Source organism: Diuraphis noxia, unplaced genomic scaffold (genome assembly GCF_037042655.1).
Source record: "Diuraphis noxia isolate RWA-SAM2 unplaced genomic scaffold, SU_Dnox_SAM2 contig0004, whole genome shotgun sequence".
Classification (NCBI taxonomy): domain Eukaryota; kingdom Metazoa; phylum Arthropoda; class Insecta; order Hemiptera; family Aphididae; genus Diuraphis; species Diuraphis noxia.
Window position 1 is genome coordinate 65482201 of NW_028301714.1, and position 248704 is coordinate 65730904.

At 28.4% G+C, this 248704-nt stretch overlaps 19 protein-coding genes and 2 pseudogenes across 37 annotated transcripts; 7 read left to right on the plus strand and 14 right to left on the minus strand.

Moving 5' to 3' along the window:
* Nucleotides 1-18421: 18421 nt before the first annotated feature.
* LOC107172962 (zinc transporter ZIP1-like) lies at nt 18422-37657 on the minus strand. The gene is made up of 2 exons (XM_089225940.1): nt 35955-37657; nt 18422-19158 (listed from the first exon to the last, which is right to left on the minus strand). Exons 1-2 carry the CDS (start codon nt 37210-37212, stop codon nt 19043-19045), a joined length of 1374 nt encoding a protein of 457 aa, XP_089082066.1. The 5' UTR covers nt 37213-37657; the 3' UTR covers nt 18422-19042.
* A 21230-nt stretch (nt 37658-58887) lies between these two features.
* On the plus strand, nt 58888-71555 carry LOC107172983 (zinc transporter ZIP3-like). 2 transcript variants are annotated; one of them, XM_015523318.2, is made up of 3 exons: nt 58888-59242; nt 60158-61414; nt 69832-71555. In XM_015523318.2, the coding sequence occupies exons 2-3, from the start codon at nt 60611-60613 to the stop codon at nt 70204-70206; spliced, it is 1179 nt and encodes a 392-aa protein (XP_015378804.1). In that variant the 5' UTR covers nt 58888-59242; nt 60158-60610; the 3' UTR covers nt 70207-71555. The 2 variants fall into 2 exon arrangements, with proteins under 2 accessions (XP_015378804.1, XP_089082067.1); XM_089225941.1 differs by having other exon boundaries at nt 58902-59242; nt 60143-61414.
* A 4197-nt stretch (nt 71556-75752) lies between these two features.
* On the plus strand, nt 75753-88983 carry Mnn1 (menin 1). Of its 6 annotated transcripts, none has more exons than XR_016191434.1 (8): nt 75753-76807; nt 76895-77047; nt 77509-77754; nt 77828-78035; nt 78107-78392; nt 78530-79040; nt 79120-79183; nt 79692-84896. XR_016191434.1 is itself a non-coding variant. In XM_089225943.1 (7 exons), exons 1-6 carry the CDS (start codon nt 76363-76365, stop codon nt 79010-79012), a joined length of 1821 nt encoding a protein of 606 aa, XP_089082069.1. In that variant the 5' UTR covers nt 75753-76362; the 3' UTR covers nt 79013-79040; nt 88556-88983. The 6 variants fall into 6 exon arrangements, 2 of the variants coding, with proteins under 2 accessions (XP_089082069.1, XP_089082068.1); XR_016191435.1 differs by lacking the exon at nt 79120-79183 and having other exon boundaries at nt 79692-79740; nt 79970-84896; XR_016191433.1 differs by having other exon boundaries at nt 75755-76807; nt 78530-79183; nt 79692-79740; nt 79970-84896.
* On the minus strand, nt 85104-87954 carry LOC107172977 (metaxin-2). Of its 3 annotated transcripts, none has more exons than XM_089225945.1 (6): nt 87642-87954; nt 86251-86323; nt 85948-86195; nt 85794-85886; nt 85498-85739; nt 85104-85438 (listed from the first exon to the last, which is right to left on the minus strand). In XM_089225945.1, the coding sequence occupies exons 2-6, from the start codon at nt 86312-86314 to the stop codon at nt 85279-85281; spliced, it is 807 nt and encodes a 268-aa protein (XP_089082071.1). In that variant the 5' UTR covers nt 86315-86323; nt 87642-87954; the 3' UTR covers nt 85104-85278. The 3 variants fall into 3 exon arrangements, with proteins under 3 accessions (XP_089082071.1, XP_015378797.1, XP_015378798.1); XM_015523311.2 differs by lacking the exon at nt 87642-87954 and adding an exon at nt 87391-87549; XM_015523312.2 differs by lacking the exon at nt 87642-87954 and adding an exon at nt 87391-87547 and having other exon boundaries at nt 86251-86320.
* eIF3k (eukaryotic translation initiation factor 3 subunit k) lies at nt 88787-90591 on the plus strand. The gene is made up of 4 exons (XM_015523313.2): nt 88787-88983; nt 89074-89290; nt 90020-90239; nt 90311-90591. The coding sequence occupies exons 1-4, from the start codon at nt 88931-88933 to the stop codon at nt 90466-90468; spliced, it is 648 nt and encodes a 215-aa protein (XP_015378799.2). The 5' UTR covers nt 88787-88930; the 3' UTR covers nt 90469-90591.
* A 35-nt stretch (nt 90592-90626) lies between these two features.
* Nucleotides 90627-93906, minus strand: Pgm2a (phosphoglucomutase 2). The gene is made up of 10 exons (XM_015523314.2): nt 93584-93906; nt 93249-93508; nt 92988-93180; nt 92341-92607; nt 92043-92224; nt 91793-91976; nt 91449-91672; nt 91281-91386; nt 90989-91218; nt 90627-90915 (listed from the first exon to the last, which is right to left on the minus strand). The coding sequence occupies exons 1-10, from the start codon at nt 93647-93649 to the stop codon at nt 90813-90815; spliced, it is 1815 nt and encodes a 604-aa protein (XP_015378800.1). The 5' UTR covers nt 93650-93906; the 3' UTR covers nt 90627-90812.
* A 2596-nt stretch (nt 93907-96502) lies between these two features.
* Nucleotides 96503-100115, minus strand: LOC107172984 (nucleosome assembly protein 1-like 1). 3 transcript variants are annotated; one of them, XM_089225944.1, is made up of 9 exons: nt 99182-99203; nt 98987-99101; nt 98411-98554; nt 98201-98331; nt 97947-98115; nt 97747-97884; nt 97537-97684; nt 97026-97145; nt 96503-96987 (listed from the first exon to the last, which is right to left on the minus strand). In XM_089225944.1, exons 2-9 carry the CDS (start codon nt 99098-99100, stop codon nt 96779-96781), a joined length of 1173 nt encoding a protein of 390 aa, XP_089082070.1. In that variant the 5' UTR covers nt 99101; nt 99182-99203; the 3' UTR covers nt 96503-96778. The 3 variants fall into 3 exon arrangements, with proteins under 3 accessions (XP_089082070.1, XP_015378807.1, XP_015378806.1); XM_015523321.2 differs by lacking the exon at nt 99182-99203 and adding an exon at nt 99897-100115 and having other exon boundaries at nt 96566-96960; XM_015523320.2 differs by lacking the exon at nt 99182-99203 and adding an exon at nt 99897-100115 and having other exon boundaries at nt 96566-96987.
* A 3353-nt stretch (nt 100116-103468) lies between these two features.
* LOC149056368 (uncharacterized) lies at nt 103469-104327 on the minus strand. Its single transcript, XM_089227246.1, has one exon. The coding sequence runs from the start codon at nt 104076-104078 to the stop codon at nt 103491-103493; it is 588 nt and encodes a 195-aa protein (XP_089083372.1). The 5' UTR covers nt 104079-104327; the 3' UTR covers nt 103469-103490.
* Nucleotides 104328-108711: 4384 nt separating this feature from the next.
* Nucleotides 108712-127512, minus strand: Stim (stromal interaction molecule). 2 transcript variants are annotated; one of them, XM_015523328.2, is made up of 13 exons: nt 127024-127512; nt 125267-125412; nt 117181-117300; nt 116940-117052; nt 113560-113675; nt 113309-113478; nt 113076-113237; nt 112831-112998; nt 112658-112758; nt 112493-112590; nt 112298-112363; nt 110425-110678; nt 108712-109626 (listed from the first exon to the last, which is right to left on the minus strand). In XM_015523328.2, the coding sequence occupies exons 1-13, from the start codon at nt 127151-127153 to the stop codon at nt 109366-109368; spliced, it is 1905 nt and encodes a 634-aa protein (XP_015378814.2). In that variant the 5' UTR covers nt 127154-127512; the 3' UTR covers nt 108712-109365. The 2 variants fall into 2 exon arrangements, with proteins under 2 accessions (XP_015378814.2, XP_015378813.2); XM_015523327.2 differs by having other exon boundaries at nt 112427-112590.
* Nucleotides 127513-133963: 6451 nt separating this feature from the next.
* LOC149056369 (uncharacterized) lies at nt 133964-138460 on the minus strand (annotated as a pseudogene).
* A 3109-nt stretch (nt 138461-141569) lies between these two features.
* Nucleotides 141570-142535, plus strand: CRIF (growth arrest and DNA damage-inducible proteins-interacting protein CRIF). Its single transcript, XM_015523298.2, has one exon. It carries the CDS (start codon nt 141717-141719, stop codon nt 142455-142457), a length of 741 nt encoding a protein of 246 aa, XP_015378784.1. The 5' UTR covers nt 141570-141716; the 3' UTR covers nt 142458-142535.
* Nucleotides 142536-144625: 2090 nt separating this feature from the next.
* Nucleotides 144626-146047, minus strand: LOC107172968 (NHP2-like protein 1). Of its 4 annotated transcripts, XM_089225938.1 has the most exons (5): nt 145564-145863; nt 145358-145485; nt 145119-145255; nt 144918-145055; nt 144626-144857 (listed from the first exon to the last, which is right to left on the minus strand). In XM_089225938.1, exons 3-5 carry the CDS (start codon nt 145252-145254, stop codon nt 144733-144735), a joined length of 399 nt encoding a protein of 132 aa, XP_089082064.1. In that variant the 5' UTR covers nt 145255; nt 145358-145485; nt 145564-145863; the 3' UTR covers nt 144626-144732. The 4 variants fall into 4 exon arrangements, with proteins under 4 accessions (XP_089082064.1, XP_015378783.1, XP_015378782.1 ...); XM_015523297.2 differs by lacking the exons at nt 145358-145485; nt 145564-145863 and adding an exon at nt 145887-146047; XM_015523296.2 differs by lacking the exon at nt 145358-145485.
* Nucleotides 146048-149198: 3151 nt separating this feature from the next.
* On the minus strand, nt 149199-152844 carry LOC107172963 (E3 SUMO-protein ligase ZBED1-like; annotated as a pseudogene).
* Nucleotides 152845-168311: 15467 nt separating this feature from the next.
* On the minus strand, nt 168312-169677 carry LOC107172967 (NHP2-like protein 1). Of its 2 annotated transcripts, none has more exons than XM_015523295.2 (4): nt 169518-169677; nt 168763-168899; nt 168562-168699; nt 168312-168501 (listed from the first exon to the last, which is right to left on the minus strand). In XM_015523295.2, the coding sequence occupies exons 2-4, from the start codon at nt 168896-168898 to the stop codon at nt 168377-168379; spliced, it is 399 nt and encodes a 132-aa protein (XP_015378781.1). In that variant the 5' UTR covers nt 168899; nt 169518-169677; the 3' UTR covers nt 168312-168376. The 2 variants fall into 2 exon arrangements, with proteins under 2 accessions (XP_015378781.1, XP_015378780.1); XM_015523294.2 differs by lacking the exon at nt 169518-169677 and adding an exon at nt 169208-169400.
* A 3084-nt stretch (nt 169678-172761) lies between these two features.
* Nucleotides 172762-189792, minus strand: LOC107172982 (uncharacterized). Of its 2 annotated transcripts, none has more exons than XM_015523316.2 (37): nt 189309-189792; nt 189026-189218; nt 188804-188963; nt 188452-188626; nt 188171-188395; nt 187285-187430; nt 186542-186754; nt 186394-186474; nt 186198-186332; nt 185990-186052; nt 185774-185863; nt 185411-185695; nt 185078-185350; nt 184821-185004; nt 183978-184143; nt 182332-182602; nt 181992-182237; nt 181765-181931; nt 181563-181689; nt 181248-181424; nt 180602-180775; nt 180357-180524; nt 180073-180285; nt 178682-178880; nt 178416-178585; nt 178173-178271; nt 177952-178091; nt 176090-176255; nt 175758-176005; nt 175482-175683; nt 174889-175029; nt 174457-174601; nt 173971-174095; nt 173799-173892; nt 173584-173661; nt 173324-173392; nt 172762-173258 (listed from the first exon to the last, which is right to left on the minus strand). In XM_015523316.2, the coding sequence occupies exons 1-37, from the start codon at nt 189451-189453 to the stop codon at nt 173068-173070; spliced, it is 6144 nt and encodes a 2047-aa protein (XP_015378802.2). In that variant the 5' UTR covers nt 189454-189792; the 3' UTR covers nt 172762-173067. The 2 variants fall into 2 exon arrangements, with proteins under 2 accessions (XP_015378802.2, XP_015378801.2); XM_015523315.2 differs by having other exon boundaries at nt 175482-175689.
* Nucleotides 189793-190094: 302 nt separating this feature from the next.
* On the minus strand, nt 190095-193717 carry mtm (phosphatidylinositol-3-phosphate phosphatase). The gene is made up of 11 exons (XM_015523293.2): nt 193501-193717; nt 193200-193289; nt 192922-193125; nt 192561-192821; nt 192164-192480; nt 191963-192093; nt 191722-191897; nt 191510-191617; nt 191004-191188; nt 190519-190714; nt 190095-190457 (listed from the first exon to the last, which is right to left on the minus strand). The coding sequence occupies exons 1-11, from the start codon at nt 193588-193590 to the stop codon at nt 190314-190316; spliced, it is 1902 nt and encodes a 633-aa protein (XP_015378779.1). The 5' UTR covers nt 193591-193717; the 3' UTR covers nt 190095-190313.
* Nucleotides 193718-201777: 8060 nt separating this feature from the next.
* Nucleotides 201778-202101, minus strand: LOC149056370 (uncharacterized). Its single transcript, XM_089227068.1, has one exon. The coding sequence runs from the start codon at nt 202099-202101 to the stop codon at nt 201778-201780; it is 324 nt and encodes a 107-aa protein (XP_089083194.1).
* Nucleotides 202102-203959: 1858 nt separating this feature from the next.
* LOC107172974 (uncharacterized) lies at nt 203960-206274 on the plus strand. Its single transcript, XM_015523305.2, has 2 exons — nt 203960-204741; nt 205970-206274. Exons 1-2 carry the CDS (start codon nt 204169-204171, stop codon nt 206015-206017), a joined length of 621 nt encoding a protein of 206 aa, XP_015378791.1. The 5' UTR covers nt 203960-204168; the 3' UTR covers nt 206018-206274.
* A 4710-nt stretch (nt 206275-210984) lies between these two features.
* On the plus strand, nt 210985-218506 carry LOC107172990 (BRCA1-associated protein). The gene is made up of 10 exons (XM_015523331.2): nt 210985-211456; nt 211894-212194; nt 213146-213338; nt 213402-213670; nt 213738-213881; nt 213940-214087; nt 214159-214284; nt 215627-215803; nt 217931-218086; nt 218227-218506. The coding sequence occupies exons 1-10, from the start codon at nt 211366-211368 to the stop codon at nt 218392-218394; spliced, it is 1773 nt and encodes a 590-aa protein (XP_015378817.1). The 5' UTR covers nt 210985-211365; the 3' UTR covers nt 218395-218506.
* A 5896-nt stretch (nt 218507-224402) lies between these two features.
* On the plus strand, nt 224403-232129 carry LOC149056371 (uncharacterized). Its single transcript, XM_089226555.1, has 6 exons — nt 224403-225300; nt 226602-226692; nt 228182-228281; nt 230204-230329; nt 231312-231470; nt 231991-232129. The coding sequence occupies exons 1-6, from the start codon at nt 224562-224564 to the stop codon at nt 232054-232056; spliced, it is 1281 nt and encodes a 426-aa protein (XP_089082681.1). The 5' UTR covers nt 224403-224561; the 3' UTR covers nt 232057-232129.
* A 2713-nt stretch (nt 232130-234842) lies between these two features.
* On the minus strand, nt 234843-246630 carry LOC107172970 (acetylcholine receptor subunit alpha-like 1). 3 transcript variants are annotated; one of them, XM_089227247.1, is made up of 9 exons: nt 246441-246629; nt 244898-245046; nt 244772-244816; nt 244003-244112; nt 243701-243914; nt 241571-241742; nt 239184-239339; nt 235238-235392; nt 234843-235086 (listed from the first exon to the last, which is right to left on the minus strand). In XM_089227247.1, the coding sequence occupies exons 1-9, from the start codon at nt 246520-246522 to the stop codon at nt 234925-234927; spliced, it is 1245 nt and encodes a 414-aa protein (XP_089083373.1). In that variant the 5' UTR covers nt 246523-246629; the 3' UTR covers nt 234843-234924. The 3 variants fall into 3 exon arrangements, with proteins under 3 accessions (XP_089083373.1, XP_089083375.1, XP_089083374.1); XM_089227249.1 differs by having other exon boundaries at nt 244898-245041; nt 246441-246590; XM_089227248.1 differs by lacking the exon at nt 239184-239339 and having other exon boundaries at nt 246441-246630.
* Nucleotides 246631-248704: the final 2074 nt, after the last annotated feature.

Genomic DNA, 248704 nt, shown 5'->3' on the forward strand with positions numbered 1-248704 from the left:
TGTAATGTATCAAATGATTAAAGTGAGCGTCAAGGGACAGCCACTGTCAGGGTTGGACTGGACCACTGCTACTATTCTACAGTCTAATGGTCCGCGGGCTATGGTTATTAAAAAAAAAAAATAAAATTATAAATCGCAGAGGTAAGTTATTACAATTATTATTTTTTTTAATGTTTTGATAAAAAAGTTTAAAAATATATTTTATTATTTAACGATTTCCAAAAAAAAGCGGGTAATTGGATGTCGCTCTGATAACCGTAGGTTACAAGTGGGTTACTGTAATGATATAATATCATTGTATAAGAAATACGATTCTGAGTGGAGATGGTTTGTCAGTCTAGATCTAGAAGATATGCTATACTATATTATTTATATTGCTATTATTTCAAAAAAAAAATGTAGGTAACAATAAAATAAATTCCAAATTAATCAAATCAGATTCATTATGTACATGATTCACTCAATCATTCATAGAGGCCAGAATTTCATCCAAATTTGAACTTAAGAAAGGTGTGTTTGTATAATTTTTTATTTTTTTTGTCATAGAATTAACTACTTACGTGGAATCTTGTTTTAAAATTCCAATCCTTAGCTATAAAAGTTAAATGTTTTATAAATTATTAATAACTAAATATTTGTAAATTATTAATTAAATATATTTTGTCTAAATTTGAACTTAAAACGGTTATAAAAAAAAATCTTGCCGATATACTTTTGAAATTTTCCAACTGCTATTATATATAAACTTATGGGGAACCTTGTATTAAATTTTGAAGCTTTTTTCATTTTTGCCCAACAAATAAAATTGTATTGTTATTTATAAAAAACATAAGTTCTTGAATATTTTTGATACACTATACCATTGATTTTATATATTATAAATTACTATACTAACATTTTCCTTCCCATTTTAACAACCTTAGGACTGTCTATAATCTATTTAGACCACAGATATGGTTAAAAACGTTTTTTTACAGTTTTTTGTTTTGTTTCTTTTCCATTAAAATAAAAGTTATTAGAATTTTATAAAAAATAAATCACTTTTGTACTGGTAAAAATATTAAAAATGTTAAAAACCAAGTATAAAAATACATACCTATTTTTAATATAAATATTATAGCCATATTATAGGTGTAAGTAAAAAAATATTAAAAATGTTAAAATATTTATAAATATAAATACAAATAAAATAATGTTTTTTGAAAAATCGCATGTGTTGGTAAAAATGTATACGACATTAATTTTACAAAATCAAATCGATTGATTATTCCTGCAATTTTTTTATTATATATTTTAATATTTAAAAAAAAAAAATGTAAAAAACATTTTTAACCATACCTGTGGTCTAAATAGATCATAGACAGCTAGTCTGTTAAAATGTGAATGAAATTGTTAGTATAGGTAGTGTAGTACTTACCAAAAAATATTCAGGAACTAGTGGAATACCTAAAATAATTCTGGACCCAACTAGTATAGTACCTGCGATTAGCCCCTAGTATTCAGGACCCAACTCGGATGCGCCGACTCATACGGCTGGCGAACGCTTTCAGTGTACCTTCCTAGCAATAATCATATTTAAATCGTATTTTTTTTGGAAACTAGAAAAAAATATTAAAAATCTGGAAATTAATGAAACCTTTTTTTTTTTTGGCTTTTAGTATCAACTATTACTGCTCGACAAAAACAAAAATGTTAAAACGTCAATATTTTGAGAAAAATAAACCACGATATCTTCAATTTTTTCGGAAATAGCTACCTAAGTAAAAAAATATATTTTTTAATTTTTTTACCAAAACATTACAATAAATTAAATTCTGAAATAATTATAGTCCTTATCCCTGCGAGTCTTATTACAAAATCAGAATTTTGATATCTCCATTATTTTGGGAGATATCGTAATGGCCAATGGGTTAATCCTCGCGGGACAACCTGTATAGTGTATATAATTATAAATTATAACTTATGAGATTTAATTTGTCATACTGCTACTTAGTGTTATTAGTTACACCTACCTATTATGTACTGATATACCTATTTTACATTTTCTTTGTAGTCAACATTGAAAAATAGTTCCTAAATCCTATCCTTAGAAAATTTGAGTGAAACATAAAAAATCCTATTGAACCAAATGCAATATTTTGTTAGCTTAAATTGGACCGTTAAATTTAGGAAAGTAGTCCGGTTGCTTACAAAAAATGGTGGGCCGAAACCTTTCCAGTCCGGCCCTGGCCACTGTTTGGGTTTTTTTTTATGCAGTTTTATAATCCAAAATAGGTATACATCAGAACGTAAATTGGGAACCATGGACTGGGTAACGATTGACGAATAAATCAAGTTGATCTAATTTTCTAAGGCCTATTAGGCCTAATCCCGTGTTATGTCATATATATATAGCCTGTGATCTGTTCCAAGGATGGTAACTGACGATTGTGTAAATCGTGTAGGTCAATGGTCTCACTCAAACAGTCGAACCTAAATTACCAGCGGCCATATTATGTTATTATTTATACATCTAACTTATACAAGTTTGAAATTTATGTCCGCCCAAAATATTTGCCTATTACACAATATTATTTTAGTTAACGGCAAAAACTTGTTTTGCACTCTGTAAAAATGCGTTCCGGAAACTTGAGTCCGCACACAACGCGGACAACGTCGTAGGTATCTAGCACCTAGGTTTATAGGACGGAAGTCGGACACGATATTATATAATCTACAGAGTCAGTAAAAGTTTAACGAGATTCACACGTTTTTTTTTATGCCAACGAATAATTCCGTTACGATCGGAATCGTGAGTCATCGTCATTAACATTATGTATTGGTACTAACGACAAACACGAAAAAACTCCCAGAATGTTAACCAACTCTTATTAATAAGTAACAAATTATTGTTGTACACAGTGTTACAGTTTCCGGGTAAATAATAAAATAAAATTGTATTGTGACTTACTTTTGATAAAGTAAAGTAGTGTTTACTTAATCAATGGTTTTACTTTTGTAAATACCATATTAACCTAGTTTGAAATATAAAATAAGTAGGTACCTATTGATAATATTATATATTTATATTACCTATTATTACCTTTATATTACAATTTCCAATCCCTGAAAACAATTTCACAATTAGCACTATAAGGTTAGGCTATACAGTAGCTATTATATACATATTATGTATTTAATATTTACGAAGGTACATAGTAGGTACATTCAATTACATGGATGTAGGTAATGTATAAAATGCTACCCACTGGTTAGGAATTATAAGGAAATATGATACTGTTAATAAAAATTGCATAATACATTTAACAATAGCAAAAATGTTCAATAGAAAATTAATGCTACTTTTAAATGGAATTGACACATTTTAATTTTTTAAATCTGATTGTTCAGACGTATATATATAGCTAAATAATAAATTCACAAATTTAAGTTGTGCCTTAATATGAAAAAATCGTTTACGATGCCTTGAAATTTCATCAAAAATTTAAAAAAAAAAAAAATATTTAACATAATCCATATAAAAATTGAGGTTACACCAGCTTATAGTCACATTTATTTATTATGGGCGTTTAAAATTTAATTTTTACAATATTGGATATTCAAACGTACCTATATTACAACCTAACGAATCATTCAGGTTAGGCGTTTTCTTTGTTATTGTTTAAAAAATAAAGTTTATCTACAAACTTGAAAAATTTCAATATATTTCATTTAGTTTATCTTTCGTTATATTAGGTATAAACAATATTTTCAAAATATTTGATATTTAGACACATTTTAAGCCATTTGTTGGCATTTTAAGTTTTTATTTTTTTTTACATTCATAAACATATAATTTTCATATTTCCTTATTCCATCCAATACCTACTAAATTGCAAATCTCAATAGAATAACAGTTAATAGTATCTATCATAGCTGGTATAATACTTGCAAGTGCTAAGATTACAAGGAAAATAAATTTGACAAAATTTTCATATTTCACATAAAAATATATGATTGTGTTATATTAAAAAAAATTGTTTGACATCCCCTCTCTCAAAGTTTGTTTTCAGTTATGATCAGTTATGTATCTATAATCCCAGTTCGTTAACTCTTCAAATAACCTTCATATCCGTCACTGTTCAAACACTTATAAACACCTTACACCTACTTATTCCTTATTAATTATTATACTTAATTTATAAGTGAATAATAATGAATTATATCCAATTTGAATTTCATTTGAAAAAATTAATTTAATTTGAAACTCGTATATAGTTTGCTACACAGATATAACGAATAATGTTACATACATCATATCATATACATGGTAAAAAAATCAAAGCTATTGTGTGAGTTTATACTATGTAACATTCTCTTATAGGAGAACGTAACATTTTAATTTGTTCGCCGTCTATCTCACGCGTAACATAATATAATAATAATATGGCAAATTGGTTTTCGTGCAACAAAATTGGCAAGTCACAGAAATACGGTAATCTCAGACTAAACCACTACTCATTTGAGAATAAAGATTATGTACAGGATATAAATAAAAACCATATCTAAACGTAGCATTAGGTACATAGTTACGTAATAAATACATGATATTATATTTTAAAAATATATAATATTTATTACGAGTAATACAATTATTATTATATTAGTATGTGTCTTAAATCATTACTAGTAAGTTTGTTTAAAGATAATTACATTTTGCTTTCGGTATTCGGTTGTTCAAAAATAACCTTAATATTCTGAAATGGAAAAATTCATATATATTTTTTGATTTTGTTTAGAGGATGTCAGCGGCCAGCGCACTATATTATTTGTATTTTCTCTTTATAGGTAGGTACTCGCGTAACGTGGACAAAATTCATTCACTCGAATTCATTTTTTTTTCATGTTTTTGAGCCATCTTAGAGTAAAATCGCCCATTTTAACAATAATTATAGAGAATAATATTTTTTATAGCAGGTCTACGTGTCGATTTGTCTAAATATTCTTTTAGAACGATTTATTACGTATCCATTCAAATTTACAACAAAAAAAATTATGTTAAATCCTAAAGAATTATTCAATTATGGTAAAAAAAACCATTTTATGCGAATTAATTTTATCTATGTTTCATATAATGGATCCGAGAAGAAAAACAAAATATATTGCATTGATATTCTCTAAAATACTCCAAATATTCTAATGTTTTAATGTTTTAAAATATTTTTATTTGAACTGGATTGAATTATCAATTAATAATGATAATAAAGTCTTATGTTTACATGCAATCAACTTATGGAATTAACTAATTGGCAATTGAAATAACTAAACTTAGCTTTAAGTCGTTAAGTTAAACGTTTTTTAAAGATTTTTGTTTTTATGGTTTTATGTGTAAATATTAATTTAATAATCAAAATAATTCAATATTATAATCTTTGTGACTTGGTGTAAGAAGGGTCAATCGCTAATGTCATTATTGTTATTAATAATTGAAACATTTCCGTTATTTTTCTTGATAAAATAATTTTGAATATACATTTACTGTAGTAAATTAGGCATAAATGCATAATATTACCATTTGAAATAAAAAAAAATGAATATTTGTTAACAGGACGCCACGTCTGCATGTATTGTTTCTATCTTACAAACGTACAACACGACCAATTTAACGTTTACAAATTCACAATAATAAATTTCCTCAGCAATTTCTAAAATTAGAGTGAATTGTCCTATTATACAATTTAAAGGTAAGATTATTATCTAAAGCATCTCAGAAGCTTTTAAGTTTTATTGATATTTTTATTATACAGCAAGTTATGACCATTTTAAAACTGTATATTTTCGTACATTTTAAAATGATCATAATACTATCATAACAAATAATAGTATCAATAAAATCCTTAGAGATGCTCTAGAATCTAGATAATAATTTTGCCTTTACATTTTATCATGGATTAATTCATCCCAACTTAAAAGTAATAGAACAAAATGTATTATTGTTAACTTACAATTATTACTATGTTGTACGTTTATAAGACGTTGGAAACACTCACGCGGGTGTGGGCGTTTGGTATGCTCTTAAGTTATTATTTGAGATGTGTATTTAGCTTAAATATTTAATCATCATATAAAGTAAAATAGGTACATACATACATCGCATACGTCTGAACTTTATGATAAGTTCAATTATATTGTTCATTGTAATTTACTAATTTAAGAAATACGATACTAATTTAAAATAGTAGATAAACTTTTTTAAGCTCAAAGTTATATATATATATATATATATTTCATATTAACATCATGTATGATTTATTTACCTACTGATAACTTCTAAATTACCTCGTGTTCTCTTAAATAAATTTAAGTTAATTATTTTTATTAACATGCTCACCATATAAATAGGATTAAATGATGCCCAACTTTGAATTTGCTGTTAAGATGATTAACTTTTGTTTGTATCTGTATATATTGATTATTGATTAGGTATTTATGTATTTTGTTGATTATGTCGATGGTTAATACTGCAGCAGTAATTATTGAACAATGTATACATTGTAAATTTACCATATGCCTCCATATATTGGTCCTGTCACTCATCAGATTGACAGAATTGTGTTATAGACCGAAGTCATTACGTCTACTTATTATAAAAGCCAACATTTTATAATGTGACTAATAAATAATGCATATCAGTAGTTACTTACTGGCAACGCGTGAATGTGTAATGTGTATATTTTTTTAAATTAATACATTTTTTTTTATATAGAATAAGTTCTAACGCGGCGTCAAAGACCACTGGACGCAAAATAGTTAGTTAAAATAAGATATAATTAATAAAAGGATTGAAAAAACCATCCTAAGTATAATATAATAAATTAATATTTGAATTTTATGGTATGTTCATTTCTCACTCGAGCCTTTGAGAGTTAGCCTTTTACTTTAGAGCTTATATGAAAGGTGGTTATAAATCACCCATCAGCGCCTTTCCTTCTTGTGCGTTTTGCATTCAGGGCCCTGGACCCCCCCCCCCCCCCCAGTTACGGCCTTGTTGACAAGTAATATGTATACAATATATATATATATATATATATATATGTTATAATATATAATATAGGTATATTATAACAAAGTATAACCTATTAAAAGCAACTTATTATATTTACAACTCATATTATTATTGTCTATTGACAGTTTTTACTATTGTTTCTATTAAAATGTCTTCATGGCATGCTCACATTTTTGACTTCACTATCGCCATCCGGCAGGTGTTACGTACTATCGTAGTATTACTTTCTCTCCCTCTCTCTCTCCCCTTCTCCCTTTTTCAGAACACTGGTTAGTTAACAATGGTCGACAACAATGTTACATGCCTACGCCAGTTCAAGGTAGGAATACGTAGGTATACTTAGTTTTTATTCGTATCAATCGTATCGATTTACTTACCTATGTAGTAATGTCTATATAACCTCAGGGCTTGAGTGGCTATCACTTTAGATTAATCCTTATCCGGATGTATATTATTGTCATTTGTCATATTATTATGGGCAGTATGTATTTTAGTAGGTACCCTTGACTCGTATACTAAACTCCATGGTATAATATTGAAGTCTAGACAATGTGTGTCGTCGTTTCACTACAGGGTTGGTCGGTCACCTTCATCAGTTATCTCGTAATATTTAACATGCACACAAACGCATAGGTACCAATAATTAATAAAGACTTATTAAAATAAATTTAATGCATCTTCTCGCTTAAATGGGCTATTAAATAGTTATATAATTATAATTATAACAAGTCGATTCGTTCGAGTTCAGGTCCGGTAGAATAGGATGAGATTCCGAGAAAACAACGCTTAAGCGTATAAAGCGACGAATAATATCAATGATAATAACATATTATGAGACACCAAAAATCTTATTCAGCAACAACATCTACGGCTATCGAATTTAATATTGAAAATATAAATTATAGATATTGACACGTTAACGTTGTGCTCGAGACATTGTATTCGTATCGAACTCACGAGAAAACCTTTTATGGATTTATAATGACTAATAGGTAGGTACCAATTCATAGTATAAGGACAAGTGCAATCTCGTATTTACGTAGGTACAACAGGTATGGCTAAAATATACTCTGGTATGATATCATCTGACTCAACTTGGTTCTGCGCATTTGCAGTGCTTCGTCACGCTGTCAGCTTGTTAATGTTGTCCACCGCAAAACGCAAAACTGAAGACACGTCATAATTAAACATAGTACCTAGCTAAGTAATAATAAAAAACGTGCCTGCGTCGTATCTTCTATATTTCAACCTCCAAGCTGAGATTATACCATTAAATACATATTTACCCATGGATGTAATGTAGGAACCAATCGTATTTTTATGATCACCCAGCAGTCGGTAATATTTACTATAATATATACTTGTAGACCAGATATTTACTGATTCGAGGACAACAATTAAATTTTCTGGGTTAGAACACCGAGTTATGATTTTTGAGTTGAGTATAGGTACTTATAAAGTAATAAAGTTAATATAAACTCTATAAATAAATTGATAATTATTAATAATAATATTATTTTTATAACTATTTATTAGCTTTTTTCGAAAACACTGGTTTGTGACTCAATAGTTTTAAAAAAGATGGATTATTCCTAATTCACATAGTTAACACTGACTCACGCTCAATTATTAACCATTAGATTGTGATCGTGGTATCCGTTTCTTATGGAAATTTAACTACAGAAAAATTATAAAAAAATAAATAAATAAATAATACACAATTTACACATTAAAAATGAAATTAACTCCACAACGCTTATTTGATTATTAAATTTACCTTACCATTAAAATAGAAGTAGTTGCCTAGTTGTTAAATGTCAAAATAAAAATAGCTCTTTGTTGCTGTTTTAAATTTATCTGTTTAATTATAAATACATACCTACGTACAGTACCTAGGTCACAGTGATTGTCTTTTAAAATTTATTGTCACAATTAACGGTTAAAAAGTTAAATACCTAACTTATATATTTCACATTTTGAAACTTCACGTTCCTTTTTTAATGAGACATTTTAATTAGTCAACCAACTTTCTACCTCCTTTAGTTTAAGAGAAAAGTTATAAAAAAATAGAGTTTTTAAGACTGAGCACGCTGAAATTTTTCTCGTATCAAATTATTATACCGTTCGAGCTTGATTGATAAATCCCTTAATATTTTAGACTAAAGCTAACTTAATCAGCCACATATTTATTATTACTTAGTTACATTTTGATTATTTTCCTATTAATCAAAAACATTTGTAGTTTTAAAAATTAGATTTTTTTCATTTCAATAAGGTACCATACTTACTTGATTAAAAATCAAAAAATTAAGAATAATCATAAATTAAATTAATAATGAAAAAGATGATTTTCTTTTATAGCTAGTTTCATAACTTTTTTGTCATTTAGCACAAGAAACCATTTTAATGATTATTTATTAAAAATTGAAAATGTAAAACAATGTGAGATACTAGAGATTATTAAGTATCGACCGCACTTATCACTGGACATTGTACCTAATGATGCGAATATACATTACATACCTAGTGAACCAACCGAAACCTCTCGATTTATTATAAATTATTAATGGATTCTACAAAACAGTTTTAACCGATGGATCCAAATTGTACGATAAAAAAATAAACATAAATTGAAATATCCAAATTGCATGCCATCTCTTAGAGGGGTCTGTCCAAATTGCACACTACGTCTTAAGAGGAGTAGGGGTCGTATATCCGCAGGTTTATTTATTATGCACTTATGTACCAGTGGCGGATTTGATTCGTCTTCTAGGGGGGGGGGGGGCAATATCCATTGGGTCCAAAAATGATACTACTTTTTAACCTACAGAGGAAAAAACATGTAATAGGTAGGTATGAAGGTAAAAATATAAAATAAATATTTATATTAAAAAATTTTAACGGTTAATTAACATATACAAATTTATACGTATTCGTCGTCTACAATACAAAACCTAAATTTCTTTTCTTCATCAATGCAAATCGACTACACCCTACAGAGGCCGTGATTATAATTCTTAGAACTTCTATACAGATTTCTGAAAAAAATTATTATTTATACGTAGTTTGATGTCTAGGAAGGGGCCATGGCCCCTATGCCCCCCTCCCTAAACGCCACGCCTGTTATGTACACAACTTAAACTTACTTTAACTTTCTCCAATTTTTTTTTTTTTTGACATTATACAATAATAAAAAGTATAGATATGATAGTTCAATAGTTTATAATAATAGAATAATATGGAAAATATAGAAAATATATAATAATATAAGGTTACAATCTTTCAATACCATTGCACAATAATTTTTTGAAAATAAAATTCGAAATCATCAGCTACAAAAAGGGTATTGTTTTTTCTTTCACTAAGCATATTTTGAACTTGCAGTGGTTCCATCATTGTACTAAAGTTACTTTGGACAAGACACAAGTTATCGTCAACGTTCCAAAACGTATACTAATATTATTAGACACAGAAAAACACACATGTGATATCATAATTTTGATCTAAATTATATCATTATTATTACTATTATTTCTGGTCGTATCGACGTAGACCATGTTTACGTAGAAATACATTTTCTTATGTTAATATTATTTCAGATTAAAATAATAATGCTTATAAAATTTAGCTGCAATCATTCAAGTGACCGGTACCGATACGTATGCCTATGAAACAGACCACAATACACACAACAAATAGGTACAGTTTGGTAAAATGTTTACTTGGATATAAAAATATTTCAATCTGGAAACCAATCAGTTGTAACAGCCATATCATAAAGAGTTTCTATTTATGCATTTTTATAAAAAAAAATTAGAAAATTTAAAAGTTAAGTTTAAGTTTTGCACACAAGTGCGTGATAAATAAACTAGTGGATACACGGTATACCCGGATAGTATCCGGGGGATACCCTCTGAGACGTGACATGCGACTTGGATAGGCATCCCTCTAAGACGTGGCATGAAATTAGGATTTTTTTGGGGGGCATGCAATTCGAATGCAGCTGTTTCAACGACAATAGACAATATTATCTTGATCCTTGGATAAGGCATTATTAATTATTGATTACCCATTCTATGTTATAATATTTTAATTTCAATGGTTCCTATATAACTAATATTAAACTATTATCCATTAGCATAAATTTACTAATGACTAATAAGTTGTGAATACTTATACTTTAATATTATATAACATATCTAATGTATAATAGTTTGCATTTTGAATTAGTCAAACATTTTAATTTCGTACTATCCGTAGAGAGATCGTAACAATACATTCGTGTCTATCATTTCCATTGTTTTTTTTTCATAATAAAGGTACTCCGTACTCATGAATCTGCACGATAATCACAATCGTCAATTATAAATTAAAATTGTATCGTAACTTTGGTTACGAGTTACGACATTAAGCGTGAAGAAGTTGTCGATTGTTGAATTACTATCATAGTAAGTTATTCACGTATTGAAATATTATAAAACAATATATTATAGACGTTAAACACTTGTATCAGTGATATATTGGTATACTGCAGAGTGCATATACTACATAGATAGAAAGTAGAAACTACGTGGTGAAAATAAGTCTGAGATATTTGGAAAACATCCTTCATACATTTCCTTCCAAAAAATAATACGAATAATCAAATCGATTAAAATGCTCCATTGATACCTTCAATAAAAAACACACAAATATACCATTGTTACCACTCACTTGCAGTGCTATACAAAAAAAAAATCCCCATTAAAATTAATATTTAAAAAAATTTACTCTATTACTTATATCAGTTATATCCGCAGTCTATATTCAGTGTATTAGATACAAAATTACATTGAAATTGTCATACTACTCATACTAATATACATTATTGGGTAATGCCGAATGCACTGCAATTAATTATTTTAGTTGAATTGCAATTAATTTAAGAAAAAAAAGCTAACAGTCGCTCTTGGATAAAAAAAAACCCCCATGCCTTTCTACGTCGCCGAAATCCAATTTGCCGTTTCTCAATTCGTTAATATATCATACAAAAAAAAATACATACTAAAATAATAGTAAATATATATTTTTTAATATTTTTTGCTTACTTTCAATTTACTTTGAAAACCACAATTATCTAACTCAACTACATGTGTTGGATGAATGCGGTTCTTTGACAATACTTATATTAGTATAGTTTTTCAAAAAAGCACGACCGCCGCAATTTTGGATGCATTTATGATATTCAGTTTTATCCCAGTTTCTGTTCACACGGTGAATAAAGTTATTTACTACTAATAAGTCGTGATATTTTTCATATTTTATTTTGAACTATTCCATTTTTATTTTTTTATTTTTAACAAGCATTTTTCAATGGTATATCAAATTTCAAATCCCTCAGTAAAATCGGATGGAATGAACTGAATTCACTAAACTTAAACATTATTTATCGACAACATACTTAATATTATCGCTGTCATAATATCCGTTTTCGATAAAATTATTGTCACCTATCGGCGAATCGGGGAAATTGAAACTATAATTAACAAAACCGGTGTTTTTTGTCGGCGAAGCGAGACGTCGGCAAAATAGGAATGTTTTTAAAATATTTTAAACTGGTATATTTTTCGGCGAATTGGAATTCGGCAAAGTGAGTATGAACTAAAAAACCATTACCTTTTTTAACCTATTCCTGCAATTCAATCATTTAATTTAGGCAAGAGTTAAAGTGCCATTCGATTATCTCGTAACTATTAACGTTTTATCATGCAATAATTATTAAACATATTATATAATCAGCATTATAATTAAGTTAGTAGGGAGGTACATTTATCGGATTTTACAAAATCAGACACAGAAAATAATACAAAATGTGTTATTTAAAACTACCAAGGAAAAACCACCTACCTTATTATTTGTTATTCAAGGACTTTATCGTTTCGTTAATCAGCTTCATGTACTGTGGTTTGATCAGTCGCCAAAAACTAATAGCAATACGTACCAGTTTTTTGGATTTTTATACAGGAGCTGGCCAAGACATAAAGATAACTATTTTTACTTTCATTAATTAAATTGCGAATATTCATACCAGCCTATATGACTTTTGAATTCAAATGCCCGAAATTGATATAGTGTAAAAAAAATCATTTTTAACAGTACCTAAACGATTATTGAATAATTATAAATTTTCATGTCAACAACGTTAATAATAATAAAAGTAGAAGTAATTTTTGAATAAATTATTAGATAGGTACTATATCATATAAAGTATAGGTGTATATAATGCTGGTTGTATGTAACTATTAAGTGTTTAAGCGTTCACTGTTTAATGTATACGAAGTTTGAAATATTTCACCATGTCGTGAAAAACAAACGTACCTATATATTAAATGTTTATGAGATATTAAAATCATTTAATCATATATATTATAATCATTACTTACCGAACTAAGTGATTATAATTTAAGTCTGCACATTAAAATATATAGTAAAAACGAAAGAAAATTACAATAAAATTCTTTCTCGTTTGTGAATAAATTAGAATCTTATTTATTTTGCATTACATTATTACACCTATTGGATATTACGTATCGTTTGCCCACTATCTAGAAGTCTAGAACCAACATATCATATCATATTCTCGACATAATAATATAATAGTTTATAATATTTATCCAGTTAATTTGATTTATAAGTATAATGCATAATACATAACATGTGTGTTTGTAAATAATAATTTTTTTTCCTTCTTTATCTTTCCGTATTACTAACTTACTTACAAATTACCCAGTTTTAGTATCTATTAGCCTCTTATTGCCATTATATTATTGTATAACATTATTTTAATGCATCATAATCTAAACTGTATTGTATAACAACTTTTCATTGTAATGAATGTATATCAACTGTTTCAAACAACGCCTGTTGTTAAATTGGAAAAAATAAAAAAACACCGATTTTAATATTTTACGCATTGCGTAGGAAATCCTATGATAAATAATTATGCTAGCGTGATAATAATAGTTCTTACTTTTTGTCGTACTTATAAATATGTTCTATAGAAAACTAATTGGTAAAATATAAGCACACTTCATAATAGGTACACGTATACATATAACCACTAGGAAACAAAAATGATGAAGTCCTATCAATGAATGGCCACTTTACACAAGCCCCGTGTCTCAAATATTGGAATGTAAATTTAATTTAAATAATTCTATTTCGTTGTATTTTTTTCAAAATATATATATCTTATAAATCCACAACATCACTTATGCTTATTTATTGTAAAAAAATGATACTTAACAGTTTGTTCAAATACTAGATTAAGATCTTGGAGTGTCTGCAATTTTTTATTTGTCAATTTTGTATGGGTAGGACAGGTAAGTACATTGAAATGTAACGAATACACAATCCTGGACGGTGGGCTGGACACGAACTAACCAGTGAATATATATATATATATATATAGGTACTAATATACCTGTGTGATAGAATTTTATTGTTTTATTAATATTGAGCTGTCATCAATTCACAATCTGTTTAAAAATAATGACAATTTTACTAAATTTTATAAAAATAAAAACTCCCCTCAGAATATTTGAGTAATTATTGTTACTTATTTATTAAATATATGTTTTACTTTTTTTTTGGCCTTACTGTTACTATTATAGCGATATTTACGCGAAAACAGCATAATATTTTACGAATTTCCGGCGGAATTAATTAAAACGGCTTTTTTTAAGGGACACAAGTAATATACATCGAAACGTTGGGCCCTGCTCAGTGCTTATGTAAATTTACCTTAATATAGCATATCGTGAATTGTGGTTTTATAATTCACGCTTTAACTTGGGAGCATCGATTTATCAGCCTTCAAAAAACTAATTATTAAATCTAATAGCATTTAGGTCCGCCAGTTAATAGCACCTTCTGATATCCCTCGTTTATATAAATACTTAGTTAAACCTTAGTTTGTCCTCAACTACCGATTTTAATGTGAATTGCAATTTCTAAAATAACAACCTACCGAGTCCCAAGTACCATCGTGTCTCTATATAGATATTATAACCTAACATAAGTAATACACGAATTTTGAATTATTGATTTTATTCTTAACAATACCATGGACGATGATGATGATGTCATGATGATGATATTTTTAATATGATGATAAAAACTTTATTCATGTCAATTTGACGTTAATATATCATCTTTTATATTTTTATCATTAAAATGAATTTTTAATACTTATTCGTTATAATAATGGCCGCATTTGTTTACCGTAAAGGATTTTTTTTTAGTACTCACGTTTATCTAATATTTTGTCCAAATTTAATTGAATGTAAATAATTTCTGGAAAAATAATTTTACAAAAAAACATTATTATATTTATTGTAATTTATAAAATTGAATTGCGTTATTTCTGAAACTAACCTGTGTATGCTGCGTTTAATGTACACAGTGAAATGGTAATAAATAGATACAATACCTAATAACTTATTTCACGTAATGTTTTATCCAACAGCTTTATTCCCCACAAAATACAACTTTTAATACATATAATATTAATGTATAGTATATACATTATACACCTACATGTAGATAATCGTCAAATTTCAATGATGTAATCTGAGTGATACCGGAAATGCCTGGCCAATATTATTGACGCAATTATGCCAAATAATAGTAGATGACATCGACGATGCTTATTATATAGACAATAGACATTAACAAACAATATTATATAGGCTATGCGTTATTGTAAAAATCAAATAAGGTTTTAATACAGATTTTACAATTATGACTAAAAAATCATTACCTCGGTAATTATTACCCCCACTGATGATTTGTTTTAACGAAATATTTAAATTGGTTAGACGTTTAAACCGACGCTGCACAGTGCACAGAAAAATCGTTTGACCATAATATAAGTAGTCGGGTAAGTACTATTATATTACATATTTCAAATGTGGATGTAATGCAATGTACTCATAGAGTTGCAAATATTTTAACAAATAAGTTGTCCACTATCGTGATTTATATTGTATACCTACTTTGTAGATGTCTCCAATAAATGATTATCTTTTACTTAATACTGTTTTAGTGTGGTACAATCGTTGGCTTATTATATAGAGCAGGAAAATAGCCACAGGTATATGATTATTGAAAATAAATATATTTTTAAAACGCAACCCATTTCTAATTCAATAAGCAAATTCATTGAACATTTACGCTTTTATCAATTATGGTTGAAAAAAGCTAAATTTAATATGCCATTGCAGGCTTGCAGCCTAGGAAATATTATTAAAATATACATGCAAATAATAGACATAAAATGTCCTAGTCAATATAGCTGTACTTAGGTACAATCTAATTTGATCGGAAATATCATTTATGACGACTATTATTATACCTAGTCATATTAACGTTAAATTCGTATTTTTTTATCGTCTTAGGTGGTAACACACATTTTATGTATTATATGTTTGACTATATCATATATATTATTATTAAATTACGTTATTTCCTTTGTTATTTCTATCTAATATAAACGCGTAGTGAAAGTATATATATTATAATATAATAATTTAATGTGAAAAATCTACGTTAATAAGAATAAAGCAAACAATACGTAAATTTATTGAATAAAAGAGAGAGATCAAAAATCATAACACTGTAACAAAAAACATTTTCATGGAAATGTAATTTATAGTAAGCTGAAAACATTATTATTATGCCTCTCTTCCTTGGTACTTATTAACTTATTATATAATAGATAAAAATATAAAGGAGCTAAGATTCCTATAAAAAAATTAAGGATTTTATAAATATCTTTGTGATTTTATGACTTGACTCTTGTAACTCCACATTGAGACGATTAAATTCACTTTTTAGTTTTTAGAGATCATAATGTTTATATTAGTGCATTTATAGATTACTATAACATTTATTTATTTTTTAAATCAGAAAAGTCACTCACCTGGTGTATAATAGTAGATAGGGGCGTTGAGTATGGAGCATGTTTTTACTTTGTCATCGAGAAGGTCTCAGTAATGGATGTGTTAAATTTGAAATCAACGATAAACTCAATATTATTTAGGGCGCTCCCGAATTGCCTCCCATCTGACTCTCGAATTGCCTCCAGTGAATTTTTTTTTTTAAAAGGTTACCCGAATTGCCTCCCGATTTCTAAAATATTATTCACTCGAATTGCCTCCCAAGAGAGTCACTACCTACTCTTGTACTCGAATCGCCTGCGATAACTATAATAAATCGATTTATAAAAAATATATCAAACATAATTTAGATGAAATATAATTTTGCTATCTAGTCAAAAACTATAAGTTTGTATAAAATAAATGTTTTAATAAATAGACTGACACAGCAGTAATAATTAATAATAATAATGTAATTCTGTTTTACAGTCAAAAATTTAAGTTTGTATAAAATAGTTTATAACATTAAAAAACATAAAATTAAAAAATAATGTAAGTTTATGTCCGCGGTTTAAATTTATTTGCCAATACTTTTAAATATTGTAATTTCGAAACTACCTTTTTGTTAAATTTATCATTTAAGTCGTTAATAAAATACATTTTCACATTCATTTTTATAAAAATATATTTACTTAGGTACATATGTGTACTATATAATATAACGTGTTATTTATCGTGGTTGCGCAAACGAACTGACTGTGTTGAACTGGCTGGATGATAGACTAATCATTAACTGATAATCGCAGATAAGATTATTGTATTCGAAAAATTAATCGGTCTGGAAAATACTGTATGTCTTAAACATTTTATTTTTGAACATTACGGAATAATGTAATAATCGATAGTACACGTACAACTATCGATATAATTAATAATCCAGGTATATTATGGGAGGCAATTCGAGTAGACCGTTTGGGTATAGGTACTCGAATTGCCTCCGAAAACACCCGGAGGCAATTCGAGTAAAAAAAGGTCACCCGCCTATATTTGGGAGGCAATTCGAGTGTCACCATTATTTACAAATACGAAATATGAAAAGAAAATTCTAATATTAATATTTTGAGACAATTGTATGTCTTTACATATAGATGTAAGTTTTTGAAATAGAAAAAAAAATCAATTTTGTCCACAATTGGTTTGGCTTAAAAATTCTTGTTTTTCCCTAAAGGTAGAAGACGTCAGACATCTGTAGATACATAAATATCACGTTATTCTAAAACCAATATACTTCTTACACATTTATCTCTCCGCTCATCAGAATCTGACATAATAATAATACTGCACATTTTATCAACTATTCCAAATGCATTTTAGAACAGAGGATCGATTAAATAACTAGGTACTTACTTTTTTTTAGATGAGTGAATAGGATACTAGGATGTAATTATGGTAAAGTCACTTTATGAAAAAATAATTTTTTATTTTCTCTTATATAATAATATATACAATATATCACGCACATATTATACATAATATATATATACAAAATAATAATGTTTAAAAACTCATACTTTCAGTCATTTATACTGATTTCGGATAAAAATTTTCGTAAAATGTACATAAGTTATTTAATTTTAATTACATATAAAAAAAAAAATATTTATAAAAAAATAATAATTTAAGATAGTTAAAGCATTGTTTCATAAAAAGGTATTATCCAAATTATGATGGATATGATTAATAGAAAAAATTCGTTAATATGTAATCAATAGAAAATACATTTTTAGCAAAAAAGTGTTATTAATATAGCTAATACAACTTAAGTCGGATGTCCTTTAAAACGTATAATAAACAAGTTTAAGACTCGGAAGCTTACATAAAATTAGTGTTTTGCATTCATAAAATCAGCCTATATACAAGTATATTCTATAAATATATATATGGTATATGTGTTGTTTAAATATAAATAAACATTACAAAATAGTTGATAACTTAACTCAATAACGAAATACAATCTATATCAAACTTAGATCACGATGGGCTTAATAAAATACTTGGTAACTCAAAGAATTGGGAAATTCTAATGATCGTGTATGTGTTCGTGTTCGTGTTCGTGTTCGTGTTCGTGTTCGTGTGATGAGTGATCGTGATTCGAATGTTGATGGTTGTCAACTGGGGCGTGACTGTGTTGATGAGCTGAAAAATATTGAAATATATATTATTTATCAAATAAACTATAGACTTATGTAAAACATTAATATTGAAGAGTTAAGCAATAGGTAGTTATATTATTATATACAATAATATTATCGTCATATTTTGGTTACAGTTCTAAATTTTTAAAACTTGTAAGTGGTGTAGGTACGATGATTGATTTTCAATCAAGTATAAATATTAAAACTATATCATAATTTAATGCACTAATAAAGTACCTAATGCGATATTTTATATCTGATATAATAATTTTTAAAGGTTATTTATAAATAAAATTAATAATACTTGTTGAATATTAATTTTTTTATATATATATTATGATTAAAATAATATTTATTTATACTTTATACAAATCAACTATCGAGTAATATTATAGAAATAAATAACGAAGTATTTTGAAAAACGTTCGAAATTACATTATGTAAACTGTTATTCCTTGGAATGTAATGTATATATTTAAAAAAAAAATAAAGTTTGGTTCTTAGTTTTTAATTATACTTAAATAGTTATAGGTAGTTATAACATATTATTATAACATATAACATTATACCTAATAATACTAGATAATTGCAATGCACTAGTCACAGTAATAGGTACTCAATAGTCATTCCAGAATTCTTTATTTAAGTATCAGATTTTAATGTTGTATTGAACAAATTATCAATTATTAAAAATATTTAGAGTAAAAATAATATAAAATAATAAATAAAAATATTATTATTTCAACATAAGTACCTATTTATAATGTTATTTTTTATCATTTGTATTTAGGTAGTTCATCAATCGTGCTAAAATTGAACAAAGAATAAACTATGAATTTTTAAAAACTATTGTTTACTTGTTTAATCGATTACTAAAACCTAATGCCTAAACTATGACACACCAACACCATACATGATTTCTAGTTAAAATATATGTGTAAGACATTTTAAACTAGAAACAATACCATTCAATGTTAATAAATAAGTCACGCATATCAGGTACCTGATTAACTACACGTTTTTTTGTTTTTATTATTGAAAACATAAAAATTAATTAATCACTGTTTAACCTAATTGTTTTATACAGATAATTATTGGAAAATAATTCATTACCATGCCTATCTATCATATACCATATAATTATAATAAAGGTAGGCACGTGAACTTATTTCATATATTAAAATGCTATTTTAATAGTAATAGACAATAATTTATAATTGTTGATGTATTTTTATTGCGTCGTTTACTTATTAATTATAATAATTTTATCAAGAGGACGTTATCCCCACATGTGTTGTCTTTTTCTTACAAGTGCGTAATATAGCACATTTTACGCTTAGCAGATCACGTTTAGCTCGGTTAATTAAAAAAACTAGAGTGAATTGACGTCTTATAAAATGTAAAGGTAAGATTATTATTTAGACATCTTCGTGGACTTTTTGTTATAACTTTTTTTGATTTAACTTTTTGGTTACATATCATCAGTGTTGAATCCAAACAATTTTTCTGGGGGGGGGGCTCACATTTTTTTTCATTGGTGAATGGTGGTACGTCATTTTAGTATTATGAATTATATATTTATATCTATTAATAGGTAGTTATTCTTATTACAATTTATAATTTAGACATTTCAAATTTATATAAAACTACATAACAAATTATTTTTTTTAAATTTTTAAATCAATCTAAGGTTGTCAAACATTATAAATCATATTACCTATTATTATTATTTATTGCAATTCAGAAATTATAAATATTTAAAAAGTTATAAAACAAATTATTAATTTTTAAATTTTTAAATCAATCTAAGGTTAATCTAATGTCGTCACATATTATAAATTGTTAAATTGTATTATTTTTTTTTTTTTTTTTTTTTTTTTTTTTTATTAAGAATAAGCCCTCGGCGACATCGGCCATTGGGAACAATGAAATTACATTATTTACATCTATAATTTACAGTTTTTAAATTTGAATAAGTGTACATTTTTTTTTTTTTTTTTTTTAAATTTTTTTTTGAAGTTCTGCCAATGAAATAAAGTTGAAGGTGACTGCGAGTGAAGAGTTGTTGTGGCCAAGTGATTCTGCCAGGTGTTCAGGAAGATTTGATTCCAATCTTGAATCGGTATATGATAGACATTCAGTCATAATGTGTTTGACTGATAGGTACTAAGGTACGTGCCGCAAGTTGTGCATATCGGGGGATCGTTTTTACTCATTAAATTACTGTGAGTGATCTTGGTTTGGCTGATCCGTAGTCTTGTTAGTATAACTTCGAATTTTCTAGGAAGATGTGTGGGATGAGGCCATGAGAAAACATCTTGTTTAATTTCGGGGAGTTTAGTGCGCGCGGAATTCCAGTTTGCGTGCCATAACTTGGTACAATGCTGGACAATTAAGGGTGATAAATCTTGTTTGGTAACGAGCTGAACTGCTGATGCTATGGGGTTAGTAATTGTGTCTTTTGCTGCCTTATCGGCCATCTCAAATTGTATTATTATAATTTATTACAATTCAGAAATTATAAATATTGAAAAAATTACAAACTAAATTATAAACCTATTAATTATTTATATTTAAATTAGTATTGTGCATTTAATAAATACATAAGTACATTTTGTTGAAAGTCAGAAAGTTGTATTTGTCAGGAGGGACGAACACCCCCCCCCCCCCCTGAAGTATGCCTGGATTCAACACTGCATATTACTAACGATAAGTCGTCGTAATTTGAGTAGGTATACATTATAACATTTATATCTACTAATATTATTAATATGTATTTTTTTTATCTGATTTCATTATATTCTTAAAAAAGGTATTTACTTAATTTCGAAAAATTGTAGGAATTTTGTGAAAATCATTCAACTTGCATAAAGTATTTTCATATTTGATTATTGTACCTATATTCTGATAATTTTTTTGTTTTGTTTTATTGTAAGTAGCCTTAAGGGATTATACCAATTTCAATAAATTCCTCCAGAATAATTTATTTTTAAATTTAAATTCAAAGTATAAATTAACTAATTCTTTTGAACGGCAGCAGTGTTTCTAAGCAAACTATATGTCTATTAGTTTCATATACTACGTTTATTTTGTATACATTTGTCTTTCTTTCCGAATTTCATATTTTCATATGAATATATTGTAATGTAAAATATGTAAAACTGCAATGTAATATGTAAAACGTCGTTAAACATCACAAGTGTACATCAAACAAGTTACAGTGCTTTTAATACCCAAATTTAACTATAATTTAAAATTGTTAACAATTTTGTCATTTTTACTGCAAGGTTATTCCAAGTTAAACACAAAACAATACTAACAATTAAACAACGTTCACATGTTTAATATGTAACCACCTTTTAAGCAACACATACAGCCTGCAGGTTTAGATATTGTCTAACTAATCGACTTAGTCAAAACCATTTAACTATAATCATTATATTACATATATTATAACATCATGTACATTATAAGTTATAACTAATAACTCTTAGTTTACTTTATGTCGTTGAATTTGCATGTGCGATTTTATTTTCTAATTAAGTAACAATATAACGTACTTTAGGTGCATAATTAAAAAAAAAATTAAATACAGCGTACCGTGGTAAATGATAATAATGCGATTTAAATGTATCAATACCGGATGACATTAAATATTTCAATAATTATTAATAATTTTTTCATAATAGTATATAACACACTAACACGTATGCATTTCAATTGTGAATCATATTTTAGAACAAATAAATGATCAATGAACCTATAATGTTATTAACTTCACTTCAAAGATTCTGCAGTGATACTGGCATACTGATAACTGGTGAGAATATTTTTTATTTACTATTTTATAACACATTTGAGTATAATTTTAAAATTAAAGGACTCTACCTAAGTATTTTTAATGCTGATTACTAGTTTTAATAACTTTTGTTTTAAATTCAACATTTTTCAAATTATTTAGAACAGAAAAGCTCGTAAATCTCAAAACAAAAAAAAAACACGAGGTTAGTAAAGTTGCTTGTTTCCTTATTTTTACATTTAAAAAGAAAGATTTTAATTTGAAAAAGATCTCTCTTAAAAATTGTATATGTTAAAATTAATTTAATGTTTATCAAAGTTTAAATTTATAATATTTTATTTATTATACAAATGTTATATAATCTAAATGTAAGTCAGCAGCCAAATACATACTGTAGGTAATACAACATATTTTACTATTTTTTATAACGTAGCTAATTCTTTATTACATAATTAGTACATCATATTATGAAACTAATAACAGTAATAACTAATAACCATCAATAGCTGTAGGTTATCAATGAACATTGTACAATATTAAATTATAAATTTTTAGTAGAAACAAAGCAGTGATTTAAGATAACAACTCTCTTACAACGTTTTCAATTTATGCGATTATGCATGTAAATGTGTACTAATTATGACTTCAGAGTAGATTTTGCTTATAATAATATAGGTTCTTAATATTAACAATTTCAAATAGGTAGTAAACATCTATTTTCTCATCAACCTCCGCCATTAACGCATCTTGCGATTAAATTAAACTAAAATTGTTAAAGTGACTTTATATGTGAGATAATTAGGTAGGTAGGTACTTATCTACTTTGTCAAATGACCTTTTTGTGTCCAATAACGAGCTACGAGGAAGTAAAAAATGAAAATATTTTAACAACAATCAAAATTAATTGTTTTCTTTGCATAATACAAAATTTATTCCGGTTATGTAACACATTGGTACCTACGTTTAAAATATAATTTAGTTTTTATAGTAACTACAATGGTACGTTACGTATGTATTAAACTGCACGAGCTATTGCGACACAATTGGGTTCTTCTTTTTTCTCCTATTCACAGCCCTCTTGAAATATATAAGTTTGAATCATGAAATTAATTAAAGAACATATATTGTGCAGCCATCTAACTTGACTATAGGTTCGTTATTGTTAGATATAATTTGATGTCGTATAAACTCGTGCGCTTGCAGCTTGCTGGCCGTTTTAACTGTTCAAAAGTGATTTATAGCTGCAGCACAACGCAACACAATAATTATATTTGTTACTTTTAAAATCAAATAACCCCATAATATAGAAAGTCTTCATCGCCCCATTTACTTTGGCTAGGGTCGATTACTAAGCTATATAGGTACGTTAATAGCTATTATAATGGCCAGTGAACAAGAAGTACAAAGGTAGGTATATCAAACACCTGAACGATCGATGTTTAAATCGAATTTATGTGTTAAATGAATTTCGTTCTGCAATTATTGTAGGTGACCGGAATATACACTGCACAGTGGTAAAGACCTAACCTTATACACCTTATATATACCAAGCACCTAGTATTACATATTATATTATATGAATGAATGTTTAGTAAAATAATACGAACAGATAACACTGGATCACAATATGTAAACTAGACAGAACACACGTATTTAATCTGTACGAAAATTTATTGACACACAAATTAATGCGAATAAATTTAAATTTCATGTTTTGATATATTCCTATTTTTCAATTATTAAAAAAAAAATCAGACAAAAAGTAATATTTTTAAAATGTATAATACAATGTTGTGCTTGATTTTATACCATTTTGAATATTATCTAGTGTAATGTAAGATATTTTAATTTTTGGTCAAAAAGTAATATGAATTAGGTCAAATCGTCAATTAATATAATATTGTATGTCTATATAATAAAATAATATAATATATATATCCTTATGATTATATAGAACTATAAACTATTTACCTACTACTATTAATGGTAGATTATGTATAACCAGTTGGTAGTCATGTTAACTTGATTAGAATTTACGTTGAACTAGAAAATAGTTTCATCTTTGAAAAATGTGAGAAATTATTTTATTCTTAAAAATAACAAAAAAAACTTTTAAAAATACTTGTACGAGTGTATGCACCAAACAATCCAAATAATATAGTATTATAGAGACTACCGTAAAAAAAGACCGTAAATCGGTAGAAATTACAATCGACCCCAAATATGAATAAAATAATAACAGATAATTAGATAAGTCTAGTATTATATTATAAATTTGGTATTTTAGTACTATTCACTATAACTGATGAATAAATATGAGATAACCATTATGGTTCAACTAAATAATAGTCAACTTTAGGGTACATTGCAAGTATTGTTGTGTTTGTCCCAAAGATCATAATTCATATATAACTAAAGAAAATGTAATGATTAGCTCCATCATTATTTATAAATTTTATTTTTTCAGAACAAATCAATTAGAGTGCGATAGGTATATTGCCATAAAACTTGCTGGCTTAAAACAAACTAGCAGTTTTAATTTTGTTTGTTCATTGAAAAACAGGTGTTGAACATCACAAACTATACAATATAGAATTAATATAATGCACAACATATTGTACGAGTTTGAGTCACACACAATGTGCTTGTGGGATTGTCTTCAAAATGAAATAGTTTTCAATTTTCACTTTCAATATAGTATTCACTGACTCACTATAGTCACTCCATCCTTAAAAACTGCAATCTATTATTGTTAAACTTTCTAAATCCACTAAATATATGTTTATAAAATGGATACGTTATACGCTTGTACCAAAGTATATTACTACATTATAGTTGCATATGTTATGGTGACTGGTGAGGGTCTTTCAGCTAATTTATTCAGCATCTATTCAATATGCATATCACATATTATAATAACATGCACTTTTTAATAGCAGGTTTTGCAGTCGATGAAAGACCAGGAAGATTTTAGATTACGAGTATATTCCTAAGAGGTACACATTTTATAAACTATAGACCGCGCAGAAAATATTAAAAACTTGATTCACATAATATAATAATAATTAAGTAGGTATTATAGGAAAAAAGTAACATTTTTAACATAAATGTCATGAAATAAATAAAACTTTATTAAACCTACTTTTAAATCATACACAGGAAATTTATACGATAGACAGCAATAAGTTTTATATTTTAAAACATATATATTTTTTTTAAAACCGAGGAAGTAGCTTTAATTTGTATTTTACTAGTACTCATTTGATTATTCGTTTCAATATAAAATGGATAACTATTATATATTATATAACTGATATATTAAGGTTATGTAGGACTGTTGTAGATTATCATTAAATATATTTTTATTTTTTTTTCATCATATATTTATTTTTATTACCATATATTTTTATGGTTAGTGCGTACAAATCGATTACCTAAAAACCGAAAATATTCATAGATTCCCTTAATATATAATATTATTGACTATAACTGAAGTGTGGTAACTGATTATAATATGCATAACACATGATATTTACTCAATTACTAAGTTGCTAATACACGAAAATACTAAAATTTCAAACTTTGATCGTTGGCAAGTAAATATGGCTCATAATTGTTTGTTTTAACTCTTAACAGTTAGTTTTTAAAATATTGTAAATGTGATTAAAGTCTTCAGGTCATTTTTATAGTAAAGAACATGGTTAATATTTCTTATTATTCGATTTAAATCTATCCAGCTGTGTAACTTTCTATTTGCTATGATACCAAAATCCCGTAATCCCAAAAGTAACTACCCGACCGTAGTCGACTACCGACTTACTTGGGCTCACCATATTAAAACAAAAAGACAACAACTAAACTTCTTACTATGTATGCTTAAAATATTACTCGTGTTAATAATAAACAAACTAATTTAAACATTGAACTACTCATAAATATACAAATCCTTTCTAAAATTAATAAATTATGTAAATCCATGGTCTCCAATTATGGGACAATGTTTTGAAAAAAATATCTACAGTAATTTCAAAATATTTCCCTGTTAAAAATTAAGAATTCCCCTTCATCATGTAGGCATGTAATGGTATAATCACACCTCTAACCCACCCATGAACACCGATTTGCATTTAAAAATTGATAAGAAAAAATAAAAAGTCTTGTATAATAAGAGGCTCTATACTCACCTATTGGCATTCACAGTAACGCCATCTTAAAATCAATGACTTATTAATCAACGTAATCTTTCAAGATGCCCGAAGCGAAAATGGTGAAGGGACTTATAATAGTTGAACTATAACAAGTAGGTAATAATTATAATACCTAATAAAAACAAATAAGAAGTGTCACCACTCGGTTATTCTTCCATCAAGCAGCAGTTCATAAAATAGGTATATATAATTTATTCATAATATTCACTTGTCTATCAGATATTCACATTGTGCCTAACTAGGTAGATGAAACAAAAAAGTTACAAATGATTTTAAAATTTACAATGACAGTAATTGAAACTGATGAGTGATGATATACCAATAATATAAAACTGTTACATTAATAGCAATTGTTTGAAAACAATCAACCGAAATGCCAAGGCCACTGCCCACTTGTATAGTTAGTATACGTAGATAATGTTAGATGGATAGGTTTATGTACGTAATTTATTAAAATATATCTTTAGCTGTTGATTATTAAAAGATGCAGATAGTAGGTATGTAATTTATATTTAATTTACTCACAATAATTGATTATTATTAAAATACGTTGATTTAGACTACAGGTGTGTAGGTATACATTTAATGTAGTTTATATACAAATTAATAAGAAATTAGTGATAAATATCCAAAAAAAAAAAAAATCAATTTATAAATTACTTCATAAATACAAACAATATAAAACTTAAATCGAATGGTCTATGATTGGAGTCTGATAGTCAGAGATGGATGAATTTAAATTTGAAAAAATATGAATTATTACATTCAAAAAAGTATTTTGATTAGGAATCGATAAATTAATAAAAGCCTTGATTTGATTAAATAATGGTGTCTATACCTAACCTTAACCATACATTTGAATTTCATTTTCACGAAAACTCAAAGAATGCCGAAAATTACTTATATTAATACAATTTGAATACCTATACCTATGTACTATGTAAAATTTCGATCTACATTTACTTAAGGTTACTTCATCGCTAAATTTCCTATTTCTATTCCGAAGCCAAAAATTGTTTTCCAGAAAAATATAACTAAAGCTAAAACTTAATAATTATTATCTAGAATCTTATAACAGGTAAAATACTTGTATTATGAAATTAAATTTTGGATAAACCCAAATTATTTAATATTCATGTTGAATAACTCTAGATTCTACAGTGAGTAATATGATATTAATATTTTTTTTTAAGGTAAAGTTCTACCATACGCCAACATTGGCAACATTTATAAATATGTTAATAGATTTTATTAGTTTAATCTTCATCCAGTAGTTATTTCCATTTCCGTATGTTGGTGTTTAAATTACATTGTTTTTTTTTACACCTACTTAAATAACACGCTGTGTTTAATTAACAAGAACTTAAGGTATACTTAATTACAGGAAGTATACACTCGTGTTTTGTTAAAATTATTTTGAATTTATAAATTCTTCACGGGAATAGAACAAATATATTACATATATTTTATTAATATAATGTTGAGTATAATACGTAATATGTATACTATATCACCGCTCATCAATTTACGTGAGAGGAATTTTTAAATGGGTATAAAATGGTCAATAACCTTAATTTCCTTATAGGTTTAAATACGATTGCTTACAAAATATATAAATTACCTAGTTAAAAAATTATCGTTTCATGTTTATGTGATTTAAAATAATTTTTTTACGAATTCCGTGTTAAGTTCAGTATAAATATTTTGTGTAAACTCATTTTTTTTAAGATTATCTTAACTAATTATGTATTTACATTTTTTTAATTATAATATTTTTACATAAAATAAATAACTATTAGTTTTTCACATGAAAATAACTGTTTTTATGACATATAATTTTGTCTGAAATTCTCTTTAATTTTTTTAATTCAAAATTATTATACTACACAAAACTATACAGCCGCAAAATAACTTTTAAAATTTTAAAGTTAAAGGTATTTTCTAAAACAACATTACAACAAATAAATGGTATTTAAAAGTAATGAATTGTCATTACAATAAATTATAACTACCTAGTGTATATTTAACAATAATGAGTTAATATTTTTAATTACTTATTTTTATAATTTATGGCTAATCATTGCTCTGGTAAATGGATCCGGTAAGTTATTAGGTGCGTTCTTTGTGAAAGTACCTACCTAATTCTGCTAAGATTTACAAAATTAGCATTATTTTTTAGTCGAATTTTTAGTCTGTAAAATGTTTAACTGTAATATTAACAAAAGCAAATTATTATTGAAATAATTCTTAAACATTCGAAAAAGTTATAGGAAATAGCCGACAGATGTAATAAATAATAAACGATGAAATAAAGCATGACAATAATATACGTGCCATGATGCGCGACGTTTGGTCATGTGCAGATAACAGGGAAGAGAAAAAAACAATAACACTAATTTTTTCGAAACAACATATTTATTATGCCATACAAAGTACTCATCTATAGAATAATTATAAGTGGGTTGACGTAAATACTTAATACATATTCATTATAATTAGAATTTTTAAATAAAAAATATCAATACCTCATATTTTAACGAACAGTCCAGGAATAATTTAATATTTTTTTTTTCATAAAATATGAACCTGTACTAACAAATATATTGTTTAAAATATAATAATTATATTATAATTGACTACAAAGGTATATTTCCTCTGTTCTCTTGCTGTTTAAGTGTTTAACCACCCATCAGAAAATGCAGACCCCTTTCCATTGTTTGAATATTAAAATTAAAAATATACGTATTAATTCTCAAAGCTTTGAATTTGTACAACACTCAATATTTGCAGGCTCAGTATTTTGTGTGTTGGCTACTTGGCTATAATTGTTAATAATACCTATGTGAAATTAGTAAGTATGTAATATAAAAGATGTTTTAACATACATGTAACATGTTTTTGGGTCGGTGTAAGATTTTAGATACAAGTTTCTGACAGATTCTTCGTAATGTTAAATTTGTCATAAATAACAAAAACATATTTATGATTCATAGATTTTCCTTGTAGAGGAAAAATATCGAGTAGCTTGCTATGGTTTTTTAATTTTTTTTATATATATACAGTAAGAAACTATAATAGGTATAAGAGATTATTTGAAATAGTTTATTTCGTTATAACATATAAAATATTTAGTTAAATGTATAGTTATCGATATTTTCTATACTATCGAAATGAGAAGGTTAAGCCTATATGTAAATTGTAAAGCACATAGGTGTTGTATGCAAAACAAACTACGTTATGAAATTGAAAATGTCTAACAGAATACAATTTTTAATGGTTTTCACGGAACACTGACTATCGCATATTGTCTTTGTCTTTCGCATAGTTCCTGCGTATCCGTCGCGAATCGTTGTCAATACCCCAATATATCCTTAACCTCAATGGTTGATGTTGTGGAGTCTATGTTGCGTATTAAAATTAGTTCGCTTCATATAATATTATAATAATAATATGTACAATACACGCAATACACGCGTGCGACAATAAACCGCATGTGTTCACAAAAGAAACACGCGAGAATAATTTCAGTAGGTATTGTTGTTCTAACCGATTAAAAATCACACCGGTCATTTTTACACGAATCTCGGATTCTGTGTGTCGCATAGGTAATTGATATATTTTGTAACATTTTAAGTTGAATGGGTTTTCGAGTAGGCACTATTCGGTAATTGCGAAAAATGCGTAGAAAGTCGATGAGAATATTCAGAGGAAACGTTCAAAAATATATCCGTCTGCACAATAATAACGTCTACACACTTCCTCCTTATTATATTGTATTATTATAGTGATCAATAACACGAGAAGCGCAACATGTGTTCAAAGAAACGAATATTCATGCATTATTATTATTTTGATGGACTGTAAATTCACCATTATGTCATAGTTCTTTGTCCACCCGCCACTGCATAAGTATGCGAGCAAAATGTGACTGCCGTGACCGTGACTCTTAACGTATTATGGACGTGATGAGTGATAATAATAATATTATTATATTATATTCAATATAAATGGATTTACCACCTATTTACGATTTTTGACAGTATCAATGTATCATCTATATTCTTCCAATGCTTTTTAAGACACAAATAATGACAATATTATATTATTATACATTCAATTTTCGGTCATAAATAACTATATATTATCTATATTTGTTTCTAATGCAATAAGATAGGTATATGGTTTTTTTTATACCTATTTTATGCTATCAAAATTTAAAATCATCTATGCAAAACAAGGATTTCTTTTAGCCTTCATCATTATTTCATAAGGTTTTCTATTTATTCGAATCCAAGCTGATGAAAACTGGTGGATAAGTAGCTCATTAGATGATAATATACATTACCACCACCATATAGTACATTTATGTTAACATTAAAATTTTATTAATTTTGTACATTGAACTAATTTTTGCGAAAAATATAATATTAAATAATACCAACGAACTAAATGGTTCAGTTAAAAAAAAAAAAACACTATAACATGCAAATAAGAATAAAATATATTTTAACCAATTAAAAATAAACAGATTAAAGTTGGAATTCTTCGTTGTTAACTTTAAAGATGTTTATACTTAAAAAATGAGAAATTATATTTTGATAACTTAAAACTTGTATAATAACAAACTGTGGAATATTAAAAACTTATCCTATTATTTAATTTTTTGGTAACCCTTTACCGAGAAACAACAATTTTATCTACATAAATCGAAAATAGAAAAAAATCCAATATTTCAAATGCCATTAATATTTAATAATATATGGAAAATACTAAATTAAATATTGGTGAAAATGTTGAGTCTCTAGTAATCCTTTCCAAATTAAAACAGAAGAACAAAATCGATTTTGTCAAAAACTGGTGTTGTGTAATAAATTACTCCAGTATTTCCAATGTTTTTATTTAGTTTTCTCGATTATTAAAAAATTTAATACTGGGGTTTTCTATAAATGATCTCTAATGTAGATCGAATTCTAATGATTGAAATTAGATAATAAAAATAAATCTTTTGCTGATAAAAAAAAATCAATAATAAAACATATTATATTAATGTAAAACCAATACATTCTTAGCTCCACCCATAAATCAAAATCTAAAATAATGAAACACATTTATTTGTTAACTATTAAGTATTTGATCGTTGTTCATAGAAATAGACATTCTTCAATTGTACTTCTATACTTGTCTTTATAAGACAGTAAAATACACATTTAGTTGGTACCTAGATACTTAGATAAGACAAAACTTATATTATGTCAATACATATTTAAATTTGTGCAGGAATATAATTAAAACATTCTACTAAACAATTTAACATATTATGATGCAGTAGGTATAGTTTTTTAATTAGAAGTACACAATACATACATGATATATAATTTTTTGTATATATTATTATATATATTTTATGACTAGGTGGAACTATAGGGAGGTTATTGTATACTAAGGCCATGATTAGTGGATTTATGTAATTTTAGAACCGATTTCTAAATTATTATAATCCTTATTGCAACTTAACCCTATAAATTACAATGCATAGTGTTGCTTGTGAGCAAAAATGTTTAGAAATGTATAATAGAATCTTATATCTGAAATACCAACTTAATTTATAGTGTGTGAGAAAGTATCCATATGGAGAGTTTCGTTCCAACGATTTCAAAGGTTTTGTTTTTACGTAAAAATTAATATCTACTGACATTATTATTAAAATTAGTAATAGGCACTTTTTAGTATTTATGTTATTCATTATTATACTTTAATTAATAATTATAGATTACTATAATCTTTCATTTGTTCTTAATCTCTATTTAAAAATATAAAAATGTCTGTCATCAGTCAACATTGACTTTTATTCATCAAAAGTAATTCTTTATTAATGTCACTAAAATTATATTATAACTATATAGATTATAGATACTTAAGAGACAATTGATTGACACATTTCTCCCACATTGTTAATAATATTATACATTTTTATACAATAATTAAATTTACTTTAAAATAATATGGTTTTTGTATTTTAAATTAAATATATGTAGAGTGATATAGTATAAATAAGATGAAAAAATAATGGCTTTAAGTCATAGTAACAGTTTACGTTTAAAATTATTTTGAAACTTATTGAAATAATTTTCTGTGGAAGTGACCAGACTAGTGACCCGAATTATACTATACGGCAATATATAAATATTTTACGAATATAAATGTTAATTGAATAAAAAACTACTTAAGTTTATTTTGGATATTCGATGTCTCATACATATTAGCTAAATAAATATTCTAAGATTTCTTTTGGCGTAATCAGGTTCCTACCAAGTATACGTAGTGAAATTATTATTATTTTCCGATTATACTTATAAAGCGAGGCCTATACGTCGTTTTGAATAATGTGTTGTTTTTGAAGTGAACCGGTTTGTTTTTAATAAATAAAATTAATAAAAAACAAGACGTGAAAGTCTTAAAATTCTAATGTTATTATACTATGTTTAAATTTTAAGTTCAAACCATCAAAGGGTCACCAATTTCTAACTTTATTACTGTAGAATTAATAATAGTAAGTAACTATGCAAGGTCCTTATAATCTCTGTGCAATACACTTCCTATTTTTTTAAATTATAAATGGTTTATTTTATATAACTGCCAACAGTAGTACTGTATATAATGATATCATTCCTGATCAATTTCATTGCAACTAATAACATTTAGATCCGTAGTTTGATACGATTATGTATGTATAGACTATATAATATCATACATGTATTTATTTTATTTTGGTTAGATTCGTTTAAATTTTTCAACAAAAAATAATTAGTTTGTACTTTAGAACTCGAGTCCAATTAGAATGATATTAATATATTGATAGAAGTGTAAATAACTTACATCCTGCAGATCATGCTTCACGGAGCCAATTATGTAGAGGCTCCGCAAATAAATATCCACATTAAATCATGATTTATCATTTTATCCGTTTAAAATTTACATTTATAGTTTTTGGGGCTTTTAGCTATTTAAAGGTTCTACAAAAGTACAAACAAATACATTTTGGTTACCGCTAGCATATACCTACCGTTAATTAGTATACTATATTGTAGTATAACCATTAATTACTTTCTAGTTCCATGTTGATACAGTAAACACTATGTATATCTGTACTTACTTGTGGGTTGGTCGTGAATAGGTATAGGCTAGTTGGAGGATGCGGGTGCTTTGCTTTAATAATAATAACTATGCCATAGGTAGGCCGGTAGGCGTTTCAAAAGACACCGGCGCCTCCGGGTATCAGAATATTATGTAAACACGTGCTAGTGTGCTGTAGGTGATGGAATATACATGTGATGCGTATTAATTCGGTTAGAACGACACCCTAAACTCTCACTAAAAGGGTTTCGAAATATGGTAAACGTACCTATACATATTTTTAAAGTGTATTTATATAGTTGTCGAAGTGATGGCTACAAGTTTTATGATACACTCAAGACATATTATGTATACAACGTATATTATGTACAACACACCGACTACCCCGTCGTCACCACCCAATAAGGGATTAGAAAAACGTGAACAACACTATACAATGAGCGTCACGACGGTTGTTGGTGCTAATAAATTGTTGGTAACCGTTATATTATTATAATGTGGTTCGCATAAATACGTGTAAGAGAGAAATAGAAAAGAATGTGGCTATACCATAATATTTATAACAGTAGGTATCTACATAGTATATTAAGTATGAGCTAAGATTTATTTATTATGCAATATAAAATAGTAAGATATGTTAAAAATTTTGTTAAAGTATATGCTAAGATATACGATGAAAATAAACGACGAGCTTATACCACTACATATTTCAAACTATCATCATGCGAATAATTTTAAAATAGATCAAATAAAGTTACATTTTATGTATACAAGCTAAATCTGTCTTATTGGTTGCCCTTTTTGTTAATAAATCCACATACCATTTAAAATTTTTTTTGCCGATGCCACGAATAGAAAAGATTTTATAAAATCAACATTTACAGCGTAATATATATATGCACAATATGACGCAACGATGCGCAGTGTCATCTACCTTTTTTCACTACTTTCGTTTAAATATATACCATAAACACGTGCATTTTCCAACTACATATAATAAGTGTAGTAAAAATACGTAAAATAAAAATAAAAATAATTTACATCCACATTTTATCATGAGGCAATTTAAGGACATCATAAATGATCAGCACATTTCAGCAAATCTTTATTCCTATATAGTTCCTTGGTTAATCATTATTTTTAAGGCTATGGATTTGAAGAAAAATTCAATATTTTTAACATATAGTTACTATAATACATACGCTACGTTGACAAAAAGCTTGATAATTGGGCGTTAATGAATTCAAATTTTGATTTATTGTGTCTTTTTAAATAATTTTTCCAATTTTAATACTTTTTCGATATTTTTAATAATTTAAGTTAATTATAACTTTTTACGTATTTCCAATATTACTAAAAATATTATTATTTTAATTTTCATGTTATAAATATTTTACACGATCTGAACGCACATTGAACTCGATTAATATTTATTTTTAAATATTTTACATTTTTTAAATTATGAATCTCGCGTAACTTATTTACTGGCTACTGTAGTACATTATTATATAATATATTGAATTTTTGAGATTTTAGTATATTTATCAGGGTTTTTAATGCAATAAATTGCACACAGCCCTAAAGTTTTTATTTGAGTACCTACAGTATTTGCTACAAGAATATCGTTAATGTAAGGCCGTTAAGTGCTGTACTCACTCATCATTTGCATTACGAGCAGAATACTGAATCCGAACATTATGGACAACAGGTGCAAGAATCCTGACTGTTTGTGCCTGGCGAGCACTTCGAAGAATACGACGTACAGCAGCGTGCCGGCGGCTAGTCCCTGCAGGATGACGGCCACGCGTCCCGGAGAACCGTCCACGGCACCGCCAGTGCCACACTGTACCAGTACCATGCCGATCACAATGCCCACGGGCGTGACGACGGCGAACGTGGCCACGTACATGACGAGCACGGGCCGCCGGGTCTTGGACCAGGCCAGTTCCAGGCCTATGCAGAAGGCGATGACCAGCTTGTGCGTGGCCACGGCGATAAACAGGTACCACATGTTGTCGACGCGCTCCTCCAGCCCTATGGCCAAGCCTTCGAACACCTCGTGAAACGAAAGCGCCAGCACAGCGAACAGTCCGCGGAACGAATGGTCACCATCGACGCCCCCGGGCCCGCCGCCGCTTTGCAGCTTCATTTGTTTTTCGGTGTCATCGTCGTCGACTCGTTGCTGGTGATGCGTGAACCGAATGGACGACGGTGCCGTGCCACCGGACTCCCAGGCCGCCGGTCGATACCGCTTGTCGTGTGGCTTACAAGACAACTCGTTTTGCAGCAACTCCTTGTTGCTGGTCACCGACATGCCACCCGTCACCGACGGAACGGAGCTGGGCGAGCCACCACTGCCGGCCAGTGAGGCTCTCGGTATGGACATGGTCCGCCGCCTCAAACTCATCGACCGGTGCAGCACCTCCTCGGCGGAGCTGCGGTCCACGTGGCTGGCCGCGCATCGGTCCAGCACCGAGTGCACGATTTCGTCCACGATGAACACCATGAAAAATCCGGCGCAGAATATCAGGTCTCCCAGGTGCTCGGTGCCCTGTCCGTTGGGCAGCTGTCCGGACTTTTGTAACCGGCCGACGCCCTCCCGGACTTCAGGCTGCAGGTGCAGCAGCGTGGTGAACAACAGCACGCCGCCACCGAAGCACAGCAGCAGCGACACGGCCGGCGAGCCCGTGGCCGAGTCACCTCCGTGCGAGTGACCGCCGGTTTGGTGTGACGGCGCGGCGGCCGCGGGATCCATCCGCCACCACTTGGTCAGCTTCAGGGGCACAACGCCCAGCACGAACGAGCCCAGGCCCAGGACGAGCATGGCGAACGTCTTGGCCACAATTATCTGGTCGACGAGCGCCGATGTACTGGTCGCCGTCGCGTCGTCCGACACTATTACCGTCTCAGCCATGATGTCGCCCGCGCTATTTATTATACTATTGTCAAAAGCACTATAGGTATTATAATATTTTAAAATTGATATTACCGCCGCGCTATTATATAAAATAATATGTCGCCGTTGTTTTTGTTATTAGCTCGTTAAGCGTATTATATTATGTTTGCTATTATAATACGTGCCGGCGAACTACTCAAAAATACGAAATATAATAATAGTCGTAACGTGCATCTGCGCGGGCGCGCGCGCCTACTACTCCGCGCAGTGAAACACTTAGCACTTAGCAGCGGTCAAACGCAGTGACGACTGCAGCACCGATGACGATCCCGTGCACCACCCGAAACGATGACCGTCGGCGAACGCATAGCACGGCACCAGTCACAGCACTGAGCGGACACCTCAAAACGCGGACGCCGTTTACTGCGTGTGTGCGGTGTGCGACTACGACCTACGTCCGAAACTCCGAACGCCGAGAATCGCGTCGTGGTGGCGTCTACGACGACGGCGGCGAGCGACCACCCCACCACCACAACCACGTCATTAGTCACTACCGCCGCCGACGCTACACATCGCGGTGTACCACTTCCACTCTTACAACAACAACAATAACAACAACAACACACACACGATGATCATACCTATATTATTATTATTATTATTTTCATGTTATACCACACCATACGAAAAGGAAGTTTCCGCGTCTTTCTCTCGCCGTCGCTCACGTGCACATATTATAATTAATAACTACAAACAAGCTTAAAACTACTGTTGTTGCGTTGTTGTTGTTGTTGATGTCGATCATGAGAGAGCCGACTCGTATGGACCGAGTAAAACGTTTGAGCGCGTGTCGAAGATGACGCACGATCCGGCGGATAAAATAATATAACATAATTATAGGTAATATTGCTGCAATATTGTTTACCATCGTTCGTACGTAGGTAGGGAGTAAACAATAATATATTATGACACGTGCCATAAAAATACAAGCCCGGATTATAAGACACGTCTAGGCCCTATAGGAACCGAATTTAAAATAAACGACGACAAAAAGAATTAAATTTTAAATTTTATTTTAACTATGTACAAGTATGGTTTTATCAATATAAGTAGATATAATTACTTTTTTAAAAAACCTCCTTATATTAAAAATATTTTCTCGGTTTTAATTTTCCAAATTCAGTCATAATTTGATCACAATATATTGTATATATTATCTGTAAATTATAATACATAACCTTTAGATGAGAATGATAACGCATTTTCAGGATTGACACTGCTTCCTACTTCCAGTTCCAACGAATCTTATAATTTGTATCTTTCACTAAAAACTTTCTATTACAATAATATATAAATATTATTAGATACTACGACTAGGACCAATATTTTTTTAACACAAAAAAAATGTCATGCCTTTGTTTTCGTATAAAAAAAAGTGGATGTCGCTCTGCTGTACAGTTGGTTACAAGTGGGTTACTGTAATGGATGGAATTAAATTTGAATCCAATGATATATTATATCATTGTGTACGAAAAACGATTCTGAGCGGAAACGGTTTATCTGTCTAGGATATATTATAGATTATTAAAAATTTTGTTGTCAAAATTCAAACTTTGAATGCTAAAAAATTGTGACTATATATTTCTTTTATTTTTCAACTGCTATTGTAAAAATATGTTAGGAGCCTTGTATTTAAATTTCAAATCTAAGATTTAAAAAGAAAAACTTTTATGAATTTCTAGCATAAAATAATTTGCGAATTTTCGTGATTTTTACGTATGTTGTCAAAATTTGAACTTTAAATGCTAATAAAAAAAATCATGTCTATGTATTTTTAATATTTATCAACTGCTATTGTTGCAATGTGTTCGAAACCCTGTATTAAATGTTCAAGCTTTTTTACCCAACAAATAAATTTTTATCGATATTTATAGAAAAAAACAAAAAAAAACAAAAAAAAACAAAAAAAAAAAGTTTAAAAATTAAAATATCAGTAAACAGCTTAACACAAATGTAAATATTTTGAAAATTATATAAAAAATAAAAAATGCCTATATAAACATTCATTAAAAATTTAAAGTATCTGCGGTCATTTGTTTTAGAGTTACACCAAAATAAGAAAATCGCTAAATGTGAAATCCAGTGAAAATCAAATTTTGTAAAATTTCTGTAATTTCTGTAAATTTTGTAAGTTTCCCGTTTTTCCCTTAATTTTTAATTTGTTTATCCCGATTATTTAGAAATATATTAAGAATTTTGTACTGTTAACCACCCAAAGTACCAACTATATTCACTTTCTGATCGAACGAGATACTGAAGTCAAAAATCGAAGCACTTTTACTGCCCCGAAACGTGATGACGGACAAAAAAAAAACACATCATGGTAAAATCAATACATTCATCGCTCCGCTTAGAATCTAAAAAGATAAAATAAAGTAATATATAGTAACTCTCTTTTTTCACCTTTCGAAGTATCAATTTCCACTCCACCCCTCCCCACTCCCCACTGCTACCACTGCAGAGTCTATTCCTACGCTCTTTTAAATGACTATAATAATATTTGACCGTTTCTGTTGAACAAAGCGAGAAGGTTTTAGGTGTATAATAGAATAATAAATATTATATAATGGAAATTCTTAGCGGAATTCAAGACTCTAGGGTCAATATCCCAGGTATCTGTCAATATTGATATCGTCTCGATGTCTAGACTAACATTCTAAATTCTAATCTCACAAATCGATATACTCGATTTCACAATTCGGGTGTTCAGAGCATATTATTATAAATTATTATATATTAGTTTATTACATATTTATACTTCGTTCCACAAGAGAACAGGACCGTTTCCCGCATATCGTGGGGCCGTCAAATCCCTTCCATAAAATTACCAGTATATGTTACACTTGTGTGGGACAGCAGAAGACTAGTTTTGGTCGTGAGACAGGGGCTCCAGTCATCTATCTTTGAATTGATTCACAATTCTTTGTTGTTTTTACTTCCACTGAAATTTTACCATATCGTTGAGGGAAACATACTACTTTCTGAGATATAATTGTCAACCAAATAATATTGGCATATTTACAATATGCAAACCCTCCTGTAATTGTAGACATAAAAATCTTCGATAAATAATTCTGAAACTACTTGAGAATCTAAAAATGTTAAGCCACATGTAGTCCTTATAATCTTCCGTTTTCTTTATGTTCTGTTTTATGCCTCAGTTCTTGAATTTTATGATACCATGTTTGAGTTAAATGGAAACGTCAGCCAATATGGTTAGTTGAAGGCCAAATAGATAATATATAGCTTTGTGAATATTAATTTCGAAATCGACTGTTACATATTTTTTTTTCATTTTGGCTGAAACGCCCGAGGTACCTTTCTTTCGTGGAATATAAATAGAGTACAGTGACGAAGAAAGTAATATACGTACACTCAAGTATGTTCAGTAGATGCGAATGCAATTTAGACGCCAGACTCAAGTTTTAAGGTACTTAATTTGAAAGTGTAATTTACCGAATGTTGATTGTTACGTCATATTCGACGTCAATATAATTTTACATTATGACATTAAGTATGTATTAAGATTAATAGGTATATAAGTATATACAACAAATTCAAAACTATAGTTTTGTTTACATCTATATTGAGGCTACTGTAATTTATCTCAGTTTTTTTTTGTATAATTTATAATATACGAAAAAGTGACTTTCAAATTCAATACCTTGAAATAGTTGTAGCACATATTTTGAAGAAAAAAATTGATAAATGGACATAATATTATAATTAAATTTATACCAAAAATATTAAACTAAATATTCAGAAATAATTACCTGAAAGTTACTTTTGACAGTCAAAAAATCGAGAAAAAAGTAGGGAAAATGTTTTACTACTATATAAGTATATTGGTATTTAAAATGTTAAATATTATTGTAATTAAAGGCACAATAATATAATTACTTTTTTTTGAAACTCAATGAGCATATCCAGCTTTAAAATTCACTCAGTTTGATAATTCGTGTACGACACTTGCCATAATATGCTACTCGCCTGCATTATAGATATAGGTACCTATTGATTATTAATTTATTATATATACGATATACTCATACGAGTAGGGTATACATATATATATATATATCGTATAGGGCATAAGTATTCTTATACATTATAATGAATACTAATTACTATGACGATTTATTGATAACGGATAAACCTGCTCACCGCCAACAGGTCATTTCTCATCGGTTATAGACAACACAAGTGTGTCTGTATATAACCTATGTAACCTAACCAGTTAACCGGTCCTTTCGTGTTCCAATTCCGATTAATAAAAAAAAAAAAAAAATTCAATTTAAAATACAAAAATACTTCACTAGATATTGAGCGATAGTAATATTGTAATATATTTGTGTAGATATGTCTGTCCCAAGCCTCAACACACAAAAGTCATAACTATAATTAGATGACGTCTAAGAGTTATCTCGAAATCGTAAACGATTAAAAAATGGTGGTAAAGCCACTTATATTTAGTAATTATATATCATATATATTATATACTATATAATACTTTATATTATATATTAGAATAAAAAATTCTACATATCATCGTCCGAAGGTAAAATAAACAACCAATCACGGGCAAAGCCGTGACGGGTCGGCTAGTATAATGCTAAATAAGAAACATAATATGAACTGTACAAAAAAATGATAGAAAGTTGATTTCGAAAAAATTTATAAAATTTTTATAAATAAAAAATCAATAACTTACACCATGCCTAAAGTTAATATTAATTTTTTAATTATATAAAATAAATACTATACAACCATATATTATAAATTATAATTATAATTTATAATTATGGCGCGTTAAATATAAAAATTGTATTTTTACATTTATAAAAGTATAATTTAAATTTATTACTTATGCATACATAAACATAATATATATAAATAAATGATATAAAAAAGTAGGTCAGCATTTCGGTGGTGGATGTTTGTCCATCGTCCTTTCGGTCCTCGGACAGGATAGTTGTAATTTTACTGTACTCGATTTGAATTCAATGATTGCATTCGATAAAAAACGATTGTGAGCAGACGAGGGAATCTTTTTTATTTAATTGTATTCTTTTCTATGATGATATACAAAGCGTTATAACAACAGATTAAGAACGATTTATATAAATAGGTAATTTATATAATTATAATTATAATTTATAATTAGGATATATCATAAAAATGAAAAAAAAAATATAAAAGATAAAGCTCAAAAGTCGCTTAAAAGTTTTGAAAAAAAATTTACCATGTCTAGGTAAAGGTATAATATAAGTAAACAATCCAAATTTCAAGGGGTAAAACACGATTGCGTACGTTCGTTATGGAAGTTTCTTTTTTAAGCTACACGATTCCATATGATTTTACCTGATTTTTAACTACACGAATGCATACGAAGTTTTAGACGATGTTGCCAATTTTCATACCGGTATATATATACCATATATGACCAGGGTTGAGATTTTATAGCATTTACATATTTCTTTTGAGATGCTTAAAAATAGCAGAAAAATGTTTTTCATGATACAGAGAATTCAAATTAAAAATTTTATTTTACTTTTTTTGGATTTTTTGGATTTTTACCTGTTTTAGAATCAAAATCGGTCTTATTTTATGGAATTATATTTTTTTTGTCAATCGAATTATCAAGTATTTTTAGTACCACAAGTGGACCTGAAAGATTTCATAGGATTTTTTTAATGGACAATTTCACAGTGCTCATCCTCCACATGTTGTTATTCAAATATTGAAAGACCAGATCAATTATACGATACAATCGGTTTTTAATAGGAGAGTAAAGAAAATGACAAAAAAGACTTAAACAGAATTCAAAATACAATAATGGATTATGATGAGCATAAAATCCATAAAAACGTAACTCAATATTTAAAATTAGTAGGCTATATTAGATATCAAGAAATTTAAATTCAATCATTTAAAAAAAATATAGTTACGATAATTTTATTAAAATAATAATTGACGATTTTATTTATTTACAAATTACTTTTTTATTATTTAGTTCTCCTCATTTTATTTATTATTTATTATTATTATATTATTATTTAATTTACCTATATACGATGAAATTAGTAAATTTGACAACGTTGCAAATAATTTCATACGCAATCGTATTTATTTACTTTTTCTCAAAGGTACTTTTAATCCATCTACAAACATACGCAATCGTGTTCTACCCATTTCAAGTTTTTACGAATGTTTGTAACCGAATTGCAATAAAAAAAACTCCCAAAATTAAAATATCTATAAATAGCTAAAAAAAATGGCTAAATTCTGAACTTCAAACTGTAATGAACATAATTCAAAAAACAACAAGAAAGATCTCTTGTAATTTTTCATTTGAAGCAATATTTCTGCTAGAAAACGTCGTTCGTAATTATTTAATATTATAAAATCTTGTAATCGTACGTTTTTTCTTTTAACTGCTTTTATTTCGAGTACCGTTTCATATATCGAAAAATTACCTTTCTAAAGTACCAGCTCAAGAACATTACCTTTCATAAAGGATGCTACATTTGATACTTTTGAGCAAGTTTATATGGTGAAATAGTGTTTACAGAATAAAAAAGAAAAAGAAATAAACATAGTTGTAAAACCAATACATTCCTTGCTCCGCTCAGAATCTAATACTCAGACATAATATTCTGAAATCTGACCAAACCAAAATGTTTAATATGCATATATTTTAATATCGTATAATTTATTCATATAATGATATTTTATACAAATATGAACATTAATCTATAGTCTTAATACCTTTATAAATAAATACTCGATGTAAACAATAATCCTTGTATCCCATGCCCTATATCGCCGACGGTAAATTTTGTTAATAATAAAAAAAAAAAAAATAATAATAATATTTTATGTAAATACATATGTATTAAAATAGTAATAAATTATTTTTAAATTCCGAGTGGAACAATGAATGTATTTTATAGTTAAAAATAGCAATTTTTAAGGCTATTGAGAGCTGATTGTTTTTTCAATAAGTGGAAAAAAAACATAAGTACATCCAGTATCCAGAATTAAATTTTAATTTGAAAAAAAACATTTTTATGCCTCGAGGTAAAAAAGAACTTTTCGGTTTAATTTACAAAAGAGTAAAATTAATGTAGTAGAGAGTAGTACTTAAATTGGTACCTACTAAAATACTAAAACTAAATACAAAATACAAAACAATAAAATATTAATTTACTTCGAAACCTAGGAAAGAGGATACAAGGAATTTAAATATGTTTTAAAAATTATAGAAATAGAAATATATTTATATATATATATATAGTGAAACATACAGAGCTTATTGGATGATAGCTCGGATCGTTATCATCAGAAAAAAATGGCTGCGTAACGGGATATCACAATTCACAGATATGAATTTAGAGTACCGTATTACAATATATTATATACTTAAATATTATATTTACTGACTCTCTTTACGCTGATATTTTTGTTTTATTATAAAATATTTGATGGAGAAAGGTCATATATTGAATAACCTAGTTTATATCAACCATATGGCATTATGGCCATTCTCGTTTTGCCTATAGTAGACAATCACAGACCAAGAAATAATGAACTGGAAATAACATAGTCGGCGGGGGTCAGGGGATGGCCACTAAAAAGTTTCGAGCACTGAGCAACGAATGTTTTCAGCGCTACCGGTGGTTTTATTTGGATTCAAATTTTGTATCATAATCCATGTTCTATACAGATGGCATTATAAGCTCTCAGTGCCCATCGTAAACCCCCACACTTGCCTCTTGTATATACATTAGTGGCCACTGCTGCTGCCTGCTCGTCTCCAGTCCATTATAAATTATAATATCTTATGTAGAAAGTGTATAGATAATATAACAGAATAATAAAAATGACAAAAGTGTTGATATAATAAATATCTGTAAACATCGAGTGATACCTTTGTTGAGTACAAATTTTAAATCGTATAAATCAAAGTAATTTATTGCAAAAAGGAACAATTTTATCAATTTTTACTAACTGTATAAGACGACACAACAACTAGGAGTAACTAATTTAAGTTATATTCAAAACAATACTGTAAAACACGAATTGTTTAAATCTTTTCAGCAATTATTATTTTAATGACGTCCATGACCACAATAACTTTCTTACGTTCACAGATTAAACCGTCACACGTTGACCACAATGCTTTTTCTCGATATAGCTATTATTTGAAAGTTGTAACTCGTGTTATTTGTGGCAGATACCGTACCTATATACTACATATATGTTTATATATTATATTGTGATGTCTATAGACCAGTCAACATAAGTAATAGTTATTCTATTTCTGTAATGAGTGTTCACCCCCACTGAGCTTTCATTGGACTTTAAAGAATTCACATAAAAGATATTAATATTTTAAAATGATACGTAAATAAATGTTATACATTATACCATATATTACTTATAGGCTTAATGTATATATAAATATATACACCAGAGCGACAGGCGTGGAATGAATGCGAATAAATGATTTTTCAGGAATTGAAATTCGCATAATATATGACAAACTGAAATATAGTGTGTTCAACTCGTAATTCCATATCCCTTTCCTAGTAATTATCAACATTTTCCAAGTTTTTTTCCAATATTTTACTTAATTTGACAGTAAAATTCCAAGCCTAGTTTTGAAATTCATCCAACTCGACGCTTCTACCTCCCAAAATCAAAAACCAAAAAAGTCTATAGGCAAAAAAATACACTCACGTGATAAAATCAATATACTCGTATTCATTGTTATGTTAAGAATATAAAATAAGATCCAAAATATTTTATAACAAAAAATATGGTTGGAATTATAAAATTATGTTCATAACATTTTTGTTTTGTTTGCAGGACTATTAATTCACTAGTTTAGTTTATACCTTCGCATTTGTAACTAAAGTTTGGCGTATAAATCGTAAAATAAAATAATGTAATTTATAAAATTTCTAGAAAATGATAAAAATGGAAATAAAAATCAAATCTCTACGGTTATTTATTTTTAAGTTTTTACTATAACTATAAAAAAACAAAACAAAATAAGTTTAGAATAATACCAACTAGGGCTGATTAATTAATAGAAATCACTCTATAAGATTGAATATTTACGTATTTTTACGTACCCAAAGTTGATGTTATAAAAAAAAAGATGTGATTGTAAAACCAATTTAGTATAATCGTTCCATTCGGTAATAAAAAGAACTTTGTATAAAAAAAAATTAATATTTTTTAGCTTGTCTATGCTGTTTATCTGATTTATTTTTAGCTTGATATTTTCTACAAATTATCTAGAACATAATATTATTTTTATTCATTATTTATACGATGTAATAAAAGCTAATAAATAGTAATACCTACTTAATACTGCTCAATATTTTTTTTCCCCAAAGGACTAGTCCCGTAAACATAAATAAATAAATAAATATGTATGATTTAATCAATAATAATGTATGTATATACTATATATTGTATTTTTTTTTTAGTATACATTAATGTTGACGTTTTTGGTATACTATATATTACGTTTATATGATTTATAAATAATATTTTGTTGTTTACATCAAAATCATTCAAGATATTATGTATCATTAAATGCATAAATTATTCAAACATATGAATAGTTTTTTTTTTCTGACTGATTTTTCTTGAATATATCTTACACCCGCATAACTATTGGCTTTTAAATAACAATAAAAAGCAAGGTTTATTTTACTAAAAACGGATAAGCTATAAGCTATTAATTATAACATAAATCTATAAACCTTAATTATTTTAGATTCTTAGCAATTAGCATATATAGTGGAGGATATAATTTATGGTTTTTTTTATTCAACTTAACGGCTAGTGCCTAATAACATTTGATTAAGTTGTTAAAACAATTTAAAATTATAAAAATACATAAGTACAATTTTTAAGATTAAAATGTTGATAAAATTGTAATATGCAAAATTTGTTTTTAGTTAAAAATTCAAAAAAAAAGAACTATTCCTTATAAGCTTGAAAATTTAATTTAAAGATTCCTCGTATATTGATTTGTTTCCTATTGTTTCCTACTAAAATCAAAATGTATAAAAATGTATGGTTTTCATTATTTTTATTTGAACTTTGAATGTCAACAATATTGAATATTTCAACGAAAAATAATGATTTTTCTATCAAAGCCCTAATTCAATTGACAAAAATACAGCTGCAGTTCCCAATGATGAATTCTCATTTCAGAAAACGTCTCAAACCTAATGATGTCATAATTTTCCATGTGCATGACACTAATTGCAAACCGAAAAATTAGAATAAAAACAAGAAAACGTTTGTGTTGTTATATATTTATAGGCTTATAGGTATTGATTGTGTCTCGTCATTGATTATATCAACGTGATTAAGTGTTCAATTTGAATTAGTTGTAAATAAAAAAAGTTTCGAGCGAAGGAGAAGTATAGATTTCTCTAAATTGGTTTATATTATATTATACTTGTGTTATTAAAAATATTTCAAATCAATTGATGAAAATGTATTCTTTAAAAAAAAAAAATGGATTCAGAATAATTAAAAGATCGAGAATCATTTTTTTAAAGTTCTGCCTTGTTATCTAAACAAAGAAAATATTGCATTGCAGAGGCTCAAAACTTAGTACCACGGTCATTTGACTAGGGAGATAAAAACTAAAATAAAGACCCCGCAGAGTTCATATCCGGTAGGCATTATATCATCTCACGCGATTCGTATTGTTTGTTCTTCACCTTGCCGTTATCCTCACACTATATCAGTCATTGGTAGTATTAAAAAAAGGTTGAATAAAAATTGTAAATACCTGTAGTATGTAAACGGGTGCTAAATGATTTTAATTAATTAAAAGTATTAATAATATTTTATCTCTATATCCTTAGTTAAAATTGTAATTTCTAAAAAATGCAATTTCCTGTTATTAATTATATTTATTATTTTTCCACTATCAATAACTGTATTAGCTGAAATCATTCGTTGATTGCTTATATATTGATATAAAAACATTTTAGATTTGAGTTATTTAAACTTGAAAATCACAATTTGTGTGTGTTTATATTAGAGGTCGATAAAATAAAACAAGTTTATTCAACAATTTTAGATAACTCAAAACATTATTAATTATTATTATTATTATTCTTCACTAAAAAATGAACCAGACATATACAAATTATAAACGATAATGTATAGAATATTTTACTATATTATGAATACAATATATTATTAAAATGACACATAATATATGTCAGCGGTTCCCAACCCATGGGCCGCGAGCCATAGGTATAATATTAAACATTATATATATATATATATATATATGTATATTATATAATTAAATTTTTTTGTAATGAAAATGTTTTTTTTTAATCTTTTATTCCTAATAACTGTATATGCATGTACCTATATATGTATATAATATATATTATAATTTTATAAAAACGTATATAGGTATGCTATGGGTGGGCCTCAAAAAATTTTTTACAAAATTAGTGGTCCGCGAAACTAAAAAGGTTGGGAACCGCTGATATATGTCACTTACGATATACCAACACGACGGTGGCAATTTTTTAATTTAGCCACCGCCCACCTGTGGCCCACAAGATTAAATAATATAATATTGTAACTCATATAAAAAAATAACAATATTATTAATACAATTTAATATATATATAACGCAATAATGTGATATTATGTGCTCCGTGCTCGTCGGACGTTTGAACGGCGTGGTGACGCTGTCGTTGAATACATAATATTATTATTATGTTCCTGGCAAAATCTCAACGTGATATTATTTACGTTGAATAATACTCATCCGGCGACCAGCAACGAGCGCCAACTCGCTTTTAAAGATATTTCAATACAGCATCCTAGTACGATTCACTAAATTTAATTATTAGTTATCACAAACTCGATCTCACTATTTTATATTTTTATCTCATTTCCTTATGAGCCATGTTTATTGGTTTTTAATATTACCTTTAAATATAGTTGGTTTTTTTTATTGTAATACTTTTTAAGTAGTTACAAAATTACGTATAATGTTATACACAGGAATTCACTTAATATATAGATTTTACCGTTTCTGCAAACGTTTCGAATACGACTAAAATAGTGACTAAAAAAAAAATTTCCTCCTCAGCGGGGTTTATCCAATATATATAAGAGTGTATAATGCGATTTTTATGTCAACACGTCGTCAATACCTATAATAACAATTGTAATAAAATATCGTTTACGACACCCATATATAACGATTGACTGTGATTTCGAAAAATGGTTTTCCACTCATAACATTCTTTTACGAGCCTAATTCAATTTTAATAATAGCACGTACAACTCAAGACCCAACTATTGATTTACAGTATAGTTTCAAAACAAAACAAAAAATCGTTAATTTTTCACTGAAGAAATATATTTTATAAATCATACATGGTTCAACGAAATAATATCTAACATGAACCTTTTTGTTAATTATTCTATTTCAGATAAATAAATGTCAATTTTAAATGTAAGGATTTAAAATAGAAGGGTGTTTAGTGAACTTCACGATAATCACAATTGTTTTTAGATGTTTATATAACATATATTATGAATAGGCTATTATAATTTACATCTATAAATTAAAAGTTTTATAAACAAAAATCCCAGTTAGATCAGAATTATTCAATTTCTCGTGAAACGATTTTCTAATTTATGTTATAATGAAAAAACAAATAACTGAAGATACTTGCAATTATCACAAAATGTATGTTTTATCATTTATTATACTTGATAAAATTTTCAAAATATTTTGACTCATTTTGAACAGTGTACCGACATTTTCAATATTTTTAGATTCTGAACGAAGTGATGAATGTATTGATTTTACAATGATGTGTGTTTTTTTTTTTTTGTTGTTGAAAAATTAAGTTGAAAAATATCAAAAATGCATTAAAACGATTTTAGATTCTGAACGGAGTGATAAATGTATTGATTTTACAATGATGTGTGTTTTTTTTTTGATTGTCCGTGTATACAGCATAACTAGTCAAAATAATGCTTCACTTTCAAACTTTGGGGGTGGTTTCCGATGTAAAATTGAAGATCCTTGGTGCATTATAGAGGTCAAAAGTAAACATTTTCCAACAGTTTTCAAAAAAATCGAGAAAAACAAAAAAAAAAATGACAGAAAAACGGGAAGCAAAATCAGTTTTCGACCAAATCGATTTTTTTATATGGTTGTAATTCAAAAAATAATCACTTGAAATACTTGAAATTTTCACCAAATGTTTATGTTAGTGTTCTCTATATACAGTTTAATTTTCAAAAATTTTTGACTTTTTTTGAGTTATTTATAGACCACTGAAATTTACACTTTTTTTGAGAATTTTTTTTCGAAATGTCGGTAAAAAAATGTTGGACGACCAAAAAAACTTGAAAATTTAATACAAGGTTCCTTATGAGTTTTTCTTATTGTAGCTAAAAAAAAATTAAAAATCGTAAGTCACAATTTTTTTTAATAAGCTTTTATAGTTCAAAATTTTACGAAATCTGTCGAAAACGCGAAAATTTGCAAGTAATTTTGAAGTTGAAAAATCATAAAATTTTTTGCGTTTATAACTAAGGATTAAAAATACAACACTAAGTTCTCCATAAGTTTTCCTTCAAGTAGCTATAGAGAAAACTCGAAGTATCATTATAGAAAAAATTTTAAGTGCGTTTGAATTTTAAATTTTTACGAAATATCGTAACGATAACGATTTATCCTGAAACGATTTTAAATATTTGTTATTATTCAAAAAGTATAAGTCCTAGATACTTGAAAATTTTACCAGTTATTAGGATTGGTATTTTCTTTACATGATTAAATTTTCAAAATATTTTGACTTTTTTTGAGATATTTATAGACGACTGAAATTTTCAATTTGTCTGAAAATTTTTTTTTGAAGTGTCGATAAAATTTTTTTGGCCCTATCAAAATACTTGAAAATTTAATACAAAGTTCCTCATAAGTTATTCTTAAAGTGATTAAAAAATTATAAGAATACATAGGCACAATTTTTTTTATAAGCGTTTATAGTTCAAATTTTTACGAAATCTGTCGAAAATGTGAAAATTTGCAAGTAATTTTGAAGCTGAAAAATCATAAAATTTTTTGTGTTTATAACTAAAGATTAAGAATACATCACTAAGTTTTCCATAAGTTTTACTTCAAGTAGCTATAGAGAAAACTCGAAGCGTCATTATAGGAAAAATTTTAATTGCGTTTGAATTTTAAATTTTTACGAAATCAGGTGGGTATATGTATAATGTATATGTATATCTATGATAATATAAGGTATTATGAATTATGATAACTACATGCAATGTTTTTGGAAAAATTGATTAACCATGCCTTATTCAAAATGTTTCTTAATTGAAAAATAATATATTTGTTTCAAAATAGAATATATGACAATATTTAAATATAATTTATTCTAGACTGACAAATCATCTCCATTCAGAATCGTTTTTCGTATACAATGATACCTATCATTGCATTCAAATCTAACCTACCTTAGTCAGAGGTCCACCCCACCACCTAATGTACAGCAGAGCGACATCCAATTACCCGCTTTTTATTTTTTTATTTTTTTTTCCATAAAATATTGGTCGTTGGATTAAAATACTTGAAAAATGAATAAAAGGCCCCTGATACGCGGGTAAGTCGTAGATGTCGCTCTGCTGTACAGAAGGTTTAACTGTAATGGATGGAATTAAATTTGAATTCAATGATATTATATCATTGTATACGAAAAACGATTCTGAGCGGAAACGGGTTATCTGTCTAGTATATATTATAAATTATTAAAAAATTTCAAATCTTAGATTTAAAAAGAACATTTTTTATGAATTTCTAGCATAGAATAATTTGCGAATTTTCGTGATTTTTATGTATGTTATCAAAATTAAAATTTGAATGCTTGTAAAAAAAAATTGTGACTATGTATTTCTTTTATTTTTCAACTGCTATTGTAAAAATATTTTAGGAGCCTTGTGTAAAATTTTCAAATCTTAGAATTAAAAACAAAACTTTAATGAATTTCTATCTAAGATAATTTGAACATTGCCGTAATTTTTACGTATTTAGTCAAAATTTGAACTTTAAATGCTTATAAAAAAAAATCGTGCCTATGTATTTTTAATATTTTTTAACTGCTATTGTTACAATGTGTTAGAAGCCTTATATTAAATTTTCAAGCTTTTCTACCCAACAAATAAATTTTTATCGATATTTATAGAAAAAATTCCAAAAAGTTGAAAAATTAAAATGTCAGTAAACAGCTCAAAACAAATTTAAATATTTTGAAAATTTTATCAAATATAGAAAATGCCTATATAAACATTCATTCAAAATTTCAAGTATCTGTGGTTATTTTTTTTAGAGTTCAACCAAAATAAGGAAATTGCTAAAAGTGAAAATCCAGTGAAAATCCAATGTTGTAAAAATTTAAATTTCAAATGCTCATAAAAATTTAATTTGAAATTCCGGTGAACTTTTTATTTGTAATAAAGATTGAAAAACTTTTAAGGAATCTTGTATTAATCTTTCAAATCTTAGATTTAAAAAGAACATTTTTTATGAATTTCTAGCTTAAAATAATTTGTGAATTTTTGTGATTTTTACGTATTTTGTCAAAATTCCATCTTTGAATGCTTATAAAAAAAATTGTGACTATGAATTTATTTTATTTTTTAACTACTATTGTAACAATATGGTAGGAACCGTTTATTAAATTTTCAAGCTTTTCTACCCAACAAATAAATTTATATTGATATTAACTTTAAAAAAACTAATAATGATTGAAAATTGCATATTCCTATATGAATAGTTCAACTTAAGTCGAACATTTTTAAAAGTTCACGGTGGATAGAATATACTTATATAAACATTTGATGAAAATTTCATTTATCTATGGTTATTTGTTTTAAAGTTACATAAAAAACCAAAATCGATTTTGTCGAAAACTGATTGTACCTACGTAAAATTTCCTGTTTTTCCCTTAATTAAAAGTACCAACTAAATTTACTTTTTGATCGAACGATGTACTGAAGTCAAAAATCGAAGCACTTTTACTGCCCCGAAACGTGATGACGGAAACAAAAAAAAAACACATCATGGTAAAATCAATACATTCATCGCTCCGCTCAGAATCTAAAATATTAAAAATAAATATATAGGTACAATTTATTTTTATGAGCATTTAAAGTTCAAATTTTGAAAAGTTTATAAAATTCAAAATTAACAAATTATTTTGTAGTAGAAAATCTATATAATGTTCAACTAATATATAGCTAAAGATTAAAAATTTAAATCATAGTTGAATGTAAATAATTATTTCTGTAACTAAAAAATACAAAAACACAGTTTTTTTAAATTTATTTTTAATTCAAATTTGTACAAGATTATAAATTTAAGCCATGAATAAAGATTTTAGTTGAACTCTAATATAACACATCCGTTACGGTAACCCTCTATAGACACCTAATATACAGTTGAGCGTTACCCACTTATATTAGCTTTCTTATTTTATTGGAAAATGATTATTTAGAATGTAAGAATTTCAATAGTATTTTTTTTTTTTTTTAATTGAACTTATCTGCAACTGTATTATTCATTAAGAAACAATAATTGTTCGGAAAAGCATCTTCTTGGCAACGAAGATATTTCGTTTGAAAAGTATTTACTCGAAAATATATGCATTTTGGAATTAAACCATTGGGAAATATTATTTATACAGAATCGTTTTTATTTGGAAACGTATTTTATTGGATTAAGTATTAAATTGAAAACATGTTTTGAGGAAACGCACAGCCAATGTATTACCAATGTAATATGTATTATAGCCGACCGGGTAATCCAATTATATTGTACATATCCAATTAAATATTTTTTCAAGAAAATAAGTTTCTGAGCATATAATATGTGATTAAAATAATATAGTAAATTCAGTTGCAACGGAATATTTTACCACAAAAACACGGTTCCGAACGAATCATTTTTCAATATTTAATGCACGCCCGAATGATGACGGATAATCTATAATGTAGTCATGATCAATGTTGTTTTTAGTATAAAACAGGCATATGTTTGATATTTAAATATTGCATTGATTAAATATAAATCTTTAAGAGAATATTCGAAAACGACCTGATTATAGACCTGACACAGAATTAATTTAAAGTAAATTTATCCCGTAGAATTACAGTCTACAGATATAAACGTTAAACGTCGCCAAATTCGGGAAGTAGGTACGCTTTTAATACATACTGCAGTATAGTAACATTATTATAGGTACATAAAAAAAGTTTTTTGAGGTATGTATAAAAACAGTATATAGAACTATATGTTTTTACATAATAATTCAATAATATATATAGTACCAGTGCAGCAACCGCGGTTATGTTATTTTGGTCTTAATATAAGCGACAATTATTCGCCCTCTAGCACGACGTAAAATCTTTGTTTTGCCGCTTTTGTCTTTAGCATTTTACATCAACTTAGGTTAGGTAACATTCACCTTCTACAAATTACGATATATAATAACCACATCAGAAAATAGAATGTATCCATATATATATAATACAAAACGACGACAGTAAATGATAATATTATACATCATATTATCCAAATATATATAATACGAGTAATACGACTGCATTGATTCATTGATAAATGGTAATATACTTATTAAAGCAATACTCAGATTAGTGTTTCAACACAGGGTATTTTGGATTTTACAAACCTATAGATAACACAAATACTGCACATTAAGTGCTGAATGGTAGTGAGGAAGGCCAACCATAGCATAATTTTTTTAGTGTAATTAACTACCAGAAATTACTTCCGAAGATGAAAATCTATTTAACCATTGTTACTATTCCAACAGGTGCAGATGACAGGCAGAAAATAAAAATAAAACCTTCATAGTAAAACATTAATACATTCATTCCTCCACTCAGAATCTAAAATGTTGACATCACGAAAATTTACTAAATTATAATACATTCATAATTGATAATATTATTATAACAATGTACAAATGTTTGCAAATTAGTAAAAAAAATAATGTTTATAACCAATAATATTTATTTATTTTTTAGAATCATTTTGTTCGATTTATTTTATGCAATAAAGTCTAATATTTATTTTTAATATTAAATTATTAAATATATTATGTATATTTTTTATTTTTTATAGGAATGCCTAGTTAATTGTTTATTTGTAACGTTTACGCCAAGAGTTCGGGCTCCGGAACTAAAGGTGTCACACTGTAACACATTTCCATTCCTTGTAGATGCCCTGCAAACTTATCTCTAATTATGAATTTATATAATTCACAAACAACTGAGGATAACCAAGATATTTACTGTTGGATGATCAAGGAAAATAGTTACTACCAAAGTACCAACTACCAAGTACCAATCATAATTACCTTTCAATTTTTGATAGACAATGGTTTCGGATTATTTTATTAATTTCGCGACGCCGTTAGTGGATGCTTAAAATGATCGTAGTTTGCGAGTATTGTAACGAAATTATTAAATTCCTCATGTATTTGTGAGACTTGTAATTTTTAAGTCCCACGAAATGTGTTGAATGCTTACCGGATTTATGAGCCAAGGGCAAGGGCGTTTATAAATTTAGAAAATGTAAAGAAAAATGGAGAAATTAAAAAATTTCTCCACAAATCCTAACATTATTGCCACTAGAAACATTTCTTCAGGCACCTATACACATGTTCGTATTACAATTCAACGACTGTCGTTCAGAATTTATTGTCATTATGTAGATAATGTATTATAATAATAATATACTATAAGTATATTATATTATATTAAGTATATAACGAGTTTTTCTGCGAGGCCCAGTAATCTTTTGATATTAATTTAAATAAAAATAAAAATGAATCTAAAAATATTTGTAAAATCCAAATAACATTTTTATAAGATAGTCAAGTAATGGCTAAGCGTTAGATCTTCTTTTGCCGAGAGAAATTAATAAATATAGTGAAAATAATTTATTTACAATTCGAGCCATCATAGTCGATGACTGAAGGCTAATAAAAAAAAATTTATTTACAATGTTTTGAACCTCATATAATTTACTAATTAATAATATGTATTAAATTAAAACAATAAACTTTAGATTACTGTTTGCTCTAATGATTTATGTATAAAATAACATCAGAAATGATTCGAAAAAAATAATTGAATTAGGTAGTTGTATTATAATTATGCATGATTTAAGAAATACAAATAAAAACTGATAATTTTATATTTTCTGTTATACAATTATTATTATAATCTATACGATATCTTCTTTTTATTTCTTCTGTGTTGATTTAATGAGTACTACAGTCAACAAGCTATAGCCATTATAGCAATATAATATTATCATACTATCATTAGTATTTTATATTTTGACTCAGAATAATAATTGGTTAATATTATTTAGTACCTATCTATATTTATTACTAGAGTTCACGTGTTTAGCCATCACTGGTCACATAGTGACCTACCTACAATTTTCAGTGAGATATATATTGTATGACCAGTTACACAGATAAAACTGTATTGATCAACATTAGGAAAGAAATTATTTTTTTTTTTTTAAGAGCAGCATTTATGTTTTGAAATAGGCCATTATTACAGCAAAAGATGATCTCACATAAACAAATGGATAGTACCTACCTACCTAATAATTTGATTGTCATTTTACGTTTGTTGAAAGGTAGATTGGTAATAAATTATATTATAATTATCTAAAATAGTATAATGTGTTTTTTATGTTCATAATTACTAGAATATTTGGTAGGTAAGTATAGGTATGTTTACCTCGCTATTATATGGTAAAAATTGTCTAAATCAAAATGAAATTACCATAAAAGTGTCCGTTACTTAGATTGTTCGTTATTAAGAGGTTTTTCTGTATAAAAGTATTGAATTTGTTCCAGTTCTGGAAAAAGTGGAGATGTCCGTTATATAGAGGTGTCCGTTTTCACTGTATTTTTATAATTATTAGTTAGGTCAGCTATAAATAATATAACATATACCCAGTTTTAAAATTTGAAAATATACAAATTTGGTCTTATAATAGGTTACGTATCGCATGTTTTATTTATAAGAGCCGATAAGCATAAATCTAATAGTTTAGTATTATTAAAATAATATAAAATATTATCTTTTCATATAATATAAATTATAATTAATATATCTAATGATAAATTATATTATATTAATTCCCCTATTCTTCATATTATAATATTACTAATATTGAATGACTTTTGATTATATTGGCTAGTAAATTAAAAACTTGTGCATTCATTGTGTGATGATTATGATGAAAAAAAAACATTCAGAAATTGATAATTTTTTAATTAATAGGTACTCAGTTACCTGCATATAAAACACTCCTGTTTTTTAAATAAACATTAAATTTATACATTTTTATTTTTATCACGGTGGATACAAACATAGTTTAAAATGTCTTATAAATTATACTTTAGTAAATTTTAATACATTAATTACACTTAATTTAATTTAATCGAAATTGGTTTTTATACAAATAACGAATATCAATTTTATTGACTGAGTTCATATATTTCATTGATTCTACACACGCACTTTTCCACTCCTTAAGTAGGCATACTTGAGCTAGATTTAAAATAAAAAGCTAAAAAAAAAAGTAGGTATACTTGAACGAACTTCAAACACTAATATTTATCAAAATATTTCATCATTGACTCTTATTGAGCAAATTTTTTCAAATTATTAATTAATGTGTGAAAATATTACAATAATAATATAAATAGATACAAAAGATGATATTTTATCAAAATTAAATATGACCTAGGTAGCTAATTAAAAATTGTATAATTTATCTTTATGTGATCAAGTAAATAACATATCATTGCAGTTAGGACCATGTATTTATGTACGTATAAAGTTATGTTTTACGATATTAATGTAATGTAATATTAATGAGTTTTTTTTAATCATTATCTATTTATCAAACTCGTCAAAAAAAGTGTTATGTAAGCCTACGTATAGTCTATAATAGAGCGTATAATATAGACACACTTGATTAACCTACTCGATAACGTAATGACGTGATATCAATTGTTTTACATACCTACCTACCTACTTGTAGATTAGTTAAAAACGAAATCTTAAATTTATGTTTTAGTACTTAGCAGACAATTAATTGACGTTAAAGGGTTCGCTTTGTTGACAGAATGCGTAGTGTTGTATTACATAAAAAAACCGAACTATTCAAAACGCTGTCGTTAACAGAATTAAACACGCGCTATAAATAATATTATAATCGTTTAAAAAAAAAAACTCGCACGCCTGGATAGATTACACAGATATTTTCTTTGAAGACATGCACAGGTCGTGCATAATAGATGGGTACGTCGTATAATGCGAACACTGTGAAAAAATAATATAATATAATATATTAATATATCAGTAGGTAAACAATCAAAGTCGACAATTTTATTGTTAATAATCCAGGTACGCGTATTATATATTGTATTATTACCTACTATAATATTAATATCTATAGTATTATATATAGATAGGAATCGATCAGTTTTTTCGAGTCACTCGTAATCAATTGCAACGCGCAAAAGAGCGGATAAATTGCTGAACAATATTGTTGAATAATATATAAAATGATTGTAATAATAATTTGTTATTGAACCACCAAAACGCAATAAACACAGTGTCATAACTTTTAATAATATTAAAATTTATATTTTATAATATCGTCAATAAGTTCGTGGCTTGCCTATTTCTTATATTTAGGTATTGGATTATCGCCTAGTTGACGTCGTTGACGAGTACTTAAACGTCTTATACGAAAACGGCGTATTAACCGGTGCGCACAATGCCAGAGCAGGACACAGTGCATCCCGCGAGGATTTATTTGTCCATATCGAGAATAGTAAGTTGACAAGTTGTACTTTTGGGTTGTAATAAAATAATATATTATTAAAATCCAGTTCGTGCTCAGTCGTATTTACATATATGTATACATAAATATATTAGATCATTAGAAAAATAAAATAATAATAATATGTTTGCGAATCGCGGGACACCCTTTGCTTACGACGAATTTTGTTCGGTACGACGTGTACCTATATATTTATATGAGCCAATCAATAATAATAAAAACTTATTTAGAAAAAACAAAATAATATACATAATACAAATAGTAGTAAATACGAATAGCCATTTTTTGCTACTCCCTACTAATGTTATTTGTGGTGGGTGTACCTGTTAACTCATAAGTTTGAGCTGATTCCTCATTATTAATTGGTAAAGTATGCGACACTTTTATACTTGAAACAAAAACACACTATCGAAACTACCTAGTGAACGAAAATTGTCCATGTCGTTTGTTAAAGAGAGAAACAACAAATTCATAGGTACCCACTAAAAACCAAAAATATATTTCACACTTATATGTTCGATATGTGTTACTTATGTCGATGGTTACTGCAGCATGTTTGACGCAAAAGACGGTGAATAATTTCATGTGCTAGGTTGAATACTTAAATGTTGTACCGGAATGACAAAAAAAGCGGGCCCAATTTATGTTTGAAAAATCTCTGAACCGAACGTGTCGGAACGCATTTAGATTCAATGTCACGTGCATGTCTGTAATACAATGTAATGAGAAAGGGAAATATTAATAATAACAATAATAAAAACAATAACAACAACAATAACAACAACAACAGGAGACAATAATAAACACGATGCGCGCAGTAGCATTACAATATTTTTAATGCTTGTTAATAATATTCGACAGTAAAGAACACTAAATAGGTATTAATTATAGGCGTGTTGGTTGCAGTGATGGTCGTATATGAGCTGTGAGAACGCCGTCACCGGTACAGCAGTTGTATATCGGACTGAATGCCGATAATAATAATATAATATAATATCGTCGAGTGCGACAACGTGCCGGTACGCGGACGCGATTAGATCTGTCGAGCGCGCGCGGTCGCCTTATCTCGCGGCCACTATAGTGTCTGTGAGTGTGCGTGTGTGCGCGGTGCGATATACCCACACTCGCGCAAATAAACCCACACACGCGCAGGCAGTGTCTGTTCGGCGGCGCGCGTTCAACGTCTGCGTCGTGTGGTTGCACAGCAGGTTATAGCTGTAGCGAACGGGTCGTGGTCGCGGTGGTGCCGGACCGTATCCGAGGAATACAAGACAACAACGACGACGAAGACAAGTGACAACTATACGATACAATACAGATAATATACAATATTTACATATAGACGGGTGTAGTGTCGTGATGGTGCTCTCGATGGCGGCGGAGACGGAGAGGCCGGCGGACGAAAACACTTCGTCCGCGGTGCTGGCGAAAATATTGGCCATGACGTTCCTGGGCGTGTCGTCGTTCGTGGCCGGCAGTACACCCGTATGCGTGTTCGAGCGGATGGGCATCCGGCGGCGATCCCGGGGCGCAGCGAACACCGCGCTCAGGCTGATACTCAACTTTGGCGGCGGCGTGCTGCTGTGCACCACGTTCTTGCACCTGTTGCCCGAGGTCCGGGAGGGCGTCGAGCGGCTGACCGATGACGGGACGCTCGACTCGAAATCGCCAGTGGCCGGCCTGCTCGCCGAGCTCGTCATGTGCGCGGGCTTCTTCTTCATGTACTCGATCGAAGAACTGGTTCACGGGTTCGCGGGCAACGACTGTCACGCGCACCACAGCCACGGCCACAGCGGTCACAGCCACAGCGGCCACAGCCACAGTCACAGCCACAGCGGCCACAGCACCACGAACCGCGGTGGCGGTGGCAGCGTCGACGGTGTCGTGTCGCAACAGCGTCGTTCCGACGCTGTGGTCGCGGCCGAATACGACAAGGTGGACGCGGCGGGGCGGGTGGCCAACTACAACTCGTGCATGTCCACGGTCGAGCTGGCGGCAGCCACCAAGAAACCTGTTCCGGCCGTCAAGAAATCGGTGCCGGTCGATGCGTCGTCGTCAACGTCGCCCGAGTCGGTCCTCCGCGGATTCTTAGTCGTCGGAGCGCTCAGCATACACGAACTGTTCGAGGGCCTAGCCGTCGGTCTGGAGAAAAATCCAACGCAGGTAATTCACTGCATTTTATAAGATCTTACAATTTTAAGTACAATATATTATAATACTTTAAGTATATCCGACGACTCTGCCAGCTGCAGTCTTGTACGTAAGAAATTTGTTAGCATTTTGTAAATAGGAAGGTACTTGAGAGACATTTTTTGTATTCGTTATTTTTTTACGTTTGAATCTATTTAAGTTTTTATTGCATTTAATTTGTCAACAATTTTACCACGCATCATGGTTTGGTTCAACTATACATTTCCCATATGGCATATTGAATGAATATTCTGTTGATTGTTTTCCTAGTTCGAAAGTTCGATGGAGCATAATAACAGTATAAGCCACTGTCGCACACGCTCCTCACCGACAAAAAATGTTTCAATCATCATGTGAATGTGTATATATTAGATATTATGACAATCTTTATAATATTGGTATAATTCCCATTTTATTATAAAATCGATGGACTATAATAGTAACTACTAACTAATACCTGTTACATCTACCTATGGTTGAAGTATACTACCTACTATATACTGATGACTGAAATTAATGAACGACTTATTGCCCTTGAAGATAATAATTTTGTGAATTTAATACTATATATATCATGTATGGAATACATGAAAATAAAACTTAATATCCAAATATTGTATTTTTTTATATGGATTATATTTTACGACTACATTATGCATATGTCCATTCATCGTTTTTTCTGAAGTGATAATGTATGTGAATGTGATCATTCATTTTACTGATTAATTAGGTACTTTAAAAAGTATTTAGAATACTATCTAATTAAAGAGCACTTTTTTCAAAAGTATTTTAAATTTGTATTTAGATACTTATTTCAAAAGTATTTGAAAACCATTGGTCGAGTACTTTACAAGCCTGTAGGTAATAATATGTGTGTTGAACACGTTCAGTGAGCGGCGACCCATTATCAATATATAAAATTGTACATTATATTATTTTATTTTATCGGTCATAGTAAAATCGACCTCACTGTTTTTCTTACATTATTGTATTATTTGCATTTATTTATGTACGTACAAGTGTACAGCTGTACAATAGTATATTGATAGTTTTCGGTTTGTCAGTTTTCACGTCAATACGAATTGGTGCTCAATACGATAGGACGTAAATATTAACAAAATTATTAAAATATTATTCTAAGAGCAAAAGATTTATCCAATTTTAATTTGGTTGGGTATATTGGTATTTTTAATAAAGATTAATTTTTTTTTTTAAATGTATGGTTTTAAAAATAAAACTGATTCAATACTTCTTTGAATATATAATTCTATGTACCTAACGATTGTCTATAAAATATATAAGTATATACCATACTAAATGCACTTTATCTACACAAACATTAATCTACAATTGATTAGAAAACAACAGTACGTTGTACGGAATAAACATAATTATCAGAATAAAAAAAATTAAAAAAATTAAAAAAATATCGTAACAATCTAAATATATTTTTCTTACGTATCTCGTAGCACTTACAAAATGTATATTAGATATTCAAAATGTAATCAAGTTTTGGATGAAATATGTAGATTGTGTTGTCCAGCTGTATAGTAATATAAAACAAACAATAATTATTTGATCACCTTACCTAAACCGTAAATACATTTACAGTACTTATCTAAATTAAAAAACTGTTAAAAAATTAAGGTTAAAGTTTATTTTACACGGTTTATAATACTTGTATTATAATCGATACATTTGTTTTGAAGAAATGAATAAGGTCAAATTAAGAAATTATAATAATAAAACAGTTTCTAAGAACAGCTGTCAGCTGGTTTATTAAAAAATGGTAAAGTTTGTCTAAAAACAAGTGTAACGCTATTACAGTATTGCATGTACTGATGTACCTAATATTTTCAACGATACTCATGGTTCAATGCTTTAATCAATGTTAAATCTATATAGATAAATAAAACATTCAAGAATTAAACTTTTGACTTTTTCTACTTCCTAAAAATGTTTTAGAAAATAAAAACATGATCGGGGGGTGGAGTGGCCGAGCGGACTAAGGCGTCTGTTGCCATGCACGCAGTTGCCGGTTCGAACCTCGGTCACGGGCGGCATCGCTCTTTGGGCATTTCGCGGTGTCTGGAGAGAGAGGCCGCCGCCCCCCAACCGGGCATGGCAGAAACCTACGGGTGCCCATTCAAAATTCTGCCAAAATACCCACGAGTTTAAAACCTACAGTACCTTCCCCTACAGTTCCCCCAGGCTAATGACCTCAGTTGTCGAAGCCTTAACCCTAAAAAAAAAAACGTGATCCTATATCAATTATTCTTGATTCTCATTTTTCATTACTCATCGATACCCTAACCCAACCTACCTATTATAAATTAAATATTAAAACCTCCGACCTCAAACCTCAAACCGTACAAACGCCTCCACAGTATTTACTTAAAATATTTAAAAAATATACAGAAGTAATTGCCAAAGTACTCCATGATGTTAGGTGTGGTTGTGCACAAACCAAATTGCATCGTACCCCATCGACGAAAGAAGTAACCACATTTTCTCGGCGATTAGAGTATGATGTAAAGGTTGCAATAATATAACAAGTTGAGTTAAATTTTTAGACTTATAAGTTTTCCAAAACTCCTAACTAGTAATATCTTTAAGCTTATGAGTTATGACTATCGTTTATTAAGACCTGTTTTTCACAATCCTTTTAAAGCTAAATTAGGTGTATAATATTATAATGTATAGTTATTGTAATAGATTATTTGTATAAATATAATTACAGAAAATATCTATTTTATTTACCCTATTTTTTTTTTTTTTTTTAATTACAACAAAAAATATTACATTCATTTTAGTAAGATGAACTACGGAACTTTAAAGAATTTAAAAATGCATACCTAATTAATCAATTTTCCAAGTATATTTATAACAGTATTAATTTTTTAATAAAAATAAAAGCTTAATTATTTTATGAATATTCTTAGTTTTAACTACAATATATTATATTATAATATTTGACAACCATTTTTTCTATAAATGTATATATAAGAGCCAAATTTAAGCATATATCACTTGAGCATATGAAAAATTAATAATATGCCATACACGCAGTATGTACCTATTGAAACATTATTTATTATAATTGGTTTTAAGCATTTTATAATTATATTGTTATATCTTTATACCAATCCAGTTCATAGGTACTCAACAATATAACAATTCTAGTGCATTCATTTTAATTAGTTTATTGCGGGTATTTAAACTTAAAAGTGTTCGATTATAATATTTAAGACATGTTACAACTTGAATAAAAAGAAATAAATGTGTATTAAACCCCTCTTGTAAAATGTTATTGTTTCTAGATAAAAAAGAAAAAATGCTTAACTTACATATTTATCTTTAAGAGTATTTTATTGTGAAACAATGCTTTTATAATGGAATTATATTTATAAATATTATAAAATCTTATAAGATATTAAATACTATACTTCAAGCATGCTCTTATTTTGTATTACGTATAGTGACGTCCCGACCTGCTCGATATTTCAAGAGACCTCTTAGGTCTTAGATATACGCCCATGAAATAAGCTCTACGATGTTAATGGATTTATTCCTAATCAACTACTATTCTTGGTATTACCATCGAAGTACCTACACTGAAAATTGTTTTTGTAATTTCAAACCACGCTTTATTTTCAAAACACAAAATTTAGGATTTAGGGTAGAATTGACGGAAACTCATTCTCAATGGCAGATATAACTTCTAATAGTTATATAGGTAATAAATAATAATGTTCGTTGTATAATGATTGTTTGATACAAATTGACTTTTTTATTTTATAGATTTTTAATATTAATATAAAGGTTTTATATGTATAATATTAGCTGGACGCCTGGATCCCATATGCACTACATACGTTGCCCGTTAAACATGAATTTTGTAATTTTATTTTAATATACATAAACCAGTTTATTCCTATTTTATCTCTCAATATTTCATTGTCACAAATTGATTCTATAGAATTATGCTCCACGATATATCATATTCTATCATTTACAAAAAAACCACGTGACTTTCGGATGAGTTGTTACAAAAGCAACGCGTGACAAAATTTTCATTTTCACATTTATATAAATAGAAAATATATATATTATTTAAATAGGTTATATATAGGTAATTATAATAGTAATGCATCAAATAGACAAATGAGTAATAGCACAAGCAATTTTATAATATTGATATCAGCTAATGTAATATTATATCAATATAACAATAAATCTTTAAGATGTACCTAAGTTTTTTTGTCTTTTAAGTGGTAACCATTAACTCCTCACATCATCGCTTATTATTATATAGCCAATTTTTATGCTTAATTTTCGACTGAAGTATAATTTATTATCGATTGGCTATTCCATTTAAAATTTACCCAACAATTCACATTCTATTCAATAATTCTAGTAATAAATACCTACGTATTGTAATTTATATTTTATATATTCCTATATTTATTATTGGTTGTCTCTTGTTAGGAGATAACACTTAAATAAGATCGTTATATAAAATATAGTTACTTATATAAAATTGTTAAAGGTAAAGTAGTTGACAATTTGAATAAGTAGTTTGAGCTATGCATTTTTAGTAAATACACAAAAATATGATAACGAGTAAATACTCAAAAGCGCAACCTCGACGTGAGGTAAAAAATAATAATTATTGCATATAATTTATCACACTAGAAAAAATGAACAGTTTAAAGTGATAAGTGATTGTTCATAAATAATTATTTAAAGTATCTATACGCATGTGAACAACAGTTCAGAATACTACTCACTTTCTTATTATTGAAGGTTAGTTATACACATGCAATTATTATTTTTGTGTAGACTTTAATCTCATATTTGTATCAAAACTACTATTTAGTCGACAAATATTAGATATTATCAAATTCTTTCATTTATTTTTGTGAAAATTAAATATTTTATTTTGTGTTATTTTATAACAGTACTTACCGGATCCTAGTGAATGAATATGTAATACACACAAAATGAACAATATAATTTAATAAAGCTAATAATTTAAAATTTAAAAACTTAAATAGAAAACGGGTGAGTCCTCATTTGTAAATCGTATAAGACATGCAGTCTTAGACAGGAATTTAATATCGTGGGGAGGGGGATTTATCATAATAATGACATATTTTATGATAAATATTATATACTTTCCATGTTGTAAGGGGAGCTATAACCCCCCTCGTCTCCCTCAACCCCCGTATCAACGGCCGAAGACAGGAAAATTAGTTCTCGTTTGACGATGGCGACTCTAAATTGATATAGGAAAGCAATGTAGAAGAATCAACAACATCTGCCAGAAGTTTCGTGAAACAATTAAATTAGCAGCTTTTGATTTATGATCATAAAATATAAACAATATAAATTTTTTTGAAAATTTGAGTTCACGTTGGTATTCTTCATTATTGTCTTGAATCTGAAATAGAAGATTGACTTTAAGCTTTTTGGATGAGAGATTTAGTAGTCCAGAAGAGGCCAGTCAATTTTGAGGATATAATTAAGAATTTTCGTTGAACTCTTTCTAAAATTTGAGTGTCACCAGCGGTAGATGGATTTTAAACGATAGAACCAAATTCATTTATACAGTACGAACTAATGAACAAAAGAAGAGTATTTAAGGAAAAACCAAGTTTATATTCGGAGCACTTTCATTGGATAAAATCAAAACTTTAAGAGCTTCATAGCATGTTTTCTCAGCGTATTGAAGTCTTGGACATAAACAAAGTACCTATAAAACAATGACCCTTAATTTTCTCAATAACTCGGGTTCTGACGATCCCCTCGATGATTTGGGCTTCTTTTTCACGCCTTGTCATGACGTCATATATTTGTTATTATCAAATTGATTTACTGTATATATGTATACTTAGGTATAATAGTATAAACCAGGGGTGGCCAACTTGTGGCCCGCATCATAGTCCTATGCGGCTCACGTCTTATCGAAAAAAAATCAATATTTACTTATTAACGACAAAATACGATAAATTATAAAAATTATAAAATATTTTTATAAACATTTTGACTCTTGATATTATTGTATTTATCCATGTGACTCGTAAACGTATTCATGTTTCTCACTTCTGGTATAGAATAATATTGACTTAAGTACAATTATTGTAGAAACAATTTAAAAAAAAATAATATTCAATTTTTTGATTATCATGATTAGTGCTACAATAATAATGTATGGTAAAACAAAAAATCTTACCATAAGAAAGCATTATATGAAATTTATAACAAAATAAATATATGAATAAAAATATTTTCCAAGTAGGTACCGAACACTGAATAATCAAGCAAACGTTTCAAATAATTTCATGAACCAATTTTAAAATTAATACTAACTAGGGTTAGGATATTTATGACTTTTGCATAATTTTCTTTTAGTCGTGCACATTGCAGACTAAGTTATAAATACGTTTTGTGCGACATAGAATCAAATACATTCAATTTTATTTTGCATATTTTTGGATTATTTAAGTTTTGGATGATTATGAATAAATGCATATTTCGCCAAAAAATAACTTAAATACAATATAAACCTCAATAAAAACCCATAGGTAGACACAGTCGGCTTCACATTTAACGAAAATGAGGAAATATGAAACCCGTTGTTTATAATTAACTTATCCATATTACTTACTTATCTTAACTTTAACTCTACGTTTATTAATCATGTTTACGACCGATGATTGCGATAGTGTATAGATAGGACAAAATAACTTATATTATAAAATCATTATAGAATTGCATCAAAAGAAACACAAAAGAAAGCAGTGACAATAAATCTACGCATTTGTATGTATACCTATTTGTGTCTATTGAGTAAAAACAAAATTAAATATTAATTTACTGTAAGTAGGTACCTATGTTTTTAATTTCAAAATATCATATTTTTATATACTTGTATTTAAGTTTAAAGTTATAAGAAAAGTTGTAAATTATTAAATTAATTTAAAATACATTTTGGATTAGAAATAAAATGTTATAATGACATGTTTAATTTTTTATAAGAGCATATTTTGATATTTTTTGTGCATATTTGCATGCATTTTTTAGTGTTTTTAAGATCATAAACATTCTAACCCTAATACTAATAACACAATGATCGACTTACGACTACAATATATATATAGTAAAGATTTATTGAAAGAATTAATTAAAAGTATTTACTTATAATAGACATAATATACTTTCATCATAACATATTTGGAATACAACCCAAAACATTTAGTTTCAAATAAGATATCCTACTCAAATATATCGTGTCCACCAAAAACCTTAATATCTTTTAAAATTGTGGACTTTGATTTTATTCATAATTTTAATTGTAGGTACTGTTGTCTGAAAATGTCTTACTATATATTTATGTCTTATATAAACGAATTATTGAATTTAAATGTATTTAATAAGCATAACTATTATCGTGCACAAAATATTAAAAAAATGTTTCGTTGCACTTATTGTATGTAATAAATTTTATCTCATATTGCCTATAGATTTTTAAATAATGTATAAACAATCTTTTAAATTCCAAATGGCATATTATGGCGCCACGCAAGTCGCAATAAAAAAAAATTAAACAAATAAATAATGTACATAAAATGGATCCTGCGCGGCTGGATCTTTGTCTGTACTATCACTGTAAATATATTTGACTAATTACTTTCTTTTCAACATTTGTTTTAATTGTTCAATATAGAACTCGTTCTATATTGTTCTACTTTTTTCAAAAACTAGTTTTAATAATTGAATAGAAATCTTATATCTTAGATTCTGAGCAAACAATGAATGTATTGATTTGCAATGATATGTGTTTTATTTTATCATTATTTTTATTTGTGTCTACCCGATATCTATAGTCGAGTTAAAGTTTCGGTTTTTAAATTCGGTACCTTGGGAAAATGACTTAAGTTGATGCTTTCGGGAATAAAATAATATTTCCAGTAGTTTTCAAATGCATCGAAAAAACAAAATTAAAGAAAAACGGGAAAATTATGCAAATCCGGTTTTCGACAAAATTGATTTTGATTATTGGTGTAATTCTAAAAGAATTTATCGTGGATACATGCAATTTTTACTGAATTTTATATTAGTATTTTCTATAAACCACACAATTTTCGATTATTATTAGTTGTTTCATAATTAATATCATTTGTAAAATTCTAATTAAGAAACAACGTTTTTATCCTTCTAAAATATTTCATAGATATTAAAGGAAAAGGTTTTGTATGGTATATAATATAATATTAAGCAATGAATAATCTATTATTTAATAATCCATTTACTATTCTTATCCAAATATTTATTTTTATATATATACGGAAATTAATAACTATATTGTTTTAATTTTTGTTTTACAGGTTTGGTCACTTGCTGTGGCCGTTGCATGCCATAAGCTGGTCATCGCATTTTACGTCGGATTACAGATGCTTTCGGACAGGACGAAGCCATTGCTAGCGCACTGTTCAATATTGCTTTTTGCTGTCACGTCTCCGATAGGCATTGGCGTAGGCACTCTGGTCAGCAGTCTTGAAGAAACAAACACTGTGGTCCTGTTATCAGTCATACTACAAGGATTAGCTACCGGCACGTTGATGTATGTGGTATTCTTTGAAGTTCTCAAACCGTCTGTTGGAAGTCTACAAATTAAGCAAAGAATATTACGACTAATATTTATTGCTATTGGTTTTGTATCGATGCTTTCCATTCAATTACTCATATCAGAATCAGAATAATATTTTTTCAACTAATTTATTATTTCTGGACGAATGTATCTATTTGTGATATAGTTATATATTATGTCCATTTGCCTACCTACTTATACTATGATTACCAATTGGACGTATTATACATTATGAAGAATAGTAAAATGAAGTTTGAAGTTTGAATAGTTAAGTGAATACACTTAACTCAGCTAAAAAAGATGTGGTCGTGATGAAATGATGTCTAATATTATTACATCTTACAAAATAAAAATATTCTTATCAAACGTAATCAATTAACCTTTTTTTAAAAGATTACTTTACTACAGAAAGGTTGAAACTAGAAAAAAAATATTGATTAATAAAATTGTCTAGATTAAAAAATTGTGTATTTGTATTTTATAGATATTTAAATAATATTGATGATAGAATAAAAAGTATATCTTATCATTTGCTATTGTGACGTATATAATTACGAATTCCGATAAAACAGTAAATATTTATTGATTCCACTTCATCACATTGGTTTAAGATAATATTCCATACGAGTTTTCTTAGTGGGGCTCAATTTTCATTGCGTATAAAATTCAAATAAAATATCAAAAATACGTTATTTCGTTGTTAACTATTTAATTTGTACGAGATTTTTTAATTGTATTATAATATTTATTGGTTTATTTACATCGGTCAGTGTACCTAAGTAATAGTTGGTCATAAGCCCTCTTCATGGGGAAGTTTGTTTTTTCTCTAATAATAACTAAGAAGGTAGTGGTGGATTGCAAAAGTAATTCAATAAATAAAAAAAATATCAAAGTTAAAAGTTATTAAAATTAAAGGAACGAACAAATAGAGAGTAACGAAATATATTATCGAAAATATATATAATATGACTTGTGACGTATTATTAATAATAAATAAATTTATTTTATTTTGTTTATTCGTAATCAATATTCAATAAGAAGTAGTTATACAGTCTATACGCTATATTGTTATACATAAGATATAATCTATATACATGTATAAGTGAATATGTTTATAAATTAAATAGTATAGAAAATTAAGTTTTTACTAAATTATTCAATTATATTTGTATTAACTACCTAATGACTAATGTATATTTTATATTTTGATTTAGATTATATTCACATATTTTTCTATTTTTTCCAAATGACCAATTCGAAATCTTTAAAAATTTACAATTAACAATTTTAATCACAAAACTTTCTGTAACGTGGGTTTTTTTATAAACACGATATCAAGCAAATCTATGGATACGAGAATCTATATAAAATATAAGTGTATTGTTTTATTGTATTACCTTTATCAGTTGTTATTTTATACTTTTCTGTATTGTTTCACTACAAATCCATTAAATAAATACCTAAATAGTAATTATATTGGCTTATATTATTATTTCTAAGACCATTTATTATTTAATAACAATAATTGTAATATACTATGACAGGAGTATTTTGTTTATAATATGTATTAATGTATTATGTACTGTATACTTGGTATAATATTTAAACTAATAAAGTAAAAACACTAAAAACTATACAATACTAAATTAAACAGTAGGTAGTTAATAGTAAATTGTGAAAAATGTAAGCTAGATTGATTATGCTGCTCAAAAATATGGCTGATGGGGTCCAAATGAGTGTCCAAGTTATCTGAAAAACGTTTGTGTGAATTTGAGGGGGAACGATTTTCTGGCTTCAAGAATCTTGATTGATTGGAATGTTTTCAGAAACTGTGATTTTTTCTGTCGTTTTAATTTTGTTTTTTTTTGTCTTTAAGGAGGGGTGGTTTTTGAGTAGTTGTGTATAGTGGGCTAGTGGAGGCTGAGCAGATTGTTGTTGGTGGTGCCTGTCGTTTCTGAGCTGAGGATTCAGTGGTGACGTTCCAGTTTGAGGGAGTTTCGTCTAAGGTAATGAGCATTGGGTAATTGTTAGGAGGTTGGGAGTTTTCGATTTGATCGATTTTGTGGCTAGATATCTGACGTAGAATTTATCTCGGTTACATTGTGTGAGGTGTGGTAGAGATTTTCATGTTGTTTACCATCGCTTTTTTGCAAATCAAGTGGTGTGTCTCGTAGATTTGCAGATGAAGCATGTTATTTTATCGTCCGTGAAAAATATACGAAATTGTGAGTCGTTTATATTGATTAATAGTGAACTTGGTATTTTTGGAATATCGACAATGTCGTCGTATTTTATGTACATTTATCGGTGAAAACTGAGAATGTGATCATATTCTTCTGCAAAAAAATTCCAGCTTTGAGGTGGCTTATTTGAGAGACAGGGATAATGTTAAGCATTTTTAATTGATCAAGGATGCTTTGGTTGTTGATAGAAGGGCAGACGTTGGATATTACTATCCTTTTAGCTGGGTTGTTAAGTCTCCGAATTTTTAGACCCTGGTTGTTTATTGTTATGGTTGGGTGTGTGTCTATTAGGCTCTCTAAGTTTTTTTTTGCTAGATAGGAATATGCAGAACCGGTTGTTAAAAATTCTAGATACGAAAGTGATATTTTTGGGAGAGGCTATTTTCCCAACTGCTATAACATATTCTTTTTGTGGGATGCCGTCTATAGAGTTGAAGACTAGCTATTGCCTGGTCTCTCGACGGTGTTTTATCGTTTGCGGTGTTTGTTGCAAATCACTTTTGTTGTATTGTGGTATATTCATGTTGTATATATTATTTGAAGACGTTGGAGCCGTTGGATAATTGAATACGGTGTGGTTGTTATCAATATTGCTAATGGGTATTCATTAGCGATAGAGGAATTATTGTGCGATGTTGATAGTAGGGCGAGATAGGGCTACTTGTCCCGAAATTTCATGAGCGGAGGTACTGAGATTAGCGACCGCATTATCTCTCGCTAATGATGTACCCAGACTGGATTGTGGTTTTGTGGTTTTCTTATTGAGTATTAATATTGGCGATGTGATATTTTTGGTAGGCTTATATGTAAATTTGTTTGTTCAGTTTGTTGTAATTTTTTGAGATTTTTGAGCTGTTACACCTATGTTTGAAGGTTTTATCCTGGGCGAGTGCCCTTTTGGGGGTTTTACAGTAAATTAATAAGCATATTACTTGAAGAATGGAGAAGATTTGGATATGCTTTCGGAAGCTTAATAAAGGTGCACTTGCGATACATACGTGTTAAACGTTCGAAGGTTGAACACGTACTGTATTTATTTTAAAAATACACATAAATTTGTATTTATGTATTTATGTATTTATGTTTGGGAGTTCAAAAAACCATTAAAAAGAAGACAATAAGATATATAATAAGATCTCTCTATTCACATAAATACATCACTGCTGAATGTATAGTGTATTAGTGTAGGTACATTAATAACTAGTAGGTAGGTTAATATCATAAAAACTAATGAAAAATAACTACATAAAAAAAAAAAAATAAAACAATAACAATATTGAACATAGGTATCTACTATTATATATTTATAACCACCTTTAGGTATAAGTACGTATGTACCTCTTTAGGTTTATCGTATATTTACCTACTTACCGCCTATACCTACATGAGCGTATAACTACACATCATAATATATATAATTGATATCCAATATCCATACAATAAAAACAATCAACAAATTTAGTGTAGTTGTAAAAATTAATATTATATTTTAAGGAACCATAATAAAATGATTAACACACTATTAAAAGGGATTATTAATTGAATCCATACACTAATATGAATGGATTTATTGTTTTATTCATCACTAATTTATAACTCTGAACATCAGACGCTCATATAAAAGCTTGAGGAATTCAATTCAACTTTTTTAATGTTCTTGTAAAAACGTTTATGGAACCTTATCAACAAGTTATCACCCTTAAAAAGTGGAAAATCTAGGTACTTTTTCTACTTCAAAGGCGATATCAGATAAAAATTAAACACTAAAATATTAGGTACAAATCATGTTTTTAACATTAACTCTTTAAAATAATTTAATATTTATAACTTAATTATTTAAACTCGTTAGTTTGCTCATAATATGGCGATAGACATTAATCAATATTGTACGCTGATAATATACACAATACGCACTAAAACCAGAATTCTAGTTTTACAACACAATATTTTTATAGTTTTATATTGAAACAAAAGTTATAAACAACAGTTTTCGTGGAATATCAGGCATCAACGACAAACAATGATAATACAAAATAAAAATAAATTATTAAGAACCCATAAGTAATATATTAAAAAATTATATAAAAATTACTAACATAGTTACTAAATAACTATTCTTTTTAAAAACATTTTGAACCAGTTTTGAATAATACAGTGATACACGTACCTACACCGTGGTGACGGTCGACAACTGTGATGACATACGTTTGACATGCGATGAGCCGATGACATACGTTTGACATGCGATGAACCGATGACATACATTTGACATGCGATGAGCCGATGACATACGCAATACGCTGATACCTTTATTTTTTGTATAGTTAATAATAAATCGTACCTATATTTGTAGTTTAAACATATTATTCATTTGATGGTAAATTAGTGGGTACATTAAAATTCGGATTGAGTTACGATTAACTTTTTTCAAAAAGGTTTACGGTAATTGTGCCAATATTAAATTAATATTATGCCATTATATTACAAATAACAATAAAAGCAAGAAAACGAACTTTATTCGAACAAATTATATTTTTGATGAAATAAAAAATTTCCTATGAAGAAAGTAAAAAGAATAGATTAGAATTTGTAAGATTTGTATTACCTATATTGTTTTTTAAAAATAAAAATATAAATAAAAATAAATAAATTGTTTGAGGTATAAAAAAAAATTCTATAGATCGTATTTATTAATTTATTAGAAAAAAAATATTTATAGTAATTATTATTTGACTAATTTTATTAACCTCATATATTATATTAAATTTGTGAAATCTACGTAAAATGTAAACAAAATTATACACGAAGCGGGTAGATAATATTATGTGGCCCAATTACCGATCGCCCTATAATATTCAATAAACGACCGTCAGAAATATTATCGCGAGTATTTTCGGTACATTGGTAGGTATAGATATTATGAACAGAAAATAAGTATAAATTTAAATTAAGAGTTATTATCATAAATATAATACCATGATCATTAATAATGAAGTTTATTTTCTGCATTAAACTCAAATTGATTTTATGTTTTTGGCTTTAAATAATGTAGGTATAGCAAGTAACAAACACGCAGAAAATGTATTTAAGATTACACAACTAACATAAAAAGAATAGGTATAGAATTCTGGTAAATTAAAATTTGAATATTTAAAACGCTTTTTTAATCATGTATTTTGTGTTGCTTATTTTATATTTTTTTTTCCTTCAGTTTTGTGTTCCCCCCATTCACCCTACGCAACAAACTATAATCAGTATAGTATGCCAAAGCAGCGTGTGTAAACACCTACCACGAATCGCGTTTGTTTGGGGCCGCTTTATGAATTGTTAACAAACGACTATAATACCCTACTATTTATGTTGTTACTATTATTATCGCCGTCCTAACACGTCACGTAGCCAAACTGTCAGATGGTCTTCGGGACTTGTGTGTACATGGCATTTTCTCATCACACTGCGAGTCTGCGAAATAACACGGCTACGAAATAATTGCAATATTTTAATACGTCATCGCGTACGTCACGAGTACTATCATCATCGACTGACACTACCCTACAGCAGCAGCTGTTCACTACGACAATATTTTCATAGTAATAACTATAAAAACAAAATAGTACTATCGTAGTCAACGGACTACAGTTACTCTTACTACTAAGTACTAACTACACGACGACCTGTGCGCACCGGCGGCGATGATGACAGGGCAACCGATTCGCAACGCCGCACCGCCCGAAAACGTTGGTCCGTCGGCGGCACCGTAGATTCGCACGATCCGGAATCCGTGATTAAAACGCGGTAAAGTAAACAAACAAAAACAAAACAATAAACGACGCGACACGACCGTCCGTAACAATAATAGGAAACGCCGTAATTCTTTTTAACGGTCATACTGGCGACGCGCTGCAGTCGACCTCGGGTGAATGTTTTTCGTATTCACGAGGTCGCCGGAATACAAAAAAAAAAAAACAGTGGTAGTTGCAAGTGCTGCGCGGGTGCACCTTTTGGGATAGGTACAGGCGGTTATTATGTCCCTTAAAGTATTCAAGCAGCACGCCGAGTTGTTTCCGATCCGCGACATACCTGCTGTGGTGGACGTGTTCCGCAAGGAGCTGGAAAAAAAAGAACCAGACCTGTTGCTGCTGTCACTGGTGGCTGGCGCCATCGAGAACACGATGACTTGCGTCCGACCGACCACCGAAGCGCCAGTCGTCGTGACCTCCGAAACAAACTTTGACTTTGATCAGGTACCACTAAGGCTGCCCGACGTCGAGCTGCACATAGTGGAAGCTCTATACACGAAATTCTACTCACTAATAAAGAGCAGTGTTGACCCGCTGCATTTTGATGACCGAGACGGACACGCTAGCCGAGAACTTGTGAAAAAGGTGTCCGACGTTATATGGAACACGCTTACTAGAAGTTACTACAAGGACAGAGCGCACTTACAAAGCATGTATAGCTATTTAACAGGTGAGTGAAAATATTTTAAAACATTGGCCATAGGACATAGGCACTATCCCCAATAAACATGTTATCATATAAAATATTTTCTTTTAGGTTCAAAATTGGACTGTTTTGGTGTTGCGTTTGCTGTAGTAGCTGCTTGTCAAATTCTCGGTTACAATGATGTTCATTTGGCTTTGTCAGAAGACCACGCATGGGTTGTATTTGGTCCAGATGGTAGTGAAAATGCAGAAGTTACGTGGCATGGTAATTTTTTATACTATTTATTTTAATTTTTTATTCAACTTCAGTATTTTAAGAAATATTATTCCTTTATACTATGATGGTTTAGTGTGAACATTATTGGTTTAAATAGTTTTTATTAGTAAAAAATAATTACAAAAAAACTGTATGGGTAAAATTTTAAACTCAAAATTAAGCTTTGTAATGCTTTTTTATTATCATATTGGTATGAACTTTTGTATGTTATTAAAAAGTTAGTCATTATTTTTATGTTTCACATGAATACACGATAACTCCATGTATTGAGCTGTATGGAGTATAAGTAGTAGTGTGTATTTATATACTATGTAGATGACTTTCATTATTGAGCAAGATACGTTGGTAGCTGTTATATGTTAATTTATATGTCAGAAGTACCTCAAGTACTTATATTTTGAATTTTTTAATACATAGAATAATTGATTTGACTGATTGTTTCATTTTAGGAAAGGGAAATGAAGATAAACGTGGACAAAAAATCAAAGATTCAGGATCTGGTCATAGGTCGTGGCTATATGTTAATGGCCACCCCGTAGTTTGTAATAGGCATATGGAAGTATCAGCATTAGTTAGTTCTATTAACCCAAGTATTAATCAATCTAATGATGCTTTAGAAGTTGCCACTCTTCAAAAGACTCTTTTGTGGCTTCTTTATGATAAAGGACATCTAGAAAAATTTCCCCTTGCTTTAGGTAATTTCCGGAGTAATTTCAAACTTTTTAATTCATTAATACTGGATTTAACATATAAATGACTGTTTTTCAGGTAACTTAGGTGATTTGGAGGAGTTAAATGCAACACCTGGAAGACCTCCTTGTACAGCTTTATTTGAAAAGGCTATTTCAGCTGCTCGAATATACTATAATGATATGTTTGTCTATCCATATACTTACCAAGGTGGATATTTCTACAGACATAATATGATTAAAGACGCTTTTGCAAGTTGGGCTAATGCTAGTCAAGTTATAAGCAAGTAAGATAAATTATAGATATACTATTACATAGGACTTCCTTAATAGTTGATTTTTTATGATTACATTATAGGTATAGTTTTAGTAAAGATGATGAAGAATTATATAAAGAAATGATGGATATTGCTTATGAGTTAATACCATACTCATTGAAAGAAATGACATGTGGCAAAAGTCGGTCAATATTGAATAACCCACAATGTTATGCATATGTGTTATTAATTTATGATGGTCTTTGTCTTTGGGAAGAAGATGGAACAACCCCAGTATTACACATTAAATGGGCAAAACATTTTATTAATTCCATATCTAAGTTTGATGATAGTGTGAGAACAAGACTTATCATATTAGAACCAAAAGTATGGCATATTGTTTCTAAATTATCTAAATTATAATTATTTTCTAACAGAATTACACAAAAGTATTACATTAAAGTTTTTCTGTACTTAAGTAGGAATTTTTGTATTTATGTTTAATTTTACTTTAATGTTTTTAGGATTCTGAAAATGATAGTGGTCTAATTCTAGATTATCATGATAATAACATAAATAATAATAATCGTCTAGTGCCTAAAGATATTTTAAGTACTATACCTGGCACAGACGAAGAAACTAAATCAGAACTTCATCCTGGCATTGAAGCACTAACTGCAGCTTGTAGTGAGCGAATATTGAATCGAGAGTTCTTATTACAAGGTGGAGGAGAACCTTTTGTGGGTAGTTCTGTTGTATTACCTACTCCTACTACTGCACCTCAAACACCTATTTTAGAAACAACATTAAAGGATGATGAACCTGAAACTAAAATTGTGTTGAAGAGTAAGAAGATGAGAAGCATGAAAGATTTACTTATTGCAAAGAAATTGAATACACAAGCAATTAGTTTACAAATGAGTGCTCAGTCTCAAGGTGGAAAACGTCATGCACCTAGAGATACTGCAGAACCACTATCAAGGCGGAGTAGAAGAAATAACAACTAATTAAATGTATACTAAAAATGCATTAAACGTAAGTGCAATTTTTTCTTTCTAAAATAATTTATTTTATTTTATACTGAAAGACTATTATTATGTTACTTATATTTTAGAAGTTTAAATTCATTACTATGACATAGTTGATACCAGTATTTTATTTAGAATCTCTTACTTAAGGTAATTAATCTATTTATTTATATTTAAAAAAAACTTAGGTATTAATAATATTAAAAATTATTGTTATAAATAATAATAATATTCATAATTTAACAGAAAAATTAGTTGATAATGATAAAATGTTGAATTTTACAAGTGATTAATTAGTGTTACCATAAAAATATATATACATATAAGAATATTAAGCTTAAAATTATTAAAATCCTAAAATTTTGTGATTTAAAATTTTATTTTGCACGACAAAATTATAAGTTGGTATAGGCTAAACAATGCTGTAATTTTGTCTATTGAATAACATTTTAATAGTAGCGCATCTAGCGAAAAGGGTATTATATTGCAATAATTTAGTTAGAAGAATGTAGGAAATCTCCAAATTATTTTGTTTTAAAAATTCTAATTCTATAATTTTCAATGTTTTTTTATACAAACACAATTATCTTTGTTTTATAATTACATAAAAAGTTAAAATAATAATTAGAAACTAATTTTAGTGATAAAATTCTTTTAGGTACTTTCTGTTGCGCAATCAATGGTATCTTTAATATAGAAAAAAAAATGTATGTATTTATCATAATATTAAGTAAATTATAGACTTGAAATTATTGTATCCATTAAATATAGACTATCGACTTATAAATTGTATTACATTCAAAAATAGCATTAATCATGTTTACAAACCATAAATCCCCACTTACTATACAACTACTCATCAATTTAATTTTAAATCCAGTATTCATTTAGCTAAATTTTAGATTATAAATTTAAACAACTGTATTTTGTTTTCAGTGATCCCAATACTTGCATATTTCACGTAATTTATATCATTTACATTCATTACAACATTTATTATTATTTATTCAATGATAATAATAATACAACAATGTTTTAATATCAAAGTTAAGAAACAATTGTTTTGGTGTTTAATGGGTTTTAATGACGCTGAAAAATGCAGCTGATTTAAACTCCATAGTGATTAAAACGCAAATCAACTATTTTAAATTGGATATAAATTTAAAAAAAAAAAAACAGACATCCTTTGTTTAATATATAAAAACAAAACAAATTACACACATTATATATATATATATATATATATATATATATATATATATATATATATTGTTGTCGTCATGCAAAAACTGACTATATGCATAAAGTGACCAAAAGAAATAACATTATAAAAATTTGTATAACTTAATAATATTTGTTTTTTTCACTTGGTCAATTTTTGCATGTTAACAACCATGCCTGATGTAACCATGCAAAAAGTGACCCCAAGTAACAAAAAAATATAAAGTTATACAAATTTAAAATTTAAAAATGAAATTATTATAATTTTCACTTGGTCAATTTTAGCATGACTGGCAATATTTTGTTTGAATCAATAGTACTTGATTTTATCAGACATCCTCCTTAGAAATTTCTGATTGTGCTACTTATACACTTGTACAACTACTAATTTTTCACATTGTATACCATTGTTTACTTTTAGGTATTTAGGCACTTCTATTTAAATATCTTATGACTCTAAGTTCCCATTGTTAAATTATAATTACATCTGTAATATTAAACTATATTATAGTAAGTACCTTGAAATTTTGTTTGATTTACAATTACAGCAATGGGTATAAAGTGTAATAATATTTAATACTTTATAAAAATTAATAAATAATCTATTTAGATTAAATATATAAGATAAATAAAATATTATTGCAATATTTATCCAACAATTTAATATAATAAAAAACACAAGTTGAATAAAAATTATTTTTTTTTATAATTATTATTTAATAGATTATATATATATTATATATAAATATATTATATATATTTAATAGACTCTAATTATCATTCATTTTTTAATGCATAAATTATTCATTATTATTTTATCATTATTTAGCTGAAAACAGAAAATTTTAAAAAGTTTATATAGTACTGAACTATATTATTATAATAATTTTATGAAATTATTTTGTTTATGTTTACTTGCCAATAAGTTCCGATTTCTATTTAATAGCTAGTATAGAAGATAGTTATTTATAAAAAAAATAGTCATAGGCATAACTAAGAATCTGCTTTGACTGCTCTAAATCTTACTTAAGCCCTCACAAAATGATTCATATTTTAAACTTTAAAAACGATGAAATTGTAAATTTATAGCATCTACCTTTAATAATTACATAGTTATTCCTATATATATAAGTAATGCGTATATTTACAAAAAGTCATTTTAATCATTCCAACTCCCAAATTAGTATTAATATTACAGGGTTCGAATTATACGTTTTGAATTTACTATACTGAAAATGTGACATAACTGTTATAGTTATGCTTATGACTTATGAGCAATCTTAAAATGTGATCTTTAATTAATGAGATCACTATGTTTTTAAGGGTTTAGTAACCTGTGATAATGAAATAACCATTTTTTAATTTATATTTATAAATATTTTTACATTATTCTTCATGTTATTCTTTGTCCAGATATAATTGTTTACAATATTTTTTCTCAATTTACCATTTTTTTTTTTAAAACTTTTGTTGAATAATTCTTATCTTTCTGTTTATTGTTTATCACTTATTTCTTACTGTTATATTTATATTCAAAAATAGTGTTTAATGTTTATCATAATTAATTATGTTTCCATTTTCTTTTGGTTTTTGAAAATAATTCATAGTTTATTAAAAGTATCTTAAGTTAATAAGAACTAGTCAAACTAAACATTACAGTGTAATAATAAACCTGTAATATTTTAAATCCTAATATAACAATGATGGGTGTGTGTGGGGGGGGGGGGGGGTCTATTGAGATTAAATAATTTGGCTGGTTAGGTTAGGTTGAATTATATACTGATCCCCATATTTTTATTCAATAGTACAATCAATCAAATTATGAATTTTAGAATTTTTAAGTATACTCCAGCTTAGATTTTTATACCATTTAACGAGTGTCATTCATGTGGCAGTGCAAACTTCTTTTTTTCCAAATAATTTTCCAAAAATGTATAATGTATGTGAAATTCAATCAATTTTTAAATCTTCCTAGCCATTGGCCATTATCCTTCACACAAAAAGTTAAATCCTTCAAAAAATATTAACTAAAATTGTTGATTTAAACCAATAAAAATAACATCTACATAACAATTTACAGAAAAAAAAAATTCTGATTTTTATTTGGAAAGAAGTTGTTAAAACCACATGGCATTCTTTAAAAGGTGCACAGAGCTCTTGTATTTGAATATACTAAAAATGTCAAATCATCAGAATTCAAATTAATTAATTATTATAAGGGAAAAGGGGTGAGCCCTGAGTGTGGTTGTAAACCTCGCTACATCAGGGGTTAGCCGGTGATAAAAAAGTTTCAAACTGCTCTAATATTATTAGTAAAAATTGTTTGTGTCTTATGATAAGACAAGATTCACAGATTGGCCACCCCTGTTATATAATTAAGCAATATGTAATTATTAATCACTTTTATTCACGACTATACAAAAGAGCGATTCAATATGATAGCTCTAAGCCTGGCAGCAAATACATTTTAATTTAATTCTTTGTTCTGTTATCAGTATTTTCCATATATTTTATAAAAATGTTGGATAAAGTTAATTGATATATTAATAAAAAAGGAATAACTCAGGCCCTGGGGAAAAGGCACACTTCTCTTAAACCAGCCCTTGCAATCTAGACATTCAAAATTTTAAGTTTTTATTTTACCATCCTAACAATTCCAACAATTTTCTTATTGATGTGTTACCCTTGAAGATTATTGAAATTTTGAATTCTTCAATTACAATGTTATACCAATAATTTGTTTATTGCCTTTTGTTTAGCGTATCATTGTTATGTTTTAACTTGTTTTTTTTTTACCGGTAATACTTAATTTTAAATACATTTGATATAATATTATATATATATTTTTGTAAAATGAAACTTTGAGCCTAGTCCTTACAATTATTATTATTTAATTTAACGTCTTACATTTTTTGTTTACCAAAATTTGTGAAAAACGTATCATAATATTATCCAAAAAATTGTTGAATATTTTTAAATATTTTATTTCATGACAATAGCTGTAGGTTATTAAAAACTCTAGTTATTTTCTATATCCTATGTAATTCAAATACAATTTTTACCATTAAAATAATAATTTAATAAATTGTAATCATTGAGCTGTACTGTTATATAAATATATTCATATTAACTATTAAGAACAGATTCAAAAGTAAATAATATTTGAACTAAGCTTCAATGTTGATGATTTTATATAGGTAAATAGGAAGTCATATCCTTAATATTTATGTTTTTTTGGCAGTAATTAGATTTCATAATTTAATGTTAAAAGTTGTCTTTAATAATTTATTTTAAGTATTATCTTAAATGGTTTGTTAACTTTAATGTTGGTTTTCGGGATTTTTAACAAATTTGATACTAACTTATGAATGGTAATAACTAATAAACTATTTGAAAATATGTTTTTTTTTAATTTTCACCCTTAAATAAATTTTTATGATTTCACAATAACAGATACAGACACAGGAACTCTTAAAAATAGTATTAACCAACATTTTAATTTTTAATTTATTCTAAAATGTTTGAAATTGGCTTTATCAAACCTTTAAAATACTTACTCTGACATACTCCTAAAAATTAAACTATATCTTATCTCATATTATCTTTGTCATTATTTATATTCATTGAAATTCGCATACAAACTTACTGCTTTTAAATTTTAAATTAAAAGATAGTTATTATTATAATTTATATTTTATATATATTATTATATTGTTGTTTAACAAAAAGTAATATTAAATATAAAAATAATCATTGATTACAAAATATGTACCACCTAATTTTCTTTTTGTCATGAAGTGAATTAAAAAAAAAAAACTAAATTTCTTGAAAATATTATATTTTTAACATGCATAACATATTATTTCATTTCCCAACATTCCTATTTTAGAGGATTGATGGCCAATAAATATTTCTTTACACATGAATCACATATTTTTTTTTATTCTTGTTTAACTACTGTCTGTTATTTAAATATGTTCAGCATAATATATTTTACGATATTTTTTTAATAACATATTAAATAGTTAAGGTAAAAATATTTTGTTGCAATTGTTAACAGCATCCAATTTTTAATTGTCTTCCGTGTATAATTTGTATGTTTTAAATTGATAACAAATTGTCTATCATATATTTTTATTTCTATTAAATCAAGATTTAGGTAGCATTATGAAATGTTATATAAAAATATAACAGTACAGGTAAAGAAACAGCTAATGTTTTATAATATATTATATATACATATATGGAAAAATATATGTAACTTGTTTATGTTTAATTATACACATCACAATGTTAAATGCTCTAGTATTATTTATAAGAACTATATTAAATTTAAGTTCAGTTTATTTTACAATTTTTAATTTTCTAAAGTTATGGTGATTATGTTGCTTTTGAAAATAATATATTTTTCATAAATAACTTTATTTCAGTATTTGGTTAAGTTTCAGTATTATATGAAAATGTTAAGTTATTATGAATATTTGTTATGAAAAGTCTCTTCTATGTTTATTTTGGATTGTGTATATTTACTTCAATTTATTGTACCCTTTAGTTTTTTTTTTCTTTACTGTTTATTGTATTATTACTGTTAATAATATTAATTATACCAATTCTTGAAAAAATAAAATTTATTACATTGTGCTTTGAAGTTGAACATATTTTTTAATTTTAAATGGTATATAATTCCATCTTACGTGCTTATAAACCAACAATGAGATTATCAGTTTTAAAGAGTATTAAAACAAAATAAGCTTAGAACTAATTAGTAGAATTAATGCACATTAGATTATTATAAGATAAGAATAAAAAAGTTATTTTTATTTACAAAATTATAACAACAAACAAAATATATATTTTCATTAATTTTATTACACTTCTTTACATAATTAGATCACATAATATATTTCTATCTAACAGATTAGTTAGTATTTTATTTCATTTTGCCCATTTCGGTATAGTTAAATAATACATAATAGTAAATACTAACTAGAATCCATCAAAATCAAATGAACAATTATTTTATATCATAGAATTCTAGACTGATAAAATTCTGTTTCAATGCGTACACATAATTGAACTAGATTGTCATAAGCTCTGACAGTAGCAGCAAATCGATTATTTAGTAGTGGTGTTGTTATGATGGAAAACAAATGACCAAAAACTAAAGCATCTAACTCAGTTGGCCTGAAAAAATATTTCATTAATCAAATAAATATTTCATACACTTATGATTAATAATATACTTTTCATTAAAAAAATATTTCTTGTCTCCTAAAAAATTTGATAATGACTCGCAGATTTTTTCCACCTCTTTAAATACTTCGTCCAAAGATTTTTTTTTCCAACCTAACACATCTAAATGTGCTAACATTTCACGGCGCTTAGTATATGTAGCCCAGTGGTTCAATGGGAAAGGATAAACGGAACTGTATCTTGGTTTGGTGAGTTCTTTATAAGTAAGCTCATGGTTCCATGTAACATAAATCTAAATACAATTAAAATTATTTAATTGTTTCCAAAAAATATGCTGTAAACTAACCTCAGCATTTAAAAGAACATTATTCACTAGTGCCATGTATACTCTAAGATCCCACTTTTGAGCTTCATCTAAACTTGCCGATAGCGAATAACCCTGAAAATAAATGTATTAACGTTTAATTAAATTGAATACTTAAAATAATGTTTAATCTCACTTTAGATTGAGCAAAACTGACAATTGGTTCAAAGTCAGCAACTAAAAACTGGCCTGCTTTAATGAAAGGCACTTTACCTCGATGTGGTGACATAAATTCAGCATTTTCTCTAGCTTCTACAATGAATTCTAAACCAGCCATTTTTAAAAATGTTTTAACCGATAAACATTTTGAATTGTCAGGTAAAAGAATTTGTTCTGTTTCATAAGGCTGGTATATTACTGTGTTTTTTGGCCACTCACCTTCACCTGTAAAATTTTGAGGTAAATACAGAATAAAAGGATCTCATAAAATTATTTTTACCACAAATTTGTGTTCTTATACATTCTTTTGTCAATATATTTGATGATGTTTTGAAAACTGCCATTGTCAACTACTAATAAACATAAATTAATAAAGTAAGGTATAAGTAATAAATACTGAACATTTTACATAATTCAATAGTATTGTATTAAATGGTTATACAATTTTTTTTATTCAGTCTTAAATTCATTGGCTAATATAAACAAAATACTTAGGTAATATAAAATAAACATTCAAAATATAAGTTCATAGTTTCATACATGACTACAATAAATTTGGTTTTATTTTATTTTAATGAGATACAGGCTTAAGTCCAAAACAAATGAGATACACTAAAATAGGTATTGACACTGTTAACAATTAATCAAATGTGAAAAAGTAACAAACATTATAAAATTAACAATCTGATAATTATTGACAATGGGTCAGTATACAGATTTCATCTGTTTTATCATAATTTAATGACTGACAATATTAGTAAATTAGTAAATAATGGTATAATATTTGGTATTCTACTTTCTCAAGATGGTAGTGGAAGAGGTAGAGCAATCTTAGCTTCAGTTGTTTGTGTTGTTTGTCCAGAAGAATAAATCTGTTAATTACTTTTTTTATTATAGATAAATTATATTTTTTATACAAATAAAATTAAAGTAATATAGCTTATTTTGTATTTGATAGTCCATTTAGTATTAGAGAATGGATTAAAATATAAGAGGGCTAAATACAAACCAAGGTCTTATACTTCTGAAAGTTAATCTAAATGTCTCTAAATAAAAAAATCATAAATCCTAGTGTTCAAACAAAACAGCCATGCATATACAAACATACTTAAATTAATAGAAATTAAAAATAATAAAATAATTAGCAATATTAATTAACTAATAAACTAGATAGGTCCTAATATTCTAACTTTATACTTTTATTACAACATCATAAAATGTTAAATATATACAAAACTAATATGCTAATTTTATTTTCATTACGTTGATTTTTGAAATTTTGTAGTTATTTAAACATACAATATTTAAGAACCAAGCCAACAAGGCCAAAGTTTACTAACGAAATTAAACATAAGGAATTTCGAAGACTATATTATTACCTATGGTACCTTTTTTTATAATTATTAACACTAATACTTACCACATTCAAGAATAAAATTAACCAAAATTGAAATGAAAAACGTAAAGAAAAGATTACTAAAGTTTTTATTCAGAAAATTTTCATATTTTCATTTTGTGACTTCAAGTTGTTGATGTTTTTAGGTTTAAGATAGTACTATCTATTTAATAGTTTGATACTACCACAGAACAATATAGAAGCGACACTCTGCAATCCCCACCTGCTTGGTGGTCGATCTCTGGTGGTTTAGTGTTGAAGTTGTAAATGATTACCTGGTGGTTTAGAAGTGTTGTTACGAACGATTTTTTTTTTGAGATAAACGGTTTGTTGTTTGTTTACGTTTTTGACTAAACGGCTTACGGGCTATGGCTTTACTACAACATTTAACTTATAATTTTTCGCTAAACACGTTCAGTAATTTTTTTTGTTTTAATTATTGTTAGTAATTATAATTATAAATAATAATTAAAACAATCATGGTTATGACGTGTGCTGCATCGTTTTGTTCCATTACTATAATATTATATTATTATAAAACATTGCACACAGGCACAAAAATGAAAAAAAACATGTTTGACGATATAATATAATTTATTAAAGCATAATAATAAATAATAAATTATGGAATTAATAAAATTTCTGTGTTATCATAATGGTATCAAGTATCAACTATCAATTATTGAAATATCTGATATGAGCCGTCAGCTGATTCTCATAACTAACAAAATGGCAGTACCCATGAGCTCAAGGCCATGTCCCCACTTTTTTCAATTAACATTGGGATTTGGGAGAGTGTCGTAGGCCTGATACTACCTTTGATACTATTATCACACAAAAATTCAGAATATATTGGGGTACTAATTCATACTTTCACTATGACAGTCATGATTCATGACTAAATCACAAAATAGATTAATTTCGTCATGTATTCACTAATTCACTAGTTTTTAATAAAAAATTTAACCTATTATGTGCAGCTGTAATATTGTATAATACGCAATTTTACACTCGATGCGTTCACAAACTTTACTGATTAGTGATTACTGAATATATCATTGCGAAACACAAACTTCTATATAGGTAATATTATATAGAAGTCTGTGTTGCGAAAATAATTAGGGGAGACTAGGGAGAGCACAGATATTTATATATTTCTAATATTATTTTATTTTTATTTTTATAATAGATAATGATTTAGATAATTATGTGGAGAGAGAAAAAAAAATTCATCAGTGCTGCAGCACGTCGGCACAAGAATTCGTGCAGTACCATATTTTAACACAAGTGTTGTCCACACTGATTCACGGTTGCGGCATATTTTGCACTTTTGTTTATTGGGCATTCGAGCTGCTAAATCGATCCGAAATTATAATCACACGATAAAAAAAAGTCATACGATCGCAATTCGCAAGTGATACACGCCGCGACTCCTTGCGGTTCTTCCATATCCATTCCGTGTTTGTGTGAAGTCTAACTGTGTGAGAATAGCATTTTTTTCAAGATATAGGATTTTAATTACATTTTGACATTAATTCGTTTCTCATACTCTATTGAACCAACAATGGCCGAAGCAATGAGACAAACGGTTGCGTCGCTTTTGCAGGGCATCGAAAGGTATGTTAACTCACTTGAGCACATTGTTGGATCCTCGTATCTCCAAATTGCTCTTCAGTAAATTGCACGAGTATATTTAATTGTTCGCAGATACAATCCCCAACATTTGTCTACTCTTGAACACTACGTGGAAGTACAGTCCCAAGAGAACACGTACGATTTAGAAGCGAACCTTGCAGTTCTCAAAATATATCAATTTCATCACGATTATAATTTGGATATCACCGTACAAATCATGTTGAAAGCGATCACCAACTTTCCTCATTCAGATTTCGTGCTGTGCAAATGTCTATTGAATGAAAAATTGGTAAGTAATACTTCAGTTATGTTCATCTCTAATTTTATTTTACCAAATTGAATATTGATTGTGCATAGGAAGTAAGATGCTTTTAAATTTTAAAGTCAAACAATTCAATAAAAATAAATACATTTTTAAATGTTAATGTAAATTCACTAAGTAGTATATACCATAGTCTATTCAGTTTAAGAAAGCCCCGGATGGTGGTCAAAAACCATTCTTATCAATGCGCACTACACCACCAACCCTTGTGGCATGGGTAATTGTGCCCATTAACAATATGATGAAATAAATATACTGATTCAACTAAGAAACTTTTTTGGCTATCACTCAGAATATTCTTATATTACATGGAGTCTAATAAGATATAATGTGTTATTAATATTGATCCAAATTTCCAAGTCACAACTTAGTTACCTAACATAAAAAAAAAAAAAAACTATTAATCACTGCTTTATTAAAAATTTATAACAAATATTGTTTTATATAATTTATAAAACGCGTTAAATATATTTTATTTTTATGTTCTAACTGTATTTAAGCTAAAGAAAGCGTGATCACTGCATAGTTTCTTACCTTACCCTATTCATGTTTTATTAAATGTTATAGCATATATTCTTATTATGCCACTGTGTATAGATTGTATATTCTCTAATAACAATTTAAAAAAAATGTTCTAACTATTGGCTATTCATTTTTTTGAAAAGATTTATTTATCGAGTTTCTATAATAATTTAGTGTCAGGAAGCTCCATTAAGTCAAGTATTATTCTTGGCTGATCTATTGGAAAACTGCAACTTCAAAGAATTTTGGTATAATGTGCATTCCACTCCTGAACTGTATGCTAAAGTCAATGGATTTTTAGATTCTGTTCGAAAGTTTGTGTGTCATGTGATTGGTATTACATTTCAGTCTATTGAAAAACATCATCTTATGGAGTTATTGGGAGGTATTGATGGTAAGTAATAATGGATTGTATTCATATTAAATTCAGTATTGGTAGTAATTAATAATTATGCTTTTTGACAGATGCTGCTTTAAAACACTGGATATTAAAATACAATTGGAAAGAATTGGATAACAAATACATTTTTGTAGCAAATCAAGACGAAAATATCAAAACAAAAAATATTACTGAGAAAATTGATTATGAAAATATTTTGGGTGTCATGGCAAGTTGTCGTTAATTTCTAAAAGTTGTAAAGTCGAAATACATTTTTATACCAATACTTAAAAAATATGTTTATTAACAAAAATAATTGAAAGAATTGGTTTATATTGGATTATATTATTTTTATTGGAATAATTAAGTATGCCTACTCTTCATATCTATTCCATTACTAAGTACTAATTATTAATCAATTTAATTTAATTTTAAAATCAAGTTTACAATAATCTTAAATCTATTAAACTTTAAAATTAAGTTTATAACAACCTTGAATCTATTTTAAATTTTAAAACCGTGAAAATTATATAATAGGAATGTAATATGTATAATATGTAAAAAATTATCTGAGCAATGTCTGTTTAACTAGTTGCTGCGAAAAATTAGAGCATTTTCATGTGGTTTTAGAAATTCTTCAATTATTGCTTCAACCATTTCATTCAAAACACTTTTCAATCTACTGACATCACTAACAAAAATAAATTAACCATAATTAGTTTAATTATACAATAATTAATTAATTTAAATTAAATTTGACTAACGAAGAATTTTTAGGATCACTGCATAATTCAGCATAATATTTTATTTTGGGTTCTGTTCCACTTGTTCGTAATGTAGCAATTAAACCATTATCAAAGTAAAATGTTATCATTTGAGATGATTTTGAAACGGACAATACTGGTTTATAATCTATTGTACTGGAATCATATCCAGTTGTCATGTCTCGAACTGATTTGATCAAATATCTGCCTCCAAGAATGGATTTTGGATACTGTAAAAATAAAATAATTAATTCTGACCTTGGCCGTATTATTATCAGTGATGTGTCATTACATTATTTGGCTGGTTATTATTTTGCCTTATCGATTCAAATATTTTCTTTATTGTAAGACTATCGTTGCAAATAAAGTATGAGTTTACAGATAAATGCCAACCATATCTAAAACAAAATAAAAATGGTTTTATTTATATTGCAAAGATTTAATATCAGATAAAACTTACTGTTTGTATATAAGTTCTAAAGCTGAAGATAATGTACTATTTTCTTTTTCTAAATATATTGCTAACTCTGCTATTTTAACAGCAGCCGATATTCCATCTTTATCTAAGACCTCACTGCCGCACATGTAACCAATAGACTCTTCAAAGGCATAAATTACGTCATATCCTTCAGCAGAAAGTTGATCAGCTCTATTGCCCATCCATTTAAATCCAGTGAGTGTTTCCTAGGAGTTACAATGAATTATAATTTGTTTATTTAGTATATAAACCAAGATAATTATACTGAATATATTAATCTTGGTTTATGAATTTGTGATAAAAAGTAAGTAATGTTAGTGATTTACTTCAAATCTGATTCCTTCAATTTTAGCCATAGATTTAAGTATAGCAGATGATACTGTGCTTGATAGAACAACTAATTTAGGATGTGTTTTACCATGTATTTTTTTATAGGAATGTATCACCCACCATCCTAACAATGCACCAACTTCATTTCCAGTAAATATTTTCCAGCCCTCGCTGCCTATCCTAAAATTAAAATCTGCCTTTAATTAAGAATATATTTTTATGATAATATGAGAATAATTGTGTTACGGATGTTCTGCCACAGCCAATCTATCGGCATCAGGATCGTTAGCAAGTATAATGCGACTACAGTTGTTTTCAGCTGTTTCAATCGCCAATTTTAATGCACTTTTGCCTTCCTCTGGGTTTGGAAATGGAACAGTTGGGAATTCTGGGTTTGGATCCTTTTGTTGTTCAACAACTATCACTGGCTAAATAGTGTAATTCATAAATTATAATAGCTACTGCACAAAATAATTTATAAACATTTAATATTTATAATATAAATGGATTGAATACAATTTTGTTCAATTTCATAGATACTCACATTGAATTTGGCATTTTCAAATACATTTTTTATGTAAGGATAGCCTACACCATGCATAGGTGTATATGTAAAAATTATATTTGTATTCTTTTTATCCAAATTAGGAAACAGCATTTTATCAACAAAACAGTTGTAATGTTTCTGCAGGTCGATTAATGGATTAACTAACAAACTATTATTATAAATGTCTTCAGTATTCCAAACACCTTCAGGCTCTAAATGTTCAGTAATACTGTTTTGAATGTTTTTATCAACTGGAGATATAATCTGGAAATATATTTGAAAATGTATTCAAGTTATAAGGTGACGGTAGCAGGGGCGTCATTTCAGGTTTTTTTTTTAGTGTGCGAAGTTTCAAGCAGGCCATTTTGAAATTTCACCAGAACATATAAAAATAGATATACATACATATATGTATATCATCCTGCATTCAATTATTTCCATACATTATAGACCGGTTATTACAATTTGATTTTAATCATATAAATAATTGTGCATTCGTGGCTCGTGCATTATTTCAGGCTTCAGCAATGCGCAGGCCAATTGTAACATTCTAAAAGTAAGGGGTGCAACCGCACACCCTGCCACCCCCTAAATGACGCCCCTGGTGACAAGTGGAAAACTTATGTTCCTTAAAACTTACTAACTTGAGCACCATTTTTCCAGAATACTTTATAACCATTATCTTCTTTTGGGTTATGTGAAGCAGTAACCATAACCCCACCACAACATTTGTATATCTTAATACCAAAAGCTATAAATGGAGTTGGACAAACCTCATTCATGAGATATACTTTGATGGAATGTCTTAAAAAAACTTGTGATGTCAGTTCGGCAAATCTATATTGATTTGAAACGATTGATTAATAAATTTCATACAATGCAAATATACACTTTTTCTCTACAACCTTTTACTATTATATCTTCCATCGTATCCGATAATAATTCCAGATGTTTTTAACGTATCCCCAAAGACGCTCAACATGTAATACAAAAGCCCCTGAGCAGATTGTACGACCACCAGATCGTTCATACGTTTGAAACCAGGACCCATCGCTGCTCTTAGGCCCGCAGTTCCAAATGAAAGGCGACCATCAAACATGTTTTTTATTTTGTCCACATTTTTTTGCGCCAATATGTCTGCTAGTTCAACAGAGTACTGTTGTGACTGAAAATTACAGCTATATAAGTACACAATGCAATTTGTTCTACATAGAAACCGTTCAAACTATTGAGCTCATACTTGATTCCACGAAAACCAATTTTTCACCAGTAATTCTAAATATTCTGGCAGGAATGTTGTATCCATTTTGTTAACTACAAATGTGTTTACAAGAAGTTATTTTTGGCCAATGACTAAGATTCAACTTTCCACTGTTAAGAGTTTGTAAAATACAGAAGTCAGTATTTTAGAATTGTATAAGCCATACCTAGATAAAGAAAATTGTTGTTTGTGATAAATATTATTTTTTTTTGCTATACGCGATTATAATGAAAGTACTTTATAACAATTATAACCGTGTTAAACTCAAAATCGATTGCATAATGTAAATTTAATCAATGATAATATATTTGCAGTATAATCACAGAAGAGATTTCAATTTTCAAATACGCAACTATATTATCATTTAGCAAAAACTCAAAAAACATTGGCAACGTTGATAACGGAGACAAATAACAATATTTTTTTCAATCATTTCAACCATGAAAAGTTTAAATATTTGCTTGGTTTTGATTGACGGGTTTCGTAAAAATGTAAATATTCAGCTCTTTACAAAAATCCATCGAAATTCAGCTATATAATATCTTTCGAAGACGCTACACAATCGTTTATTGTCTCCGTCTTTCAAGTGCATAACATCATAAATTTACCCTCAGCAGATCACGTTTAGCTCCATTAGCTTCAAAATTAGAGTGAATCGACCTATTATGAAATTTGTTGTCGAGAACATTTTCTGTGTTTGTTGAGGGCCATTTTTATGACAGTTCAATTTTGAAGCAAGTTATGCGTATATAAAAAGTGTAAATTAAAGATATCCTTAACATCAAGTTTCATAATAAGTCAATTTACCCTAATTTTTAAACTAACTGAGCTAAACGTGATCTTCTAAGCGTAAATTTGCCATTTTACGCACTTGTAAGACGGAGACAACAAACATATCTGTCGCGTTCTCTTCTGTGTTTTCATAACTTCCAAACTTGATTATTTTGAGTAATACATGGAACATTTTTCGCAGAAATCACCTTTAAAAATGAATGAAGCATTTTTACTCCTCAAAAAACTCGCGAGGCACATGAATTGGTGTTGATAAATTAATAGAAATAGGTTACACCAGGCTGGACAACCCCTTATTAGTTACTTCTCCTAGTTCCACTGGGTTTAATGAATCTCAACATATTGTCTTTCAATCAATACTTATTTACGATATTACTAGTGTTAGATATTGTTTACTCGTTTGCCAAGGCACAGAGCAATATTTGGATTTGGAGCCACACCAAATGTTTACGTACGTACGTAATAACGTGATAGTATAGGCACTAGGCTGCAGCTAGACATCATTTTGTACTTCGTCATACAATTACATCCCACTATTTTAACATGAATAAACTCGCCCCACCGCTCAGATTCTAAAGGCATATTATTTTTAAGAAGTTAATTTTACACCCAATTATTTACAATTCAATCAACGATACACGAAGAAGCATTAATTTGTACAGATTATGAATTACATTGAAACCACAAAATAGCCAGTTCTAAAATCATTCAATAGTCAATATATAAAAGTATATATTGCCAGACAGCTGATTACAATTATGAACTTAATTATAAAAAAAATTACAACATTTAATTTGCAAGATTTTAAATTAATATAATTATAGTGAAACTGTGATTTATTTTCAGTACTTTTTACATCTCGGTACATAACCATATACAATAGTATATAACTTATAAAGATTTTGTTTCTTAGAAATTGAAAAACCACAGTTTAAGATATCTTAAACCGTGCAAACAACAAATCTCTACATTATTATATATAAGTATATAACATAATCACATAAATTTCATTGTCAATCACGGCAATAGACATTAGAAACCATGTAGAATCTATAGGCTATAGCTATTATCACAATACAGAAAGCACATTTAACATCCACCTGCTGTACTATGATTATATTTGTATTTAGTTACAAGACTTTCAAATAAAATAGTAATAGTAATAATAAATCGTTTACAGTAAATAGTAGAGTAGTTAATAATTTATTAATATCTCATAGTTACATGTAAACAAACAAGACAGTTTTATAAAGTTTTTCATACCATTTTATTTAACCGGTAAATTTCGTATAAATCGGATGCCAGCAATTTATATTGCAAGAAATAGCTTATTACATTCAATTTTTTAACAGTATTTAAAATATGGTAAAAACCTATTTTTTAAGATAAGTACCCACTTTAAATTACATCTACCTACAATATAACAACAAGTCAACAAACTTACACGATAAAAATACAATTCAAAATATTTACCATTTTGTCCCATAACAGGTTACAATATCATACTAGACTAACCTACAAAAAATATATGATATAGAAATACTGATCATGAATATCAACCATTTTTTTTTAGATTTTAACTGCCAACTGTAAGTCACCTATGTAATTAAATTTTTTTATTGAAGTTTATGTTTTTTTGGTTGTCCAAGGGATGCAAATTCCTAAATTGTAATAGTTTGTTGTACTTTAGATTATCCCAGGAAAAACACTTATCAAAAAAAATCCAACAGACACCAAAACACATTATTTCCTTTAAGAATTTTTTTCAGGGATAATGCCTAAATTTCAGTGCAACTCATTAATACAATAAATATGTAAAAAAAATAATAACTGAGCATTTACATTGTTGAACTAAGTTAATGAGCAACAATATTATAATTTATGTAACTGTATCTAAAGAATTAAAATATTTGAGGTTATTGAATATCTGAAAATGTTTCAAAATTGATTTAGTTAACCAAAATAACTTTTTTGTTGATATACCACGTATACCTTTTTAATTTCTTAAATCTTGAAAAATATAATAAAATTAATCCGGAAGTAGCATAGCCCTGTCATTGACCAACTCTAATAACTAGGCTGTAATATAAAAAAAAAATGCCAAAATAACTGAATACTCATAATCTGTATTCTACTTGTACAAACCTTTAGTAAAAAAATATATGTATATGATAATATAAAAATAATTTTATTAGTGTATAAAGTTAAAGCAATGTATAAAATACACTTAATATTCCATATTTAACTGATCACATAACAATGAATGAAGGCTTAATCTTAAAAATGTGTAGACTTACTTATTATGAGTGAAGTATTTATTTAATTTTTATTTATTTGTAAAACGAGTAGTGAGTACACATGAGGTTTTAATGCTATTACAATTTACTGCTGTTTACATTCAGCTGGGTTGACCTGTTTATTCAACAGTTTATCCTGACGTGGATTGTATTCAGGATCGTTAACAGTTCCTTCATCTTCATCATCATCATCGTCGTCGTCGTCATTTTCAGACTCTTCTTCTTCATCATCTTCATCATAATCATTTTCTTCCAATAATGCTTCGCCTATCATACAATTAAAAAAAAAGAAATCTAAATTAACCTAAGACAAAAATGTAATCGAATCATACCTGTGTAGTACAGAACAGCTCTAGGAATTATTCTTTCACGGATATAATGACCTATTTCAAAGTCTGTTGTCAACAAATTATCAATTTCTTCATCAACTTCAGTCTCTGGATCATCTGGTACTGAAATCCAACAATAATGCAATTAAGAAATAAAAAACTGTATACTGAATTACAATAATGTATTGGTTAGGTTAAATGACATTTAGTTAAATATATCAATTTTTTTATATAACTAACAAGAGTAAACATTTTCATCAAAATTAAATTAGGTGCCTATTATTTTAGAATTTATCTTTTTTTGTATAGGCTCAATTAAAGCCACTTAAACACAATTTGCCAAGGTGGTAGTTGTTGAAGCCAGTTATTATCAGCATTATGGAAGGACAAATCACTTATTTTAAATAATCTATCATAAACAACCTTAAATGCTTTTTGTAAAGAAAAATATTGATTAATAAAATCTAATTTAAATATGTAATGTACACATTTATTTTTAAGATTATTAACTCACCAGTAGGAGGACTGAAGAAGTGGAAAAATGATACATTTTGTACAGTCTTGTTAACAAACCGAACGGCACCCTTAACTTTATGCTTTTGTTTCTTTTTAACTACTTTCACTGTCACATTCTTTCCTTTATTCCATTGAATAGTGCAGCCCTACATTTGTATTTTTATTATTATCAAAGTTATTTCTAATATTTAAAAAAATATACACATACTTTACACTTGAAAATTTCAGGACCCTCAAAACTTAATGGATTGCTTTTATCAGGTACACATTTCATTTCATACTCCTTGGTTAGAACAGTATTAGTAAACCATTCATTAGGAGAAAAATGGAATTCCAAAGCAAAACCCTGTAATAATAAATACATAAATAAATCTAATATTATAATGATTAGTGACTACAATAAAATACCATGGGTTCTTCTAACAGATAAACTTTGATATCTGTCAAATGACTAAGTATAGGTTCATCATGGGGTTGAATCATGTCACTGATGAGACTTGTGTTCTTTAAAATAGTTAGCCAAAAGTCTGGAATGCCTTTTATCTTGTCGTTAGTACTGTCTACTACAGCTTCATTACTGTATGCAATATTATTTAATATTATTCATAAAAATGTGAAAGAAAGGATAATTATTAAAATATTAATATAAATAATAAACTTACGCTTTAGACTCCTCAAGTTTGATTTTTCCTTCCATATCTGTAGAGAGATCCTTGACATCATCTTCTTCATCTGATGGAAAATCACATTCTTCTTCAGTAGGCTCATAGTTTCCTTGAACTATATCACTTCGCTAAAATTTATAACATATAAATATATTAACTATTATAAATTTATTAACTATAATTTAAATAATTTATTATGTATTCTACCTTATTATAATATGGCAAATACTCTTTGTGGTATTTACATTCAAGAATATGAAGCTCAGTGTAGAATTTTGTATCAACATCAGTTTGTGATACCAGTAACTTTTTCAAAGCTTTAACACGTTTTTTGACTATTGGTGGAAGAATCTAAACAAATATAATTGTTAAAAATAACATAAAATCTTAAATAAAGCATTTAATTTAAAAAATCAGTATTCATTGTCAACTTTAATATAATAAAATAATTTCAAAGAGGAACCACTACTTATACAAATATAAGGATAGTTGATCATGTTATATTAAGTAAAAAATTAACCTATAATAATATTATTCTGATTGTTTTGGAGGGAAAATGAATTAGTATAAGTTAGTAGTGATTTTTTTTAAAATTTAATTATTTATCACAATTTTATATAAACCATGTATTTAAAAAAAAAATCAACGAGAAAATTGAAATTCTGGACTAATTGATATATATATAATAGAAATCAAGGATTACAATTATCACAAAACACAAATAGATTATGTTGATGACTTGACGTACTTTACATAGAAAAAAAAAACATTGGTATATCTTACCGGCATTATATCATCACCTTCTCCTTTAAAACCAGATTTATGTTTATGTGGAGTGTCCTGTTCCATTTCAGAACCAGAGGATGAAGAATCTGCATTGTCATTTTCTGCTGACATTCTGTTAAGAATAATGTTTAATTTAAAATATAAGTCGACTAAATGTAGTATACTAATAATAAATTTAAAACAAGGTCATACACAATATAATGATGGGTCAAATGACATGAATCATAACTCAAAGTCTACTCCGCACAGTACATTTGAATGTACAAAGAAAATGGATAGACAACCTACCTACAATACGAATTATTAAACTCCGAAAAATATAAATTAACATAATTCAACGTCGCTCGATTGTCGACTTCAACAGTTTTCATGCAATCAAGGAGTTTGCGTATAGTGTTTGACGAGAAAACAATTAAAATAATAATATTACAAGACGTAATAAACAACGACGGCGGCTGACGGTTGAAATGAATAGGAGGCATCAACGTCATGTCATATCCATAACCTCAATATATAGTATCGTTTTAGCGGAAAATTTAGAATCACACGAGGGGCTTTCGTGATTCCGTGCGGAAAACGAAAGTTTCCTCAATGAAGCACTTTGGTAACATCGTTTGACCACGGGCCGGCGGGTGAAAAGCCGCCCTAGTTCCTAACCTATCGTCACCTTATCACTGCGTCACGCCGACTCGATACTGAGAACAGTAATCTTAAAATAACTTCAATAATTCTCGATAGTAGTTGTATTAAAACGAGAGAAAAACGAAAGCAGCGGCGGCAGCATTACATAATTCGGCGTATTACAAAACGAGAATCGTTGGAAGCACATGGTCGTCGGCGTGTGGAGCGCGCAAGATAGTAATAAATAATAGTAATAGGCGGACAAAGTGTGTAAGGTTTTTCTTACCTGACGGCTGTCGAAAACAAAGTAGTTACGAGTAGTGAATCGCCGCGGGTAAACGCTAGTAAATTGGTTCACCGTCACGAATGTCGTATAGACCACAAGTACGCGACTTAGAGAAAACGAAAATTCCGAATGGCGCGTAGTACTAGAGACGAGGGATTGAATTGAAGTGAGCGAGTTTGAGCGACTAGAGCGACAGAAACGTAACCTTAACGACTGTTTGCCCGTTTCCCACGGTATTCATCGATAACAATGGATGCGTATTGGCCAATGGCGTGCCGACTGCCGCTCCACCGCCAAAGACGTTGTGCACCACGTGCCACGTTTGCAACGTCCGATCCAACCGAAAGATTTGGTCGCGCGGTTTTTATTTTTAAAAAGAAATAGGTACCTTCAATGGTATATCTTATGTTTCCATGAGGTAATTACTCAAACACAATTTTATATTAATTTAAATAAATATGATATCAAAGTCGTTCACAAAGTTTGAAAATTTCAGAAAAAAAAATTATTAGAATTTTTATATTTCTGTATTTAATATTATAAAGCTGATGATTTAAAAAAATTTGAACGCGCTTTAGGCGTCTCAGAAACTACGGGTTTGAATTTAAAAACTATTTTTTAGTTGAATAGTCCTTTTATCGGAGAAAGCTATAGGTTATAAACATTTTTAGTGAGTCCTCGAGTTAAGCCGGGATTCAAGAATTTATAAAAGATTTATGAATTTACTATTTAAAAAGCCGTAAAATTATTGCCACGTATCGAAAATTTAAAGTATAAGCCTGCATTCTAGCTGTCTGCAATTATTATATATCATGCAAAAACCAACATTCCTTGCTATAATTGAATTCTAAAGGATATTTTTGTGATACGTATTTGAACAAATACCGTAGAGTTGATATTCAGAAATATTCAAATGAATGGTCGTAATATATAGCTAGGTAGATATTACAGTCGATTGCGCTTTATTGGGACACATCGGTTGCATGTTATTTTGTCCCAATAATCCAAAATGAAAAAAAAAACATACAAATTTATTGAAAAACTGATTTTTTATGTTTTTATTATTACAAAATACATATTAGTTATTAGTTATTACAGTAATGGCTTTAATTTAATTTTGTTTAGAATTTCTAATTTTTGCGCAAGTGATAAATCTTTTGATACCGTATACATACGAGACATCGTTACTGCACGCGACAAATGCCTTGTTTACACGTGACGAGTACTCGGCCGTGTCACTCGTTATGTTGCTCGGTCTTGGTAGTGGGGGTAGTCACTCGGCCCAGCGAATAGAAACTGTTTCTATTCACTCGCCTGCTTATTCTCGGCCGAGTACTCGTCATGTGTGAACAAGGCAAAACACGACTAATTCACTAAATAACATTTAACACACGTCAAATTTGAACATACGATAAGATAAAATGTATAAAATGTATATAGTTTAACCTAATAATCGATTACGCAGTCAGTCGCGATTTTCGGATTATTGATCTATTAATATTTAATATTATACTCGATAAAAATGTCCCAACTATCCAGATTCACGGCCTAGATAAGCAGCGTACTTTTATATTACAAGTATACATTTGTTTTCTTAATTGTAAAATTGTCCCGATTAAGCGGTTGTCCTCTTGTCCTTATTAACCGGTGTCTCCATTAAACGGAATCGACTGTATATATTAAATATGTTAATAATAGATTTTAATGATTTTATACTTATAATTCTAGGATAATTTATCATTGCAATCATTGCATTGTGTAGAATCTATGGTCTATGGTCCATAACCGTGAGGTTAAAATATAATAATTGGTACCATTAAGGCATTAATAAGCCATTAACATAATATACGTGTACAGTATGTTGAGTAATATTATAAGTATAGGTACCTAGCAGAGTTATGGAGTGTCTTGTTTTTGTGAGGACACACACACACACACACACACACACACACACACACACACACACACACACACACACACACACATCCGTATACTGCGTTATTACATGATTTATTTTGCAGTTTTCTTCGCGTCTAGTGTTTGATGATTTAAATACTTCCTTGAATACGATATAATAATCTGATAATCGTGAATCGACTGAACGTCGACGAATTTATATACTCTCAACTCTGTATAAATAACAAACAAGGTTTTTGTTGAAAATATACCTTTTAATGATTTTTTAGTCATTAACATTTGATTAACACACTTAACAATACGAAAAAAGAAGAAACTAAAATTGCTTGTGTATACAAAAATTATCTTTTATTAATTTAACAAATTTATAATCAATTACAAAATTCAAATATTATAACAATTGAACGAACAGTTACAAATGTATAAATTTACATAGGTACATGTTTCAAATAAAAAAAATGAACAAACAGTTTTGAAAAAATATTTTATAACTGGCAAAAAATAGAGCAAAGTTGCTATTATCATAGGGAAAACATTTTTGAAGGTATTATAATATGTATAATTTTTTATGAATTAGCACAAAATGGCTATATTATTACATTTTTACAAGTAAAAGGTTTTCAAAGTCGAAAAAATAGCCGATTGGTGGGGGGGGGGGGAGATAAACAACAATTTATACACAAAAAAAGCTATAAAATTAAATAAAAAAAAAAATACGTCAGTCAGGAGACACAGAAACAAGGAGGGGAGGATACGAGATGGCGATTGGGTGCGGATTTGTAACAGTTTTGGCCACTGGTCACCTCCACAACGTTCCACGACCGGTCCCACGGGTAGACACGAGTGTCACGGGCGAGTTTGCTCGGACGCGTGACGACCTTGCCCAGCTGGCGAGGTCAGACCGAGACGACCGCAGGAGCGATGGTCGACGGTGACAAGCAACGGCGGCTAGTGCGCGATGTTAGCGCTTTGATGGTTGACGGCGAGACGACTCTAGCGACAGACTTGCAGCGGATACCGTTGGACTCGAAGCGAGAGAATCGAGATTTAGCGCATGCGGAATGGATGGTGATCGCTATACGGACAAGCGACCCGGCCGATGTGGGTTTACCGCGGGACGAAAAGGCGAGAGCTATCGGACCGCTGCGATCCTTGACAATCGGTAATTTTCGTCCTGGCGTCGTCCCTTCAGCCGCGTCTTTGTCCTGCAATGACCGTCGCCACGAAGTCGCACGCCACCGGGCCCTGAAACGTTCATAGTTTCCTCGGGCCCGGAGCCGCTGACGTCCGTGTTCCTAGCGCATAAATCTCTATACTACTTACCCCGTGCCAAAGTGTCCGCCACTGCCATCGTAACGAGTCGCCATCGCCGTCGTCATCATCGTCGGTACGGTCGGGGCGGAATCGTTGCCCTCGCCGTTACCTCAACTAACCTCCGTGCCGTCGACATCGTTCCACGCGACCGTAACTGCCGGGCGCTCGCCGAGCCGCCAGAGGGTCTCGCGCGTCAACGACGACCGAGCGCGCTACGCTCGTGAACCCGTCGCTACGTGGGTGGTCGGGAAACGCGTTCGGGTGACTAACCGCCGTGCACCTTCCGGGCTCTTTCCCGTATCCTCCCCTCCTATTCGTCGCCGTCTTCCTGACAACATCATCGGCCCTTAGGGGACCGCCAGACTAACGTGGGTCGCGGACGGTTTCTCTTCGCCAGCAACACAGACGTCGGAAAATCCGCCTGACGCCTTTCCAGCACGAGGTCTTGTACCTTCGTGGCTGGTCGGATTTTCCGGTTGTTGCTGGCGGGTCCAGCCTACCTACGACCTCACCGCTGTCTGGCTCTTCAATGCCCTGAGCCGGCTCAATTCCGTTTTCAGCTTCACACGTCTTCTCTGCATCGTCGAGTGGGCCGTCATTGGGAATCGGAGTGGTTTCGACGGGCCCCGACTCGAAGAACGGCGCGTCGCCACTCGACCATGCACTACTGCCTACTGAAATTGACAGCTGGTCATCGGTTTCTTTTGCATCTTCTGTGTCGAACGTTGTGTCTTCGGAGACCTCGTCCACATCCATGGGTTCCGATTCTGGAGACAGCTCGACAGTTCTTGACATGGTATCTTGAGCGATAGCAAGCAGAAGAGCTATGATCCAGTTGTGCATGTCGTCGTTTTTGTCATAATAACCATCCGTGATACCCGCAACTATTTCATGCAAGATCAGGAGTAATTGGACTTGAACTTCTTGTATTTTGCGATGGTAAGCAGCCATTTTTTAAATGTGCGTATGTGTATACGAGTGTATGTAGTCGCTGGTCGAATTGAGAATTGCAAATGAACTAAAAACGTCTCTTTCAACACAGAGACTTTTAAAAATTTAAAAATCTCCTAGACGAAAACGTTTGTTACTAGCCAGCGAGTATACGATAGGTAATCGTTCTTATCGGCCAGCAACATTAGAATTCCGAACGCGTTTATTTTCCTAAAGTTTCTGCAATATTAGCGATTTAAATACCTTAAAGGTAACTTATGTCTTATACTATTATATAGGCTTAGCTATGAAAAGCAAAATACAGAAAAAAATTTATAATGTTTATGAAAAGAATAAATAAATGTATATACTATACTATACTATTATAATAATATGTGATGTAAAGACATTTTTCTCAACTAAATCTTTAAAGAGATATGATGGATAAAAAATTAAACCTTCTGGTACATAAATGTTATAAGACATATGCATATAACTATATTATATTAAATATATATTTTAAGAAAGACAACTTTGAAATCCCCGATTTATTACAATGATATAGAGAGTTATGTACACAAAAGAAATTATGCATTTTGAATAACTGTGACTTTAAATTTGAGCGTACCTATACAGTATAGTCAGTATACCTGTATACATAATATTGTATTATAGTATATAAAATATATGTACACAATATTTATTTTTATATAAAAGAGTCTATAGAATACTTATTTACTTAAAAACTATGTTTTTATATATGTCATATATATTATCACAATTTTGAAGTTCTAATAATATTAATTCAGTACGCGTGAAAACTACGTATACCGACATTTCTGATACTCAAAAAAGTATGCCGACTACATTTAACAGACGCGTACAGTTTCATCAGTTATTTGGGCAGAATCATCATGTTCATTATTACAAACTACCAATGCTTATGAGCCATTCCATTCATATTTTAAAGTAACTTATAGAGAAAAACCAAACACTTTTACGAGGCCAATATTGAAGCAAATTCAAACTGATATTTATTGTAAAATAAGAAGTATCCATACTCCAAAAAAATCGAAAGATTATACAGAGCAAACAAAACGTCGTGGAGCAATCGACAATGCTATTATTAGATTGCAAAACAGAGACATTTCTTAGGTATACAATTACAAAAAGTAAAATAATTATTCATATTATGTCTAATTTTGCTTTTCTTTTAACATGTATTGATTTGTTAATAAAATGTCTTATATAATTAAAAAAAAAAAATATTATAATCAATTTTTTTTCTATGTAGGTATACATTATTACATTCTAAATTATTCTAAATATTTCATTATTTTATTTGTAATGTACCTATAATACCTGACAGTTTTTTTTCGGTATGCTTAAATTATTATTTATACTACCTATTTTATTATTTATTGTAGGAAAATGGAAAATGTTCGTAATATTATTATTATTTCCATTTTAATATACGTACTATGTCGTATTTATTATAATATAATTTGATATTATAATTTATAACATATTATATTCCATCACTTATCCACTGGCTCGTGCGCATTATTATACTAAGTGTAGCACGTGAGCACACTGCAGACGACGTGTGTGCATAGTAGGTATATATATAAGACGTACCAAGTATAGTAGTGACTATACCCACTGGTTATCCAGGATAGGTACCTAAGCCTACTAAACTACTAACCTACATGGTTACATAGTAGCATAGGCGCAACTAGGGGGGTGCTTGGGGATGCTTCAGCACCCCCAGCCTTTAATTTAGCACCCCCAGATCAAAAACACCAAAAATGGAAAAATCATATGAAAAATTTTTTTTTGTTTTACGTAAGGTTGTTTAAATATTGAATGCCTGTTTCATCTACATAATTTTAGCACCCCCAGTGTTTGGCCTCTAGTTGCGCCTATGCATAGTAGCTTAATAATATTATAATTCATAACACTATTACACAGGATATATAATAGATAAAAGGTACTAATTACACTCAAAAAGTTATTTATTACTAATAATTTATTAATATTAAGATATAGGCACATAAAGCTGCACAATATTAAATTACAGAAAATCAAGTAGGTACTTATGTATTAAGTACGTGAATTTACATTTATTATAATAATAATATATAAACGATAGGTACTTGAAAGTTGACATTATGAGTCAATTAATTGTGCACAAGATTAAAATAATATTATTAATGATATTATAATTTCTTAGGAAGTTAGATAGCTGTTGATCACCAAATATTGCTATGATAGTATTTTTATTATGTGATTCTTATTTTTAAATGTGATTTATAATTCAATTAATCAGTAGCGCCGATCACCCAATTTATAAATGACATATTAGGTATGTCATAGTAGATTATTCAGATGGGGGGCCCACCATGAGATACTACGTGTACTGAATACAGATTATACGTTTAAACATAAAAATATACGGTCAAACGTTACATTACTAATTATTTGTACTATGTGTAGACGATTTGATTTACATCTGATGGTTAAATTATGAAAATAGGGGGGGGGGGGTGATGGAGGCCCTTTGATTTACGAAGTCGTACAGACCGTATAGTAGGTATATATTTTAAACACTTCGGCGCCACTGCAATGAATCATATAAAAGTCTAAGTCTAAGTCTGAAACCCAAGTATTGAAGTGCACGTAGGCAACGTAACCGTGGTGACATGGTGTGTGTAATGTAAATATCACATGATATTTTCTTACTAAGTAATATTTATTTATCATAAAACGCTTGAATATTATTATTATTATGTAGGTACATCTTATAAATTACAATACTTGTTATTTTCTTCACCCATAGTCAACCTACATTTTATTAACAAGGCGCCAAAAGTCGTCGGACTAATGTTAAGAGTGTTAAGACATCAACATTCGACATTGAGCGTCAAATTCAAAACCTGGCTCACACCCGTTTTTTAAATTATAATTGTTAACAAAACGTTCTAAAAAAAATTTGTAATTACTCGTATAAAATTTATTTTTAGTTCAGTTACTCAATAAAATCTTTAAATATTCAAAATCGCTAAATTTGGTGAAATGTACAAGAAAAATTTGTATTTGAATTGCATACCTACATAACAAGTTTCTATCGAATGTTAGTTAAATCTTGCATTTTAAGGCGCAGCGCCCACCAAAGTAACATGACGCGTGATGTGACAAGTGATTTTATAGTAACATGTTACTCCCAAAATTTGTTATTGAAGCATAGGAAAAATCACGCACGCATGTCCGTACACCGATCAAACATGAGTCAGTTTTGAATCATGGCTGGATTTTTGTCAGTGACAAAAGTGGTGTTTGCACTACTTTTGTCATTCATTATTTACTAGTCAGTCATTACACACTGCATATAATACATATTTAATTTCAAAAAGATATATTTTGATTAATACAAGGTACCTATATAGGCTCTGCGCAACACCTGTATTTGTTGTCTGTCTAAAAACTCGTAACACAGCAAATGTATGCTCAGCAGTTAACGTTTTACTCCGTTAGCTTAAAAAATTAGAGCGAATAGACCTATTAAGAAACTTGATAGTAAGAAAATTATCTGTGATTTGTTGGAAGTATTTTTACGAGAATTCAGTTTTTAAGTGAGCTATGTACATATAATAAATTGGAAACTAAAAATTCTCACAAGTAATAACTCACTTAAAAATTGAATTATCGTAAAAATACTTCCAATAAAACACAGATAATGTTCTTCATTCATATCAGAGCTCCAATAAATAATAATTCTAGATAGTTTTCTATGTAAAATGATACTATAAGCTATTGATTTAAATAGAATACAGTCTAATAAATATGTATTTATAATTTAATTTAATTGATTTCCGAAAAATCTATTTATTTATATTTAAAGTTTCAAACATTTTTATCCATAATTAATTTTTTTGTAAATATAGAAATATTTTAATCAATAAAAAATAAGTGTTATTTAAAAAAAATTATAGTCATAGTTGTAAAAATATATGTTTAAATAAAACTTCTAACCATTAAATAACTACCACTTTAGTAATGTGCTATAAAAATTTTTATTTCTATCTTATGACAATTTATTAGGAAATACAGAAAAAAAAAAATTACAAACTAAGTATTTTTATAAAGATTTTGAAATAAAACAATTTAAATTGAATTTTTTTTATGATCTTTAAAAACATATTTATTTTTATTTATTAAGAAAGTGATGACTTTAGAGTAAATTATACAAATTGTATATGATATATTGTAGTTCTTTACACTAACATAACTATTATGAAAATATTTATAACAAATAAATTATTGAAATATTCCTAAATTATCATAGATAAATTTATAAAATATAAAGTAGTAGTAAAATTTAAAATTTATAGTTTATAATGTAATAAATAATAATAATAACTTGGATGGTGTATTTTTTTAAAATATTTTAGAACTAAGAAGTTGATAATTAAATAGCTATTAAGGTTACAATAAGTTAATTATCTTCTATCAAGTAGTTTACTTACATTTGCTTTCACTGATTGTTAGTATTTAAAGATATTAAAAACAAAATCTTTTATAAAAAATATTCCTATAGTTATTAATTGTTGTAAAGACCCTTTCATAAATACAATTTAAAAAATAGTACAAGATCTAAATTATACATATATTATAATCTCAAATGAAAACAAAAATTACTAATTATATATTTTGGTATACATTTTAACAATCAACAAAGTATAATTCTAAACAATTATTAATGGAAATAAATATGAACTTAAGATTAGTAACTTAATAGTAAAAACAATGTCTTTAAATAATTTGAGTTTACTTAAAAATGAAATAACTTAAGAAAAATAATATTATTACATTTATTATTGCAGTTAATTGTCTAATATAGTTTTTACATTGTTCAGTCCTATAAATTATGTTCTTGATTTCAAAAATCACATCGAGAGGGTGAATAAAAAATTATATTTAACAAATATATTTCCTTGTCTTTATAATTAAGTACCATTTAACAGCTCTAAGTACTTTTAAGGCACCTTCTATAAAAGTAATAATTAAAATAAACAATAGTTTACATACATCATGTAATATTAATTAATTTTATTATCATAACAATATTAAAACAACTGGAATTTCTTGTTTTTTATATAATTCAATCTAAACCTAGATACATAAATACATTTAATATATTATAATTACAAATTACAAATAATAAATCACTTATTTTTCAACATTCTTAAATCATGTTTATCACAATCATTATTATATACAATCAACAAATAAAGAGGAATGAGCAGAATCATGATTTTTGTTTAGATGACTTAATAGTCTTATCATTATTTACATTAGTGTTTTCTGAGTTTTGATAGGATTTAGCTGCTTTACTTTTCGCAGATAAAAATATTGGAAATAATTTGTGTCGCTTAATGCGTTTTACAGACACTTCACTAGGTGTTGGAGATACTAAAATATCTGAACGGCTAGATGCTTTTGAAATTTTTCGATATTTTGGATCCAAACTTGAATCTGAATTTGAATGGCGGAACATATCAGGAACGACCTATAACATAAATATTTTGAATTGTAATAAATAATAAACTATATGATTTTTCAAATAAATTTAATATTTAAAATTGAATATACAAAGTTGATTAATATGTAAGGTACATAACCTTTTTAAGAAATTATATTTTTTAGATTCTAAACATTAAATGGAACAAGGGATTTTCATTGACTCCACCATTGATTATAATATAGTATGTTAGTATTTACAATCAATGATTTAAATATGGAATACTTATTAGATCACAAAGTTGGAAAATTGAATACAATTTTCACTAGAGATGAAATTTCGAAATTTTCAGAAAATTCCGAACGAATAGCTTTAGAAAGACAAATAATTAAAATATACTAAAAATTTTTTAGTATAATAATACTATTTTAAATATAAAATTATTATTATTTTAATTTATAACACCTAGGTTGTAAGACGTAAGTATTATTTGATTTTTAAATAAAGAATTTTTATATTATTAATTTCAAATAGAAGCTTGCATTAGAATAAAGAATTACGCATTTTTGAATCAATATTTTTTTTATCTTTTATCAAATCGCAAAGTAAAAATAGTTTGAGTAAATATAATCTTAGGTGTTACCAATGGGTGACTTCCTTAAAAGTTGTTGTTTTTTTTTTTAAATAAACTATGTATATATTCTATATCAAAATAACTAAATGTACTTGTTGTACAGATTGTTTTTGAATAAAAAAAAAAAATAAAAATAAAAAAAAAAAAAAAAAAATATAATCTTAAATTATTCACGAATATATGTAGGAAATATGATAAAATAATAGTCTTACAACTGGCTCAGATGTGAATTGGTTGTTGTCAATATTGTGTGATTTCAGCATTGAGTCTGATGGTTGAACAGATTGCTGAGGTTGTTTTAGATCACATATGTCTTCGCCGAGTATGAAACAAGGTTTTGTATCCAAAGAACGGGTTTGTTGTTCTTCGTCCACGCATTCTAATTGATCGCTCCCTGAAGAATCCTGGCCGTTGTCCCGCCATTGTCCGGAATTTTCACAAGCACCAAGGTCTTGAGACGACGTCCCTGGAAATATATGGATAAAATTTAAAAAAAAATAAATATGTATGCAATAAGTTTACTGAAACACACAAGCAGATGAAAGTATTAATATTATATAATATTATACATGTACATAAATATAATATATGTGTATAATAAATTATATAAATAAAATAAAACTACATTTTTCATATAAATTTGAATTAAGTCACATGTATTTATGAGCATTAGTAAGATACAATAAAATTTTAATTTTAATTATGTTTAAATTATTATTAATTCATAATTATTACGAATATTAAAAATATCAATTATCTTCTTATTATTTATTTTTAGAAAAGATAACATTAATATATATTTTTCTTTTTAAATTTTACAATGGCTTATGCTAAATAATATATCTAGATTGCGTTGTTTTACAAATTTATATCCGCTAAATAATATCATAGGTCGATCCTCTAACAAAAAAATTATAATTTATAACCAAGCTAAGTACAACCTCTTATGAAAATATCTTTTAATAAATAAACGAGTCCTTTGAATACAAGAAATATTTAATTTAATTTAAAAATAATATTGTGTGTATAGTGTATACATATAATGATAAAGATAAATGTTATTGCCAATTAGACTAGAATTTTACTTTTTATTGTCTAACACCGTTAGTTTTGTTTTGAAATAATATTATTGATATATTTTCTTACCACAAAAACTCATCTTCATGCAGCAGTAAAAGTAAAAAATTAATTAAATTATTAAAATGCACCAAGTAATAATATCTAAACATATTAATGTATAGGCCAAATAATAACTAATGCTTCAAAATTAAAACAGCTAATAACTTGTAAAACTAAAAATACGAAAAAAAAAATTAAAATCTAAAAAACAAACATAAATAAGACGAGGTAAGCAAATAATATGTGGTATTATAAATACAAATTATACAAGCAATTTTGAACATAAAATATTAAATAATATACAAGCTCTCTCAATTGTTACAGATAAAAAATCCAAAAATATTCCAACAAAACAAATTAAGAAAAATACTAATTTACAATATTTTTAGTTTTGATAAATTAATATTTTCAATATTTTAATGATAAAAATGAATATAACATTTTTCAATTTCATTAGTATAATAATAAAGTTATTACAAAAATAATTGATTTAAATTAAGTTAAAATATAATTAATAATAATTAAAACGACTTGTTCATCTTGCTGTTAAATAAACTGGAGAACTTAATGTTTATAATAATAATTTAAATAATTTAAATAAAGCTCAATAGCTATATAATTAAAGTAATTATGGATTACAATAAAATACTTTCATTTTTAATAGTATGTGGTATAAAAATAATTTATCTATTATAAACATGATAAAATAATAATTCATCGATAAATAGTTATAATTATAGACATCAGTAGTAGGTATTTCGGTTAAAATCCATTGTATTAAATCGATTAAATGTAAAAGAATGGAAATATCTAGTAAATAACAAGTACAAATGTGTATTTTTATTTCAAATTAATTGAACAATAATTAAATATTATTGCAAGCAATAGGAAACACTCGAAGAAACAGTTTAAGACAAAAAAGCAGTGGTAAATTTCAACCAATAGATTCATCGTCCCTTCCCTTACCTGGACCCACGCAAACTGAATACTGGCTAGAATCATCTTCAAGGTCATCTTGGCTACTCATGCGCCCTACAATCAAAAAACCAAAAATGTTATTACCTATTAATACAATTATCTTGAAATTGCGCTAACCTCGCAGTGAGAAGTTTCGCCCATTCACTAAATTTCTATATAACATGTTCTCTAAATGTGACAGACCATTATTATTGATGATATTGAACCCGCATAATGTTTCAATTTGCTTCCATCGATGCACCCTCTCTGCAAGTTCTTGAGTAACTTCATTTAATGATGTTCTAAAATATCAAATAGCATAAATTAATATTATTTAAATAATATATGAAAATGTGCTTTAAATATTACCTTGCTTCAACAATACTACGGTCAACATCATCAATTGATTTTCCATGAGTGGACACAAATGCACCCACTAAACTGGATCTTTTTTTACGTAACTTTTCACACTGTAAGGAAAATGTTATTAATTAAATATATTCATAATTGTTATTTAAGCTCAATATTAAATATAATATTACCGCTTCTCTTGCTTGCTGTAATTGTTTCTCAGCGCTTAATTTCTTTTTAATATAGGATTTATTTTCAATTTCATGTGTTAGTTGTAACCATTGCTGTAATCCATGTGGAGGGGTCCAACAACGGTCATCTAATTCACCTTCTGCTCTTGCCAACTCTCCTCTTAATGACTAAACACGTAAATTATTATTTGTAATCAGATACATTACATATATATTTACATATTTCAAATAATTATTTAGAATACTTCAATTTCAGTTTTGAGCTGAGAAATTTCCAAATTGGAATAAGAAGATTTCAGTACTGATGAATTTTCATCTTTAATTTGTTGTTCTTGTAATTGTTTTTCTAAATTTGCTTTTTCAGTAATAACAAACTCTTGTACTTGTTTTGCTTTTTCTAGTTCTTTCTAAAGTTAATGACAAGTAGAAAATAAAATAATATTAATTTTACACGAGACACAATGTAAAAAATGTATACCTGTAAATCTTCATAAGCTGTTTCAGCTTTTTGCAAACCTTCCATGTCTCTCATCATACGTTTTAAATGTAGAGTTGAACTTTTATTTTGGTTGTAAACATACCAAAACCCAATCAATGCTCCCAACAATAATGTTATTAAAACTAAATCTTTCAAATGTGTAACTGAATCTATTAATAAAACCAAAATATTTAAATTAAGGAGTTAATTATGAGATTAATTTTCTCATTTTTTAAAAATAAGTTGCTGACCTTTAGGGGGTCCAAATAGAACTACATCCATAGCTTTCAATGCAATTTTTTGCTTATGAATTGGATCCTTGATTCCGAGTACATTTGTCAAAAGTTGCATATTAGCAACAGCTAGTCTGAAATTATAATCATTATAAAGTAATTAAGATTATTATTAGTTCATAACTAATGAGTATGATTAACAAGATAGCAGGCTGTCAAAAATAAAATTTTAAAATAATACACTCAAGACATTAAAGATTATTCATTAAAATAAACTTGTCATAAACATACAAAAATTAGTAAAATGATATTCAAAATTCAAAGTTAGTAATCGGAACAAAAATGTGATATTGTTTCGATAACAGAAGCTTATGAATTTAATAATACGATTAAGTCCCTATTTTATATTTTAATTTTTATGTAAATTATGAGCGTGTAAATCACGACAAGTTAAAAAAGATTATAAATTACATACAAAATAAATTATTGTAAAAAAGCCAACTTAGTGATCAGGTAAGATCAGGTATTAATTTAAGAGGATGTCAGCGCACTATTTGTTTTCTCTCTCTGACCCACGCGTAACATAGACAAAACGCATTTACGAAGAATCATTTTTTCTAAGTAATTTTAGAGTAAAACCTTCCATTACAAAAAAGATAAAGAATTATATTTTTGAGGGAATGACATATTGATTTTATATTTTATTGATATTTGACTTTGTATTCGACTTTCAAAATAAACAAAAAAATACTGTACATTTAAATAATGTTTAAATTATTTAGAGACAATATTTAAACAAATCGATATGTTATTCCCTCAAAAATATTATTTTCTATCTTTTTTGTAATGGGAGGTTTTACTCTAAAATTACTTCAAGATATAGAAAAAATGATTCTGCGTATATGCGTTTTGTCTATGTTACGACGTTACGAGTGAGCCAGACAGAGAAAACAAATGGTGCACTGATATCTTCTTAAGGCAATTTTATGGGGTTGAATGTAGGCAATATTCTATATCTATCGGGAGTGCAGTTATGTAGCTGTGTGTAATAACAGATAATTAAGTGTGAGCGTGTTCCCCGAATGTTTTACGTCATTAAAGATAAACTATGGCCAAGATTCTTGGAAATCCTTAACGTAAATACGCGCAAACACGCATCACTATCCTTTGCAATCAAAACAATTTTAACTGCTGTGGCTTTTAAGTTCCAAACAGCAAAAGAAAAATTTACTCGATAATTTAGCCAGATTTTGAAAACATATTTGAATTCCAGAATCTCTTTACAAGGTTTAATAGGAAATGGATTTTCGATTCGTTGTATTATTTAATTAGAACCCACTTAATTTCCTACACAATACAGACAAGAAGAAAACAAATCAGAATTTTCTTAAAAATGGACTTCTAAAACTATATTTTTTTCACTAATTTGTCAAAATGTACGAAATACAACCCACTTTCTACAGCCTTTAAGTTTTAGAATAGGTTAATTTACTGTAATATTAAAAGTAACCACACAAGACACAGGAATGATTCAACTAAACGTGAATTTGAAATATTCCACGCGAGTCAGAGAGAGAGAGAGAGCTAAAACAGATGGGTCACTAATATTAAACTGACAGTCTCTGATTTCTTAAGGTGTACTTAGTTATGCATACAATTGCATATCATATATGATTATATGAATATTTAATGACGATTATTATAAAATATATAATATTATTGCTGACTTGATATTATCACAGATTTTATAATCTGTGATATTATGATGTCGTTATTAGTGTCACCTCTACATGCTACTATATACTAGTCATAATTCTTAACACTGTGGTTTCCAATATTTTATTATATCCCCCTTCTAGGATGGTATTTAGGAATTCGTCTCCCGGAGCAAAAAAAAAAAAAAAACACCTTATTATACCGAATAAAAATTTAATACAATTTAAAAACTTGAAATTTGCCGGTTTACCGCCTCCTCATAATCAGCCGCTTGAAACAAAAATACCACGTCACGCCCCTAGTACATTTTCAAAATTCATATGCCCCCCCTTAAAATTAGAGTTTAGAAACCTTTTTTTTCACTTGTGAAGAGGTCAATCATTTTAAAATACTCGTATAATTGTTATCGACGGGCGAAATTGATTTATTATTTTAAATTTTACTCACTGTAAAATGATATATTATGTTGACAGCAAAATTCTAGTTAGGTCATCATCATTCATCACTATATCCTACCAGTGCAGTTCTAAATTCCCCACCGTTGGGAAACACTCGACTATTTAGATCACAAAGAAAATGTCAAGATAGAGTACCAACTTTGAATGGAATTTATTCTTATATTGTATACATAGATCACAATTTTAATTAGAAAAACAAATTTTTATAACTTTTTACAGTAAATGTTTATATTTCATGTGATCCTACATTCCTATATCTATATAATACAGCTACCTATAGTAATTTTTTGATTATGTGTTTATCATTAGTTCCAAAAGGGGAATGAAAACTACTGAAAAATTGTTTGATTTACTGTCGATAAAATGTATCTAAACATTCTAAACGTTAAACGTTTGAAATCTATGTCAGCTACTTGATTGCAATTCAAAAATTATAAGTCAGTTTGATCCAGTCTAATCCTAGATTAAGACTAGCCTAAAAACTTCGATGAAAAATTATAGGCGTCTTCTGTCTCCATATTTTTATTATAATAATTTTTTTTTTTTTTGTAAGGAGAACCCGCGGAAACATAGGCCATTGGGTGTGGGGTGGTATAGTAGGGGTTAATTTTGTATATTTGTTTGTAGGTTTTTAAGTGGGTAGGGTTGTAACACGTGTTTGTGTATGTGTGGCAAGGATATGTTTCTAAAAATTCCGGGTGGTCACCCATCCGGGAGCTAGCAACTGCGGCCGGTACCTACGCTCAGTGTGTTTCCGCAGATTGAGCGTATGACCGCGCCTCACCAAGCCACATAATTATTAATTATTCATCTAACAACCGTAAAAATATTCATACATTATACAGGTTTTCCGGTATTGCGTTGTTCATACTCCATAGTTAACTAAATTTAATAATAATTGTAACAAAAGATAAAATATTAGTATAGATTTTACATTTTTACCTACTGCAGTTCTATCATGGCACTATAAACAAACGCGTAAACTACGGAATAATTAATTTTCAATAACAACGTATCAACGTAACTAGATATATTACAGATATACGCTTTTCCGAATCATCTACGATTTAAAATACGGACTTGTGATTTTAATTTTCAAATTATCTTTATTAATTTAGTCTCCACAAAATAAGCTGTTTAGTCACATGCCCAAAAGCTCGTATAGTATATTTAACATATAAATAGTATAGAGTATAGCATAGTTATTATGCAGTTTTTACTAACCTAGGGAGATGTGCTCCGGTCACTCTATGTTGTATAAAATTAGGAACATATTGGGGTAGTTCCACTGATGTAGAAAGCCAATCACAAGTTTGCTCGACGGTCCAATTGTGTACCTACACGCATAATATAAAAAATCAACTGTATTTATAAATTCTAATATTATTTTAAATACAGGTACCTATATATAGATATTTAAAATTATGTTTTATATTATTGCGCATATATATTAAATTGTACTTACTTCAGACTTTACCCAAGCATCCCACAAGTCTTTAACAGATATATACATATCATCATTTTGATGAAATGCCTTTTGACGTTTTTCCGCGCCTTTTTCGTATTTTAATTCTTCACGAAGAAACTGTAGAAAACAAAACACAAGAAGCCAATCAAATTACATAATTCGTAAGACTTCAAAATGTTGACATAATTTTGGAATTCTAGGCAGTTTAGTTCAAGGTATTATTCACATTAATCAAGTTTAATTAATGTAAATAATTAAAATATTTTTTATTACATACAACATGTGTGAATAATGAACATTAAATCATTTTCTAAGAAGGATCATAAAAAATGAAAATGTGTAAATTGAAATAATTAGTTTTATTTCTTTGATAGTTTAGTTTCTCGTTGAATCAATAAATTGTTTGTAATAGTAATAATTTTCAATAGCCTTATGGTTTAGATTAACCTAGTAAAACCTAACGTATTGCATATAGAGGACTGTATATTGATCAACTATTATTAAATAACTCAAGTGTCAACCTTGGCCGACCATGACAAGTATAATGTAGATACAATAGGATCTTCATCTTAATGTGTCATTCAATTTATTGCAATGCACCAAAATCCAAAAGTAACAAAGGTCATAATTAAAATAAAATGTTGATTTAGCTTTAATCATTAAAAATGTCTAATAAATATGTATAGCGTTTTATCAGAGAAACATGATTCGAAATCAAAAGTTCATCATTCTCGTTATGATATTTTTTCAAAATAGATACTAGATAGGTAAGTTTACAGAGTATATTATACTATTAGTACTACAAACAGATAGAAACTTTTGGGTGTTGATTGTCGCTTCCTTCACAACGTACAGCGTAATAATTTTATAAAAAAAAAGCCAAAACAATAGGCTATACATTATTAATACAACAAAATTTAAAAAACAACTAACAATATTAATAAATAATAACGCAACAAGACTTTCCAGTTTTTCTAGACTTCGCTGAATTAAAACTTTTTAAATCAAAAGATTGGTTAGGTTTTATATTATTATTATTTTAAATCATGACCTTAAAATATGTCCTACCAACATTTTAAAATTAACATATGTTTCTATTGTAAATGTTTTTTTTACGAAAATATCCCATTGATGCAAGGGCAAAAACACTTTTAAGTTTAAATACCTAACTATAACGAATCATTGTATAAGGAAAATAATTTTGATTGAAGCTGAGTTTATTGCACAAAAATGGTCAAGATATTTTTTTATATTAATAGTTGTATACAAATATATATATATATATTATATATACATTTTCCGGATTTTGAATGTACCTAAGTAGTAAATCACAGTTTTAAATTTTAAAATATACCTGAATATTAGATATAATTTAAGTATATTTATTATATTTGGACAATTTTAAGAATTACAGATGTTGAAAAATGTGTAAACATTTTCTAAAATTTTGTAACCATCGTCGTTTCCATATCTTCCTTATCATTTATCATTGACTTTTTATGTTTAATACACGAAGTTATAAATAACTAAAAAACCACTAGTTTTAATTTGATATTGAATCGCCCACATTTTCAGAAAAAATATCCTCTTAATAATTTACAGCAGAAAAGGGTGGTTGTCATTTAAAAACAGAAGTTGGTATCTCCACAGGACATTTTTAAAGTAGTAAAAAAATTTCAAGAATTTGAAATTATGGTCTTTAAGTAAATTTCAAAATTTCAAAAACCAAATTTAGCAAATTTACACCGTTGAAGAAAAAACGGAGTGAGCATGCTTGGTTAATCACTAAATATATTGAGCATATCTGCATCAAATCAATTATATATTACCAACCTAAGGAAAGCATAAATATTTGAACGTCTGGCATGAATCCTCTTAAAATACAGGAATCATTATTAAGGCACTTTATTTTTGACTGTATTACCTACACGATATTCAATTTGATTAGATATTGCTAATTAATGTAATAGTAATACTTAACAGATGGGTGATGAAATAAAGTGATTAAGATTAATACTGATCATTATTACCAATATTTAAAAAAAATATTGGCTTTCCACCCTTAATATTTTATTTAAGACTACCATTTAATAATGTTTTATATAGATTACTTAAACGGATGAAAATCATAGTAATAGATTCATTAATACTGATTTATGACTTCAAATGAGACGTAAATTTAAATCTCATTTTTTAAATGCTTCTTACAGACGCACTCAATCGTATTTTTTTTATGTATTTATGTAGGAATGTTTTAAGTGCCAAATTCGTTCAACACACTATTTATAAGAAATACGAAAAATGTTTCACCTATAATATTCCTATAGGAGCAAACTGCCAAAATCTGGGTTGCCTGGGAGTATAATTTTAATTTGAAGCGGAAATATTCAGTACATTTTTTCGCACTACCATATGTATAAATAAACTACTAACAATATTGTGAGGGGGAATATAAATTAATTTGTGACTTATTTTCATTGATCCTATTAATATTGACTCAATTGGGAAAAATCATACATATAGAAACGTTACTAAAACCCCCGAATGTATTTACGTTTAATAATAAAATGATTATATCTACTAAAGTCATCATCCAATCTTTACAACAAATATAAACTTTTTTAAGCGAGGCAAATGTCGTCAAAGCAAATATGAATAAACAGAACGGTTGAATTCTAATAAGATTTTAAAATTCCAGTGATTAAAAATTTAGTTTTAGTTCTAATTTTTATATCGGTGAAAAATTATTATACATTAAGAAGATATTATAGATAAATTGTATTTCATATTATGGCGGTTAAAAATACATGACTTATTAGTTAGAGCAAATTAATAAAAATAGTTCAAATTACGCATTACGCATTAGTTAATGAATTAGATTTGTTTTAAGCGGGACACTAACAGCAGCAATAAATACAAAAGCTAAAGACTAATACTTAAAAACAATCTCATTAACATAGCTTAAAAAATAATTATTATTATTCATATTATGTGTATAGGTTTTTAGGCTACTGTAGTTTTGGAGAATATATTTTGAATGATCATTACAGACGTAGGTATACATATTTAAATTACGGATAGCATACCCATATGCAGAAATTTTTTTTTTAATAAATTTCAATATATTTTTTACATTTATATCAAAATAAATTGCATTAGTTTTAGGTGTTATAGTAATTAGGTAGGTACCTAATACCTATAAAGTTTTAAAACTATCTAAGTTATGGGTATATATTCAGATTATCCAATATTGCTGTTCAATTACCTATTTTAATATTTTAATAAATTTAATTTTTACTAATTTTTTGAAATATATCTTATTTACGATGCATTTAGACTACTTGTATTGTCTTGCGCTAGCCGCTAAGTCGCATCAAAAAACCAAATCCGAATAATATGAATAATTCAGAAAATTCATATTTATATATCAGATTGGAAATTTTCGAATTTTTGAATTTTATGCCATCATTATCTATGTCCGTCCAAGATGTGATTACAGATATTATAATTACGATTTATAAGTATGGTGGTGCTAAAAATGTCACATTTTTTAATACTATAAGATTATAGTCAGCCTGTCACACGATAATTTATTGAGCCGAAATTTTTAGCCACTCCGGCGCTGGTAGAAAGCATTATTATTTAATTACAAATTTATACTTGCGGATGAATATTTCGATATTTATTTAAATAATATAAATTATTTAGTTTTTAGTGTTTGGAAAATTAAATAAAATTAGAAGTATACAGAATTTGTGTTTTAACACTAATACTAAACTTAATATTATACCGAGGTAGTAATATTGTATAATATAACGAGTAGATGTGTGTACACTGTCTCTGTGCAATATTTAAGCATATAAATGAGTAAAAATAATATGTATTATGAATATACATATCGAGTACATAGTACATTACTCATCTACTTGTATGAAAAATATAAAGCTACAAAATATTTAAGTACTATCTTTAAAATAATCGTATGAAAAAAAAAATGGTAGGAAATGATAAAAACAAAATTAAATATTATTTTTATAATGTATATAATTGGAATATAATGTATTTATTTGGGGTCGTTGACATATCATATCCAATATCCACGAGAGACGATACAACGATCAATTCAATTAATAACCACAAATTGTTTAGTCAATAAAACAATTCAGTTCATATCCAGTACTAAAATAATAAAATATAAATAATGTCACTTTTGTTTAAGGACAATAACTAAATAAGCCAGGGTTGTTAAGAGGACAACAGACCCACATAAATGTTGTCTCCGCCTGGCAATACGATACACCAAATTTTAAGTTCAAAATAATCCATTTTACGCTCTTATTTTTAAAATTACAGTAAATTGACCTATTAAACAATTTAAAGGTAAAATTTTTACTTACAGCGTCCAAAGGGCAAGGGGGTTTATAATTCATATTTTAATCACAAAACATGTCATGAGAATTTTTAAACAACATTATACAGTTTATCCCACGCCTGGGGGGGGGGGGGGGGGGGCAAAAAAAAAGTTATTTAATTAATCATTTCTTTCGTAAAAATAAAACTACAATCAATAATTCGACAAAACATTAATTCTAATATGGTCTACTGAATGGTAACTATGAATCCGATTTTTTTTAAGCACAGATCAAGTGTTCATTTTAAGACAATTTTAACCCATGGTCTATAAAAAATGAACTACTATTTTAAAATATTAACAAATTTATTCATGCAAAATCTCTATAAATTGTTATTTTTTAATAAAATAAGTAAAACACATGTTTTTTATAAGAAGTAAGTAGATTTAAAATCGTTTATTTGATCTTATTCAAATAACATTCTTTAGAATTTAGATAAAACCGTATGTTGTATATAATATAAAAATTAAAAAGTATTAAAATAATACATGTCAATTTTTTTTTATAAAATAACTTTATAATATACAAGGCTTAAATTAAACACCATGAAATTATTGTAGGTTGAAAAAATGTCTAATTTAATAAATATTCAAAAGTAATGGCATTCGTATAATAATCAAATAATTTTGAGGTTTTGAGACATCAAATTAGTTTTGAACAATGAATGAATGATATATATTTACTCACACATTAAAATAGGAATTAAATTCTTTTAAAATAAAATAAGAATTAATTGTTACAAAAAATAAAAATATAATTTTCTAAATAATTAAATATTTAAAAATATTATTTAACTTTTCTTTAAGTGAAATGAGTCAACAGACTGTCATAGTTTTGTTTTGTCCATGAAAGTGAAGGCCATATTAAACTTGTATACAATTAATTATTTTTTAAATAGTAACTATTACTATCATATACATAAGAACATCAAAATAATTGAATAAATAATTGAATAAATTAAATAATTAATAAAATAGTATTTTTTTTATTTATCAATATATTTATAGTTCATAATTTGTGAAAAACTCTGTTATGATAAGAATATAATAATTTATATTTTATATATGTTCAAATAGTTTGAAAATCTACTTTTACAACACTTGTATTCAATTTATACCTATGTATTGAATACATTTTGAAATAACTAAAATAATGTTTATAATTAAAAATTATTTTATACTAAATATGAATAATATAATATACTGTATTGCTACCAAATTTAAAATTCACAAAATACTGCCTATGCTGAAGTATATGGCCAGGCAGAGACATATCTAGAGGGGGTTAAAATAAAACTATCTCCTCAAAAAAAAAAAAAAAAAATTGTTAAACAAGAACAAAATTTTCATTAATAAATTATTTTCAGATAATAATTGCTAAACATATTTTCAACCTAACCTCCTCCCCCCCCCCCCAAAAAAAAAAAATGTTGGATATGCTACAGTGACCAGTAAAAAGGGAGGATATAATGTCTCACTTTTTATTTTAAAATGTATGATCTATTATTTTTATTTATAAATTTATACCATAGAGGAATATGGACAATGATCATCTCGACAATCATTAATCAATAATCAATTCTATTTTAAAATAGCTTATAATTACTTAACAACTTCTACATAAATATGATATAAACATTAGTATTCAAATTTAATATTACTATTAAACATTAATATAATAGGTATATAAGTAAAACTAATTAACAAAGTTATTAAGTAGTATGCATTTAGTTATTTCATATTATCAGTAATTCTTCAAATTTTTTAGAAAATGTACCCCTATATTGGTCAAGAAAATTATGGTCACACTACCTAAGCATACCCAGTGGCGTACACAAGGGGGGACGTGAAGGTCAGATCCTCTCCTGTTGGTTTTTTTTTGTTTCTGCTTACATTAAGTTGAATACACTATAATGTAATAATTTGTCATATATTATGATCTATCGAGTTATCAAATGTTGACAATTTTGTTGATACTAAATACCATTATAATTTTCATTTATTTGTAGTAAAGTAATGTTTATTTGGTTGAAAAGGTTGATGACAACTATGATCATACTTTATTATAGCTTATCTTATTATTTATAGAGACAATACTATATAATATAAGTATGTAGGCTTGTCTAAATGGGCAATGCTTCCACTGTATGTCTGGCTTTAAAATGTTATTGGATATTATCATTGTTACTGTTCATTAAGTTATGTGAATATGAGAATACTATTGCTATGGGTTTAGTTCAATGTTTTGACTTATGGAGTAATTTAGTGGATAATCTTCCAAATTTCATTTGATGACAGGGTTTTTTTTATCTTTATACATGAAACTATCAAGGATGGTAGCCAGGAACATGTGTAATCTAATGGTGCAAGTTTAAAAACGATCGCACAATATTGTTACATTTTAAATCAATTTCTAAGCAAAAAATTTCCAATAAATGCAGAGTGATTCTTTGTACTTAATCAAACTCTAGCCGCCTTCTATTGTACTACGGGCTTCTCAAGTGTTAAACATAAAACTGTCAGATAACTGTGCTGATAACTGACAACATTCCAAATCAAAGTGCTAAGGAATCAAGTAGATAGCATTGTTCTACGATTTTAAATAAATTTATAAAAGTGAAATTTGCATAATTGCCGAGTGATTCTACATGATTTGTGAAACTCCAGCCGTTCACTTAGTGACTACAACGTCTTTGATCTTTATAATGAAACTACCATACCTTATAACTATAATAGATCACAATATTTTCAATCAACTGTAAAAATGTCAAGCCAATGTATGATTTTATATATATATATTTTATATATTAACATTTGCAATACCTAGGTAAGGTACACACCATAGGCTGAGTCTTCATATTTAATAATTAAGAAATAGGCGAACATATTTACATCTTACTAAATGATCTTATGGGTGGGGAATGTTCCAATTTTTTTCTCCTATTTAGATATGTGATTTTTTTATTTTGATCCCCTTTCCATTTCAGAAATTATGTCTACGGCACTGAGTATATCTAATAGTAGATATACAAATACAATCCAAATTAATAATTATATAGATATATAATTCAATTTTTTTTTAATATTCTTGAAACATACAAATATATTATTCAGATATACTATATCATGATTTTAAAATCTCCCACTGTTTTTATTTATATATTATATTATCTTGAAAGTGGTACCTACAAAAAATTTTCATTTTTCACATTTTGAAAAGGTGTTTGGATATCATAACTTATTTATTATTATAGTAAATAATAATCAGCATACTCAAGAAAATTGACTGTTGTAAACATTATTATTAAAAATATACACAAAAATGCAGGGCTCTGCTCCAATAAGAGGTATATATAATATGTTTAGATATCAACTGCGTCTTTAAAAAATCAATTATTACTAAAAGCTCACTAATGTGACATCTGTTACACCTATCTGGCGATTTGCCCACTGTCTTTAATTTCATACAATATGACAGCGTACTAGGGTATAGTCATCACCTTAATTTCAATTAGAAACAATTCAACTTAAAATTACGCATATAAGTAAAGTGACTCAATATTTGAAATCATAGTTTAATGTTTATGTAATTGTTACTAATGACAATTTATACCTAAATATTTTATTTGTAAAGTATTACTGAAAGTAATTTTTTATTTTAAATAAACTTACATCATCAGATTCTGAAAGATCAATAGCACCATCTGCGTCATCATCTAGTTGTCGATGTAAAGATCGAATTGCATCTAAACCCAACCTGTCTTGAGTAGCCATTGTCAAACAAGCAATATCATCATTACATGAATCATTAACACCGCCTTAAAATACAAATTTATAATAAATAAAAATGTATACCATAATATGTAGGTAGTAGGTATCAAGAAACAAAATTGAATGTAAAATTCATTGAAATTAAGAAATATACAAGTAAACACATTAAATTACACTCATTACTAATCTTAAATAACTACTTACTTAGCAATCCTAAATAAACATTATTCTTGAATTAAACCTTAATAGTAAAGAGTAAATATCATAAATGAAAAAAAAAAAAAAAAAATATCATAATTCATAATAAATAGTTAACTATCCAAACACAGGAATATTTTGCACTTTTTACATTAGGTATGATAAAAAGTATAATTTTTCAAGAATAAGTTAGGTAATGTAAGTACTTAAATAATTGTTTCAAAAAAAATGTAAGGTAAGTATCTAATTTTAAAAGCTATAAAGTCTAAACAATCCTAAAAGTTTATATTAATAGAAAATAATTATCTAATGATAAATTACAAGATACAATGACATATTTATGTCATTATATTTTATATTGTTGGAAACAAATACAAGCGTAAGTAGAGAGTAGAGCCAACATCAATATTGACATTTTTAGATACTTAAACTTAATTTCCAGTCAAAATAATTCATATACTTCGATAATAAGTACTATTTAACTTATAGTTAGGAATATTTTTCAATTAAAAAATATGTGTTTGGAACATTGTACATACATATCATTATATATCTCATGTATATAATAAAATAGGAACAGGTTATAGATACATGAGACTATTTTTTTAATTTTAATAATTCCTATTTCTAGTTACAAAACTTAAATACCAATTAATTATTTCAATAATAATTTTAAAAATGGATACTTTTTTTTATTAATTTTATATAGGTAACTTAAAAGTAAATTAGGTAGATAGGTATGCACTCATTATTATACAAAGTAAATATCTTGGTAAATACAAACTATCTATGAATCTCAATATTTCAATTACCTTATTGGGTATTTGGATATTATATATATTATAATTCTACATCAGTTAATATATATTAAAATTAAGCACCTATGCGTCTAAATAAAATCAATGAAGATTAGGCTTATTTAATATTATTACTTATCAATAAATTCAAAAGAAACATATACCTTATATAATAGAAGTATTATAATTTTAAACAATATTCAGATTACTTATCTAGGTAATTAAATATTTAATATAAGTATATTAATTTGTAATTATCACATTAACAAAATAGAGAGCATAAAATTAATATTCCAGATTAAAGTAAAATAAAAAATAAAAATGTATTTAGTATATATCTTTAATAGGTAACTAGGTATCTATTTTAGTTTAGGGAAATTTGGAAGAAAAAAAATGTAAGTAGGTATCTACCTTTACAGTTTTACACTTTGGTAATTACTAATTTTACAATATTTTTCAACGATTGACTACTAGGTATATATTCTGTAGGCATTACTCTTCATAAATATGCACCTATTTATACAATGAAGAAGTGTTTTCATAACGATACAGTTGTAGAGGTAGGGACCTTCATTGGATAACAAAAATAATAGACAACAGATGTGCACAATTCATAATAATAGACTGTTTTGTTGATTGTGTAATATCGAACGATTTACTTACCAGAGTCTGTAGGTTCCGTGACCCGAACTTTGGTCGGAGTATTAAAACTAGATTCACAGAATGCAGGAAGCACCAAAGTTAACATTGCGCTACTCCATAGTAATAGCAGTAGCGACGATTTTGAGCACATGATTGGAAAACGGGCAATGTTAGATGATTATTATTTTATTTTTAATAAAATTTCAGCAGCGTTTATGTAATGTGAACTGTGAATATCGTTCGATTGCTGTCGCGATTACATTACGGCACCGCGAATTCCGTCGGCCCAACTTACGGAGAAGCGCCCGCGAATCGTGATTTTCATTAAAGTCGGAGACCCGGCGTGCGATTTACAGAAATATAATAGAATCGTAACAAAACACGATGAATGAGAAAATACAATCACAAATCCGATCGGCGGACGAAAAAAAAATATTACGTTTATGACGAATATGGAAAATCTCGACGGAACGAAATCACAAATATGAAAGCGGAATGGACACTGTCACACTGATAAGAATTCACGGCTCTCGCGCACAGCCGAATAGTAAGTAGGGTTCCGGTCGTCCTTGCAATCATTTTGATTGGTTCGATTCGCAGCAGCTGATGACTGATATCAACACATAGCTGCAACGCTGTTCCTCAACAATAATTATTATAGTTTGAAACCAACATAAATAAATAATTGTTTTGCCTATACTTTATTTTATTCTGTATTCACTATTGACGATTAAGTATTAGTTATTTAGTTAATTAACTATGAACTAACACCGACATTTTTATTTTCTCAATTTTCATCTGAGTAAAACCCTCAATAATAGATACACTAGAAAAATGTTTGATTATTTTAAAATTGTCAATGCAATAATAAACATACCTATTAATTTTTAATTTGGTTTATATAGTCATCATAGAAGATGGACATTCCAATTTTTTAGGTACAAAATTCTAAAGACTGAGCTCCTGATGTGTGAACTTGACCTCAGGTCTTAGGACTGATCCCATTAATCCATACATAAAGATAAAGCCTTTGCAGGCCTAAAGGCCGGGACTATACACAACGTTTTCCGATTGGGTATATTATATTAATATATTATTATACAAGACGTATCCGCCGAGGGTATTCCGCCAAATCCCAATAATTATATAAAAACAATATATATATTAATAATATATTATATATTCTGTGATATTACATCCGTCGTGTACAGCTACTTCAGTATAAAACAATGAGTTTTGAATTAGACAAGTAGACAAGTCGAAAACGCCATCATGTATAGCCCCGGCCTAACTAATAGATTTTATTTTGGTTGGTAACTAGGGTTGCCACCTTTGAAAGAAAGCAGCCCGGACCCATAAGCAAAAAAAAAGGTCATCAGCTACAGTTAGACGCTAGTATACACCGTCCAGTATGTAGTTTAATCTATAATCTATAGCTTAGTTGTGAATATAAAATATGAGACTATAAATCGTATGTTATCTTATCTTTATCTCCGACCCGGAGAATAATTCACTCCCGGAACCCGTAGATTTATACGTAATATAGATAAGTAATAATACCAGTGGCGCCGAAGAGTATAAAATATACTGACATCGTACACCGAGGGGCTTCCATCATCCCCCCTATTTTAATAATTTGACCATCGGATGCAAATCAAAGCATCTACAAATAAGTAATGTTCCGTTTAATCTAATATTTTTAAGTTTAAACGTATATTCTGGATGCTGTACACGACAGTATCTTATGGTGAGCCCCCCTCACCATCTAAAAAATCTAATCTACTACGAGTTATGACAATATGACATATTATGTTATAATATATATAAATGAGTGATCGGCATTACTGGGTAATACTACTAATACTGTAACAGGTATATCTACCTACAATCTACATATTAAGGATTCAACACTACTGTATCACTGTATAAGCCTCGTGATGGTTCGTACAATATTTTTAAATAACAAAAAAACCAACTAAATAAAAATAAACATAAAGTCGTTATTCTCCGTTTAAATATCACTTTTTGTCCAAATTTTAATTTAAAATTTAATTTATAAAACAACTGTTTGTAACAAATTTAAATCTGATTGCTACAGTACGAAATACTATTATTAAAAGCCTTATAAATATAATATCATATAAAAAAATATTTTATGAATTTTGAACTACAAAATAATTTGCAAATATTCATGGTTTTGACGAATTTTTAACTTCAAATGCTAATAAAAAAAAATTGTGCCTATGTATTCTTATATTTTTTTAATCACTTTAAGAATAACTTATGAGGAACTTTGTATTAAATTTTCAAGTATTTTGATTGGGCCAAAAAAATTGTATCGACACTTAAAAAAAAAGTCAAAATATTTTGAAAATTAAATCATGTAAAGAAACTGCCAATCCTAATAACTGGTAAAATTTTCAAGTATCTAGGACTTATACTTTTTGAATAATAACAAATATTTAAAATCGTTTAAGGATAAATCGTTATCGTTACGCTATTTCGTAAAAAATTAAAATTCAAACGCACTTAAAATTTTTCCTATAATGATGCTTCGAGTTTTAACTAGAGGAAAACTTATGGAAAACATAGTGTTGTATTTTTAATCCTTAATTATAAGCACAAACAATTTTATGATTTTTCAACTTCAAAATTACTTGCAAATTTTCGCGTTTTCGACAGATTTCGTAAAATTTTGAACTGTAAACGCTTATAAAAAAAAAATCGTGACTAACAATTTTAAATTTTTTTTAGCTACAATAAGAACAGCTCACAATAAGGAACCTTGTATTAAATTTTCAAGTTTTTTGGTCATCCAAACATTTTAACAAACACTTCAAAAAAAAATTCTCATAAAAATCGAAAATTTCAGTGGTCTATAAATAACTCAAAAAAAGTCAACATTTTTTGAAAATTAAACTGTATATAGATAACACTAACATAAACATTTGGTGAAAATTTCATGTATTTACAGTGATTAGTTTATGAATTACAACTATATAAAAAAATCGATTTGGTCGAAAACTGGTTTTGCGTAAAATTTCCCGTTTTTCTGTCACTTTTTTGTTGTTATTCTCGATTTATTTGAAAACTGTTGGAAAATGTTTATTTTTGACCTCTATAGTGCACCAAGGATATTTACTTTTCCATCGGAAACCACCCCCAATGTTTGAAATTGAAGCATTATTTTGACTAGTTATGCTGTATACACGGACAAACAAAAAAAAAACACACATCATTATAAAATCAATACATTTATCACTCCGTTCAGAATCTAAAATCGTTCTAATGCATTTTTGATATTTTTCAACTTCTATTGTAACAATGTGTTAGGTGTCTTGAATTAAATTTTTAAACTTTTCTTCCCAACTTATAAATTTTTATCGATATTTATAGAAAAAAAAAAACTAAAAAAGTTGAAAAATTTAAATGTCAGTAAACAGTTCAATACAAATCTAAATATTTTGAAATATGTATCATTGGTTATAAATACTATAATATTATATATATAATCAATGATTGTATATCAAATATAAAAAATGCCTATATAAACATTCATTAAAAGTTTAAAGTATCTGCGGTCATTTGTTTTAGAGTTACACCAAAATAAGATATCCAGTGGAAATCCAATATTGTAAAAGTTTAAATTTCAAATGCTCATAAAAATGTAATTTGAATTTCCGATGGACATTTTTTTTGTGATAAATATTGAAAAACTTGTAAGGAATCTTGTATTGGATTTTCAAATCTTAGATTTAAAAAGAAATTTTTTTATGAATTTCTAGCTTAAAATAATTTGCGAATTTTTGTGATTTTTATGTATTTTGTCAAAATTCAAACTTTGAATTTATTTTATTTTTCAACTGCTATTGTAACAATATGTTAAGAGCCTTGTATTAAATTTTCAAGCTTTTCTACCCAACAAATAAATTTTTATCGATATTAATTTAAAAAAAAACTATTTATAATGATCGAAAATTGAAAATACCTATGAATAGTTCAACTTAAGTCGAACATTTTGGAAAATTGCATGGTGGATAGAATATACTTACATAAACATTCGGTGAAAATTTCATGTATCTATATGGTCATTTGTTTTAAAGTTACATCACAAACCAAAATCGATTTTGTCGAAAACTAATTGTGTATAAAATGTCCCGTTTCTCCTTTAATTTTTAATTTGTTTATTCCGATTATTTAGAAAAATATTAAGAATTTTTTACTTTTGACCCCCCAAAGTACCAACTAAATTCACTTCTGATCAAACGAGGTACTGAAGTCGAAAATCGAAGCACTTTTACTGCCCCAAAACGTGATGACAGACACAAAAAAAAAATAAAAACACATCATGATAAAGTCAATACATTCATCGCTCCGCTCTGCAGAATCTAAAATACATCTATTGTTTTTCAATGCTACTCTACTCATAATTAAGAAAATAATATGTAAATTTTTAACCCTTGAAGTTGTAATGAACTTAATTAAATTAATAATTAAAATATAAAAATGTTAATGCATATTTAGTTATATAAACTGCACTCATTTTTTTAGTACATAAACATTATACATTCCAACCCTACTGTCCCTACTTATAAGTAATAATATTGTACAATGTACCATGAGTTTCAAGTCTCAACTCTCTTATATGAACAAGCTGAAAAAGTTGGTTTTATTTTAGCTTATAGGCACAATTCATTATATTGCAGAATGGTATGACATTAATTTTTTTATACAAGCAGCTTAAAAGTATTTTTAGCTTTTCTTATTATTATACTAAACAAAACATTTTAAAATTATATTAACCTAATTTTTTTCAGACTTGGCTTCACACAATTTTTATTAAACTTAATAATATCGTTGTACCATGTATAATATATAATTATGTAACTATATATATATATAACACATACGTATATTGTATATAATAGACTATGTTGCATTATATTATATAGTCTTGTCTCTTGTTTATTCATAAAAAACTACCTACCCCAGGGTCTATATAGCATAATATGATATCTATTACCACTGAAAACTGATAAATGTTTATTTCTGTTTCATATACCATATACATTTTTTTATTATATCATCATAGTGTAGGTAGTATGTATTGTATACTATGTATAAACTAAGCCATTTAGGTACTTGTAATGTACAATGTATTATGTATACCTATTACCTATACGCGTTTACAGATAAGCTATTATAAGTTGTGAGGTACTGAGGTACATATATTTACGTAACAGTATTAAAATATAACTACAACCGTAATCAGTATCAAATTCTTTTTCAATATTTTTATCATCGATGAAATATATTAACTATAATAATAAAATTATTTACCTGTATATAAGTATATAAGCTCATAAAAATTGGTCAATTGGATTTTTCATAAAATTAAAATAATTATTCTCATCTAAGATAACGAATATAATTAATATTATGTACCTATCATTTAAGAACCTAATATAAACTCATAAGTGCTATAATGGGATAGCGGGGGTTAGCAATATTGATACCTTACCATTTTTATTGGACTACCTAACCAATACAATGAAGTACGAGAAATTATAATACTTTTTTGGAAGTTTGCATAATTGCCGTATAACGTCCAACGATATGTTATGTATTATATATGCACTATATACAGTGTATATTATACACGACATATACTGTACTCATAGGCGCAACTAGAGGCCAAACACTGGGGGTGCTAAAATTATGTAGATGCAACAGACCCGTGGGGGCTATGCTCCCACACCCCAAGTACCTACTTCAATTTTATAATTATTATCACCAATCTTAAATGCATTATAAAAACATAAGCACGCTAATATTTACCTCATAAATACATTAAGTATATTACCTATATTATTATTTAAGTGATTCAAATAATGACCTAGTATAAACAGATAAATAATATTATTTTTTTTAATAACTGATGTCAAAATAATTATACAATTTACATTTTTAGCAGTCAATTACATGAGGCACAATCATCTCAAAAGTTAGGTAATAATACTATGTTTACATAATATATAATATACTATTTTACACTAATACTATTTTTCTTTTATTAGTGGAATATTGGAATATATATATATTATATATATTATATATATATATATATTTCCATTATTTCTGAAAAAGTAATTTTATTAACAACATCTCTTTCATTATTTAAACAACCTTACGTAAAACAAAAAGAACTTTTTCATATAATTTTTCCATTTTTGGTGTTTTTAATCTGGGGGTGCTGAAGCACCCCCAAGCGGCAAGCACCCCCCTAGTTGCGCCTATGACTGTACTGTTCCTAAACATTAAGTTAGGTTAACGTAGGTATTTCATTTGTGCGAATTTAAAAATAATTTATACCGTGAACCGTAGAGTGAATTTCGGTAAATAATTTGGGTGAAAAAAACATGTGAGAACGAATGTTTTTTATTTTTTTGTTTATTCATAATAAGTGTAAAATATAACATTGTGGCGTAGTTGTGCACTGCACGCAACCATTCTGAGTACTATGTGTCTATGTATATTATTATGTTAAGCGCGTATGCCGAAAAACACTAATAATGTTATTATTTTCGTATTATTTTTAATTTTAAAATAGTTAAACACAGAAGTAATATATTTTATCTAAATTTATAATAAAACTAATTTCCTGAAACTGTGCATTCGTTTGAAGAGACGTACTTGGTGTTTAATGTACTGAAGACTGAACCTCTGCAACGGTGATTAGTTATTGTTATCACTGTCTAGCTTATCTATACTTCCATGCTTGGTATATTATGTAGATTATTATGTATTGTATAATATATGTTAAGTTAAATATTGTAAGAATAATTTATAATATGAATTATCTTTATGTAATCAAATTAAGAATAAGTGATGAATAAATAGCGTGTTAAATAATATATTCATTATAAAGTATAAAAAATACAATATATTATCAGTGCAAACATTATTTGTTAATATTATGATTTATCCTGTGTGTGCTTCGATGTATTATCAATTGGCTATTTCTGCTGAACGATTTGTCACACACCTCGCACGCGTACGGTTTTTCACCAGTGTGTGTGAGTCGATGTCTTGTCAAGTTGCTACATTGGCTGAATGATTTGTCACACACATCGCACACATACGGTTTTTCGCCAGTATGTGTACGGCGATGTATTTTCAAATCATTGCTCTTACTGAATGACTTGTCACACACATCGCACCCATACGGTTTTTCACCAGTGTGTGTGAGTCGATGTCTTGTCAAGTTGCTACATTGGCTGAATGATTTGTCACACACATCGCACCCATACGGGTTTTCACCAGTGTGTGTACGTCGATGTACTGTCAAGTTGCTACATTGCATGGCTGAATGATTTGTCACACACATCGCACCCGAACAGTTTTTCACCAGTGTGTGTACGTCGATGAATTGTCAAATTGCCATTTAGGGTAAATGTTCTGTCACAAACATCGCACCCGAATGGTTTTTCGCCAGTGTGTGTGCGTCGATGTACTGTCAAGTTGCTACATTGGCTGAATGATTTGTCACACACATCGCACACATACGGTTTTTCGCCAGTATGTGTACGGCGATGTATTTTCAAATCATTGCTCTTACTGAATGACTTGTCACACACATCGCACCCATACGGTTTTTCACCAGTGTGCGTACGTCGATGTACTGTCAAGTTGCTACATTGGCTGAATGATTTGTCACACACATCGCACACATACGGTTTTTCGCCAGTATGTGTATGGCGATGTATTTTCAAATCATTGCTCTTACTGAATGACTTGTCACACACATCGCACCCATACGGTTTTTCACCAGTGTGCGTACGTCGATGTACTGTCAAGTTGCTACATTGGCTGAATGATTTATCACACACATCGCACACATACGGTTTTTCGCCAGTATGTGTACGGCGATGTATTTTCAAATCATTGCTCTTACTGAATGACTTGTCACACACATCGCACCCATACGGTTTTTCACCAGTGTGCGTACGTCGATGTACTGTCAAGTCGTTATATTGGCTGAATGATTTATCACACACATCGCTCTCGCACAGTTCTTCACCAGGGTGTATGCGTCGATAAATTTTCAAATCGCCATTTGGGTTGAACGATTTGTCACAGGGATTGCATTGGTAATTTTTCTTATTCATTTTTTGGTCGGAGTAATGGCAGGCCACTTCTTTTTGTACACAATTTATTTGTTTTTTCGTAAATCTATTTGGTAACTATATACTTTTTTGCTTATGATCGATTAGACTTTATTGACCACGCCAGATTTTCAAGCCAGTATTTTATGTAGTATTTTTATGTAGTATGTTCAAGATTTAGAGCAATTTCATTTTTTGAACGAATTGTCACCAATATTAAAGTAATTAAAAAATATTATTAAATATAAATCAATGCAAATGAAAATGAGGTGAAGACAGTATGCATAGCATTTAATACATCCTCTGTACTTAGTAATTTTAACAGTGGTTGCACTAATTTCAAAAATATATATTCTGCTATTGAATCTCATGAAAATAGTAAAGGTCACTCATTAGCTGTTGAAGCATATTTATTTGAAATAAACCAAAATAACATAGAATTTGTAGTAAGTAGGGATATGATGAACATCAGAAAAAAACAAGTTATGTAAAGAGTCATCCATGATATCAAACAAGTGTTTGAAATAATTAAATTTATTGTAAAACAAAATGTATCCTATCGAGGTACTAATGAAAGCTTATATTATCTTGAAGACCTAAATATTAATCATGGGAACTTCTTGGAGCTTTTAAAATTTACTGCAGAACGCGATACTGTTTTAAAAAAATATTCAACTGAAGCAATTCAACACGTAGCAAAAAACGTATCTAATTCTAAAGGAAGAGGCTCTTTAATGACATTATTATCAAAGACTACATTGAATAAAGTAATAGAAGCTATATTAGTAACTATGCGGAAAATAATGAAAAATGAATTAGGTGATCGGCAATTTAGAATTTAGTATTCAGGTATGTTTAACATTTAACAATATCTAAAACAAACAATTTATAATTATTTAATTTAAATTATAGGTGGACAGCACCAGTGGCGCCGAAGTCAGTTATTGAAAAGCATACCTGCAAAGCAAGACCCACCCACCTACATTAGATTGAGCGACTGCCCATCAATTGTTTTCCACTCATCTATCTATAATTTTAACAACTAAGAGTTATAAGTACATTTAAAGATTGCCAGTAGGACCGTGTTAAGGGGGATAGTACAGTATATAAGCCGGTAGCATAGTGGGCCGAAGCCCCCCCCCCCCGGAAATTACTCATTTGCAGTTAGCGTTTAGGTTTATGGTTCATCCTAATTCATAATATTAGCTATGATGATAAATAAAATAATTTATAACTTTCATAAATTAAAATAATTTTAGCCAGTGTGTTTCGTAGGCTTAATACACTCACCCACCCTTAATAGGTATTGCAACTGCAATACCTGGACATAGGGATTGGCGCCACTGTGTATAATAATATATATCATCAATGTATCAATAACATTAATGTATTATTAGTGAAATTCTAAATGCTTATTTTTCCCAGCCAACAGTTTATCGTCGATAACGATCAATATGATTTCAATTTTAGCGCTATATATACACTTGGTTAGGTTAGCTTGACTTGTTAAACATATTTTCATATAAGATTATAAAAAAATTAGGTTAACATGAAAAATGGTTAATATCGTAAATATCATCTCACATGGTCAAGGGGGGTCAGGGGCGGGTTTAAGGGGGTGGATAAGGGGGCAATAGCACCCCCCCCCCCATTTGGGACTATGCTAACTATTTTACAAAGCCAAGTATTATGATATATTGATATAATATGTATTAATAATTATTATAAAATATCGTCAATCGTCATTGATAAATATGATTATTAATTATGGATAATAGAATATTTAGGCTTCAAGCTATTTTTAGACTTTTTTCCAATCTATACCAATAATTTTGTTTATACAAATAATGTAACTATTTAAAATTTGTCACTTTTGTGAAAAAACAATGACTTACTTATGAGGGTCGGGGGACTCAAAAATATAACCTGTAATTTTAAATTTTATATAGACTTAAAAAACAACTAACTAAATTTTTGAACCTCTATTAGCCCCCCCCCCCCCTGGTGAGTGATAAAACCCGCCCCTGAGGGGGGAGGGCTTTGCTCATTTGCAGCTCTTCCTCTCTGGGTTACCATTGTGGAATTGTTGCTATACCCCATCACTTTACATGATTATTTCAAATGACGCCTCGTCTGCTATAAACTATTGGTTCGTATTTAATGTTAAAGTTATAGGTACCTAATACCTACCTATATCTTAGTTATTCTTATTAGAAATTATATATATATATATAGCCATATAGGTAAGTATGTTGATGGTGCGAGTGAAGTTTTTAGGCACATACCTAATTTAAACAGATTAAATATTAAGTATAGGACAAGTTAGTATCGTAATAAAATTGTTAAATTTTGTTAAAAAGTATCTTAGAACGTGGATAAAAATATATCTTAGTTCATAATAGGTAGATGAACCTTAACATTTTAAATAATTGACTTTTTTATTTTTGTCATAGAGCTGTTTTTAAGATGTAGTTACTAAGTACCTGGTGCTTATATATACATTCATTTATACCGTATATATTAATTTTAAAATTCCAAGTAATGCAATGAATTTATTGTGTTTAAAATGTGTTTTTTTTTTATCATCCGCTTTTAGGAGAAGTTTAAACACTTTAATCTTTAGCTTCAATTTAATAATCATGATGGTAGTAATATACAAGTGGTACTCATAGGCGTAGAGGTAACTTTTATGGATGGGGTCGAGAGCCTTAGTCTACAATGTTTCGGGTACATATCCATATAAAATATATTCTAAAAATTCCTTCCATTCGGAGGACATAACTATATAGGGTTTTTAGTTTTTTTCCATGTGTGCAAATTTTTAGGCAGGCCTGCAATTTTGATAATATCATCACCAGACCATTAATATATATATATAGGTAATGTATGTAAACCTATGTAAATATTATTTTCTTTCTTTTTATAATACGAATTGAAATTATTTATAACGACTAATGCAACTTTTAAATTGCTAGCAATCCAAAGAATTAATAGTTTATAAATTATAAGCAATTATATCAACGAGCTAAAGCCATTTTACTATTATTTGATAAAAAAAAAGGCAAATAAGGTATAATGAATAACGAAATACTCATTAATTTCAAAATTAAACATCATTCGTACAAATATCAAAATATTAATTATTTTAAAATTTAAATAAGTTGATGTCAACAGATTTTAATGTGTGCAAAAACATTTACAGCCTCTTGTAAATCAATATTATACTTATTGCTTCTTCCTTCTCTGCAATTGCAATAATCATTAAATCATTTACCTAATCTTTCGTCGCCCATGGGTCATGGTGGTTAGTAAATATGTTTTTACTCTTTTGAGGAATGATGAAAAAAATCTTTCATTTCATCAGTGGATATTGGTAGTAATTTTATTATTATATAAATCATATCAATTATTATAAAGGCGCATTGGAGTTTTGATGGCGGGCCAATTGTTAACATTTTGTAAGTTAGTGGTGCCGTTGCACACCCTGCCATTCCCCAAATTACATCTCTGGACGTAACACTGACATTTTTTATCTCCGACTTACAATAGTGCTATAATAGCTCATCACATACCTAATTTACGCTCAGCAGATCACGTGTAGCTTCGTTAGTTTAAAAATTAGAGTGAACAAACCTGTTATGAACATAAATGTAAGATAATTATCTGTGTTTGTATGAGGTCTTTTTACGATATTCAATTTTCTAGTAAGTTTTGCGTGCATAATATAGTATAAATTAAAAATGTTTATAACAAACTTAAAAACTGCATAAATTATCGCAAAAAAACCAATATACAATCACAGACAATGTCCTTACCATCAAGTTTAATATAAGAGGTCGATTCACTTAATTTTTAAACTAACGAAACACGTGATCTGCTGAGCGTAAATTCACTGCTATTTTATACGCACTTATAAAATAGAATCAATCGTCATGCGGATGTAGCGTCCTCTTAAATAATTTTTTCCAGTTTTATATATTTTATCATATTAGATTTGTTATTGTGGTGTCTCAAATTGTCGGGTGACGGATCTTAATTAAATTAAATTATACAATTTACGATTGTTAATTATATATATATATATATATATATATATATATATATATATATATAAGAGTTATCCTATAATATACATTCGGGATTTAACTAAGTGACATAATACATTAATACTTAAAATATTTAAAAAGCGGGAAAGTGGATATCGCTCTGCTGTACAGTAGGTTACAAGTGGGTTATTGTAACGGATGGAATTAAATTTGAAATCAAAGATATTACATATATCATTGTATACGAAAAAAAATTCTGAGCGGAGACGGTTTATCTGTCTAGGATATATTATAGATTATTATATTACTTATTATTAATACAACAATCTTTATTTAATTAAATATTGTATTAAATAAAATTATCAATTAAAATAACTACATTTCTGTTTATTTCTACTTCTAATCGAATTACGTAGGTAGGTAAGAAAAAAATTACCAATTGCTTTATTAGTTATTAATTATTATTATCCACCAAATGTAAACTCTCGTCATTCCTGATTCATTTATTTCCGCGAGGTACAACGATTTGAATAGAACATAATAATAAGTTGTTTACAATTAGTTCTTACCGTTTTTTAGTAACTTAATAATGAAGTATGATGATTTGTCGTGACGCGGTTAGTGGCTTAACGTGTTCCCGTCGCTTCCCGAATGGGTGAAGAACCCGGGTTCTTAGTTGCAAAAACCTTGCCTCATATACTTATGGTGCCAATCAGCCAATCTACCATACCAACCCACATATAGTTAACCACCCATGCAATGGCCTATATGTTGTCGTGAGTTAATTAATAATTAATAAAAAAAAACAAATAGTATAAAGTATAGGTACGTATAGTAGGAATCAACATCGACAAACAAGGATAATATTCATTGTGTTTATTTTCTCTCGGCAACAAATTTCATTTTTTTAAATGTTTTTAGTAACATCAGCTTCTTCTCAAAAGTTTTTACTGAAGAACTTTTAAGGCGTCTGATGCTAGTGACTTATTAATGTGACCTATAATTCTAATATTATAAATATCTGTTAACGTGACAATTTTTTGGGGGTTTCTGTATAATTTTTTTTAGTAATTTTCATTGTCATTAACTTTCATGCAACTATTTTTGAGTCAATATCTAGCCCTTAGATCATATATAAGATTTATCATATACATGATCTAAGATCTAGTCTTTTTATTTGGGATTGTGACACGTTACCTAAAATAAATATTTATTTTTTTAAATATTATTTTGATATTTTATTTACAATTCCTAGTTTTATTTTGATATAATTTTACCTTACTGCAGAAATGATTATATACAAGTTTCGTTTAAGCTAGCAATTATTTATCTTCGCTTTAATTTGGTCTAATAGTCAATTAAACAGGACAGTAACATAATATAGCAACACATACCTATCATCTTATATAATTAAACATTTTAGGACCTATGTTTATTACTAATTGTTATTTATTTTCCAAATGTAAAACAATTTTTAATTTACTCAACAATAAATTTAAATGACATACACGTCAGGAAATGCTATATGGATTGTGTATACCAATTACCAAATAATATGTATACCTATATAAATATGTAATATTATATTTTGTGAACAATACAATAATAGGTAGGTACCTATACTTGTTTGTTATCGCCCCGCCAGTGTTAAATAAAAAAATTATTATGTCAGATTGTTGGAAAGCCCATAATAATTTGCAGCAAGCGGGATTCATACATAATACCGTTAACCACACCTATAATTTTATTGATCCGTACACAGGGGCACACACCCAAAATATGGAGAGGTTATGGGGTTCTGCAAAGTGGGGAAATAAAAAGCGCGTGGAACTAATAGGAATTTTTTGGAGTCCTATTTGGCTGAATTTATGTGGAGAACACGTCTCGGGAAACAAGATGCATTTCAAGCTATTTTAAAAGATATTTCAGAGTTCTGGCCTCCATTGTGATTTAACCACGAATTAAGATATACTTAATTAAAGTATATCTTAATTCGTGGATTTAACATATTTATTTTTTAAATTTATAATTATATAACATTTTTAAAATTTGAATTTTATACTTTTATACTATTTTCAATAGTATTAAATATTGAAATAGTTTTTATATTTATTGTATTATTTTTAAATGTTGGTTTTCTTATTATATTGTTTCTGTATAGCACTTATCAGTTATCACGAACTTATGAATTATGACACTTATTTACATGAATCAAGGTGGATTTATCATAGACCTATAAAATTTATAGGTCTATTGGATTTATAAATCCACCTTGACATTGATAATAAAGAATGTAGTTTGTTCTTTGATAATGACTAAAGATTATACTATCATTATTAGTGATACTACAGAATTCTGATTAGTGATTAATGTTGCAGGACGTGAAAATTTAATAAAATATTATTGTTTCACGATCGATTCAAGATTAAAATTAAAGTTTACGACATATTATAAATCTAAGGTAGTCCGTAGGTTTACTGAAAATTGTAGTTTATTATTTATAATGTCAATCATTTCGTTTAAAGGATTTAGTTATGCTGGTAAAATTGTTAAAGTACCGATTGTTCAGTGTTTTTTAGCACGAAATGCTTCGATTAAAAATGAAGTGCAAGACATTGATGTTGTCACCACCACCGCGGAGAAAGCTTTATCCGAACAGGAAATTAGAGCAATTTGTGACAAGTCTCGATTGAACCATGGTCATCGCAATTTGATTAATGGTCGAGTACCTTATGACGAGCCCGTACATAGATACCACAATACAGTGAAATACAAAAGAAAAATGTATGGGCGGTATGGGGATGCTAGTAATGTTTCGCCTGGCTTGGCATGGCCAACTGCCGAAGACTTGGATGATATAAGAGAATATGAAAGTATAGCCTATCCGTTGACTATTCAAGAGATGCAAAAAAATGCATTGGACCTTATAGAAAAGGAACGTCAAGAAATTCAAGAGAATCAGCAAAGAATTGATAACAATATGAAGAAATTAAATGGTTGGTTAAGAGAAGTCAAAGAAAAGTCAGAAAAAAAATTACTTGAGGCACAACAAGCTAAAGATAAGAAAGAAAAACTTATTGAAGAAGTGAAAAAACATTTTGGTTATAAGATAGATCCAAAAGATGATAGATTTAAAGAAATGCTTGCCAAGAGAGAAAAAGAAGAGAAGAAGAAAATCAGAGAAGAAAAGAAAAAAGTCCGTGAAGAAAAACTTCTGAATTATTTAGACTCAAAAGCAAAATAGAAAATATTTGTAAAAAAAAATGTTTTGATTATTTTCAATGTAATATATTATATATATACACATTAATTAAACAAGAAATGCTGTTTTATTATTTTTAAATAATTTCCAACATTAATGAATGTACTCGGAGATGGGTCGAGGGTCAAAATTAAGGACATGTCATAAATATAGCCATCTAGAAATTATTCATAAATCTGGCCAGCACAAATTTCTTTATATTGACTTAAAACGTCAATGATAGTGCTCTGAAAAAAATTGACTTGTTGACGCTATGTGATAAATAATTAACTATTTGATGTCTGATGTATAAATTAAAATAGTTAATTCAGAACTCAGTTAAAAGCTGATTTCATAGGTATGGACATGTGTGTAAACACCCCTATGGTTATAAAATTTAAAAATTAATTACTTTTTCAACTGTTACATAATCATTTAAGTACTAATTATTCATTTGTCACTCTTTACTGTTAAATAATAAATTAAAATATTTCTTTATTTCTACATTATTTGATCTGATGATGACATGTTTTATATAATGATCTTTACTAAAAGATTTAGCTTTATTATAATGTGTCCAAATATTATGGCTAATAGTACATTAATATATTATTTTATTTTAATTTAAATAAATACTTTCAGACAATAAAATGATAAATATAATATTCAATAATTAAATAAATTATTTTTTTTAATTTTAAATTTTAGTTAAATATTTTGTATTTATACTTTGCGGGATTAACAGCTCGATTGGTCATCATAACTAACTTTTTAACAGACAACTGATGCATGGTTTAACTATAGAATTTTTATTTTTGTATACCTATTTAAGTAAAAATAAGTCACTAGATTATAAAATAAAAGTTATAATATATAAATAATGATTAATTATCATATCTGTAATCATTAAATTGTAGTTGTCTAGTAGTTTGGACCGCAATTTGTATTTAGCTTATCTAAGGAATTTAGGTTGTCCGCTTCACACAAGGCTATTTAATAATCTCTGATTAGATTCTTTCTAGAATATGATTCAGTACACTGGAACACCTATATTGCTGAGGACTTATTACTAATAGAATGTGTCCAAAGGTGATTTATAAACTCATCATTATTCATCCTGAATATTGATCGCCCACTTGAACCAGTTAAGCATAAGCCCAATTTAGACTTTCTAGCAGAAAGGACAGTTGAAACTAGCTCATCAATTAATTAATGAGCATATCAATGCTACTTTTCTTTCTCCCAAGTTAATTCTAAAATTTCTTCCTTTCTCAGAATGGGATTGCTGTTAACACTATTTTTGTAACACCAGCCAGTTGTCAGGATAATGTGTCTTGACAATGCGCATCAGCACTTATTTTTAGATGATGATGTTATTGTTAATTTTGTACATGCACTATTTAATTTATTGTTATTGCAGTATCTCATTACCGAATTATGTTATTTTATATTGATTTTCTAATCTTGTAACAAAATAATTAACCGTTGAGTTGGGTATTTGTAATACTTCTTTAGGTCTGATTATACTTTTGTAAATTAAATTGGGCTCATAGCACATCACTAAATAATTATGTGGGTAATTATGTTTAATCTATCTAAATTATAATTATTTTAATAAAAGAACATTAAGAAGTAATGTAATCACATTCAAAAATAATTCAAGCTGCATAAAATTTTAATAAGATCAGAGCTTAGCTTCAGCAGCCTGCAGGTGTTAAAGTATATCTTTGCAACTGCAACAAAAAACTACATTATTCTTAATACTATTTGCCTGATATTAAAAAGTACTAATAAATCAGATAAATCATTAACAAATAACCATTTGTAATAGGACTTGGTCCATTATACCATCACGTGAAAAATTTATAATATTAGAATTTAACACCAACTCTTCTTCTATGAGTAGACTAATGATAATAATAATTATTTAATGTTTATTACGATATTAATTAATGTTAACCAATCAGTGATTTGGAAAAAATGCATTTTAACAGGTATATGGTATAATATAATCTGATCAAGAGAAATCGAATATTAATTTTTTAACACCCTATACTGTTAGTTATCATAATTTCATTTTTACTATATATATATATATCACTTCATATAAGGTAACTTGTTAAAATATACTAGAAGGAAATGTATTTAATTATATATCATATTGATAAAAGTAATGATTAAAAAATAATAATATATTTTAAACATTTGAATGATGACAATGATGTAGTATTATTATTATTTCCAAATCAGTGTTATAAATGTAAAAATGTGTACAAAATTAAATCAATAGTCTTTCAATTTCAGTCTGAACTTGTTGTATTTGTGGTCGTAATTGAGAACCTTCATCAGTGGTAATAGAACACGCTATGACTGGTCTTGAAACACCGCATGCACGGCCTAATGCTGTGAATAGTAAATGTATTAGTGAATGTGATAAATACGTGATCAATTCTCAATACAAACCTTGTTTTGATCTAATAAAAACATATGGAACATTTTTGTCTTCGCATAATAATGGTAAATGTAGCAAAATTTCTAAAGGTTCTGCATCTGCTGCACAGACTATGAATTCAGAAATACCTCTGTTTAATGTTTTGGTGGCTGAAAATCATAACAATGATATTTAAAATATTATTAAATGATGACGTCAATCAGAATATTTACCTTCATTTGCTCCTTTACGTAATTGTTTATAGTTCATTGCTTGTTGCACCAAGTTCAAAATTTTAGTGGTCATCTGTTGGTCAGCTAAAGGGTATGCTTTAGGGTTAACATCTAATGTGATACTTTGGTCGTCCATTCTAAAATGTATCACAAATAATATATTATTTATCTGGTTTACTGCAGAACTAATTTGCGACTGTTGAAACAATTCAAAATACACATCGATATCAAGCATTTACACATATATTGAGTATATTAATTCCAATCCTTAACAAAGATTTCGTTTGACAATGCGGCTTTCTGTCCGTATACAAGTGCAGGTGGTTAAAAAACGTACAAAGATCTTATATAAGATCTCAACGTTTTACTAAAGCCAAAAGGTAAACAAACTACATTAGTAAAGACAGACGAAATCCGTGCCAAATGTCTAGAGAAAAAATCTTACATCAGCAGCAATAGCGTAGTAAACAGAGCCCTACACATTAACAATTGGTCGTTGATATCGAACACATAACCACCACCGGCACGTCACGCCCGTCCTATACAACACGTGTCGGTGCGAGACGGAAGCTCAGGACAACGAAATTTGAACATCTCGTGTAACGATGGATTATCAATTCGGAACAAGCAGTTAAATTGGCAATATTTCTTGGTTATCGACACGTGCGTTTCACTCGCACGTATAAATCCAAATTTTTGAGGTTGATAGTAGTCAATCTCGATGTCGAATATAAAACGATGGCGATTACGGTCAGAGTGCGTACTTACTTTGAAAATGTTATGGTTCGGTGACTGACTGGAATTCAATATTAAAGTCAGACGAAATTACCATAAAATCGGAAATTATTGCATTGTGCTTATGAATTTACAGCCTCTCGTAGACGGTAGACAGTTGTCCAAAAATTGATAACGGCTCTGACCAGATATCGGATGCGTCATATCTATTGCCAACATCAAAACATAAAAATAATATGGGAAAATAATTATTGTTTCTATTGGTGGTAATAAATGAAAATATACTATAAAAAAAAAAAATAATATAGCAGTATTAGGTATGTTATGGACTATGGTCCAGGGATTATTCTAAAGCGCAGTTGGGCAGTTGGGCTTATTTTGCGTATTTGGAAAAGCTATATCCTATACTCGTACTTGATATTCAATTTTTGCGTAATTGATTTAGCATGATTTATTGTTATATATCTATAAGATAATACATAATATAAGAAAATCGTAGTTTTGTATAGTTTCTATAGGTTTGGTTTGGAAACTTTTGCTAATTTTTTGCAAGACCGCATGAATATTGACGAATATTTTGTTAGTACTATTAATCCTATTGTTAACCTTGATTGCAATTTGCAATGCTAACATCAAAAATGTATTTGACGTTTTGGGTAAGGATTTAGATTTAGCTGATCTAAATATGGAGTATACAGATCTAATGGAGCATGATAAACTATAAGAGGTAAGACAAATGCCATTGCCTAAACTAGTGCAATATTTATCTGGGTCCCACAAATTTAAGAATATTTGTAATTTACTTGCTCGTGTTGTAGCAGTAAAACCGCTCAGCGCTGTCGTTGTCACATTGAGCGACTAATTAGTAAAAGTAATATACCTACTGAAATCCATAAATCGACAAAGTATGCATGTCGCAACGGAAAATTAATATCTTTTTATTCATTTTAATATGCCCACTCTTCAAAATTGGTATCCAAGACCAGCAATACAAATATGGTTAAACCGAAATGAACGCCGCATTAAAGACACACCGAAAGCTAAAGAACAGGAATGATTTAATGGGATAATTATGGAAGCAACAAAAACAAAATCTGAAGAGCAAACTGAACAAAAAATTTAAAAAAGAATGTTCTAATATTGTGTTGTGTGTTATGTATATAAATATTATGAAAAAAGTAAAATTACATTAATTAAAACAAAATATTTTAAACATATAAATGTATATTTTATATTGTGTTATGTGTTATGTATATAAATATTATGAAAAAAGTAAAAGGACATTAATTAAAACATAATATTTTAAACGTAAATGTTTATTTTATTTCTTGTAATAGGTTAAATTTTAAATTATTCCACCTTAAAGGTTAAAATGTTATCATTTTTAAATAATTTGATATTATAATAATTCGAGTTTATTATAGTTCTATTTTTATGGGCTTATTTAAAAAAAAATGCATAGTTGATAAAAATCCTTAGAATAAGCCCTGCTATGGCCATTGGTCACGGATTTATCTGAATTGTTACTAGTTTACTACTAAACACTGTAAACACAGATATAATGTCCAATAAATATATTTCTTTAAATAAATTTGTACATTTCTAATATAGGCTTGAGTACTTAAGGTGTGGTTATTAATATTTAATATTATACTATAATGAATATGAATGTTGTAACCACTTGTAACTGTTTATAAGCAAGGCTGGAAAGTAAAATATTTTTTTAACTCTAAGCTGATATGTAAAGAAAAATATAAGTAAAGCTTAAAGCTAAAAGTTAGGTCATTTTCTTTTTTTTTTCACAAAACAATTATTTGTGTGTATTTATTTACCCAATGCCCAATGATCCACGGCTATACTAAATTATAATTACCAAATTACTTTTAATGATGTTTATGTATACATAGTACGTACGTCCAGCAGTATTATAATATATGTATATTATTATAAAAATATTTTTGTGTATGTAACAAATAAAACGTATAAGACTTTTGTATATAACGGTTGGCAACGCTTTTGGTTTTTGAACCGTTATCAGTCGTCGGCTCCTTATCACTTTTCGGACAACTTACTGCAGCTGATCTTAAGCCATGAGCTGATCTCCACGACGTGCTTGAACAATAGCATAGAACACTGTCTAGTACAATAGATAACTATTAACTATCTCGTTTCCAGCATAGGTTTCCAGTTTCCAGTATGGCAGTATGCCAGTATAAATTGTTCTGTAGTTTCCAGTCCTGTTTATCGTGGTCCGTACTCCGTGTCAACCGAGTCTGTATTTCTATAACGACTATAACATGTTATCATAATTGAGATAAATGGTTTTCAGCGGCACGGCGACGGGCGAGTTGTTGAAGTTGTTCATTCACTTCATTTCATTCCAATAATTCGAATACTTCGACACTAGTACACTACCCATCACGGCATCCTCGTATCAGAATCGAAAGAAAAGTATCATTAAAACCGCCAAAAGACCTAAAGATCGATATTTGATTTGACCGAAATACCGAATATTTTTAGTACATGTACATCATTTGGTCGCGATCCGGTCACTCGATACTTGACAGATTCGTAATTCGTTCAGTTTGATATTTGATTTGATTCATTCGGTTTCGACCATCGCTACTCTACATGGCTGTAAGTTGTTGAATAAATCTACTTATAGGGCCGGCGTTATACAATTTGGTCGGGGGGTGAGATCAAGTATTTGCCGACTGAAATTTAATTTATGCCTAGTGCCGACTCATCATTCCTAAAACAAACTACGTGAAGTATAAAAATTCCTGGTTTTTCTGTGTTAAGGTAAAGTAAAATAGTTTGATCAAATAATTCAAATTCGATAAATATTAAAAATTATTTTTAAAAATAAAAAACTAAAACATTTTAAACCATTTTAATCATTTTATGCATTGTTAAAATATTTGTTACTTGTATAGTTGTATTTCATACAGATGTAAAGATACAAGGCTGTCGTAATTTTTTGATGATCTAAAAAATAAGTTGTGTACGAATCTAAATCAATCAGTGTTTGTCAATAACTCAAAAAATTTAGTAAATAATAAGCAGACGGCAAATGGTAGTACATCAGATTATTCAGATTTAACCAGATTACCTGAAGTAAAAATATTGTATTTCACATTTATTTATTATGTGTTATAAACAAATTGAATAATTAATATTTTGTAAAAAAAAAACCTGTATATACTGCCATGTTACAAGTGTAAATTGTAACTACTTATTAATTGACCAACTTATCATAAATTAAAAATGTATACCTAAGCTAATAAAATAAAAAAACATTCACAACAATTAAATAGTCATGAATAATAAAATAGAATATAAATAAAATAATCAAAAAATTATTAACTCATAAAAAAAAATATATATATTTTATTTAAAATACTTCCAACAATTATACATTTATACGGCGTTCTTTTAAAGTTGCCCAATTTTGTATCATTGCACTCATGTTTATATTGTCGAGTATATCTTTAGAAGTATTCAGTACAATTAAGTTGTTCAATCGCCTATCAGTCATGGTTAGGGATGCGCAAACTGATGTCAAAATCGATTATCGGTAATATTCCCCCAATAACAATGATATATCGATATATATTTTTTTCCACAAATGTAATATTACTAGATAACCATGCTGGCCGCTGGGATAGCTTGGGAAAGCTCAGCATTGAAATAATCTATGGCTGTATAAAGTACCATATATATTTCAGCCGTGCTATATCTGCACTATACTATATAGACTAATAGGTGATGAATTACACTTAAATTATACATATTTAAATGTTGTCAACTACATTTGACATTTGTTTGAAATAAATAAAAATTAACAATAATATTAAATTCATCATAATATAATTCATTGTTTCAAAAAGTTTAAAGTAACAGGTTTAACAAAAATGTTTTAAATCTAATGACTAAAAAAAGTTATTTGTTTAGTTTACTTCCAGTTAGTCTGTTTCTTGTCTGACTAATTGTCGCTCCAGCTTTACTAAATAGTCTCTCTGAGCGTACTGATGTTCCAGGTATTATTAAATATTTCTGTGCAAGTTTATACAATTTGGGATAAACAGTTTTAGTACTTTCCCACTCATCTAAAGGATTTTTATTCAATCCAATAACACTTTGATGTAAGTAACTCTTAAGTTCTTCTCTCGATGTTGTCATATGATTCCTTTTGTTTTTATGTTCTTGTTCAAGTGTTCTATGCAAGCCCCACAAGTCATAATTTTTACTTTCTCTGACTGCTACATCTGTTTCGGTCGAACATATTATTTGATCATCAAAATTGGTGTCTTTATCCATCATTTGTACTAATTTATCTTGAGCTTTTGAATTAGCCAAAGGATTTTGAAATGCATATCTTTAAATCTAGGATTTAAAATAGTGCATATTATTGAATGTATAGTTGATTGATCTAACGATTCAAATCTGTAGTCCAACTCTTCGATTATTTTAAATTTAAAATTTTTAGCAATGGAAAAAGTAGGGTCTTGTTTAACAATTTCATTTCTTGTACAGAATATTATAGGCATTACCTTACTTGACATAACAAACTTTTCTGTGGACAACTCTCTTGTTAATTGCTCAATAGGTCTCAATAAAGAACAGATATCTTCAATACATCTAAGTTCTGAACTTGTAACCATGTCAGGTATATCTCTAATTTTACCACTTTCAGTTAAGAGAACTTGTGAAAAATGACTAGCTAGCAGAATAAATCTCTCTATCATATAAAATGAACTATTCCATCTGGTTTTGACGTCAAGTACAGGTTTGAGAAAGTGCCCATCTTTTTTACCTGAAAATAATTACCTAAATATTATTATATAAGATATATATTTTTTTAAAGTCAAACTGTACTAAAGTTACCTTCAACTCTTTGACTATTTCTTAGCAAATCACAGGCCTTAGTGCTCTTTTTAAAATATTTTACTATCTCACAAACTTTAAATAGTAATACTGGTACTCCACCACTTTTAACACCTGTCTTGCTAATCTCTTGTGTTTTGTCAATAGCCTTTTCAACTACAAGATTTATGGTGTGGGCAACACATGGTAGATGTTTTTTTGCACCAAATTCATCAACTATAGCTTTTTTCATATTCGCACCACTGTATGTAACTACAGCTACGACTTTTTCAGCTTCTAATCCCCAACTTTGTAACGTTTCAATCAAAGTATGCCCAATATAAATTGCTGTATGGCCTTCGAACAATTCCACAATACCAATATTTTCTATAATTATAAATAAAATAAGTTTTTTTTTAAAGTAATATGTAAAATTATATAAATAATAAAGTATATTACGTGTTTTTAATTTTCCATCTTGTATTAAATGAGTAGTTATACCGAGGAAACTTCTCATTTGCATCGTTTTTAATATATATAAATTATATAAGTAGATAACAAAATTAATACAATTAAATATAAGATAACAGGTAGTGAAGATAGTAAGCTGAAAAATGTGGTAGGACTAAGATTGGTTTAATAGGCGTAACATTCTGTGGAGAGGCTGGTTATGACCATACGAGGTGAGATGGGTAGGGATAGAGAAAAGAGAATGGTGTCTCGTAAGGAAGGATGAACGCGAAATGAAACAGTGGCTATTAAGTAGGGAGAGTCGATAGTACCGTTGAGTAGCGATGTGATGAACTTGAGGTCCACGTGATTACGGCGTGATGCCAGAGTTGGGATATTGAGAGAGGAGCGGATAACGGTAGAATCATGAGCCGGTGTTCAATATTTAATAAAAAGGCAATAAAAGATAGGAACCGATTTTGTACTCGTTCAAGGCGTAATTGATCACAGGCCAGATATGGAAACAAAACGACCCATCCATACACGAGGATGGAACGGACAAGGCTGAAGTAGAGGGTACGGAGACAGGTGGCGGAGGTAAAGAGGGTTGTGTTTCGTTTGATGAATCCGAGGATCTTCAGGCTCTTCCCAACAGTAACATTTAAGTGGTGTTTGAAGTAGGGGTTAGTGATAGATAGAAGCTTAGGTCCTTGATAAGATGAACGCATAGGAGGGGGGAGCTACCAAGGTAATTTGAGTGTAGTATGGGGCTACGTTTCCTACAGAAAGTCATAGAGTGACATTTGTCCAAGTTGAGGGTTAGGTTAAGCTGTCGCGTCAAATCGAAGAAGGCATCAAGTTCGGTTTGTAATAAAACGCAGTCAGCGGGGTAGTTAATTTTACAAAATATTTTTATGTAATAAAAATAATAACTTGCATAAAACTCAATAGTTCATGTATAATTGCACAGAATAAAATGAAAAATACTAAATCGAAATATATCTAACGGTAAGCATATAAATTCGGGCAATTACGATATGAGTTGAACGTTATTTGTCATGTCGTTGTTTGACGCCATCTTAGATTACCAAATTCTAAACAGGACAATTCAATGATCCGCAAACAATGGATTTATTTAGTATTAGTTTTATATACATCAAAAATAAAAAATAACAGTTTTTTTTCTAAACAATTTTACCAATACTTAACACATTAATATAATACATTTTTTTTCTTTTCTTGACATTTAGGGGGTATCGCTCTAATGACTCCCTTTGCATCCGAGCCTGCCTAGTGCCTGGGTATGTGTTGATCGTTTGGATTGCATTTTTAAATCTGTTGTTGATTAAAATGTAATCTATTTGATTCCGTACCACATGCAATTTTGTGTCGGCAGGAGATTTCCAATTGTATAACCGTCTTTTGGGGAGTTTAAAACAAGTATTTATTACTGTCAGTTTCTTTTCTATACAAAACTGGATCAGTCTTTCTTCACGGTAATTTTTTAATCCTAACACAAACTGTCCGACTACACTTGGAATTTAACCTTCTCCAATTTTGGCATTTAAGTCTCCCATGCTTAGAACAGTGTCTCTATCTTTAGTATATTTAAGTGCTTTAACTTAGGCCTTCGAAAAAATCTTCTATTAACTCTTAGTCACTCTAAGCAGTTGAAACGTTTATATATTTAAATATTTATATATTTAAATATATAATATTTAAATATTTATCTTATTTTAAATTGCTTCTAATTGTACTATTGATATTCTAACTGATATCGGTTTGAATCCGCTTATTGCTCTGTTAATATCCTTATTAGGGTTCCATCTTTATCCTTACATATATTGCTGTTATTCTAGGGATTTCGCTGGTTGACGACCGAGGAAGTGCTACTTCTACTTCCACTGCCAAATCTGGGGTTCCGACATCCGTAGTACAGTCGACAGTAAAGTTTTTAACTTAATTATTTGCTTACATGATTTTAACTAGGGATTTTAATGTAGTAGTTTCCCGTAGCTTTCTACATCGCGATATTATTTCTAAGAAGTAACGTGAATAATCACGTCGGACTATCAATACTTGATTTACGCCGTGGTGTTCTAGTGAAGTCGTCGCTGCCCAACCGCTCTCTCTATTTGATCCACGGGTGTTTATTGATTATTATCACTTATCCTATATATCTAAAGGACATTCGTGTTGAAGTTGAGATGCTCCTGACTATACTTGAATCGTTCTCCTGAAATTTTATATTCAACTTCTTCATAGTTATGTACCCGGTTTTTAATGGCGTACACCACCGACCCTCTCCAATTGGACAACGATCGAATACCGTTCGGTGGAAAGTCGTTTTTGACGAATCACCAACCGAATTAACGCCAAGCGGCGATGGTACTGATCGACTGGCAAAAGAGTGGTATAATCGTGCTACCCAGGTATACAATAAGACGGTTTACCGCTTTGTATATCCTGGTTACCTCTGTAGAACGCGGTGTACATAATAGCGCCCGCACGGTATATAGCTGATGGTGCTCCACGCAATGTTTACCCGTGGGTACACCAAGATATGCAACGGCCGGTATACAATAGTGTGCACGATATGTCATCGCTCCTACTGGGAACCGACCAGATACCGTTCGGTGGAAAGACGTTAGTGACGAATCGCCAACCGAATTAACGCCAAGCGGCGATGGTACTGATGGACTCGGTGTAGGGCGGGAGGATCGGTGCAACTGAGTTACACATGCGGAACGGTGCGCCCCGTAGTGTAACGCAATCACCAATGTATAACACGGTGTGCATTGGTGCCCACACGGAGGAACTGTTGGTGCTCCACGCAACGTATAACCGGCTTCTTCTTAGTTATGTACCCGGTTTACAATGGCGTACACCACCGACCCTCTCCAATTGGACAACGATCGAATACCGTTCGGTGGAAAGTCGTTTTTGACGAATCACCAACCGAATTAACGCCAAGCGGCGATGGTACTGATCGACTGGCAAAAGAGTGGTATAATCGTGCTACCCAGGTATACAATAAGACGGTTTACCGCTTTGTATATCCTGGTTACCTCTGTAGAACGCGGTGTACATAATAGCGCCCGCACGGTATACAGCTGATGGTGCTCCACGCAATGTTTACCCGTGGGTACACCAAGATATGCAACGGCCGGTATACAATAGTGTGCACGATATGTCATCGCTCCTACTGGGAACCGACCAGATACCGTTCGGTGTAAAGACGTTAGTGACGAATCGCCAACCGAATTAACGCCAAGCGGCGATGGTACTGATGGACTCGGTGTAGGGCGGGAGGATCGGTGCAACTGAGTTAGACTTGCGGAACGGTGCGCCCCGTAGTGTAACGCAATCACCAATGTATAACACGGTGTGCATTGGTGCCCACACGGAGGAACTGTTGGTGCTCCACGCAACGTATAACCGGCTTCTTTTTAGTTATGTACCCGGTTTACAATGGCGTACACGACTGACCCTCCCCAATTGGACAGCGATCGGATACCGTTCTGTGGAAGTCCGGTCTGATACGTCGTTGATAATCGGGTCATATAGATTCCAAAACTACGGTTGATTGTTGACTCGATCAGAACGCCAGAATAATTAACCGCGATGTTGGCCAACGTAGCCAAACCGATGTCTGACGGTAATAATATTCAGCTTCGTCTTACTTGTTACGCAGCGGTCTCCGCACCATATAGTGTTCAAAGGCTGACTGGGATCGATGGAAAGACATGGAAAACCACACCATGTTTGTTGTAAATCGGGTTGGTATTGTCACAAGTTAATAGTGAAGTAGTACAGAAATTTGAAAATATTGTCTTTTTAAGTGTACCTTAAATTTTCAAAGATCAGAACTTGAATTAATGTACTTTTAAAGGATAGCGTGTTAAATAATTTACAATGTATCATCTAATTAAATGTTGATTTTCAAATATAATATGTCAAAGACTATATTTACGTAAACGTCATAGTGGATATCACGTTGGATATATTTTAAAAGAACTATTCCTGTTAATGTGATCTATGGTATTAATCAAGAGTTTCGGGAAGAAAAGATTTTTATTGTTGTGTATTACTCATTATTTTAAGATGGAAGTACTTGTTGAGGAGATAATTTCCTGGTTTGATACAAACAATGGCAATGAAGAGATGGTGCGGTGACCAATATTTTGAACGGTTTCAAGTTTGTTCCACGTTACTTCCGATATTACTGGTCTCCATGTCTCCATTTCAACTGCCGAAGACAGAAAATGTTTGACATACACTTGCGGTATGATACTTTTCGTAATGGCTGGAACGGTTTAGGACTGGGTACAACATGCCACGGACAACGGTGCCTTTCTTGATTGTTGATCTTAATGATGTTATGTACGCGGAAAACGTCTGGTTCCTCGACATTTTCAAATAATGTTTCTGACTTTTAGCCACCCTCTCAGACGATTTATCAATGTCTGTTAACCGAGCAGAAAATTGTTCTCGATATTCCGATATAATGAGTAGGTCGTGTATCTAAGAATCTTTTATTTTATTGGCTTCTTCGTGTAATTCAATAGACTCTTTTTATTTTGACAACATTTACTTAGCTGAAGAGTGTAGCTAGCCCTATGAGAGAGACTATAAAGTGGAACAATAATTTCACTGACACATATAACTGTTGCCAGGGATTTGGCTTTTCTAGAATTATTCAAGTTTTTCAACTATATAATTTACTAATTTCAATCAATAATTTTTATTTTTTTTATTTTTATTTGATGATTATACGCCCCGGAGTGCATTTAGTTATAAAATACAGCAAGTAGATAAATTATATAAGTAGATAACAAAATTAATACAATTAAATATAAGATAACAGGTAGTGAAGATAGTAAGCTGAAAAATGTGGTAGGACTAAGATTGGTTTAATAGGCGTAACATTCTGTGGAGAGGCTGGTTATGACCATACGAGGTGAGATGGGTAGGGATAGAGAAAAGAGAATGGTGTCTCGTAAGGAAGGATGAACGCGAAATGAAACAGTGGCTATTAAGTAGGGAGAGTCGATAGTACCGTTGAGTAGCGATGTGATGAACTTGAGGTCCACGTGATTACGGCGTGATGCCAGAGTTGGGATATTGAGAGAGGAGCGGATAACGGTAGAATCATGAGCCGGTGTTCAATATTTAATAAAAAGGCAATAAAAGATAGGAACCGATTTTGTACTCGTTCAAGGCGTAATTGATCACAGGCCAGATATGGAAACAAAACGACCCATCCATACACGAGGATGGAACGGACAAGGCTGAAGTAGAGGGTACGGAGACAGGTGGCGGAGGTAAAGAGGGTTGTGTTTCGTTTGATGAATCCGAGGATCTTCAGGCTCTTCCCAACAGTAACATTTAAGTGGTGTTTGAAGTAGGGGTTAGTGATAGATAGAAGCTTAGGTCCTTGATAAGATGAACGCATAGGAGGGGGGAGCTACCAAGGTAATTTGAGTGTAGTATGGGGCTACGTTTCCTACAGAAAGTCATAGAGTGACATTTGTCCAAGTTGAGGGTTAGGTTAAGCTGTCGCGTCAAATCGAAGAAGGCATCAAGTTCGGTTTGTAATAAAACGCAGTCAGCGGGGTAGTTAATTTTACAAAATATTTTTATGTAATAAAAATAATAACTTGCATAAAACTCAATAGTTCATGTATAATTGCACAGAATAAAATGAATAATACTAAATCCTACGGAGATAGGTGGCGGAGGTAAAGAGGGTTGTGTTTCGTTTTAGTTGTAAACAGGTGTAACTGTTGGTGCTCCACGCAACGTATAACCGGCTTCTTCTTAGTTATGTACCTGGTTTACAATGCCCTACACCACTGTCCCTCTCCAATTTTACAACGATCGGATGCCGTTCGGTGGAAAGTCGTTTTTGACGAATCACCAACTGAATTAACGCCAAGCGGCGATGGTACTGATCGACTGGCAAAAGAGTGGTATAATCCCATGAGAGAGACTATAAAGTGGAACAATAATTTCACTGACACATATAACTGTTGCCAGGGATTTGGCTTTTCTAGAATTATTCAAGTTTTTCAACTATATATATAATTTACTAATTTCAAATAATTTTTATTTTATTTTTTATTTTTTTTTGTTGATTATACGCCCCGGAGTGCATTTAGTTATAAAATACAGCAAGTGGATAAATTATGTACATCAATCAACAGTTTTTTTCTAAACATTTTTACCAATATTTTACACATTTATGGAATACATTTTTTTCTTTTCTTGACATTTAGGGGTTATATCTCGCATGGCTCCTGTTTTATCCGAGTCAGCCTGTATACTTAATTTCGCTAAGTAGGAGTTATATTCACACGATTTTTATTTTCAAGGATTTATAATTAATACTTTTGGATTATAAACGTGAATATGTGTAATTGCAATATGCGACGACTTATGAATTGCTCAAATTATGACGAGAATATTATTAGGCATTGAATTAGAAAATTAATCATTATACTGATAAATCGTATACAGTCCTTAATTCATATTATTATATATTATATTTATATTATATATTATATTTTGATTGGTACACTTTTGTAAAATATTTTAGCTATTTTTGTTTTATCGACTTTCGACTGTGTTTAGTCGGAGTAAGTGTTATAACTTTTCTTTTACTTTACTTATGTTTCTAAATTCAACAAAAAATAACTTTTAGGTACGTACTATGTATTCATTTTTTCAGCCCGAGTCAGCATATTATCAACGTAACAATTTTCACCTATTCTACACTTATGTGCGTATTAACTAAATACCGAGCTTGAGTTTCGTTTTAGTTCTTATTGATTACTAACTTACACAAACTTGTAAGATAGATTCATCATATTGTATTATTTTTTTGAAGTATGATATGGGTTTCGTTCCTAGAATACACGATATGTATGTTACCGATAACCAACCAGAATAATTCTAGAATTTTCTATTTATAATTTAGTATTTAGTATTTTTTTTTTTTTTTTAATTTCTCATTTATGCAGTCAAAACATTGGGTTAGGTTTAAGTTAAGTACAATTTTTATTGAGCAAATGGCCGCATTAAGTGATTCTGACTTTTAAGGCGAGAGTGGAGATGATTCGGATGCCGATCGTACTTGGAAGCCCAAAACTGAACAAAATGTCGGGGAATCTGATTTTCAGATTCAGATGGAGATTGTGGTGATCATAGTTAGGTTAGGTTAGATGGAGTAAGACAGAAAACAAGGTAATTGACGTTGCTTGTCCAGCTATTGTAAAATCATATAATCAATATAATGGGTGGAGTTAGACTTGACGTATGTGATCAACAGATTGAATGATATCGAACATGGGTAAAAACTAAAAAATGGACCCTAAAAGTGGCATTACATTTTATCAATTTAAGTATAGTGAATGTATGGATGGAGTACCGTGAAGATGCTGAAAAAATGCGACTACCTAAAAAAGAAATCTTGGGCCTCATGAATTTTAAAATGTCTGTTGGACAAGAATGGCTATCTACAACTATAAAAAAACGTTCATTGCCTGAAGAATACAGTTCGTCAGATACTGAAGACGTTCCTTAAAAACTATATTAGCCACAAAATTATAGAGCTCCAGTTCCACCAACAACAAAGGTGAAAGACGGATTTGAACATTGGCCTGAAGTAAGTAAATTATCAACAGCTAGGAACTGCAGTATGAAGAATTGCAAAAGTAGAACAAGGGTAAAAAGTACGAAATGTAATATTTATTTATGCCTTACAGCAAAAATCAACTGTTTTACTAGTTTTCATACAAATAAATAAAATATAGTCATATTTAATAGATTTTTTTAAACTAAAAATTAACTCAGTAGGTATTGGTACTGTTTTTTATAAGTTTAAAATTAAAAGTTAACAAATATTATTAAAGTCGAGATGACTTATTTTTGTTTAGTTTTTTATGTTGTAAAAAAAAAATTGATTTAAAAAATAAAAGTGTAATTAATTTGGTGTATAAAAATATATTATTTTAATAATTATTACAATTATTGATACCTAACCTACACAAATGTGTTGGTATGTTTATTGCTAACCTAATCTTCAAATAATATTTCTAATAATTGTTTACAGGTCTACAATACTATAATGATGTATATATAAAATATTTAAGTATTATAAGCACTCCGTATATCTCAGGTCTTTATGGCAATATTGATTTACCTGCACGAATGTATAGGATAGTACCAAGGTTTTATTATTATATAAATAATTTAAGGCTATTAAGTTTACTGCATTATCATACACAAAAGTGTAAGTTAGAGCTGTAAGGGCTAGATATTTATTTACACGTATCTACATTTTTACTTTGTAAAATAATTTTTTTAAACGTTGTTATTCTGCCTGAAAAGTGTTTAAAATATTGTTTTACATATTATTAGTCCTCAAACAGTCTCATTTAATTATTTAATACATCAGTATATACTATTTCAACCATCTGAATATTCAGTAATAATTCTAGTTAACATTATACATTTTATATTTTATGCATATTGTATATTTATTATTTATTACTGCTTTTTAATACGCAGTTTTATTAAATATTGTATTATTATAATGATAGATAGTTTAAATTATACTTATAACTTATGATTGTTATGATCAATGCATATTGTATATACATATTTACATTTTTGGACTGCAATTGATTCAATTAACAATTATATCAAAATAAAAATAATCTTTTATACGAACAGTGGTATTACATCCACAATACGATAAATTACATTTGAATATTAATTTATGCCATAAAAAGCATGAGTAATTAATTATAATTAAGTAATTATTTAGTCAATTTTTAGAAGTGAAATTTCTTTACAGAGAGTACAATAAGAAGAACTATAGCTAAATTGTTATTATATATTTTATGAGCACGATTATTATTGGAATTTTAGAAGCAGATATAACAAAAATTTGAATAGCAAAATGCACTGTTTTATAAGCATAAATTTTAATATTTATTATGGTAACCATAGGTAATCTTAGTCACTTTTTGAAATAAGATTTTGATATGAATTTATAATCTCATAATTTTTTTAACATATAACAAGTCCCCATAGCTCCCGCTAGTAAATTATTTAACTAAAATTCTGGTTTTTGAACTTCCTTAGTTCATCTATCATTCTACAAAAAAATATTATAAATATCTCATTCTAAAAATATAACTTATTTCAACTATGTAAAGTAATATTAACGTAAATGAAACGGAATATAGGTAATAACACTAATAACTTAAACTATACTAAATGTACGACCTGCAGCCACAGCTTCTGGGTTGACAAAATATCAACTCGTTTTTGAAACTTTGCGTTACTTTGTTGGCAGCTATTTTAAATCGAGGAGAACAAATCGATTAATTTAAAACATTGCATTTCTTTACTTTAAACACTAAATAAAAATTTAAAAAATAAAAATAAAGTTAAAGAATAAAATTCACTGTCGAAATATTACAATATAAATAAACTTATTAAATTCGATTAAACATTTAAACAGTGTATAGGAAAAATCGTCGTAAACAATAAACAACACACTAATCAGGTTACTATAATAATAATAATAATATTTATAGCCAGCACAATATTGGTGGTATTTATATATTACACATTAAATTTACACATAATATGTTTATTTAAATACAACTATATAAGTTACTAGTTAGTAGTTACCTACTAGCCAACACAGTATATAATATAAATTTTATATGCGATAAAGAGTTTATACATAATACTATAATAATAATAATACCTATATTACGTCATTGAAATATATACACAAAACAGTAAAAAATAAAGCAAAATTATAAAACACTACCCAAAAAACAAGGCTTCGGGTGATGGATAAGTTCAATAGAGTCAATAAATATAAATTAAACTTTTTACAGATCTGCAAATAAAATATATTATAGGTACAGAGTGTCCCGTGAGGATTTACCCATTGCGATATCTCCCGAAATAATGATGATATCAAAATTCTGGTTTTTTAATCAGACTCACAGGGATAAGAACTATGATTACATTATATTTTAATGTTTTGGGAAAAAAGTTAAGAAATATATCTTTGTTTATTGTGTTCCTAATAAATATTAAATATGCATTTATAATCATATTTTATTTCTTCAAAACTAGAAAAAATATTAAAAATCGGGAAATCAATGAAAATAAAATTTTGAAACGTATATATTTTTAGAATAATAAACTCTACAAAATGGCTATCTTTAATTTTTTTGGAAATAATTAAATAATACAATTTTTTTAAAAACATTTTACAAAAACATTTAAAATAAATTTAAAAATGAAATAATTGTAGTTCTTAATTTCTTATCCCTGTGAATCTTATTATGAAACCCGAATTTTAATATCTTCATTATTTCGTGAGATATCGTAATGGGTAAATCAGGATCAGATACCTCGGGGTGATCCCGGATAAGAGGCTCACGTGAACGTCGTGGCCAAAAAAGCCGTGCGCTGGCAAAGCTCATGCCCAACATAGGTGACCCCTGTGAATGGAAAATAAGCTGCTCAGCTCCGTGGTCGACAGTCAGTTGCTCTACGTCGCCCCTGTCTGGATTAGTAGGGTGGCCGCGGTAGCCAGGACCAAAGCGAACCTGATTCGTCCACAGAGATCGTCGGCGCTGAGAACCATCCGCGCATACCGCAATGTCTCCGACGAGGCCTCCATGGTTGCCGCCGACCTACTCGGCCTGGATCCGGTGCCGACTCCTTGCTGGCATCAGGCCTGGTGAGACGCGGCCATAATGATATTAAATTAAGCATTTATTCAGTTAAAAAATAAAAATGATTTAAAAATTTTAAATTTTAGAATATACTAGACATTTTTATATTTTATACTTTGTTAAAAGGGGCGGGTTTTGAACCCCCTTAAACTTCCCCGTTTCTACAGAGGCGTACTCGGGAGTTTTCAATGGGGGGGGGGGGGGGGAGTTCGAACATTTTATTTTTATCACTGGGACTTTGTCACCTTCTTTTTAAAAATTTTGATACATTATCAACATTGATGTTTGATAGAGATCTAATCTTACAGTTCTTAACAGATAGTGCATGAAATCGTTGTATATTGCATGTTGACATAAATTTAAAATAGATATATTTTGTTTGTTTTCCTTAAAAAAAAATTTTTTTTTAGAAAATTGCGCCTGTGAGTTATATTATATACATATAAGCACGAACGCACAAGACTACATAGGTTAGTGAGGTCATGGGGGAGGTTCAAACCCCACGACCCCCCTCCCCCCATTGAGTACGCCCCTGCGTTGCTATGACCCTGTATGCAGTATGCAACCATTGCTCAAGCACTACTAAAGCTCTAAACGATTCAATTTTATGCAAGTCTATTATGTTTAGAATAATGCAGCAATATGTTTTATATACAAATATATTTTAATAGGTATGATGATGTTTAAATGTTTGAGTAGATCTACAATAGTACATTAGTAAGGTTCCAGGTCAAAATATCTCTAGTCATAAATATGGATTTAAAATATTTCCAGTAAAAAATGCCTATGGTACAAAATGCCTCCGTTTAAAAATTTCTCTAATAGAAATATCTCCTATGAAAATATTGTAATAATTTTAATATTTTTATAAGAATAATTATTATTAGTAGGTAAAAACATAATACCTAATACTGATATCTTAGGTGATTATATTCATTTTTTATTTATTATATAATATGTATATACTTTATCTTGAAAAGATTTTTTTTTTAAATTGTGTCACATTAATTTTATTACATACAATTTTATTTCAGTTATAATATGAATCGTTCACAATTATTGACTTATTGTAAATAAAATGTATGTTTTGTGATAGGTTTTTATTGTCTGTGGATTATTTTCTGCTTTCTCACGGTATTACTAAAACTCACGGGATTATAAAAATATAAACACATTTCATTTTATAACAAATGACTTATTTTGTACTTTTAATAATATTAATAAGATATCAGTTAGACCGGTTCTTACAATGTCTAGTTAAGTGTCTAATACAAAAAAAAATTGAATTGTACAATAGCATAAATTAATGTAAAAATGTAATACTATGTTAAAGCTAATAATAAAAATAACCTATGTAGTTAATGCTTAACCAATAAATAAAAAATAAAATTATTAAAGTATTGTAGGCATACAGAATATTCATCGATTTTCAGTTTTTTTTTTTTACATAAGTATCTACATTTAACTATACTGAATTTTTAGCTGTATATTTTATACTTTATATTTTATAATTAATAGTTATAATAGTTAATTGACGCTCAGAGCTAGATATAGAGAATATTGCTAGACATACCTACGCACATTTCGTGCTGTGTATTACGTAATTAGGTTAGGGGTTATGTAATTTATTATTGTTATTATTTTTATTATTCATTTGTAAAAATATATTTTAATGTATGTAATGTTGAACGATCGCTTACGAGTGTCACTGCAAATCTGCAATACACGGTATGACCATTATTAGGCTATGATTTAACATTAAACTGGTTACGACCTGGCAAGTGGTGAAGAGCAGCCGTGCAGGGGACAACTTTAACGAAGCCATAAGCGCCTGTTATTCAACGTCATCAATAACAGTGTTGCTGATTGATTAATTGATTGGTATTAATTAATATTTTATTGTATACAATTTTTAATTTTTTCTACCACAGATTGAATTTTGTCGACTGACCCTCAAATTAATTTTTACACGTTCGAACACGGTTTTCAAACATTCCCGCCAAACGGGCCTGCTAGACTTGCATAAAATGCACAATTTCCTTTACTTATTTACTGACGGAGCGAGTTACACCGAGTAACGTCGTCATTGCCTACCCGACAATGTGTTACGTATTGTCCCGTGTCCGCTTTGCGGTGAAGTTATAGATAGCCTACCTTATATACAGTGCCGTAGCTAGATACTTGTGTGCCCCGGTGCAAATTGGTGTAGGTGCCCCATAATTTTCTTTTTTCTTTGTTGTATATTTTAGGTCACATATTATCAGATAATCGGTAAGGGCGTAGAGACCTTTCAAGATCAAGTGTCCCGGTGCATTGCACCGCCTGCACCGGCGGTTTCTACGGCAACTGCTAATATATTGAGTACAACGTAATTGGATTTTCACCTGACGTGACTGACTTGCTAGACGTTCAAATTCTGCTTTACGCTTTGCATTTCAACCTTCATACCAGTACAAGATTGGAGCGTATATAGATTATTGATGCTGTGCTGTTCAGAGTCATGAGAGATGAGAGATTTCTAAACCATGAGACTCGAATTTTGAACGTTCACGCCTTGTAAATTAGCCCTCCGTGTTAGGTAACGTCACCTCCTACGACTTATGAATTTTAAAATATTATCAATAGAGCCACATCTGTCCATGTACAGCAAGCGTTAAGAGGACGTTACACCCGCATGTGTTGTCTCCGTCTTAGAAGTGCATAACATTGCAAAAACTGTTTCCCGCGGGAAAGAACCGAGAAACCTACAGTTATAACTAAGAAATGAAATTATCACCACATAAAAAAGAGAATTTTGTCTGTGAAATATCGTTTTTATTTTTTCGATATCAGAACTACAAAAAAAGTTATTCATGTTTAAAAAACACAAAATTAATGTATTATGAAACAATAAGAATTTTTTTCGAATAAGTGATATCGAAAAAATAAAAACGATATTGCACAGACAAAATTCTCCTTTTTATGTGGTGAAAATTTCGTTTCTTAGTTATAACTTTAGCTTTTTCGGTTCTTTCCCGCGGGAAACAGTTTTTGCAATGTTACGCACTTGTAAGACGGAGACAACACATGCGGGTGTAACGTCCTCTTAGGTGCGTCTCCACAGAAACGCATGGCCGTACGAACGACCATACGAACTGGCCGAGACAAGGGTATTAGGGAAAAAAACAAAGCCCCGATATCAAAATACGGTAAAAAAAGCCCCGTACCTACTAAATACATAACACATTTATTATTATAGTGTACATTATATAATTTGAAATTTTTAAATATGAATATTATATTTTACATTTTATATTATATGAACAAAAGACCACATTTGTAATAATAAAATGTTATAGATACCAAGATACCAAGACCAGTTTTCGGATAGGTAGAATCTATATTAAAATATAACACCTTCACAATTTTTAAGATAAAGTCAAATGTCAATTACTTTTATTACTTATATACTTTAATTTCTTAAATTTCAAATGTATATTTATATATTCTATATAGTTCAATAAACAGGTACTTAGTATAAAACAATTTGTTTTCGTCGTGGCCGATCCTACGATTACGGCGGTTGTCGGCAACGACTCGCGTTATGTATTGAGGACGGGAGCGGGAGGGGTTACCCACACAAATGCAGAAATATAATATTTGACTATAAAGATATTACGGCCGGTGACCGCACGGTATATATATTAGTTATTAAATGATAATATTTTAAAAACATGTGACAATTAACTATAATAATAGGTGGGCGCCCAGGACATTAATACATGGAATATAATTAATATAAATATAATATAATATGGTGTACAACGACCTCAAAATAATGTCGTAAAATATATAAAACATATAATAATAAATAAATGGAATAATTGAACACTAAGGTCGCAATAATAAATAACAAAATATTGACAATTACCAATCAGTTGGCCACTGACCACGAGTGGACAAAATATAATGTACGTATAATATAATATGACCTGGTTGCGACAGCAATAATGGACACGTTGACGTATGATGATCCCACGATGTAGAACGACGACGATATTATAGGAAAAAACTTGACTCAACCCGATCACAAGTTGACGTCAATCACCCCCTTTTTTTTTTTTGCAACACGCAAAGACGGTGAACGACGTTGTGCTCGGTTCGACCGTTGGAAAAAGACAAAAAAAAAAAAAAAACATTTAGCGGCCGCCGGGCTGGCCATCGGCTATTCGGCTGTCGAATAGTTACAGGGCAGTGGAGAGGGGAGCTTTGATGGACATTTTATCTCCTTGTCCGATATCTTATCTCCACCACACCTGTGTTCCCCCGAGCAAACATAAATAGCTGGCCAAAGAACGTTCCACTATCGAACACAATTGTTAATATTAATGTTAAATAAAGATTTTTAAAGATTTATTAATTATTTATTATTTATTTATTTATTAATTTATTTAAAATTTTTAAATCTTAAAGATTATTAAATATTAATATGACCTAAAAGGCTAAAAGTATATACAAATATTAAACTAGTATTTTATAATATAATATTAATTGTGGTTATAGATACGAGTATAATAAAGAAGTGTTCCATTGTCACATATAGATAAATATTATTTTTATATAAAAGTATATATAAATTTAAAAAAAATGTTACATAATAATATTGAAATATAGGTATATTGTTTAAAAATTTCAAATTATAAAATGTACACTATGATAAAAAATGTGTTATGTATTTAGTTGGTACGGGGATTTTTTTACCGTATTTTGATAGTGGGGATTTTTTTTCCTAGATTCGAGACTAATCCTGTTTGCGTACGAACACCATTCGTACATATGTGAACTTGTTCGCTTGGATAGCGAAATACCAGCACCAGCACTTATTTTGAGATGATGATGTTATTGTTTTTTTATATTGTTTTATAATCTTGTAACAAAATAGTTAACTGTTAAGTTGGGTATTTGTAAAACTTGTTTGGGTCCGATTATACTTTTATGAATTAAATCGGGCTCATAGCACATAACTAAATAATTATGTTCAAATTTTAATCTATCTAAATAATAATTATTTTAATATAAGATCATTAAGAAGTAATGTAATCACATTCAAAAATAATTCAACAATAAATCAAACTACATATAATTTTAATAAGATCAGAGTTTAGCTTCAGCAGCCTGCAAGTGTTAAAGTATATATTTGAACCTGCAACATAATTATAACTTATAACAGTTTAAATAACACTACTACATTATACTATAGTTTATAATAATATTTGCCTGCTATTAAAAAGTACTCATAAATGACATAAATCGTTAACAAATATCCATTTGTAATAGGACTTGGTCCATTATACCTTCACACATAAAAAATTTATGATATTAGTATTCAGCACCAACAGGCATAATATTCTTCTTCTATGAGTAGACTAATGATAATAATAATAATTTAATGTTTATTATGATATTAATTAATGTTAACCAATCAGTAATTTGAAAAAAAATTCATTTATATAATGCATTTAACAGGTATATGATATTATATCAACTGATCAAGAGGAATGGAATATTAATTTTTTGACACCCTATACTGTTAGTTATCATAATTTCATTTTTACTATATATATATATATATATATAGCGTGATTGATTTATCATAAAACACTCATTATTTAAAAAAGTATTGACTTTTTTCAAAATATTTTTTTACCTACATAGTTTCAAGTTGTTAAAAAACCAATGCTTTTATTAAAAAATATTTTTAAATATTTTTTATCCTTATCATTTTTTGTTTTTTACTTTTTTGAATGACAACATACTCGTAGAGGTTTAATTTCATATTCAAAAGCAGAATATTTTTCTAAGTATTTTGATACATAGAAATCGAATTTGGGGCTAGTAGTTTATGAGTAAGTTATAAGTATTTAAAGTTTAGGCAAGCCGAGTAGTGGACAAACATTTTGCGGGGTAACCCCGTACCACTAAACTCTGCCAATCTAAACTTTAAATACTTATAACTCATAAACAACTAGCCCCAAGTTCGATTTTTATATATCAAAATACTTAGAAAAATATTCTGCTTTAAAATATGAAATGAAAACTCTATGTTGTCATTCAAAAAAGTAAAAAACATAAAAAAATGATAAGGATAAAAAATATTTAAAAATATAATTTTTTAATAAAAACACTGGTTAACAACTTGAAACCATATAAAAAAATATTTTGAAAAAAGTCAATACTTTTTGAAATAATGAGTGTTTTATGATAAATCAATCACCCTGTATATATCACTTCATATAAGGTAATATGCTGAAATCTACTAGAAGGAAATGTATTTAATTATATATCATATTGATAAAAGTAATGATTAATAAATAATAATATACTTTTAACATTTGAATGATGTAGTATTATAATTATTTCCAAATCAGTATTAAAAATGTAAAAATGTGTACAAAATTAAATCAATAGTCTTTCAATTTCAGTCTGAACTTGTTGTATTTGTGGTCGTAATTGAGAACCTTCATCAGTGGTAATAGAACACGCTATGACTGGTCTTGAAACACCGCATGCACGGCCTAATGCTGTGAATAGTAAATGTATTAGTGAATGTGATAAATATGTGATCAATTCTCAATACAAACCTTGTTTTGATCTAATAAAAACATATGGAACATTTTTGTCTTCGCATAATAATGGTAAATGTAGCAAAATTTCTAAAGGTTCTGCATCTGCTGCACAGACTATGAATTCAGAAATACCTCTGTTTAATGTTTTGGTGGCTGAAAATCATAACAATGATATTTAAAATATTATTAAATGATGACGTCAATCAGAATATTAACCTTCATTTGCTCCTTTACGTAATTGTTTATAGTTCATTGCTTGTTGCACCAAGTTCAAAATTTTAGTGGTCATCTGTTGGTCAGCTAAAGGATATGCTTTAGGGTTAACATCTAAAGTGATACTTTGGTCATCCATTCTAAAATGTATCACAAATGATATATTATTTATCTGGTTTACTACAGAACTAATCTGTGACTGTTGAAACAATTCAAAATACACATCAATATCAAGCATTTACACATATATTGAGCATATTAATTCCAATCCTTAACAAAGATTTTGTTAGGCAATGCCGCTTTCTGTCCGTATTCAAGTACAGGTGGTTAAAAAACGTACAAAGATCTTATATAAGATCTCGACGTTTAACTAAAGCCAAAAGGTAAACAAAATACTTTAATCAAGAGGACGAAATCCGTGCCAAATGTCTACAGAAAAAAATCTTACATCAGCAGCAATGGCGTAGTAAACAGAGCCCTACACATTAACAATTGGTCGTTGATATCGAACACATAACCACCAATACAGTCCTATACAGCACGTGTCGGTGCGAGACGGACGCCCAGGACAACGGAATTTGAACATCTCGTGTCACGATGGATTATCAATCGCGATCTCGGAACAAGCAGTTAAATTTGCAATATTTCTTGGTTATCGACACGTGCGTTTCACTCGCACGTATAAATCCAAATTTTTGAGGTTGATAAAAGACAATCTCGATGTCAAATTTAAGATTACGGTAGGAGTGCGTACTTACTTTGAAAATATTATGGTTCGGTGACTGGCTGGAATTGAATATTAAAGTCTGGCGAAATTGCAATAAAATCGGAAATTTGTGTTTACGAATTAACAATTACAAATAATACAAATATCGCGGTATATAGTGTTAACGTTAACGTATAATAGGTTTAACCACGGTATCGATATCTTCTAAGACCGTGGGTTTAACTAAGAGGAGAGGGGGTTGTTTACGGTTTTCGACGAGGGCTTAACATTATGGTATGTATTGGTAATATGGTAGGTATGTTAGCAGCAAAAATAAACCATAGATAATATAATAATTATATTATCTATGAAATAAACCAAAATCCTAAAATGATAAGCCTATGGAATAAACTTTTATGAGTAATCATGGAGTAAAATATAGTTCATTATTCATGCCAGGAAATTATGTCCTGAGGGAGGTCTTTCTAAATAATATTTATCACGTTCAAATTTGAAATTAGTAAATTACTAATAGTATTTACACAATATTGAATAGGTCATGAAAAAATTATTTATTTAGTCATTTAGTGACGTTAATATGTCTATGGTACAATACTTCAATGTAATATTTTAATCAACTATTTTTAGATGTTATGATGACACACTGTAACTTTTTCGCTCTAGAGTCCTAAGCCCCGTACCAACAAAATACAATATGACACATTTTTTATTGTAGTGTACATTTTATAATTTTTTTTTTTAATATACCTATATTTTAACATTATTATGTAACATTTTTTTTTTAATTTTTTAACTTTTTAAATTTATATATACTTTTATAATATAATAATAATATTTATCTATATGTGACTATGGAACACTTCTTTAACATATACTCGTGTCTATACTCTATAACTACAATTAATATTATATTATAAAATACTAGTTTAATATTTGTATATACTTTTAGGTCATAATAATATTTAATAAACTGTTAAAACATTAATATTAAGATTTTGTTTTTTATTAATTACCTATTATATTATTATGTATCTAATTTATTATACCAAGTATTTATTAAACTATAGATATAAATATACATTTGAAATTCAAGAAATTAAAGTATATAAGTAATAAAAGTAATTGAAATTTGACTTTATCTTAAAAATTGTGAAGGTGTTATATATTTTAATGTAGACTACCTATCCGAAAACTGGTCTTGCCGTCTTTGGTATCTTAGTATCTACACCATTTTATTATTAGAAATGTCGTTTTTCGTTTATATAATATAAAATATAATAGGTATTCATATTAAGAAATTTCAAATCATAAAATTTGCACTATAATAAAAAATGTGTTACGTATTTAGATGGTACGGGTTTTTTTTCTCCTATAGTTGTGACTCTTTTTACCGTATTTTGATATCGGGGCTTTTATTCCGAATACTTACGAATGTAACCAGTGTCCAGCGACCAGCATACGATTTAAGACAAGGTCGAAGTATAGTGTAAATGAAAACGCGCGATTACGATTGTAAAGGACAATGGTCCGTGTGAAACGGGCCTTACCGCGTGGCGCCTACAACGTATAGTATATTGTATATGGCTCAGAGACACAGTCCAATAGTCCATTCAAAAAGCGTTTAGACCATAGACCTATAGTAAGAAACCTTTATAGGTCTATATACTTATTTAATAATAAATAATTATAAAAAAAATCAAATCAAGTATACCTATAGTGTAAGTAATATCATCATAATATTAGATGTAAGTATAATTAAATTAGAGCTGGAGGTCGCTACCAGGTAACACCTCAAATCCTCAAATTAATTATTTATTTATTTATTATTGTCATTTGTTTCTCTCTTCATTGTTATTCCTATCACCATAATAGGGTGTTACCACTGAGTATCTTCCCTAGTCTCATTACTCATATTATTCTTACTTGTCACTCATCAAACCTACTTATTATACTAAGAAAATGTATAGATTGTAGATCACTTCAAATAAAAAAAATAAAAGTATAATTAAATAAAGAATAGTAAAAATAATAATGTCGGGTAATTAAAATTAAATGCCTGGAACTTTTTTTAATTTCATTTGCATTTAATCAACATCGATTACGGATGGCATAAAAACCTATCTTATCTAGATTCTTAGAAGCCGTTCATTGTCAACAAACTCGAATACATTTATTTTTATAGTTAGTAAAATTACATTTTTTAAATGTCCAAATCTCCAAATAATGTTCAATATTATTTAATTACATAGTATGTGTAAATATGAGTATTTATTAATTTTTAAATAAAATCTTTTTTCTATATTCTAATCTAAATATTATAACATTGGTAAGGCCCTGAATTTGTTGGGGGCCCTGGGCTGCAGCCCACTCAGCCCTCCCCTAAATCCGGCCCTGAATAACACTTGTTTCAATTGCTATACATGGTACCTATAAAACTATAGAATCTATAAATATAGATTATAACGATAGCTTATCGATAAAGCTGACAAGATAATTTATACATTAAAAACTTATTATTATAAATTATATTATTACCACAGATTATATATTATTTATATAATCTGTGTTATTACCTAGAATGCAGTACCTTCTTAAATATTTCTTACAACTATGAATTATTATTATTATATTAAAATGTATACTCAGTCAGTATCATTCGATATATTTGATAACTTATAAATTATATTTATTATATTTATAAAAATAATATATGCAGTGTAGGAACATACATACATACTTTTTTGTAATTGTGTAGGAACTTACATATTATGTACTTTATTATATCGTGTAGGAACTTACATTCACAAATTTTTTATTCCCCCATTGAATATTAATTATCAAAAGATAGCATGAAAAATCGGGTTAATATCTTAGGTAGCCACTACACGAAGATTGAGAACCACTAATTTAGATGGTAACGTAAAATCATTCAGACTCTACGACGTAATTATTATAGTGTGGGGCCAGGTCTTAACATGTGGTCTTTCAGGTCGTTGTATTTCACTATAATTATAATATAATATGCCTATCATACATTGGTTATCTAGACTATTATCCTTTTTTTGAATAAAGTAGATCTGGTAATAATTGGTATATAATCAATTGAATTCCAGCAAGTAGTTATGACTTTACGCTTAAGGAACCACATAATAAGTCTCAATCAATTTAAAATATGTTTAAATACCTAATAAAGTATGTAGTAAAACAAATAACAGTTAAGAAGAAATTAATGACATAATAACAAAGTTACAATATCATATTTACTGTATTCATAATTAAAAATAAGAAAAAAAATGTTTATTATAATACATAAATGTTATAATATACTCAACGTCTTTATTTAAGTATACTTAATGCAGATAAAACAAGGATAATAATAGTGTAAAAGTAAAATACAATTTATAGTATATTATTTTTATTAAAAACTTAATTAAATTAAGGGAACTTGTTTATATTGTTATTCCTTAGTAATAAAAGTACTATTAAAAAAATGAGTTGCACAATTATTTAATATTTACGTAATTAGTTGTATTACAATCGAATAAACAGTTTTCAAAACTTTTAAAAATGTTTTTAGCTTTTCATGATGATTCACTCCATGTTATAGGCTTGCGTTCATTTGCTGATGAATCACTAGCCACACCACTTGGTCCAGCAATAGGAGATTCCTCATGGACCGCTTCATTATCTTTGCTAGGTGAAGAGGAGACTGAAATTATTTCCTGATCATGATCTTGATCGGGGCTTTCATCATTTTGAATTTCTTCAATATCTGAACAATGAAATAAGTAATTAATTCAACTTTGTTTAACAAAGTATATATTTAGACGTTAATACCATGAATTGCTTTAATTTCAATGACTTCCTCTTCATTATCAGATGATAAAATTTCAACTGTTTCTTGTTCTAAATATTTGATTAATAATTTTAATTTCAAGATACATTATTTTTAGAAATTAAAAGCAATATAATACATTGTAATTCATTATTTATTTAACAATTTACACATTCAATGAAATCTTAAATGTTTATAGAAATAATTTATAAAATTTAGGTCCAAGGAAATAACCAAAAAAAAAATAAAATTCAAAAATTACCCAAATCAAGCGCGTCAGTTTCTGCAGTTTCAGTTGATTGAGAAACTCCAACTATGTCTGAGGCATCACTTGAGGGTCCTTTATAAAAAAATAACTTAATATTTACTAATTTGTAATTTTAATAAGATATGGTTGTTTTTGCTTTAAATAACTTTACATCACAATAAAATTAAAATCATTAATCATAAACTTTGTTGATAAATATTGTTACTTACCAGCTTGATGTTCAATTGGAGTTGAATCACTTTCATTCTGTCTTGATTCAGCATCTGAAGTTACATTATCAGTACTCTTAGTTTCTTCGCAAGTCTATAGATATTTTTTTTAAATCAAAAATTATTGAGCAGATCAAAAATCAAGGATATGTCAAAAATTTTAAATTATTACCGCTGAAGAAACAGGTGTGTTTTGAAATTCTTGAAAGTGAATAATTTCTGGCGAGTCTTCTTCAACAACAGCCATAGCAGTTGCTTCAGCATTTGATGAATGTTCCGGAGTATTTTCTCCCGTAACTAAAAAAATATGAAACCATATTTATCATTACTATTTATTTTACAGGCATTACGCCTAGTATAATACACAATATTAATTACAGATATATAAATAAATATAAAGAGGTAATTCCATTAGTAAAAATAAGTTTAGTTAGGTAAGAAGAAAAATAAACTCAAAAACAAATAAATGTTGCTAGAATAATATTTAGTGGTATACATAATGCAGACACATCATTTTGTCTGAAAGATGGTTGCAACAGCAATGGGAGAATGAACAGGTACAATAAAAGGAATTTGAAACCGAGTGAAACGGAAAGGACTTTAACTTTTAATTGTGTAAGCAAAGAACAGTTAATAATTAATAAAACTGAAAAACTACTTTGTTCTGTTTCTTCATTTTGAATATCATTGGTTTCATTCATATTATTTGTGTCAGCTGTACATTCTTGGCTTGTCAAGTCAACTTCATTATTTTCATGAGTTGCCTCACTTGTCACTTCCATATCTGTATTTGCTTCAACTTCCTATTAACATCAATTAAAATAAAAAATAATTATTACTTAATTTTGAGTTATAATAAAAGATCCAATAATTTATTGGTTTTATATTTTAAATAAAAAGTAATCTTATCATAAATTAATCATGATAATAAATTTAAAACTATATTATAATTATTAATTTATTATTCTGAAGTGTTAAAATATTGTTTAACATTCAAAAAGTGTATGATAATTTATTTAAAATCTAATCACCAAGTATAATTACTATAAGTGTTTGTCAATTATCAAAAAGTTAGAATAAGTGCACATACTTTATTATTATCTTGTGGATTACTCTCTGGACCAATATATGAATTGCTGACTTCTGAATCTCTTTGAGAGGATGTTGGTGCTTCATATTCCATTTCTCTGCGGTTTTCTTCTCTAGGCATAAAAGATTTAGATCTTTTCATCTAAAATATAAAATAAATTGTGTAGAGTAGCAATATACAACAAATTATAAATAATAAATTATTAAGTAAAAATACTCAATAAACATAAAATGTTTTACAATATATAAATTAATTAAAATAACTAATTGGCAAAATCCATTCAATGATATGAATAATGATATTTTTTTCCACATAATATTGCTTTTATTATTAATGAATTCAAATTAATTTGTTATTTTAGATTTTTAATTGATTTAGAATGGATTATGAAATTACATAATTTATTTCCTAGAAAAAGCTATAATATATTTAGTCAATATTATCAATTGATAAAATGATAACTTAAATGATTTTAATAAAATTATATGTTTTTATACTAATTTAAAATCAGTATTTTAAAATATTAACCTAAAATAAATGTCATTATTGTTTTACAAAAATAATTTTAATATAATACTAAAACCAAAACTTACATATGAAGTCACGAGGAGATCAGCTTTTCGCTTTCTTTGAGAACTATTTGAGTGCGTTGTGGTATCTAAAGAAGAACAGCTAGGTCCACTAGTACAAGCAGTGACTATGGATGGTTCTGATTCTGTTGAAGGACCCGGAGCTGATGAACTAGCAATATTACTGTTACTACTTTCCATTGCCTGACCATTTTCATTTTGCACACTGTATCTAAAATAAATTAATACATTAAATGAAATTATTCAAAATCCATTTTTTAGATATTAAATATCTTTCACCTGTCAATTTGACTTTGTGAAGGAGATACTGTTGATACAGACACAGTAGTTGGTTGTGACACAGTTGTTTGTACCTGCTCTCTGCCTTGTGGTACCACCAAAGCAATACTGATGGCAGGACTTGCTTGTGCAGCAGTAACACTTGGAGCTGCTGCACTTCCTATCAACTGTTGAAGTGGTAAGATAGATGGGGGAGTAGCAGCAGTAGTTTCATTAGAATCAGAAACTGTTGGTGTTGATTCAGAACCCTAAAAAATTCAAAATGATTAAATGTATAATAAATACATACTTGCATAACATATGTTATTATATTGTATAAAAAGTCAATTTACTTCAACATGTTGTACTAAAGTACTGCTTGTTAAATGACGGCTCTGTGCTGTGCTATTAGCTTCAGAAGAATCTAAAGCATTTCCTCCACTGCTACTGATATCAACAGACTGTGGTTGTTGTGGATGAACAGTAATAGTTGTGCTGCTACTAGTTCCACTAATTGAACTGAAATATTAAAATGTTGTTTATATAATAATTAGTGATAGGTTGAACAGTTTGAATCTAGAACCAAATCCTTGATGTTTGGTTCAGTTCGAAATACAAACTCTGTATGATAAAAATTCAAACCAAACTATCAAGCATCTTTTACTGTTTTAAAATCAAACTTGAAAATATTTGTCAAACCAGACTTATGAGCTACGATACTTCAAAAACCAAATATTTGTACAAATGCACAACTTTTATTTATGAGTTATTTAAAATAATAAAAATTGATAGTTGATATTTAGAAATAATTAGATTATTAGTGATAGAAAGTGATAAGCTGTAACGGACACATTGAGGATTATTTTATAAAAATATTGTGTTATTTTTCCAGTGGTTGTTGCAGATCTACCTCCCACCGGCCAAAACATTGATAGCCAACAGAGACCGCATACATACATTTATAATATTGCTATTTTTGTTTTTATCATAGAAAGTAAAATCTATTTTGGGTAAACCCATGCTAATATTTTAACCACGGCTTTACTGTTAGTAAAAACATGTTTACAACTCCTCTGAGCGCGTGTTTAGAAAAGCAGAACAAATTGTTACTATGAGAAGACAGAGAGACCAGGTGCTAAGTCAATAAAACAACCATCGCTATTTCTACATGATAATATAATTACTAATTAATTAAAATATTTTATATATATTTAAAAAATAAATAGTAAATAATATGTGTATTTCTATTTCAATTTTTTTTTTCTAATTAATAATTAATAATTAAATTATCATTATTTATTGTAAAAAAGAATAAGAAATTGTCTAATTTATTGTCAATAGATTTAAAAGTTATAATGTAGAATAGGCAATACGAAAACTTAAAATATAATAATAATTATGGTTGATTTAATTTACAGATACAATGTACACAGTAAAAATGTTGAGTTTGAGTTAAAATAATTCTAAGTTCGGTTCTCGGTTTAATTTCATAGAAAATATGAAGGTTTGGTTTGAGTTTGAAAAAATAATTTAAAGTTTAGTTTGATTTAAAATATCAAGGTTTTACTAATCAATAAATTAAAAAAATACAAGTAAACTGTAAACTATAAGTATGACATAATAGGTTTTTAATAGAGCTCTGTTACGAACCAAAATATTGAAGGTCGAACCGAACCCAAACCGAACTTTTCTTTAAATTAACGTTCTCGAACAAATCCAAACCTACACACTTTTAATCGAACCCAAACCGACCATTAAAAGTTAAATTAAATATTATTTTATTTAATATTTAATATTTATTTATTTATTTATCATTTAGCCACCATACCTCAGAATTATTGAATAAAAATTTTACTACTATTTACTTAAATACTTTAATAGTTAATAATTATTATGCATGAGATTTTTAATTTTTAATTATTAACATGATGATAACTGATAAGAAGAAGCAAAAAACATCAATATTTAAAATAAGCAAACATTAAACAACTAATATTAATCTATTAATTATTAAATTATAATTTATAATTTTAGCCATTACTTTTATTTTTATTTCTCTGGTTCGATTATCAAACAGAACTATTAGATACTTAGTTCGGTTCGATTATTTGGAATTTCCAGTTCGGTTCGGTTCAAATATCGAACAGTTCATAACATCTCTAGTTTTTAATTACTAAAAAGAGAACTAAAGTAAAGTAACTATAATAAATTGTACCTTTGACTGGAAGTGGACGATGTTTGACTAGTAGGTAATACTACCACACTTCTAGGTTGCATTGTCATTGGCTTAATACTAGCTAATGGTGTTTCTGCAGCTGCAGATCGCCATGGATTAACTGTAACTGATTGGTGTACCTAAAAATAATTTAAGAAAGTTTAATGCATTAATATTATTTGATCTAAACAAGAAAAATATATAATATTAAGTATACTTACAGTTTGCGGTTTATTAACTGCAGGTCCTAAGGGTTTAATGTTAGCTGTAGGAGGTTCAATGGCAAGTTTATCGGGGCCGGTACTAGTAGATGGTTTAACCTTGATCAAAAAAGATTGCATCAGGTAAACATAAAAGACTCAAAAGTGAATTAATATTTTACTATTTTTACAATCAAAACAATAAATATAAAATTAATAAATATCCAACTAATTAAAGCACATAATATAACAAATATAACATACTTGTTGATTTGAAAATTGTCTCATTAAAGCTGTAACTCTATGATTTAACATTTGTATATCATGAGACAAGCGATCTTTTTCTGCGGTGATCTGTTCTTTTTCTGTAGTCAATTTGCGATTTTCTGCTTCTAGACGAGAGATTTGAACTTGTAATTCCTGCGTTTGGCCACCTAAAAAAAACATAAAATTATTATTGAATGTATTTTATTCAAAACGTTAACAAATATTACAATTATAAATGAATAGTCATGAAAAGAGGGCCTTACCAATTTCTGCTTGATCCAATCGAGAGATTAAGCCATCACGTTGTTTTTTAGTAGTATCAAGTTCTCTTGTAAGATTTTGAATTCTACTTCTAACATGTTGTAAAAGCTGTTTTGCACGCATTTCTTTATCTTCACTTTTAGCTTTTGTATCTTTTACCTCAGATCTTGCAGCATTTAAACCAGCTTCAGCTTCTAGAACCTATAAGAAAATATACAATTTTAATTTAATACCGAAAAGTTAAATTTAAAAATCAAAATTTATTTAAGTTATCAGCTGTAGCTGGAATTATACTAAATAAATCTTAACTTTCAATTTTGTTGACAAGTAATTAATATTTTTGAGCTCTAAAATACACAAATTTTTAAAATATCTCTTACTGTCTGAATTTTAAATTATTATAAATTGTATTAATGAACAAGCTGAATAGGCAATGCTTTACGATTGTATAATATATATAGATTAAATGAATACCATAAAAAGATTAATATACATTATTAACTATTCAAATTTAATTTAAAAGAAACTTCTTGAAACATAATTAATTTTATATACATAATTTTTCCAAAACAATTTGACAACATTAAATGTTTAATTTTAATTCAGTTTGTTGAAGTGGTTTTAAACACAAAATATTTTTTTTCTGCTTTATACATATACGAATAAATCGAAAGACTTTCTGATACATAAGCTAATTACAAATGCCTGACCATGTGAGAAGCATGGATTTTTCAAGTCCATAAACTTGTAGCATTTATCCCTGTTTAATTTATAATGTACAGTTTAAAAATAGCCAGAAGTTACATAAAAATAATATTATTAATACGATCCTCTGAGGCTTCCTAGATAATATTTTAACCTTTAAATTTTATAAGAAGTAAGTTCACTCTAGTTTTAGGAATTACAGAGTAAAATGTATTATTGAATATTTATACATACAAAATTATATGTATTATTGAACATAATATTTTCCATGATGTGTAATTATAAGAAAGAGAGACAACAATTGCACATGTTGTACAATTGTGTTACAATACAAATGTGTACTAATGACGGGTTACCGTCACAACAACACTTAATAGAAAAACTATTACATGTTTTATAAAAATCATACAAATTAGTTTTTCCTCCTGCGGCTCAAATTGCCTCCCACAAAATATTGGTTTAATTGTTAATGAACCTGATATAAACATACGTATTTTCTGGGAAATAATCTCTATACAATGTAGAGCATGTTAAAACTTTTTAAGAAGAATTTAGAAATATTAATATAATTAATATATCATATTATTTCTATTTAAACAAATAAATAAATGTATGTTATCAATCAATTTATAGTTTAAATTTATGTTAATATGTAAATAAAAATGAAAAAAAATAAAAAAATACTAACTTTAGCTTTATGTTCATTTATGATTGATTCGAATTCAGCCTTTTGTTCTTGTTTCCCTTGTTCTATTAGTTTTTGGCGCTCATCAGGATCTAAAGATATTTTACCTCCTTGCTGTAGTTCATCAAATTTGGTCTGCCATGATGTCCTTTCTGTATTCAATGCATTTGTCAACTCTTCACTTTGGTGTTTATAACGTCTAGCCAATACCTTTACCTAAAAAGTTAGATGGAAATGTTTGAGTACGATAAGCAGAATTAAAATAAATAAAACTATAGAACACTAACTTTATGTATTTCTGACGCTACATCTGATAATTTTTGTCTATAGGATTTGATTATATTTTTAAACGTTTCCATAGCTTTATTAGTAGAAACAATTTTGGTTTTTAATTTAATTATTTCTTGTTTTGCAGTATTTAATTCTTCTGAATGATCAGTTTCTAACTTCTTTAACTAAAATATGCATATTAAAATAATTTTATTACTATTTTTCAAATTCAATATAATTTATTAATTATTTAGCATATTACCAATTCTTCAAGACATGATTTATCTGATTTCATAGATTTTAATTGATCAAGAGCAGTAGTCATTTTTCCTTTTTCTCGTTCTAATGTATTTAACAGTTGTTTAAACTCTGCATCAGAATGAGTGCCATTTGATCGTTCTTTCCATCTTGACAAGTTTTTAGTTACAGTTATGACCTAATAATTAAAAAATAAAACTGCTTTAAATTCACTCAAAGAGAAACATGTTTATTCGTAACCTTAGAATCTAAAAGAAAATATGTGGTTTGGAAAGTGAGAACTGGAGAAAAGTGAGAACTGGTGGCTGATCAAGTATTATCAGCAACAGGATTCTCACTTCTCAGTATTTTATTATTTCTCAGCAAAAATTATAAAATATGATAATGTGAAAAATTGCAAAAGTACGCAATGATTTTGATGATCAATATAATTGCCACTAGGAACTGAGTCTATCTTTTTGTGACCATGACTGTAGTAAAATAATAAATATAACAGTTCCATGAGAACTGATGATGTGAAATCATAATCATGATCAGCGTTCGTACTTTTGTAAGTTAGTACTTAGTAAAAAAAAATTCTAACTACTAACACTTATTCACATATTCATATATTTGTTCTCACATAAAAATATAATCAAAATACTAAGTACCTCTGCACATTTTTGATCGATTTCACATTGCATTCCAGAAATATCATCTTTTAAAGCACAAATCTCGGCAGTTTTTTTTGCATCTAATTCTTGTAATTCTTTAAGTTGGGTTGATAATAGTACATTTTCTTCTTCTAACATTTTACTTCTTTCGACTATTTGATTGCTTAGCTGTATCTAAACATGTACAGTTGAAAATTAAAATTAAATCTAATATATTTTATCTATTAACAATTTTATAATCGGTTCATTCAATTTAAAAAAAGAAATGTACATAGGGTATTAAATATACTTAATAATATATAACCAACAAACCTTTTCTAAAATTTTTGAATGGTCGTTATCCATAACTAAACCGGATGTATGTAGGTGTCTTAATTCTTTCATTTGGGTTTGCATGTCATCGACAACTTTAGATTTATAATATAAATCTGATTTCAATCTAAATTAATCATAAAATATTTGAATCTATAATAATGTAATAAAAATTAATTAATTTATAATAAAAAATCATCACTTATTGCAATCAGCAACTTTTTCATTTAATTCTAAAATGATTGATTTTTTTTCTTCTTTCAAGATATTGATCAAATTTGCCATTTTTATGAACTGTTTATCAATAGTGTTTGTACACAAAGAAGTGTTGTTAAAACTATCATCTTTGTCTGATATTTTACTGTTATTCTATAAGTTAAATAAATGCTATTAGATTAATTTACTGTTAAGTTTGGTTTATTTAATTACCAATCGTTCCTGGTCTAAAAGTTCAAAAGTTATTGTCTTAAATTGTTCTGATAATAGTTCATTTTCAAATTGCCAGCGTTTTATTGTTTCTTTGAGACAATTTATTTCATCATCTAATTTATTTAACTGTATTTTATGCATTTCTTTTATTTCTTCAATAGACTTTTCCATAGCAGCCTTTTGATTTTTTAAATGATCTATTTCTGCAGATTTAGTTGTATTAAATAATTCTAACGAATCTAATCTCTGAAAACAAAAAAAAAAAAACAAGAAAATATCAGTTAAAACTTATCACTTATGATCAATAAATTATATTATATTATTATGCACTTTAACTAACTTCTAATTTATTTTTATAATGTGCTAATTTATGATTAAGGCCTTTTTCCAATCTGTCTTTATCATTAATAGACTTCTTTAATTCTTCTTCAAGTGTCAAAATGGTGCTATTTTGTTTTGAAATATTTTGTAACAGTTTATCACTATGGTCTTTTGCTGCATCCAATTCTTCTAATATTTTACTATATTTCAGTTCATACTCTAATAATTGACTCTGTAATTTATTGATGTTATCGTTTTGAGATAAATTAAACTCGCTTAGTTCTTGCATGCTGTAACAAAGTTTAAAAATTAAAACAATAGATATTTATTTGGTTTGATTATATCACGAGAGAAAAAACTTAAACTTTGGATAGTTAATATAAATTACATATGGAAAAGGTGCATTTTATATGCTAATTTAAATTTGTGTAGTTATTTTGTTTTTGTGTTTCAAAATTTTAAAGATATATTAATACAGAAACATTTATTGTAAAACTAACTACTTACAATAAATCATAATAATCAATAAGTAGTTTCTTATTTCTATGTAAAAAATATGAAATGTTTTGTGGAAAAAATATTGTTTTTGCATAGTTTTTTAAATAAAATTAAAATATTACAATTTTTTATTGCATATAAATCCATCCTAGCCCTACTGATTACATTTATTTTTGTCCTAAATATAGCTAATAACTTATATGTAACAACACTATTTAATATCAAATAAAATTTAAAAAGTGGCTTAGTGAGGCACGGTTGTAAGCTTAATCTGCGGAAACACACTGAATTTACATAATGGTCGCATTTGCTAGCTCCTAAATAGGTGCCTAGGATTTTTAGTAACATAATATTCTTGACAATATATACACATGTTGTGATCTTACCAACTTAAAAATTACAAACAAAATATACAAAAATAACCCCCCCTGTACCACCCCACAACCAATGGTCTATTTGCAGCGGTTTCCCCTAATAAAAAAAAAAAGGTTTAATACAATGATAGTAAAAAAAAGGTTTAGTATTTATTTAAAGCAGTGGTTCTTGACCTTTTTTAATTCAACGTCCCTTCACCAAGGTAACTGACAGCTTATTAAGCCCCTTTCCAACAAAAATTCTCATGGATCAGTTTTTTAAAAACCCTTAATGTTAAGTAAATAAATGTCTTATTTGAGTCAAATTTAAATTTAATGCATTAAGATATTACCAGTAAAACTCATTATATAAAGTGGCCCATGAAACGGCATACGACTTTCGCAATTAGGACTATTCTATTCTATTCTAATTTCATGTGCGATAATAAGTGTTGCTGGATATTGATGTTTTTTTTTCTCCATTATTCCGCAATTGAAAGCTCACTGTCTCTCTAATGCTCCATTTAAACCTACCACCCACGTTAAGAAACACTGATTTAGAGAATTTGAGGATAACAATATAATAAAAGGTTTTATGAATACTTTGTGAATAGTATGCAATTCATGACAGAACAGACAGATCCTATTTCAGTTAATATAATAGTATAGTAAGGTAATGAAGTTTTAATTAATTTATGTCTTGAAAATAGTTTAACATATAGGTAGATCACAGACATCTAATATTAAACAGTAACTAATTGGGTGATTTTATTTATTAAAATAAAATAATCGTATGTATAGTCAAAAAACTTACGCATGATTTAATTGTTGATCTTTTACTAAGTATTCTTTTTTTTTCACTTCACGTTCATTTTCTAATTGTGAAGAATATTCACTCATTTTTTTTAAATTTTCTTCTAAAGATTTGTAAAGTTGTTTGGTCACATTTAATTCTGATTTTAATTGATTTTTCAATTGATCTATAATAAAAGCAAAAACATTTTATAGGTACCTTGATAACTCAAATCAGTTGGGGACAGAAAAAAAATTAGTTATTGAGGTTTCACTATAAATAAAAAAAATTTGAAGATGCATTAATAGAGAACTGTAAATTATAATGGAGTTATGCATTTATGACACGTTCATAAAGAGACAAAGATCACACTGGTTATGATACATAAAAAGGAGCTGTAGTGGCGGGAATAGCTATTTTATTAAGTGGCCGCCTCATGAAAAATTGGGGGTAGGTATCCCAATGACTTTTGCAGTCTTCAAAGCCTAGACGGCTAAACTAGCTTATTGTTACACACTCACATATTCACATATGTTTTTAACACTTGCATTTAAAGTTAGTAAAAAGTGTAAAAAATTGGTTGAAGGGTATTTAATTAAAAGATTGTGGAATCCAAAAAAAAATTTCAAATTGATGAAAAGAGTTAATTAAATGGCAAGATCAACATAAGAAAATAACCTTGAAAAACTTCAGGACAGACCAAAAAATATTTTTTGGAAAAACATATAAAAAGTCGAGTAGTCAAGAACTAGGTTAAGTTTAAAATGGAAAAAATATTAGAGAATAGTTAAGCCAATGAATAAAAAAATAAAATATCATGATTCAATATTTTATAATACATTTCATAAAATAAATTATAATTACCACTTTCATTAAGTTTTGATTTCAAATTTTTTACTTCATGCTCAAGCTTATTAACAACACTCTGGAAGTTAGATCGTTCATCAGTACACAAGCTAAATGAATTTGTTCTGGATCGAGACATTTCTTTGAATGTACTTAAGTCATCTATTGCTTCCAATTTTAGAAGTAAAGTATCTCTAACATCCTTTAATTTTTTTATATTAAAATAAAATAAACAAATAAAAGTTGTTAAAATTGCTTAATTAAAATAAAAATACCTTTAATGTTTTTGTCAATTTTTTGTATTCTTCTTTGAATTTAACTTTATCATAGTCAGTTTCAGCAATATACGCTAATGTGAAATTCCAATTCATAATTAGTGAATCTAATTGGGAAGTTAGTGTATTCTCAAATTCCTTTTGCAACTCTGTTTTTTGTCTTAATTCACGAGAATAATTCATGTTTGAGATATACATACTATCGTTATCTTTTTTTAAAATGTTACATTGGTTTTTTATTTTGTCTATTTCAATTTTCATCTCTTGATTTTCCTAGTTTTTACAAATATTATTGATAAACATAACTATTTTTAGATATTAAAAGAAACTTACTGTTTCTAAAGATAATATTTTATCATGCAAGTTATCTATATTTTCTGCATTTTCAGAATGCTTAATATTAGAAGCTTTGAGTTTTTTTTGTAATTCATTTATTTGAAGATTTAACTCTTGTACATGTTGCTCTAATCGTAAACGAGCAACACTATTAGATTCAAGTTTCTCGTTAAGTTGTTTGATCGTAAAATTGGCAGCATCAAGTTCACGAACTACAGAAAAATATTCTATTTGATCTTCCATTCGAATAGAGACTTCTTTATCATTTTCTGATGTTTTGGTCTAAAAAAAAAACATATTTTATGAATTTAGAAGAGAATTGAATACAGTATTGTTTTTAAATATAGGTTATTAACTTACAGGAGTTTGAACTTTAATTTGTGCATCATTATTTAACTGTGTAGTTAATTTAGATTGTGATTCCAAAGATTGCATTTGTGATATTTGTTCCTTAACATAAAGATTTAAAATGATATATTTAGTTAGATTTATATAACAAAGTAATTAATTGTACAATTGTTATAACTCATTTATAAAATGTTTCATTTTTAAGAAATAAAATAGTTTATTATTAACCTTTTGTTGGTTAACCAATTGTGTTTGTGTTTCTAATTTATCTTCCAAGATTTTAATTTCATCCTAAAACAAATGTCGTAAATAACATATTATATTAAAGGGCACACAACTCAAACTGATAAAAGGCAGAATTATTGAAAACTATTTAAAAAAATATATCTCAGCCATAAAATAATTTAAATTAATATTTTTCTTAATAAGTACCAACCTTTAAGTCTTTAATTAATTGTATATCTTTATCATCATTTGCTTTAGATAAAGAACGAACAATTTCTAGTAATTTTTTGTTTTGTTTTTGTAAGCCTTGTATGTTTTCAAATGTAACATAATTATTTGAAATGATCTAAAAACTAATTATATTAAAAAAAAAACTTTATATTAATAATTAATTAATTAATACATACTGATTGAGGACTCATATCAGTTCCAACATTACGATTTTTATACTGTGTATCACATTGATTATTACGCAGTAAGAAACATACCTAAAAATATTAAATACAAAATTAAGATACAAATATTATAAAAATAAACTATACTTTTAACTATTACTTGTTTGCTCAAATCTTCTTCAATGTTATGAAGTTTTTTATTGTCTTCTGATAACTCATCACATTTAGTATTAGATAGTTCTAATTTATTATTAACATCCTTCAACTTCAACTCCAATCTTGAGATAGTTTCACATAATTGTTTAACTTTTTCATTTGATTCAATCAAATCTTTCTCCATTTGATCAACTTCGGGTGCAGCATTCTTAATTTGCTACAAGAATTTATAATTAAATTAAATAAAAATTCTATTTAAAAGTATATTCAAATTAAATGTATTATTATTTAGCTAATTGTTGATATACAATAAAATAAAAATATGATTTGATAAAATAAAAAACTAATTAATTTTGAGGATAGGATTGAAAGTTTTCGGCCAATTTGTAAATGAGTACTAATACAAATCAACACCTGAAGAGGCCCCAAAATTTAGAAGTTATTAGAGTATTGCATAATTTTTTAATGGGATACAGGTGATTAACAAATATTAACAAATAGATCAAATATTATGAGTCTATATATTACTATAAGAACTTGCCACAGTTTAAAACTACTCTATTCACAACATCATAGTTCACTGGATTTTAGGACCATGTCATTGTGACATAACAACTTGACAATAAGAGAACAATATATGAATAGTATGACAATAGTAACAACATAACAATAATGTTGATAATAAGACAAATAATCCCATAAATATAAACATTAAATATATATATATTATTTATATTAAGTTCTTACTTCTTCTAACATATTAAAGTTTCTCTTGCAATGTTCAAGTTCTAGTGTTGTATCTTGTAAACTTAAACAGGTCTCTTTATAAATAGCATAAACATCAGTAATTGTTGTTCCTTTGTGTATAAGATAATTTGAATTATCTGGATTAACTAAAACATAAATATTTTTCAAATTAATTAACTAAACATTTGCATTTGATGTATATAAAAATATATATATTTATATATAAGGTGGGCAATTTGGCACTACCTTGCTGTGCATTATGTTTTTGTGGGTAATCAAATGTGTTAAAAGGAAGTTTTACCAGCATATGTCGTCTTCATCTTGTACATATACAAAACGGCAAATGTTCATTCCACAATTTCAATAGTGTGCTGTTGGTTTTAAGAGAATTGACCAATAATTAAGCTTTTAAGTACGGACATCATCTTTGTTTTCTAGATTGATTATTTATGGTATTTAAATTTTTAAGTGAATTATAAACATTTTAAATACTCATACATAACTCACTTAAAACAGTAATAGATCAATTCACTTCAAAATCAAAACTAACAGCACACTACTGGAACTGTCAAACAAAAATTTACTATATTGTATGTATATAAATCTAAGATGGAGGCAACATATGTAGGTACAATGTCCTCTTAAAAATGTTAAAAAATCATTGCATACAAAAGACAAATCTGAGCGAAGACAACCTGTTAGTATATATTATATACAATATGTAATAGTTATTAAGACAGGGTTTATTAATTGTTATTTAACTCTTGTATGAAAACAAATAATTATGTATTGTTTAATAGATTTAACAATAGTCAAGAAAACAAATAATAAATAAAAATTTGTAATTTAAAGAAATTTAATTAAATGATAAATAAAAATAAGTTACCAGGAAGTATTTGTTTAACTATTTCTTCTGAAGCATTTAACTTGCTACTTAACACACGTATTGTGTGCTCCGAGTCAATCTTGTATTGTTGGTGATCATTTGAAAGTGTTGAAAATTTGTTCTCAATATTATTTAAGGAAGATGTCAATTTACTTACATAGTCTCTATTCTCCATTATATTAATTGTTAGATTTTTAGTTTGCTCGAGTTCATTTTCATAACATTCTAAAAATTAAGGTATTACAATAAAAAATTCTTGGCATCTGTTTAAAAAATATTACCTTTATAATGATTCATTAAAGTTTGATTATTAGTTAACTCATTATTAACTTTTTCCATTTCATTTGCATGTATATGGTTTAAATCTTCAATTTCACGTTTCATTATATTTATAGTGTCTTCTTGATTTTTAGATTTTATTTGTAATAAATTGACTTCATTCTTTAACACCAAAATCTTAAACATATATGGCAACATAAGTTATAATGTATATGAATTACTCATATATCAATGAAAAAAAAATAATTACTAAGCACATAATAATTCTAAAAATGAATATACCAAGTAACACTGTTATTTGTTTAAATTAATTTAAAATAATGTATTGCAGTAATAAAAACTTGTTGAATTTACCTCTGCATTTTTTTCATCTAAATCTGGTTTTAATCCATTAATTTCTTTATGATACTTTGTATGAAGATTTGAGAATTTGTTTGTGCATTTCAATAAACTTTCAGTTAAAGTATCGATTTTTAACTGTAATATTGCATCATCCATTTTAGCCATTCTTTCTCTAGAAAATTATTATAAATCAATATGCTTAAGTATATTCAAAAAATTTTAATCACATCTTACCTAACTTCAGCTTCATGTAAATTCTTTAATAGTGAATCGTTGTGTAACATTAAATCGTGTTTTTGTTTCAAAGTGTTTTTAAACTGTTCATTAACAGCCTCAATTTCTTTTTGTAATTCCAAAAACTTAGCTTCTCGAATACTAGTACTGTTATTGAGCATATCAAAATCAATTTCCGGTTGGTTTTTCGTTTCTAGTGCACAAATCACATGTTACAAAAAAAAATAGCTCAAAACTATCTTTTCTATTATCCTACTACTCACAACAAACCGAAAATACTTACCACATAAAGTATTTGTCCCGATTTCATTGCGGCTTGTAGTAGGGTTCCGTAAATATTGCTCAAACTTGCTCTTGGTGTCATCGGACAGTGCGTTGTAGCCATCATCCGCCAAAATGGAATTGACTAGACTAGCTACGTTCACCATCGTGTATCGACTCTTAACTAACCTAACGTATTACGAACAATAGTGGTGTATCGATAACTTCAAGTAATAATAAAGCATGAAAAATATAAATATGTTCTTTTAGTCATTTAACAGGTTTGCCTCCGCCGTACTGCAACATAGTTGTCGATAAAACACAAAACGCCCGATTATTGCATGCCGCAAAATAGTAAACAGTTTACGAATCACAGATGACTTTTCTACTTTTGACAACTCCGTTCATAATCATAATGTTCATACTTCATGTTCATATTCCATTTCCATAGAAAACGAAAATTGATTACAAATTACAATGTCTAAAATACGGTAGAATATCAACGGCCAATCACGAAGAGGTAAATGACAAATGTGATGATCGCGTGGAGTCGGGTGCAGTCGTCCAACACTATAACAGTTTTAACTGCTTACTAGCGCTTCTAGTGACAATACAGCCAACCACTTGGTGATTACTGGCTGCCCCCAGGCGCCCAGGCGCGGCAACTGTCTGGCGCCCAAATGGCGAGCGAATGTCATGGGAATTGGGAATGGGAATAGTATATCAGTACAAAATTGAAAATAGTTAGATCTATTTTAATATTTTGTAAACATTTAGATAACTTGAATGGATTAAAATAAATACACAATTATTGAAAAATATTTATGATTTTATTTTATTTCTATTACGTATAATGTATAAACTTAATAATTAATTGGAAATAATTCATTATTGTATAATATAGATTAAATTCACTAAAATAAATAACATAAATGATTTAAAATTTTTCTTTAATAACAATAAAAAACATAAATAAATAGATGTAACAAATTGATGAGATGTAATGCAGTATTCATAATTGTATAGTTTAAATGTGTATGGGAGAAGTTAAACGGTTGCTAGAAGTGTTTCTAGACGCTTTGTGTCTGAGTTCTCGTCTATAATCATCTGAAATTTTCATTAATTGCATTTTCATATGTAGAAGTTCTCTAGTTCTTTGATGAATTGGTTCCTGAAATTATTAATACAAATTATAATAAAACATAATTGATTATTAACAAGTAGTTAATTACTTGTGGTCTCATGCTTGGATTCCATCGGCAATACAGTCCTTTCCACATTTTAATGTATCGCAATGAAGCAACTGGTTCTAGGGCGTGTTGCTGAGGCCAGTATAAAGGGTTTTTGTATAAATCTTGATCACTGTTAATGTAAGACCAAAGTGAAACTGTTTTTTGTTTCACTTCTTTTTGTAAACGCTCTTTTTCACTAAGTAAAATAAATAATGTTACATATAGTTGTGTTTATGCGTGCACGCGACATATTAATAGAAATGCAAATTAACTTCAATTGAATGGTGACAACTATTTTTTTCTTTCCATATTATTATTCAAACTAATATTTTTGGTTGATACACAGAGTATGAACCAAGATATCAACTTTTAAAGTAACCATCATTTCATATTATATTGAATAGTTAATTTTACTTAGATAATTTACATCTATAATAATTATTGTACAATAAATAATTAAACATCAAAAACAATAATAATAATACCTGTTGAAAAGAAATGTTCCAAATCTACAAGAATATAAATGATCAATAATAGTTATTAAAAATAACTCATTGAATTCAAATGCATTTGGGAACATGCATGTCACCTGCCAAACGCAATCTACAAACTGCAGAAAAACAGGTGATCGATCAGCATCTGAATGGTGATCATCTCCATGGCCAATTCTCTAATCATAAAAACCATACTGTAGTTAGGTTAGATCTCAACACAGTATTAATTAAATACTGAGTTTCTTTGATTTGTTAATGAAAGAATAAAATTTAATTTCCTATTCTGTACTAATTTAACTGAAAAATGCTTAATAAATGTTAATTACTGTAGTGGGTACATTAGTGAGTACATTAGTGCAACTTAACTTACTGTAATACAAATATCTTAAGGATTACTTATTATAGAAAACTTTTCTTTGTTTAAGTAAATATTGTGAGGTACTAAGGTTACAATTAATTACTTAATCTACCATATAAATAGAAATAATAAATCTTACGTGTTGAAATTTATGACCAAAACTAAGCCATTCCTTTTCAATTAATACTTCAAATCCTTTTATTGTTCTATAATATGGGTCCAAAAGTACCATGGCCAATGCAGTCAACTGATACATAACAATATTAATGAAATTAAACATCAAATATAATATAGTATATTTTTGTTCATATAATCATATATAATATAATGCAGATTTTATATTTTATTTACCTGCGCTGTACGATCCCAGCCATCAGAACAATGAACTAAAACTGAAGTTTTATGATTTTCTACTTTATCAACAATACGGCAAGCTCCAGCCAATATACATTTAATATGTTTTAACCAATAAGTAGATTCAATTCCAGACAACCATTTTGTTTCATCGATATTTGGAAAACATATTTCTGCACGGTTTAGTATTTACAGTTAAAAATAAAAAATACTACATCTAAAAATATAATCAACATACCTTTAAGTTTTCTTAGGGATTCCCTCATTACGTGAATGTTATGTATATCGAGAAATATTAATTCTGCATTTTGATAAGCATCTTCTGGTTCATAACCGCCACCTTTAGCCTTGTTGGCAATTGCGTTGGCACTATAACATATATATATATACGTTTGAATGAGAATTTTATTGATAGTTTGATAAATTATAACAGCATTACCTGGGTCTTGCATCCATAATATAAAGTTTATGTGACTGTGCATTTGCATCAATTATAAGTTGAGTATATCTCTCATCATCACGACATCTCTTTCCACCAACACCTACCAAAGGTTGAGATGCCCTAGTTATGGTAGCTTGAGATTCGGAATGTAACCAGCTTAATACTGGTATTCGACCTCTACTTCTAAAAGCTGCTGCATTTCTTATTATTTCATCTGTTGCTCCAGCTGGTACAGCTAAAATAGCAGGGTATGTCTCACAAAGATCATAACCATCATTCAGTTTAGTAATGTGCCACGTATCATTTGGCACACCCTAAAAAAATCATAAGCCTATTATAATACTATATAGTTATTAAAATGAATACCTTATACAAGTAGAGTACAATTATTTACCATTCTTTTGAGTTCGGCCATAGGTTCATACACATTCCAACCATTTTCTAGAAATGTTTCAGTATATTCAAAAGCAAACATTGGAATATTGTGAGATAAAGGAAATGCATATTGCTGAAGTTTTTCAAACACATTACGTCTCGAATGATTCTCTTGTTTATGTCCAAAGCGTAAATTTCTCATATCCTTACAAAATAATTCAATACCATATGAATTTTCTCCTCGGCTTGATTGACCACCAACTTTTTCTACTCTACTCACCTGCCATATTATATTTAAAAAATGGGATTACTTTAATATTTGTAATACAAATGTATGAAGTTTTATGCTTAACTTAAAGTAATAATCAGTAAATACTAACCACACCTAATGGTACTTCAATTACTAGCTGAGTATCGCGTTCTAAACTTTTAAAGTATAATTTATAGTTGGTGACAGATAACCAACCTCTTGCTGGACCACTAAATGGACATAAATAAGTGACATCTCGAGCCACACCCTGTACTTTCTCTCCTAGTAATAATGGTGGATCATCTGAACGTCCAGAAGCAACATTTTCCGATGACTTAAAAAAATATATATTGTCAAATAAGTACAAAACTATGTTGAATTCAAATTATTATTTTTAAATTAAATTACTTTATTTCTTAATTTTATATCTCCTACAGTTGGAATTTCATTTGATGTAGAACTTGTTGATCGACGGCTTTTAGTAGGTGAATTTGATTCCTAATAAAAATAATAGTTGTATTAGGTAGATAATACACGTATAATTAATTTAAAAATCATTTTGTAGGATAAGTATATTAAAGGCACATTTGGAAAGTATAATACAAAAATTCATATGAGCCAATTATTTACAGTAAAATCATACTTATATAAGCACATATTCATAATATTATGGTAATTTATATTTAAATAAAGAAACATTTTAACTTACTGATTCTTCTTGTTCGACTTTTGAATTCAAAGAACTTGATTTGGAATCTGAATCTGAACTCATATTTTGATATTTGTTGTTTAAATCCATAACCAATTAAGAATATTATTATATTAACATTTCAGTGTATTTATGCTGACACAAAACAAATAAATTGTTCTTAGTTAATGTTGTTTATGAAAAAAATGCATAGAAGATTTTACAACAATGTTTATTATTCTATAATTTTATTATCTTATCGCGTGTTTTCTTATCACATTATCAACGACAATATATATTACCAATATTACATTAATTTATTTTGAAATACTGAAGTATAAATAGATATTAGACACTGAATGCAAATATCTATTCACAATACATTGCACTAGAGTATCCTGACAAAGACAAAGTAGGTCTGACTAGACTAGACACTTGGATCTTAGATTCTTTGATGACAGACTATGTACCTATTATGTTGACAATATTGGTTCTCGAGGCGCATCTCACGATAGCCCTTGCCAATCGCCTCTTGTTACAAAAATCTTATCAACACAATAATTGTTGCATTACTGGCATTCGTGCCATTCGTGGATTACAAACATAGGCGGATAAGCCTTCCGGACAACCGGGCATTTCCGTTTGGCCCCCTTTCGTATTTCGGTAATGGGGCCCTTTAATATCATATATTATTACATTTTTTTTCATGTGGAGGCCCTTTTTTAACATTTTCCGGTATGCCAAAAATGGCCTATTCGCCCGTGATTACAAATACAATATACAACGTTTAAATTCAGCATTAATATTATGTGAATTATGTCAAGAACAATTTATTAACTCAATATTAATTAATATTAATAATTTAATTGTTAAAAATGCTGTTATTAAACGATTTATCACAAACCGCGTAAAAAAATAAATATATATTTTATAAATTATTATAATTTATAGACCAATTCTTAATTGTGTATGTTCTAACTTTCTAAGATTTTGGGGATTTTTAGATGAAACCTGGGAATTAGAAACACAAAATAATGGTTTATTAATTTATAATCTTATCAAATGTCAACACGTTATCTTGTGATAGCACGATTAAAGACACGGCCTTTGATTAATTTCAGTTAAGTTCATATTTGTAATCTTCATGTTAATACAGGCGCACAGAATAATTATGTAATAATAACAAATATCCTACAATATACTGTGGTGGCTATCATGGTGGCCTGTAAATATTTTAGGTACCCGCCACCCAGCCACCCCTTAGCTACGTGCCTGCTTGACATAACCAATGTTGAATAAATGGAAAATAATAATGAGAAGAGTAGTAGAAGAACATAACGAATGTCCACAAGTATTAAATAATAAATACAATAATTAAAATTCAATATTTGCGAAGCGCCCGCTGGTCTTACCCAGTAGCCAATTTGCCCTATAATGGAAGAGTATAATGGCAATTCGAGCACGCGACATACATTAATAATATTAATTATAAATATCTTTCTATTTCTTTTAGCCTTAAGTTTAAATGACCAATAATTGTCAGGAAAACTTTATAAATAAAAAAAAATAAATGAATAAATAAATAAATAAATATAGAATAATCACTATAGCTGTTTGAGCCAACATGACAAATTATATAATAGATACAATACACAATGTAAGATACGCGTGCTTATAATACTAAAATAATAATAAATAGTATAATCCAACTACATGTCATACTCTATATACGAATCGTGGAAAAAATGGCCACGGAAAAAAAACCAAAAAAAAAACCCACGGAAAAAAACCCAAACTAAAAAATACACCCCGGAAAAAAAGCCTAAAAAAATATATTATACATAATATATTTACATTTGTTTATAGTTACATATATATTAAATAATATACATAGAATTTAATTTTTTTTTTTAAGCTTTTTAACTTCAGTTAAATTTTGTATTGTTTTAACTTGGCTTTTTATAGTTAATTATCATTATTGTACAGTTAAGTTAATTTACAAGTAAATCATGTGATTTGGGTAGTTAAAGATAACACCAGTGTGTAGCACTGTAGCTGAATTAACTTTATAGTTCAACCTAAATTAGTAATATTTAAAATAACTATAATGTCATTGTATTAAATATTGATTTTATAATTGTAATAATTGTATTAATAAATGAGTTAAATTAATTCAAGTAAATGATTATTAATTAACCCTTAATAAGTGTTTTGTTGTTAATTCAACACTAGATTTGTACGTGTGATAGTTAACAATACAACCTATATTATTATGTTACCACAAGTCCAGAAACGTGAATATTTTGTATTTTTAATATTTTGTTCTTATGTTCTGTTAAAAATGTATTATTCTATCACAGAAATAAAAATATTATATGATTGTAAATCCATTGTATAGTCAACAATCAACCACGTTTTATAAAATATTACAATTTACAATGATTGCACTTTTATTTTCTTAAGCTTTTTTTTCCGGGGTGTATTTTTCAGTTTGGGTTTTATTTCCGTGGCCATTTTTTCCGCTTCCCACTCTATACAGATCATGCAATAATATAAGTCGATGATTCATTCACTGGTACTGCTTAATGTTAAAAATAACGATATTTTCGTCTTTTTTATAATTCGAAAAGTCATATAATTTAACAATACTTTCATGCCGATGCTCACTCGACAACGTACGTTAAATATTTGTGTTAAAATTTAAATGTTGTAAATATTAGCGGTTCAGAGCCAGCAGTGATCTGCATATTATAAAATTCACAGATGATACAAATTTAGTATTGAAAATATAAACAGGGGTTAAAGGGGGGGGCAGTCCCTAAAATATCCAAATTTTCGTACTACACACATAGACACATAGTCCCAAATCAGTCAAATCTAAATTATACATTATACCTATCAATTAATGATAATATGTATTTACAATAAATAATTTTATTTAAATAAAGTAGTACTTCAAAATTCAAATAAACAAATTTAAAGGTTCTTTAAAAAAAATATTTGTGAAATAGAATTTTTGTTGAAAAAAAATTTTTTTTGTATATACCTAAACCATTTTAAGTGTACAAAATGCATGAAAATAATAATACATAATATCAGTAAATAAATAAAAATAAATTTAAATTACCTATATTAAGTATATAAATTATAGTTTTTTTTTTTTTATTCTTTGTGGCCGAAGAACTTTTTGATATCCTGAATTAATAGGTATTGTTGTATCAAAATTTTATAGAACATTATTATAAAGGTTATTATTATAACACACTTTTAAATTTTGTACTACACACTGCATTTTTTGTACTACACAAAGTGTGTCGTACTACACACAATTTTAGGGACTGGGGGGGGGGCGCAGGAGGACTCAGTTCCCTTACTTCTGACGATGCTTAAAAAACGTCCCCTTAACAAATTAGGATTTTATACATTAGACATTATACATAAAATTATATATGGAACGCTTAAAACTTTATGGAGACATTAGTCCCCTCTGGAAATTTTTCCCTCTTTAACCTCTGAATATAAATATAGATTGATAATTAAAGGTTGCGTATGTGAGTAACTTGTGTGCCATTCGTTGGTAGAGTGGTGCAGAGGAAATTACCGATACCTAATTAATACATTTTATTCAAAGGCGGAGACAACGCATTTATTTGAACTTTGAAGTAAATTGATTTCCCCAATGAGGATATATTTGCTGTGATTTTATTTTTAGTGACAACAATAAAAATTATTAATTTAAGCCATAATTCTTTAATTTCTATTTCAAATATTTAGTTTGTGACAATTATTTGGCTATTAATATAATATTAAGTAATTTTAAACCCCATCAATTATAATTGATTGGACTGATCATACATTTTAGTAGGTACTTGTCCGAATTGCAATAATATTGATAATAATAATTGCTTGATTTTTATTATTTATTTTTTTAAATCTATATAGTATATAGTGATATTATAGAGTTTTAATTAGCATTGAACTGTAAAATTAATAATACCAAGCACGGACGCAGGATAAAATCCCACCCGGAGCAAGATCAAAATTCTAAAACCAAATCAAAAAGATTATTTTAAATTTTAATATATTTTTAGTGTCTTCATTCTAAAATAGCATAATCTAAATAGAAAAAAAATCAACATTATATGTCATCACATAAGTCCCTTATATGTGTTAGGTTTACAATACATTATTAATATTTTTTAAATATAATTATAATAATTAAAATATTATTACCATGAAGGGTTAATATATTTTATATAATATAAATGTTCTATATTATCTGAAGAGAACGTTACCTATACCCGCATATGTTGACCTCTTATAAAAATTAAATGTAACATTTTTATCGAGGACGTCTCATTTCGATGCTTTTTTTATATTTTAATTTTAAACCGAGTTGTGAGTATACCAACAATAAACAATTTTAAAATACTCATAACTCGCTTTAAAAATAAAATATATTAAAAAGCCTATGAGACGCCCTCGATAATAATGTTATATCTTTAATGTTAATAAGAGGTCAATTCACTCTACATTTTAAACTCACTGAGGTAAACGTGATCTGCTGAGCGTAAAATTTGTTATGTCACGCACTTGTAAGTAGGGATGGCAACGATACATCGATTAATCGAAAACATCGATTGTTATATTCGATGTATCGATGTTTTTTACATCGACAGTGTCTTTCGATTTTTATTGGTCCATCGAAAATTACCTTCGATGTTATTTCGATGTGTCAATGTATCGAAGTAGCTACGTAACTAAGTTAAACAGTTACCTAACAAATTAATATTTTTCAACTTAACCAGTTAGTTTTTTTTTTAATTAACTGAGTAAGTAAACATAATATTATTATGTTATAGCTTATAAATTATTTTTATTTTTGTTAACCATGATGTACACAATGATATTAAATAAAAATAAACAAATAAATATTTTTTGATTTAATCACAAATGTGTAATTGTTAATGGGAAATAAAAATTAAGCTATTGTAGATTTCAATATCTACTAAATGCTTAATAAATATTAAAGTTGCTCAATACCCTGCAAGTGTGAATGACGAATGTGTAATCCATGATTACTACCTTATAAAATGTGAAGTGTACGGTGTGGTGTATGGTATAACCGTATCCTTCATTTTAGAGTGCAAAATTTGCCTTTTTTTTTCGATACATCGGTGTTTATTCAGCGATGTATCGATTAATCGTCGTTTTAATCGGTTCGATACATCGACATCGATAAGACGTAATGAAAACATCGATTATTCGATACATCGTGATAGCTGCGATTTTTGCCATCCCTACTTGTAAGACGGAGACAACACATGCGGGTATAACGTCCTCTTAAACCTTTAACCATCATGCATAAATAGGCCATAGATCCCTATACAAATAAATGATGTATAGTATTTATTATTTATTTAATACTATAATAGCAGAGTACTCAAATGAACAGAGTGTTGTGCAGTATTACACACACCAGTTTCGTGTGTGTACATTGTGTTATAATTCATAAAAATTTGAAATATTTAAAAAAAATGTATTATTAATATTAACATACATATTTACTATTTAGTAATGAGAAAAAAAATCATCATCTCTTCATCTCTAGTTAGCACTTTAAATCAGTTATAATAATTGTTTGTAAATAATGTAAAAATATAGTGGTTTGTTTGGTCATATTTACCACAATAATTATGAATTATATTATATTATACAAATATACAATACCGTAATCATTTTTAGCAGATATGTGTTAGAAAGATATGTATTATTGATGTTAATATAATTATTGGTATCGTATCTGTATCGTAATAATATGATGGTAGACATTTGGAACAAGAAGAAAGATGTTTTAAATATAAAGTAGACCAAACTTACTGCTTGTATCAAATTTTGGATCCTAGAACCGTAAAATATTTCAGGGTCGAAATATGTTTTGCTGTACATGTTTGTCAGCTCTATGATTTTGAACCTTATAGTAGTTTTAACTTTTGGACGTTCAATATGCATATATAGGCTATAAGTATAGATTATATTTGGAAAGCGGAAATCTCTTCGTTCGTAATCTACAAGATTTGGATTGTCGTTTACCACTCGAACAATTCATCGAATTGTTTGTCGATCACGTGGTAGGGTTGTACATCGTTCAGCTTCCAGAATAGACATATACATATTATATCATTGATGAGTACGGTTAGTATGGTTAACGAATATAACGATCATGTTTGCCATCATATATTACTCGTCACTGTCCTTTTACTTCGGCAGTATCCTGGTGTATTTCATGAAAATTTTCCTCGATAAAAAATCACGATGGTTCGGTCGAGTAGTAACTATTGTATTATAATAGTGTATTAGAAACCGAATGTGGTGAATTTTTATTTAATTGTATCTGAGGAAGAGACGAAATGCTCAACGTACATTATTATATATGTTTTACTTTTCCAAGGCGTTGCGCCTTGCCTTCTTGACAATATATAATCACAATTTATTTTTTGATTCAATACAGTTGAGATTTGCATTGAATAGCTTATAATTAATATTTTATTTTATTTTTTTATTTAAAGGAAAAGGCTTCAACAACATAGGTTATTAGCCTGACATTAAATTATTTCATGGTATTTTTCTTAAGATTAGTTATTACATAGTATATACATATTTTATTCTTACAATTTTTTTATAATATTTGTGATGTTTAAAAAGGTTAGTATTTTGTTTGATTGATTTTCGCCAAGTGCTTCTGCTATGGTGGGTGGCATGTTGAGATCGGTGCGAATTTGGGAGTATTGTGGGCACTCTTCTATTATGTGCTTGATGGTTAGTGCGGTGTGACAGGGTTCACATATTGGTTGAGGTTCTTTACTGATTATAGGTATGAGTGAGTAAGGAAAGAGTGTCCGATTCTGGTGCGGGTGATTGCAATGTCTTGGCGTCGGTTGAGATTTGGGGGGGGGGGGTCTTCCATTTTTTGATTGTTTTTTAAATATTTTTGAGTTTGTTAGACAATGTTATTGAGTTCCAGTAGTTTTGCCAAGATGAGAGGATTTTCTGGTTTATAGAGTTTTTGATGTCGATCTTGGATATGTTTATTGTAGGGTTAAGGATGGTTTTTGTTGCCAGTTCGGCATAATGTTTGTCTGCTTTTTCATTCCCTATAATTCCGGTGTGAGATGGGACCCACCTGAATGTATAATTAATATTATCAATCAAAAATATCAGTGTTATGATTCTGCATTAACTATTATACAAGTTATCATACAGCATTTGCTAGTTTTAGAAATCGTCATGAATCCTTGTAAAATTTAAGATTATTCATGGTTGTATGCAAGATGCAGCATACACATCATAATATATTATGCATGAATGTTAACCTTTTATTTTGACAAAAAGTTAATTTTTTTTTTGTTTTGTTAAATTTTTAACAAAGACCTACCTAATACCTATATAGTTTTTCGTTGTACACTTTTAAATAATTTACAATTGAGCTTATGTCAATAATTATTAAAGTTGCAGTTGCATGTTATGTTTTCATACCTTCATAGGCATTGTACTGAAAATACACGATAAAATGGTACTACCACGCGATAAGTTAATATTTACATAGTTTTAAATATTTTAAAATTTAATAACCGTCATGCATACAAATTTCGAGGGATCTCCTACAAAATTAAATGACGCGTTACCTTGGTTCAGAAAATACTAATGTCAAACAACTCAAAAAAACAGAGAGATGTCAGATGTGCAGTATTATTACACTCACCATAATCTCGCGTACCTACGTATTTTGTGTAATATAGTTCATAGAAATCCAAAACATTTTTTTTAAAGGTAGGTAATCAATATTTAATATCAACATACATTTGAAAACATAAAAAAAATCATCATCTCTACCTAGCTATATAGTGTTTAAAATCACTATTAAGTTTTATGTAAATTATGAAAAATTATTATATTTAGTTACAATATTTTCATTGGCACCTATCACAATTATGTATGTATATGAAACATATAATTATACAAGGAATATACAGGAATATAAAAAGTATTTTTCTTTGATGAAATCAAACTCAACTAATTTTTGTTCACTCAAAATTAATCATCTATCTACATGTACCTACAACTATATTATACACATACGCAACACAGTACGAGCACATAGATAACAAAACACGTGGATTCGATTTCTTATAATTAAGACAGAATTTTATTGTGTGTAGTAATTAATTTGAAAATTAAATTGTAGAAATGATGTAGGGGGAGGGGAGGAAGGCGACGAATTGTACTAACCTGTACATCTTATTTTCCTTTAAAAATTGGTATTACATAACTCTTTCTCCAAGCGTCTGGAATTTTTCCATCGACTAATAACCTGTTGAAGAAACTCGTCAACCAGTCTACTCCTAATCTCCCTAGCACTTTCCAAACTTCTACTGGTATTCTATCTGGACCTACTGATTTTCCATTTTTAATTTTTCTAACCACCCTCCACACTTCTTCCAAATTGACCATACCTAAGTTCATTTCGCATTGATCTACTTCCTTACTCGAAAATTTCTCATTTAACAATTTTTCAAAACACCTTTTCCATCTATTCATTATCTCCTTGTCATTTGTTAACATCTTTTTACTTTCGTGTCTTATGCACTTATATTTTTAGTACATCTCTGGTTTGTTTTTTTGATGTATCTAATTAAAAATTCAAATGAGTAGTTTCTTATAGTTATTAAATTGTTTATACTAAGGATAATACTATAATAGTCCTTAAAAATCGTTTTACTAGTATTTATGATACTTGGGTCAATTTATTTATGTTAATAAATTAATATTAATGATTTATATTTTCAAATCCACTATAGATCACATATCTTATAAACCGTTGACCGTTGACCTTTTACCCTTAGAACACAAAGTTTAATAACTCAAAAAGTACTAATTGGAATTTTGATTTCAATATATCAAAATTCTCAACAAAAAATATCTGCTAAATAATTTACAGTAAAAAAGAGATGTTCTCATTTGAAAAACAAAAGTTTGTAGCGCCACAGGTATTTCGAGAGAAAAGTATACAAGGCAGAAGGACGGGGTGGAATTCGGTCGGTGCGACGCGTTGATGGAAACAAGTAATGATACCTGGCCATAGGTTTTTTGAGAATTACATGGGCCGAATAGGGAGTGCACCATCTGGTTTTATATAATCTGTGGCCGTTTCGTCACAGAACTCTTGATTACGGTTATCAGCTATAATTTCTCATCACAGGGTAGAACCAGAATATGTTTCATATATTCTGTGGTAGAACTGTCCCCGTCACTTAAAATAAATTATTTTTCTAGAATAATGTTATTCCAATGATCACTTGTACTGTTCTATGCTTGTACTAGGTATAAATAAAGATAAGATATGCATCGATATTTGACAGTTAACATTAATATCTATCCCTGAACGGTATAGGCAAGGTGGATTTATAAATTTATAAATTTATAAATCCACCTTGGGTATAGGTATGAATTTTATCTGTAAACACTACTTGGATTGAAGGTTCTATGATTACTTAGTAGGTATCTACTATAATAGCGACATAGCGTACTGGGCTTAAATAGAGGGTAGTGGTAGTCACTTCTGAGTTCTGAATTTGTCAAAGGGTTTTCTATGGTTACTACAATCACAACTTAAAACAAGTAATTTTGTCATGGTTACTATTAAGTTTACAAATCACAACAATCGCACGAGGCACGAGTCACACCGTCTTTGCCATAATAACTAGGTACCTATATAAATCTATAATATTATTTGAATTAAACGTAATTATGTGATTAATTATACATAATATTATTATTTCTTAAAACATATAAAATTCTAAGACCGTGATTTAGAATAATAAAACCTCATGGCTCATATAGAAGTATAGAACTAAAAGTTATAATTTCAACGTTTATTATAATATTATTATTATTTATTGTGATACCTACTATATTCTGATTAAACCTCGGATTAAACTAATCAAATTGCTAATGTATGTGAAGCGATCACAAGTTTGTTCTCATTGTGTTAATTCAATTTTTTATAGTTGTGTGATGTGTCACTTGTGTAATTTTGGTTTGTGTTTATTGTTCATTTTTTTTTAAACATCTTATTTTCCAAGTCAGTAAGTAATCTAAATGACAACATATTAACATTCCAACTACAGCACTCAAAGATTGTCTTAAAAAATTATTTATTATACTGTAATAATATGATACAAACTCAGTTAAGTTAAATGTTATAAGAAAACTCACAATTAACTTATTAACTTAATAGTTATTTTTATTGAACAATTCTGGTTAATGGAACAAAAATTAAATTAAATTAAATTATAAATTTTCTACTTCAATAAATGTTTATGCAATGTGCATCATCAATAATAATTTATACATTTATGTAAATTGGATTTGATTAAAAAAAACTAACTTATTATTTATTAAGTATATATCAATGAAAATTAGTTAGCTAATGAAAAGTAAATGAAAAAAGTTAAAATTATTTTAACATTTTAACCCTTTTGTGTCCAGGCTTGTATATTAGAACATATTAGGTATGTTCTATTAATTATAATTAATAACTGATAACAAAAAATTCAATTATTTGACATTTTTTAAGTTTGTAATATATTAAAATTTCAAATTCAATTTTTTTTACAATCACACATCATCATGGACATAATTTACTCAAATATCAACCTGCCATTATTTTCAACTAAGCAAAGTAAAAATATTGAAAACGGAGTAAATAAATACACTACAAAAATGATTCTATCAAATATTATAGATGATACAGCAATTACTAGATTTAATAAACAGACATTTAAAAAAAATCCAAGTATGCAGTTTGAGAACACTAGTAACAATTTTTGTGGTGTTATTAGTTCTCCTGTGATTGTATGCAAGAACAACACAACCAAAAGCAAAAGTAGCTTAAATATTGATGACTATACCACAGAAAACCAAACTAATAGTTGTAAAAACATTGAAATTGATGAAGTTTTTATTAAGTCAGACTGTAGTAAAAATGTTCCTAAAAAAACAATTAATAAAAAGCAAAAAAACATATCATTTTCAAATGAAAAGCTTTGGGAAATTAATAGGGTTAATCAAATCTTACATAACAAAATAACTAATGGAGCAAAGCCTACTTATTCGAGGATAAAGCCTCCTATATCATTAGTTAGGGCCACATCAACAATCAATCGAGAGAGGAAAAATAAAGACATTATTAAGGAAAATGAAGTAAGCTTAAAAAATTTTAAAATTTTTGTTGAAAAATGAATAATTTGTTTTTAAATCCCATAAATAAATAACTACTAAGTATTTTTGTTATTTACTTCTAGTGTTTTTATTTGAAAATATATTCACTAAAATCAATTACTACTTTTTAATTCTAGCAAAAGATCAGTTTGTCCCTCGTGTGATTTATTAATTAATAATTTCTACTACATTCCTTTCAATCAATGAACAACTTATCCTAATTGAATTAGTTTTGTTGTTACTTTGTTAGTAATTTAGTGTATTATAATTAAGAGCTCCTTACAATCTGCAACAGTAGCTTTGAAGTTTGAATTGTGTCCAGAGTGGCTCCAGACTCATATTACCCCCACTGCCTCTACTGCAGTGGAGTACAGTTGTACCACAGAATATATGAAATATATATAAATATATTTCATATATTCCGTGGTTGTACCTACTCAGATAACAAGATAACAAGAGAAAAATAAATGTAGATACTAAAGAATTAGGAAAAAGAACAATATTGAGATATATTTAAAAAAAAATACTTTGATAAAAATATAAAAATATGTAATATTACTAATATTGATTTATTTACATTTTCCTTAATGATTTTATTTTGATTTAATAAAACTAAAAATATAACACATAGACTAAAATAACTTTTTATCATTGAAACAAGTTATATAATCTATTATTATACCTTATTAAAACCTTTACAAAGTTGTTTTAAATTATTAACATAAATACATTAATGTTCATTATATTACATGAAGAACAAAATGTACTCTGTTGACATTTTTTGACAGTATGTTACTAATGTAAAATTCTTATCCTGGTGAGTGGTGGTATTTCAAAAAAAATCTTATAAAGGTGGTGTAAATACTAAATAAGGTATGAACGTTACACTTATTTCAGTACAATAAAAATAAATTTTAATTGGAAGTGTTCCACAAAATATTCTAGGTACTCATAGTCCCAGAATACAAATCTATAACTAACCCTAAAAAAAAAAATAAACAAAAATATTTAATTGCTTAGAATATTGTTTTCTTCTTCATTGGTTTTTTTAGTTTGTTCATTTTATCTATGATTGTAATCTATTGGTGAAGTACCTATATTGCATTACATAGTATAAATGATTAATTATATAAATTATACAAGTTATGTTAAGCAATTTGTATAAAATGATTATTTTTAACTTAGACCAAAAAATTCATATTTTTTTCAGATTCTAGCCAAGAAATTGAAGAATGTTAGATCAACCATCTTTAAGTAAATTTAAATTTTAGTAAAATGTGTACCTATAATTTTATGAACGAGATTAAATTTGCAGTTTATTTGAAGATTTGTATCTATTATGTAATATTTATCTATTAATTACCTAAAACTAGATTTATATTTTTGTTTTTATAATTTCTAGTTAATTAAGTATTAAGTATTAACACAAAGCAATATAATTGACTACAGTGTACAAATATTTAAAAATGAAATTAATTGGTTTTGATAGATTTAAAAGTAATGAATCCATATTGCAATTTGTTATTTACATCTGAAATTGTTTAACTTTACAAATAAAATAGCAATTAAAAATATTATTTAAATTATTATTTTGTTTTTACTTTAAAGGTTATTTTTAACACTTCTTTATTTGCAAATAGTAATAGTAGTAATGTACTATACAGGGTGATTCAAACACTCATTATTTCAAAAAGCATTGACTTTTTTCAAAATATTTTTTTACATGGTTTCAAGTTGTTAAAAAACCAACGTTTTTATTAAAAAATTATATTTTTAAATATTTTTTATCCTTATAATTTTTAAGTTTTTTACTTTTTTGAATGACAACATAGAGTTTTAATTTCATATTCCAAAGCATAATATTTTTCTAAGTATTTTGATACATAGAAACCGAATTTGGGGCTAGTAGTTTATGAGTTATAAGTATTTAAAGTTTAGACAAGCGGAGTTGTGGACAAATATTTTGCGAGGTAACCCCGTACCACACCGTCCACACCACTCTGCCAATTTAAACTTTAAATACCTATAAGGCTATAACTCATAAACTACTAGCCCCAAATTCGATTTTTATATATCAAAATATTTAGAAAAATATTCTGCTTTAGAATATGAAATTAAAACTCTATGTTGTCATTTAAAAAAGTAAATAACATAAAAAATGATAAGGATAAAAAATATTTAAAAATATAATTTTTTAATAAAAACGTTGGTTTTTTAACAACTTGAAACCATGTAAAAAAATATTTTGAAAAAGTCAATATTTTTTGAAATAATGAGTGTTTTATGATAAATCAATCACCCTGTATAGTAGGTAGTTCTGATTTTCTGAAAAGAAAAAGAACATTTGATGAGTACTTACTATTGAAAAAATACGAGGATACCAAAAAAATTAAACAGAAAATAATGAATAAAACAATTTATAAGCAGTTCTGAACAGAACTTTTTATCTGAAACAAAAGAATGCAGTATGAAAAAAGTCAATGTATTCAATTTCGATTGCGTCCGCCCCGTAGGGAGTCGACCGTGCGCCGTGCGAACCGCTTAGAATTACCTTTGAATCTCGGAATAAAAATCATCGGGAAAAAAACTTCCCCGACCATAGAAAAAAATCCTCAATTCACATAATTACTCTCATGAAAATGATTTATATAAATAGTTTTTACAAATAAGTATACTACTATATAATATATTACTTGTCATTCAAAAAATGAATGTACCTATATATAGGCATATAGGTATACTAAATACGGTGTCCTGAAATAAAATATTAAGTTTTCCATAATATTTTGACGATAATGTATTAATAGATATAAGAACTTCAAATGTTTAATACCTTTAAATATTATATAATTAAAACGACAGGCGATTTCTTATGACACTTATATCTATATAGTTCTACTGGACCGATTTTCATAATTTCTTTTTCTAACGGTAGTACTCGGTTAGGTTAGGCTGGGTGTCTGTGAAAAGTCTTTCTGTCAAATTGTAAATTTAATGAAACGTCGTTCACCACTAACAGTTAATTGACGGTACCTACACCGGAGGCGTATTGTTCTATGGTATTACCGAACACTAATTGAGCTGGGGCACTAGTGCCCGAATCTGTAGTATGCTTCTTTACTACGATCCCTAACAGGAAACACTATTAAATATTCTGTATTCGTATAATCGTATATTAAGCATATTTTATATTATTTTTCGTACCTAATTTAGTATTTTTAAACTTAAATGGTTTAATGATAGTAGGACTAGTAGGTACAAAAACAATTAGTCATAACAAATAACTGACTGCCAATTAAACTATTAGATTTATTAAAAATGCATTCCATATAATATTATTTAAAATAATTCGTGTAAGCCGAATTTAAAAAAATACGTGTATTTATTAAAATTTCTAATTCTTAGCTTTGAAAATTAAATATTTTATACATTTTTAACTAAAAAAATAATTTTATACACACTATATATTTGCATACAAAATTTTTAAACATGTGTGTACATATATTGTATCATTTTGTATATTATCATTGATTAAGTAAACAATGATTTACAATGATCAACAATTGTTAACTTAATCAATGATATTATATAGCAATATATCACATATATATACATATTAATACGCTATATCAATAATGCAATAATCACAGAGTAATTGCGAAGACCTGAGGGCAACAACGATAATAAGACATCTCCATATTTTGGCCAAAATAAGTTTTTGATTGCACATTATCAAGAAAAAAAACTGCGTCGTTTAGTGCAACAACCAGACAAGTCCGACTGTTAAATACAATGATCTCATATTCTCATATAAATGGAGATATCTGGTTTTTATTTTAGTGCAATAATAAGGCATTTTAAAACGGTTTAAAGTGTTTCCTGAAAAATTGTATAAATTGAAGAAGTCTTGTAGTTGCCCTCAGGTCTTCAATTTTTCTACCATATAGGAACTAACTTACTAACGTCTTTAACACTTTTTTTATCGTATATTAATTTACATACATACCTTTTTTTTCATCGTGTAAGACAGCGGTTCCCAAACTGTGCTCTGCACCATAGTGTCTTTACAAGGGCACCGCACTGTCGTAGTAGAATGTTATCATTCATCCCATTAATTTAAAATATACAAATAAATATATACCTAAATCTTAATATAACTAATGTCTTATAACATATGTATAATTATAATTAAATAAATATTTTCATAGTATATATTATAAATTGTTCTGGTTTTTTTTTTTATTATTTTTAATGAGGGACACCATGTAAGCCCCGGTACCGCGAAAAAATAACCACGGAAAAAATAACCCCGGAAATTTAGACCCCGAAAAAAAAACCCCCGAAAAAATAACCACGCGAAAAAATAACCACGGAAAAAATAACCCCATAATATAAGTTAATATAAGTTTTCAAATTAATCTCAAATCTAAATGTATAACATACCTATTACCTACGTACAATTGTTATGTTCCCACAAATAATATTAATTTTGGATTTAATGATAAATTATTGTATACCTACGATAAAAACGATTAAAAGCACGGTCTGTCTGTCATATCGATCAGATATACCTACAATAGCTAGGTACAGTGACATATTATAACGGATAAGGAAGGTACTACTAACAGTACTAACTTTATCTTAAATTTAATGTAATGTGATAATTCGGTAATTTAAAACCAAATTATTATATTATTTAAATTGACAAATTGTATTGTATTCCACGTTTATAATGAGAATTTTTTATTTATATATTATTGACATTATTTTACAAATTTATACTTTACAACCAAATTATTATATTATATAAATTGACAAATTGACAAATTGTATTGTATTCCACGTTTATAATGAGAATTTTTTATTTATATATTATTGACATTGTTTTACAAATTTATACTTTATTACTTACAAATCATTTTTATTATAGGTTTATTTTTTCCGTGGTTATTTTTTCGCGTGGTTATTTTTTCGGGGGTTTTTTTTTCGGGGGTTTTTTTTTCGGGGTTATTTTTTCCGGGGATATTTTTTCCGGGGTTATTTATTAGGCAAATCGTAAGCCCCTTATTTCAAAAATGGGCACCGCGAGACAAAAAAGTTTGGGAACCGCTAATGAATGAGCTTGGTTTAATTTTTTATTTATATGCATTTTCCATGTAAATTTTTTATCAAGATAAACTCAGAGATATTCAATTGATTGATCTTTATTATTCCATAATATAGGCTGATTTTTGATTTTTAATTTAGTTGGATTTATTTATCTCTTTAAGGTAAATATTTTCGCTTCGCTCTTAATTGGGTTAAGAGCAAGTTTCCATTTTGTAAACCAGTTTAAAATTTGGTCTAAAGAAATTTGTAGATCTGTTATTGAGTTTTCAAGGTTTTAATGTTGTGCTCAGATAACAGACATCTGCGTACATTGCTAATTGACATTTTTGTGGAACTGTGATATAGCGAAAAATATTAAATAAGGTGTGGCCAAGGATTGACCTCTGTGGGACTCCTGCTTTTATCAAGTGTTCTTATGAAGTATCACCATCTATTCGTACTTTAAATGTGCGATTTCTGATAAATAAGGATATTATATACGAGTATTATATAGATAGGTTGGCAGTTTTAGTTTTGTTAATTTTTACATGAGACTTTGGTGTCAGACCTTGTCGAAGGTCTGTGTGACGTCAAAAAAGGCAGTGGTTGTGTATTTTTTATTTTCAAATCCATCTACTATTATTTTATCGCTGAAGTCGATAATATATGGAGTGGTGAGGTTTGAAGCCGAATTGGTGAAGTGGAATAATTTTTAGGTATGGTTTCATCAGCAGTATATCCTTTCTAATAGTTTTGAGAGGGTAGGTAGTAGACTAATAAAAGTCTATAGCTTTTCGGTAAACTGTTTTCAGGCGTTTGGAAAATATCCTATTCTTAAAATGGAGTTTAAAAGACTGACTAAGAACTTGAGGGCTTTTGGGGTAAGGTTATTGAAAATTTTATATGTAATAAGATAACAGTAATAACAGTAGGTTACAGGTGGGTTACTGTAATAGATGGTATTAAATATTTAAATTTGAATTCAATGATACCGGTCTCTTAAAAGTGGTCATGCGCACTGGACCAGCTGCTGCGTGATCGTACGTTGTTAATTATATTATCATGAATTCACGAGATTATGGGAGTTCCATCGTTTTGTGATTAACTGATAAGGCAGCAAGTTGTTATTATGGCTTATGGCCTTATGGGAAAGGTTAAAAATTAAAATAGTTTCTTTCACAAATGACAAGGAAACACAAAAAATAAAATCGGTACTGAGAATAACAATATTATTAACAAACATTAATGATAAATATTTGTCTGGTACCAGTGGTACCGTTCCTTTATTTTTATTACTTAGTTTATCTCGACAATCACAGTCCAAAGTACGCGAGTACGACAGAATAGATTACTTGATTAGGCAGTTGTTTAATGTTTGTGATGTTTCTACTTTCTGAACAATCAACGAAGCCTTGAATACACAAAAGTGCTCATTCTACTATTCAAGTACGGGATCGTTTTAAGTACAAAATTTTATCTGGACGAGCGCATGAGCGTGATAAATTTGTTTGTTATGCAATGTCCGTGTCTCTTTGTGTGCTGAGATTCGAACTGACAGAAAACGACACTCGACTGGCCGAAGCGCAGCAGCAAACATTTACCAATTGGGGTAGGTATCCCCAGAGATGCATAACTGGTAGTGTCACTGCCATCTAAGCGGTTGAATACAATACTTATCACTTATTACACTGCTTGCTCTACGCCCCACAATTTATTTTCATTTTTAACATTTACTGTGCGTACTGAATTACCTACCTAATAAAATGATGTTATTAGGGATACCCTAGCTGTCTATACAGAGCATTAGATAATTAGTATCGTTTTTATGACATTCAGATTACCTGCACAATGCTGCGAGGTTGTCATGTCATTATTGGTGTACGCGATTTTCTATTAAATAAACAATTATAAACTCTGACTAGTATGATTAAGTTATTTTTAGCTAGTTAACAAAAATTGAATTAATAATGCACATAACTCTGAATAATAATAATAATATTCTGTAAAGGTGGATCTAATGATAAAAAGTATAATATTCTGTTGTAGATAAACGAAAAATCATGTCTTGCCGTGGACAGCGTAAATCCAGAGAACTAACAGTGGAGACATATGGTCGTGTTGACGGCACATCTCCCATTGAACCATTAATTGAAGAAAACTCAAAAAAATTAGAATTTCTTAAAAAGCCAAGTGTCAAAGTATTAAATTCTAAAGGATCAAAGAAAAGAAATAAAAATAAACGAATTCATAGTGAAAATATATCGAATGCTGCAGAACAGATCAATTTCATTTCAGGAAATCCATTTGTTGAAGTTACCAAAGGTGTCCTGCATGTTTATAAAGAAAAGTAAGAATTGACAAATTAAGTAATTACAATTAACTCTTGATTATTTGAAATCGGCAATTTAAAGTTATTGCTCATTCCCTTAAAAATCTTATAGTAATTGGAATAAAAACAATAAATTTAAGTAAACTTGTAATTTGTAGTACAATTTTTGGGAAAAATAGATGTCAACAAAACATTTTGAAATTCAACGCTTGTTAATTCAGTGTATTCACCAAAATATAATAAAAAAAATTTGAATACTTAACCGCATTCACCAGTGGCTTGTACAAAAGTGCACATGCCCACGTGAAATACCTAAAAAAAAAATAAAAATAAAACTGATTAATTTTTATAATAAATTAAAGTTGGTTATTCATTAATAATTAATATACACAAACTCTGTAACATAAAAATTGTTTATTAAAAAGAGAAAGTTTTAGTAGCGTTTCGTGTTAAAAAGTAACTATTAAATAATTCACAGAGCACATATTAGTTGTGCTCCAGACAGCTATTCAATTAATAGCTATATGTAACAATAAGTCGACTAGTATAACACGGTCTCTTTGAGAAAATTGAAAGTCTGTCTGGGACCTATTTTTATCATGATATGCTGTTATATCTGTTGTTGAAAACTATTATGTACCTATGAATTGGCCATCTATCTTTGTCTGCTTCCTCTATGCTCTCTCATGTGTAGACTACCATCAATAATATAATATAACAATTTAACAATATAATTAATTAATAAGAGATAATTTTGGCTTGAAAAAATTAGATGTAGATAAATGCATTACTTTGGGTATTTACCTATAACAAAATTAGTTTTTTTACCAGCTTACATTGGCATTTTATAAAATAATAAGTACAATTTTTTAATAAGTACTATTTCATGTGAATCTCTCAAGCTACCACTACCAGTTTTGTAAATAATACTGTAGTTTTATACATGGGGCTTATTGTTCTGTTGTACAGCAAATTAACGCCAGTTGACAATGCAAGTAATCGTAGTCAAATGATTTGTATTTTGTCTGTTCCTTCAAACATGAATTGCCACGACTTACTTACTTTCATAGCTGCTTGCCAAGAGAACATTCATCATATACGAATAATTCGGGATGCTGCATCTCTTAATCAATACATGACCCTTATTTCATTCAGAAGCCAAGTAAATCTAACATATTATCCAGTTATAAATGATAATTTAAATCATGTTATTCTAATACCATAGGAAGCGACAATGGATTTCTTTCATTCGTTCAATGGTATGCCTTTCAATTCATTGGAACCAGATTGCTGTTGCAATTTGGTTTTTGTATCCAAAGTAGAAGTGATAAAAGAAGATGCACCGGGATCTAGTGCTCCTCCATCTCAACATACTGAACTTCCTGTGTGTGCTGTTTGTTTAGAGCGGATGGATGAATCAGTAGATGGTATTTTAACTATACTCTGTAACCATTCATTTCATGGAAATTGTTTGACAAAATGGGGTGATACCAGGTAACAAATTTCCATTCAAATTGTTTTGAATTTTAAAGTGAAAATCAATTGTATTTTCTCATTCCAGTTGTCCAGTATGTAGATACGTTCAAACACCTGAAACAATTCCAGATAACCATTGTCAAGAATGTCATTCTTCTGAGTCATTGTGGATATGTTTGATTTGTGGTTATGTCGGATGTGGTCGTTATGTTCAAGGCCACGCTTATAAGTAATTATTAGCCATCTCTAAGTTACTGTTAACTGATGTATTAATAAAAAATATTTAGTCATTATTTAGAAACATCGCACTGTTATTCTATGAACTTGGGAAATAATCGTGTATGGGATTATGTTGGTGATAATTTTGTTCATCGTTTGGTCCAAAACAAAGGAGATGGGAAATTAGTAGAAGGAAGATCTCCAGGAAAACTCGATGTACATTATATATTTAATAATAATTAATCAAGACAATATAATTATAAAAATATATTTAATTAATGTTGTAGGATACAGATCAAAAAATTGAATCCGTACAACTTGAATTCACATATCTTTTAACCACTCAATTAGAATCGCAAAGAAAATATTTTGAAAGCCAAATGAAACTATTTGAAGAAAATACACTTATTGAAGTAAATATCTATGCATGATTTTTATTTAAATTTGAAATCCATTGAGCTCTAGAATAGCTTTCCTAATATTACTTATGAGTTATCACGACTACTGCACGTTGTGTCCCACTCTAATCTTGTAAACACATCACATTATTGTATATTATATATTTCGGTACATTGGCAGGGTAACTTTAAGATAGTTCTGCTATAATGTCATAATAATTAGTCACGACCACGTAGCCACACTGTAAGTAATGGTTTGTTCTACAGTTCTTTTTACACTTACGATTATTTGTTTGTATATACCTTACCTAACCTAACCAACTACGGAAAATGATGCGGTAGTTTTTTCAAGAAAAAGGCATTTTACCACAAGACAGCAACAGTAGAGTAAGATACCATTTGAAATTCTACTTAGTGGAATTTATGTGGAAGAATACTCTAATGAAGACTTCATTGTATTGTAAAAAATTGACTACCATAAATTGTTTTTTAACTTGCAAGATAAGAGTATGACACAGCGTACGATAGTTGCAATAATCTGTATGTGGCATGGTGGTGATAACCCATAAGTACCAAACTAATTAGTTTTTACAAATATCGATTAAAATAAAATAACATTTCAATGCTGAAATAATATCACACTACTCTGTGGCCAATTGAACAGCTACCTTTTACTACTCAGCTGTTCAGTTCTAATTTGTGTGTCTTATTCAAAAATTGTCAGTATTCTAATGTTACAGTATACCGTATACCTTTCTATACTGATACCCAATTATGATATCACAATAACTGAATTTGATTACAATATCTAAAGCGAGTCTCTGTATAAAAAATAATATTTTTTTTATGAGCACCTAAAGACCAGAAGTGTTTTTTTTATTTGCTTGGAAATCTAAAATATTCCTTGTTATACTTTGCCTTCAATTGGTTATGGGTAATTGAAATAATTCAAAATTTATAGTTCATAAGAAAGTTTGAAATAACCTATAAGTACCAAAAACTGAAAAATTACTCTTACTTGTAAAAGAATAACCTTTGTTTGTAGGCCTTAATCATTCTCGATTGCATGATTTTTTTGTTCTAACAATTGTCTAGCTTGCATTTTAAATATTAGTAAAGCAAATTATTTATCACAGCTGATTGTCAGAAGTGGAAGCTGACAAAAAAATTCAATATAAGATCAGATCTAATTGAGTTGTCTGAGCTAGACAAAAATCAATTGCTGTTTGAAGTTAATCTTAAATGAGTATAGAATAAAAAATTAAAGCCATTTGTAATGTATTGTGATATAAATATTTAATACTTAATTGATAAATATCATATTTTAATTTAATTTGTTATTTTATAATTTGTTTAGATAAATAATGTGAAAGCTGAGGCTAAAGCTGCTCTTGAAGACAATGAAAAATTACAGAAAGTGGTCAGCAGTTCTTCTAAGGACAGTAGCATACTAGAACAGAAAATTGAAGAAAACAAAAAGCTATTAGAACGTGTTAACATAATCACAAAAGAAAAAAATGTTTTGGAAAAAAAGGTATTTTGATATTTTAATTTAATGGTAAAAAATAATGTAAAAATGTATTCCTTAAATTTATCTATTAAAGTATTAACATTATATTATTAGACATAAATAAAAAAGTTAGGAAAGTTGGGTTCACTCTGCTGTACATTAGATGTTGTGTGGATTTCCGTAATGAATGTGTTAAATTTTAATTTAATGATATAAAATTTTAAAATATTAAAATCATTGTATATAAAATAAAAAAGATTCTAAGGGAAGACAGTTTGTCAGTCTTTACTACTAAGTATGTATTTAATGATATGTATTATTTTTATTAAAGCTATTTATTTAATTACAAGTAATGAAGTAGGTCAATGTTAAAAATGTTGTTTAGTGTATAAAATTAACAATAAACTTTAAAAGTTTTAACTGTTTTAAGTACCCACAAATAATAACAAAATAGCTAAAATAATCATTTTTTGTTTAAATATAGAATTTCATCCAAATATTAACTTAAAATATAACTGTTTGCATATTTTTTAGATTTTTTTGACTACAGTATTAAATTACTATAAGAAACCTTGTTTTAAATTTTTAATTCTTAGATATAAAAATCTAATGTACTGTAAACTATTTTTTTCGCACAAGTATTACAAAAGTTATTTCAATGCAAAAAAAAAGTAGGTCAGCATTTCGGTGGTGGATGTTTGTCCATCGTCCCTTTGGTCCTCTGACAGGATAGTGTAATTTTACTGTATTTGATTTGAATGCAATGGTTGCATTTAATAAAAAACGATTCTGAGCGGACGAGGGAATCTTTTTTTAATTTATTTTATTCGTTTCTATAGTGGTAAACAAAGCGTTATAAGAACAGCTTAAGAACGATTTATATAAATAGGTAATTTATGTAATTATAATTAGGAAATATCATAAAAATGAAAAGAAAAAGAAAAAGCTCAAAAGTCGCTCAAATGTTTTGAAATTTTTACCATGTCTAGGTAAGGCTAATATAAGTAAACAACCCATATTTAAAGTTTTTAACCAAATTACAACAAAGAAACTCCAAAAATTAAAATGTCTATAAAAAGCTCAATAATGGTTAACATTTTCCGAACTTTAAACTGTAAGGTACAAAATCCAAAATACAACAAGAAAGATCTCTTGTCATTTTTCATTTGAAGCAATATTTCTGGTAGAAAACGTCATCCGTAATTATTTAATATTATAAAATTGTGTAATCATACGTTTTTCTCCTTTAACCGCTTTTATTTTAAGTACTGTAAAAATGACCTTTCTAAAGTACCAGCTCAAGAACATTACTTTTTAGAAGAGATGCTACACTTGATACTTTTGAGCAAGTTTAGAGGGAGAAAAAGTGTTTATAGAATAAAATAGAAAAGGAAATAAACATCATTGTAAAACCAATACATTCTTCGCTCCGCTCAGAATCTAAAATGAACATTTTATTAATTTATAACTAATTATTTACAAATTTTCATGATTTTGTCAAAATTTTAACTTTAAATGCTTATAAATTTGTGTTTATAAATCTATAATATTTTAGATTCTGAGCGGAACAAGGAATGTATTGGTTTTATAATGATGTTTATTTTTTTTTCTAATTTAAATTTAATAAAATATAAAATAATTTAATAATTTTTTATATTAATACGGATGCCTTTTTTTTTGAAATTATAACAATATAATTAATATAGTATAACATACCCTAGACTGATAAACAGTCTCCACTCTGAATCGTTTTTCATGTACAATAATATTACATCATTGAATTCAAATTTAATACCATCCATTACAGTAACCTACTTGTAACCTACTGTACTGCAGAGCGACATCCACTTACCCGCTTTTTAATTGTTAAATTTATTAAATTTTCAAACATTTGACCCAGAGAATATTATTATTTTTTATCTATGTTCATAGATAAACTACTAGAAAAATTAAAATTTGAAAATATTTATAAATGGCTCAAAAAGTCGATTAATTAAAAAAATTTGTTCATGTATAGAGAATGGTTATGTAAATATTTGGTGAAAACTGAAAATTTTAAGTATTTACGGTTATTATTAGTTCCGCTTAGAATTTCAAACCATAAATATTATTTAATCATGACTAGTGACTACTATTCTTATGTTTATTTAGGTTCATAATTTATCAATCAAACTAGACCAAACTAAAACCAAGTTAGACGAAGAATGTCAAATTAACTCAGCATTACAGACAAATCAAAATGAATGGCATATTAAATTTTCAAACTTGGAAAAAGATTTTAGCAGTTACAAGGCTACTAAAGATCAAGTAAATATTCTAATATAAAATTAAAATTATTTTTTATGTTTAAAAATGAAGACATTTGTAATTTTAAAGCTAGTATTGAGCTTAAAGTGTTTAGAAGTAATAATAAAACATATCTTTTTAATTGTTTATTTTTATTTTAGGAAATTAGTGAATTGAAAGAGCAAGTTCGTGATCTCATGTTTTTCTTAGAAGCTCAGAATACAATTGACAAAAGTGTAGACCGGGAAGACATTGTAAACGGTTCTGTGATAGTGGAGCAGGAAAGTTCATCGGGTCAAAACAAGACTCCAAAAAACAAAAAAAAATAGATAAAAAAAAAAATAATTAAGATTTTTATATTTATTCATATTATTCAAAATTATGTCTGTATAATATTTTTTGTTCACTGTTTGGAGGAATTATAAAATTTTGTTAATCAAATAGGCAACATAGTATGGCAATTCTTATTTCCAATATGTGGTTTTGGCATTATTTATTTTTTATTTTTTTTTAACGTTTATTTAAATATACACAATCTGTAAATGTTGTTTTACAATAAGTGCATGTGATGGAGGTGATATGGCTTTTGAGAGGCTGGAAATAAGAAACCGCCCATTGGAGGCACTTAAGGTTAGGATTTTAGGCTAGGATTTTAGTTTGCTAGTAGGAATTGGCATTATTTAATATGTAATTTGTGGAGATAACATATTATCATGCACTATTTTTATTTTTTAATACAGCAGCTAAAATTTCAAGCATAATAACAGCATGTGCAATGTGCATGTTGTTTGCCGCAAATAGAACTTAAGCGATAAGTCCTATAAAAATATAAAATGTATATAATACATTATAATTAAGTAAGATTATTCAAGTGCTAATATAATATGTATTATAATTTGTTATATAATTTTCTATTGCACTTCATTATAGTCTGTGAGTGCCACTTTACATGCATATATCTTTCAGATTACCTATGAGTTATGACTATTAAAACAATTTTCTTGTAATTTGAACTTTAATAACATAATACATTATTACTATACAAAGCATAATAATAAAATTATTATTATTATTATTATATTAAAACATTATTGAGTCATTGGTCATTTAAAATATTCATATTCCCCTAATCCATCTATTTAATTACTTCTAATTTATCCTGTAATCCTAATGCAATGCCATGTACTGACATTCCGCTAGATAACAAACGGTCGTTTATAAGGTTTGGGTACAACTATCGCCTAGAGAAATCTACCATACCAAGGGGGTGGACAATGGACATAGATCTAAGAACTTGAACAAACTTTGACAATGTGAGACACTGACTGAAATGAGGGATCGGGAAAAAATGGTTCTTGGAAATAGGTTGAAACCAGTGTTGGTTCTATGGTTTTCAGGGTCTGGTGCAGAATTTTGTGGGATCCCATGGATCATATTATCATATATATATATATTAATTTGTTAATTAATTATACAAAATATATAGTTTGTAGCCTGTGCCCCCCCCCAAAAAAAAAAAAAAAAATGTTCCACACAAGTACTTAATTCTGCAGAAAAAAAATAAAAGTTCAGAAAAATTCTGAGTGGAGACGGTTTGTCAGTCTGGGATATGTTATACTATATTAATTATATTGTTATTATTTAAAAAAAAAAAATGTAGGTATCTATAAGGCTATGAAATAAATTCCAAATTAAGCAAATCAGATTCATTTTGTACTCGACTCATTCAGTCATTCATAGAAGGTATATACAATTTATAATAAAGTATTAATATAAGTCATAACTGATAAAAAATATTGACTATTAATATTAGAATATAAAGTATACTCTAGAAATAGACTCTAATATAATGTACCCATGAATAATATTTTTAAATTACAACAATATAACTAAAATTGTTAAACTTGATAATTTAATGTAGGTAATTTCATCCAAATTTTAACTTAAATGTTAAAATAACTATAAAAAAACTTTGTGTGTATATAGCTTTTAGATTTTTTTGTTACAGAATTAATTACTTTCTTGGAATTAAATTTTCAATCCTTGACAAACTATGAAATTTAAGTGTCTTATAAATTTTTGACAATTAAAGAATTTGTAAATTTTCAATTGAATGAATTTTGTCAAAATTCAAATTTTAAATGCTTATAAAAAAAAACGAGCATAATATTATATATTTTTATATTTTCCAACTGCTATTATATAGAACCTTGTATCAAATTTTCAAGTTTTTGACCCAACGAATAAAATGTATTGACATTTATTTTATAGAATGACACACTAAAAATACGGAAAATTTCAAATGTCTATAAATAACTTAAAAATTGTTGAAAATTTTATCAAGTATAAGAATTGATAAAATAAACATATCGCGTAAATTTCAAGTGTCTACAGTTACCTATTCGTTTTTGAATAACGACAAAATAAGAATATCGGTACAAGAGAAATTGAGTAAATATCCAATGTTATTGTAATTCAAATGTTTATAAAAATTTAATTTTACTTCCAAGTAGAAATTTTATATTTGATAAAATTATTAGACAAACTCATGAAGAATCTTATATAGAATTTTCAAATCTTATCTCATCAAATTAAATTTTAAGTGTTTAGTTTGAGTTAAATAGTCAAATCTAGTTAAAAAAAAAAAGCGGGTAAGTCGTGGATTTCGCTCTGCTGTACAGTAGGTTACTGTGATGGATAGAATTAAATTTGAATGCAATGTAGGTATCATTGTATACGAAAAACGATTCTGAACGGAGATGATTTGTCAGTCTATGATATATTATATTTAAATATTGTCATATATACTAATCTATTTTGAAACAAATATTTTATTTTTCAATTAAGACGCATTTTGCATAAGGCATGGTTAATCAATTAGTGTAGCTATCATAATTCACAATACCTTATATTATCATAGATATACATATACCTGGTTTGAGGATAAATCGTTATCATTACGCGATTTCATAAAAATTTAAAACTCAAACGCTCAAAACATTTTTCCGATAATAAGAATGACGCTTCAAATTTTCTCTATAGCTATTTGAAGCAAAACTTATGGGAAAACTTATTGTTGAATTTTATAACCTTAGATAAAGATACAAACAATATTATGAATTTTGAACTACAAAAAAATTTGCAAATATTCATGGTTTTGACGAATTTTTGTCAATATTTGAAATTCAAATGCTTATAAAAATTTAATTTGCATTTCCGGTGGACATTTTTTTTGTGATAATGATTGAAAAACTTGTAAGGAATCTTATATTAAATTTTTAAATCTTAGTTTAGAAAAGAAAATTTTTTATTAATTTCTAGCTTAAAATAATTTGTGATTTTTACTTATTTTGTCAAAATTCAAACTTTGAATGCTTATAAAAAAAAATTGTAACTATGAATTTCTTTTATTTTTTAACTGCTATTGTAATAATATGTTAAGAGCCTTGTATTAAATTTTCAAGATTTTCTACCTAAAAAATAAATTTTTATCGATTTTAATAAAAAAAAAAACTAATAATGATTGAAAATTGCATATACCTATGAATAGTTAAACTTAAGTCAACATTTTTAAAAATTTCATGGTGGATAGAATATAGGTACAACTAAACATTCAGTAAAAATTTCAGGTATCAATGGTCATTCGTTTTAAAGTTACATCAAAAATCAAAATCGATTTTGTCGAAAACTGATTGTACGTAAAATTGACCTGTATTATGCACCAAAAATCTTCAATTTTACATCGGAAACCACCCCAAAGTTTGAAATCGAAGCATTATTTCGACTAGTTATGCTGTACACAGACACACAAAAAAAAAACACACACACACATCATTGTAAAATCAATACATTCATCACTTCGTTCAGAATCTAAAAGCTAAGCCAAACTGAACTCTAATAAAAAATGTTGAAAGTTAAATAATTAACGAAAACTCCAGAATAAAATTAGTGAAATACGTCACATTACGTAAGTGACTGAAAAAAATATCTACGTTCGGCACATAATACAAATTTTCAGTTTTACATACTATGGAAGCTTTAATTTTAGCCTTTAGGCCATATCATTGAGTTTGACCCACCTTCAATACATGTGTTCATATTACTTGACCAATTTTCACGCGCTGTCGCACAACCTCGCCCGAACGAGTTCAGTAACTCGGTCAGAGTCGAGGACCCGAATGACAACAGCTTACCCTCAGCCCACCCCGTCCGGTATCTTTATCTTACGCGTCGCCATTGTCGCCTAACCGGCTTTCGCGGTCAACGACGATTCACTAATCGCTTTCTTTTTTAGGTACCTATTGCGGCTGTCGAGTTCGTGACGGGACTGTTGTCACCCCGAGTGCGCCACAACCTTTTTGTGGCTGCCGGACGTCCGGTTTTGCCGTACGGTTCCAACGTTTCCACTGGTGTTGTCGTCCGATATTCACCGCGGCTAACATTTATGTACATACTGATATAAGCATATTGTTGGCGTAGGTAAGTGTTATATCCGCACGTCCTGATTCCGGTCGGCATAGGCGCAAATAGCGTTTGAGATTTGGGGGGCTGAAGCCCTAGCTACTAAATGAAGCATTTATACAAGTAATTATTACCTAAATATTTTTTTAGTACAACATATAGGTATATCGTATACTGTGTACTTAATTATTACAATATTCACAGAAAATAAAACTTATTAAATATTGTTTTCAAATGTGCTATCCTATTTCATCTACCTACTTGTAATAGTTCTCAAAATTATACTTATAATATATACCTAATATACATTATACACCACATTATTTTTAGGAAAACAATAGGAATTATTAATACTGTAAGTATGTATGGCTTTAGAGCAACAAGTACAACAAAATAATATAATTATAGAACTATATTTTTATTTAAAAAAATGTACCCAATACATTTTTAGAGTTGAATTCTTGAATAAAATTTGTTTATTTACGAATTACGTAATCTAAAAAATTACCGGCGGTCGGTGTCGTGTAAACCACGTTTCGTATCCGCGTCGAAGTCCGGTAGTATACCTACGTATTGCACGGCATCTCTCGTCCGTGTGGTATCTGCTCGCCACATTCTACTTGCTGATTTCGCTGAGGAGCCAGCAGAAGCCACGGGATTTACACTATTCAGCATCACGGACGTGTCGGTCTTGTCCGTTCAAACTTCAAAGCCTAGACAGTCCACTTGGCGTTCGTTAGTCTGTAGACGGTATTATTGTATTTGTAAACTTATACTCATCATCTTCATTTATATTGTGTTCTACGAGGTAATCAAATGATTTAAGTGCCGTTATTGTTGTATAGTTTTAATTATATTATTTTTTGTTGTTATATTATACCATTGTGCGGACGCCCGCCGTATCATGATTATTATTATCCTGTATATTGCAGACGTGTGTCTCGTGCAACTATAGAATTACAAATGCAAAAATTACATAGTATCGTCCGATAAATATCGGTCATATTATGTTCTGCCAACTATAGTATCGTACGATAATATTTCCTTACGATAAACAAATCGTACGATGAAATATCGCTCGTGTGTAACGGCGGCCCTTATTGAATTTTCATGTTGCATGATTATTTATTATTATTCAAGGAATAAATTGTTGTCTTTAATATACACATTAAATTGTCATTAGCAATTTATGTTATAATAATTGATTTTATTTTTGGTCATCATTTGGCCTTTGCCTATATACAGCTACGAGGGTCGTGACATACAACTGCAAGTACCGTAAGGTTTGTCGAGGTGTCATCAACATGAGCGTTTTTATTTAAAGTAAATGTTTTAAATTTCATTTTTTACTTAGCTCATAAGGTTAACTAACTTTCTTCTAGATGTAGGTTTATTTTAAAGTTGTAAGTATTTATGTTTTAGTTTGTTGAATTTTTAACATAATAAATACTTCATAATTTAAATGCAGTTCTACGTCATAAATTTAAAAGTACCTATTTTTAAATGCAGCAGCTTATGTATAGGTATGTAATTTAGAAAAATATGATTATATATTAACCCTTCGGTTAATATTAAAAAATTTATAGATTTTTAACCTTTAATTATCGTACAAGTAGGTCGACGAGTCTCTTATAAAAACAAATTACATGTGTTAATTGTTTATTTAATACTTACGTGCAGTATTAAACTCGTCATTTTTGTGTAAGTGCTCTGTGTTATAGTTCATAAACATCTGAAATATATTTTTTTTAATTAATCATATTAAACATACATTAATTTTCGACTTAAAAAAATCATCATCACTAGTGAGTGCTTTAAATTACTTATAAGTTTTATGTAAATTACATAAAATTATAGTATTTAGTTATAATATTGTTATAGGTACCACAATTATGTCTGTTCGTGAAACAAGGAGAGTATAATCAAATTATCTTTAAATGTGTGTTCCAAGTATTATATTCATAAGAATATAATTAAAAGAAATGGATCGTTATTAATTGTTAGGCATACACATCAGTATTATAATAATATTATTATGGACATTCGGAACGAGAAGAATCATATTTTCAATACAAAGTTGGCCAAAATTATAGGTTTGTATCAGATATTGGATCCTGGAACCGTAAAAAATCAGGGTAGAAATGTCTATCAGATTATTATGGCGAACGTTTTACTGACTTTATTTGTCATATCGTTGACACTTTGTGTTAGTATTCTTTACTATTGGACGGTCGATTTGCCTTTAAGCATAGATTATACTTGGAAATTGGAAAACTCGTTATACGTGGTGTTCAAGATGTGGCTCATCGTCCACCACTCGGACGACATATGGAACTGTTTGTCGATCACGCGGTACGATTTCACATCGTTCGGAAATCGTAACAGACATATACTGGATCGTTGGCGATATCGTGTGGTGTTGTATACGGCATTATATGCAATCATTTATATATCGTCGACGATGATTTTCATATTCTTACCCTTGGCATTCAATGAAAATAAATTACCAGTCAAAAATCACGATGGATCAATCGGCTATTACCGTCATAACGTTATGAATTACTATTTTATTGTAACCGATGAAACGTACAATGCATTCTATTATATTTTTTACATCGTCGAGGGATTGAATGCCTTCTTAATAACATTTTCAATACTAATATTCGATAGTCTTCTGGTTTCAATGTGCTTTGCTATATGCTGTCAGATGCAAATAATTTCTAATGCATTCGAATCGGTTGGATACAATTCTTACGACCATAATGTTTCACTCGGTGAGTATGATTTTTAAGTTACATGGAATATATGACTACATAATTTATCTGTACGTGATATTCTACACATACATGTGTTTGTATGTATTTGTAATATAAATGGATCCGAATCATTCAATGTTCGGAATATTGAATTATATTTAAAGTGTTTAGTGTAAGTTCGATAATTGAACCTAATAAAAAAAAATCCAACCAAATTCTAATAATAAGTTTGAAAATTCAATAATTAAAGAAAGCTCTAACATAAAAATATGACGTAAGTTATGTATGTTTAAATTTGAATTTTCTGTCTACACTATGTAAGTTATGTGATCATAGATTTTTATAAACTTATAGAGAAATACACATTATTTCGAGAATAATTTTTTTTATTTTAGATTCTGAGCGGAGCAATGAATGTATTGATTTTACAATGATGGGTGTTTTTTTTTGTGTCTGTGTACAAGATAAGTTGTCGAAATGCTTCGATTTTCAGCGTCAGTCACTTTTTCAGTTGAAAAGTGAATCTAGTTGGTGCTTTCAGGAGGTCAAATTTTGAAATTCCCAGTAGTTTTTAAAAGCACCGGGGGAAAAAAAAATAAGGAATAACTGGAATTTTTACGATAATCATCGATTTTAAATATTAGTAAACTGTTAAACAAATTACCGTAGACCCATGAAAATTTTAATGAATGTTAATACTGTAATTTTCTATACTTGATATTACTGAATTCAAATTTAATACCATCCATTACGTTAGTTGTAATCTACTGTACAGCAGAGCGACATCCACTTACCTGCTTTTTTTCTATTATAGTACCTATCTATTACGCTTATTGTTGTTGACGAATATATCAATTCTAACTTTAAGTTAATAATCAAAATGGAAGTTACCTAGCAGCTTTAATATTTTGCTCCTTTATGCTTAACGCAAGAAAGTGGTCTATTATAATTTATAAGTAAAATTTTAAATTAATAGCGATAAATCACAGCATTCTAAAATAATGCTGAACATTTAGTAAAAATCAATTCCTTATAATATTATGTATCATGATGTTTTCTTATGTTTTCTAATTCTAAATTAAGGCATATTTTTGAAAAACTAGTTTTTTCCAATTTAAAACTATACTAAAGTTCTACAATTGAAGTATGTCTTATGAGTTTTGATTCTTTTTTAGGGGTTTTTTTATTTACAACCAAATGAATATCATTAGAGAATAAACAATTGTATAAGACGTTATAAATTCCAAACTTTGCACATACTTATTGAGATTTTCTGAGTTATTTGTAAATTAACAAAATTATTTTGTTTAATATTGTAGATTATATAGATGAAAAAGAAAAACCCCTTGACCACAATGCGGTGTATAATGAATTATCAACAATTATACTGGATCATCAAGTAGTTATAGAGTAAGAGTTATAATTAATTTTTTATTGATGTATTTTTACATTTTACTTTAGAAATAAACTTCCCGTGATAAATTTCTTCGGATTTATCCTATCTTAATATCAATTAAATGATATAAGAAATTTTGGAGATGAAGGAGGATAATAAAGTTTCAATACTTGAAGGAAGCTTAGAATAGTTTTGACCAGAGGAGGTGGCTTGAGCATAAAAATGCTGATTGGTAGCAAAAGAGGTTTTGGTAACATTTTTTTTTTGGTGAAGGAGTAGGTATAAGAGGATCTTGTCTAATTGGAGGAGTAACACGTTTAAGTTTTTTGTAATCAGCCAACCTTTGTAGTTGGCAGTGTGGCTGATATTGCATAGGGCACATCTGAACGAGACGTGGTTTTCTCCATATTTTACACTACGTGGATTAATGGTAAAAATATTTTCGAGTATGGCCGTAAGACTGGCATGTATAGCAGTGTAGGAGAGGGTCTTTTGGTGGATGTGGTTTTTCAACAATAATTTTTGAGTTAATAAGAAACTCAATCTTGAACATCCGAATTGCTGATAGCTTGTTGAAAAGTGGCAAGGGCGTTTTATTCGAAAATTGCTTAATAATGTGTAAGTTGGTGACGGGGTGGCCCAATTCTGAAAGGTCGGCGATGATGTCTTCGAGTGGAGTAGTTAGGTGGAGATTTCGAATAATTACGCGTAGCGTGCGTATAGAATCTGGCTGATATGAATGATAACTATAATTACTCTTTTCTAAATGCGTTAATAACTGATTGTAATGTTCAACAAAATGCAAAATGAGTGTGGAAGATAAGATAGGAGGGCGTGGATTGTGGATTTACAGATAAAATCTGTAGTCATGTTTGGTTAAAAGACTAGAGATGAAGGCGGATATATTACCCACATTTTTAATGTAAACAGGCGGTACCTTTATTTTGTCATCGCTGTTGCGGATTTGGACGTTGATTGTAGATGTGTTCTCGTCGACGTCGTCGCACTTGGAGAGAACGGAGAACCGATTTGGACTTGTGAATAATTTAGTTTTCTTTTCTTCTGTCTTTGGCGAGAGGGAAGAAGCTGAGAGATATTTTTTGTTTGTATTTTTGGAAGAAATTTCAAATTACGCTAGGTTGAGGTGACATAATGACTTGATTATTATTATAGACGTGATTAAAGCAGTGAAGGAGGGTTACGATTCGATAAGAGAGCAGCGAGCATACTGCTAATGAACAGACGTGTGCACATTACGACATACGGAACCAAACTGAAGCAAAAAAGTTAAAAATATAATTTGTCCTTGTAAAATGAGGTAGACCAGTGAATATTATTCCACTAGTTCATTACTATATAGTTCTGTTAACATTAACAAAAAATTATTACTTAAGATTTTAGAACATAAATTATATTAAGGTTGACTATGTTAAGGGGTTTATCCAATTGTAACCTTTGGGTGACTAATATATATTAATCTCTGCCATTTTACTTTTTTTTCAGGAAATATAAGAATTTGCTAGCTTTATTTAAACGAGTGATGTTGTTACAAATTTTCATATCATCATTATCGGTTATTACGTTATGTTTTATGTTTATAGTGGTAAACAATTTAAGTTATGTTTAGATTTTATTTTCACTTCTTCTACTTTTCCTTTTTATACGGCTTCATAAAAACCAATAATTCCATTGCCTCAACATACCTCTGTTTCTATCTAACAGTTAGATCCTGTCTCTATCTTGTCCTACTGTTTATCCATTCTAATTTAAATCTCCACTAGGTTCTTTTCGACTCTGTCTATCCGCAATCTGTGCTTTGGTCTGCTTAGTGGTATTTTTCCTCTGGGTTTCCAGGCTTTTTAGATTTCAATTTTGCTATTTTGGCTTATTAATAAACATTATTATACACATTTTCAGATAATTAGACTATTTTTGTCACTATTAATTTCACGCATGCTCACAAAACTTTTTTTTAATGACATGCCCTATTTTTTTACATTTTTAAATGAATTTTAGTGGTTGAATTTCTTTTCTAAGTTAAAAGTTGGGCGAGTTATAGCAATTTGATTTTATGTTATTTGCACGGGTATAACAGATTATAAAATACGTAATTAATAATAATAAAAATAAAAATAACTACTTAATCCAATTTATGAAATACCTGTTTACCTATTTTGTTTATCTTTATTAAAACATTTATTAATTCTTTAACACCGTTTTTTAAGTTTTGCAGTTAAGCCGTCATCAACTGGTGTTTTGTTATTCTCAAATGCATTTATAAACCGTTCTGATTTCATTATTTGTTGGGTCTAGATTAGGGTGACCATATTTAAAAAAAAAAATACAGGACAAAATTAATAATAATTTAATTTTTTTTTATTAATACTTAATATATATATATATTAACGATTATCAACAAGTCCATGACAGGTAACACTCAACGATTGTTGGTACCAAACTAATAGCAATAGCTATTCGCTATAATAACGATAACCGTCTTCACAAAACGTATTTTTAGTGAGATAAATAGATAGAATCGAAAGCATATAGTCCGATAACGTTCAATCCGATAACTCCGATAAGCTCCTATAACTTGTAGACATACCCCACACTGATAAATTCAGGCAATCACAAGATTACAATTATAATCATTATTCATTACTTTCGTAAGTTTCGTTTTCAAATTCATTAATTCTGTTTGATCAAAAAAAACAGGACAAAAAGCGTCCTGAATGAAGTTTGCCAGGACAACAGGACACAACGCTGAAATAAAGGACAATCCTGTAAAAAACAGGACGTATGGTCACCCTAGTCTAGATTTACAGGTTCTACTGTATATTACTTTGTTGGTGGGTGATTATGTTGTGTTTGTGTCATTTGTGGGTTAAGGTTAAGTAATTCCCTTAATGTTTTTCCAAATTGTTATGCAGTTTATTCCCATTTTGTTATTAGTGTTCCATAATCTTCTATAATTATCTGTGCTCTAGGTTTATACCCCTCTTTTATTTCTTTTGGTTGCTTAAAAAATAGGCAGGGGTTCGACCTGTTTCCTTGAATATTATTTATCCTTTCTAATTGTACGTTTAAGTTTTTGAGTGAAGTTTCTATTATTTTATTTGTTTAACTTACGTAACGACTCTTTGAATTTTTTCATTAAACTTTTTAAGTTTAATCGTTTTTTTCCTTGGTGTTTTATCACAATTGTTTTTAACTTTTTCCAATTGTGTTTCTAGGTTTTCTGGCTCTAATTCACCTTTTATTTTATTTTTAATTCTTTCTGAAATCAATTTCTCGAATCGGATTAGTTTTTCCGTATTTTGTAAGTTACCCAATTTGATTTTTCCTTTATTATTCAAATTTGTTATTTATTTTTTTGCATGTTGATTTGTACTTTTCTTTAACTAGGAAGGATCTCTGAATGGGCAGTTAATTCACGATAAATCCTAATATCTTTAATACTATCGTCAATTCTCTAGTTTTAGTGTTAGAGATTGATAGAATTAATACAGAGTAATATTATTTCAGAGTTTCTCCAATAATGATACATTTAAGGATTCGGAAGTTTTACTTAAAAGATTGGCTCTCATTATTCCTGCAATATTTTTTCAATATTATATGACGTGTTATTTATTCGAAAATTTAAACAATCAAGTAATTAGATATGCATTAATTTTTAGTAATTATTTATTAATTAACGATCTAGTACGTATATATTATGCATTATTATAATATAACTTACAATTATTTTGTTAAAATATTCACGGTTGAGATTGGCATTAAATAGTTAAATTTATGTTACAAATCAAAAATTATGAATATATGTAATATGTAGGTATACAATGTATTGATAATCAAGATGCACCAATATATTAATTAATCAGTAGAAATATGAAACACTGTAAGTATGATGTCTATACCAAGGGTCGGAAAGTAATTTCTATTTCAGTCTGGAAGATTAAAATAATAAATAAATGAGGTCCAGAAAAAAAATTTTGATTAAATCTTTATATTTTTATTTATACTATTATATAAAGAGAAGTCGACGTATAACGTTGTTGAGGGTAATCTCTGGAACTACTGAACCGATTTCGAAAATTCTTTTGCCAATAGAAAGCCACATTCTTTGTGAGTTTCATAGGCATACATTTAGTCCAATAAGGTTATTTAAATATTTTTAATTTTTAATTAATAATTAAAATTACCGTGCAAAAAATACAACATTGTCACCATCTTTCCTCCAAAAAACATATTTAATATTAAATATTATTGTAAGGTTGCTATTGGTTTAAAATCTAAGGTTGTGAATTATGCATAACTATTTATTATTGTTTTCGGGTTATTCATTTTGCATTTTCGCAATATTCATCAACATGTTTTCGCTTCATTAGGTCATTTTACATGTTCACGTTCTGTTTTCCACGATCCGCTAGTTGCCGACTGTTGGTTTATGTCTATACTATCAAATTATTAACTTTTCTTACATAAATAATTTATGTAGCCAACATACATTGTAAAATATTTACGTTTGAAATAATCTATAAATACACGCTGTAGAAAAAGTATCGGATTTGATGAATTTTTATGTTCCAAGTTTAAAATTGTTTAATATAGTTACATTTTTATTTTATTTAAGAAAGATTCAATAATATTCGCATTGTACAGCAGTAATTGGACCGAAATGGATATGAGATGTAAAAAATTGATATTATTAACGATGAAAATGAATAGTGCTAACCAAAATAAGTTAAGATTTACTAATACTAAAACAGTAAACTTGAATATGTTTTTCAAAGTAAGTGCCATCATTTTTATTTTTGGTATGATATATATGGAATTAATATTACTATTAATTTTTTCTTTGTTTTACATTTTATAAAATATAGTTTAAATACTTGAATTATTTTATTTTATTAAAAAAACTGTTAAATACGTAAGAAAATAATTCAAATTTTATATTAGTTAAGTATTTTTAAATACTACAGAATAAGAAAAATATACGATTAGAAATGATTGTACTTAAACATCATGAACTTTTGAAAAGCAATCACGGTTATATATTAAAATTTTTTTTTTTAATGTGAACAACTTCATAGTAACATTGGATTAAATTATTAAAGTTGTAAAATAAACACAATAAGAAAATTTGATTGTTTTACAAAATTATATCTCTTATGTATTGAAAATAATATAAATATTTGGTAAAAATATCAAATAATTTTGGTCTTTTATTAATAACTTGAAAAAATTTAATTGATTTTGTGGAAAATAATAAATAATTAATCATTGTTATTTTGTTTTTGTTTTTATTACAGACACTCGGTGATTGCTATACAGTTATTTCTTTTTTGCTTAACTATATCCAAAGAAATGTCGAATAAATATTTTTCAAATTCTTTAAATTTAGTAAAGTTTCACATTGATTGATTTTATTATTAGTTTGTTATTACACTCACGATTATCTAAATTAAACATAATATAAGTTATTATTATTATATTACATACCTATTATTATAGTTAAAATTAAATAGATAATTATGATCATGTAACAGTTAATACATAAATTATTGTTAACTATCAAAATAAAATTATTACTATTATACTTCTTTGTAATGAATTTAATTCATGTAAAAAATAAGTGGCCAAGTGGGTACCACTCTGCTGTTGATTAGACATCGGTTACCTAGCTGCTATAGGTCACTTTAACGGATGTGTTATGATATACGACTTTGAGCGGAGCTGCTCTGGCATAACAGTTTCTTTTCCGTCATTATTAAAATTAAAGTAATTTACAGTATGAACTGTAGGAAAGATTCTGTGATAATACAAATTTTCATTTTCAAATAGGAATTATAAAAAGGCGAGCTTTTTAATTTTAGATTATGAGCGGAGCGATAAATGTATTGATTTTACCATGATATTATGTGTTTTTATTTTTTTTGCATTGTGTCTGTCATCACGTTTTTGGGCAGTAAAAGTGTTTCGATTTTTGACTTCAGTACCTCGTTCGATCAGAAAGTGAATCTAGTTGGTACTTTGAGGGGGAGGGGGGGTCAAAAGTAATATTTTACTAAATAATTGGGATAAACAAACTAAAAATTAAGGGAAAAACGGGAAATTTTACGCACAATCAAGGTTCGGCAAAATCAATTTTGGTTTTTGATGATAACGGTTTATCTGTCAAGGATCAGTGGCGGATTGAGGCCCTGAAGGCCTAGGTGGGTATAAGTTTTAAAATTAGCAGACAAGAGACTCATGTTACAATGTTTATTATAAATAAAATAACTTTTTAAGGAACTTATAACAAAATGAAAAAAATTCTTATACTCAGTAGGCTTATACTCAACTAAATTTAACATAATAAAATAAAACAAATTACTCCAATATTAAAATTTTTAAACTTTATTCTACAAATGAAATGAATACAAAAAATGCGGGTAAGTCGTGGATTTCGCTCTACTGTACAGTAGGTTACAAGTGGGTTACTGTAATGGATGGAATTAAATTTGAATCCAATGATATTATATCATTGTATACGAAAAACGATTCTGAGCGAAGACGGTTTATCTGTCTAGGATATATTATAGATTATTAAAAAATCTTAAATTTAAAAAGAAATTTTTTTATGAATTTCTAGTTTGAAATAATTTGCGAATTTTCGTGATTTTCGTGATTTTTACATATGTTGTCAAAATTCAAACTTTGAACGCTTGTAAAAAAAAATTGTGACTACGCATTTCTTTTATTTTTCAATTGCTATTGTAAAAATATGATAGGAGCCATGTATTAAATTTTCAAATCTTAGATTTAAAAAGAACATTTTTTATGAGTTTCTTGCTGAAAATAATTTGCGAAATTTCGTGATTTTTACGTATTTTGTCAAAGTTCAAACTTTGAATGCTTATAAATGGGCTGCACGACGCACGGCGATAACACAAAAATAAAAATTTAAATACATAACAATAAAAAAATTAATTATAATTATAATCACTACGTTATATTTATTTATTTTAATTTTATTTTATTAATCATAAGTCAAGCTTATTAAGTCCGGCAATTATAGCCATTAGCTGCAGATATGAAATCTAAGGGAGCACGGGGAAAATTGCTTTTATTACTCCAATTTATATGTTTTTATTTTTAGGGTAAGGTTGTTATTAGTATGTATATAATATAATATATATTGTTGGGGTAGCGAACATTTTTTAATAGGTGACTATCGAATACTTTTTATTATGCCAATAATCGATCTAACAATGGGTTATTGGCAGTGTCCATTAAAAAACACCTTTTTTATATAGAAGATGTAACTATCACTTTAAAGTCTTATCATTTGGCCTGATTAATTCCGTCACAGAGTTCCAAAAGATTCTCGATAAAGTCCTTTAATTTACTAGAGTATACGTGGACGACATACGTATAACTTTGACAAGCTTCTCAAAACATATTCAACATTTGGTAGCAATATTCAAGAAGTTTGCTGAACATAATGTAGGTAAAAATCAATTTTCGTAAGTAACAATTCTTACGTGAACAAATTACTTTTCTGGGTCATATCATTTCAAAAAAGGGCATAAGTATGAACATTTTATCAAGTGTAGAAATCGATTGATAAAAATTATGGCGTAAATTTCAAATTTATTTAGTTATTCTTTTTTGAATGATAACGAAACAAGAATATTGGTACTAGAGACATCGAATGTTTATCAATGTTACGGCAGGGTTGGTGTGGTATTTATTTATATTTGAGTCATTGCCAAACCTTCAAGTTTCCTCAAAACAGCAACATTTTAATAACATATTTATAATTACAAGATATTGGTAAATAAATTACAAAATTTATAAAATGTTGAACCGGGGATAGATACTTGGGTTAAATGTGTTTACTAAAACCAAATAAACTGGTATACAAGTATGTGTAGAATTTAAGCGTTAATATTTTATTATATTATTTATATACAAAGGTAGATTATATTAATATGTAGGTATAAAACAAAATCCAATTTTCTGTTTTTTAGATATTATTCATCGATAACTTCACCGGGTAGGTTATAACATTTTGATCTTTTGATCAGTGCAATGTACATCCGTCTAACGACACTATTCGTTTATAGTGTATGGTAAGTAGGTAGGTATAAATAGTTTGAAAATAAATAATGAGTATAAGTATAATCGATAAGGCGCAAGACGTGCCTTTATTGGACAGTATATATTTGAGAAATTGTACATTGCGAGATAGAGTCTGTCGTCTACGGCATGAGCCTCAAAAGAAGAACCAAATAGACGAATGCGAACACCACGAAACATATCCTGTCGATTACCTGGGCGAGTTTCTGTCTCTCATTCAAATCGGTGGTCTGCGCGTTCATCTCTTCGGACTCGCAGAGCATGTGACAATCGGTCGTCGAACCCTGTAACGATAATAATGCATCGTCAATATTATTATTTCTATAACGTCGTACAGGTTTGGTTTGCGGGATTCTGGACGTTTCCGGTGATCTAAAAAAGAAACAACCAAATTCTTGGCGGTCGAGTGTGTCGTTAATGCTCATTGGTACGTACGTTTATCTCGATTCCAAAATACACTATGTAATCGGAATGAAGAAACCAGGTAACCCCGTGCGGTAGTGGTTTGCTCACCGTGGACATGCTTTTTACAGCCATGGACAGCAACACGGTCACGGCGATTAGTCCCAAACTGTAAGTGTAGTAAACGACTGAAGAAAAAAAAAACGAAATTTCGTCATTGAAAAGCGATTTAATGATATTTTGGTAAAAATATTTAAAAAATAATAAGAATAAGGTAGGTGCTATAAATAAAACGGATATACGTCAATCGATCGTAAAATAACATTTTCAGTAATAATTTTTAATTTGAATATATATTTATTTAAATAAATTGTCTAGATTAAATTTTGCACAAAGCAAAACTATAGTTACAGTTATAGTTAAAAATATATTTTTTCTGTTTTTTCTTAGATTAAAAATGTTGGTAGGAATATAAAAATGAAATAAATAGAAAAGTCTTTTTGTATAAATGGATAATATATTATTATATACCTATATTTAATTGTATGTATACAAATTCGATTAAGTGGATGTCACTTTTCTATATAGTAGGATACAAGTGGGTTACTGTAATGAATGGTATTAAATTTGAATTCAGTGATATAATATCATTGTATACGAAAAACAATTCTGAGCGGAAACGGTTTGTCAGTCTAACATATTTTATACTGTATTAATTATATTGTTATTATTCCACAAAAAAAAAAAAAAATGGGATAGTGGATATCGCTATGCTGTAAATTAGAGATGGAGAGTAGGTCACTATTGTATCCATTATGGATGTGATAAATTTGAATGCAATGACAAGACAGTACGAGTATCATTGTATACGAAAAACGATTTTGAACTGAAATAGTAAATTTGTTAGTCTAGGATGTACCTACTATTATGTTGCCTATATTTAAATTATTATATATTTTTATACGCTCTCACAAATTTTTTTCTACATTGAATTTGGAGTTTTTTTTTCAAAAGTTATGGAGAACCTTGGGTTGGATTTTTTAACCTTGGTATAATTCTCAACAATTTTATGAATTTTCTACTACATAATTCCATGCACATTTTCACGATTTTAACATATTTCGTAAAAATTTGAACTTTAAATGCTTATAAACAAAAATCACGACAAACGATTTTTGATTTTATTTTTATTACGATTAGTATACAACTTATAATAAACCTTGTATTAACTTTTAAAGATGTTTAGGACTGCCAGATTTCTTTTATAGGCATTTCAATAAAAAAACTTAGAAAAATCGAAAATTTAAATTGTCTATAAATAACGTAATTAAGTTCAAAATTTAATCGTAAATAAATAATACTAATATAAACATTTGGTGAAATTTTCAAGTATTTACAATGATTCGTTTTTGAGTTACAGCAAAATAGAAAAATCGATTTTGTTGATAACTGATTATGCGTAAAAATTCTAGTTTTTTTGGTTCTTTCTTGACGCTTTTGAAAACTACTAGATGAATTTACCTTTTCAAAGAGGGACTGAAGTTAAAAATCAAAGCATTATTTATATTCCAAAACTTGATGACAGACACATACGCACAAAAAAAAAACATACATTATTGTAAAATCAATATATTCCTCACTTCGTCCAGAATCTAAAAATATAGGTAGGTACCTATAAAATAAATTCTAAATTAATTAAATCTGATTCATTATGTAACGACTCACTCAGTCATTCATAGTAGCTATATACAATATTAAAATATAAGATTCAGTCGGACCACTAGAATTTTAAAAATAATTCGCCTGCAATGGAATTATACCTTTACTGATCTTGTATAATAAATTAAAAATTATTTGGATTAGCTGGTGCAGTTTTAGGCGGAAATGTTAAATTGTCCTTTTCAATATATTAACATTCGAAATTTTTCCGAAATATTTGCGTTGAACTATCTTGCGGTAAATTTTAATTGCGATCAATTCGCTTGCAATCAATTGTTTGCAGTAAATTGTCACATGATCAATTGTTTACGATAAATTGTCGGTACACCAAATGGAACTCTAGGAATACACCCACCAACTTCTTACTTGTAAACACTGAGCAATGAATGTAATGGACAGGGCATGGATTTTATAGCATTTGCTAATTATTATACTAGTATAGAGATAAAAATAGCAGAGTTAGCTATAAATTTGGTTTATGCACCTGCAGGGACTCCTAATATGAAATTTTATAATGCTATTTTTTGCTAATTTACATAATATAACGTTTTATTTTGTATTTTCATAAATCTAGTTTATATTATGTGGTATGAAAATTATAAAAATATTTTTTTTTTTTTGAATACTTAAAAAAAAAACACCCACATTTTGCCCATATCACACCCATATTATAAATGTACCTATTAATTCATAAATAATCTTCAGTTAATAAAATAATAAATATAAGTTTTTTTTAAATTTTGTTTAGAATACATTTTATTTTATTTTTGCTATTTTTCATGTTGTTATAGCGCTAATTTTAAAATTTTTTAGGTTATATTATAGCGCATATTTCATTTATTTTTAGTGCTATAAAATCCAAGCCCTGGTAATGGGTATTGGCCATTGAGTGTGAAATTATATTATGTATTGTTTATGGTATTAAAAGACCTCATAAAAAAAAAAAAAAATGCTTTTTAATCTATAATAGGTAGCACCCCCATCTTTGAATTTTGAGTTGAAAGTTTGAAACCCATACTAATCATTTGTACCTCATTTGTACTTGTTTGTTTCTCAAATAAAATCGTTTGTACCTCGACGGTTTTCAAATTATTCCAAATTCTAAGGAGGGAGATGCTATGGAAACGACAGTACCTTACCACGGAACTTTTTTTTTTGTAAATTTTACAATGGATAAAAAAATTTCAGTTGAAATAAAAAATATAATTTGATATAGAAAATATAATTTAACTAAAAATATATATTTAATAAAAAAAAATCTTGGTTGATATAAAAAAATAATTTGACTAAAAAGTATATTACGATTTTATTTGAGGGACAAACGATTGGTATGAGGTTCAACTTTAAATTCGAATGTGGGAGTGCTGGGAAAATGGACCTAGTATTTTTTATTCTTCGCGAAGAATAGTCTTTCGTATTCAATGATTTATCATCAAGATCAAATTTAACAAATCTATTACAATGAATTGCTCAATGAGTCGAATATCGAAACTTATCAAAAACAAGAGTGTCTTCCTTGGTTATTATTTTTTAAATATTTTTACTGTAAAATGTTTATCAGATGATTTTTGGGATTGATTTGTAGATGTATAGAAAAACAGGTAGTTTCTGTGTCTTATTAGCTCAAATTTGTACAGAGTTCAGGATATTAGTCCTTAATAATGTTTTTACATAGACTAGAAAATATAATAATATATACAATATTTAGACTATTACCTACTTCTATAGTACTCGGAATATTTTTACAAAGTAAAATGCTTATTAGTTCGTTTTAATTAGTATAATTTTCAAATAATAACTGCTCACATTTGAACCAACTATCATTAATCACCCATTTAATTACTTAACAATACTCATTTGAATTGCGATGTTGCACTATCATTTTCAATAGAATCATGATATGCATAACAATTTATAATAAAAAGGGTGGTTCTTGTTTGAATTAAAGTTTTTTTTCACTACAACCACAGGACTAATCCTTTTGGGGTATACAAATGTAAGTATTTGAAAACACAGTCTTCCCTGTACCCGTTTAAAATATAAAAAAAGATCATCAAAAAAAATAAAAAAAATATAAAGATAAATGGGGACGAAGTTTTTTGGTGGGTCATTTTGTACATACATATATACAAAATGCATGTTAATAATATTATTATATTAGTTATTAAAAACCACGTAATTTTACTTGACACGTCGTAATATTATGTTTGAATAATTTTCATTAATTTTTCAAATATATTTTATCGCAGTGTATACGTACCTATCAAAGGGACGGTGGAAGTAACAATTGGTACTTTTGTGTACACGATCATAATGGCCAAAGTGACGAACAGTGCGTTGAACAGGTTCACAAACAATTTACTTTGATTGTTGGTGTACGGGAGCCAAAATGTTAGTAAATTAAACGAAATACTGCCTGTAGAAAACAAAAAATTAACATCAAAATGTTAATTCAATTTATCCAAATATAAACCTATAAAAACACACGACTAATAGCAATATAATATATATGACTGGATTTGTAGACATTTAGGTAGCTACTTAAAAGTAAACATTTCTCGTATAGGTATATCGTTGCACGTTTTTACCCAACTTTGGCGCGTTTTTATTATTTTCTTAAAAATGGTTCATAGCACTGCAAGATCGTAACGAATTGCATATTAAGGTAGGCGTATGACCCGTATTCAAAATTTCAATTTAATGCAGGGAAGTATGTATATAGGGAGGTTGATTAGTGGTCTAATAATTCGGTCTGAATTGGTTTCATACTTATTATAATACATTGGACACGAGCGTCAATAATGGATGTTTGCTCACATCAAAGCTTATCATGAAAATATTATGCATTTCTTATTATTAGATCATTAGTGCGATTAATCAATATTGATATGTGTATGAAACATATATTATAACCTTATAATTTAAACATTTATTAATTATTTTGTTAAGAATAAAAAAAAATATCTAAATATTTTCACTTTCAAATAAACGCTTTGTAAATAATAGTATAGGTAAGTATCTACATAAATTAGTAAGACGTTATAATATTGAAATAAGTAATGCAATTATTATAATAATATAACCAATGACCCAGAACATTTATCATGATCAATATATTGCATTTTATATCATGTTAAAACACAAAGTAGGTAGATAAAAACCTAAAAAAAAAAAAAACTAAATAAGAACGCTACTTGATTTAGTTAATAATATTGACAGTAAAAACCTTACGAAAAATAGATTGGATACAAGAATTATTATATCGAACCATAAAATACATTTTTGTAAAGATTTACTAATGTCTACAATTTTACATAATTGATAATATTATTTATGGCATGCACAAAAATTTGGGTTGTTAAGAACATTTATTTTCCAGTTAGTCTTTTCCAAAAATAAAATACATAACAAAATGCGCTCATCCAAATATTAAAACTTCAATGAGTAACGTTTTAATTAAATCACTGATACTAACCCGGTTAATTTTGGAAATAATAAAAATTGTTTATTTATGTACCTACCTACCTGAAATTAAAATTCTGTTGTTTTTTGTGAATAGTTTATAATGTCAACGATAAGTAGGTTTCAGCACGTTTTGACAGTGAGTATTAGTTAGAGGGACTTTAAAAGAATTGTGTCAGTTACCTAATAAAAAAATATTATTTTAAATGTTCAGTGTTAGTAAAATACGACGATCTATCAGATTGAACTATTATATACAACAATATTATAATATATTATATGCAATAATATCACTAGAACCCGTAAAACCTTTAACTTAGACCTGAGAGTAATTTTTGAAAACTATTTTTAAGGGTACGGGACTTCTTGAAGTTCGTGGTTTATATTTTGTCCACACACTCACCACCCCTAATAAGAGTTAATCATATTACGCCTCATACATTTTTGTGTAAATAAGCACAAGCCATATACAACAGTTTTCTCTGTGCTTATTTTTGTTCTGAGTTTGGTATATATATATATATATATAGTTATATACGTAGAGGTTTAATTAAGTAATATATGCGTATTGAAATTGTACAAATTGAATCGTGTAATTAGAGTCTAATATTGTTTTAGTGAGTGCGAAGTGAACAAATAATAACGATTCAGCAGACTATAGCGAACGAAACATTGTGTACGGATGTAGTTTATTTCGTGACCAGCTCTGTTAATAATTTTGATAAGCACTTATTTTTAAATAACTCTAGTTCAAAACAAAGGTTGTTTCTGTGCTATTTATTTATTGGAGATATAAATTAAATTTTTCTGTAGTTGTACAGAGCGAGTATGTTATTATAGTTACCTATATCATTATATAGGTAGTAAGTAAATGTATATTATAATATTGTGTACGCTGTACACTTATGTAAATATTATATTGCGCATGGGTACACAAGGAGGGTGGTGGATAAATATGATAAGCACTCTAGATGGAATTTTAGTCATCGTCATCTACATACAAACATTACGAAACTCTCTCACTTCCAAAAGAAAATTTCATATCAACAATTTATGGTCTGCTTTATATAGCACAATATTATAATTAACCATCCTATAACATCGATCGTATAGTAATAAGAAAATATATCCAATAGACTTGTTGTCTATGAATGGAAATAGTAAACAAGAAACGGCCGTACTCACATAGTGCTGGGATATAGAAGACTGATTTGTAGGGATGGACCTTCCGCCTTATGGTAATGTTGTACTCGATGTCGATATACTGTTCGTCGGGACAGCAGTTATAGTATCTTATATTTCTCTCCTTGGAAACGTTAGTAATGTCCCATTCCGAGTGTGAGCTAGCCGTTTCTACCTGGAAAAAATATTGTATGAAACCGTGACCGTGGTTATGACGCTCTAGACACTTATATATATAAGTAATCTACAACGCGCAATAATTATATGATACAGGGGCGTCCAGAAGGTTTTGGAGAACACATTATAATCAATTTACTAAAATTAGATCTTCTCTTTTACTTTGACTCAACTGGAATGATGAATATAAAATTATAATGATGAATGATATATTTGTAACTTAGGTATGTATATAATTGTAAATCGTTTATATATTTTAATTAATTGATTGTTTATTTGTAGAAATTTACTTTATATTATTTGATCAATATTATCAGACACCGGTTCACATCTATGATTCTTGTACCATGCGTATGCAATAATTGAATATTCCTTGGTGGTTGTTAATAATTATAGGCTATATCTGAGCCCTTTTCTTGTAGATTCTGAGCGGAGCGAGGAATGTATTAATTTTACCTTGATGTGTGTTTTTTTTAAATTTTTAAATTAATTAATTTTTTTTTTGTGTCTGTCATCACGTTTTGGCGTAATAAAAGTGCTTTGATTTTCGATTTCAGTACCTCGTCCGATCAGAAAGTGAATCAAGTTGGTATTTTGGGGGGTCAAAAATAAAAAATCCTCAATAATTTTCTTAATAATCGGGATAAATAAATTAAAAATTAAGGAAAAAACGGGAATTTTTACGCACAATCAGCTTTCGACAAAATCAATTTTGGGTTTTGATGTAACTTTAAAACAAATAATCATCGACGCATGAAGTTTTCACCAAATGTTTGTATAAGTATATTCTATCCACCATGTAATTTTAAAAAATTTCGACACAAGTTGAACTATTTATAGGTATATGAAATTTTCGATCATTATTAGTTTTTTTTTAAATTTATATCGATAAAAATCTATTTGTTGGGTAGAAAAGCTTAAAAATTTAATAAAAAGCTCCTGACATATTGTTACAATAGCAGTTGAAAAATAATAGAAATTATACATAGTCACAATTTTTTTTTATAAGCATTTAAAGTTTGAATTTTGACAAAATACGTAAAAATTACGAATATCCGCAAATTATTTTAAGGTAGAAATTAATAAAAATTTTTTTTTTAAATTTAATACAAGGTTTCTTATAAGTTCGTAACGTTTACCATAAAAAAATATCCACCAGAAAGTCAAATTAAGTTTATATGAGCGTTTGAAATTTAAATTTTTACAACATTGGATTTTCACTAGATTTCTCATTCAGTGATTTTCTTATTTTGTTGTAACTCTATAACAAATGACCGCAGATACTTGAAATTTTCACTGAATGTTTATATGTTTATATAGGCATTTTATATATTTGATAACATTTAAAAAATATTTTGATTTGTTTTGAGCTGTTTACTGACAGTTTTAAACTTTTTTAGTTTTTTTTCTATAAATATCGATAAAAATGTATTTATTGGGTAGAAAAGCTTGAAAATTTAATTCGACGAGACACTTAACGCATTGTTAAAATAGCTGTTGAAAAATATTAAAAATACATAGGCACGGATTTTTTTTATAAGCATTTAAAGTTCAAATTTTGAATAATATATAACATATCCTAGACAGATAAACCGCCTCCACTCAAAATCGTTTTTCGTATACAATGATATAATATTGGATTCAAATGTAATTCCATCCATTACAGTTGTAACCACTTGTAACCTACTGTACAGCTGAGCGACATCCACGACTTACCCGCTTTTTTTTTTGTTGTTGTTGTACATGTGCATTTCGCAATTTCGGAAACGCAGTGAATAAATACCCAAATTCTGAACAATGAAAATATGGAAATGCTGATTTTATTGAACCTGGAAGTAACTCCTCCTCCCCCCTCCCATCACAGCTTTGATCGGGTTAACATTGTAATAAACGCAATCTGGGCGCCACTGATGTGCGATATACGTAGATAGGTATAGTTTAATGGATGTCACCAACTTCTTGTCCTTCGTCGATGGTCAGGTTCAGGTCTCTGCCCAAGTACAACCACGACCCAAGTTTCAAGACTCCAGTCTGCGTATCGTGAGGCCAGTTTGTTGTGTCCGTCTTGCAGTGTATGACGTACTGAACTGGTTCAACCCAGATCACTCCACCGCTTCTGTTCACTACGCTGTTGACGTGTGTCCGATCGTCTTCCATGTTGGCGTCGACGCTGGAAGTTAAGTGACATCCGTTTAAGTGTTGGTTTATTAAAAAAAAAAACTCTTTGATCGACAGAAGTAATTTTCTAATATACCTACTTGTTGAACGCCATGATGTCCGGGTGCCAGATTTCACGGTGGTCGACTATTATAGAATTCAGGTGTTCGTATTCGCTCGGATTCCAAGTCAATCTATCGTCAATCCAGTTCTACATAAATAATAACACATACATAGTTGTTTTGAATACAGGAGTATCCGGGAAATCTTTTTCTACTCTAAACTCGATTGAATTATTTTTATTTTATTATTATTATTATTATCTTGGCTAGGCTGGCTGCTGGGTATACAAGCTAAGGCATATACCAATATACCATCATGTGAGTTACAGCTTATTATAAATAGTGTAGGTAGATTTATAATAAATTGTTAACATATCATAGTAACAAATAATATGTGAAATATTAATGAAAACGAGTTAATAAAATCATAATTATTATACGTTGGTATATAACGTTATAACATAATAATATGTGTAGGCAGCAACAAAGATTTATAATAAATTATATAATATTTTCATCATACTATTATGATGCAGGTTGTTGGTAATTAATAATTACCTATAGGTTTACAGGTTTTTTTTATCTCTTTCAAGTCAGAATTATCATTTTGACACAATATGTGTATACTGTTTAGGTACAAATGTACAATATTGAAGATTAATTTATTTTTAAATAAAACGATAACAACTGCATAATACCACTTACTCAATAGCTTTTATCGTTAAAGTAAATAGCTTAAACTTATATTGGACATTATAATTTAGATATTCTTTAATAATAATAATAATAAAAAAAAAAGAACACTTACCGCTATGAACCATGTGCTGAGTATCATTTGAGATTTTTCATAATTCTATAAGACGTTAAATAGACGTGATTAATAACTTTTAAGGATTAACCACTTAATTTAAATGCAAAAAAAATTTATATTTACCAATTCAGCACTTTTTACCAACATTTTCATGCTCACTTCTAAGGAGTTTTTATCTTGGGGGGCGTAAGGTTTCACTATCTTGTCATAGTTTTTAAAAATATTTTTTCTCAAGATATGTTCAACGGTTGAATTTCGATTATATATCTGGACTTGAAATAACAAATATAATTTTAATATACCTACCTAATAAGTAATAATAATGGATTTATGGATTTACAAATGACTTAGAATAATTAATATTACATAATTAATAACATAGTAAAAATGTATAAGCATAAATAATTTATTATTTAGGTACTTGTGGGAAATAAAGAGTTTTTATACAATTTAAACTAATGCATATTTAAATAAATCGTAATCTTATCTTATTTTTGTAATAGTAAATAATAAAAATGAATAACCTTTTTAATTAATTCAAAAAGTTTCTTTTAAATTCTAAATATATCTAAATAAATAATATTATTGAACTATATCATAATTATATCAGCAAAATAAATAGTATTCATTTTGTAGTGGAATTTGTAATCATTTCTCATGAAATATACATCAGCAAGTTACTGACAGAATTTGTTAATGTTTGCAGTGCTTATACTTTTAAATTAAAACTGTATAAAATCGAAAATATTATAATTTTTATAAAAATATAGACAATCAAGAACTATTTTAAATTATTGATGTTGATTATTAGATATTACTTTTATATATTTTTCTTAAAATAACTTTGTAATGTACTATTTATAAAAGATTCAATAATATTCAAGAATTGATAGAAAGAATTATTTAAGCAGTCATTATATTTTTTACGTTTTAACAATTGTGATAACATAATGTGTTAGAGGTTTTGTTGTATTGTTTTTTTAGGTATGTATATGTACATATACTCGTATACTATCTATTTAGGATTACAAGGATCGTAAAAATATATAAATTGTTGACTTATCTTTTCGTCTGAGTTGTATATTGTGGGCATAGCCTCATCTGTACTAAAAAAACACCCTCGAGTGTACTGCAGCTTGTGCATGTAGGCGTGCAGCTATTAATAATTATGAATAATACAAAAGTAGTCACTGTCTTCAATTTTCATGAATTTTATAACTGCAAGTTACTGACAGAATTTATTCGTAATTATAAAATTTATAATTTTTAGTTTAAATAAACTAAGTAAAATTGATATTATAAATATAATTATAATTTTTATAGAAGTATAGAAAATTAGAAAACTATATATAAATATATATTATGTTTATAAATGTAACTTAATAGTTTATACAGTCCACATAGTAATGATAATTCAATAGATTAAATTATTTAAGCAGTCAACATTTATTTTTATAATGTTTTATAAGATACGTGATACAATATTGCGCTGAATGCTATAACCATGTGTTCAAAGTTTTCCTGTACTGTTTTGTAGCTATATAGAATACAGATATACATAAACTCGTATACTATCTATTTAGAATTACAAGGATCGTAAAATATTTAATGCTGCTGAATATTACGCTTTTATTATTTTAATCGTGTTATATGGACATTGCCTTACCTGAGCTGAGGAACGCCCACAAGGGTGTAGCTTGTGTAGCGATAATAATTATGAACAATCCAATATGACGAGTGACTAACATTGTTTAGATAATTCAAAAATCACAGGCAACAATAATCTACCGAAGCAAAAACAACTTGACCGGTTGTGTAAATGTTGTGTGCGCGCGGAATACTGGACAATTTAGTTGCTAACGTCCGTGTTTGTTATTCTGTCCACTTGAGTACAGGATACGACATATTATTCAATTAAAAGTGATCGGAGTAACTCAGAATATTGTCCTTGAATATTTTTTATTTATTCTCACCATTGTCATCATTGTCTTCAGATCAATAATTTCTAACTCGATACATATATTTGTAAATACTAGATGCTGGGTAATTTTGGAAGTTTGTACTATGTTAAAAAAAAAAATACTAAGGTTTTTCATTGCTTTCCCTTGTGATACCGATGGATGCCGGATGGACAAATAATTGATTTAAATAATTTCGTTTGAGGTATTCAAAACTCATATAAATTTTAAGTGGCGTTGCTGTGGAATCGAACAAAAACAATGTCGTGTTTTAATAAGTACATCTATTAATAACTGGCAACTGATATTATACTTTCTAGAATCCAGAACAAGTTTAACGACTTAAATAACTAGATAAGGTCTATTTGATTTATCGAAGAAACTGTATTGGCGTTCGGACAATTTTCTCAAAGTAAAAGTCTTGATATTAGTTTCAGATGTATTTGTATGCCATCTGTTACATCACTATTACTATTAAAAATTATAAGTATTTATTAAAATGAAAAAAATAAATAAAAACTTAAAAGTTTACTATTGGTATGATGGCTGTATTATTATTATTATTGGCATAATCTGATATTGATATCTTCATCAGTTAAATTGGACTTGGGACTTCTCATTAAATAGTGGCCTCGTGACGTGTTGTGTTATTTTTCGTTGTTGTTTAATATTTTGTTCGATGCTTGATGATTGCTTTGGTTATGTTTTTTTCAATTGTACACGTGTACGCCATGTCATCTTTGCCGTTGAATTTGTTTTGACATTAATTAGTTCATTGTCGTATATATAAGACATCATAATAACAGTCACATGTTGATTGTGATATACACTCTTCAGCCTTGGTGGCTTTAAATGGCTGTCGTATTTTATTCAATCTACACTAATTATAAGTGTCCAGACTATGCGTTTATCATTTAAATTACCTTAGATATATTTTTATATGAATAATATAAATATACCTACATATTATATAAATATATGTAATTTATTATATTTTCTTATGATATTGTGACATTTCAAACACTTTGTTAGTATGATTTTTCATACGCTTGTTTAAAGATAACAATATGTATTTGATGTTTTTTTGGTGCAATCACTGTGCTTGTATGAATATAATGTATGTTGCATTAGATCAGTGTTTCTAAAGTTGTTTTATTTAACTTCTACAAGCCCTCCCCCAGGTTGTTTTTCAAAAATCACTCACCTTCCTCATCATCGCTTAAATTTTTTTAAGGTTAATGGCTTTTTTTGTTGTTATTATCAAGATTAGTAATATGAGATAAATTAAAAATAGGTATAAACAGTTATAAAAGTAGGTATTACTTATTATTATAGCAGATTGATATAAAATTTGATAATTTCAACATATTTTATTTAAACAGTTTTATCACCACAACATTCCCTTTCCTTCTAATGCAGTCCTCAATTCTTCCCAGAAAAGGAATTTCTCCATCTTCGGGAAACACTGTATTAAATAGTATTGTTATGGTTAGAGACGCTACACTCACAATTCGCACATCAATTCACGTGTCATAAAAATGGTCTTTTTTAGGATAATAAATGGTAAACTAACTCTAGATCAGCAAAAAGTAGGCAACCACTAACATCTCGCACGACTGGCCACATCAACTGAAAGACCAGCCACTGATGTTCTACACCAGCGGTCCCCACTATGTGGCCCTTTAACAAATTTAGTGCGGTCCGCACTAAAATTAAATTGTACATTCTAAAATCCAAAATCCAAAGTTCAAGAAAAAAATTCGTGTCATTCGTGAACTTTTACTACAATACCCTTTCCTAATAAAATATAATTCTGTCTCATTTTATTATTCTCCATAAATTTAGTGAACAATCGCACATTTTTATATTTTTTATTATTCTTATTTATCAATCAAGTTAACCAAGCCTTCTTATGTATCCCTCCATCTATTGTGCTTATTGTAAAAATAATTTATACATATTGTACAATGTA

What these genes read in the sequence shown, in the direction of transcription:
- LOC107172962 (XM_089225940.1), bottom strand. Translation starts at nt 37,212, where the DNA reads ATGGCTGAGACGGTAATAGTGTCGGACGACGCGACGGCGACCAGTACA. An exon ending in GCTCGTAATGCAAATGATGA is followed by an intron (nt 19,159 to 35,954) that starts GTGAGTACAGCA and finishes AATATTTTTCAG; the next exon opens with CTCATCAACACAGTCACGCC.
- LOC107172983 (XM_015523318.2), top strand. Translation starts at nt 60,611, where the DNA reads ATGGTGCTCTCGATGGCGGCGGAGACGGAGAGGCCGGCGGACGAAAAC. An exon ending in TGGAGAAAAATCCAACGCAG is followed by an intron (nt 61,415 to 69,831) that starts GTAATTCACTGC and finishes TTTGTTTTACAG; the next exon opens with GTTTGGTCACTTGCTGTGGC.
- Mnn1 (XM_089225943.1), top strand. Translation starts at nt 76,363, where the DNA reads ATGTCCCTTAAAGTATTCAAGCAGCACGCCGAGTTGTTTCCGATCCGC. An exon ending in AAAATTTCCCCTTGCTTTAG is followed by an intron (nt 77,755 to 77,827) that starts GTAATTTCCGGA and finishes ACTGTTTTTCAG; the next exon opens with GTAACTTAGGTGATTTGGAG. An exon ending in TTATCATATTAGAACCAAAA is followed by an intron (nt 78,393 to 78,529) that starts GTATGGCATATT and finishes TAATGTTTTTAG; the next exon opens with GATTCTGAAAATGATAGTGG.
- LOC107172977 (XM_089225945.1), bottom strand. Translation starts at nt 86,314, where the DNA reads ATGGCAGTTTTCAAAACATCATCAAATATATTGACAAAAGAATGTATA. An exon ending in ATGTTCTTTTAAATGCTGAG is followed by an intron (nt 85,740 to 85,793) that starts GTTAGTTTACAG and finishes AATTGTATTTAG; the next exon opens with ATTTATGTTACATGGAACCA. An exon ending in AAATATTTTTTTAATGAAAA is followed by an intron (nt 85,439 to 85,497) that starts GTATATTATTAA and finishes ATATTTTTTCAG; the next exon opens with GCCAACTGAGTTAGATGCTT.
- eIF3k (XM_015523313.2), top strand. Translation starts at nt 88,931, where the DNA reads ATGGCCGAAGCAATGAGACAAACGGTTGCGTCGCTTTTGCAGGGCATC. An exon ending in CTTTTGCAGGGCATCGAAAG is followed by an intron (nt 88,984 to 89,073) that starts GTATGTTAACTC and finishes AATTGTTCGCAG; the next exon opens with ATACAATCCCCAACATTTGT. An exon ending in GTTATTGGGAGGTATTGATG is followed by an intron (nt 90,240 to 90,310) that starts GTAAGTAATAAT and finishes GCTTTTTGACAG; the next exon opens with ATGCTGCTTTAAAACACTGG.
- Pgm2a (XM_015523314.2), bottom strand. Translation starts at nt 93,649, where the DNA reads ATGGATACAACATTCCTGCCAGAATATTTAGAATTACTGGTGAAAAAT. An exon ending in TTGAAGGAATCAGATTTGAA is followed by an intron (nt 91,673 to 91,792) that starts GTAAATCACTAA and finishes TGTAACTCCTAG; the next exon opens with GAAACACTCACTGGATTTAA. An exon ending in ATAATAACCAGCCAAATAAT is followed by an intron (nt 91,219 to 91,280) that starts GTAATGACACAT and finishes TTATTTTTACAG; the next exon opens with TATCCAAAATCCATTCTTGG.
- LOC107172984 (XM_089225944.1), bottom strand. Translation starts at nt 99,100, where the DNA reads ATGTCAGCAGAAAATGACAATGCAGATTCTTCATCCTCTGGTTCTGAA. An exon ending in AAGGTGATGATATAATGCCG is followed by an intron (nt 98,555 to 98,986) that starts GTAAGATATACC and finishes ATATTTGTTTAG; the next exon opens with ATTCTTCCACCAATAGTCAA. An exon ending in CTTCTTCAGTCCTCCTACTG is followed by an intron (nt 97,146 to 97,536) that starts GTGAGTTAATAA and finishes GTTGGATTTCAG; the next exon opens with TACCAGATGATCCAGAGACT.
- LOC149056368 (XM_089227246.1), bottom strand. Translation starts at nt 104,078, where the DNA reads ATGGCTGCTTACCATCGCAAAATACAAGAAGTTCAAGTCCAATTACTC.
- Stim (XM_015523327.2), bottom strand. Translation starts at nt 127,153, where the DNA reads ATGTGCTCAAAATCGTCGCTACTGCTATTACTATGGAGTAGCGCAATG. An exon ending in ATCTTTCAGAATCTGATGAT is followed by an intron (nt 117,301 to 125,266) that starts GTAAGTTTATTT and finishes TGTTTTCTACAG; the next exon opens with TTTCTTCGTGAAGAATTAAA. An exon ending in ATGCTTGGGTAAAGTCTGAA is followed by an intron (nt 117,053 to 117,180) that starts GTAAGTACAATT and finishes TTATGCGTGTAG; the next exon opens with GTACACAATTGGACCGTCGA.
- CRIF (XM_015523298.2), top strand. Translation starts at nt 141,717, where the DNA reads ATGTCAATCATTTCGTTTAAAGGATTTAGTTATGCTGGTAAAATTGTT.
- LOC107172968 (XM_015523296.2), bottom strand. Translation starts at nt 145,601, where the DNA reads ATGTGTAGGGCTCTGTTTACTACGCTATTGCTGCTGAT. An exon ending in ACTACGCTATTGCTGCTGAT is followed by an intron (nt 145,256 to 145,563) that starts GTAAGATTTTTT and finishes GATACATTTTAG; the next exon opens with AATGGACGACCAAAGTATCA. An exon ending in TTTTATTAGATCAAAACAAG is followed by an intron (nt 144,858 to 144,917) that starts GTTTGTATTGAG and finishes TACTATTCACAG; the next exon opens with CATTAGGCCGTGCATGCGGT.
- LOC107172967 (XM_015523294.2), bottom strand. Translation starts at nt 169,245, where the DNA reads ATGTGTAGGGCTCTGTTTACTACGCCATTGCTGCTGAT. An exon ending in ACGTAAAGGAGCAAATGAAG is followed by an intron (nt 168,700 to 168,762) that starts GTTAATATTCTG and finishes TATGATTTTCAG; the next exon opens with CCACCAAAACATTAAACAGA. An exon ending in TTTTATTAGATCAAAACAAG is followed by an intron (nt 168,502 to 168,561) that starts GTTTGTATTGAG and finishes TACTATTCACAG; the next exon opens with CATTAGGCCGTGCATGCGGT.
- LOC107172982 (XM_015523315.2), bottom strand. Translation starts at nt 189,453, where the DNA reads ATGGTGAACGTAGCTAGTCTAGTCAATTCCATTTTGGCGGATGATGGC. An exon ending in ATCAAAACTTAATGAAAGTG is followed by an intron (nt 184,144 to 184,820) that starts GTAATTATAATT and finishes CTTTTATTATAG; the next exon opens with ATCAATTGAAAAATCAATTA. An exon ending in AACTGACGCGCTTGATTTGG is followed by an intron (nt 173,393 to 173,583) that starts GTAATTTTTGAA and finishes TCAAATATTTAG; the next exon opens with AACAAGAAACAGTTGAAATT.
- mtm (XM_015523293.2), bottom strand. Translation starts at nt 193,590, where the DNA reads ATGGATTTAAACAACAAATATCAAAATATGAGTTCAGATTCAGATTCC. An exon ending in ATTATGGATGCAAGACCCAG is followed by an intron (nt 192,094 to 192,163) that starts GTAATGCTGTTA and finishes TATATGTTATAG; the next exon opens with TGCCAACGCAATTGCCAACA. An exon ending in TTGGTCATAAATTTCAACAC is followed by an intron (nt 191,189 to 191,509) that starts GTAAGATTTATT and finishes TTTTATGATTAG; the next exon opens with AGAATTGGCCATGGAGATGA.
- LOC149056370 (XM_089227068.1), bottom strand. Translation starts at nt 202,101, where the DNA reads ATGTTAACAAATGACAAGGAGATAATGAATAGATGGAAAAGGTGTTTT.
- LOC107172974 (XM_015523305.2), top strand. Translation starts at nt 204,169, where the DNA reads ATGGACATAATTTACTCAAATATCAACCTGCCATTATTTTCAACTAAG. An exon ending in ACATTATTAAGGAAAATGAA is followed by an intron (nt 204,742 to 205,969) that starts GTAAGCTTAAAA and finishes TATTTTTTTCAG; the next exon opens with ATTCTAGCCAAGAAATTGAA.
- LOC107172990 (XM_015523331.2), top strand. Translation starts at nt 211,366, where the DNA reads ATGTCCGTGTCTCTTTGTGTGCTGAGATTCGAACTGACAGAAAACGAC. An exon ending in GTTCAAGGCCACGCTTATAA is followed by an intron (nt 213,882 to 213,939) that starts GTAATTATTAGC and finishes AAAAATATTTAG; the next exon opens with TCATTATTTAGAAACATCGC. An exon ending in AAGAAAATACACTTATTGAA is followed by an intron (nt 214,285 to 215,626) that starts GTAAATATCTAT and finishes TAATTTGTTTAG; the next exon opens with ATAAATAATGTGAAAGCTGA.
- LOC149056371 (XM_089226555.1), top strand. Translation starts at nt 224,562, where the DNA reads ATGGACATTCGGAACGAGAAGAATCATATTTTCAATACAAAGTTGGCC. An exon ending in TCGAAAATTTAAACAATCAA is followed by an intron (nt 230,330 to 231,311) that starts GTAATTAGATAT and finishes ATTTTATTTAAG; the next exon opens with AAAGATTCAATAATATTCGC. An exon ending in ACTTGAATATGTTTTTCAAA is followed by an intron (nt 231,471 to 231,990) that starts GTAAGTGCCATC and finishes TTTTTATTACAG; the next exon opens with ACACTCGGTGATTGCTATAC.
- LOC107172970 (XM_089227247.1), bottom strand. Translation starts at nt 246,522, where the DNA reads ATGTTAGTCACTCGTCATATTGGATTGTTCATAATTATTATCGCTACA. An exon ending in CTTCTATATCCCAGCACTAT is followed by an intron (nt 239,340 to 241,570) that starts GTGAGTACGGCC and finishes TGTTTTCTACAG; the next exon opens with GCAGTATTTCGTTTAATTTA. An exon ending in ATTTTGGAATCGAGATAAAC is followed by an intron (nt 235,087 to 235,237) that starts GTACGTACCAAT and finishes TTATCGTTACAG; the next exon opens with GGTTCGACGACCGATTGTCA.